General features: G+C 41.6%; 6 protein-coding genes across 17 annotated transcripts in view; 2 read left to right on the top strand and 4 right to left on the bottom strand.

Annotated features, from left to right (window-relative positions):
* Positions 1–11848, bottom strand: part of CRYL1 (crystallin lambda 1) — a 59484-nt gene extending 47636 nt beyond the window's left edge. The window contains exons 1-2 of the mRNA XM_040544034.1: positions 11689–11848; positions 9312–9419 (exon numbers count right to left, since the gene is read on the bottom strand). Of these exons, the coding sequence (XP_040399968.1) occupies positions 9312–9419; positions 11689–11825 (245 nt within the window). The 5' untranslated portion in view covers positions 11826–11848. The remainder of the gene's footprint in view (positions 1–9311; positions 9420–11688) is intronic.
* Positions 11849–20198: 8350 nt separating this feature from the next.
* Positions 20199–68212, top strand: IFT88 (intraflagellar transport 88). Of its 3 annotated transcripts, none has more exons than XM_040544031.1 (26): positions 20199–20223; positions 21221–21316; positions 22262–22324; positions 23512–23568; positions 24760–24813; positions 26347–26410; positions 26487–26556; positions 27583–27673; positions 29663–29767; positions 31023–31125; positions 31785–31899; positions 31990–32221; positions 32971–33041; positions 33552–33638; positions 36668–36767; positions 41239–41325; positions 41969–42155; positions 42739–42847; positions 44567–44717; positions 45882–45997; positions 50036–50088; positions 51547–51612; positions 53351–53457; positions 57698–57758; positions 67202–67297; positions 67940–68212. In XM_040544031.1, exons 1-26 carry the CDS (start codon positions 20206–20208, stop codon positions 68059–68061), a joined length of 2481 nt encoding a protein of 826 aa, XP_040399965.1. In that variant the 5' UTR covers positions 20199–20205; the 3' UTR covers positions 68062–68212. The 3 variants fall into 3 exon arrangements, with proteins under 3 accessions (XP_040399965.1, XP_040399966.1, XP_040399967.1); XM_040544032.1 differs by lacking the exon at positions 20199–20223 and adding an exon at positions 20573–20691; XM_040544033.1 differs by lacking the exon at positions 20199–20223 and adding an exon at positions 20836–20894.
* Positions 68213–76344: 8132 nt separating this feature from the next.
* On the top strand, positions 76345–88125 carry IL17D (interleukin 17D). The gene is made up of 3 exons (XM_040544030.1): positions 76345–76557; positions 76691–76980; positions 86167–88125. Exons 1-3 carry the CDS (start codon positions 76543–76545, stop codon positions 86480–86482), a joined length of 621 nt encoding a protein of 206 aa, XP_040399964.1. The 5' UTR covers positions 76345–76542; the 3' UTR covers positions 86483–88125.
* A 4906-nt stretch (positions 88126–93031) lies between these two features.
* On the bottom strand, positions 93032–104311 carry EEF1AKMT1 (EEF1A lysine methyltransferase 1). Of its 4 annotated transcripts, XM_040544027.1 has the most exons (6): positions 104249–104294; positions 98568–98688; positions 97425–97578; positions 96491–96573; positions 95511–95791; positions 93032–94010 (listed from the first exon to the last, which is right to left on the bottom strand). In XM_040544027.1, exons 3-6 carry the CDS (start codon positions 97572–97574, stop codon positions 93883–93885), a joined length of 642 nt encoding a protein of 213 aa, XP_040399961.1. In that variant the 5' UTR covers positions 97575–97578; positions 98568–98688; positions 104249–104294; the 3' UTR covers positions 93032–93882. The 4 variants fall into 4 exon arrangements, with proteins under 4 accessions (XP_040399961.1, XP_040399960.1, XP_040399962.1 ...); XM_040544026.1 differs by lacking the exon at positions 98568–98688 and having other exon boundaries at positions 104249–104311; XM_040544028.1 differs by lacking the exons at positions 98568–98688; positions 104249–104294 and adding an exon at positions 103332–103801.
* A 6376-nt stretch (positions 104312–110687) lies between these two features.
* XPO4 (exportin 4) lies at positions 110688–190762 on the bottom strand. Its single transcript, XM_040544025.1, has 23 exons — positions 190592–190762; positions 168303–168408; positions 163972–164113; positions 163575–163713; positions 151310–151426; positions 150423–150576; positions 141304–141416; positions 138762–138919; positions 138312–138486; positions 133607–133783; positions 131338–131480; positions 131080–131225; positions 129658–129835; positions 127783–127942; positions 126027–126196; positions 124908–125082; positions 123447–123740; positions 122336–122516; positions 120645–120763; positions 119579–119709; positions 118703–118820; positions 117341–117433; positions 110688–116268 (listed from the first exon to the last, which is right to left on the bottom strand). Exons 1-23 carry the CDS (start codon positions 190667–190669, stop codon positions 116071–116073), a joined length of 3465 nt encoding a protein of 1154 aa, XP_040399959.1. The 5' UTR covers positions 190670–190762; the 3' UTR covers positions 110688–116070.
* Positions 190763–214384: 23622 nt separating this feature from the next.
* LATS2 (large tumor suppressor kinase 2) lies at positions 214385–260914 on the bottom strand. Of its 7 annotated transcripts, none has more exons than XM_040544022.1 (9): positions 260712–260907; positions 255830–256408; positions 235136–235247; positions 227692–227824; positions 222554–224091; positions 219942–220524; positions 219195–219377; positions 217795–217901; positions 214385–217020 (listed from the first exon to the last, which is right to left on the bottom strand). In XM_040544022.1, the coding sequence occupies exons 2-9, from the start codon at positions 255844–255846 to the stop codon at positions 216526–216528; spliced, it is 3168 nt and encodes a 1055-aa protein (XP_040399956.1). In that variant the 5' UTR covers positions 255847–256408; positions 260712–260907; the 3' UTR covers positions 214385–216525. The 7 variants fall into 7 exon arrangements, with proteins under 7 accessions (XP_040399956.1, XP_040399958.1, XP_040399957.1 ...); XM_040544024.1 differs by having other exon boundaries at positions 255830–256358; XM_040544023.1 differs by having other exon boundaries at positions 260717–260907.
* Positions 260915–288358: the final 27444 nt, after the last annotated feature.

The following is a 288358-nucleotide window of genomic DNA, read 5'->3' as shown; positions in this document are numbered from 1 at the left end:
CAGCAAATATTTATACTCAAGAATATAAAGGTTAGTTTCGGTCATTTCTCCCTGCTGAGGTTTTTCTTCTCTTCAGCCATGGGCAGCTGCAAGATTTATTCCTAGTCCCAAATTTGTCACCGCCTCAAGCCTGTTTTCACTAGTGCAGAATCAGCAAGAGTTTTTCTACTTATATTTAATGGGAATAGAGATACCATTAATTTAGTTCCTCTAGTATTACAAACAACAGCTCTTGTTGACACCTCCGTAGGATCAGTTTAACTGTATTAAAAATAAATAAATACATCTCATACTGCCAGGAGTCATTCCTAAAAAAATACATTCCCCTAGCACAGATAATGACTACAGAGCAAATGTCTGAAAATTCCTGTAGTTATTAAACTAAGCGGCCAGAGTTTGAACTGAACTTTCAAGTACACGACTGCTGGGGTTGGACACGCCACCTGAGAAAAGTGCCTCCACAGCTTAAAACCCTCAAAAGTCAAGAGCAAGCCTCAAAATTGTATAAGTAATTGAGAGGTGTAATTTCCACAGAAATTAAGTGGGATTAAAGCACCTCATCACAATCAACCTGAAGCTATTTAATGTAGCCGTTATTACAGTTAAATCTGTTGGTTACCTCAAGTCAGAACTCCTCTAAAGCCTCTGTTTATTATTCAGCAAAAATTGCTCATCCTGAAGAGGAGGAAATTGAGCTAATGATTAGCAGTGGGAGAAAAAATAATCCTTTGTTTTCCCTAACAAACAAGTTCCGAAACTTTGGCTTCTTTTTGAATGCCTCCTTAGACAGCAAGTAAATTGCACTTGGCACCCAACTGGAGGGTGAAAAAGACACAGCAAACAGAGAAGCTCTACAGCCTGGAAAGAAAAAGTGTATTTTTGTGTTACACGAATCACACAGCTGAATATTGAAACAACCAGGGGATCCATCATGCTTTTTCTAAGTGACTGCAGCACAGACATGACAGTCTTCACAAGGGGCTCTCTGGGACAGCGCATGTTAAATGTGTAGAAGATATTTATATAGACCAAGATGACCTCTGTATCCAGCCACAACCCAGTCCTTAGTAAGCCTGCCCAGGTGCCCCCTCATACCCAAACAGTACCACTGGATTTGTTTTTGCATCTAAAGACCTCAGAAGAGATGGGGCCCCCTGAGTCCATCAATATTTTTCCAAGCAGCACTTCAAATTAAGGGAAAGGGATGTAGGTTGCCCTGCCTCTCTTCTTCTTCTCTATGCTCTTCAGGCTGCCAGCTGAGCAGTGTGGGATAACACACCCACACTTCGTCAGGCCATCCCTTTATTTAGAGCTCTTTCCTGTCAACAAGTCTTGAGCCCACAGATCTAATATTAAGCTTCCTCCTCCAGATTTCTTAAAGAGACTGAGGGGGATTCATCTCACCCACCCTGTCAGCATGTACATCTGAGGCAATCACCTTCAGCTCTCGTTTTAGAGAGGGGAGAACAAAGTGTTTCGGGTACATTTGCCTGATCTTTTTTTAGGCACCCAAATATGCAATCTTTCACATCTTATGATAGAAGCAGCTATTTTCGCTCATGGAGAAATAGGTAGAATGAGCCATTTAGACCACAGTATTCTGAAGCTACCAAAGATAAAAGTTTTCAGAGATTTATTTAAAGACAACCCAGTTCCTACTGAGCTGTACAGAAGGAAGTCAAATCTCAGAGATTCAATGGGCCTTCAGACCTTCAGCTTGAAATGGCTCACTAAATCAACCATGGGCTTCCACAGAATCAGAATTTTACTTCAGCAACTGTGTAGCTGGATTGTGTCCAAGAAAATACAAGTATAGGCTCTAGTAGTTCCATCATGGCTTTATTAAGAGGTCATAACCACCTGCTGCCCTGCAAGTTACTTTGATGCCCTCCCTCCCACTGAAGGTAGTGTAAAGGCGAGTATTTGTTTCCCAGCAGACAATCCAGATTCCTAATGCATCTCTCCAACACCACCCCAGAGCTGCAACACCTTACCACGAAAATCTGGGTAAGGAGCACGCTGCAGCAGTCACAAGTGTATAGACCAGTTCTGCTCCTGGTTTAGCACAAGAGCCAGAAGAGGCAAATACCTTCTAATCTCCATGGACTTTGCACCTTCAATCAAAGTATTTCCTATAATTTGGGAGTAGGCAAGATGTCAACTGAAATTCTATGTGAAGTTGGTAAAGTTTAACACTGTACCTTCCAAAACAGAATACGCACCCATATTTTAATGTGTGCAGAATAAACACATTTCAACTTTCAAACACACACAAGAAAAACAAGCTATAAAACACACGCAGCTAACTCCTACAAGTATTAGCTTTCTCCTTTTCAAGGAAATCCTTCAATACTTAACTCCAGATAATCTTCTCTGTGGTGCAAGTTCTGATATTTTATTTTTGTAACAGCTGATCATTGACAATGTTTTTTTTAAACTGTTTTAGGCAGAGCACGCTTCAGTAAACAGCTAGGCATGGAATTCTGTTTACATTGGACGACACCTTTGAAAAGGTTCGTTCTTAGCTAGAAAATGAAGCCAGGACTTATGCACTTTTCAGGCACTGCCCAGGTCTGTCATGTTTGCTGTTCTGGAGTCCTTTGGATTTTAAACCAATATTAACGTTTCTATCAGTCTGTGTAGTTCAAAATTGATGCAGAGTTCTATCAGCTTTTTGCTTCTTTTCTCAAATACGGCTTTATACCCAAAAACTCTGGTTAGTCCCACAGAAATCAGCAGAAAATCCATCAAGTTTCTCAGTAAGTTCCCCACTCAGCTCCTTGACAAACAGCAATGGGACAGCTGGAAAGCACAGCCTTCTGCCTCTTTAGTAATCTGCATGGCAATCTGCAGGGAACAGGACACTTCAGATCCCTTTTTACAAACTGCCAGGGTACACCACGGGTAGCTAGGCAAAAGCTCTAATTGACTTCCTAAGACTTCTGGCACACTAACGATGCCAGCACTTTGTGTGTAAAGGGACAGGGGCATCTAAACTAAAATATCCAAACTTCTGGCTCCTGATGCCTTCCTTGTGAGGTGAAATGGTAGGGGACCAATTAATTCAGAATGCATCAAATATCCATTCATCAGAAGTCCATTTCACAGGCACAGTTGCCTGAATCCAGCATCCTCTTGCCATAGCCCATACTTTTTTTTTTTTTAAGCAAAGTTTGAAGAGACCACAACAGAATCGTGCCCTTCTACAAAGGAGGTGAAGCTCCTGTTCACTTTTTGTGCAATATTACACTTCCATATTCCTCCTGGTCCTCTGAAACTCCATACCATGATTGGTAACTGAGGGATTCAAAACAGCCAGCAACAGGTGTGGCATTTATTCATCTTCCACAAGCTCTTGCTGAAGTTTGCAGCACCTGTCTCCTGTTCTTTTCCTTTTTTTTCCTCTGCCAGTGATGACCTTCCACCCATTCCTGCCTCTGCCATAAGCCATTACACACTACACTGTGCACAGAGAATATAATTTCTTAACTAACCTACAAAGCTACTGTCTTCATTCTTCAGAATTTGAGGCTAGACCATTCCTCCGCATCCCCTCTTCTTCCCAAAGAAAATCCTCTGTTAACATCACCAAGCTTGCAATTTAAATTTTACTTAGAACGTAGAACATGAAATGCAATTAACGCATTACTTCAATTTTGGCTTCCCCTTTCCCTAGAGGATTTTTTTTTGCCCTTTCACTAATACATTTATTGACCGTTTGGTTATTTTCTTCCACAAATGAATTCTAAGTCTTCCAAATGCTAAACCCTATTTACCTTCCCTTGGGGTACTAGACTGCCACAGAAGAAGTGTGATCAATGGAAGAGAGCTTCCCCATACTTCCCATACATTAAGGCACACAACTGACTGGTTTATGCATACAGCAGTGCACCACTGACCTCTACTGGTTGAGTTTTTATTCAGAGCAGCCTCATGTTTGGGGTGATCATCGCCGAGTACGATCACAGACTCAAAGGCCAAGGCAGCTGTTGCTGAAGAACACACCACAGGACTTCACTCTGCAGTTGTGTCATGGTGCACATGAAGCAACAGCTTGAAGAATCTGACTCAGTACCCATAAGGTCTTCAGAGAATGGTGAATTCATGTCCGTAAGAAAATACTGCTTCCTTTTAGAGCCCACCCTTCAACAAGCTCCAGAGCTTCTCTGTTGTGCAGGACTGCCCATGTCAACACTGTTCTGGGAACTGAACTGTTATTTACTTCAAGGTAAGGTATATATCTATAGCTCATGACTACTGAATCACAACTTACTGACCAGATCAGCAAGGGGAAGGGAGGGGAAGAAGAGGCAACACCAAAAATGCTTCTTCACAACTTCAGCCAGCCACCTTTGCCCAAGGACCACAGCCAGTAACCAGTCATGGCATCAGACTGCTATCTACTGCTGTTTGATAAATGAGGGAACAGCTGGAATGGAAAGAATCACAGAATCACAGAATCATCTAGGTTGGAAGAGACCTCCAAGATCACCTAGTCCAACCTCTGACCTAACACTAACAAGTCTTCCACTAAACCGTATCACTAAGATCTAAATCTAAACATCATTTAAAGACCTCCAGGAAAAAACAAAACCCCACAGAACCCACATCACATCACCAGCCCCATAGATCTAGCCTGAGACACAACAAATCAAGCTTGCAAACAAATGCCCCTGACCCTAGGACCAGCTGTCTACACACACAATGGCCAAACACTAAGCTGCTAATATTGAGTTGCAAGTGGCCATTTGAAAGTATTCACATCCAAATCCTCTCTTCCTGCTTTCCCCAAACTGAATATAAGTGTACAACTTACACATTACAAGTTTTCCACCCAGAACAGCAGGACAAGCTGGTCCAGACATGAGAGATCCAGAGCTGTCAAATGCACTTTCTCCACAGAAGTGTCTGTACATTAAAGAAGGGCAGTTGCTCATCTTCCTCTGGCACAGTTTTGAAGAGGCAGAAAGCAAAGGACTCCAGAGCAGCTGCACAGCATAAAAGCATGGCAACGCATGCAAGCCGATCTGACTTCTGAGACCTCCTAAAGGTTCACATGCACACACGGGCACACAGAGGCCTCAGGAAGTCTCAAGTCCAGCTTGCACCTGCAGCAGTACTATTGCTTAGACCAGATGAGGTTAACCTTGGCTTTGTGCAGCCAAACCTTGAAAGCCTTCAGGAATGGAAGTTTCATCACCTTTTCAGATAACCTGTTACTTCTGCATACCAGGCAAGCATCAACACCGTAACTGTTCTCAAAACACAGCCTTTGTCATTGCAAAAGTCAGTCTTATTTAAAGCTTATATTTGAGCTGCCAAGGGAGACTGGCTGCCACACAGGAATGAGGAGAAAGACAACATTTCTCTTTGGAGACTGTTTCAATTGACTTGCAAACACTCAAGGAGTAAATGCCAAGTCTACTCTCTACATCTAGAAACATTCCACTGATACAGATGGAAGTTTTTTTGTTTTTGTTTTCAACCACAGAAAAAGGCCATGTATTTAGGTCTCCCAATCTTTTGTATCCTGTCTCATCAGTTGACGAATAGGAAACTTTAAAGCTTTGAAAGTCCTTTTTGCATCTTGAAAATATCCTATTATTACAGCTGGGGAAAGGACCGTAAGAGAATGGAAGCAGACACCATGCCTAAAGGGACTTGGCCCTACCACTTCCAAATATAAGTGGCTCAGCAAGAGCTCAGGGCATGGACAGAACGAGCACATCACCACCCTCACATGACCGAGTAGACTAGCCCCACAGCATCTCTTCACACCATCACCACCGTTAAGTCTCAGGAGACAGCTAAAGCATTTCTGAATGCAGAACTTCTGAGAAGTAGCATTACCAACCTGCCCTGCCTTCCAGTTCCTTAGAAGAGCTTGGAAACTCTTTTCTTCCCCAGTGGAAAGGGTGGCTAGAGGAAGCTACCGTTCTAGAACTGTTTCTGGGAAACAATTAGACTAGTCTCAAACATCTCATCTTATTTTTCCATATAGAATTCATTTTACAGCTTCACTATCTTTTTATTACAGCATTTCACTGTGTTTTACCTATCTTTATCAGCTGTGTGATTATGTTTAGAACAGTAGCACGGTAACTATTTGAAAAAAGTTTACATATTACAAGAGTCAAATGTTTCTGGGGGACATGCACCAAAGCATTTCCACACAGTATGTTTTAGGATTACTTCCAGGAACAGGGCACTACTTGTTTTTCTAATTCTCTTTATTTTAAAGCTCAACAATCTTGCATTCAAACCAGAATTACATGGACTCTGAAGAAAGCATATTGGATATGAAAATTTACATTTTCTAAGGCAGGTTAGTACAGGTTCTTTCAGTAGGTCAAGCAGGGCATAAAGCTGTTCGATAGTTTGTTTTCTTCTCCGGAAGAGGTTGTTCCGTTAGAGCAGACACTGGTTAATAATGCTAATGGTACACCCAGTTCAATCCAGTGTGCAGTCATTTTTTGTGTCAGGGCACTGACTACCCAGTATGTATCAACAGGTATGTAGGAAATCTACTGTACCACGCTAGGCCTCAATAACCACACTCTCATTTTCTTTCCATATCTGGTCTACTGGCGTTGTGGCAACCTGACACTTATTTCCATTTGTGTCAGTAGACGGAAATTTCACAGTTTAGTCTCATTTTTGACCAGGTGTTCTGAAAAACGTGACAGAGTACATTTCAGACTTTCCACAGATACATGCAGGTTCCCATCCTCAATGCAAGCCCCTCCCAGCCTCCATGCCAGTCCTCTTGCAAGCCTGCACACAACTGCTGTGAGAGTTGGATTCATTAGATTAATGAATCCCGACGTGCCCTACTGAAACACAGATTATATAAATCCAGAATGAGTTACAAGTCAACGTACTAAAAGTCAATCACATAACAGTTAAATTATTTCTACTCCTTGTAGACGTGACTACTGTGTACTACTCAAATCCACTTTTCCTTGGTTTAGAACAATAAAACTAAGAAGTCCTCTGTATTCTTCAGTTTTTCTTTAATATGTAAAGCACATACAACTAAGTCATAGACTTTAAACTAAAACAGAACACAACTCTTTTCAATACTAAAGCTAAAAAACCACCAACACAACAAAACAACTAACCAAACAAACAAAAAAACCCACACACATTCAAGTCTAAGAACTTCCCTAAATTATTAGCAATGTGGAGAGAATGGAAAGCACATCCCAGCAAATCCAGAGGAGCAACCACCAGCTGGCTGTCATACAGCTTCCACGGGCAGTCCCTGCTGCTCTCTTCTACAAGCCTTCATTACCTACTTAAGCTCCAGCTCTTATAAAAGTATCATATCAGTAATCCAAATGGATTTACTGCAGATTGTGTGCTATGAAATCAGTGCAATAAAAAATAGTTTGACTGTATTTGGATAGATACAATCATTAAAATAGTGGTTGATGAAACTACATAGCTTGTGTTCTTGTCAAAAAAAACATTATGTTTTATTGAAACTAGACTTTTTAACTAAAATGTTACAACAGCCAAGATACATAAATTAATTATAAGTTGAGTTAAACACCTTATGTGAAAGGCAAAACCTGCCTTGAACTCCTATGGAACAGCATGTGCAGGCACAGGACAGTACACTGACACACCCAAATGCCTCTCCACCCTACTACACGCAATAATTTGTTTTTCTTTTCCAAGCTGAAATCCTTGGAAGACTGCAGTTGTCATTCTGCTATCAGCAAATGAAAAAAAATGGGGTGCGTGCTAGCTTTACTAATGCAGACCACAAGTCTCCTCCCAACTCCAGAAATCCAGAATCTCATCGTGGCTACTGCTATGACAGCAATTCTGCAAAAAAAAATTAAAGTACCATCATATAGGTGTAGTAACAGAGACATTAGGGTTGACTAACACTTATCTTGAGAGTTTTGATGAAATGGAAAAAAAATACAATCATCAAAAAAAACCACCTGTAAGTGACAGATTTTCCCCCTTTCTTCACTACCAACTTTTTACTTAAAAAAAAAAATCTCACTAGACATAACATACTGTTTCACATCTAAATTCCTACAACAGGACTACTGTACAGGAGCTCCTGAAGTCACTCTTCCTTGCTGTAAGCCTTGTTACCGAAAGCAACACACCACAATCCCTTTTTAGGTACAACTTAATCCCCATACAGGCTGCTGCACAGCAGCTAACATGTCACATCGCAAGACAGCAAGAGAGGAGGGCTGAAGCACTTAGCTGGAAGCTTATCAGGAAGCAATCTGAACTTCAGCATTAAATGCTGATATAGCAATATGAGGCTGTACACAGAACCACTCTATCAACGTACACTCTCACATACACAAGCACTAAACTTCCAGGACGGGCAAAAAAAGGTTGAGTAGAACCAACCAGTCACTGTCCCTTCTAACATAAGAACTAGGGGCCAAACAAAGCACCTCAGGAGTCAGGTTCAAAACAAACAAGAAGAACAGCTCTTCACGCAGCGAGCAGTAAACCCGCAGAACACAAAGTCCCTTGGCAAGGAGGCTGCAAAAAGATTTACACAGGTTCAAGGCAAGGTTAAGAGAAACACTTGGAAGAAATATAGTTAAGAGTCACTCAGTACATAAGCAACTTCTAGGCACTACAGGTCAGGGGAGGGAGGGCAGACAGGCAGGACTTGAATTTGCAGCTCCGCATGTTTCCAAAGCGTGGGGCTTCAGCTGTAGTGCCACAGGGTGAACAGAAAAGGGCTAGGGGGCTACTGTCTGAAGCATTTTGACTGTTCTCATGGTCAAGTCCTCAAATTTGCAACTTCTAAAGGTGCTTCCAAGCCTCTATTGTAACTGTTCAGCAGTTGCGTCTTTAACAGAACTAGCCACCTCTTCTTCTAGGATGCTGAAATGTTACTTTAAGAATTTTTTTAAAATCTAGTTATAGAAAAGTGGTAATTGCAGTAGGTCTCTTTAGCAATCAGTATTAGCCTCTTTGAGTTCTGAAGAAGTCTTTGTTGTCTTTCTATGCAAAAACTCTTATGCTCCTGTATTTCAAGCTTAGTCTATAAATAACCTAATCATGGAAGACATGGTTTCAAGAACTTGGATTTAAATTTAAGGTCTTAAACCATTACTTAATTACTGAAGTGCTCTTCAGAAGTGTCATTGAGAGATTTAGAGGCACAGTTCTGATCTTAACAGGAGTTGTACTTTTAAGTTAAAGCCTTCTTTAATGCTTAAAATCTATATTCTCTTGAATAGTAAGATGAAGCTGTTCATTCATAATTACAGAAATCCAGATTCATTGCAACGTCAGTCATTTCAAGTCAGGTGACCTACCGTATGTTTTCCAGTGCACTTGTTAATTGTTGTTGTGCAATGTCATAAAGCTTCACTTTGAAGCCTCCAGCAGCAAACACCATGGCCCAGCTGCGACCAATGAGTCCGCTGAAAAGGAAATAAATTTTAACCAGTTAATAAAGTAGCATTTATCTGGGGTGGGGTGGAGAAGGTCCAACAACAAGCAGTGCAAGAACTAAAACAGTCCAGACTCTACAACAATCAATCCAAAAATCACTTACATGTTGATAAGAAACCAACCTCTCTCTGTAACAAAGCAATATCCTTTGCTAGTTGCGTAGCAGATTCTGAGTGCTGGGAGAAAGATAAGAAAAAAAAAAAGAAAAAGGATAGCAGAATTCTAAAGAGTAGGAACTGCTACTCTGGGACACTGGATTCAAGTATTAACAGCTTTGTCAGCTGCAATCCTAACCTGGAACTGGTGCATGGAATCACATTATGAAGGGTTTGTTTTTTCATTTTTTTGAAATTGATTTGTTTAATTCAAAGTCTGAATACGGAGAGCAGCCCATTTGTCCAGGAGTTCAAGATCCTGCTTCAGAAATAATCAGAGAAACCTAAGGCCCAGCTACTGCACTCATGGATCCTCCACAATTCAGGAAATACTGTGAGCGTGCGAAAACCAAGAAAAAAAAATACATATTTTTTATGCTACTTTTCCACCTACCCATGTCTAGCATCGCCCTTGCTTTTAGATGAAACATCCTACCATGCTGGAGGACTGCAAGAACAGTCTGCCCACATCTTGTGGTAAAGCCATATTACTTGTAGCCCATTATTAAGAAATATATAAAGGAAACATACCGTAACTGATAATTTCATCATGTCTATCAAAGCAATGCAGGTTTTTAATTTAAGTAACTTTATTAGCAGGCATTAGCCTCTTTAAACGTAAGTACTGAGACACAGTACAGCAAGATTAAGTAACATCACAAATAATAATCCTAACAGCAACAAGAACAGAATTCTATATCCATAACTATTATTACTGGTGTTTATTATCACATGCATTTCCTGATATTTCTGAGATTGCTGTCCTTGTAACATTAAACTTAAGCAATGTCTGTCAACTGGAAAAACGAAAGGCAAGTAGGTCATCAGTAAACAATGATATGGGGGGTAAAAATTCAGAGATAAAGCAGTAGGCCAGATAAGAAAAGGAAGAGAAAACAGGAACGTGTTCAGCCTTTAGTTAAAGAAGAATAAAAATGGAACAAAACAGGAAGTTTCAGGAAACAGCAGGAATCAGTGGAAATAACTGGGGGTGGGGTGCGGGGTGAAACTGTGTATTTAGTGTTGTTAAATGAGAATTTACTGTCTATATAAAATAGATCAATTAAAAGAAAAAGCAAACATCACTGCAGCAAGCCCAGATCTCACCAGTTCTCAGGCAAACTACAGAACAAGCGCTTATGGAAAAGTAACGTATGGGTCATCGTTTGTTAGCTATGGTAACTTCCCAGCTAACAAATACTTCTCAGCTACAAGCGTTTGGACCATCTGAACCCCTAAACAAGTATATCTAAACTGTTAGTATCTTTATAAACATCACCTCTCTCAAACTGCACTTTTAAATTAACTTTCTTTAAAAAAGAAAAAATCAACATTTGATCAAATAATTTATTCTATTTTGATATTGATTTTCAGGATTGTGTGATTTCTTTGGCACTATCAAGCGTACGAAGTCAGTGGTAGGTACCAGACTTGTGTGTTAGAGCAGTAGTGCACGACAGCAACATGCCTGCAGGATGCTGATGCACTTGACCCCAAGACGTTCCTTTAGGACAGGCAGGCACTGTCATTTTGAGCCCAGTGCTGCAGCCCGTGGATCCAGACCTGCTCGCTTGGCTTCGGCTGCTGTGGGTGGCAGGTTCCCTTCTTGGGCAGGCGGCACAGAGCCCGGCTCTCCGGACACTTCTTCGTGTCACCAAGTGCCACCAGTAGCGGCGGGTTTCATTGCTGGCGCATGACAGCAGCCAGACACGTACCTCCGACCTCAAGCAGCCTCGTTGCCAGCGTCGCCTAACCAGGTTATTGCTCAAATAAACGAATTTTAGCTTAAGAGGACGAAGCGATGCCTCCACAGCCAAACCCACCGCTGCATGCCCAACCGAGGACCACGCCGTGGGCACACGGAAGAAGCCCGTGTGCTGGTCACCGCTCACGGCAGCAGCTGTTAAACCTGTCCCCAGCCTCCTGCGTGCTTCCAGCCGCACCAAGGCGGCACAGCACCGGGCCGGAGAGGGCACCGAGAGCCCGGCTGGCCGCGAGAGGCGCTGCCCCGCTGCCCCCCGGCTGCTCCTTCCAGCCGGCTCCCGGAGCCCCCCAGATGCGGGCGGGGAAGGAGGGGCCTCACCTGCCGATCACGGCAACCTGCGAGGACTCCATACCCGCGGTAGACGCGGCCGAGCAGCAGCCACCACCGCCACCGCCGCCGCCTTTAAGGCGCCCGCTCCCCACCCACGGCGGCCGCCATGTTTGGGCCGCCCCCATTGGCTCCAGCTACCGCTGGCCGCGCCTCTCGGGCCGGGCCGGCCTCGCCTCGCTCCCACGACGGGAGGGAGACCGCCCCCGGTGGCTCTCGGCCGGGGCTCGCCTCGTCCCCTGACGCAGCCATGCCAGCCCTACACGGAGGCTTGTCCCTTCCGAAAACGGGGCGCCGTGCTGCGGTCCCCCCCGGGGAAGGACGGGAGCTGCGTGCTCAGCCCCACGCTATGCCAGGAGGCAGCAGGGAGGGCAGCCCCTTCCAGGCTCAGGGCAGGCTTTGCTGGGGTACAGCCTGCCCATTCCGCCTTGAAGGGAGTGTACCCAACTACTGCCGAAATCCGGCCTTAAAGTTGAGGCCCAAGTTACCCTACTGTCCAAAAGCATAGACCCTGCTGGCCACATCAGGTGTTCAGGTTCAACATGAGCTCCTGATGAAACTGAAACACCTTCGAGGATGGGGGCCCTGGGATTTGCAGCCTTCTCTGAAGAAGCAAAGCCCCCATCCCATGACACTTGGGCCACAGAAAGTACGAGAAAGTATGTCAAAGCCCACAGCTCTCAGTTTCCTGATGAGGGCACAAATGAATTCCAAAATGAAGTTCAAAGTCCAAAGTATTTCCTTTTTTTTTCATTAGGGAATAATAGTATACTAAAAATATAATAAAGTATATTATAATAAATTAATTTATTATAATAAATTATAATGTATATTTATTGTAATTAAATTATAATAAAAAATATAATTTCATACTATTAAAATACTTCTCTCTTGAATCCTGATAAATAATATATTTTTGTAGACTCCTTGATTTTTGCACAAAAACTTTTTTATATTGTGAAAAAAATGTGACATTAGAATGTCAACATAATTTTTTAATAATCTTGACAGCTCTATAGTATCAGCTGTTCTGCTGGAATGCTGTGTTACTCATTTTTTCTGATTCTATATAGTGCCTACTCACCTGCATGTTGCTCTGTAATCATGCTGGATATTCCTGAAAAGAAACAAAAGTTAAGATTTTAAATGCCTACTTGTTATCAAAGATAGCAAAGCACCCATAGAGTAGTGGTCAATGGCTCTATGTCCACATGGAGGCCGGTGACGAGTGGTGTCCCTCTGGGGTCTGTCCTGGGACTGGCACTTTTCAATATCTTCATCAATGACATAGGTGATGGGATTGAGTGCACCCTCAGCAAGTTTGCAGATGACACCAAGCTGAGTGGTGCGGTTGATACCAAAGAAGGAAGAGATGCCACCCAAAGGAACCTGGACTGGCTGGAGAAGTGGGCCCACGTGAACAGCATGAGGTTCAACACGTCCAAGTGCAAGGTGCTACACCTGGGTCAAGGCAATCCCAGACAGGAGCACCGACTGGGAGAAGAACTCACTGAGAGCAGCCCTGCAGAGAAGGACTTGGGGGTTCTGGTGGACGAAGGGCCCAACACGAGCAAGCAGCGCGTGCCTGCAGCCCAGAAGGCCAACTGCATCCTGGGCTGCACTAACAGAGGGGTGGCCTGCAGGTGGACAGAGGTGACTGTCCTCCTCTACTCTGCCCTCGTGAGGCCCCACCTGGAGCACTGCGTCCAGGTGTGAGCCCCCAGCAAAAGAAAGATGTGGGACTGTTAGAGCAGGTCCAGAGGAGGGCCATGAAGTTGATGAAAGGGCTGGAGCACCTCTCCTGTGAAGAAAGGCTGATAGAGCTGGGGATGTTCAGCCTGGAGAAGAGAAGGCTCCGGGGAGACATCGATGCACCCTTTCAATACTTAAAGGGGTCTTATAAAAAAGATGGAGAAGGACTCTTTACTCAGGTAGATAATGATAGGACAAGGGGGAATGGTCTTTAACTAAAGGAGGATAGGTTTAGATTAGACATTAGGAGGAAATTCTTCACTGTAAGGGTAGTGAAGCACTGGCACAGGTTGCCCAGAGAAGCTGTGGATGCCCCATCCCTGGAGGTGTTCAAGGCCAGGCTGGATGGGGCCTTGGCCAACGTGATCTAGTGGGTGACATCCCTGCCCATGGCAAGGGGCTTGGAGTTAGATGATCTTTAAGGTCCCTTCCAACCTGAGCCATTCTATGATTCTTTGGTTATATTACTGTACTCTTAATATAGCTGAAAACCACTTGTAAGTTATGTGTTACTGGCATACTGAAAACCAAGTTGAAAATTGATAGATTTTTTTCAAGAATAAGTGTTTCATAATTACTGATGAAAAATTTCAGTGAAACTTTATTTGGCTATCATTTCTTCTAGTTTCCAAGGGGGAAAAAAATACAAAAAAATAACATAACTAAAAACATAATCATTTTGTATGTCCACCACCCTCACTAGCACTTCACTAAGTCCAGCCATACTTAGCACAGAGACAGAGATCTTAGAAGTGTAAATTCCTAAAGCTTTCATGAGGACTAGTCATAGGACAGCAGGTGGAAAACCACGCCAATATCTTTGTGACCTCAGGACCTAAATGCTGCACGTGTGACCTGAGAGCTGCCAGCAGTTAGGAGATGTAGGAGGAGCGAAGCAGAGATACCTGGGCCACAAGAAGACGGAAGTAAGTAAGAGGGCAGTGTGCAGGAAACCTGGCCTTGCCAGTTCGTGGCTCACAGTTTGCTAAGGCTGGCACAGAAAGCATTGTTTTATGATTATAGCAAATACCAGCTTTGCTCCTTTGAAGACTAATTTGAAATGGCACGACTTGGCATGTGTTACAAAGAACTTTGTTTAGACAAAGCATAACTGAAGCAATGTATACTTTGTGGGCTTAAGTTTTTACTTCAAAGAAAAAAAGTAGGATCCCAGAACATAAAACTGATGTATTTTGGGCTTGGGAACCATGGTTTTCAGAACAAGTTCACTATCACTCTTATTTGGAAATACCCACTGGTTATTTCAGTATTCCTTGATATACATAGGTGTGCATTTATACCTGGAGTTGTCATAAGAACTACTAGACTTTTAGAGACAAATGCAGTTATAGCTGGGCAAATCGATATTGCAAAATGAAGAGCTCAGTTAAACAATTCAGGAGGGATTACTACAGGAACTATCTGAGAACTAATCATAGTTGTGGTAACAGCAATTACAGGGCCTTCACCCTGCTGGTGAACAAAACAAGAGGTCTATGGTAATGAATCTGAACTATTTTATTACCTTCAATGTAGTAGTAACAATGCTACCTAACTCTGCATTAGTTATTTTATTAGGGCACGACAACAGCCACATGCCCCATTGTTTCCAATGGCCAAACTCACCAGTGAGCCCAAACTGTCAACACATGAATAGGAGAGAGGTTTGCAAGATGAAAGAGGAATGCAGAGAATTAAATTGTAGGAAGCATAGGTCAAGGGAAGACAATATGGTTAAAAAGAAAAACCAGAAAGTTTAATTTTTGCGCAAAATAAGAACTTTTAGGCCCAGTACTTGGAGTCTCCAAGAATAAGGAGCAGTGATTCTCCTCCCTCTCCTGCAGTTCACATGGGAAGGCCAGAAGATATCTTCAGCCCAAAGGCTGAAGATCAAAACCTTTCTGATGGCTTCATCAAAACCTTTTACCAATAATATGGTGGAAAGCTCTGAGCTCCATTAGGGACTGAGAAATAGAGCTTACATTAGCAGCAGAAGAGGCCTATGTGGAGCCAATATGCACTCACCAGCCTCTGTATTCTTTTTTGAAGTCCAACAGCAGTAGGAGCAGACCTTACTTGTCATCTTGGTAGCAGCAAAGTTGACTCCTCCATGTTTCTAGTCTGTGTTGAGCATGCTCCTCTGCAGCCCCCTGGGAGGAGGTGAAAACCACTATTGGCTGCAGAGAGGAGGTGGGATTACTGTAGGGGAGGAGCAGGGCACTATAAGAGAGTCTTGGAATAAACAACATGGGAGTCTCCAATGCTTGCTGGGACCAGTAGGGGTTGGAATGTGTGGGAGATGGAAAGGGCAGTTCCCATGCAGAAAATAAGGGAATCACATGCCTCAAAAATACGGAGTATCCTAACCTGAACTTTTGGAGTAGGATGAAAACAGAGGCATAGTTCACCCTCATTATGTATTAGATTGGTTTAATATGTTACTTGTACATTTGGATTGTTCTGGTGAACATTTCTTTTGTAGTTAGCTATGATATGTTGCTACTATGATACTAATGGTTCAGGAAACATAATAAGCTCAAATAATAATTTAGTAATTTTATTTCTATTATGTAGAGGTCTAGCTAATGGCTTGCACGCTGTAATTATAATTAGTGATTACTTTAAAATTATACTACAATTAAAACTATAACTTTAGTTATTTCTAGTAGTTTACGCAGTTAACTTAGGTGGTCATTCAGAGTGCAAACAGTCTGATGCAAATATTACCAGTAGTGCTAGAACTTGATTCTTGAACAATCTGCAGGAATTGGGAAGTCCATAGTAAAAAGTTATGCAAAGGCATGATTTAGCAAAGCTAGGGAGAATTGTACCTTTTAATAGGAGAAATACCCATCAACAAGATAATTTCCCTGTTGTAAATGTCTTTTAAGCCCAAACTACAATATATGTATTACTTATAACATGGATTATAAGGAGGTTCCATTGACTTCTGTTTGTTTTCAAATTGAACATAAATTTACTTGCTTTAATAAATAGACTAAATATTAAATTGATATTTAGGACAGAATTATAATGAATATAATCCCCCCTTTGGAACTATGTTTGAATAACACTATTGAAATATTTCAATATAACCTCTTACAATATTTTTACCTAATTAATTCTTTATTGAGAACCTAACCCTGAAAACATTCTGATCCTTGTACTTACCATTGCAGCAAGAGTGGATCTATAAACATAATTTTTTAACTTTCTATTAATATAATTTATATATGTTTATGCACAGCAATTCAGAGATCACAAATATAAAGTTTAAGTCTCATACAAGAGACAAGATTTCTTTTTTATGCTTGGAAACCTTTACTGGAAGAACTCTGCATTAAAAAGTGCTACAGAGGTTTTTTAACAGCTCAGGAATAATGAGCTAATGTATAAAGGCTCTGACACCTGTACCGTTCATATGCTTGATAAAAAGAGGAAAGTAATTTGCACTACGTATCTGTTTATGTTGATGAGATAAATGAGCCCAGAGTATCAGGGGCTGTAACATAACATATGTCCCCCTGTACTCGGCTCTGGTGAGGCCGCACCTCGAGTACTGTGTTCAGTTTTGGGCCCCTCGCTACAAGAAGGACATGGAGGTGCTCGAGAGAGTCCAGAGAAGGGCAACGAAGCTGGTGAGGGGTCTGGAGAACAAGTCTTACAAGGAGCGGCTGAGGGAGCTGGGGTTGTTTAGCCTGGAGAAGAGGAGGCTCAGGGGAGACCTCATCGCTCTCTATAGGTACCTTAAAGGAGGCTGTAGAGAGGTGGGGTTTGGTCTATTCTCCCATGTGCCTGGTGACAGGACGAGGGGGAATGGGCTAAAGTTGCGCCAGGGGAGGTTTAGGTTGGATATTAGGAAGAACTTCTTTACTGAAAGGGTTGTTAGGCATTGGAATGGGCTGCCCAGGGAGGTGGTTGAGTCACCATCCCTGGAGGTCTTTAAAAGACGTTTAGATGTAGCCCTTAGTGATATGGTTTAGTGGAGGACTTGTTAGTGTTAGGTCAGAGGTTGGACTAGATGATCTTGGAGGTCTCTTCCAACCTAGACGATTCTGTGATTCTGTGATAATTCACTCAGCAAAATAGTGAAGTTTAAACTTCCAAGCATAGGAAGAGCTTGATTAAGGCTTTAATTTTTATTTTTAATTCTCGGTACAATAGATTTGTTACCAATAAGTTCAATTACTACTCAACTCTTAAATTGTCAACTAAAGAAAAAAGTTAAGTATTAGAAATGCTTTAATTTTAAACACGTTCCATATTTTCTTTCCCCTCAACAATTTCTACAGGTATACTGACAAGATCTATGAAGTTTTGAGAGGAGTGGTTAATGGCAGCTTTACTGTGTGTGGCAGTTAAGTTGAAGTGTCTTCACGTGGTAGTAGAAAACTTCTGAACGTTTGGTCAGACCAGAATTCAATGCTAGAAAATTACTCACTTTTAGAAGATTTTAATGGGAGAAATACTTTTCCAATTCAGAATGATTTCAAAAAGAAAAGAAAAACACAGCTTAAGGGTAGATCAGACAAACGGTTAAACCGACAGAGCAAGGGTAGGGCACATGCCAACAATGATTACAACATGCAGACAGAGGCCAGTACCCCCTGAACCCAACTTAGTAGCTGCTGGAACAGTTTGTCTGAGTCCTTACTTGCAACGTCAGTGCTGCAAAAAGACAGATGCACCATGTATTTATTGAACTGCAAGGAAATTAATCGTTTAAGAGGATGTCTGTGGTCTCCTTAACCTGCCATAAAGTTTTCACTGAATGAATGAGACCAGGAACACAATGTCTTGAAAGTTAACTGAACAACAACAAAATCAGATCTGTAGTATGCTTTAATTGCAGAAACAGTTAATGCAATGTAAGTCAGCATACAGATCTGGGACAGGAATGAAAATCAGAAGGGGGAAAAAGAGTTGGACAGCTTAATTTAGTGACAGTGCTGACGTCTGAAAATGATTGGGAGTTCACAGCATATGATGTTGCTTGGTCTGCTTGTAACATTGTTGGGGGACAGCTTCACAATCCAGGTCACCCTCAGGACTTAACCCAAAACAGTAAATGCAGATGTACCACTTGGGTTTCACCCCATTGTGCAACCTTGGAAGAACATGTCTGATAATCTCATCCCATGAGTAAGACCCAGTGTTACCATGGTGGATCTTGAGACTGAGGTTTTGTGTTAAATCTTTATGCATTAATACTTCACAAAAAATAAAAATAAAAAAACGTTACAGCTTTTAAAAGCATAAATAAAGCCTGTTAAGACCGTCAAGTTGTGAGTTCTTAAGAAGTGCATGGATCGAGGGAGCTAAGGAGCTGGGCCAGGGAGTTCTCCTGAGCTCCTGTCCCCAGAGCATGCTCTATCAATGTGGGCAATGCACAGTGTTGGACCAGGGGCTGGAGTCAACTCTCTCTGCTGTTAACGTAGCCCATTACAGTGTTAGCTAATTACTGTTCTCCCATACAATTCCCTGTATGGTCTGGGAATAGAGGCCAGGAACATCTTCCAACAGCTGGTTTTGGAGGGTAAGGAAGTTTGATGTGAACACAGTCAGATTCCAATTGCGTCCTGACACTGTTTTATTTACAAGATAAGTGCCCTGACTCCTTAGCATGGAGTTCCTTTTCTCCAGTGCCCTAAAGAATTGGGCTGAAAACACCACAATGCACTGAGCACTGGTATGCACAGGTCCCTGAGATGGATGAGCTGGGTAGCAGAGCTAGGGCTTCTGCTACAGCATGTACCTGCTGCTCAGTCTGAGTGTGTCTGGGAACAGACAGAAAATCTAAAAACCATAGGCTTAATTTTACATGAGGGGTCACAGGCAGAAAAGGGAGGATAGTAGTGTATATGTATTTTTTTATCCTGAAGTTCATAATTTGTGGCAAGTAATTCACCTGAAATTTTTTTCCACCTGGAGTCTGTTACTCTGCAAAATACTTGTATTTCAGAAATGCCAGGGATAAAGATTCTCATGTCCAAAGGTCTCAAGTCTAAAGTTTCTGTGTGAAAGTGGTTCATGCATGGAACGTTAACAAGTTAATACAAGAAGCGATAATGTGTTAATACTTCTTTATGTTATCTTTGTTTCCCTTGCTGGGAGCTGGAATAGAAAGACCTTTCACTCGTATCCTCTGTGCCTTATCTCTTTTGAAAGGACTTTGAGGCTGAAAGAAGGTGAGCAGCAGAAAGCACAGACATTGTGCAATGCTCACAAACCTTGACTATAAAAAGGGTATCCAGGCTGACCACATGCTGCGTAGTGGCTTTGTAGCTTTCTTACGTGTCATCTATAGCTTTCAGTGTCAGGCAGCAGGGGCAACTTACAATTGGCCTCATAAATCTTTTTCTCTCTCAGAATACTGTAGGCAAGTTCAGAGGTCTCTGGTCTGTTCTGTTTCCCATTGAACACTGGATCATTTCAGTTCACAGAGTGCAATGATTTGTTGTGGACAAATTAGCTGTCACTCATCAGATTTTTATTTCTAGACACAGCAAAGCAATGTCCGGGAGATAACAAATCTTACTTCCATTTATATTATTATTATCCCATGGACTAAAGGCAGGCAGTCTGTTGAGCCTGTCATCCCTCACAGGAGCTTTGTGTTCCTCTTCTGGAAGCTTAGGAAAGCATAGGGGAAAACAAAACTTGCTTGTTATGTCCATTGTATGACACATCTTTTTATTCCTTAGCACGTGTTCCCATCTTGGAACTATGCACAACCTAACTCGGGAAATTAAGTGTATGTGTAAGCGTTTGCAGGTAAGAAAAAGTCCAAAAAGAAGCCAAAAAAAGTGAAATTTAGTTCACATGTAGCTCTAGCTCAGGGATCAACACTAATCCACTTTAAAAGTCTGTCCAAAGAAGTTCAAAGCAGTAATTTCCAATCTAAAAGATGATCAGTTATGCACCGTGGAGGACAGAACTGTATTTCTGTGAAATTTACAGAAAGTGTTGGTTTTTCACCCTCAGGACGCAGCACGCGCCATGCCGACCACTTCCAGCCCCGCCCTCCATCCCCCGCCGCCATTTGCGGCGGGAACCTGCCCTGACAGGGGAGAGACGCCCAGGCGGGGGCAAAGGCTTCGGCGGCGGCTGTGCGCATGCGCCCCGCTCTGGTATCCTGGCAACCGGGCGCGGAGCATCAGGGGATCGCGGCTGCACCCGTCACCCGGGCAACGGGCCTGGGGCCCGGGATCAGGATCGGGCCCCGGCTTCCCGCAGCAGGAGGTGGGCAGTCCTGGCTCGTATCGGGAATGGTGTGGGCAGCAGGAGCGGGGGGGTGATTGTCCCCCTGTACTCGGCTCTTGTGAGGCCGCACCTCGAGTGCTGTGTTCAGCTTAGGGCCCCTCACTACAAGAAAGACATCGAGGTCCTGGAGAGTGTCCAGAGAAGGGCTACGAAGCTGGTGAAGGGCCTGGAACACAAGTCCTGTGAGGAGCGGCTGAGGGAACTGGGGTTGTTTGTTCTGGAGAAGAGGAGGCTCATGGGAGACCTCATTGCTCTCTACAACTGCCTGAAAAGAAACTGTGGGGAGCTGGGGGTCAGCCTCTTCTCGCAGATAACCAATGATAGGACTAGAGGGAAAGGCCTTAAGTTGCACCAGGGGAGGTTTAGGTTGGAAATGAGGAGACATTTCTTCTCAGAAAGAGCAGTCAGGCATTGGGACGGGTTGCCCAGGGAGGTGGTGGAGTCACCATTATATTTAAGATTTATATATGTATCTTATATGCCATATTTGTCATGTTTACAATTTCAGAGAAAAATGATGCAAAACGTGCACCTGGCTCCAGAGGAAGATGAAGACGATCTTTATTCTGGCTACAATGATTATAATCCCACTTTTGACACAGAGGTAAAAGTGCTTGCTCTTTCTCACCTTTCCTTTACATAGGATTCATTTTTAAGTACAAACTTGGGTACAGTAATGTGCAAGGACACTACTGCTTTGAAGTGAAATATTCTGTATTTAGCAAGAATTATGAAGTTTCACCAAGATCTTTTGGAATAATTATTTCTGATAGTTACCTTCTCTAATAAAATGCTTTTGTAGCAGGTCTAATACTCTGTGATGATTATAATTTATTAAATTCTAATTATCTGAAGTCCATATTCATATTCACATTCAATGTGGTATGCAGCAGCAAGTTTCCCGATAAAAAAGGCAACTTACCAGTCATTGGTCTCTTACTGTGCTGCAGCTGAAGGAGATGAGAAATGAGTAGAATTCCCCCCCCTGCAGCTCCCTATGCAACCAGTAGAGCATCTGGGATAGCCAAGTAACCCTGCAGACCACTTTCTGGAAATTGCTGGTGTAGTGGAATTGGAGCAATAAGAGGGAACAGGAGTGTATTTTGGTCCAAACCCCACAAGCCTACCTAAAGCAGGACTAACATTGCCAGACTTCCCTGGCATTCTGCATGAAATCCCTACAGTGAAGTCCATGGGAGTTCTAGTGTAATCTCAATGATATGAGATATCTTAATGCATGGGCATGACAGACATTGATATTAGTTAAAAAAACAGAAAAACAACTGAGAGTAAGCTTTTGGACAGAAAAAAAGTTATGTCATCACTTAAGTTCTGCATCCTCAGGGTTACATTTTTCAGGATATAATCAAAATTTCTTAATCTAAAATAGACCAACTAAAATCATTATTGTCAGTAAAACTTATCATTCAGTTATCAAGTGTTTTTGGAAAAAGAATCATTTTTTACCTGTCTGCTTTCAGTAGTCAAAATGTTCTGGGATTGTGGCTTTGGATGGTGAGATTTAAAGAAGTTCTTTTATTCTTTCTAGGATTTAGAAAATGATATAGGTTTTCAACAGGCAGCAAGAACAAGTCATGGGAGAAGACCCCCTGTAAGTACATACTAAAATATATCACAGAATCACAGAATGGTTTGGGTTGGAAGGGAACTTAAAGATCATCCAATTCTAAACCCCTGCCATGGGCAGGGACACCTCCCACCAGACCAGGTTGCCCAAAGCCCCATCCAGCCTGGCCTTGAACACCTCCAGGGATGGGGCATCTACAGCTTCTCTGGGCAGCCTGTGCCAGGGCCTCATCACCATCTAAATAAAGAATTTCTTCTAATCTAAACCTACTCTCTATTAGTTTAAAGCTGTTACTGCTTGTGCTATCACTGCGCCCCCTGACAAAGGGTCCCTCCCCAGCTGTCATGTAGGCCCCCTTTGGGTACTGGCAGGCCACTGTAAGGTCTCCCCGGAGCCTTCTCTTCTCCAGACTGAACAACCCCAGCTCCCTCAGTCTGTCTTCACAGGAGAGGTTCTCCGGCCCTTCTCATCTTCATGGCCCTCCTCTGGACCTGACTTAACAAGTCCATGTCTTTCTTGTGCTGGGGCCCCCAGAGCCAAATGCAGTACTCCAGGTACTTCTACACTACTAGTGTAGAAGTTCTCTAGAGCCCTAGCTCTAATTTTAGGTCCCATACCCAAGCAAAGTTTGTCTCTTATCTTTTTGTCTACTACTAACATGATTGATAGAAAATTAAGTAAAAAATTAGCAGAATACTAATTCCATTAAGTTCTGGAGTTAAGCTGGAAGACAGCAAACAAGGAATTTTGGTTGGAAACATGTATTGATGTTTGATGAAATGAAATAAAGGATTGTTAAAGAACAAAACTAAATATTATCAAAGGACTTTAATATTCTATGCAGACAATTACTGGCCCTGGCATTATACTAAGGCTGAGATACATACTAGAAAGTGTAATCTAGAAAACCATGCGTTGTTCTGATTTTTTTTCCTCCATACTCATGTACATTACATCAATTCTTACTTTCATTTAGCTGTGACATAACCCCTGTCAATTTTCAAAACTAGATACAGGTTTGGTACCTGTACTTTTGAGGTATATATTGTATGACTAAAGAAGAGGTGAAACTGTCCGATTAGCATTACTTATTTGCCAGAATAATTTGTTTCTACAAGTTGTGTAACAGTTGAAGCATTATTTCTACAAATTCACTGTGTAAAAATACTAATCAACACACAGTTGTTCATTGCTTTCTTTCACCCTTCCAGGTGACAGCCAAAATTCCTGGTACATCAGCTTCAAGACCTTTAGGTACTGCATTTGGGGTAGGTTTTTGTTCTACTGTGTATATATAATGAAAGTGAGATATTTACCAAAAAAATGCCAAAAATTAAGTTTATCATTTAATCCCTTGCAAAAAGCTCTTGTCTAAATTTTTGTCTCCGGATAGACATTTATTTATTAATTTTCTAAGTGCACAGACCAGTCTTGGAGCGTGCAAACTATGCTCTTTTGAATTAAGCTAAATCAAGTGATGCAGTCTAGAAGTAGATCAAGTGTTCTCCAGCCAGTAATGGATCAGTCTGCAGGACCACCGTAGAGGTAGAAACCCCCAAAGCACTGTCCAGTCCATAATACTACCTCCTTCACTCTGCAAATTTGCTTCTCCTGCTCCACAATCCTTATTAACGTAAATACAGCCTTAAGCAGGAGAAAAAAACAATCATGATACGTGATGGATAGTAGGTAAAACAGTAAAACTTAGGGGTAGAAATCAGGAACATTTTCTTATGGCCTGAAGACCTTTTATTTTTGTCTATTTGTATTGCATGTGTAGCAACCTTTAGTATTTACTAATGTTTCATACATTCACTCCTCTACACTTCTAACAGTAATACCGAAGGACAATATGTGACATGTCAGCTAGTGGAAAAGATAGCCACTGGCAGTTTCAAAGCATATCTGTGTTTATTGTAAAATAAATCTGCATGAAAGTATGACAAAATCTCTCCCCAAAATTCGTAGTTAAGTGCAAAAAAACTCTGCAGTGAAATGATGTTTGGAGGCTGTCCAAAACATAACAAAATAGACGAATTACAGTTTGTAATCTTGTATCAGCCATACTCAGAACATTACTGCAGTATTTTGTGTAAATTACTTGTAATGGATTTTGAAATGCGTAATTTTTAATAATTGAAATTAATTTCAACAATTTAATATTGGAAAATATTGTTGCCTTAGAAATTTCCATGGAATTTACATCTTTTAAAGGCCTGGCAGAAATATACAAATACATAAAAACAGTATTAAAAATTTATGCTAACTGAAGTGGTCCACGTCTTCAAGTTTACCAGGCACAAGTATGTTACACGTGAATAATGTAAATGGGACTTCTGCTAAGAAATTCTGAGTTTAATAAGCTCTTAAAACTAAATTGTGGAAAGACTATGTATAGCCTTTTCAGGCTTCTAATGCCTTGTGAATACTAGTTTCAAACAAGTTCCTTGTTTTTGTAGTCAAAGGCAACTTTGACTTCATCTATGGGAAGACCAATGACAGGAGCTATACAGGTAAAAGTTTCCAGTATTTATGTTTTATATTGTCTCACAACAGTTATGTCTGCTACATGTTTGGGTTTGATACAAATATTTAAGAGTTAATTGAAATAAGAATACAAAAGATTATTTTAAGTTTGTACTTTTTTGAAGTACTACTGCTATCAGCAAATGTGTTTTTGTTGAGTATGTTATCTGAGCACATAGTTGGAGCCAGTATCACTGTAACTGTTTTTAAAACTTCCTGACATGCATTGAATAGCTTTTCTTTGAAATAGGAAAAAAATTCTTTTTTTTTACATCTTTCTTATGTATTTGTACTTTAGAAAGAATTTATTGCAAAACATCCATGACTTTCCACACCACCATCCTTAAACTTATTGACTTTGTGTTAAACATATATCAATATATATCCACTTTGCATCAGTCCAGGTGGGAGACAGGAATTATCAGAGAACATTAGGAATGGGGCTACTCCCTAAGGGAAGGCAAGCCAAGCCAAACCAGGAGCCCAGGAAGAAATCACATGGACAGCAGTGCAGGGGGCCTCACCAGCCCAGACAGTCCCACGGTACCTGAGCAAGCCAAGTAGGTTCCACATGGAAATGGTGGCTATGTCCAACCAAAAGTCCAGAAAATAAGGCAATGTAATGGAGATGGAGCAGGTTCAAGGTCAAGCCAAAAATTTGATGCATGGGTCATAATTAGGAGCCATGACCCTCGGGCACATCCATAGCAGCAAGGCTGAGATTAATCCAGGAAGTCACTCTGCTGGATGAAATCTGGACTAAAGAAGTGCTACAGCCAGGCAGAGTTGCAGCAAACATAGAAAAATAATACTCCTCAGCATAGACCAGGGAAGAGCTGAGAGCCCAGGGCTGAGCTTAAATAAAACTCCTGGACCCATGGGTAGGGTGTGTGGGCGGAGGTCACAGGTGGTCAAAACCATTAAGGTTAATGAGTTGCACTCAGGGGCCTGACCTTTTTTAGTTTAATAAGATGGTATTGGGGGTGGGGTCAGACATTTTGGGGAAGAATTGTCTGATAGTAAGTTACAAATACAGAAAATTTCTAGTTTCTTTTTGTCTCTCTTGGTTTAAATCAAATCAAACATTCTGATTACTAGCGAAGTCTAAAAATCATATAAAATTAGTAATAAAAAGAAAAAAAACCTGCTTTCTGAAACAGTATGACAGACAGTAAGCTAGAGCACATTACAGACCTCAAGACCAACAATTCTTAAGATTTTTCTAAAAATAAAAATGTTTGAAATTAAGTATTGTGAATACGTGTACAATTTTCAGTGCATATTTGTATCAATTATAGTTTCCATATACTATTTGCCGCTCTTCTTTGTGGACAGTTATAATGTATAATATTTGAGAAATACACAGGTCGATAAAAACAGTTTAAAAATACACAATTTTCTGAGGTGGTAACAATTGTTTGTTGTATTTAAAGGTTTTGTAATATGTAACTGATGCACATACTGTCCACAATCTGTTTTTTTACAAACACTCACTTAACGTTTCTTTGTTTTTATTTAAGGATGGGGTTTCTCGACCCATGACAGCAGTGCATGCTGCAGGTTACACTAAGGCAGCTATGAGAGGTACGGTTTGTAGAAATCGCTATCTGCCAGATGAAGATGTAATTTTACAATTTTCAGTACTGTGTTAATTTTGCAGGTTCTTTATTTGATCCTCTTGGCCAAGCAAGAGGTCCCGCTCCACCTTTGGAAATGAAAAATCCAGACAGGTTTGTTCTGAATGATTTCAAAGCATTTACAGCAACAAAAAACAGCTGATAGCAGAGCTTAGAAACATCCAGGCAATTAAAAATCCTTGAGGGGCCAAACTTGTAACTTTGTGTAGTGCCACAAACATTTATATACGTGGTTAGCTGACTCCCCAGAGTAGTTACACTGACTTTAGGGACAGTCTGATTTCAGAGATTTTTGGCTCTGACTGTAGCCCAGCAGCCTGGATGTAGCTGTTGCCACACAAATATTCTTAAGACTGAACAGGATTGTGGAGAACTATGAAAGAATGTACTGCGGGCAAGGAACACCATGATGCACGTAGCTCTGCGCAAGGACTTGCGTGGGTTTGCCTGCTGTTTCTCCCTGTTTGCTGTCTGAACTTAACACCTGAGGTAGAACTGAGGTTGTGAAGGTCTTGTGGTCTGGTGTGAATATTGGTGAGTGGGCTGAGAGGAAGTCCTTGAGCTTAAATTCCTTAAATATAGGTATGTAGGAGTAGGGAATCCTACTGATATGTTTGGTTATTTAAATGAGGAAAAAATACAGTTGAATAAGAACTTTTAACCAAAATCTGCACATGCAAGCTATGCTCTAAAGTTTTCTATGCAAATGAGTTTCAATTAATTGCTTTTAATACAATATTTTGTTTCACAAGATGTTTGATTTGGAAGTTTCACCAGTTAATCTGCTTGTTCTGTTGTTGTTTCACCTCAACAAATTGGGTGCATGAAATTTGCATGTCTGTCTTGTTCTCATAAGAGGATTTGTGTTTTCTTAGGTCTTTGTGTGTATGAATGTGATACCTTTGGAGGGTTCTCTCTGGGCATAGTTTCACATTATATTTTCTTTGATGGGAAAATTGGTTAGTTGTGACCTGATATATCACTGAGTTGTTTTATTGAGAGTATCCTGCATAAAAACTTAGTGTTTGCCATTACATTACTGGTGGTAATCAATCCTTTTATTCTTGTTTTGTTTTGTTTTTGTTTTTGTTGTTGTTGTTGTGTTTTGTTTTTTTTTAGTTCAGAAGAGAAGATTAGGCAGTTAGAAAAAAAAGTGAATGAACTGGTTGAAGAAAGTTGCATTGCCAACAGCTGTGGAGACTTGAAATTGGTATTTTTTCTGGATTTCATTTCTCTTTTGATATTATTTGAAGCACAATTTGCATAGTTAGATGATTCGAATTAGTTTGTGGTTCAAACACTTCAAATTATTAAAATTGTCTTAATTCTAATTTTATGACTCTTCCGATACAGTGATAGCTTGTGTTGCCCCCCAGTAAAGATAGGACTTCTATTGTTGTGTATGTATTTGTTAGGATTTCAGTGTTATAAAGACTCCCTTCCCCATATCTCCACTGGCCTCTTCAAATAGGTCTAATCTATTAATCATAACTGGCACAGATAAGTCCAATTTAACATACGGACTGTATGGAAATGGCAGACCCTTCTTCCATATCAGGCATGTAAACACCCTCTTTGCAAAAATTGATCCCCAGATATGTATGGATCTTGTCTGAGTGGCATTCTGTTTTCTTGGTATTACTCAGGCCTTTTGGATAATGTCATTTTCATCCAGGACTGATCCTTAGCACCAGGGTCAATTGCATGTAATCCACCTCCACAGTAGTAGCCTTCTCTGTCAGGGATTTACTGGTGCTATAGCATATGGAAGACCCTTACTATGTTGCTTTTGTTGCACCATAAGGGATTAGCAGCAAAATGAATTACTTCATCTTCTCTTCAGTTTTTCGGACAAGGGGACCTTCTAAGCTAAGCACACCCTGAATTGCAAACACTAGTACCCTTCACAGGACAGTGGCAATAAAGCACACCAACCTTGGTTGGGTTCCTGTGTATCAAAATAACTTCTCTTACTTTTTAGGACAAGGCTTATACTTTTTTCCATATCCTTTGGGTTGGCCAACTCTAGCTCCTAAACTACTAGGTTACGGGGAGACCTTACTAACTAGTACCCCAAGCAGCCTGAAGTCTGCTCTCCCCATGTCCAGGGTTGAAGTTTTGGTGGCAGTTTTCCTCTTACCACTAAAGATTATAAACTCAACTACTTCATGGCCACAATGGCCAAGATGTCCATCAATCACCACTTCGCTCACAAGACACTCTCTGATTACAAGCAACAAATCTAGGATCCTAGTTAGCTCCCTTAGTTCCTGTACTAAGGTTACCGTGAAGGTGTTTTAGGGATCTCCTGGGCCTGATGTATCAGCTGTGTGATTTTCCCAGTTAACATCTGGCAAGTTGAAGTCACCCAAAAGGACAAGGGAGGCTGATCTAGAGGTTGTCTCTTAGTTCCTTAAAGACTAATTCGTCAGTGTCATTGTCCTGTCTGGGTGGTCTGTAGTAGACTCCCACAACATCTGCTTTATTTGCTTGTCCCTTAATCCTTACCCAGAGGCTCTCAGCTGTGTCATTGCCAGCTGCGAGCTCCATGCTGTCCAACCCCTCCACTACATCCAGCACTACTACCCCCCCTTGCCTGCTCTGCCTGTCCCTTCTGAAGAGCCTATGTCCATCCTAACACACCAGTTACAGGACTCTTCCCACCAGGTCTCACTTATGCCAATGATGTTGTAGCTCTGGGACTGAGCCAAGGCTTCTAGCTCCTCTTTCTTCCTCCTCACGCTATGTGTATTGGTGTACAAACATTTCAAATGTGCCTCATTGTACCCAGCACCTCATGGAGCTGGCTGAAGGATCTCACTAGCATGCAGTCCCTCAAATTTTGGCATGCTATCCCGTACCTTATCACTGGCGAGCCTGGTTTTATCCCTTTCCCCTTTCAAATCTATGATTAAGACGTTCCTACAGTTGTGATTATGGCATATGTATATATACACAGTGTAACTATACTTCTCTAAAAATATTACAGCTAAGCTGACTTAGACAACTGTATGTCTGCTTATAGCCAATCAACACCTTTCTGTGGGTTATAGTGCTACTTTTCAAGCACTGTGTGCAGTCTGTGCATCTGAAGAAAATGGACATGAGTATATTATTTTCATACTTGTTTTGAATGTATTTTTGTGGTCTTGGATTAGTAAGATTCAAGGCATCACTAAATTTTGGTCATTTATTTAAGGCTCTGGAAAAAGCAAAAGAAGCTGGAAGAAAGGAAAGAGTATTGGTGAGACAACGTGAACAAATTTCTACTCCAGAAAACATCAACTTAGATCTCACGTACTCAGTAAGTGCTTAGAAATCTTCAGTGACTGAGGCATGTTGGTAGCTAACCTATTAATGATGTTTCAGTGTTTGCTAAGTGAGTTTATTGTAATCATAGAATCATTTAGGGTTGAAAAGACCTTCAAGGTCATCAAGTCCAACCATAAACCTGACCTACCAAATCCGATCACTAAACCATGTCCATTAGTGCCACGTCCATACATCTTAAATACCTCCAGGGGTGGGGGGATGGGGACTTCACCACTTCCCTGCGTGTTCAGATCAGATACGGTCTAAATTTAAAAAGAAAAAAAAGTTTATAAAGATAAAGTGAATGACTTCTTAAAGTTAAAAACTTAATATTGGATTGCAAAGATCCATATATATTACCAAATCTATTCCCTTGCAAGTCTATGCCCTCTTGAGTACCACAGGAACCACATAGTCAACATTAATTGAAGAACTGCACCCATGAACATAAATTCCAGCTACCTACTCACATCAAAAACATGCATATTAAAATATCAAAATATAACAAATGTAAACCCCACGCTTCAAAAACAACAAGTCTAGAAAATATAATGAAGAAAGCAGAAGAGATCAGACAGACACTGCCTTTATTTTGAACCATAAAGTGTCAGGGAATATATTATGTGAAAAAGGACATATTAATATCCTGACTTTTAAAGCAGGTATTTAGATTTACTTTCTGGTTTTCAAATTAGTAGTTTTGTTGTTGTTTTTTTTTTAAAAAAAAAGGTTACAACATAAATAAAAATATTTGGGAGAAATTTAAGGTTATACTCCAGGTATTGCTGTAGAGAAAATGATAAACAATGAATACATCAAGTTAGGCAGACTCAGTCATTAATTTTACAGTGAAGTTCAGAGTAAAGCTGGGGAGAAAAATGTTTAAGTATTTTACCAGACCCCAATGGAACTTCTGTTTTGAAACAACAGTTCAAAAAATTCTCTCTCCGTAGACTGAGGGACCACTGATAGTAGGACGGTTTTCCACACGTTGTTGGTCATAAATTACGTAGTTTCTGAGTATTGTCTTAAACAAATGCTTCTAATAACCTTGCATTATAACACTGTCTTTATGTAGCATGATTTTTGTTCGTAGTTATTTAAGTAAAAAAAAAAAAAAGAAAAGAATAAAATGAAATCAATACTTTTTAGGTAAAATTAATGTGAAACTGTCTGCTATGAACTCAAATTTATTACTGTTGAGAGAACTTTTATTTTCTTGTACCTATAATTCCATTTTTTGATAGGTTCTTTTCAATCTGGCTAGTCAGTATGCTGCTAATGAAATGTATGCTGAAGCACTGAATACTTATCAAGTTATAGTGAAGAATAAGATGTTCAGCAATGGAGGTAGGTTACATTCCAAAATGAATTAAAATTGGTAGCCAAGCATTCTAAATCAGGACTTGCTCTCCCTCGTGTTGACTCACAGAGATCTCAGTTCTCATGTCTGCCAGGGTGACTGGCAGATACACACTGTCTGACCTGCTCTCATTTAGTGTGGTTGTGCTCATGAAATCTTTTCTTTCCATGAGCTAAGCTAAACGTAAAGTCAAATACATGATTTTCTCATGGAACATGCTACATTGTCTGCTCTAATACTATTTTATTCTCTTTTGACTCAACTTGCCCTTCTAAAATCTTCCTTCAGTATTTTGCACATCTTTGAGACTTCTGCGGACTCCACTCTCTTTTTCTCAGAGATGCTTATTTACAGCTGCCTTCTTGGAGCGCACTGTAAAAAACTTCTACTCATTCCTCAATTCACAATCAAAATCAGATATACATCTTACGTTGATAGCTCTTTTTTAGGCTTCACTACTGCTTTAACTCCTTCTGGGTGAAAGTTACCAGGAGGCTGTTCCTTGCAGGGGTTCTTTAAAGGAATACTGGTACCCTATAATGAAGACAAATTTATTAAAAAGTGTTCTGCTCTCCCTTTGAAACAATTTTTAAAAATACTCTAACTATGCTTTATAAGACTGTAACTCATTCACTTCTTATGATAGGTAGACTGAAGGTCAATATGGGAAACATATATTTAAAACAACGAAACTATTCCAAAGCTATCAAATTCTACCGTATGGCTCTAGACCAGATTCCTAGTGTCCACAAAGAGATGAGGTGAGTTTATGCTATTAGGGTTCTGAAATGCAAGTTTTGAGTACAATGTCATAGTTAAAAATGTAATCTAATTCTGATTTCTTTATTTAGGATTAATATAATGCAAAATATTGGAGTTGCATTTATTAAAACTGGCCAATACATTGATGCCATTTCTTCCTTTGAACATATAATGAGCATGTCCCCAAATCTGAAGGCAGGCTTCAACTTGATCCTATGTTATTTTGCTATTGGAGACAGTGAACAAATGAAAAAAGCATTCCAAAAACTGATTGCAGTTCCCTTGGAAGTGGATTATGATGACAAATACATTTCAACAAATGTAAGTTTGAACAAAATAAACTATGTTTTTATATGGTAATTCAGGAGAAAGGGGAAGGGATGTTGAATGCTTTGATGATACTGAATATGTAAATTGATGTGTATTTACATATCTAAAATAACATTTTTTAGTAGAATGAATTAAGTGTGACAGTACTGCTCAGAAATGTAAAATATGTTGAGAATATTCAAATCTTTTTTTTTTTTTTCAGAAGATAGGGTTTACATGATGTCCATACCTCACAGTTGTTTTATTAAAGATTTTGTTGAAATTCATCTGGCTGACTTACATAGCTCATTCATTGCTTTGCCTCCTTTAGTTACCTAACATTATAGTAAATGATTTATAAGCTAAAATAAAAGGAGCAAAGCAATAAGTGAATTAATGCAAGTAATCTCAAATGAGTGATAATAAAACTTGTAATAGGGTAGCGTATTTTATAGAAGGAAGATTTTAGTGAAGTTTGTAGATGCTTAATTTAGCTTAGAATTTGTTGGAATCTGGACTTCCTCATGACCACATGGCTGAGCACTGAAACAGGATGAAAGTAGTTGTAATGTCAAACTTCAGATTTTGTACTTAGATTTAAAACTACTTTAAATTGAAGTCAGCTTTTTGAAATGTGAAAAGTAAATAACTGACATTGTAGACTATGTAATCTGTTTATGTTTGCAGTCAAATTGTCTATAAAATAATTAAAATGCATGTATACTGGCATAATTACTTACAGTTGTTTTGTCCCCATCCAGGATGATCCACATACCAATCTACTGATTGAAGCCATTAAAAATGACAGTTTAAGACAAATAGAACGTGAGAGGTAATAGTGGGGTTTGTTCTTTCTTCACTCTGATGCCATGGATTTTAGTTCCTTAAAGTATTACCAATCTTCTTGTGTGTCCACAGCTATTGATATAATAAAAGCGTCCTCATAATTTTTAAGAAAGAACATGTTTGGAAGAACCAACTCAATCACTGAGTTTAGTGTCCTACAGTTGTAAAAAAAAAAAAATATAAAATAGGGGTTTAATGCGGAAGGGGAAATAAAACATCTATCTCATATGCTATGGTTTACACAGCATAAAATTGCAGCTTTGGTTTTGTTTTGTTTGTTTGTTTATTTTTTTAAGTAAAACTACAGTGTGCAGTGAAACGAAAACAGGAAAAACTGAGAGCACTGTGAAGATACAGGGCAGTGATGTTAGCAGGGACTGGTTAGATTGAGTTTTCAGATTGTCCCAAGTGCAGGAAAAGGCAAGAACAAGATTTGGTTATATTTTGCATACATGGTTTTGAAATGGTGACGTTTGTGTTTTTTCTTTTTCCTTAGGAAATCCATGGCAGAGGAATACATCATGACAGCTGCTAAACTGATTGCACCAGTAATTGAAACATCTTTTGCTGTTGGCTATGACTGGTAAGAGTTAAGCAGGCCGTCATTTTGTCTAACCCGTATGTCAGTCTCTGGTGCTGGTTATTAGACTGGGTTCACAAACTTGAAGAGTCTGGAAAATACAATTTGTTGCACATCTCAAGCACAGGGTCCAGGCTGTTTTCAGTTTGCCTCCATAATCCACTGGAGGGAAGAAAAAAAAAAAAAAAAAGGAATTTCATTGCATTACTGAAACTCAACTGTTAATTATACCTTTTGAACTGTTGTGTATTAGCACAAAGGGAGCTTTGTAAAATTCAATTACATTCAAAAATAAATTTGACAATTCAAGAACTTATTAAAAGTCTTGACCTGCAAACGCTGTACAGAAGACAATAATCACGATTCCTTATGGTAAGGTAGCAGATAGCATAGGGAAGACTTGGGGTGCCTAAGAAGTTCTCATTACTCCGCAAAGTCATTATATAAAAAATACTGAAATCTAAATCTTACTAGAAATGTTTAGTTGCATTTAATTTGTAAACTTAGTGTTTGTAAATAAAGGGGTCTCTGCTTGTGGCAGAGGGGTTGGAATTAGATGATTTACAAGATCCCTTCCAACCCAAAGCATTCTATGATTCTAAATGTAAACTTCATCTACTGTTTCTTTAACATATATACAAGCACAGTGATAGGCTGGTGATACAGTTTAGTGTTCTGGATTTTATATCCATTTTATTTTTCAATTTACAGCTTACAGAATACTCTTTAAAAAAGACACTCTCTATAATGACAGCATAAAAATTATTAGTATAACTTGTTGAGCTATTTTGTTAACTTTTAAATTTTTCTATTATAAGGACCTATTTTGATATTTTAAGTATTTTTGTAACCTTATTGGAAGGTAATGTACGCAAATGAATCTGCAACCAAAGCATTACTAACAGATATATTCAGTGTTAGATTTTCTTAATGTTTGAAAAAATAGGGTAGGGAACTGAAGGAAGTTTGATACGAAAAGGGAACTTTCCTGCCTTTACTTTTTTTTTTTTTGGCCAATTAGCAATATTTTCAAAATTTGAAGGTCCTGTGACTGTAATTTATTAATGAAGCAATTTATAGGAGTATGAAATAATCTCTCATGCTGAGGACATGTTTAGTCTGCCACAGCCCACAAGGTGGTGTTTGATGATTTAATAATCATTATAGTCCAATCATTTCCCTACTTTTCCCATTCTGACTTATCAGAACAGTATGTCTTGTGAAAATAATTTTGTTGCTTTATAACTTCTTAGCAGGTGCTGAGTAAGTCTGATTTGTTTGTTCCGTATCTTGGTTTTTCTTCATGAAAACCAAATAAGTTTCCCTTATTTCACAGTTAGTCAGATACTAAGTTTCCTCGGTGCTATCCACAAAATACTCTTCATGAAGTAAAATGTTCTCTTTCATATCTGTTAATTAAACAGCTAAATGGTGAGATGTGTGGGATTGTTTTGCATATATCAGGACAGATTTACTCTTCGCTCTCCTAGGCTGAAGTATTCAAGCCCTGTAAAGAAGTTGTAAATGTTAGTTTAACGAGCATTTTGAGTTTGGTTTTCCAAGTACTACAGTTTGCCATGAGTCCTCTGCATATTAAATGTGCTTTTAATCAGATTAATTTTCTTCACAAAAATAAAGTGGGGACAAATATTCTTTCTATGTCATAACTTCTTACTGAGAGTTCTTAAAGTGTGATGTAATCTTGGGACTATTCTATCATCATAAGGAACAGATGGATAGATAGATCTCTGCATTTTATGGTTAGAAGTAACAGGAACAGTCAAAAACTGTTCTGGGGCCTTTCTGTTATTACAGACGTGCAGAAATTGCCTTTCTTTCAGTATAATTTTTCCTCCAGTGTCAAAAAGCACTTGTATACTTTGTATAGTGACAATCCATGTGCCAACCCAATTATAGAAGCTGGCAGTTTGTTAAATTAAACTGTTGTTGGCAAATTAGCCAACTATTAAAATAAAAGGGCTTTCCACCACTTAGGGAAAGTGGGAGGGATTAAAGTATCACAGAAAGTTGTACATTGTATGCTTAATTCCAAACAGTTTAGGAGACCAGTATATACATTCAATAAAAAAAAAAAAAGGTCTTGCCTCAAGTGATTAGGTAGTTTTAAAACACACCACATCAAACTCTAAAAGATGGTGTCTGTGAATGAACATCTGAACTGTCTCCTCCATTCTGTTTTCCCCTCACTTTGCAGAAGACCCTAAGCCAAAAGTAACTGGGGGATGAGCAGAAAGAAGTTTACGATTATGACTTCATTATTATGTAGCTCAGGAACACAGTCTACCATCTGTTCACAAAGCTGCTTTATGGGTTTGGTAGTATCATACACAACAGGAGATCAGGTTTGAAAAATGAGCTGAAAGAACCTGTCCAAAGAAGGAGTTTCCCCCAAAACAATAGTGTGAAGTTAAGTATAAGTAATGCTTTATATAAAGGCTGAGTGTTACTTTAGGAGTTATTTCTATGTTTTTATTTTGCACATTGTCCCTATTTTCCTCCATATTTCTGTGAAAATACTCACAGATATATTAATTAAAGATAACATACACAAAATATGCGAGTATTTTCACAGAACATATGTTAGTGCAGGTCAAACAATGTGTCCTGAGCTCAGTACTATTTTGCTGTAATAATTCTGACATAAAAAAAATATTCTAAAAACAGAACGGAACCAAGATTCCATTTCAAAGAATGGAATCCAAGACCAAGCACTGAGTAATTTATCCAACATCTGTTTAGGTCAATATTTGACATCAGTATTGCAAAGTTCACTCAGTGATGGAAAATAACATTTTTTTTTCAGTCAGTGGCCTAAATATAATGAGAACAGAGTTACTGAGGTTGATTATGGGAACAAAGTGTGTTCATAAATATTTTTAATCAAAGTGCTGTTTGCCTTTGTAAAGAAGGAATAGCTAAGGAAATTTGGAAAGCCAATTGGCAGCAAAAGTATGTAACAAAGTGGCATTTGCACAGATGCATTTTGTTTATCAGATTTCTTTCTCTTGCAGGTGTGTTGAAGTAGTGAAAGCTTCCCACTATGTAGAGTTAGCCAATGACCTGGAAATAAATAAAGCCACTACTTATTTGAGGCAACAGGATTTTAACCAGGTGTAGCAACTTTTCACATTATTATTTTTTTAATTATATATTTTTTTAATATTGTATTGTCAAAGACATCTTACATTGCCACTGCATGTTTTTCAGCAAGGATAAGAACGATCTGGGCAAGCCCAATAATTATATTGAAGCTCCTCAGTAAAATAACTTTATAAAAACACATTGCCAAGAGATGAGTTTCATCTAAATGAAATTTTTGACATAGAAGTTACAGTGAATGGAGTTCATTTCAAAATTAAGACACCTACTTTTAGTTATCTTCACTGGGTGTCTAAGCTCGCTTTGCAGTTAATGGAAATGTAGTCAGTACAGTGAATTGGAGCCTAAAGAGCAGTTTGCTAATCAGCCAGAAGGTTATTTTCATTAGTATGATCTGAATCTTTCGCTGTTATGTTGACTTTAACACCAAAATATTTGCAGATGCACTTCGTATGTATCAATACTGTTGATGTTATCCTATTCTCACTTCTACCTGTGCATCACAACATTACCTAAAATATTATAATGTCACCTTGAACTTTGGTCAGCCTTCCTATCCTGCTATTGAAATACAAACTGGAATTAAATTGTCTGCTCAGGCGTTTGGAAAGTTCTACATCTCTCATAAAAGATTGTTTGCCTAGAGAGCGTAGAGAACTAGTATGAATCACCATTACATGAATTACCGTTACTGAAAAGATACTATAATGGTTTAAGCTACAGTATACAATAGCAAGTGAGGAAGATCATAGAAAAGACACAGTATCGCTGCTTTCAAGTAAAAGCATAGCTCATTGCTCAAAATTTAACTAGCAGAAGTTCAGAAGATGAAGCTACCAAAATCATTGTGATTTTAGTGTGTATCATAGATATTGTTACACGCATGCTATTCATTGCTTTGTTAGATTTATAAATATACCTGTGAAGTAACTTTTGGCAATGTAAGTAGAAACTATGTGTATGTCTTTACGTAGGTAAGGTCCCTTTCCACAGCTTGCCATCCAGTAGCTATTATAGACAAACCTTTGCCAATTAATTTCATGTTGAATCGCTCTCATGGTAGAAATTATCCCTAATCTCTTGTTAATATGCACAGCAGGCTATTAGCTTTAGCTTTCCTTTTATATGCATATAAATTGCCAATGAAGGTGTATAAATTAATACTGCAATTTACCAGGTGTAAGTTTTTGTTATTGTCTAAGTTCATGTGCCTTATATTGTTTTATTTTAAGTCAAATGCATTTTTTGCTCTTAATGAAATTTTTAGTAGGTTTCAGTACAATTTATAATACCAAATTTTCATCATGTGAAAAAGGCTCATTTTGAAATGATAGCAGCTGGAAAACAACTTTATCCGCACAAGTCAGATATCTGACAGGATTTGCTCAATTTCCTTCTAACATGCACTGTTCAATACAGTCAGTGATCGGAACGTTGAATAAACAAGAAGGAACATAGTAGCCCGTGGGTTGTACAAGTGGCAAGAAATAGAGAGAATTGTATACAGCAAAATTATAGTGGAAGCTGAATACCTCTGTCATCTAAGGGCCTTCACCTTCCCATAGCTTGGAAGGATGCACACAGGGCCATGTGCTTAACTTAAGCCCACCTTCCTTTCTCTGTATTTAAGCTCTTCTGGATTCTCGAGCTGCTCCTGTCCACCCTGCCCTCTTTTCCTTCCCTGTAGATATAGCAAGAAAGCTATCCTTTTATTATACTGCATATCTGACAGATAGCTTTTCTTATATATATATACATACATACATATATATATATATATGAAAAGTACTATGAGAGTTTTGAAAATTTTGGCTTTAGCTTTTTTGATCATTTTTGGAGAGTGAGAGATGTACAGGTAGGTAGAGAGTAATATGATCTCAAGAATTCACTGTTTTGATAGTATTTTATTCAGTCTCCAGTTAGTATCCAATATAGGGTATAAAAATTGTTTCTCAGAGATAAAAGGAGATACAGAGTTTGTTGATGATGTTCCTGTGGAGTACTTCAGTGCAGGGAGAGGGAAGGGCATTGGAGGTTTGGAGTAAATGGGGAGGGTGCACTTTTTGCCTAGATTATGTGGTAGAAAACCTATAACCTGCACTGGAACTACTTGATAGTAGAGTGGGACTACAGAATGGTAATTGCACGGAGTCTTTTTTTTTCTAATATAACTGCAGCTGCCAGTTACATTCATCCAGTCTGTCTTTTGTTCATATACTTAGTAACTCACCACCTGCTCAACACACCTTTGGCTGAAGAACAGGAATGGAAACTTCTTGAAATGTTTAGTTTTAGGCTGAAGGTTTAAGTTTCCAAAAAACTGAAATGGATTTCTGCTGTAACTCTGACGGGCTTAATGTGCTCATCATAATTAATACTATTTTAAAATAGTCCTAACAAAAAAATAAAATAAATTTAGGTTGGAAATTCCCACAGTATATCTAGACTGCATTCTATTATTGAAAGGGCTTGTGTATTGGATATTTAAAATGTTTTCTTAATTTCAAAGAAGAACTTTGAAAATTAATTTTAAAATAAAAGCCTGTAAGTTAGTTATGCAGCTCCTTAACATCTCTGGCAGACCCTGCTTCAGTCAGGCAAGCTGTTTTCAAGTTTAACTTCTGTAAGCAAGTAATTTAGGTACAATGGAATCGTCTTATAAAGAATAATTTGGGCAATCTGTTTTATGATTGTTGAATCTAATAAACATTATTGATGGGATTAAAAAGTTACAAAATTATTTAGAAATTTCATTTAGTTGATGATAAAGAGAGCACTTCCACTCTGCAAGGACAGAAGGAGTTTTGCTACTGATTTTCATCCTAAGGCTCCTAATCGCTGAAATGGTTTAAGAGACCTGCAGCTTGGTTACCAGTAAGTGAATAGAGTTCAGAGTCGTATGAACTTTTCATTATAAATGAAAAATAGATTACATCCACTATAGTCTTTACAGTCAAAGGTGGCATTTAGCAGTAATAGCAAAGCTAAACATATCAGATACAACAGGAAATGGCTTTTCAGAAAATGATTTTCAACTATATAGCTCTTACTTTCACTAAAAAAGATTCAATTGTAAGAAATACATGGCTTTTACTCGAAGCAAGTCTATGTTTAGGAGTAGGGTATCTCAGATACAGTGTTATATCTGTAAATACTTTGGACCATTCCCTTTTTGCAGAAAGTCACAAATAAATACAAAAGATTGAAATTGTCATAGCTGAAGTCTCACGTACCAGATAGCACAAACTGTACGGTCAAACTTTTGAAATTCTCTCTTTAGTTGAAATTGCTTTGTTTCTTCTGAGAGTTTTCTATTGTTAGGAGAATATTATGATCTTTAGTAGTTAATAGTTCTACATTGAATGTAGTTGACTAAATCCATTAACTGCAACTAGCTTTATATACTTTGTCGCTTTACACATCATTAGGACTGTTGTGTATTTCATGTGAAGTAACTAAAAACAGTATGGATGACAGTCAATTAACACTTGTTTTCTTTTGGTTTGTTTTGGCATGCCACATATGGTGTGATGCATTCATTTTGATATGTAGACAGTGGGTTATAGGTTTCATGCAAAGGAAGAAGGAAACTTGAGTTGCAAATGTTGACGGCTAAATTGAAGTTGCCACATCTGTGTTATAATAGGCAACAGAACTGGGCCCACTGTAATATTCTAAGTTTGTGTAATTAATATAAATATTTACTGTAAAGAAAAGAGATTTTCTTAACAGTTTAGTCTGCAATTACAAATGTTATTATATAGTCAATGAAAAAAAGCAGCCCTGATATTAAAGTTTCTTTGATAGTTTATTAAATTTACCCTTTCTTTACTTTTGTCCATGAACTTCTTCATTTCAAAGTTTATGAATTTTATTTTGGGGGGGGTAAAATATTTCTTTATCTTATATTCTCAGTCTTCACATAATTGAAACACCTTAGACAGGTGTTTTCGTCATATTTCACAAAACAACTTCAGGTTGAAATCCAATCCTACACGTCCTTGAATATACATATTGAATACATGGTATGAATTGAATACATAGTATGTATTTTTTTTATCTTTTTCATAAAGAGTTTTAGTCTCAGTCCTTTCGTGTTCACTTAGAGAACTGGAAAAATAGGTGTGAGAGTTTTAATCTGTTGGCTATATTAAAACAAATAATATAAACTTATGTTTTCTATGTATATAGAATTGTTATCAGATACCTGTATTTCAAGATACCTGTATCTAATCTAAATTCTAAATAAAAAGTGGTATATAGCTGATGCTATTCAAGTTTTGTGACCAAGATTAATATCATATATATATTTGTGTGTGTGTCTGTAATCATGTGTTACAAGCTGTAGTAATTATCATGTATGTGATGATATGAGGTGGTAATTTTAGATGTTTATTACTGTGTAATTTTATCAGTGCTTTCTGAAAGAATTTGGTGTAAGTTTGCTTCAATGGGAATTAACTTGTTTCCAAACTGCTTTTAGGCACTGGAGACTTTAAAAATGTTTGAAAAAAAGGATAGCAGAGTAAAGAGCGCAGCTGCAACAAACCTTTCATTCCTTTATTATTTGGTAAGTGTTTGCTTCAACAAAACCTGTTAAGAAGAACCAAAGTTGATATAGCAATTTCTGGATCTTTGAGCAATTTTTGTGTTTGTCTAAATAATCTGTGTAAACAACAAGAAACTGCCTGTCATAAAAGCTGTTCTGGAACATGCTTTTGTGGCTGTGGTCTGGGGCATGTCCCTTGTCTGCTGCTGCTGGGAGGGAGTGAGATGGATGCCCACGCCACAGAAGCATGCCTGGAGTGTGATTTGTTCACCACCTGCATTTAAAACTTAGCTCCTGAAGACCATGGCTGAACTTCAAGAACATGTGAAGTATGTACGTTAGGAGTGTTTGCATATGAAATCTGGAGGGTTTGCGGGGCTTTTGTTGTTGTTGTTTTTAAACAAATACTACTTTGTTGCAGCTAAGAAAACTTCCAGACTGAGTGGAACAGAATGGCAAAATAAGTCTGAAGTGCTAAGTTCTCTGAAACTTGAAAGAGATGATCTGCCCTATAAAAATACATAAGGAATATTTTAGGACTAAAGAATGTATTAATTTTTCATCCTTAATCTTTTGAAATTCCACTATAGTAACCGTAAGAAGCCAGAGCTGCAAGGAGATTGACTGACAAATGACTAATGCAATGTTTGTTTTGTTCATATAGGAGAATGAATTGGCACAAGCATCTAACTATGCCGATTTAGCTGTAAATTCTGATAGGTACAATCCAGCAGCTCTAACTAACAAAGGAAATACTGTTTTTGCAAATGGAGACTATGAAAAAGCAGCTGAGTTTTATAAGGAAGCTCTCAGGAATGATTCCTCTTGCACTGAAGCACTTTATAATCTTGGTAAGTCAAAGGTGCTTTTGTCCAAAGGTGGTACTAGTGTTTCTGAGAATCTGGCTTTCTTGTATATAAATTTATTAATTTATTGTTTATTACTTTATTATTAATTTATAATTTATTACTTTATTCAGTAATTTATGTTATAGCAGGATATTAACTTCCTATCTCTTCTACAAAAAAAATGTTAATCATCTGCAATTATTACTTGATATTGATAAGTCATTTTGAATATTAAAAAAATACCGTACATGTTACTACCTACTAAAACCTACCAGCACTGGCATTATTGAACCATAACAGTCATTCCACTCCTGAAAACCATCCCTCGCCCTCATTCATGTTGTTCAGAAAGTGAGAATGTTCTTGGTCTTTGATTAGATTCCTGCTCCTTGCCTCTATTATTTTAAGTCATGCTAGCTGGAAGGAATTACAAGGATGACCCAAGTATAGAGTACATTGATGTCATGGCAGTTACACTTCTGCTGAGTTTCATGTGCCTATTTTATTTTTCTTTGTTACCATGTCAATTAATGTGCTGAATACATTTTTATCTCATTTCATTTATATTGTAACCTTTATTTTTTAGGTTTAACGTACAAGAAGTTAAACAGAATAGACGAAGCCTTGGATTGTTTTCTGAAACTCCATGCAATCCTTCGAAATAGTGCCCAAGTCCTTCACCAAATAGCAAACATGTATCTTTTTTCTGGGTTATCATAAGGAATGGTGGTTTTAGTAGACGATGGTGTGATGGTGGTTTGAGTAGACTCATTTAATCTGAAATATGTGTTCTAGTCACGACAAGGAGACTAAAAAATTTACTGTAGTGTCCATTATAACTAGGATGATCGTGCATAGATTGGTTCTCTCATGTTTGTAAAAACAAGGACAGAACTTACAACCTTCTTTGACATTTCTGATGAAGCAAGTGGAAAAATACGTTAATGCTGTTTGCATTGCATCAATCAGTGTGTCAGGGAATAGTTAAACATTTACACTCAGTATTAAAGTGTGCTCTGGAATATTTAAATGCTGCTGATTTTATTATGAAACTAATGTCACAAACGTAAGCACAGTTGAGTAAAACCTGAAAAAAAATAACTAATGAAATTGAAGTTCTGTTGGGAAGGCTGTTTTCAGGCTAGTGTATGTGTAAGAAAGTAATTGTCTCCCACTGCTGCAAAAGCAGAACAGATTGGAAAGCCAAGTGTGGGGTGGGGTGTGTTTTGGCTTTGCACATCACCAATGATATTCTACAGTATGAATTCCTTTATCGATGTTTCTGAGGATGTGCAAACCATAATGAAATCATCCCCAAAGCAGAACAGATTCCAGTTCCTGTACTACACTTCTAAGGGTAATGAAGGTAATAAAAATATATTTTAGTCAGTAAAATAAGCAACCTCCAGAAATACGAAAGGGCTGTGGTTTCTATTCCTTGCCTTGCCCATTTCACAACAGAATAAATGGCCTTACGGTTCCCAATTCTGTCTGGGTGAGAGTTTCTGTGCTCCACTGCTGTGTAAAACTGCTGTCTACCAGTGCTCACAAGCTTCTTCCACGATGGGTAAGGGTGAGGTGCAGCAAAAAATTGAAAAACATGTTGGGAAGTAGCTCTAACTCGCAGTGCTGCAGATCTGAGCTGCTGTGCAGCTTAGGGGTGACTAGGGAAGGGAGAGCATGCTGTAGGAATAATTAAAACCAAAGCTGCTTCTGTTCTCTGGACCAAAATTGTACAGTCTGTGCTGTGCTTCTTTGACATAGAGCAGAAAATCTCACTGCAGGCAAAAGTCTGTTCTTGAACATAGCAGTTTTACGTAATTGATTATTTGGGTCAAAATTATTATGAAAAATAAACCAAGTCGTGAAGGCTACAAACACATTTCCTGGTTCTCACTCTTCACTCTTATAAATGAGGAAATCTAAGTAAAATTAGTGACTGACATAGAAGATAACCAAGCCCAAGGTGTTTTTTAAGGTGACAGATCAGCCTCTGAAGGGAGAAATTCTTCACTGTGAGGGTGGTGGGGGCCCAGGCACAGGTTGCCCAGAGAAGCTGTGGATGCCCCATCCCTGGAGGTGTTCAAGGCCAGGCTGGATGGGGCTTTGGGCAACCTGGTCTGGTGGGAGGTGTCCCTGCCCATGGCAGGGGGTTGGAATGAGATGATCTTTAAGGTCCCTTCCAACCCAAACCATTCTATGATTCTATGAATTATTTCTTTTTTTCACAAAAATACTTTCTGATGCTAAAGAAATTATGAAACCGATGTGTAAAAGTTAACAACATATGTCCATACTACAGTGACTGGTATATCTGTCCAGCATGTGGGTTATATTATGTAAAGCAGTAGGAATTCTGAGTAGATCAAAATAGAGTATCATCATCATTAGTCCTTGACTGAAAAAAACCTCAGATATGAAATGATGGAAGATCCCAATCAAGCCATAGAGTGGCTTATGCAGCTGATCAGTGTAGTACCAACTGACCCTCATGTCCTTTCAAAGCTAGGGAAATTATATGACAATGAAGGTGATAAATCTCAAGCTTTTCATTATTACTACGAGGTACTTGCTTTTTGTTATTTTTCCAATGCATAATAAAAATCTTTCTCATAAGTAATGAAAATGTTGTCACATGTTCCTGTATCAAATTAACAATTGATTTTTTTTAAACTATTCAAAATGTCACCCAAAATAAGAAAGAATGAGATTTTGAGGGGGCAAGAGAGTTGACAAAATCTAATTTTTGTAGTCAGATCCCGAAGAAACTTAGACTGTATTTCCACATGGTATTTGACCCTCCACCTTTCATTTTTCTTGTAGTCATTATTTAGATTGGCCCCTAACAATTTCAATATAAATTCGGTTTGAGACACATTATCAAAATGGATATAACAAATGTGATTTTAAAAGGTGCATAACTTGGCAGCATTAATTGGAAGGTATGTCTGTGTAATGGATATGGTTATACATGTATGTGTTTGTGTTTATGGGTATATATTTATAGATACATTGATGGTACAGTTACACATAATATACACACAGTTGCCTAAAGATAGGTGTCCTCTCTCCTTTCAAGCTGTCTATGGTACTGGCTGTGGTTTATAGAGATCCTTTTGTTTTAGAAACAGGAGAAAGGAAGCTTCTTTGCAAGCCAAGAGTTCTTTTTTTTTTGTGTAAAGTGTGGATGACCAAAGTCTGTGTTGCAGTTCTGAGTACTAGCGGGTTGTGCGTGATTATAATTTTGGCGCCTATTTCAATGGAAATTTCTAAGAATCCAAAAATGTTATTTACATACCTATGTATTTCATAGAAAAGAATGCTTTTAGGTTAGTTTTTCTGAAGACTGACTTAAGTGTGAAATTGTACATGTATTAGTTACCATTGTTTAACATTTTAGGTAACTTATTCACATATAGAGCTGATCTAAGTAAACATTTTAGCTGTTGCAAACTGTTTAAAATAGTATTTCAAATAAGGCTAGATGGAAAACGTGACAGGCTCATCTCAGGTACCTTCTAAAAAGCATTCTGTAATTAGAAAACCTGGCATGCTTTTTTTTTTTTTTTTCTTCTTAGGATTAGTTTGTACAGTACACTGCTTCCATTCATATATTGCATATTTTTGGCATCTGGGGAATTAAACACTTGAGTAAGATATTCCAGAAGTAACATAAAGATGTTGTTTATCACTAAAATTGTGTTTCTTTCACCTTTCCTATTTTGTCAGTCGTACCGGTATTTCCCTTCAAACATTGAGGTCATTGAATGGCTTGGAGCCTATTACATTGACACCCAGTTTTGTGAAAAAGCCATTGAGTACTTTGAAAGAGCAGCACTTATCCTGTAAGTAATTATTATTTTATGCCTACTCAAATATTTTGTGATTGGACATGCGTAATCATGCCTAGAGATAAATTAACCTAATACTGTAAGCAAATACCAGAGTTAATTATATTTGAATTATTATTTAATTTTCTCAACCTTCTGTTCATTTACAGGATGGTATTGTTCTTACTGTGCAGTTTCAATGTTAAGTAAGATCCTCCATTGGGCCCAAGAGAGTATTAGATATTTGAACCTCTTTTCTCTATCCTCTACCATTAAACACAGCTATGAAGTGGGAACAGCTCTACTAAGCCCCCAAGACTTCCTTCTCTATAGATTTATATGAACTGTTTCCTTTCTGTTTTTTTTTTTTTTTAATCACACAGTGAGGATTTGATGGTTTAGATAAATGTATCTTTTAGCAGTTCTTGCTGCATTTTCCCTTCTCACGTAACTTCTACTACCACAAAAAGAATGATATTACAAAGTGTAGAAGTAAGCAAATATGTTCCATGCAGAATTACCATGGTCAGTGGAAGTAGGCTGACATATCAAATAGATCTTGACGTAGGTATTTGATATATAGTAAATTAAACTTAATTAATGAAATTGACCTTTAGCAGAATATGATGTACTTAAGAAAGTGAGTCTGTAGGCTAAGCATTCTATTCTAGATCAGAAAAGGGAGCTTATGAGACAAAAGCTTAACAAAATTTCGGTCTAATTTAAATCTGCAAACCACAGTTTAAATGGAATTCCAAAAAGACATGCATTTGGTCTTTTTGTGTGGAAACAAAGATTTCTCCCCATGTTCATGAGGAATTTTATGGTAATAGACCAACTGAAATTCATAGAAACAAAATTAACTCCAGCAAGTGTGAATTTTCCCCCTGTACTCAGCTCTGGTGAGGCCGCACCTCGAGTGCTGAGTTCAGCTTTGGGCCCCTCACTACAAGGAGGACATCGAGGTCCTGGAGCATGTCCAGAGAAGGGCCTGGAACACAAGTCCTGTGAGGAGCAGCTGAGGGAACTGGGGTTGTTGTGTCTGGAGAAGAGGAGGCTCAGGGGAGACCTCATTGCTCTCTGCAACTACCTGAAAGGAAGCTGTGGGGAGCTGGGGGTCAGCCTCTTCTCGCAGATAACCAATGATAGGACTAGAGGGAATGGCCTCAAGTTGTGCCAGGGGAGGTTTAGGATGGAAATTAGGAGACATTTCTTCTCAGAAAGAGCGGTCAGGCATTCGACTGGTTGCCCAGGGAAGTGGTGTTGTCACCATCCCTGGGGGTGTTCAAGGAAAGGTTGGATGTGCTGCTTAGGGACATGGTTTAGTGGGTGACATTGGTGGTAGGGGGATGGTTGGACCAGATGATCTTGGAGGTCTTTTCCAACCTTAATGATTCTGTGATTCTAAATTTTTCTTGTGTGTTTTGAGAAATCTACAGAAAATCAGACTAAGGAAAACTCGTTACTACTTGCCTTGTGTTGCTCTAATATTTGATATTCTTTCTCTTCTGTGAATGTGAATGACATACATGAACAAGACAGCATATGAACAAGGAAAGATTATATGCAAATATTGTTAGATGTTCAGTACGAAATATTAATTCTGGTTTAGAAGGGGCTTCAGTTAGAAATGACTAATTACTATAGAAGAGAAGAGCATAGGTTTAAATAGGGATTAAAGGTTGCAATAAAAATATATGGGAAAACAGATTTCACTCAAATTAAGGTAATAATTATTAAGAAAGACATACAGATTAGGTGAAAAAAATATAGGAGACAGTTCACAAAATTAAAAATTAGGAAAGTATAAACATAAATATACTTTAAACAAAGAGTTAACTGAAGTTGTGCCTGTTCTCATATTGGTCACTGAACTTACACTTTGAACTTTTTATGGTACACGGAAAATACAGAACCTGGTTGAAATTCATAGTTACTTTTTGTAATACACAATCGTATTGTTTTGAGTGACAACAATAATAAAAGCACAAAATCTCAGAAAACTTCTTTAAAAAGCAAATAAAACAATACACCAAACTCACTAGCTTTCCATCACACCAGTAGCGACAATGCATTACTCCTAAATGAGGTATCACATAAACTGCTTTTAAATGAACAAACTGGATTAAGATCATATTCCTGATGTTTAGCATTCAGTCTGAGTCACAGCTTGGGGAAGCTACACAATGCATCGGTGTGGCCTTTCACCATACCTATGTTACTTAGCACAATTGACAGTATGCAAATAGATGCAGAGACTTTTCTTCATGCTGGTGTTGTTGTGCTTTAGACTCCTTCTTACCTCATGAAAATGTTTTCAAATCTTTATCTGTGCAGGGTATGATCAATGTGATTCTATTGTAAATCTAATTTTTCATTTAAAATAATGAAACATTTTAAATAATGTAATTTAATATTGTAATTAGAGGATATAAATATTTGAAATTATGGATGTAGCAGCTGTAAAATATTCCATTATGCATTATTGTTCAATTTTGCAACCACTTGGTCCTACAAACAAATCTGTACAAATTGCAAAGAAAAGATTGGTAGCATAGAGTAACAAATATTTCAGTAGTTGATAGTGTGTTGACACCACATACCCTAGAAGGGATGAAAAAAGTTCCATCAAAATACGGGATCTTGTTGCTGAACATACATCGGCATCCGAGCCTGGTGTAGGCCTCAGTTGGTTTTTCACCAGCTAGTCATTTACAGCCAGGAGATGCCTAGCAGTTTCTGGTAGGTTCTTGTCTCCATTTTTATTTCTTTTGCACACAACACTTACGGAGAGGTTTGCTAGTACTCCTTTCAGTATAAATACTGCCCACCTTAAAAATTTGTATTTTAGTCAAGCTATTAGATCACAGATGCTGGCGCTCACAGCCCTCTTAGAAACTGGAAAAAAACAGCTGAAACTAAAAAGAATTATTTCATAATCTTGTTTTGGCAAAGATCTAAATATTTTAGGCTTCAAGTTGCAGTCAGTCCTTGCATGAAGCATGAAGTATTTGGACTGTAAAGTACTTACGAATAATTGGCATATGAAATTCTTCATTATTATCTGTAACTGTAATCTATCTGTAATACAGAGAAATTATTTCTCTGTGGGATTATATTGTTATTAGTACATAACACAACATAGATATTTGGGTGTTTGTTATTAAAAATAGTCTAGATATGCTAATTGATAAATATGAATGTTGAGATATAGATTGCTGAATAAGTATCACTTCTAACTGTAAATAAAATTACATTTAAAAAAATATAACTTTGCTTTAGTCATGACCAGCATTTTTTTAGTTTAACATTATTTACTGTATTCAGTGTTTTAATCACAATAATTAACATTTAAAATTTCCTTCTAAGATGATGTTAGACAGTTTTTTTTACCAGCATACACAGATCTATCATTACTAAAGTAGTTGTGAAGCTGATGCTGACTGCTGACAACTTATTCTCTCTAGAATTTAACACTGGACTGCATAATAAACTTCCATAGAATGGTGTTGGTGTCTGTTTGGCTACCTTTGTAGTTTGCAGGAGACATATCTAGCTGAAACTGAAAAATGTGAAGCAGATGACTTTTCCAAGATTGTTTGGTGACTGTCAGGCAAAGAAGTAGATTAGCTAGAGTTAAAAAAGGCCTATGCTGTGGCTGCAGGGACTGAAGAAAATAAATACAAATACTGTCCTGTAAATGATAGTGTGCAGTGTGTTTTGGGTATACTAAACTGTAAGTCACATGAGAAGTGCTTCAGCTTCAGAGTACCTTCACACAATTGACATGAAATTTTCCTAATTTGCATGCTATCTTGAGAAGAGTGAGGAAGGAGTCCTCACAGTTTTGTTGTATATGAGCAAATGTCTCATATTTTCTCTGACTGTAAGTATCGCCATTACATTTTAAAATGGAGATAGAAAGGTGACGGCACATCTAGGTGATGGCACAGTGGAGAGCTCTAAGTGGGGAGGTCTTTGCAAATGCTATGCAGAATGTTTTGCCTATTCATTGTTTGGCAATGTGCATCATTTCATTTTATTTATGTGCAGACCTACACAAGTGAAGTGGCAGCTGATGGTTGCCAGTTGCTATCGAAGAAGTGGTAAGTTCTGTAACATTTTTTGTAATTAGTTGAAGGTTTGTTTTGTTTTGTTTGATGTTTTGATTTTTTTTTCCTTTTGATCTTTCTGTCTGATGTCAGTACTGGTCTAAACTTTGTTTAAAAATTGTTATATATTATTTTGTTAGAAATGTTTTGTTTATATGCAATAAAGCGTGACTTCTCTTTTAACTCTGAGAAGTATGCCTGTACTGACATATGCATAAAATACTCTTTATGCTGTTAAATAATTAAAATAAAGAAGATAAAGCAGCATAAATCATCTGCTAGATGTTTTTTTAATGTAATTAGTAGTACCATCTGATCTAACATAGTCATGAGATTTTAAAGTTGTTTAATGACCATTCATTTTCAACTGTAGTTGTAATTTTTAGATATTATAGTAGTATTTGCGTTACACTAACAAAAAGCAGTCTTAATGTGAAGTGTTTTCTTACTGTGAATATAGTATGTCAACAGGCAAAATAGAAAGAGACTAATCTTTCTAGTTTTTTTCATCACTTAATCATGTAAATAATACTCTTCTTTCTTGTTGACCCATTCTGTCATTCTCCTTTTTTCTTCTTTAGAACTTTGCAGGACTCAATTCCATAATAAACAAATGCATTTTCTCAGTGATATTTAATTCAACAGTGAAAGAAGGAAAAGGACCTGGGGAAGTTAGTGAATTAAGAACAGTCAGCACCATCCAAAAAGAGGCAGATTAACTTCTTTCCCAGGAAGGAAACACGTTTTTGGCTGTTTTTTAGATCATTTATGATTCGCTGGCAAAATTCCCAGATTATCATGTTAACACACAGAAAGTCAGATTGATCTCTATCTCACATTAGGAAAATAAAAACGGTGATATCTGAACAAATTTTTTTGTCAGCTATGTTATGGATATGAATTTTTAGCTTCTCAGGCTCTGTCAGTCCTTTGCATAATAATCAATCTGAGCCAAATTGGAGGCAGAAGTCTTAAAGTCTAATTATTTTGCTACCAGATTTATGAAAACTGCTGTTTGGGCAAAACAAAGTGAGAGAGAGAAACAAGTATTCTGATTGAAGGAAATATAGGCCGAGCGCAGCAGTTACGCATTTCTATTTGATCAATCCGTATATTTTTGCAGCCTCAGATAAGCCACGATGTGTTTAATATGTCTTATCTGGTAGATGCCTCATAGGAAGTTGAGGTTGTACAGGCAGGTAGAAAAAAGGTCAAAAATCAGGAAACTGTTTTTCACAGAATAATTTGGGCTATTTTCAAATGCTTTTAATTTTTACTATCAGGTAGTAATTAAAGAATGTTAAGTTTGTTTTTATCAAATTTGCTTTTATAATATTAAATCATGTACTCAAACTGGCAAGATGAAGTGATATCAAACTGTATCAATTCCTCATCAGATATTCTTTTTTATATTTTGGATATGTGGGTAGGAGATATTTGTTTTGTTTGCAGGTAATTACCAGAAAGCTCTAGAGAAATACAAAGTCATTCACAGAAAATTCCCAGAGAATGTCGAATGTAAGTTGTTTCATTGAGTAGTAATCCATATGATGTAAGTTTTTTTCATATAAAAATATTTTCATTAACTTTTTTTTAATTCATGTTATTGCCCCATTTTTTTTGTAACACTAATGAAGTGAGCTTTAAGAAATATTAGGGTAATGCTGGAGAAAGATGAAAATAAACTTTAACTGTAGCTGATCGGTTGAGCTCATTCTCTTGCATACTTGCTAGATTCTATGTTACTTGTTTTCTCAGAAGAGAGATTAAAAATACATGCATTTTTGCTTCTAGTCTCTACTAGTTGAAACTCACACTGCAAGTTTCCAGATATGAGAAAATTATATTGTTTTTACCAAAGCAAAGCCTTCATAAAGAACATAGAGGATGTGATTTTGTGGTTGGGTTTTTAAGTATAGTTGGTCAAGTAGTTGGTCTCTAGAAAATCCTTAGAGAATTTCAAACTGCACTATGAGAAACATATATTTGAAGAAACATTTGAAAAGACATTTTGCTGAACCAGTCACACCTGTAGTCTAAATGAAAAAGCCCTGTAGAAAATAGAGGCTGTCACTGGTTGTTTTGAATATCCTTTTGCATCCCACACTGCCTTTTGTTTTATTAATTCCAAAATACAATGTTGTCACCAATAAGCCTACAATTTTAAATTTTATGTGGGAAGAGTGTTTATTGTATGTTAAAATAAAATTGTGTCATTCTGCTTTAACAAATGTACTTTTTTTTTTAAGAGGAATCATAGAGCTCTGTTGTACAAGAGAAATTCAATACTATGACTTCTCAACATTATAAGCAAAATGTTATGTTCATATTGGTCACTTGTATTTCAGAGGAGTGGAGTATTTGGTAAACCTTTTAGAAATGCCACTATTTTCCTGAATGTAGTTTCTACAAATTACAAAACTGAGGCAGCAGTTGGACAAGAAATTTAACTGATATAACAGTTTTCTGCTGCTGAAACAATGGTTCGTCACTCTTCCCTCCCTGGCACCCAACCCTCTTCCTTATGCTGGTTCCAATGCTTATCTCATGCCTCAGTGAACAAGTGCAGCTCATTAAAGCAGCAGAAAACTAACTTAGCACAAAAATAAAAATACATATATTTGTGAAAGTAGTCAGGAGGGAAGTGGATTGTGTCATGCTTGTTTCGGCTTCAGAGGCAGTTCTTTCAAAGGGATGTTGACAAACACACAGGAATAGCAACAATGTTTTGGGAGTCTGGTGATGACTGTTTCTTGGGGTCCTCTTGGTTCCATCCTACAGTCATATTTGATCTTCATGTCTGTATTTTTTATTCTATAGAATTAATACTTAACTAAAAAAAACAGAGCAACAGAAAAACAAACAAACATTTGGATTCATTTGGCATTTGTAAAATTGTTTCCAGCAAAATGCTATTGGTAGTGTCTCCTCAGTAATAAGTTAGTACCATTATTATGCTTTCCAGTTTCCAAAATATTTGTTGAGCATTCTGAGCCAGGAGTATTCAGTATGTCTTGCATATTTGTATATAAATGGTATTTGCACTGTTTGTGGACACAGACATTGCATCACAGAAAGTGCTGAATTTTTGCATAATATCATAACTTGCATAGTGCTATTGGGCTAGAGTCACCTGGTATTCCCAGCTATTTGCAATGTTCCATGTGCCGTTTTGTATGTCCAGTTCTGGTAGAGTGCACTTGTAGTGTGACCTCCTCGTAAGCCTTTTTCTAACAACGTTTTGCTTTTCAATTAGGCCTCCGATTTTTAGTTCGTCTCTGCACAGATATGGGACTGAAAGAAGTCCAAGAATATATGACAAAGCTCAAAAAAGTGGAAAAATTAAAAGAAATAAGAGAGCAGGTAAGCCTGTTTCTTTCTGCAATAATAGTTTCACTGCACAAAGCCAAAACAGCATTTTTGATGCTTTAAAATAAAATAATTTTTATTTAATTTTATTTAATTTCTCCTGTTTTGGAGAGGCTCATGTTTTGAATTTGGGGTTTCTTAGTTTTGAATTAGTGCATTCATTTGAATTGTGCATCGGCATTAAATCTGTCTGAATCTTTTTTGAGCACTGGATTTTCTGTGATTTTAAATACCAGTGAAAGATGGGTTATGTGTATGGGATGGGAATGCTGGAGCCACCCACATAATTCAGCCTCTCTGGAATGTCGTCTTTCCTACTTATTTGCCAGACTGTGCGAAGTATATTTACCAGCCAAGTAATAATGCAGCTATAGAGGGATGGGGGGAGCGTAAGAATTTGTTCATGTAGTAGAACTCCTTTTTGCTGTATACAAAACTGCAACATTGAATTACATAAATCACATAGGTATGAAGTAAATCATTCATATCAGTGGCAAATTGTAAACTGAAAAAAAAATTATGGAAAAACTAAAGGCTGTGAAAGGTGTGAAATCACAACTTGTGTTGTATTCAGAGTGGTGTGGGTGTGTGTTAATAATTTTCTTGTTATTCTTGTGATAAAGTAAGATTTCAAAATTAAAAACAGGTTCTTATTTGGAAGCATTATCTGTGTTATTGAGCTGTAGAGTATTCAAGCTTGCTCTTCCTGTCCAGTGAATTGTCTGAAAGCTGCAGAGTTCCATTAGGACACATTAAGTCTTACCTAATTTAACTAGTAAGACTCACTGACTCCCTTTCAATGTCAGATAATGTGTAAATACATCCTTAGTTACTTCAATTTTACTTCAATTCTAGAGAGTCTAAGTATGCACGTGTAGACTGGGGCACTTCAAAAGTGAAAAGAGCTCGTAAAGGGGAATGCTGATCAAACAATTCCAAATTTATGCTACAGCCTTGCTCTGTGGGCTAGTTGAAGTATATTGGTTTGGATTTTCTGTAAATGTAAAATTTGAGCACTTCAAAAAATAAACAAAAGAAAGCAGTCTAAAAATGTAGTAGTGCTAATATTCATCCATGTCTCCCCCATAATAGCAGTAAACAAAGCAGATATCCAGATACAATATTCCTATTCTACAAAACAATTAAAGAAGTCCTCTCTGAACTGTGTTAAACATGCTTTTCTTAGTTTTTAGGTAGTATCAATTCGATATCAGTTATAGTCATAGTTCCTTGCAATAACACCTAGTACCTCAGTACTTTACTCGGGAAAGCTCAGAGATGAAACGAGCTGAAAACTGGATTATTGTAGTTGGTGAGAAGTAGAGAGGTCCCTGGAGATGGGGAGGTAATCTAGTTCCTGATATATAGTTCCAGCATTTTTTGCATTGAATATTTTAATTATGTACCATACATCTGCAAATGTTGACAACTCTAAGAAAAATACATTTTTCTTTTAAGAAAAGTGATATTTGAATTTGTAAATAATAATAATAATAAGTTTGCAAAATTTCCTCATGTTTATTTCATGTTGGAAACCTGAGCTTTCTTGAACAGAGTTCTGTACTATCTGGTGGGAAAAAGCTATTAGCAAATATTAAAAAAGATTAAATTCTCTAAATTATTTAAGAACTGAGATTTCTGTAGCACATGTATGTGTTGTTTTGTTTTGTTTTGTTTTGCTTTTTTCATTCTAACTACCTTTTGTTAAGGGATTTTAGTACCTGAATGATAGAGATCTCAATGGAATGCAGTATAGATGCCTGGTAGCACAAGACAGAATCTCAACAATACTATCTTGCAAACAATAGTCCTCCACTTCCTTTTTAGTATTGGTATTACATCTGGCTTTCCATCCGCATTTGTTTTGTTTGTTTGTTTGAAGTTTATTCTGTGTGCACGCGCATGTTTTACTCTTATGTCTACCATCTGGCATTGGAAATTACTAGGTATTTTTGTCCTAGGAAATTCTTCCTGTCATTCATGGGCATATAGTCATAAACCATATTTTCAAGCTCTAAAATTATCAAATTTAATATTTCACCAGCTCAGTTTCCAAAAGGAACACTGGTTTCAGTTAACAAAACCAGATACAACTCAATTCCTGCTCCCAGTTTTAGACTAACCTGTGGTTTCTTGATTGCACTCAGTAAAGAGAAAAAGATAAATGCCAGTGTAATATACCTGCATTTCAAAGTCTGCACACAGACTTTGTCTCTGTGTAGAAATTTATCAAAATTTGCTGTTTTGGCATCATTTTGCCAGAATAAATATATCCACACGGATTTTATACCAAAATAAATATTCTGGAGTACTTATTTCACTCAGTTCTCAAATATGGGCAAGTTGTTAAATGCTTCCAGCCAAGAATCTGGGAACGTCTGCAGGGTTCATTCACTGTAGAAGTTTTTCTCCCTGTTTCTCTCAGCATTGGATTTTTGCTGTAACCTTCATGTTATTTTTTTAATGCATTAATATTTCTTTTTCATGTTTCAGTTTAATAAAAGGCAAGTATTAGTGTAAAAGTTCACACTAGCTTCTTGGTGTTGATGTATACACACATTACCATTTATTTCCGTTAAGAGAGCTTAATGACTGGAAAGGGGGGACTGATTGGGTGTGGTGTGAAGCAATGATGATAGGTGCGAACACAGGGGGGGATTTACTGCATTTACCTTCAGGCATCCACATCTGGACTAATCAACCTTAAATTTCTTTTGCAGTCATAGGAGAGAAATAAGCATTTTTAGGGTGGAAATCGCTGGACTATTTTAAGTGTCTGCCTTTAGTATGGATGACTTATAAGCTACTCACTTGGAACTTTACAGGAATTACTCATATGCTTAAGCTTTAGGACTTCTGTAACATTTTGGGAGTAAAGTCCAATGATGTAAATGCCACGAGGGTACTGTCATATAGGGACCACTTCCTTCTGACAGACAAAAGCTGAACTTCTGACAGACTGAGGGATCATGCAGCATTTGGATAGTCCGGACATTCTTCCTGAAGGGCATGTTGCTTCATGGGACGGTGAACAGGATACCTAGTCCAAAATTCAAAGAACATATTATAGACTTGAGGGTTTACCAAAATAAATAAAAAGTATGAGAATTCTGGTCCCAGACTGGGTAGTTCCAACACCATTCCTGGTTTCATGCTAGGCATGCTGCTTTCCTGTCTGAGTCCTGTGAATTTTGATTTAAGGGTTCTTCCTTTTCATTTTGGCAAGAAGCTTGGAAGTTCTTTCACTTCTGTGTCGTTCCAGCTTTGCCAGACTCTATGATATTTTTCTGGTGAAAAAATGAGTGAAGAAGCTACAGTAATACATAGCTAGGTAGTGTGCACGTATTTTAAGCAGATCCTGAATTCAAAAGATACAGAGATTACTTTATTAACAGCCAGGTGTTTTAAATGCCAAGTATTTGTACCTGTACATAAAAAAGTCCCTTACTGAGATGTACCTTCTTGTAACTCACAAGATATATGCATGAGAAATTTGGTGTTTAGCCAGGAGAAGCCAGTTCTGCCATGTGATACAGAGGTATTGCTTTGATAAACTGTTAAAGTTTTCAAATAACCCTAAAAAAACACAGCTGGAAGATGTTTATGGTACCTTCCTCAGTGCAAGAGGGCTGCCTTTTTAAGCATAGTTTTTAAAGTATTTGCCTTCACCTTTATCTTACATTTAACACTCAACAGCAAATTAAATTTTGCTGTAAAGTACAGTCCTGTGCCAAGTATTCAAAATGAAAGATCTATGGAGTGAATAGTTCTTTTTATAGATTTCCCTACTTCCCCCCCCCTTGAATCTTTACAATAATAAAACACTTGTAGGATTTACAAGACGTTAATAGGCAGAGGCTACTTTGAACTCATGCAAGGAGGGCTCTGTTGCCTGTTTTTTCAGCTGTACTTTACAAAGGTTCATCTGAACTATTTTTATGCACATTCCTTGTATAAATTTTATCTGAAGGAAAATAATTTATTGAGATATTCTGTTTGAATTTCACAGGACTCTAGTTTTATGTAAACATTGTTTTTAACGCTGACTTTGAGGATAATTTTATCCTTTGAATAAACAAGGTTTATTAGTTACAGTATAGTAAGCCTAGTTTAATATTCTTCTCCTGCTTTAGTAATAAGCTAGGTTGAGTTTTCAATAATTATTTCTAACGCATATTACTAAATGTTTTTTTTTTTGTTCTGTTCTTTTCAAACCTGTTTCACTGTTCTCCAGCGCATTAAGTCTGGCAGAGATGGCAGTGCACGTAGCCGCAAAGAAGGAAATGCTGGTGGCGGTAAGTACTTAATGCCTCTGCTTAAATATCAGACTTGTCAGGATTCTAAAGAAAATAGTTTTTCTTAAAGCATTTGTAAAAGCGCCTTACATTTCTAAATGCACATAAATATGCAGTGAGTAATAAGTAAGCACTTCACAAATTTTGTTTCAGACTTTCTGATTATCTTATTGTACAAAACCTCAACCAGTATTAAAGCATGGATTTGGTCTAAGGTTGGTATTTTATATGCAGATCTCAGTGTATCCCTAAAGCTAAATTCCGACTTGTTTTTAATACTGTGGACTTGAACATTTTTATTCCATTAACTTCGGATGAAATTTGGAATAGTTACTATAAGGAGTCATTTATTAAAACGAAACAGAATGGGTAAGCCATGAACTACAGAAGTTCATTGTATCTTTATTTAGCATGGAGAAAAAGGAATTTTGTGCCCACCATCTAGTCTTTTGCAGTGTTTGTTACAAGTTCAAGAGGCTATTTCGTGCAACAAACCCTGTAATAAGCAGACACCTGTACTACCTTTGAGCTCCTTCCTCCTGTTTTCCCAGAATGGCAAATTTGAAGTCCTAGCAGCATCCACAAAGAAAAGCTCACTCTCTGACTGTAATGTCTCTGTGCTCCTATAGATTCACAATGCTGAGTTTCATAAATGTAAAACTCTAGCAAGGTAAGTCTGGAAGCTTGCCTGCTTAGCCTTTTCTGCACTAGGCAGTCTGCATACTGCAGAACTAATGATTTTTCCCTCCCATTATTAAATTCATGAAACATTAGTACTGTTAAACCTAACTGTTCCCCACTGCCATTCTAAGGAAACTACCAGACTTCAGGCTAATTTGGCCAGCTGGAAAAAAATCCATTTTGACTCAAATAGGAAATGGTTTCTTTGTATTCTGCTTTTGTTTTATCTTACATCGGTGGGTGTCATAGAAAATCTCCCCTAGAAATTCTTGCTTTTTTTCCCTTTCTTTTACAGAGAAACGATTCATGGATTTTTTTTTTCTTAGGTGGTAATTTTATTTCTCCACCTATATATTAGATGTTTTAACTACACTGATCCAATTCTGTAGGGTCATGGAAATCATCTTAAAATTACCTTAGAATTATTTTGCATTTAGGAACACTGATCTCCTGATTTATCTAGGAATTTAGACTGAGTACTGGATTCTTAAGAGAGACCTCATTCCTTTTTTAGCTCAGTAGTTTTACTAAGGAAACTTTTAAATCATTTCTTGTTAAGTAGAAAAAAACATTGTTCAGCTCAGATTGAATTATACCTGTTCTGGGCCTCAGGTCAAAACAATTCCTGGGGTGAAGTTCCTTATTTTGGTAACAGAATCACAGAAGAGTTCTTACTTTTAGAATTAATTTGGAGGTGAGATTAGTAACACAGAGGGATGGAAATGTTTCTGGACTCTCCTTTATAACATAAGCTCTATGATGAAGCAATCAGAGGTGCCAGCAAAACAGCAATGTGAGAGAGCATCAGGACAGATTTTTACCATAAAGTGGAGATCTACTTCGGCTTACAATAAATAGAAATGAAGAGCAGGCAAGGGTATTTAGTGCTGTGCAAAACATTGCATCAGGTGTCCAGGCAAATGGCACAACGGGTTTCTCTTCTTATAACTATATTTTGTCATTATATCTACCCTTCTTAGTGAAAAAAGTATGGAGGGAGAGTAAGAGAGTAATTTAGCAATGGAGAATATAAATAAAAACCAAGCTGGATAAATGCTGAGACAACATTAATCCCACAAACAACCACTTTGTCAATACTTTCTTTAAAAACAGAAATATCTCTGGAAAGTTTTATTTAAAAAAAAAAAAAAAAGAGGAAAAAGAAAAATTATCTCCCCCTTAAAAAAGTTGAGTACTTCAGGAACTTTGACTGCAAACTGTACTAATTCCAAGGGATTGCTTTCCACCCTCCATAATCAGAGTAATCGGAGAAGAGCAGATGCAAACGAAGAGGATGAGGGGATAAGCAAGGTCAGAACTAACCTAGAATTTGTCCTATCAGTAATTCTTAGATTGTTGCTCAAGATACTGTGTCAAATTGATGAAAGGATGGAAAAAAACAGTTTGGGAACAAGTCTGTGTAAGAGCATGTTTGGGAAGCTGCTAGTATACAAAGTCAGTGCCAAAGATCCAACCTTTTCTGCAAATGACTCAGCAAACAAGCAGAGGTACAAAGAAGGTCCTGTACTGAGCCTGGAGTTAACTTTTGGAGGGGATTCTTAATTAAAAGTTGTGGTGAATGTAGATATATATATTTATATGTAAGGAATGAAAGGCATTACACATTTTTAACTAGTAATGTTGATTCTGGGGAGTCAGTCTTCCTTATCAGTGAAGAAGCTGCACACTTGCAGCAGCAAATGTTAAGGACTACATTGTAGTTTGTCTGCCTTTTCTTGAGGAAGACTGAAAGAAACCTGAAGATCCAAACATTATTTTGTCCAAAGTTTAGCGTTGTTCACCCGGGTTATGAATCTGTGTTTTACAGTGTAAGAAATTTCTGTACACAGCCTGCATGGAGACACGCATGAAATATAAACAACGGTTACTTTATTTTAAGATCTTAATACACTTTGGAAATATTAATGACTTCAATATAAGAAAAGAAACATTTATAAGCATTTTGTGTTTCATCTCTTCCAGTGCTGTTGCCAAGACCAAAAGGGATCGTTTTCCTTCATTGTATGAGGGATTTGCCATCATTACTGAACCCAGTGAAGCATGGAATCATCCTTAGTTTAGTACTTACTAGCTAAATGAAGTGTGTATGCATTCCAAATATTTTAAGTATGATGCAGGTTTTATTTCTTTCCTCTTACCAGCTCAGTGTCTCCATACTTACTGGCATCCCTAGGAGACTTTTTTCCCATCACGTATTTTGTCTCTATATTATTTGTAGTAGGTGTATTAATACTTCAGGCTTCTTTGTTTCAGGAAGTATTATTTAAAATTGCTTTTAAAGAGGAACCTATGACGAAAGAGAAATCAACAAGGTTTGTACTTAAAACCTTACTCTGTAGGGTTTGTACACCTATTACTTTGCCAATATAAATTAAAACAGAAGAAACATGAGATGCACCAAACCATAATTTGAAGAATATGATTACAGTATGCATAGATGGTAGACAGAATGGAAAAAGGGCAACCAAAAAAACTAATATCTATGAGTGTCAGTTAAAGTCCACTCTTGTATTGTTGAGAAGAATAAGCATTAAATCTAAAATGCCTACCCAAAATTGAACACATTTGTTCACTCTTCCTATAAATGTTTCTTCTCTTCATGAATATCAGATTAATGATTTTTGTTCCTTTCGATTCATGTTGGAAGGAAATTACATTGACATAATCCCTTAAAACTTTTCTTGTTAATTTAAAAAAAAAATGGAAAAAAATTAACAGCATTTTTCAGCATTTTCACTTTTCCATGTTTTGCCAAGATGTGATACTAACATCCTGAATTTGGAAGTTAGGACATTGTGGGTTTCACTACTGTAAGAGATTTTTACTGTTCAAGACCATAAGGCCTTTCATAGATAAGTGAAAGTATGACCTTAAGGCATACGTTACAGTAGCAGTGTTTACTTGGTCTCTGCATTTGCCCTGCTCTCTGAATGGGGAGGTTTGTACCAGATGAGAGGGGAGTTGTGTCTATGAGGAGTCGTGCAGTCTCGGACAGAAGCCCAAAGAAGTAACGTAGGATTCAGAAGATGAAAGGCTGAGCATTTTGCATTCTCCTTGCTACCTAAGCCTGTCCAGATGAATTTGGGAAGGAACATGCACAAGAATAGTTTATGTCTTTTCCCTTTTTCATTTCAGCTGTGATGATATTAGAGGTGAAATGGGTTTGTCCATCCCAAACAAACATCCCGTATTCAAACACCCTATAGCACCCTATAGGGCTCTCTTCAAATAATATGCAAGCACTTTCTGAGCGTTAAGGCAGTAAGAATCCTAAATAATCTTCACTGTGGTTGAGGCAGGAGATTCTCCTGTTACTCTGCAGCAAGAACTGCACGATCACTTATATTTGCTAGGTTTTGTGTGTCTATTTATGCCTCATTAATTACAAATTGTCACAGGGTGGTTCCATCTGCTGTGTGTACTGTTTTGTTGTTTTTTTTAAAAAGAGTTGTGTTTTAGGTTTTATTTTTTATAAATGGAAAGGAAGAGTATCTGAATGACAAGAATATCTTAATCTGTTTGCTGCATCTGAACTCACCTAAGGAGTTAGCTTAACTGACACACCAGAAACAACCTTCATTCAACTAAATTTCAAAGCAAAATGAACTGCAGTGGAGCTAAAAATTGCACGTGCTTCTCACTTCTTTCCTCAGTTTTAATACGATATTCTGTATGCTATACGGAACTTACTGTTCAAATTAAATCAAAACAAAGCCCTCTCTTCTCCAAAGAAGGTGCCTTCATCCCAAATGTGAAAGGTGCAAAGAGCTGCATTTAAACACATTCTGGATTTAATGTAACATCTGCAATCTTAAAAATTATTACCCCACTATGCAGTTTTTTAGTTGAACATTTTACAGAGGTAGACTACTGAACAAACTTACCTTTTGATCTTTCCTTATGAGTAAAATGGTACTAAAAATTCTAATATACGTCCTTTGTCATACTGGAAGAATTCCTGATGCATTTATCTCATCGCTGTAATTGCAACTTGTGAGGCTCCTTTAAAAGATAAATATAAGTATCATGGATTTTATTGGTTTGTATTGTTATACACATGTTGTATACATCTTTCTAAGTTGGAAGTACAGAAACACACAAATTTGAAATTTTTTTTGCTAGGTATGTCAGTGCTTAAAATAGGATTATTCCAAGACAGGGTTACTTTTGCAATATGTTGCTTTATTCATTTTTCTGCCATGTAAAATTAACCATTTTTTAAAAACTAAGTTTTATACTTTGATTCTTTTGATGTTGGTTTGTATTTTGTTTTAAATTGTATGGGGAAGAATTAATTCAAATTAGGTTTTGTATGGAGGTTGAACAAATCTGAATGAACAGAACATATTATAGATTTAATGCATAATTTTATTAATATCCTAAATACAACATTATGGGCATGACTTCTTAACCAGATGAGAGGAGGAATGTACCGTAACAGATATCAGCACGGAGAATATATTATTTGTGTCTTTATATGCATAGATCCCAGTTGATGCTATTGCACACAGAATGTGAGGAGAAGATGATGTCAGTGTGATAATCCAAGTCTCAAGTATAAACATTTTATAGAGTAAATATATCTTAAAAAATACATTGCCAAGCTCTGCTTCATCAGTTAATTTTGTTTTTTTTCAACCAAGATCTGGAGCCATATTCCTGCAATCAGTTTATGTGCATGCATCCACATTATCAACCCAGAGTGGGTACACAGCGACTGGCTTCCACACAACCTACAGTAATAACATAGCTTTAAAAAAAATCACAATACATAAATGTATTAGGAGCATGTATTCATTACAGTGAAGGTTTTATTGGATAAAGAAAGCAATTTAGTTCAGCACTGAGTTTTCCATTATTCAAAAACTTTATTTAATTAGGAGCATTGGTTTGTACAGTTACTCAAGTAATGTATATAGAATTTGTTTGCAGTTTGAGAAATGTTTACCTGTAGTCCTTTGATGGCAAATGCAATCAGACAGATGTTAACACTCAAAGCTGTACTTTTAGTAGCTAAACTCTACAAAAAAAAAAAAAAAAGGCCTTTGATCCAGACTTTTTATCATTATTCTTTGTCCCAGTGTTACCTTTGTTTATTTCCTGTGTATTACTTCAGTAAAAGTTTCATTCCCCACAGGAAGCTCAGGTAGAAACTGTAAAACTCACCCCTCGTACCTCACAAGTAAGCATGTTTGTGATGACCTAATTTAAAAATGATTCCTCCCCTGAAGTTCTATTTGGTGTAGGATACCAAAATCCTGAACTCTGCATTGCAAGCCAATGTTCCTTAACTTTGGCAACGTTATGTATGTATACTGAATATAAACATATAGATGATTTATCTACAAACAGAACTATAAAAAGTAGTTTCAAGATGAGGTTCTGGCAGATAAAGTTATATAGTCAGCGGAATTTTACATAGCTACCATGTTGGCAGCCAAATCCTGTATTCCGTGGCAGAGCTTCGAGAAAGGCAATACCCCAAATGGCTCACCAGCTAGGACACTTCCTGAAAGATGGGAGCTGTGGGATTGACCTCCCTCAGGTGAAAGAAGGCATTGAAGTCAGATCCCTCATGTCCTGCGCTGCTGTCTGACATCTACATGTAAGGTAGATGGTGTCAACCACCTCTTATTCTCTTCCAGACGTACTTTAAAAAGAAAGATACTCTTCTTCCACTTTCTTAGAGCATAGTGCAGTCTTTGGAGACTTGAAATGGTTTCATATATTAGCTTAATTCAAACTAACTGCAGGCTGCTACCAAAAGAGATCTTAACCTTCCCTCCACGCTCGCTTTAATGGTCACACTAGAGGTAAGGTGAGCTGCATTAATTTGCTGATAAACTTGAAAAAAAGTTTCTGTTGTGTTAGTGGGCTAGTTCAGTTCACTAACCTGACAGTAAATAACGTGTTTGGGCAACTGAATCCTAAAAAGCTACGTTTGTGCCTACAGTTACATTTGCTCACCGTAATAGCATTCAGAATCCTGTTGACGATACTGATTCATAAACTGGAAGGGGAATTTAGGCACAGAGGTCACGTGCTGAACATCCTGCAGGCATCTTGCTGCTCAGGACAGCCATTTGGGGCAACTCAATCACAGCAATAAGTGTTCAGGGAAATTCAAAGCTGGTGAGGTTGAGGCACTTCAAGGGTTGCACATCTAATAGTGGATGGGAAAGAGAAAATAGGAGAAAATTTGTCTTACAGATTTGGTCTTAGTGCTTTATTCCTGTCTTGGATATAGTCCTAATAAAATTTAAGGATCCTAGGATGAGAAAGGTTGTTTAAAATTGTTCAATTTAGGACAGTAAGATGTACAGGTAACTTGTACATATGAGGTTTATCTCAGTCATTTTGTTTTGTCTACCATCCTTTCTTCTTCATTTGGTTAACACCAAATCCTTCAGCTTCATCGGGTAATATCACTGAAAATTTGTTTTACTTCCTTCATAGTAGAAAACCTTAGATATGCCATCTTCTTGATCTTTTATTTTCACTACACCAAGTTCTTCCTTTCTGGGACCAACCAATTGTCCCTTTGTACGTGGCACTGTTGAGACCACACCTTGAATATTGTGTTCAGTTTTGAGCCCCTCGCTACGAGAATAACATTGAGTTGCTTGAATGTGTGCAGAGAAGAGCAACAAAGCTGGTGAAGGGACTAGAAAACAAGACTTACGAGGAGTGACAGAAGGAATTGGGGCTGTTTATTCTGGAGAAGAGGAGGTTGAGGGGATACCTCATCACTCTCTACATCTACCTGAAATGAGGTTGTAGCAAGGAGAGTGGTGGTCTCTTCTCAGGTGACAATTGATAGGATGCAAGGAAATGGTCTCAAGTTATGCCAGGGGGGTAATGGACGTTCCTAAGGCCTGGATTGGACATTAGGAAGAATTTCTTCATGGAGAGGGTGGCCAAGCACTGGAACAGGATGTGCAGGGAAGTGGTAGAGTCCCCGTCCCTGGAGGTATTTAAGAGATGTGTAGATGTGGCACTAAGGGACATGGTTTAGTGATAAGACTTTTCAGGTTGGGTTGATGGTTGGACTTGATCTTGAAGGTCTTTTCCAACCTAACTGATTCTATGATTCTCATTAATGCAGTTCCTCCAACGTGTTCAGTCTTCCTCTCTTGTGGTTTCTGCTGTATCTTTCCCATCTTTGTGTCTCTTCCCTACTTCTTCCAGTTTTCTTCAATTTGTAGATTGCTTGTTTTCCCTTTCACAAGGCTCTGTGCGTATTTCTACTCTATTCCTCTCCCTGTAAACCATTTTTGTATTGCCCTCTAACTGTACTCAACATGTTTTCATCCACATCATCTTTGAAGCTCAGCACTAACCTCCGGTTGTGCAGGCCTGTTTCAAAGCCCACTGAAATCAAGAGGAGGGCCTTTTTAATTTCACAGCCCTCTGATTGATCCCCTTGCAATCAAACCCCTTGGTTTATTCAGATTATTCAAATCCTTTGCTAGGCATTTACTTCTTCCATGACACCTGTCACAGAGAATTGAACAAAAGGAGGTCAATGGATGTTAAAGTTGACTTCCCTTGCTTTGAAATTTCAACCATAATCTGTCTCCTGTAAACGTATTAACCATTTGACATATATGTATTAGGCTGTATGCATTAGATCTTTTTCAGAGCAGAAGCATTTTCTTCCAATTTAGGCCTGATTAAACGTCAGTCTGCAGTAGTTTTTATAGAGAAATGTAGGTTTGTCCACTTTGTGGAAGAATATTTTTTTAAAATAGTAATAAATTCATAAAAAGAACATTTGTAGTAAGTAAGACAATGGAAATGTGTTGCCAAGTCCAGACTTTGTAATTAGTGTTTGCTGAATTAAACCCATCTCTCTTCCTTACAGATGGAGTTTTAATAACCACATTGTTTTGTGCTGTGTGTTTGTATTTGGCTGCATGGCATGTCCTGCCTTGTAAATACACCAAGCCAAACATGAAACATTTTTGCCTAGGAGGAAAAAAAAAATTTTGAATAAAAATCTGTTGTAGCAAGTGAGATTGAAAGGTTGCCATGAATGTGAAAAGGAGATTCAGAGGTGAACAGAATATTTAAAGTGTCTAGAATACTGCTGTGGCAAGAGAATGTTAATCTGATGTTGTCTGGGCACGAGGCAGCCCTCAGAGCTGACACATTCCAAGGGGCCCCACTGCAAGCTGAGCTGCCAGCACAGTGTTTACAGCAGGATGCAGGGCCGGGATGGTCTGTATACATGACCTGTGCCTGCCTGCCATGCAGACAACACATGCCAAATATACTCTTCTAATTTAAAGCAAAGTTAATGTTGTATTTAACCTTGACAGCATTCAACAGGTGGATCAGACTAATATATTAGTAAGCACACAGGCATACGAAATGTCAAAATGCACTGTGACAGTGCTTATATTTATCATGGTTATTTTAACTCCAAAATGTGACTGTAATTTATAAGCAACTGAAATGTTAGCATTTGAAGCAGAAATAGTTTAGTATGTTTACTCAAAAATAAATAAAGCTATACATTAGGAGAAAAAAAGGCATTAGAACACACACATGCATGCACACAGTATCCATTGTGTTGTAATAACTACTATTACAAATGAGTACTGTATCCATCGTGAAAAGATGGTTTCATCCAAATCTTGTTTGACAGATAGCGGCTTAATTTATCTTGTTCTTGTATCATGATTTCACAAAACATGACAGCATGTTACTTGTCATTTATTTTTTTTCTTTTCTTCCAGATACTGGTGGTACCAAAGGGGAAAAACTGAGTGCCAAACTAAAAGCTTTGCCTGGAACAAGTGAACCTTACGAAAGTAGCAGCAGTAAAGAAATAGGCAAGTGTGCAGCTTACACCTTCTGACTTTTCTGGCCCTCAAAGAGAGGGGAGTTAGAAAAATTAAGTTATTGGAAGGGCAAGTATAATTACACGCTTAGGAAAGCATTTTCCCCCAGATTTAGTTGCATTCTGTAGAACTCACTTTAAAGTAATTATAAATATTAAGAAATGTGGCCTATGTAAATATTTTTTTACTTTTGATATTTGTCTGCTGCAACCTTAAAGCTGCGTTTTCAAAGGGGTATAAGGGATTTAAAAACTCTAATCCTTGTGGAATGTGTTACTTCCTAGAATGCCCTTCCTTGACTAGCTTATCTCAACCTTCCTGTTCCATGCACCTTTCTGAAGTCTTATTCTCACTTAATGTCTGTACAAAAATAAAGAAAAAAAAAAGTAAAAGAAAAAAAAAGAGAGAGCTCGTATCATTAGAACTCAGGTAACTTTGCCCTAGTGCTGTGCCTCACTTCCCAAATGTGGTATTTACTTTCAGTGCTCGTATGATCTTTCTAGTCTGCATTTCAAAGACACTTTCACAGATGTGTCATGTTAAAAAGCAGTCTTATGTTTGATTGTATATGTTTAAAGCAAAACTAAAATTACTTGCAGGTAACTGTTTCAAATGTGCTTGCTTAAACCCTAGATGCCTCCTACATAGATCCACTTGGCCCACAAGCAGAAAGACCGAAAACTGCAGCAAGAAAGAGAACTGAGGAAGATGACTTTGCTGATGAAGAACTAGGAGAGGATTTGCTTCCAGAATAATATATGGTCCACTCATAATTAATTTTTTCTCCTTTTAAAAGTTTTAGCAGAAAAATACTCCTTCGTGATGACTTTTTAGTGGGTTTTGATAAAATACCTGTGAAACACTTCTTATTTATGGTACCATATATAAAAAATACAGTTTTGAAGATAAAAATAAATAACCCCACCAGATTTTATTTTTATTCCTGCATAAAAACTACACAGGCACTTAAACTCAGCGCAAACTATATCAAATGTATAAAACTTTTGCTTTCAGAAATACATACGGTGATAGTATGAAATGCAGCAGTCTCTAAAATTTCACCTTTCACTGTGAGATACCTCAAAGCAATATTATAAGGTTGGAAGTCCCATATTCATCATTCAAAGCCACAATTCATTTAAGGTGTGTGGATTGACTTCCTGAAAATGCTAGATATGACCTTGTTCATCTCTGAGGTCACAATTCAGTGAAACACTTACACTGTTACTGAAGAAGGTATCTTAATGTTAGTTTATGTGTAGCTGAACCAGGGCCATTCTGCAGTCTCTTGGCAATCTGCTAGGTATTTCTGCAATTAGGTTGGGTTTTCAGGGTTTAAAATGGGAAGGGAAGGGAAGGGAAGGGAAGGGAAAAGCTTAAGAAGGAAGTGGATGCCACCTATCTTATTTCTGCAAGTCTTCCCTGTTCTGCAGTTCTCTCCCAGCAGCAGGACAGAAAGGAAAAAAGATGACTTCATCTGCTGCAGGTTCAACTCAGCTGAGCAGGAGGCCTTCCATGTCTTTTAGCTTAAGAAATACAGAAAAGTGTGGCATCTTCTGTCTCTGGTGAACCCCAGTTTCACTGCAGCCTTTATATTACATTTCTCTGCTCCTTGACAGTAGTCCAAAGACAGTACACACCTGTCAACACAGGGACAATGTGTGCACTATTGTCATCTTGCTATATGCTGGTCCTTTGCAGCCAGCTGGAACTGGCCAGGTCAGACATGGGACAGCCTCGACCTCTCCTCACAGAGGCCACCCCTGCAGCCCCCTGGTTGCCAGCACCTTGGCACTTACATCCAATAAAACAGTGCATCTTTTTTTAATTAATTTAGTTAGAAAGACAGGGGAGGTGGGAAGGGAATTCAGCTGAACAGTTCTTAGAGAAGGGCTCGGGCAGATGACTTAACCTTATGCCCACATTTTGCACCCATCTTTCTCTTGCTATCATCTTCAGTTCTGTCGTATCTATTGCTCTGGTCCTGGGATGACATATTCCTGCATATTACAGTAGTTATTTTCTGTAGGGCTTACAGTCTTGGAAGACACGGGCTTCCAGGTTACAACAGGCAGGAGGAAGCATTTTCAGCTGCAGGCAGCAGTGGAATGGAGTATGTGTCTAATTAAAGTGGGAGAGTGTTTGGGACCGTCACAGGATACAGTGGAAAACAAAGGAAAAGACAAGATACAGTCACACTGTCTTCTAACACAAAAGCATCTACTTAAATACTGCAATTGCACAGACAAGTCCATGATAAAGTGGTATGAGTTACTAATTATTTGGGATATGGTTCACAGCCAATCTTAGTCTGCAGAAACACTCCTATAGACAGATTTGATCAGTAGGAATTTCTTGGTTTCGTTTGCCCAGATGCACAGCTGCATTATGTGAAATTCTGTGTTTTACAAACAAAGAGTTTCGCTTTTGTTCCATTTCTGCACAAACTCCCAGGAACTTCTGGAACATGTTGTTTCTTATAGCATGAGGATTTGATTATGTCATGGTTTGGGTTACAGTGTATTTGCACATTATTTTGCAAAAGCTTGACAGAAAGTCATGTGATCAAGCTGCAACACTGGAAGGGTAAGTCCTGCTGACAGTCAAAATGATGTAGTCCAAATTCAGCTCCTTCAAAACCATGTTAGCTATGGCTGTGTCTCTGCTAGAAACAAAACAGTGCCTGCTCTGGCAGGCCTAGAGCAGGGGAGCTGATGTGTGTACCCATCCATACTGTAAGACCATCAGCACGCTCCATGGTACAGATTTGACCCATGACTATTAGTGGTCTCCCAGACAATTCCCTGGCATGGCCCGAAGCCTGGCATGGGCCAGGAATTGTTCTTAATAGGCAGCTTAGGTGCAGCCTCCTCCTGCTAGGTGAGATGTTCTGCACTTAGGAAGACAAGACGTGATATCCCTCCTGGACTCCAGGCTGGAGAGTGATCTTTTGTGGGGACTGATACACCTGGAATCCCTTCAGGAAACAGCAGCTGTGTGTGCTTCCAAAGCACTCTGTCACCACATTATTGGAGGGCCTCAAGCTCTCCAGTGAACACACCTGCCTGATTCAGGTAGCTCGGGTCTAGAAGTAAGCATGGCCATGTTAGTGGGGCACTGTCCAGAACAATTACGTGGGTTATAGGTGGTTATTGTGCTGTGTTGATGTGGTGACCATGCCCCTGTTAGGGTGCTAACCTAGCTGGCATTCAGCTTAGGAGCAATGTGAGTTGTGTTCCATGCTGTCATGTAGAAAGCCCTCAGCCCTGTGGTAGATCTCCGAAACTGCAGGAGTGGAAACACTGTGAACTAAGTACGTCTACCTTGATCCCAGAAACTCAAGGAGAGTTTGGTCAGCTTTGGTCATATAAAACAGACTCCATCTCCAGAAGCCACACTGCAGGTACGTGCTTCTGACACCATTAAAGCTCTGTTTCTGTGTTTATCATTTTAGAAATAGTAGGTCATTTAAAATTCCTGAATAAAGTTCTGTAAATGCAATAGGACCGCTGTCATTTTTATTTATTTATTTATTTAATCTTAGGAAGGCAGCAGTATTAAACCTAGCAAAATGCTAATCCTTTTGAGATCCTGTTTCAGCTTGTATTATCATGAAAAATGTATTAAACAATCCTTGGTTGACCTCTCAGACCTGAGATAAGAAGTCGTCTTCAGGATGTGCTGGATTCAGTTAGATGCAAGTAGTTACCTTTCTCTTGACAGGTATGAAATATGTCACGGGGTACAGTAGGCTCCCTTATAATGACCCTGTGAATTGCTGTAATTTTACAAAACACAGAAATTCAGCTTCCTTCGATGAAGGTGGAAAGTGGTCACAGGAATTCTGTCCCCTGAAACAGACATTTGTTTTCTTGGTTCTCTCTAGAGTCTTCTGTGTGTATTACTGCTTCATAAGTGGGCAGGAAAACAAAACAAAAAAATCAAACAAACAAAAACTTTGACGACAGCTTCTCAGAGCATGGGCTGTGGGCACATTTACCTCAGCCCTGCCCTGTTCTGGTGCAGCAGCTCTGGGTCAGGGGGGTCTCCTCACAGCACCTGCAGTGACACTGCAGACCGTGGTCCTGATGGCTGAGCCCTGCTCTGTGCAGCAGGAATGAGCTACCTGCCCACAGACAGAGACTGTGGACTTTTGGGCATTACATTTTGGGCATCTAGTGCAATGTGAGCTGCCCTTGTGCATCCCACCTGGCTGATCCCAGACCCAGCGTCCTATCTGCCAGTTTCATGCATGCACATAGGATATCAGGACGTGAGACAGCCAAAGTGGCACGAGGTGATCATGTTAAACACCTGGATTGCTCCCTGGTGTTCAGACACTCCATTTATTTGTCCGCACCCTCATGCTGAGCTCCACCTCCCTCTCCTGGTCCCTGCCACCATGAGGAGGCCGAGGGGAGGTGGGGTGGGATGGGACAGGGCTGTGACAGGCCTTGGAGTGACAACAGCCCCACATGAGAGGCTGTCCTCACACAGACGGGAGTGACTGTGGGCTCTCTGTGTCGGCCATTTTCCCACAGAGTTCTGGGTTTTGTCCATCCCGCTATGTTTGAACAAGGCAGAAGAGCAGCAGGCCTATTTTTACCAGCAGCTGAGGGCTGGGCCTTCCATCAGCTCCAAGCACTCACCCTGTGATGCGGTGGCCATGTCACAGCAGCAGAACGTTGGCGGTGCCCATGTCACAGCCGCCACGGGACGGGTATAAAAAGGGCTGTGAGCTGAGCCAGACAGCCCAGGCTGGAGGCGAGGAGTGGGTGAGCAAGGGCTGTGGTGGGGAGGAGGGCAGAGGTGGGGAGGGCTGGGATCAAGCAGGGAGCCAGGGGTTGTCCCTGACAGGACAGGCAGTGGTTGTTGTTTCTTTGTTGTCTAGAGCTGGAGGCTTGGACAGGGAAATGACCAGACCACAGCTGGGTCTTTTGGCCACCAGGGAGACGTGGGACTAACAGGCAGCCTTGGCCTGTGGTGGGGAGAGCCCTTTGCAGGAGCAAGGGCTGTCCTTGCCTACTGAGGGTGGCTGCTCCCCGTGTCTGTTGGTGTTACCCCGTTTTTGCAGCCACAGGACCAGACTGGGCTCACAGGCAGCTGGATGTGTCCCACAGCTGTGATGTGGGGAGCTCCATGCCCTTGCTGTTTCTCCATGTGAAAATCACAGAATCACAGAATGGCCGAGGTTGGCAGGGACCTCTGAAGATCATTTAGTCCAACCCCCCTGCCGAGCAGGATCACCTAGAGCATGTTGCGCAGGATGGCATCCAGGCAGGGTTTGAGTATCTCCAGAGAAGGAGACTCCACAACCTCTCTGGGCAACCTGTCCCAGTGCTCTGTCATCTCACAGTAAAGAAGTGCCCCCTCGTATTGAGCCAGAATCTCCTGTGCTTCAGTTTGTGTCCGTTGCCTCTCATCCTCTCACTGGGCACAACTGAAAAGAGACCGGCTCCATCCTCTTGACACCCTCCCCTCAGATTTGTATACATAATGAGGTCTCCCCTCAGTCTTCTCTTTTCCAGGCTAAACAGGTCCAGTTTAATCTCAAAGTGCATCTCAGAACAAAAGTTTCCAATTCATGAACCTGATGGCTGGTCCTTCTGGTTTGTGTGGTCCTTGTTTCCTTATCATATTTAAATATCTTTATACGTGATATATGCACATAAATAAATAAATAGATATAAATATATATTTAAGCATATTCTACACCCCTTCTATTATATGTGTACAGAAATCTGTAAATATTTTATTATGCACACATAATGATATAAAGGGAGTGGGAAGCCAGTCGGTGCTCTGAGATCATGTAGGTATGAGGGCTTCAAAATGTGGCAAATGGACAGTCATACGGCAGTACAGAAACACATGGGACGTGAGCCGCCAGTCACGTCCTTCGTTCAGCATGAGGAGGCAGGAGGCTGGGGCACGTTGTGCCTAACAGGCTCTATGCAGACCTCACCATGGGGTTGGGCACAACTGGGATGCTCTGTGCTCTGTCTGGTGATTTCATCTGAGGCCTTCAAAGGAAAGCATTTCACTGTCTTACCTGTCTTCTGCTAGAAAACATCCATTACCCATGGAAGTCCTTGTAGGTTTTTCCATAAGTCAATGACAATGGTACAATACCAGTACATTAATAACATTTCAATAACTCCTAAAAGTCGTGGTAGAATCTAAGTTTTACCAAAGTATATAAGCCAATTTTTTTACAATTCAGGAGTCTCTGGGGTCCGCTGTCATGAGAGACAGTACTGCACTGTTTTAGTTCCTGTGTACTGGAATCTCATCAGTTGCCTTCCTATGATTCTTTTTATTATTACTTGAATCAGTGAGATTGCTAATTGGATAGTATGACGCAACTAGTATATAGAACTGGAATATTTTCTAGAAACTCAGAGCCTTAAATTCTTTGGCAATTTAACATCTATGGCATTGTTTCCACTCCTTCCGCTCTGAAGTTTTGAGCCAGACTTCTCCCAGTAATGTTGATGTAAAGCCAAGTGAGACATCCTCAAGCAACTCAGAAAGTGTTAAGAAAAGATACTGGTTTAACATAAGAAGAGTATTATAAAAAGATGTGTTACGATAAGTCTTAATCATGTTGCAACACATCACTTGGAGGTGTTGAAGTTACACTAGGACAGGTGTAGTGTAGGGCTTGGGGTTAGGCTGGATGAGGATAAATGGAAAGCCACTCTCCACAGCCTGTTGCCCCAGGACACAAAGACTGCAAACGAAACAGTTTTGAATTCCATTAGCAAAAAAAGTCCTTCCTCAGAGCTGAAACCTGATTCAAATCCCATACAGCGCAAGGTTATGATACCTCTCGTGCATGAGTGTTTACCGACTTATGATTCATAAGGTACCAAACCCACAAAAATCACATTTGGGCTCAACTTAATCACTTTTCAAAACCCATGAAATTAAGTCACTTAATCACATTAAGTATGCCAGATCATTATGTTTTAAATCTGGCGTGGTCTGTGAAATTGATGTCTTGTATTTCTGTGGTACCAAGCTGGGGTTTCACAGGATCCAGAGAGAAGGGCTCTGGTAGGCAAAAAGCAAGCTTTACTACCCTTATGACTTTGGTCTCTTCAAAGATCTGCTTGGTACAGCCCATAGGAGGGAAGAGGGGCCCAGGAAAGCTGGTTGACATTCAAGGATCTCCTCCTCCAGACTCAAGAGAGGTCCATCCCAATGAGCAGGAAGTCAGGCAAAAATGCCAGGAGGCCTTTGTGGATAAACAAGGAGCTCCACACAAAAATGAAGCATAGAGAGGGCAGAAGCAAGGACAGGTAACCTGGGAAGAAGACAGAGTCATTGTCTGAGAATCCAGGGATGAAGTTAGGAAAGCTAAAGCCCAAATTGAATTGAATCTGGCCAGGGATGTAAAAGACGACAAAAAGGACTTGTATGAGTTCATAGGTGACAAAAGGAACACTAGGGAAAATGTGGGCCCATTGATGAGTAAGAAAATGGACCTGGTTATGCAGACCACAGAGAAGGCTGAGGTACTGGATGACACTTTCACCTCAGTCTTTACCAGCAAGACTGGCTTTCAGGCATCACAGGTCCCAGAAACCAGTGGAAATGGCTACAGCAAGGAAGACATACCCCCTTGGTGGAAGAGGGTACTTGATAAGTCAGGCAATACTTCATCAAATTGCAAATACGTACATCAATTGGGCCCTGATGGGATGCACCTATGAGTGCTAAGGGAGCTGACTGATGTTATGGCAAGGACTCTCTCAATAATTTTCAAATGATCATGACAACTGGGAGAAGCATCCAAGCACCAGAGGAAAGAAAATGACACTCCTGTCTTCAAGAAGGGCAAGAAAGAGGACCTAGGGAACCACAAGCCAGTCAGCTTCACAGCAGTCCCTGGGAAGGTGATGGAGCAGCTAATCCTGGAAAGCATTTCCAGGAATATGAAGGACAAGAAAACCACCAGGTGTAGGAAGCATGGACTCACCAAGGGGAAGTCATGCTTGACTTAAAATGTAATGGCTGTCCCGTTAGAGGAGGGGAGAGCAGTGGCTATTGTCAGTAATACTTTTGAAACAGTCTTCCATAATATCCTCACAGACAAGATGATGAAGGTGGATTAGCAGACAGTGAGGTGGACAGAAAACTGGCTGAATGCCCAGGCCTAGAGAATAGTGACTAGAGGCACAAAGTCATGTTGGAGGACAGTCACTATCAATGTGCCCTAGGGGTTAATAATGGGTCCAGTCCTGTTCATTGTCTTCATTAATGATATGTATGAATCTGGGCAGAATGTGCCCTCATCAAGTTTACAGATGACACAAAGCTGGGAGGCGTAGCTGATACAGCAGAGGGCCATGCTGCCATCCAGAGGGACCTCAACAGGCTGGAGAAATGGGCTGTCAGCACCTCATAGAGTTCAACAAGGAAAAATGCAAAGTCCTTCACCTGGAGAGGAAAAAACCCAGTCACCAGGACTTACTGGGGGCCACCCAGCTGGAAAGCAGCTGTGCAGAAAAGGCCAAGGTGGTCCTGGTGGGCACCAAGCTGAACATGAGGCAGCAATGTGCTCTTGCTGCAAAGGAAGCTTGCAGTATCCTGGGCTGCATTAGGCAAAGTATTGCCAGCAGGTCACAGGTGGTGATCCTTCCCCTCTAGGCAGCACTGGTGAGGCCACATCTGGAGTGCTGGGTCCAGTTCTGGGCTCCCCAGTACCAGAGGGACCTGGGCATACTGGAGAGAGCCCAACGCGGGGCCACCAGGATGATGAAGGCACTGGAGCATCTCTGCTGTGAGGAGAGGCTGGGAGAGCTGGGGCTGCTCAGCCTGGAGAAGAGGAGGCTCAGGGGGGTCTCATCCGTGTCCCTAAATCCCTGAAGGGAGTGTGCAGAGAGGCCGGAGCCAGGCTCTGCTCAGTGACCCCCAGAGAGGCTGTGGGGTCTCCTCCTTGGGGATCTCCAAAAGCCGCCTGGACGTGGTCCTGGGCAGCCTGCTCTGGGTGTCCCTGCTTGAGCAGGGGTGGCACCAGACACCTCTGCGGCTCGGTGTGCCCAATCCACCCCGGCTGCGGGTTCCCCCCCTTGTTCCCCCTCCCCGGTCTCTGGGCAGCTCCCGGCGCGGAGCGCCTGAGACGCTGCTGGCACGCGGGGAGATGCAGCGCGGAGCGGGGCACTTTTCCAACAGCTCCTCCGGCGGGAGAGCCAGCGGCAGGCTCCCCTCGGCTTCCTCGGGCCGCCGCCATGCAGCGAGGCAGGGTAAGGGCGGCGGGGAGCCATGGGGAGGGAGCCGAGGGCCGGGGCAGGGGCATGGGGGGAGCCGGGCAGGGCGGCGGGGCCGGGGTCCGGGGGTCGCCCGGCCGCGTCCCCGCTGACGGCGGCGTCGTTGCAGGTGCTGGCGGCGCTGCTGTGCGCCGCGCTGCTCCCGCTCCCCTCGGACGCCGCCAAAGCTCCCAAACGGCCGGCTCGGCCCCGGAGCTGCGGCGAGCGGCCCGAGGAGCTGCTGGAGCAGCTGTACGGGCGGCTGGCCGCCGGCATGCTCAGCGCCTTCCACCACACCCTGCAGCCCGAGCCGCCCGGCCGCCAGCACAACGCCAGCTGCCCGGCGGGGGCACGGCCGGCCGGCGACAAGAAGCTCCGGCTGCCCGTCAACCTGCGCAGCGCCTCGCCCTGGGCGTACAGGTGAGCGGCGGAGGGGCGAGAGGGGTCGGGGTGGCTCGGAGAGGGGCGACACGGGCGGGGACGGGGGCTCCGGGGGCTGTGCCGCTGCTTGGAGGGGCGGCGGGGACGGGCGGGAGGCGGTGGGTGAGGAGAGACCGGGGGAAAGGGGGGACGAGGAGGGATGGGGGCGAGGCGGGAGGGGGGCGAGGTGCGGCTGCATGCACTGGGAGCACTCCCTAAGGGGGTCCGGACAGCGTCGTGTGAGAGCCCCAGCCGGACTGCATGCAGAGGGGGGGCTGACTGGATGCAGATGGGAACATGACTGGACATGGGAGGGAACCCAACTGTACACAGAGGGGAACATGACTGGACGCAGAGGGCAACATGACTGGATACAGAGGGGAACATGACTGGACACGAGGGGGAAACCTGACTGGACACAGAAAGGAACCTGGCTGGACATGGAGGGAAACCTGACTGGACTTAGAGGTGAACCTCACTGGACATAGGGAGGAACATGACTGGATGCAGGGGAGAACCTGACAAAAGGGAACCTGACTGGTCACAGAGGGGAATCTGACTGGATGCAGAGGGGAACATGACTAGACACAAAGGGAAACCTGACTGGTCTCAGCAGGGAACCTGACTGGACGCCAAGGTGAACCTGGCCAGACACACAGGACCATCAGCAGCAGGCCGTAGCCAAGCACGCTGCCCATCACCTCATGGCAGCCCCATGGGGCTCAGGTGCTCTCCCCGAGCCGTGATCCCAGCCACCGCTGGTTTCTAAATGCACCTGAGAGCAGCGCGTGCTCTGGGTGCAGACCAACGGAGCTGTATCTCCACGTATCCCAACACTGATATTCCCAGCGGCTTTCTGTCCGGTTTGCTGTAAGAGCGTAGGAGAGGCATGAGTGCTGCAGTTCTCTACATCTGTTTTCAACCAGCGCTTCACAAACACACATCCCCCGAGGTGGCTGACAGGCTGTTTTTAGGGGGGTGTAAAAAAAAATAAGCAAACTAAATCTGCTGTTAGGCTGCTTAATACCCCAAAACAAGGGTCTGCACTTCTGTGGGATACTCTGAAAAAGCTTGGAAACTTTGGTCCCATTCTCACTGATAAGTCTTCTGGTAGTTTCGGCTGAAAAAGAGTGACAGATTTGGGGGCACAATTTCCAGCTTTCCGTGAAGACGCTGCAGGCAATGGGAAGCTAAAACACGCACAAACTTTAAAGGAACTTTCTTGCTACTTTCTGCGTGTTATCTTTCATAAATACTCTGACACAGTTACTGTATATCCAGCAAACTTAAATACATCTCCTTGTTAGCAATCTCCCATAAACATTTATTTTGTGGCATGGTTTTTGCCCACTTTTAGTTTAAGAAGTAATCCTACTGAGAGAAAAATGGTTTATTTGATCAATAAGCCTTTCATAAACAACGTATTTTTAGAAACAGTATTTTTAGTAATACATTTTTTCAAAGCAGTCTGAGAATTTTTTAACCAATCTAAACATGCAAAAAACAAGTATGATGAACACCTACCGGTAGGCTCAGGTATTTTTACATTGGTTTTCACTCGTGCTATCAGAAAATTGTTCTCCTTGTCTGGAAGTGGTGATTTCCATACTCACATCTCTTTGGGCAGGTATTTATTTTCAGTTGGAGCTCTGTATAGGCTTAGTTCATAAGAGAGAACACTGTCTAGTTAGCAGATCTCACCGCTTTGTCTCTTGATCCCATTTTTACTTCATCATTACCAGTATGAGACAGCAACAGACATTGCAAGATGTGTGAAGTATAAAATTGCTCATTACGAACAGTAATGTGCTTTTATTATTACAACCTGCTGTTTCATAGATTGTGAAGCCAGATAGAAAAAACATTAGGAAGATCAGGTCTGCTGTGCAGCATTCAGGTAACAGGCATTCACCCCGTTACCCTCTAAGCAGTCTCCCAAATCCCATTGGAGCTGTTGTGTCTCTTCAAAAAGGACGTGCCGCTCTCCATTAAAGCAGATCGTGGCACGTTATGTCTTGTCAGTGGTTAACCAACTCCACTTAAATGATCCCAACAATTTCTTTTCCATGGCAAGGGTGTTATTCTGAATATCCTCGTACAGCTCTCTCCTGTGTTACAGAACTATTTTTATGATCCTGCTTACATTTAATTCTTTCAGGTTTTCCTCATAAATTGCTCCCCTTCCCTTATCTTACCAAGCAAGGGTCATGGCTGTTGTGTGCTGCTGTGTTTTTGAATCACTGGGGTCATTCATGCAGTGAAGGCCCAGAAGCAAGCTCACCAAGTTCCACCTGTGAAGAACAGGCAGTCCCCTCTTTTACGGCAGGATGGGGTACCCCCAAAGCACGACTGGCACTGTTTGAATCTTGCACTGAGATTCCTGCCCAGCTCCAGCGTCTTGCAGACTTCAGAAGCTCTCCAGGCTCTTTTCTGCCACTAAAGAGTTACAGGGCAGTTGATTTCTCCTTAATGCAGACAGGGTCCTTTTTCTTTTTGACCTGCATTTTCATGTCTGAGATATATTGTGCTATTTCTCTGTCTTCACTGGTGTTGCAGCAGTTCCCGTTGTGACCATCTGCAGATTTCATTAACATACTGTTTATACTCCCCATTCCAGATCATTAATAATAAAGATATTAAGTCTGGCTCTACTTACCTTCCCCTGCAGATCTCCCTAGGTACCTGTTCCCAGCTGTTTAACACTGCTTCTTGTAATTCTTCTGCTCGCATGACAGTTCAAGTCAACTGAAATTTTTTCAAACCAGCATTTGTGAGAAAGAATCAAATATATTACTTAGGGATCCGTGCATAACATCCACCCTACTGCGCTGCCTGTATCCAAGCTTGTCATTCTGTTCAGTGTGGAAGAATTAGGCTTGACTGGGTAAAAGTACAAGTGATCCTTGTGTAGTTTCTTTCCTTGTCTTTGTTCTGTTCTCATTACTTATTTTGTATTTAATATCTTTAATTTTGTTATACAAATTACAAGACTTACTTCACTTCTGGCTTGCTACAACCCAGAGATAAAGGAGTTGCACATGGATTGCACCAAGGATCCATCTGATCCAACATCCTGCTGCTGGCAGGTAACTAACAGTTGGTATTTCAGGCAAAAGTTAGGGGAAAATATTAATTCATCTGCCTGATACTGAAATACCATCCTGACGGTCACAGGAGATCAATGTATAGCTTGGAGCATGAAGTTTAGCCACCTGTATTGCTCTTTACCCTGCAGAGCTATAAAGAGACATCAGAGTTCCCTGAACTGAAGTCAGTTGAGCTGAGTAAAATCTGGAGGATGCTGGATGTGCTCAGCACTGCAGGAAGCTGGTCCAGGAATTACCCATTTTTTAAAAAAAAAAGTAGAGTCAGCAGCAGCAGCTCTGCCTTGAAAGCAGCATGCTGTGAAATCATCAGGCTGATGGTGTGCCAGTTTGTGACATCTCTCCAGGCACTGCTTGTCCTTCTTGGTAGCATTGCGTGGATACTCAGCGAAACCCAGAAAGCCTGCTTCTGCAAAGAAGTGCCGTGGTCCTTGGCCATTCCTGTGTTTCACAGGAGCTTCAAAGGAGTTCATGCACGGGCTTGTCTCACCATCCTGCTTGACAGTACAGGATGGGTGTCGCCTGTTAAAATCTACAGAAGCCACAAGCATGGTGGATCCTTACCAAGGCAAGCTCAGCTCCAGAGATGCACACGCAAGTAACTTTACTCACAGACACGAGCCATTAAAAAGGGGTTAATTTTAAGCACATGCCTACATGTTTGTAGGCTCCGATCGTAAAGCTAGGTGTACAAGTTGAACCGTCTGGTCCCACTGAAGTCAATGGCAAGTTTGCAGACAGTGCTGATCTGTGATTTCTTTGACTGCTGTTCCATTAATCAGCCTCAGGTGCTGTTCCATTAATCAGCTGTTTATTTTCATCGTCTTCGGTTTTATTATCTGTTCTCTTAGGGCTCTAATACCTTTCATGGCTAGAAATTACAGGAAGAGTTATAGGAATACATTCAGAGGCTTCTGCAAACACACTTCTGCATGAATTTGGCAAAACCCTTTATGTATATTCAAGAATTCATTCCTGATTCTGAACTTCCAAGTCTCATGGCTTCTGTGTCTGTCTCTAGGAGCCTACTCATATGTTTACTAAATGTTCACTTACTGGGTTGAAAGATGAGGTTAGAGCTTTAGTTTCTCAAAAGCTGAGCCTGCCTTCTTTTGTTTTGCATCCAGCATTTTGTCTCTGCTAGAAAAGTAATACAGAACTTCTGTAGAGAGGTGATGATTTCCATGGGGGGTTGTTTACTGATAGGCAGTAAGATGAAATAATCAGCAAAGCTTCTCAACATCCTTTAAGGATTCCTTCTTAAACTCCTTTCCATACTGAGATCCTAGGTAGCAACACTGAGTAAAACAGATTTAATTGTTATTGTCAGTGTTAACCTGATCATGAAACCCTAGCTAGTCCCTCTCTTGAACATTGCCTAGCTTGTTTTTTCTGCTTTTCAAAAAACAATTTCAGTTTATACACATCCTTGGCTTAGTGCTTATTTACATAAATCTCAACAAAAGCAATACAGGCAAGTTTGTCTTTACCACTAAAGGCAAGCTTGTCTGCTGTGCTTTTGAAAAAATGTCATACAAGAGGTGGCGTTTCCTTTAAATAAGACTCCAATGATTTTCAAGAACCTTACCCAGGACATTTTCCAAGATTTAACGCTATCGTGTGGCTCAGCATGCAAGACCCAGAGATGCAGGTGAGGGCAAGAACAGAAGGGGATGCAGAACTGCTGTCCTCGTGGTTTGAGCGCATGCTCGTACAACAGCTGGATGTTTTCAGAGGTCTAACATGCACATCATTGTCCCTTTACTTCTCGCTCTGAAATATTTACAGGATTAGGAGCTAACAACTATTTTTTTCTCTTAGCAAGACATGTATTTCTCTGTAGCAGGTGTTCTTTTGTTGAGTTTACATTGTGCTTAGTTTGTTTGATATGCAGGTAGCTAAGTACAGTGCTCATGTAACTGAATAGCCTCACAACAGCTGTGATTTTCTGAAGAGGTAGCTGTACCTGCCGAATCCAGCACAGCATCAGACCCTCTGGATTTGGACTATGAAGTGCTAATATTGTTAAAAATGCTACATATAAAAGTAGCAGTACAGGACAAGACAGATGAAGTCTTTGCAAGAGCTTTGCTTGTGACAGAAGTGTCTCTCTTGATTTCCAGGCTTAGTGCATAAACGGCAGGAAGTTTGTTTTTCACTGGGAGCTCTCAAAACACTTACAGGGTCATAAGGAAAAGCAACCTAGAACAAGTCACACTTCATTAGCAGTTCCAGTTCAGTACAAACCCGCTTCTTGTTGCAGCAGATGGAAACACAGCAGCCCCGCACAGCTCGCTGCCCTGTCACTTGCAGCTGAGGAGCACAGGTTAGGCAGTCAGCTTGCTGCATTAACAGCAACATCAACAGCTCCTCTCAGCTGACTGCTGTGTCCACCTGTTAGGTGCATCTTTCACTACGCACAGGAAGGAGTCAGGGAGAACTTGGGGCATGCTTTTTATCCAGTTCTTTAACCCAAGTTTAACCAAACATGTTTGTCCTGTTGCAGAAGACTTAAAAATGTGACTGGTAGAGCTTGGAGTAATGGAGTTGCATCAAGCTTCAGCAGGAGAGCCTGTCGTTGTGTGCACAAAGTGATTACATGCAATGCATGAAGGCAGGAGGCAGGTCACACAAGTGCCCTCACATGGCTAGGTTACTGAGGTCTGCTGGCAGTTCAGACCCCATTGGTCTGGGCTGCCTAAAAACAGTAAAATGAGGCTTCAGTTACATTCGTGGCCTTTCTTAACAGGTTTGAGCTGAAGATGCAGAACCTTGGGTATGGTTCCAAAGTGCAGTGTACATTTAGTGCAGCATTCAGTTTCAGGAGGCATTGCTCCCCAACTTCTGGTTTGTTATTACTGAAGTTCTGGTCTGGATGCAAAACCACCTCTATGTTTTGGATTCATTTTGGGGTTTGGAGCCTCTGTGATTCCTTTCAGTCCTCATCTCATGGAGTAGCGGTTTCTATACCACACTTGAGAATATAAGAGATTTTCCAAATAAAGTAGGAAATCATACCACACCATCCTTCCAGAAAACCTCACTGATGCCAGACTTTTGCCACATGAGAATTCAGAATGGGGAAGTTTGTTGTAGACCCTGATTCCACTGACATGGTCCTCTTGTTATTAGTGGAAGTGCTGTTTGCATCAAGCTTTTTTGTGCTTTCCAGTAACATCATAAACCAGGTGCTAGAGATAACACAGTATAGGAAATACCACTGGCTTGACACACGGTGAGTTTAACAGCCTGCCACTGAAATTATTCACGTTTGGGTTTGAAATGGGAATGTATCGCAGGAGAAATGACCGTATTCCACTTTCTGCTGGCTAGCAGACATTTTATTTCACATTGGTGTGAGATCCTGTAACATGAAGGTATTTCCTGGGGAAAGTAAGCAAGTGCAAATGGGACAGAGAAGCTTTGCAAAACGCATCTGCAGCACCACAGATGTCTGGCTGTGGGAGAACTGGTCGCATTTCTCTGCGAGGAAATCAAGTTCCTTAAACAGGCAAAGAATCCAGAATATACAGTAAAATATATACCACAAAAATAACAGTAAAAAAGTATTTTCTTTGATGAAGGGATAATCCGGTTTGTGTTTGTCTAAAGCTGTGGTTCCAGATTTGTTTTAATGTGATACACTGGCGTTACTTCTGAAAAGAGCAGTCCCCCTCCGCCCCCATCTACAGCTGCGTGTCCGCGCTGCCTCGTTTGTGTAGGACTCTGCTCACATGCGGCAAGACAGCTGAAGACCCGAATCCAGCTTTCAGCCAGGCTGCTTTCCAGTTGGAGATATTCCCCCATCAGTCCTGTGACCAGAAGGACATACGCACCAGCACAGGGCAGAGGTGCGAGGGAGAGCCCGGCTGCTTTTTTGGCAGCTGCAGATTTTGTTGAATTAAGTGCCCGTGTCGTTACAGCTGGAGGCAGGCTTATGCTGCCCCTCCTGCAGCAGAAGTCCCTTCTCATCTCAGAGGCCACTCGAAAAGATAAAAGGCTGACATGTTTGGGATGGGCAGTGATGCAAACTCCAACACTCAGACTGTGGCATTTCAGGAAACGTAATTTGGGAATCACTTTAAATCCACTGAGTTTTTCAAATGGTTATTTTAAAAGTGCTGCGGGAAGGGGGGCATTGTATATTCAGTTTGTATCACCCCATAAATAATGATATTGATTGATAGTTACTTCATTTGTTCACTTTTCTCATGTAGCTGTCCCACTTCATCTCCTGCTTGGTGGTCCTACCCTGATCCCATATAGAGGGTGGTTTAAAACCCGGTGCAAGAAGCTTTACTGGCTTTGCAGCACTTCACATCACAATAAGCATTACAGCTGTGTACGTTCCCTAATATCAAACCTTTGGCTGTTACTCATTTTTTTAGCCTCCCCTGCTGTAATTTCCAGGCCAAGCACAGGAAATGATTGATTATGTTTGCAAGAAAAACCCCACTCTGCTTCACTGCTGGAAAACTTACCAAATAAAGAGGCAGTCAAACACTGCAGCAGAGCCTCTGGGCAGACCGGGGAATCTCCTGTGGAGGTTTTTAAGAACAGGCTGGACAAACATCAGCAAACACATCCAAACGTGCCTCGGTGGAGACGTTTGGCCCAGATGACCTCCCAGAGCGTCCTCCCACTCCCACAGCCTGCAGGAGAGGCCTGACAGCTTGCTGCGCGTGGGTGAACAGCGTGCTGCGTGAAGGAGGAGCAGGGGCACAGGGAAGAAAAGGGTTTTCTGTTAGGTGAGAGATGAGTGGGTGCTGCTGGTAAGAAACGCGGGGTCAACATCCTCCCCAGGGCTCTGGGGAAGGAGCACAGAGGCGGCCCGCGCTGACATGCAGCGCATGGTTCAACCAGCTCTGAAGCAGGGCCAGTGCTGAAGCGCCAGGGAAGAAGGGGATCTGGGGAGAGGTTGCAGGCACAAAGAGGACTGCAGGCATATGTTACACGTATAAAAAAACATCCTCTTTTTCTGGCAATGCAAACATTTTTGCTGGACTAATGGTACCCAGTTGTAATTAACAAGTTACAGCCATGCCCCGTGATTATTTCCAGTATAAGCAAGAAAAGTAAATTTTTTATGCCGTGTACTCCTTTTTAATTTCAAAAAAAACAAGCTGACTTTATCAGCTTTTACTGTCTGCTGAGAACACCAGTTTTAAGACAGTCAGGATCACTATTACTTGAAACCCTAATATCGTGCCTTTATTTCTGCCTCCAACTGCGACCAATGAGGAATGTTGTATCTTGGACTCTGTTGGTGCAAGCCGTACTTAGGCTCCAAGCTTTCCAGCGACTGCTAATGGGAACTTTCCAGAAACGGTGCTTTAGTAAGCAAAGCGAACAGGTAAAACAACAAAATGTAGGACAACAAAAAATAGAGGATGCACACTCTGGAACCTTTGGGGCAATGCCTTACTTCAAAATGTGGCAGGAGAGGGCAGCAAAAACATTAATATTGCAGTTTATCTCAGCGTAGGCGTGCATGTGTTATTCTGTTACAGAGAGAAGAAGAGACAAGAGAGGTGAATTAGAGAAAGAAATGCTGAGTTCTGCTTTGAAGGAAAAGGAACATTTACAACCCTGAACACTCCGAGCATACTTTAACTCTATTTAAATTATAAAATTTTAAATCATCACGTCATAGCTTCTATGGTAACAATGCTAACAAGTAGTTGTAGTAATTTTTAAGAATTCAAGGTGGATCAGAAGTTTGGAAATGTCCAAGGTTCTTTTTTAATGTTCCAGTTACCCACTCAGTCAAATGCAAGACTTGCTCCTTTTAAACCCCCGAATCCCACATTTCAGAAAGCCAGGCACTTCATACTTCAGCGTGCCTTGTAGGACCCGAGCAGTTCTGTAAGTTAGCTGTTCATGCTTTTTCTTTCCGTTTTACAAATAAGAAGCCGGACAGCAACAACTACAGCTGTTTTTCCTGGCCAAAAAAAGAAAAGAAAAAAAAGCCAACAACAAAAACGCTATATAAATGTTTACAGTCAAATAACATTATAATAATGCTTTCCAGATGAATACATAGAGAGATACTAATGAATCTTTATTATTTGCTTTCCTGTAGAATTTCATACGACCCCACGAGATACCCTAAGTACATTCCCGAAGCGTACTGTCTGTGCAAGGGCTGCCTCATGGGGATCTTTGGCGAGGAGAATTTTCACTTCCGCAGCACTCCCGTGTACATGCCCACTGTCATCCTCCGCCGCACCTCGTCGTGTGCCGGGGGCCGCTACGTGTACATGGAAGACTACGTCACTATCCCAGTGGGCTGCACTTGTGTCCCTGAGCAAGAGAAAGAGGCCGAAAGCGTAAATTCCAGCATAGATAAGCAAGAAATGAAGTTGCTCGTAAACCAGAACAAGCCATCATCAGAATGAAGAGTGTATGAAGAATCACCTGTACAGGATTCACATCATTTCACCACCTCAGGAAACTGCATGACAGCAGAGAACACACCGGCTTACCCTGATTCTCTACTCACAGTTATTTCAGTTATAAGATGGAAATTTTTGTCAGGTCACTCAGATCTTTAGCGACAGCAATTCATACCAAGAACTTCTTTAGCTCATGTGAGTATTTGTTGCAAATTCCAGTGTAGCTTCTTTTTTTTTTTTTTTTTCCTTAGAGCAGAACATTTTATTCTTGCTTATTCACAGTAAATTTTAGGTGATGCAAATGTACGACATGCTGCCTATTACTATAGCAGACTACTGGTTGTAGATATTTTGAAGGAGTCTCTTATATTCTACTTTTAAATACTTTTATATAAAGATCATACAGCCACCACACACGTGTCAAGTCAGCAGTTAAAAGGATGTTTTTTCAGGCAGGGAGAGCCTTCCTCGATACTGCATATCTCAACTCAAAGCAGCGTTCTTGGCTGTTACACCTTTGGCTGTTTATACACTACAGAATGAGAACCTTCACCGTGCTGGAGTCATTCATGAAACAACATCCTACGAGTGCTGTTTTTAAACTTGCCAAATTGCTAAGGGTACAAAACCGTTGAGAAAAAGCATGCTAGAATATTATAAAAGTGAAGCGGACTTTTCTGGTGTGGACTATGTCTAATTGCAGAGAAAATATCCATTAGAAAAAACAAAGCTTGGTTCCCAAGAGTTCTGTATTAGATTTCATTCACCACTAACTGCTTGCTGTTTCTTGTGTTCTGTGAAGTTGAAAGGCCAAAACGTTTTTCATGTTAGGAGAGGAAATTCTCCATTAAAAAATCAAGTACAAAGTGTAGGCTTCATTCACGTACCTGCAGATGAGTAAACAGTCTACATGCTTAACATTTAGATGGTACAGAGGTCACTAAAGTGAGTCCAGACAACTCAAACTTGTTAAATCCAAATGATTTATACCATTAGTGCTGCTCGTTTTTCCCTGGGTTACCAGTAGCAGACAATCACCTGCAAAAACAGTCTTTTTACTTCTTTGCAGCCTACAGGAGCTTGGGGGCAAGACCTGACTGCAAACCCTCGGTACACAAAAACCTATGTTTCCAGAGCGAGGGTCTGAAGGCTGACTTAGTTGAGGGAATGATAATCAGGAATAGCATACCCTGCATGACCACAACTGCTTAGAGAGCTGCAGTCACCAAAGCTGATAAATCTCAGAATGAACAGCAGAGTGTCTTTTAACAGTCGAATGATCGTGACTGCAATGTCATTGCAAAACAGAATAAATACCGTATGTGCCAAGGTATTTGCTACATCGAGAATTTCCAAATTGGGCTTAGTTCACATGGAGGAAGCCCCTACTGTACACAATGGCACATTCACTACTTCGGGCTGTCATTGGATGAAGAATGGAAAGACTACAAGCCGAACAGAATTAACAAGCTAACAGAGAATTAAAATCATATGACAACTTCTTGTTTTGGTGGGTAATTACTGACTGTGCCCCTTATGACTCAGTACAGCATAATAGTATTTTCATAGTGCAATCTGTCTAGCTTCTTACAAAGCTTAAAACAACTTTAAGAGCTTCAGAAACCAATAAAAGGAAGATTCCCATCACAATGTCAGATTTACGTTTATAACTGTTTTTTCTTTGGGGATGTTTTTTTCACAATTCTACTTGTCTTTAGCTCTGTGTCTCCTCAAACCGGGATGCTTCTAGCTCAAAGGGATGCTCAAAGAAAGGTTCAAAGGAGGTCACAAAGTGTTTACGCTACTCAGAGAACAGCTAATTGCCTAGCTGCTGCCGGCAATTAAAGGTAGTTACCTGTTCCCCAGAGAACGTAAATACTTGCAGCTATTACAGCCACTTTTCCGTCCTCCTAATGTGGAAGGACTTCTCACCCTCTGAGAAAAGGGAAATGCTAATCAAAGACAGAGGGCCTCAAAAGGGAAGCACAGCCAGAGAAACACTGCGTTAGATGATGTTTCAGCAATCCCAGTTCCTTAAGGTTTCACTATTACATAGTGTTTTCTCTCCACACTCACTCTTCAGACAGGGTGAAATCGGACCTTCAGACTCCCCAACATATAAATTCACTGTAAGATGCAGTAAAACCCCACAGCAACAACAAAAAGACCCCAAACCATACAGCCCTCAACACTTAGTAAATACTCAACTGCTAAGCTAAGGAGTGTACATGCATTTATTTGTGCGGTATTGAGAAGGAAAAAAAAAATATCTCGCTTTTTGTTGTAACACTCTGTCCTTCAGGCAGAAATTACGGAATCAGTTTGAGGTTTTCCAAGTAACCAGAGCATGTTCTGGGAATTCCTGGGAATGCTGGGCTAAGAGCAGGTAAATGGAACACAACTGGTTCTGCCAATCCAGAAAAACAGATGCTTTAGCTTACATAAAGCTCCAGGAATTGGATGACTGAAAGGAAAGTATTAGGGAACTGCAAAACCTCAACGGATCAATAGATTATGTATGTTGGCGACCTCCTTCTCTTCATATGCAACAAGTGCAGAAAGCTTCCTATGGTCGCAGGCACCTTCATGCTATTCCACTTAGAAACCGGTTTCCTTTTTTAATCTCCATTCACTTCTGTGACAAACACTTTGGCTGAGCCAATTTGCTTCCTGGTCCAGCTCTCCCATTAGATGTCTCTTAAAAGCTGTGTTTATGTTTCAGCGTGAGCAACTGTTTGATAATAATTTGTTAGTGAACAAGTGTTTCTTAATACTTCACATCAAAAGCTATTAGCCATGCAAACATTTGTTAACCTTCATAACACCCTTCCATTATAACCTCCCCCCCTCCCCTCCACGTTACTCATGTGGAAAAGTTCAAGTATTAAATGCTGTTTGCGTTTGTTTGGATTTTTTTCCTTTTTTTTTTTTTTTTTTTTAAGATATCATCACATCATGGATTTATATCAGGTTGACTTCAACGGCGGTGTGACATTTTCCAGCTTCTAGCCCTCCGGTTACAGCTGCTGTAGCCTTGCCTTTAATTTGCATGGGGGGAGGGAAGTTCATTGGAGTTGCTTCAAGGCTCACAAACTGTTGACACAAGGCAGACATGAAATGCCTCATTGAACCAGCTCCAGGCCCAATAAATGCAAACAATTCAAAGCTGAAACTATCTGGCAGCTGCAGCTGATTTGAGAATTTTTTTGTTGTGCCAGGAAAATCTTTTCCTTCAATGAGGTTGTCCCTGGAATACATTAGGAGCCACAAAACACGGAACAATATCCTCAGTAAAGAACTTTTCTTCTCTGTAGTATCACTTAAGATACGTTGGAAAATTCGTATCACGCAGGAAGGCTGAGGAAATCCTGAGATGCCAGCTTTGGTTTAAAGGCCTGTCATTGCATGGAGGTGTTCGTGTGAGCAGGCAGTGGCCTACAGCTGCAAGTAAACACAAAATCACCAGCAGCAAGGGGAAAAGGGAAAAAGGCTATTACACACACCCAGAAAGCATAAACGCCTGTTAATTTCTCCGGGATTAAGCAGCAGATTTACCATAACTACCTGGAGAGCTACGCATTTTTGCTGGGTGGCATCAGCTACCACTTGGTTTTGCAGCCCTTCTTTCTAAGGAGGCTGCAAAATAGGTGAAGTGGAGAAGCAGCTACAAGCGGTACTTCCCCTTGCCCTGTGCAGTGGCATGGGCAGAGGGGGGAAGGCAGCCGTGCTGTATGGAGCCTGGCCAGCTGTGCGACACCCAGGTAAGTGCATCAGCAATTTTAATGGGAAATGCAAATCAGAGCTTAATGAAAGTACCGTGGATTTCATCCAATGGCATTTCTCAAAATGCTCCACCTGTCATCTCGGGGGAGATGCGGGCAGCTGTGGAATCTGCTCCTCCACCCGCAACCATCAGCCCATGCGCACGATGCCGGGTTTCCTCTGCCGAGTGTCACCTTTGTATGGACACATGTGCCCGCACGGCGCTGAGATGTCCTGCCGCCGCACGGCTGCAGCGTGTCATAATAAAGCGTGCTTCCGCAGTCATAAACGCCTCTGGAAGAGTGGCATCATAATGAAAACTTCACCACAGGCTGCTCCAAGAGAAAGGCGGTCCCTAAAAGATCCAGACTAAAGCCAGCCACTCGTTACTTGACACTGACGATTTTGTTTTATAATCATGTTACAGAAAAGGGAGATATTTTGCTGTTACGTAATAGGTCTTAGAGCTGGCACAAAGTACAAATTCACTACGGACTTTTGTGACTTGCAGCCTCAGGAACACAGCTACTTCCCCAGAAAGGACAAAACCAGTTTAAGTCCTCTCGCTGACGAAGGCTGTGTGAATGCCACCAGTCAAGCTCTGCTTGGGCAGCTGCCCGAGCTCACCAGCCTTCTAAGGGGGAAGCTGTTGGACAACGGGCTGCTCTGTTGAGTGCATCTACAAAACTGTACATGTTCCCTCATTTTCATAATCACGTGTCTTCACAGTGCCTCTTTTCAAAGCGGCCTGACCAACGTGTGAAAGCAGCAGTTACGTTCTTGGTGAACTGATTTTCTTGGTACAACTCGACGTTGTATGTCTTTAAGAAAAGTAATGGGTCTCTGATGAAGCTGGCAAAACTATCTTTCAGTTCTGTTGTAGAGAGCCCAACAACGCAGATTTAGCAAAAGGAAGCAGACAACTGCAGGACATTAGCAGCAAAGCAGCAACATATGTGAAGCTTGTATTCAAACAGCACGTTCTAATTTAGGTGGGCAGAGTATCGTCAGTTCTGGCAGCCGTACCGTACCTGTCCCATCTGAAGCCTCTATGCAGTTAAAAATAAGTTTCAGAAGGTGCTTCACATTGCATTGTTTCCATCTGCCTGGTGTGTAAGACATTTGTGGTAACAAACACAAACCAGCCTACAGTTGTGATTTGTGCCCATGCCTACACATTTAACGCTGTTTTGCTTTCTTATTTTGGTACTGGCCACATAACAGCAATGGCTCGGGCTCCTGGAACACTGCTCATAACCCCAGCTGGATGTCACCTGCGGGCAGTAATTTTCAGGGGGAATTCTGGCTTTAGGGGGCTCGACAGCAAGGATGCTTTCTGGTTTGAATGGCAGGACAGTATCGGCCACAGACATGCAGTGACTTGGATCTGCCTCGGCTCTCCATTTCCCCTGTGCACTCTTCCTCTACGCTTTCCTTAACATTATCTGTTACCCGTCACCTGATGGAAACCAACACCTGTGAAAGAAAAAACTGGTACCACAAAACTCAGGAACACTATAAAGGGGGGAGGCGCAGGCAAAAAAAGCGAGGAGGGAAAACTTAGGAAGTGAACGGGTCTCTGAAAGCAGAGAGGAGAGCAAAAGTGGCTTGGAAGGGTATATATGAACCAGCTTGGGGTCCGACTCAGGAAGTTTGATTCTCTGAGTGCTCCAAGAGGTTTATATAACATCTATGTTATTTCTGCTCATTACTATTACACTATCAGATGGGAAAATCTGCATCCAAATAGGACAAATGCACAGAAACATGACTACGATCTATCTCTATATTATTAGAATTCTTGCCTCAAAAGTTTAATTAGGTTTATCTCCACCACAAAATAAATTTCTTAATACTTCTTCTAGGTGCTTCATTTTGTAGATGCAGCATTTCTGTTAGCCTTTTACGTGATCCCAATATATAAATATAGTATAGAAAGACAAGAAGACAAGTACATATGTTCTGTGTATTTATAGCTGATAAAAACTGTTGAGTGCCTTGCAATTTACGAATCAGCTTTCACCCAAAAATGTATCAGCAGTGTAGCCAAAAAGTTAGAGAAAATTAGCTTTAAAAAATTCCAGTTATCGAAAATCTCTCCTATCCCAAAGGAAAGTTTTTCTAATGTATTGTCTATTGTGATTGAAATTGCTTGAAATACAGCCAAACCCTTGTATATAAAATTTAAATTTGCCTGTTAGAAATAACAGGAGTTTATCAATACATTATGGTATACCTCAGTGGCCTTGTAAGATCCAGCAATTTCTAATATGTTTATATTCTACTACTATGCTTCTCTCTGTGGAGCAGGAGGCAAAGATAAAAATGGGTATTTGGGAAAAAAAGGTCTGTTCTTGAAACTACAAACATGACATACCCATACATCATCGTTAACTTGGTAGTGAAATCAATTAAAATGTAGGCACTGCATTGAATCAGAGCCATTATGATTCAAGAGTTAATGGACATGTGCAGGTCACATTACTACAGAAGCAGGATCTCATCCAGCAGCAAGGGTAACAAAGTGAAAACCCATGAACACAGTCTGAAGCACTAGTGCAAGCATGGGTTAATTTCTGGCGTTTTATTACTTACCTCATATTTTAGGGTGATTTGACCTGACTAATGTATAGGATCCCTAATGAAAGTAAAGCTCTCTCTCATGGGGAAATCTGTATTGTGCTTTTTTCAAGGAGACATCAAGTTTATACCAACCTTTGGAGATTAGCTTAGCTAGGAAATTAAAAGATCTACTTGATATTTTTTTTGGTTGTTTATAAAAAGTTCAGGTTTTGTTGCTTATGTTTATTCTGTATCACAAAATAAATGTATTGCACTTCTGCAAAGAGATGTTAAACACTATTTTTTCAAGTACAACACACATACACACACAAGTTTATATGGTGATAATTGATGACAAAGTAGATCTTATCTTTTACAAAAAGAAAGATTAGGTTTGTGACAAAGCTCTAGAAAAGGTGAAACAACCACCAAATTTTTATAAAAAGCCAGTCTGGCAACAATAACAGATAGTAGGTCTTATCTTACTTGGCAGCTCTTAAGTAGTTCTGATTATTAAAAGCAACTGGAGAGGCCTCCCCAGAAGGAGACCTGCTTTCTCTTTAGCTATCCTTTATAAAAATATCAGCCTGCTGGACAATGAATCTGAAAACACATGACACGTTGAGAACAAACATGTCTCAAGGTGAAAGGAGACCAATATTCATGCTCTTTCAATCATCCACTAGCTACTAAGTCATCAGTTATGATGCAGATGACAATTCTGATGTCCGTGAGGAAAGCACTTGCGTGGTGTTACAAGTCAACCAGCTAAAATCACTTCAGAGGTGTCACTGAAAAGTCCCTGAATGGAAGAAACTTGTGGTTGGAATGAAACTCTAACACAGAAGTTCCCGTTGCCCAGCACCTACATTGTTTGGTCCCCATTTACCTACCAGGTAAGATAAAAACACAATATTTGCAAATGCTTACACCGAGAGAGACTATCACCCTGTGTTGATTAAATTTAGCCCAGAAAATATCCCTTGGAGCTGAACGTTTCAGCATGAAGAAACGTGGAGTCACTGAGAAAAACATACAAAGGAACTTGAGTGAAAAAGTTACAGATCTTCCTGTGAGAATCAGTCCAGTCCAGAAGCATAGTTCACGTAACATCGAAATTCATTAGCTAAATTTCGAGAGTGTTTTGGAATAAACTTGCATATCTTCACACCTAGATGCTTTGCTGCCTGTTCCTCCATGATTGCACCTGCAGCAAAAATAATTAGTATTTGGTGAGAAACACAGTAACAGAATGTTTGGCCTTTTGGATTAGCTCCTCATGAATGCGTATGCAGAGAAACAGCTTTTTTTGAGGGAACAAGGCTTAAAGCAGCTACGCCTTCAGCCCTCTTTGGCAACTGAAGCTGTTGGGAAATCTAAATCTGAAAGAACTGAAGAAGCTCCAAGGAAATGAATGTCATAAAAGTTTCATAAAAATAGGTAGAGGGTAAGATCGGTGCCCCCTTTATAAAAAACTCAATCTTCTTGCTACATGCCAAAGAATAACATGGTGGGGAGCCATGGGAAATGCAAACAGATTACATATACTCCTCTATTTAAATAAACCACAGCGTGATATTTATAGCTACACGCTGAGAAATCACTTTCTTGAGCAGTATTTGTCAAACTTTGTAAACTGAAGGACCACCTATCCATTTCAGGGAAAAAAAAACTGAGAACTATCCTTGTGCATAACTGCCATTTACAAGTAAACAAAGAAGTAGGCTTTCTACGTCCACATACTATTTACATTTTTCTCTATTTTGCCTACTTGGTTGACTGCCCAGAATTGTATGCATATATGGGTTTTGTCTTTTGTTTTTTGCAAAAATTACTTGGATGTTTTCAGATGTCTTGTAATAAGATTACAGATTTAAGAACCACCAGGACTAAGGTAGATACGCGGAGCTTCTTAAAACTAGTGAGTGCATCTTCATGAAGAAGGGCCTAAAAATGCAGCTGGCAAGTCTTCCAGTTTTACTGCTGTGATCACTGAGTTTTAATTCCTCCTGCTGCACTTCAGTACCTAATAACCAATTACCTGAATCACAGTGGAGAGTCCTCATATATTCATTCACATTACAATTTCTATATTTACCAGTAAGGAGCCAGTGACATGAGAAAAAGAAAGTGTCTTTTTTGTGTTTTTGTTTTCAAGGCTTAGCTAGAATCATCCCACTTTACTACGCAAAGGCCGTTCCAACCTATTCGTCCTTCTTTCTGCTTAGCTCACCTTAGTTTTTCCAAATATACAGCAGCTGAAATCTTGCAGCTACGGATATGCTGAGGAATCACAAACTCATTGCATAGTTTAAAAAGATGTTAACAGTAGGTTGCATGTATGTTTGTCATAGCCAGATTTCAATCACTACAATTGTAGAGAATGCCCCTTTACAAATAAATAAATAAATAAAAATCTGGAACTTTGCAGAATGTTTTTACAATTCTTCAAAAATTTACTAAAACTCATAATGCCATAAGAAAAAAATTACTGACTTAACTATTAAAATACACATCCCTTCAATGAAAAATAAAGGTTGAACTAAAGTATTCCAGTAAAACATTACCCCCTTCAGGATGCACAGTCTTCCTAGAATTACTTATAAATTAGTATTACTGAGTTAGTATTTTTCTCACTTCAGTAAGTTTGTCTTTTGAGAGGAAAGAAAGATGCTCAACAGTGACCTAAATATTTTATTAATTATACCTGTGCAAAGCAGAATCTTTCCTTTTGTTAAGTATCTGATGGTCTCTGCAGTTTTTTGAAGACACTCCTCAGACAGATAGGGCGGATCTGCTATTACAATGTCAAAACTGTGTGGCAGGAGGTTTTCTGGTAAGTTCAAAGGGTTGTTGTAATCATAGAAGATAAATTCTTCTCCATATACAGAAAACCTTCTGTCGTACTCCAGAATAACCACTGAAAAATCTTTGTCATCTTGTTCCTTCAGTTTCTGATACACGCTTGGTGCACTAACACAGGCTATCCTGAAAGAGAGACAACAACTTAGAAAACTGATTTTAAAAGGCAACAAACAAAGAAATAATTGCAGCAAAGACAATTCCATAAGTTCTCAGGGCTGCTTTGGGAAAACATTTTAAGCCTTTGTCCCAGAAAATGCAAGCTATTCTTCCTCAAATCTAAGAAATAATTACTTTGTAAAAATCAAAGAATGGAGTTTTAAGTATTCAGGCCATTATATGTTCAGCTTCCATGCCACACAGAGACCTTAAAAGGTCTTAAAAGTGAAAAGCTTAATTTACAACAAGGAAATATATTGAAAATTTAAGTTAAAATTGAAAAATAATCCTCACAGAAATAGGAGGAAAAAAAAGTTTTTCCATCCGTTCTGCAGAAATGTATAAAAACAGAAGAAAGAATTAGAAGTCACTAATACACTCTGGAACTCATTATATTTCTCCGAAAAAAAAAGAAAAAAAAGAAAAAAAAGAAAAGATTTATAACCAATTTTTGCAAGGCAGAGGCTACAGCATTCAATGAAACACTAATCTGTAAGCTCAGTATAAACTATTACCTAACTAAATAATGGCATGGGCATTTCTGCCGCATCTCCACCAAACACTGAGGTACAAAGAGTAATGAATTAAACTGCATGCTCTCCCTGCATAAATGAAATAATTACAGAAAAGGCGTGACAAATCTACAAAACAGACATTAAAACCTACCTTCCACCTTTTCCAGCTGCCACAATCGCTTCATTAGCCAGGCACGATGCAGTTTCATCGCTGTACCAAAACTGGCTCAGTTGCTGAGAAAAATAACGCACAATTATAAACATCAAACCTTCTGACTGTGCTATGTACAACTAGGTGTTGTGAGTCCTATTAGAAGAAAAACAAAATCCACAGCAACTTCTCAGTTCACAAACTACAAAGGTGACAATTTTTCTGAGAGTCTTTTTACTTCTGTAAACCAATGAGAGACAGCAGGTAGCTTACACTGTGTGCTTCCACAACACTTACTATGGTATCAGGAAAACCAAGTAATGCAAAATCACTGAGAAGATTAGTTCAAACCATGCAGATGTACAGTATTTATATACTCTTAAATTGAGTTACTTCAGTGGGAAAGGAAAAAAGGACTCAAAAAATGACAGTATAGAAGGAAATAAAGTATAAAAGTACTAAATCAGAAGATATAAGAAACAGGAAGAAAAAAAAGAATACATAGACAAATCCAAAGTCAGTCTGTTAGAAGAAAAAATGCAACAAGGCAGCCACCCACAAAACCAACAAAATAAACACAAAAAGAAATATGATGTGAAAGGAAAGAACATTCAGCCTCGTTACACTGTGTTGCCTCAAACCGAGGGAAGAATCTTCACTACCCTCACATGCCAGGCTGGAGTTAAAAGTTTCCAGAAGGCATAGAGGCTTCTTAGTTGGCAGCTTTATTCCTTCTGTACATGTAATTACCCTGATTTAATATTAAGGCAAATAAGCATGCAGTGTTATTGTCCATAAATAGTTTTGCCACTCTAGGAACATCTTGAGTGTTCCCCGTTTCATTTCATTAATTATTGACAAAAGAAACCTGGTGAGGGCTGTTCCTCTGTAACGCTCACTAACTGTGCTTCATTCACTAAGTTCAGTTTCTTACCCAGTTTTCTTCTATCGAGCCAACAGAATATTGATTAAACCCTTGGGAGGTCTTCGTGCCCTCCCTCTGCTGCTGTTCCAAATAGAACTCCTGGAGGGCAGCCAACGTATGGGCTGAAAGCTGGGGAACGTCATCATCATCATCATCCATTTTTCTAGACATCAACCACAGGAAAAAAAAATAATTAACCGTTTTCAATAGTGGAAGCTTTTAATAATGACCCACTCTCCCAAGATAAAACATTTCCTGACTTTGCAGGCTTAGTCTAATAGCTAATGGGAAAACCTCTGAACAAGAGAAAAACATACAGCTTTTCCAGAGAGAATTCAGGAACTGGTCCCTTTCCATATGACATAGATGTGGCATGTATTCTTATAGGGATGTTGTCGTTACAGTTTGTTATACCCTGCATCCATACACCACTTTTATTTCAGCTTGCAGGAAAAGGCTATAGTGGATTTTGCAAATACTGTAGAAATTATTCCCTCCCCTCCTAGACATAACGATAGCCACTGATCATTTCTTGCCATGTTGAAGAGGCACACAGTTCTGACTCAAAGAGAAGTAAACTCTTGTTCTAGGATCAGCATCACCTGGCTTCACCTCTCACACCACAAATGCCAGAAACCTTCAGCAGACAAGTCGCTCAAGATGTTTTCCTAAGGTAGCACTACGTGACTGACAATTTGTGTATTTTATGCGTGAGAACACGGGCACAGCTCGTACTCAAAGGGCACGGCGTGCACTAGATGCCGACAGCAGCCGTTTGCAGGGATCTCAGAGCTGGGCACCCCCTGCACCCCTCGACCGCGCACCACCAGGCAGCAGCCCAGGCCTGTGTGTCCTTCCCAGAAGAGACGGTGCCACCTCGTGGAGCGAAGGTGACAACAGCAGAAATCAAGCATGTGAAAAGCACAGGAGAAAACTTGGAAATCCAAGATTGTTCTCTCAGGAAATCAGCTTTTTCTGCATCCGTTCTAAGAATTCATACGTGTCCAAGGACTTCAGCAGGACTCGGAATGGGTGTGCACTTTCCTTCGTGCAGAGGCTGTGTGTGGTGCAGGCCGCGCAGAAACACGTGCCACCTCAACCATACGTAACGTGGAAAGCTAAGAAGACTTAATTTGAAGTACAGCTGCTTACATTTGCTCCTCTCTCTGCTCTCGTCATTACAAGGAGGACTCCAGAACTCACGGCCTTCTCCCCTTCTGCTCCCTCCTGCAGTGCTTCCCGGACACTTCCTAAATCTGTTTCTCCCTACTGACTGAAAAAACAGTGCCATTAGCCTGCTGCTGTGGGATAACCCATCGCTATTCACTAGAAGCTCTGGCTCCTGCCGAGCACTGTGCCGGCATCCCTCCATCCCTCAGAGCCTGAAGGCCTTGCGCAGGAGGGGATCTTGGAGCCAGAGGGCAAAACAGCTCAGTTTGTTCCTACTGCTCGGTGAATGAAACACAAATGCTTTGAAATTATTATTTATATTATTAAATTTCATATTATTAATATAGTTTCCTAATAAAATTACTACAAGTTAACACAGAATAGAGTTTCTAACAATGCGCAATGCTAACATCCATTTTAGGCCCTGTACAAGAACCCTTTTTGCTGGGACAGATGTTACAAGTTTACAACTACCCTTCATGGACCAGCTGATCTTGAAGGTTTTTTCCAGCCTTAATGATCCATTGATTCGATGATTCTATGACTTTCTTTTTTATTAAGTGTATCATAGATGCAGTAATCTGGTTTGCTGTTATCCCTAAGGCAAGCACACGTCTAGGCTTTGACACTGAGAAACCAAAACTGATGCAAATTTGCAGTTCTTAAGTCAAAACCTTTTTGATTTTACATTCAGTGAACCCATACAGGCATTCGCAAGGATTAAATCTATGCCCGTGAAATGAAATCCTCACAGATCAAATTGCTGATGAAGCAATTATCTGTTGTTTCAGTGGATGTAAAGGGATACAACCACAGGCATCCTTTTTCTATAAATGATATTTTAGCTCCTTTTTCATGGTCTTCCTTTTGGTTTGTAAATTAAAGCTTTAGGAACCAAGCAGCAATTAACTGTGAGAATGCAAGGAAAGGTAACTCATAATATATGGTAGAAAAATCATTAGGTACATCCATTAAGAACATTGTCAAAAACCAAAACCTTTTTCTGAACATATGTACATTGTCTACATATAACTATCTTAAGTCATCAGCATGAAGACATTTTCTTGCACATGAAGTACATTAGAAAGCTGTTAAAGTAAGTGAGTTTATGTGAACAAGACTTGTAAATTCCTTTGGCTTTAAGTGAGTAGAAAGTTGTACTACTTGAAACCTCCCTATAGCCCTCCCAGACAGTACACTGCTCCCAAGTCCAAAAACAACCCTGAAAGTTTCGGGGAGGATGGGAGGAAGCAGAGAAACCCACGGCACCTCTAGCACTATCAGTAGGAATACCAAGTTTAAAACTAGCAGTGTGCCTAGTCTTCTTTACTATTAAGTCTAAAGGGCTGCATTTGCACCTAATTAAAAAGCAAAACAATAAGGAATAAGATCTCCAAGAGGCTGGAAAAGTAAGACTTGGTGTGAAGTTAGATGTCATCTAAAGGATAGCAGGAAAAAAAGGGGTTAAGCACCTGTGGATAGAGGGGAGCATAAATAGGCAGGATTGCGTTCATGGGATAGATTTGAATGCTACCGGCCTCTAAAGGGGCAGACCTACCCAGCAAATGAGAAAAGTGACTACAACTGCACCGTATGACCTATGGCTCGCACAGTGCTGTGGGTGGGATGAAGGGGGAAGGTGCCTGCAGGCTCCTCAGTCCCTTGCCCTGTGCACAGCTGAGTCTGGCTCTGACCAGCTGACAAACATCCAGGAAATGCTGGCACTACTGCGTGAGAGCTCCTCAAAGAAAAGAGAAAAACAAAAAAAGAAAGGTAATAAAGGCAAGTGAAAACAGTAGCACTGAAAACCCCAGTGCCTTGTCTACACAGGAACACTGTATGATGTAACACCGGTTACTACCAGCTCTCATGTATGAAAACTCTAATTTTACATAGCCAAGTCCTAAAATAGAGAAAAAATAAATAACAAGTTAGAAAGAACTTGTTAGAATGGAAAAATTAACTCAAAAATTCCTTCAGTATTTCAGTCTTCCTGTACCCCTGTACATTTGGTCCATCCATACCTACGAAGCTGTGGTCGCCTGGAAAGCAGCGTTCTTTGAGCACAGTGCAGCTGCTGTGTGCAAATGTAACCGTGCCCCTACGCACAGAAGCATGGAAATGCAGTCATCGGGTTCGCTGAGGCAAGGTGAGGCCACGTGCCTGTGTACCATTGCTCACCCCGTAACTACAGAAAATGCAGCTGGATGCTTCCAGATCCACAGCACTGAGGGACGTGCCACTTCTGCAGGGGAAGGCAACCATGAGGTGGGACATATGTTACAAAGCCACCTCAGAAAACTCTCTTAAAGCAAGGAACGGCTTCGTCAGATCTTTTACCTACAGACTACACCACAGGTGGCTGGCTGCCATTTCTCTGCCAATGAAGAGAGTTACCTGACTAGGCCAGGCCTCCCCAGCGATCCACAGAACACAGAAGCGCTGTTTGGTACACACACAGGCACACTGCTCTGCCAGTTTCCAGTATTCACTCTTTTATGGTGCCCTGAAGAAGTCATCTTGGTGTAATAAAATGTCCCTTTCACTGAAGGGGGGAAGGGAAGACTGCTGCAAGGTCAAGGAATATTAATACAAGCGGAAGGTGGTCCTGTTAATCGCTGCGAGGGGAGGAAGGAGGAGGAGGACACTGTTAGCCCCTTAGACCTCATACCAAGAATGTAAGTGCACATGCAACTTCAGAAAAGACTTTGTTCTAGAGCAGGTTAGATCTACAAAAAGAACATGTGCAGCTGAGTAAAACAATAGTATTTTTCCCAAGCCACCCGTGTTAGTATTTGAGACAAACAGCTGGTCATCGGTGGTGTTTGTGTCACATACCAAGGGAACCTGGACAACGCTACGCTGCCACGAGGGGCTCCTGGAGGAGCAATCACTGCCTGAGGGTGAACAAGAAGTCCTGACCAGGGGGACTGAAATGTTGAGAAGGCTGAGCTGGGCCTCACCACCATAGAAACACGAAGTTACTGCACCCTTTTCAATCCCCAGCCACTTAACACGCACAAGGACCCAAGTCTCAGGTCTCCAGTGACCAGTGGCTGGCTGTCAAACAGCAACTCTAAATCACGAGTGGATTTGGGGGCGATCCTGTCCCAAACACAGTAAAAACGCAGACAGAGAAAGGATCTCCCCTGCTGGAAACAATTATTCATGTTTTTAAATTCATGTTTATTTTAAATATATAATAAATAGCAAATTTATTCATGTTCTTTAAATCCAAGAAGCAGCTGAGTGAGAGCTCAGCTTTTGCTCAAGTGTCTGACAAGTTACCTGAGTGTTGCCAAATGCGCTTTCAGGAGAAGGACTGACAGGACAAAATGTATCAAGTACATCAGTCCAAAGTAATTTGGACACAAAAATTCCCCTTGCTTAGCTAGCGTGGCCTAGCCAGGAGAAACAGAAAAAGGCTAGGCCATATGTACATCTGTTTTGTAGTCTTCCTAATGCGGACCAAAACTTCTCTAGCCTCAAGCAGCCACTTGCTTCCTTGCAGTCAGCTGTGGAGTTTTGAGGCCCAGGTGCCATACAACGATCCAGCCCCTGAAGGGTATGCCAATTCAGGAAACATCAGAAAAGCAGACCTGACAAACCTGCACACAAATGTAAAGCAGTTTTCTTGTGTTTCATAGAAGAGGGAAGGAGGCACACGAAGGATGTGTGAAGCAGAGGCAGCTCACCTGCCACAAATCTGAGAATGGCTCCACTTGAAGGATCAAGTCTGGAGAGCTTTTTATTTACAACCACAGCAAAAGGTTCAAAAGAAAAGCTCTACCGGTTCAGATCAAGGGTAGATAGTGGTAATTCTATCTTGGAGGTAGCCAAAAGCAGCTGTCTCAGAGTGAGACTGAGGCATGTACAGGTGATACTTCCCCACTCTACACCCTCCCAGTCTTTAACTGTTTTCCACTAAAGATATTTCAGCATCTGAAGTGATTTGTTCTGTGAATGTAGTTCTCCAAAAGACATTTGTGCAGTATTCCTTAAATTCACATAAAGTTCTTCAATCGATAATGCCCCCTTTTAAGTCACATTTTATGAAAAACTGCCTCCTCTTGCTGTGAACATGGCTACTGGCTTCACGAGATGCGATACTTCCCTTATGGCAATAGAAAGCAGACATCAGAGCCCCATTATTCCCTGTCTCATACTGCTCCACATGCCATTTCACAGACACCTGGAGGTCATCCCCCTTTCCTCAAGTCTTTCCATACATTTGCTGATCCTTGTTAAACTCTTCTAATACACCCCTTCTTTGAGATGAGGGAACTGAAATTGAAGGCAACATTTAAGATTAGGGTGATTACACACTTACAGTATGGTTTTATGATGTTTTCTGTTACATTCTATTTTTCCTTAAAAAAAATCTATCATTTAATTGCTGCTACCACACATTGATTTGATGTTTTTGGAGAATTACACATCATAACCACAAAGTCTCCTGCCTGAGTAGGAATGGTATTTAATGTGATTAAGCAGAATTTACAAAGAAATTGAAAAGGACCTGCCAAGAGCTCCAAGATACCAGGCCATACATAACAAAACTAAACAGCAGTTCTGGGCTCTTCATCTCAACAAGCAGAGTAAACGCTGAAACTAGAAAAGGCTCAAGAAGAGTTTTAAGACATCCAAAGCTTAGAATAGCTTCTGCAGGGGAGTAAGTATAAGTAACTTGAGAGGGGACTGGCAGAGCCTGTAACCGTAAGAGGCATGAACATTGCGGGCACTGACCTACTGCTGTGTTTTCCAAGCCAAGAACTGGCAGGCAACAAGTGTGGCCTCAAGAGCCAGGTTCACCAGGACAGCAAGGTGCTGCCCGGCACAAGGCACACCAGAGCTGCAGAATCTCTCTCACAGGGTACGCTACAGGGTAATGCTTGGCAGTGCTTCGAGGTGAGACTGGAGAGCTCAGAGGTGCAGGGTGCAGAGGGTCGCTCTGTACAGAGACCCCTCAGGATTCAAAAAGCAAGGGCTGAAGGCCGGGTGGCCACTGGAAGGAGAAGGGAAGTGTGATACATCCCATCCCGATCTGCTTGCTTTTCCACGAGGATCATCTGATTTTGGGAAACAGAGAGCAGGTTAGATGCAGAACTGGTTACCCTCCTACGTGTGGGTGCTAAAGAGCAGCTCCTGACTAAGGAGCCCCTCTCACAGAATGGCCGAGGTTGGCAGGGACCTCTGAAGATCACCTAGTCCAACCTCCTGCCGAGCAGGATCACCTAGAGCACATTGTGCAGGATAGCATCCAGGTGGGTTTTGAATATCTCCAGAGAAGGAGACCACAGCCTCTCTGGGCAGCCTGTCCCAGAGCTCTGTCACCTCACAGTACAGAAGTGTCCCCTCGTATTGAGCCAGAACCTTCTGGGCTTCAGTTTGTGCCTGGTGCCTCTCCTCCTGTCGCTGGGCACAACTGAACAGAGACCGGCTCCACCCCCCTTCCCCCCACTACCGCACGGCACCGGGGATATCACCCCCATGCCGTCCGCCCCGCGCCCCCTCAGCCCCCCCCCGGGAGGCGCAGCCCCGCCGCACAAACCAGTACCGACCCCGGCCCCCCCCCGCCCTCCATTACGGCGGAGGGGAAGGGCGCGGACGAGCACCGCGGCCCCCCAGAGCCGCAGCACCGCGGCCGGGCCTAACCCACTCACCGGCCGCCAGACCCCTCCGCGCACGCAGGCCCCGCCCCAGCGCCGCGCGCAGCCCTGCCGGCCCTTCCCCCCCCCCCCCCCCGGTTCCCGCCTTTTCTGAGGGCTCCCAACCGTCCCCGTCCGGTACCGGCGCCGCCGCTGCCCTCAGCCGCCCGCTAAAAGCCCCCCAAAAAGCTAAAACCCGTTTTTAGGGTTACAGCGCCCGTCCCCGTCCCCAGACAGCGCCCCGCGGCCCATAGCCGTCGTTCTCCAGGCATTTCAACCCCCCGGTGGTTTAAGAGGCTTTAAAACGGTCTCCAGAAATGATTACACCTTAAATATGAGCCTCGTGAAAGCATATAAACTCCACAGAGAGCTGCAGCAGCAAAATACTCAGGTGGCGTCTCTGAGCATTGTTCCCTCACAGACCAAAGTGGTTTTGATGCTGAGGTCGTTCCACACCAAGGTTCAAAAATCTTTCATTTCCCCTGCCCTTATGGGTACTAAGCCCTGGGAGAAACATCTAGGGCTTTTAACAGCCCTTTTCACACCTACAGGAAGGGTAGATATGAGATGTACCTGGAGCATCGCGTTCCGCTCTGGGGCCCTCAGCACAAGGAGCAAGTCCAGAAGAGGGCTATAAAGATGAGAAGGGCTGGAGCACCTCTCCTGTGAGGACAGGCTGAGAGAGCTGGGGTTGTTCAGCCTAGAGAAGAGAAGGCTCCGGGGAGACCTTACAGCAGCCTTCCAGTACCTAAAGGGGGCCTACAGGAAAGCTGGGGAGGGACTCTTTGTCAGGGAGCAGTGGTAGGACAAGGGGGAATGGCTTTAAACTACAAGAGTGGAGATTTAGATTAGGTATAAGGAGGAAATTCTTCACTCAGAGGATGGTGAGGCCCTGGCACAGGCTGCCCAGAGAAGCTGTGGATGCCCCATCCCTGGAGGTGTTCAAGGCCAGGCTGGATGGGGCTTTGGGCAACCTGGTCTGGTGGGAGGTGTCCCTACCCATGGCAGGGGGTTGGAACTAGATAACCCTTACTAATCACTTCAGACGCCTGACTGGAAAAAAAAAAAATTGCAAGGAGAGTGTAGTGAGGACTGGTACAAAATAATCAATTAACTCCCATTTTTAGAGGTTTCCTGCAGCTCTTTTAAGATTTCCTATTACCTGAAATACTATTTTAGGGCTCCCTTTCTTGCACACAGACAGATTTTAAGCTGCTTGATAAAAGAGTTTCATAAGAGCAATTTTAGAAGTATATTCATTTGAATCAATTCATTGTAGCTTTCCATTTGGGCATACAAACTTACTTCTCTAGAACCTTCCTTGTGCAGACATGATGTGCTTTCTGGCACTTCTGGCCATTTCTTATTGCCTGAAAACAAAATCTTCCTCACCACTATTTTTCTTTTCTTCATTGTTCTCTACAAAGTCAGGTCTTGCCACATTAATTTGTTAAAAGCATTTTCATAACATTAGTTTTCTTGTTTCAGAGTTGCTCTGTGACTGTCCTATAAAAACTTTTTCCTTTGGACCCCCATACCTACTACCCCACTATCTTCCATTTAGAAACAGCACTTTTAATGTCAGTAGGAAACTGTGGGCTTGTTCACTTCTTTTTTGAAGGACAACTTTTAAGTAGCCTGAACTTGTCATTCAGTGCATTACCCCTCTGCTTTGAAAAGTCACCAAACAAGGTCTTCATTCCAGCATTAAAGATTGTCCTACATGGAGTGCACCCATATCCATCCGTATTACACTGCTGCAGTAATTTAAAACAACAAAAACTTTTCCATTGCTGCACAGCGACAGTTACCTGACATCTGTGTAACATTACTGCATGCAGCAAGAAATCAGGCTCAGATCCTAGAAAGAAATGACACTTATTTAAATGTCATTCACCCATTCCATGCAAGTTTGTGAAGCATTTTATGTGAAAAAGAGTTACACACAGGGCTGGTAAGTAGGACTGAAGAACGAGAGGACAGAGGAGGTTGGGCAGACACGTACGATCAGTCCAGATTTCCTGGAGCAACAGTCCCCCGTGCACCTAATGATCCTTCTGTGCAGAACAGTTACAGAGATCACGTAAGGGCACACGGAAGGGGCTCAGGGGGCAAGGAGGACAACATCATTTAGGTTGCGATACCAGGTACTGTATGGCAACAAATACACACACAGCTCAACACTGCTCAAATCCCTTACAAGATGGTGCTAGCAGGAAAGCACAGGAGAAGCTGGACTGACCCTGTATGAAGGAAAGCAAGCTATGTCCTGCAACACAGCTTCTTTGGGGATGCAAGGGCAAACCAACCATAAATATGGGAACACCTGTAACATGAACCCTGCAAGAAATTTCTTGTTACTAGGTTTTATTGTTTCTTAATTCCTTTTTGCAGGAAGGTGCTTCAAGTTAAGCTACGTACACTGTGTCCTTTGTCACAGACCCATACATCTTCTTGAAATACAGCAGCGCCAAGGGCATCTCTAAGACTTTAATCTGACGATGTGGACCACTTCTGCCTTACTAATACATTTGCTACTGCTCTATGTTGGAGCAGTTCAGAAACAGAGCATAAAACAGTTTTTAAAGATTCAGTCCCTCCCTGGAAAGTAATAGCAACTTGCTGCTCGTAAGGCTTTCATGTTTCCATATTTGGGTTTTTCTTATTTTATTGACAATCACATTTTTTTCTTTACTGATGAAAGTCTATGCTTTCAAGTCTTTCTGTAGCAGAAGCTATAGCCATGTGAAAGAATACTAGTTAAATCTCATTACCTCATATGAAAATAATTAAATTCCAATTGTAGTCTTTGCTGTTGCCACTATTTAAGTCTAAAAAAAATAATACCTCTTTTCCCCCAAACTTTGACATTTTTAGGAATGGCAAACCACATTTCATTTGGAAGACAACCAAGCATGCAATACTTAACCATACGAGCGTTACTTCTAGTGAACGTCAATATAATCCTACTTCTGAAGATGGAAAATAATACAAATATTCCATTTACAGAACAACCTGTAACATCTCATCTTTGTAAGAAAAACTTACTGCACTTTGTTTCAATACTGAGTTGTTCTACTACAGATGCAGATAAAAGGTGACTTAGAGCCCAGTGGGGTAGTTCTGTGAGCCACGTGCATTGCAGCTTCCCCAGCACACGGGGCATGCAGGAATATGGGTTACTAGACAGCCTTTTAGAAGCTTTCAGTCACTCTCTGAATTTAAGTACAGTAGGAAGTAGTTTTCACCCTCAATTTATGGACTCCCAACTCTTTCTGTAACAGAAATGCAAACCTTAGAAATACTGCAGTGACACAGGAACATAATGACTTCTTTTGTCAGGCTTTGTGGATCACTTGCAAGTAGTTTAGGGACCACAAAGAGGGCTACAGACCTCAGACAGAAACCACTAGGTAAAGTCTAACAATACTGATATTCTAAAGGGATTTTAGAAGTCATTAAAAAAAAAAAACCCGAAACAGTGCTAGTGTCTATACCTTTGTACATTTTAACACCCATTGATTTTACTATGCCATACTGCCCCCGATTTATGCAGCTCTCTACCTCAAAAATAAATAAATAAATAAATGCACAAGATAGGTACTAACAAAGAAACTCGATGCAATTTTGTGGCCAGAGCCTTCTCATGTTTGCTTTTGCCTTTTCCCCCCAAAGATGTAATCACTCTGCCATCACAAGAAGCAGGAAGGAAAATATATAAAATATATTTAGCAAAACCAGTAAAATTAAAGTGGAACAGAAAATGCAGTCAAGTAGCAAACATTATGTACAGCAGCAGGTTTTACACAGTTTTTCCTACACATACCTCTGTACTTATTTCACACACACTTTTTAAGGAGAAGGAAGAAAACAGAAATAAGCTAGTGTTACGAAAGAAAACATTTTTTTTCTCCTGAACAGCAAATGGGGTTTATCACTGTTTTTGCTTATGAAACTCCAGTTCGGACTATATATATGTCTTAAGAAAAATAAGAGGACACCATTTTCCCAGTCCCCAGATTAAAATTAAACTGTCCTCCTTCTACAGACCATACTGGTATCTTAAATACAGTCACACTCATAGGATCTAGACATTATCTGGCCATCTTAAAGGATGTAGGTAACAAACATTTTAACCGAGATACAAAACAGGTATCTAATTTTTCCAGCTTTCCTGAGGCTGAGTGAAATGTTTAAATACATGTGCGCTTATCAAAATCCATGTTACAGTACATTTTTTAACAGTAGTTTGTTAAGAAATCATGAAAGTGCATAACAGCCTAAAAGCAGGCAAAAAGTACTTAGGAACAGTCTTTCCTTAAAATGGCAGAAGAACGCATGCCTTCCCCAAAGCAGTGTTGGTCTGGTGAGAGGACGTCAGTGATCTTCCTAAGGACTCCAAAGTGTGGTGGTGGGCTTTTGGTTTTGGTTTTCTTTTTCTGAGTTACAGCAATCACTTGAGTGAACAAAAGACTGCTAGAAGTACTGGTGCAGCACTAAAATTAAAGCCAACGTCCTGACAACTTATTAAACCAAGTTATGAACGAAACTTTCATATCAATACTCGTTAAACGAGTCTAGTGATGACTTTCAGTCGGTAAACAGCACACACAGGGACGGATTGGAAGCGGCCCGAATACACCACAAACCCAAAGTGTAGCATCCACAAAAATAAGTTAAAGGAAATCAAACGTACTCCTTCACAGCAGTGAACAGTAGGCCAGACACCAAGGGGAAGAAAAAAAGGAAGCATATCACACACCAAGCTGCTGCCTTCTTCAGAAGACAACACAGGATCAGAAAAAAAACAAATCTGGTAACATCTGACAGATGTTAAGGTAAAAACAGTTGTTCCATGAGATTCAGATAGGAGGAGAAAGAACAGCAGTTACACATCAGCCACAGTGTTTTTTGGAGATGACGATTTGCCTGGAATGATTCCCAACATAAGAAAGATTTTATTATTTAATTAGCAAACCTCACACTGATTGTGTCATGTTTCATACAGCTCCAAAACAGCACTCTCTTTAAAACCAAAAAACCTGCTGATGAAATGGCAGCTTTTACTAATCCTCATCAGGATGAGGCCAGTTACCAAATTATAGGTTAATGCTTGCATTCTGAATGGGTTTTTCTTCTTTCTTCTTACAGATTAGCTTGATTTTTTTATCTTACACAGCAAGGACACAAACTTTTTACTTTCTTCTCCTCCTGCCCTCTTCTAGTTCATGTCAGACCTCCTGCTTTGCTGATATGCCAAGCTCCGCTCGGAACACAGAGGTTTCCTACTTTTGTCTTATAATAAACGGCAATCAGTGAAAGAAAAACCCCAAATGCCCAAACCCCCAAACGCTAACTTCACCACATACAACTGAAGCAAATGGAAATTTCTTAAAGGCAAAATTAATGGGTTTTGCATACACTTACAGAAACAAGTGTGAATAAAGGTTTTGTACCCAAATCATTCAAGTTTATTCCAGACCTTGTATTTAAGTTAGAGTACTTCAATTTTCTACACGCAAGGCTCTTGGATACACTGCTGTTTTCAGTCTTGCCAAGCTGTTTTCAGAGTTTTGCTCAAAATTACCTTAGACATTTCCGTCCTTCACCAAAACATTCACTGAACGAAACCAGGCCAATATAAATACCTTGTTGCAAGAATTTTACTTTCGAAACCAGTAAAATTTTAGTGAGACACAGAGCCAAGGTGTATAGCAAGCTGTCACCACCACAGTTGTAGCGTAGTTTTACTTTCAGGATTTGTCTTTTGTTTGTTTTGTTTCTAAAGTTGTGAATGAATGAAAGTAAGAGGGGAACAAAATAGCTGTAGTTCTTCCAAATGTAATTACGTTATAGCACATTAGGAACTGCTGCCTTTAACCAAACTTTACCGAAATACATAAAGTGAGATACTGTTGGATGTAATTTACACGAGAACCAATTACAAGCTTGGAGAACATTTCTGTGCCAGTTAATCATAGACTGTTTAGATTAAATCTGCACACAAAATTCAAGACCCAGAAATCAGTATTGTTTCTGGGGGTACAAACACCCAATAAAAGTGACCTGAAAAGTCACCGTCAGATTTGGTTTTTATTTTTTTGAGGATGGAAATGAAAGTAATTTGATTATATATTCACAGTCATTTCTGGTAGCTCACTCTGCTACTCCAGCATGAGATTCTCCTGTCACACCTGATCACGTTTTCTTCTATTGATGGACAAACTCATGCCTTAAATGCTGATATAGATCTAAAGTCACCCCATCAACTTTAACCAAATTACCGTTAATTCACATATCCAGAGAGCACAATTGTTAGGCTGAGTTTTCATAACATTCCTGGTTTTGTTCCCACCATAAGGAGGCGTAACAAATGCTATTTCAGGGATTCATCACAGGTGGGATTGTAGAAAAATATAAACAAGAATACACACAAATCACACATGGCCAAACCAAAATAAAAGTCTTTAGTGGAAAACAATTTTATCCTCCTCCTGCTTATGGATCTTTAAAAATACAGAAAGTGTTCATTTCAAAATTGAAAATTCAGTTGTGATAAGGCTTGATTACAGAGCCACTTCCCAAGTTTTATTGCAATAAACTGTGAAATATTTCTATGCAACTTCATATCTTCAACTGTACAGGTAAAACAATACTTGAAATTAACTAGCACTTCAATCCCTGCTTTTTTTTTTTTTAATATATAAACTCAACATAGTACTGAATTATACATTTAAAATATTTACACATTTGACTGACAGCAGTACTAGCATTTATTGCCTTAAAGCTGCATGTTCACTGCATGGAGGTTCCTCATTTTGCACAAAGGGAACAAGTAAAGGAGGATAATCTTATTTTTCCTAATTATAAAATCTAGGGTAGTTCAATGGGAGACTGAAGTGTGCTGAGGAATGCTATTAGAAAGTCTGTTTGCTTCTTAAAATCAATTTCAAGTATCAAGCTGTAATAGACTGGAAAATAAATTGCATGGGTGGTATCTTTCATTTGAGGTTGGAAGGGTTTTCCCAATCTTTTATAAGAATGGCTTAGAAGGGCATGAAAGGCAGGACAAGGAAAGGGAAGAAATAGAAAAGCAGAACCTGCTTTAACTCACTGAGGAGAGCAGAAGGAATACCTTATTTCTCAGTTGCTAGGGCACCAATAAATCTCATATTGCTTTTGTTTTTCTTCTCCATTTTATTTTTTAAGACAGGTGAGAGATTAAGGCTCTAGAGCAAATCACAGTTTGCTTCATGATTAGTGCTAGGAAGCATTAATCTCATTTGACACAAGGAGGACATGATCTACTCCTACTAAAAACAAATTTAAAGGCTTTGGGGGACCGGCTCTTTATGTTTTAATTGATGCCACTAGGCTTTAGCTGTATTGAGCAGAACTTGAGTGACTAGTAGAGGCATGGAAGAAATGAGAGGTGTTTGTTCATTGCAGAAAAGCCTAAAAGAAAAGAAAAAAAGGCAAAAAAACCCTACCACCACAAGCAGCACTTGTCACAAGTAGAGGCACCAAAGCCCGAATACCTAACAACTGTCCTCTTTCTATTTAGACCACAACTGAGGCACCATGGTGGGGAATCACGTCTTACTGAAGAAGAAACCACCATTTTAACTGGCTGTAACTGAAGCAGCTGCAATGTACAGCAAACATTTCTGTACTGCAGTAATTCCCATTCTTGTGGAATACTGGTCTGCTGCTGCCTCTACTGTTTTGTAATTATCAATCTTCTGTTTTCATCACAGTAAATCTTACACCTCACAAAACTAACAGTAAAATATTTAATATTTACAGAGCATTTCAGATCCTCAATGCATTTTATAGGCATAAGCTAATCCTCACAACATCCCTGTGAGGTAGGTAAGTGTTATCGCTATTTTTACAAAGACATGGATTTAGCGACTTTCCAATGGCCACGGAGGACCCAGTGGAAAAACTGATACAAAATTAGAGGAGCCTGGCTCCTACTCCTGCGCTTATATTCATCAAGCTACTTCCATAAAGAACACCCCTTCTTACGCAATTATTCAACTGAAATTACTTTAAGTGTTTTATAAAAGAAATGCTGCAGTTGTGTCTCTGAATAGTTTTTACAGATCACAAATTAGAATTTACATCACCTCTTAAAGGATTACATTTTAAATTGACAACTGACTGTTCTGAGCAAGCTTATTTCCTAGAACTACATGGCTTAAATACAAAGGGATTTACCCAGGTAAACACTGGGGCTTTAGCAAGTGCTACGCACCAACCACGAGATGACTGCGATTCAAACCCCTCTCTTTCAACTTGCAGGATTTGGACATGCTGAGAAAACAAGTTTCTCGTTCCTGAGGAAAACAGTGAGCCCTTTATCACTGAAGAGTGAAACACAAACTTCTGGGCAATAAGATGTGGCAGATTCATGTGGTAACTCAGCGAAGATAGTTAAGGCATAACGCACATGAAAGTGGAAGTTTAATGCAGTCCACTTCTCCCTGCCCATGTGTATCTGTGCTTTCAAAGTCTTGAATTTCACGAACCAACCAAATGGTCATGCTAGCCAGCAACAAAATTTAAAGGCTGAACAACAGAAAATTATTACACCAGCATTAGAAAATAGCTATTATGACAGCGAAGGGGCTGGAGAAATGGGAAAGAAGCTACTACTTGCTTTCTCCTGTCGGAGTGAAAACACTGGAGCAATAATCTGCTTTAGCAAAAAGAATGTTATGGCTAGACAAATAATATTTGTTACAATTACATCATGCAGCATTTATAATTCCGTTCGAATTGCTTTTTCTTTCCTTTCAAGAAACAGGTGCCTTTTTAAGACCATTATTCACTTTGCACGGTGAATGGAAAAATCAATGCAGCGATACTATCAATGTTTCAGAACAGTTACTTGAAGTCAGCTCTCAGGGTCTACTGAAAATGGTCTATGTGCCTTTCCTGTGGACTTGAATGAGCCTTTGCATCTAGATTTACAGCAACTGAACATGTAGAAGATCAACAAAGATTTGTTTTGGGGAGTTTTTGTTTGTTTTGGTTTTGGAAGGGATATATAAGCCAAAGATTAGGTAGAAGCAGCCACCTAGCCAGCAGGAGTACGAATTAGGAAAACTCATTCCCAGGAATCTTTTCAACAATTTCATGAATGTCACCAAGTAGGGACATCTTTGCATTTGCTGTGAAAGAAACATAAAATTGCAAGGAAAGATCCGCATTGAACGCACAAGAACAGAAGAAAGGAATTAAAACTAAGAAAGAATGTTGTTTAGCACAGCATTAAGCAGAAAAATTACACAAACCCCCTACTAGGACAGTTTCCCTTTAAAATAACATTGATTTTAAATAGAAGGGCAAAAGAAAGTTTCATACAATCTTCAAATCTTATCTTTGAAAGTAACGTTCACACTTTAACAAGTTTTGATAGACAAAATATGCTATGCATCAGTGCTTGTTACAGTGCAATGGGCCTGATTAGAAAAGTAATGGGTATGCCCATTGCTTTGTTCTGAATACCATCTCAATTTGTACTCCCATTTATCAGTTATGATCCTCAAGAGAATTTCAAAATTTTAAAGTTAAAAAAAATATTTTTAAATATTGAGCCAGCTTTAGGATTAAAAAAGTGATAGTGGCAGAGCTAGCAATAGAGGAAGTGATGACTGAACTTACAAGGTATTCAGTCAGATCCAAAGAAGTTGAAGGTATTTGCCATGATCTCTTTGAAGACGCTGGGCTAGATATTTGACAGCCTCATGACAAACCAGCAGCTCTTACAGCCACTTCTGTTCCCAGGCTTTACTGCCCTTCATTTAAAAACAATGACAACAACAACAACAAAACAAACCACAAAACAAACAAAAAAGCTTCAGAACTGCTGCCCGATGTAATGTATGAACCCAGAGAAACTCCAGAAGCAGTTTTAGAAAAATAGCAAAGATCTAAATAAGTTAAAAGAGATCGATCTGCTGGGATCGTTATCATTTCTGCAAGTACACAGGCAAGAGATTTTTTGAAGAAATGCACTAGAGCTTCAGGAAAAAAATTGAGTGCAATATTCCTGTTCTAAAAAATGATGAGCATTATCTTAGAAATAAAATACTAGTTGGGAACGTACTTTACCTAACAAGTTTTATGGTCACTTTTTAATGTGTAAATCTGCTCGTTCACATAAATTAAGAGAGAAAAATAATGAAGAGGTGACTTTTTTTTAGCCTTGTGGATCCATGCTTCAGAGAGGTATGGGTTTAACTGAGAAGTAAAAAAGTCTTAGATCACTTATAGCACAGTATTACAGACCTGTCTTTTTAAAATTCTGGCTATTGTGACTAATTCTGAGATGAACAGCTGCAGAATGGCACAGAGTTGCAAACGTGATGCTATACAGAGCCACGTAAAGGTGTATACTGTACATTTTATATAAATTTAAAAAACACGTGGGAAACATTCAACAGCATTATCTAACAGAGGTCTTCAACAAAAGGGCCAACTTCTGCCTCCATGTATTTCCACAAAAGATGTTTTAGTAGACATGCAACAGTTGTGTTTGCTTCAATTCTCTCTGGTGCATGACGGGAGATGAAATAGGCCTTGCTTTTGTGTTCGTGTGCTACTCTCCCTTGTTGGTCCACTATACTCAGGGCACTGTTCTCTGCTGTTGTAATAGCTAAAGTGCTGATATAAAAAAATGAGCAAGAGCAGAGCAGCTGGGATGGCTCTGTAGAAGTGGAACTAGATTCAGCAAAAAAAATCAAAATCCCCCATAGCACTACACATCCCAATTACCTTTCTCGACTGGAGCGAAGTAAGCGTGGCCCTCGAGTGAAAGGGTTTGATGTCCCTGTTCTAGCATAATTGTTTTAGCTAATGCCCCAACTTTAAAATGATTGTAAGTCAGGAATATACACTTTTTGAGTTGTTATTGCTTAAGCAAACAGTTCAGTGTAGAAATACATTGCAGTTGCGTGCAACCTGGATATGAATCAAAACGGATACTGAAAGTAAAACTACACATGAACCTTGCGTTAGACACTCAATTCCAAAATGACACGTGTCAACAGGAAGGGCTGCAACAGGCACACAGCAGCTTAATGCCAACATCCTAAACCAACACTGACGAGTCAAATCTTGCCTTAAATTTCTTAAGTATATGAACTTTTTTTTTCTTTTAAATTAAGGCAATGAAATGGCTACAGTTCCTAAAGTTCATTTCTAGGGGAACAAAAATATACACCTTCTTTCTTCTGAACTTTAGGCAGCAGAACGTAATGTAAAAACCTGCATTACAAAAACACGCAATGTCAGGTTGATATAGAAAAACAAAACTAAACACAAGTTAAAATACCATTTGGTTATTTTTTTTTCCCCATTGGAACACAAAACTCAAACTTTAGAGAGGAAAAAATAAAGCTTAAAATCAGTGAAACTGTTTAGAGCTTTTTATGCATCTGCATAAAACTCTAACATGATTCTGGGTAGAAAAGAAATCTGCGCATTTATCTGGCCACTCATTTTAAACCAGTGGGGGGAAAAGGCACTGAATTTATTTTTCATTGTGCCCATATCTGTTTGCACATATATGGAAAAAAATTCAATTCAAATTTTCTGTTCATTCTTTCCCACATACAAGGATGACAGATTGCAGCTAACACATAATAGCAGAAGCTGATTCAAAGTTGACCTCTCCTATTCCACTGTGTTATGTTCTAACTTCCAGGCTCTCTAGAATCTGAGATGGCTGCAAAGAACCCAGAGACAGGTACAAGATTTAGTCAGCATTCAGCATTTCTCAGTGCATTTTGCAGAAAGGGTCTAAATTAGGCATAGAGTTTTGTTGTTTATTTTACACAGAGAAGTCCACCAACATTTGCCATAAATTCTTCTAAACTCTTTAAGAAGGCCATCTTCTGCTTACGGTCCAGTGTAGGAGGAGTGCTGCTTGCAGTAAGCTTGTTGAAGGCATCTGCTAATCGCTGGTAAATTACTGGATCCTGTTGAGTTGATAGCAATGTTTCAACTAGCTCTGAATATTCAGCCTGTTAAATAAACACAAGTCTTATTACCTTTAAAAAAAACAAACAAAAAAACCCACAATACATACACCTTCTCTCATCAGGACAAAATCAAGAATTAAAAGCTCTGACAGAAAACTCTCAGCACCTCTCCACCTACTATCCAGTTTCACCAGCAAGCATACTAGAAGCAACTACGGATTTGCAGCCTTTCACCTTCTCCAAAACAGATAGAAGTCTTTCAACTAGACCAGGTTTGAAGTCTAAAAGAAATATTCTGAGCTTGGCCACAGTCCTCTGAAGTGCAGAGTGAGAAAACCTTAAGCACTCCCTTCAAAGTCCTTTCTGTCTTTTAGCATATGCTCATTCACATAAATGGCACTTCTCTTCCTTCACATCTGCCCCACGTTCAGTGTGCCATACCAACCATTTCCTCCCACAGTTTTCCTTTTTTCTAGAGTCCCTTCCCTTCCTTAGGATATATGGCTTAGATTCCTTTCTAAGAGTTTCCCACTTATGCTTACTCGGACACCAACAGAAGACGAAGAAACATGTTAAGCAACTAAAAAGACAGTAAAAGATCGGTTGAGGGTTTTAAGAACAGCGAAATGATCGCTGTTCAGAGAGTAACAGGCTCCTGGCTCCACTGCTGCAGGGAACATGTAGCTACACACAACTCTTAGAGGAGACTTAACAGAGACTGTGGAGGCTGCAGCAGCAGGGGATGAGAATCTGTCACTGTCCCTGGGGGTGTTCAAGGAGAGGTTGGACGTGGTGCTTAGGGACATGGTTTAGTGGGTGACATTGGTGGTAGGGGGATGCTTGGACCAGATGATCTTGGAGGGCTTTTACAACCCTAATGAGTCTATGATTCTATGATCATTTTGGAGGTTTTGAAGACACAGCTGGGAAAATCCCTGAGCAAACCAATCTGAATTCAGCATTGACCCCACTTTGAGCAAGAAGTTGGACTACAGATCTCCTGAGGGTCCCTCCAACCTGAATGATTCTACGATTTGCTAAATGCACAGTAATTGACCATTCTCCATCAAAAAGTGAGTAGTTTTCAGTGTTCTTAAGTGTTTAAATGTCATACCTGATGCAAGCACACTAATGTGTAGAATGCTTCACCTGCTGCAGTTGTCATTTCTGTATTGTGCTTCTGAAGTACCAGCATATCAAAGACCATCTGAAATCACAAACCAAAAGCTGTTTCAGAAGTGTAAACTTAACTTCCTGCTTTATAAACATCTGCTGTTGAACCTCGTATCTTCACTTCCAATAATAGTAATGAATGTGTATTCACAAACATCCAAGATTTTTGTTTCTTTCTTTTTTAAATTTAGACATCAGTAATTGGAAACTAAATTATTTTAGAAGTTGAGCTTTGGCTTACTGGCACTAATTCATGCCTCAAAGCACTGAAACCTATTGTTGATTTATATGTGGTCTTCAAAGAGAAGCAGCATCTCTTGTATTTTTCAACAAAAGCTGCAAATAACTCAGAGAAAGAATGAAAAAAAGCCTTTGCTCTTCCAGTAAAAACCAGGAATTTGTTCCTCAAGTTTTGGAACCTCCTACAGCTCACAGAAAGTCAAACAGGGAATAGAAAATAGGAATGATTTTAAAACTTTAAGTGAAAATTTGAGAAAGGGCGGAAAGCTATGTTAACGTAGAAGAAGTAAAGAGACAAATAAAATTATTTAAGGTGTTTCTTATTCTCTTAGCTTCAGTGAGATGAGCTCTTAATGAGAAGTCCCCAGAAGTCTGAATGTCAGTTCGGTAAGAAAGTATGTCTCTTAAGCAATACTGAAGTATTCACTGAAATCAAGAGACAAGTATACAAGTTCCCCAATTACTTTTTTTCCCTCATTAGCAATTAGCAAGAAGCCAGCTGCTACCAGATTAATCTGAAATGTAATGAGACAGAGGGGATGGTTCTTAAAGGAAATTAACAAGTATGATAGTGGATTAAGAAAAAAAAAGCATAATTTATTGGATAAATTGAATAAATGGCAGCATTTTCCTTTCTTCATAGTATACCCAATTATGCTTGCTCTTCTGCCTCTTGTTTTAGTACTCTACCTAGCCTTTTACTTGGCAGCTTTTTATTTGACAGCTTTCACGGTAAATTTAAGTGGTGAAACTGTCAGAGTCATTCTAGAACTCAAGTACAGAGCATAAATAAGAGTAAATTGCATTCTGAGGTGCTCAGATCTTTTGCTGAATGGTGAAAAGTCATTTTCTCCTCTACACCTCTATCCCTCTTTGCAATACAGTCCAATGTCTCTGGTCCTCCATGTTCTTCTTCAACTGCCAGTTCTTTAGGTAACAGGCTGTTTCTTAATATTTGTGTGTGATGCTCATTAATCTAGTCAGATATTATCACTGTTTGGTCTTTTGACACCACCTGTATGCAAAACACAAAACAAAACAACACAGAAAACAGCTGTCTTACCTTAAGAAAGTGCCTTGTTGCTAGAAAGAGAGCTGAATCTGTTTCTTGTGCTTTTGCACACTGTTCTGCTAACGGTGTTACAGCCTCCAGACAGAGCTGGCAAACCTCAGAACTCATTCTGATAACAGGCATTAAAGAATCAATGTCAGATTTCAATGAAATTGTGGCAAAACTTCCCAATGGCATCACTACAAAATACTTTAAATGCTTCTATGTTTCAAAATGTCTTTTTACTATAAAGCTGTTAATAAAATAATAAAAAAATAAAAAGGGGAAAAAGAACTCTAACTTTGTTGCTTTCTTTTATTAGCTACATACCCTAAAGTAACATAACCCTCTCTGACATAACATTTTCAGAAAGAGGCCCTTATGGTCAAGCTCATCTGTTTCTGACACGTGCCACAGATTAGTGAAAATGGTACTCCCGTTATAAGAGGGAGAGCCCATTGGCAACGTGACAGGAAATGCTCTGGAGCCAGCCCAATAGAACAGCAGCAGTGTTTTGTATTACCAGCTGAGAAACTAATTCAGGAATGGCTTTAGGATACCAGCTGAAGGCTTATGAAGTTACACACTCTGAAGTGAAGTAATGGAGGAGGCAGGAATGGGTGCCAGAAAAAACTTACACGCTAAACCACTTAAACACTGCATTCAAGCAACAAGTCAGAGGAAATTCAGCTAGTACTGGAATCTCAATAGACACTACAGTGAAACTCAGTCGCCAGAGAGCAGAGAGGAAGAGTAGATTACGGATATGTAACTATAGATACAGAAATTGATAGGAAAGGAAAAAATGCAAAGAAAAAGAACCAAGACTTAACATGTCTTTATAAAAGAAGCTAAGATTTTTAGACTCTCAAACTCTGTAAAGGATACGATGACATCCCTAACTCCAGTGAGTACATCAGGCTCTTAAAGAGGTCCTCTGGAAGTTGTGGAATTTTCTCAGGGAATATCTCACAGATGAAAGTGATTAATTTGTAATATTGATTACACAGGGATGGAAACTGTCAAAAGAAAAACAAGGGCATTTTAGAACGACATAGCTCTATCCTGATGTTATTTCCAGCTGTATAAAGAGACAAATCTGATGCTTTCCACTGAAGAAGAAAAGACAGTTCTAGGCAACAACCTCAGTCATCAGTGTCTACAGCTATATTAGCCAAAAGTATGGTGCAATAAAAGCAGACTGATAAAGCAGAAATGTTTAAGTTGATGGCAGGTGTCCATCTACTCCATACAAAGTCATGGAGTTTTTCTTCACACATGAGCAAGTCTAGTCCCGTGGAGTAAAAGCCTCATTAGCGTTTGGAGAACAAGAGGGGTGCTCCTAGGGCACATCCTTTGACTTGATTCATCTAAAATGGAGGTAGCTCCCATGCTCAGTGGGTGCTACCAGGTGAGAACCAAAGCCTATTAAGAGGGGACAACTGAGCTACCCTTCAGAATTGTTCCCGACTCAAAATAAATATTAGCATAGCGTAACACAATGAAATACCGCCATTTGGTTGCTTCAGATTTTACTGTCCTACTGACAACCTGCTGTCTATGAAATGAAAGCATTGCAAAAATAATTAGAGTTGCAATTTGCTCCCACATAATTTTTTGTTTTGACTAATATCACTGCTGATGCTTCCTGTCACATTTCTGACACTATCACAAAAATGATTCCACAGGCCACATTTCAGGGTTGGCTAATTGTTAACCTGCACAGACTTCCTTTTAGAGGGAAAAAATATTTGTTTAGGCCTTCCAAACATGCATTTCCACAGGTTAAAATACTTATTTTCTAATGGTATCTATAATTAGAGAAGCTATTTACTTTTTTAAAAGCCTAGAAAATCTAACTTGTGGAGGTGAAGCGCAATTTAGAACCCATTTCTGGGAATTCATTACTATAAACCTTTCATATTCTAGCAGTTACATGTGAAAATATACTTACCTTCAACAGATCCTGGGACATTAGAGGCAGAACTAGATTAACTCCATATAAGACAACATCTGCTGCCGATACAGATCTATTTGTGGCTTGCCCAGGCTCATGTCCTCTAAATACTTCATCTGTAGAAAAGATAAAAAATATTTTGTAAAAGAAGAGGATCAAATATATTGAAGAAAGAGTCACATTTCGTTAATAAAGACATTTTTAATGATAGGACTATCACACTCTTCCCAAATGAAAACATGACGCACTGTATTAAAATAGAAACTTAGTGAGTAGAGACTGCCACATCACTCTATATTTATATTCATTAGGACTAAGCATTTCATAATCACATGTACCAGATGGCATACTAACCAGAACACTTGAGATACTTTGAGAGCTCCCTTCCATTACAGAATGGAAGCTCTCTTACACTTGTTTCTAGTGATATCTGCTTCATGCTTGCACAAATAGACAGTGAGCAAAATATTCTAGCATTTCTCTACTTTCTGTACATTTCTATATAGTATACATTGTAATATATACTTATGTGAATTTTATAAACACAAAGAGAAATAAATGGAGGAAGTTACTGAAGAAAACTCTGTAATTTAGAACTTGCCAAGTTTCTCCAGTTCCTGTTAAGACCTGTACTTCCCAGTGACTACCAATGACCTTACTTTTATAATTCTGGCATTAAGTTAATAATAGCGACCAGAGAAGTTTCAATACATTTGATATCTGGGTATTATGTTTAGGTAGTATTCACAGTCCTTAGTTTCATGGCATTTTTTTTACAGTATTTTGATGCTTCTAACAACCAATATCTGATCTCAAAAAGAATGTGTAAGATGGCACTGAGATGTCCACTTGATGGACAAAGTCTAATTTCGGTTCTGTATTTTTGTGTTGCACATACAGAACAGAAAAACAAGACAGATGCACTGAATTTCAGAGTACAAGGTTCCCTCTCCTTCAAAACCTTAGTGCCTTAGAACAGCAGTGAAAAAGATCAAAACCACGTAGGCAGATTCAGTTTGTTGCTGAGCAAGTCTTCTGGGCAAACAGTATAGGGCATGGTAAGAAAAAAATCGTGCAAATGTGTTTTAACTTATTCAAAAGCAATGCAACACAGCTAAGCTAGAGGTGACTGACAAAATTGCATTAGTCCTGAATATGAAGTGGCAAAGATACAGAAGAAAGCAACAGGCTGGGGAAAAAAAATAAAAATAAAAAAACCACCCATATCTACATACTATAACACATATTCTGTGAATGAAGAATACAGAAAACCCTCAAACTTGACACATTTTCGCTTGACAATTTTTCAAGAGCTCAGCATTTTGCAAAGTTGGGATCTTGTACTACAAAGACAACCCATCTGCTCTTGCAGTAATTTGCTAATCTGACTTCTCTGTAGTTTCTGCTACTACATGTTCAGACTTGCAGCATTCATTTTTTAAGTTGTTGTTGTCAACATGCCCTATTTATTTTACAAGAGCAGTAATTATTTCTGAATACTGGAAGATGTGCCGTACTGTGAAAAGTTCTTCCTTTGCTACTTGCACAATAAATAATTTTCATATCCTGAGCAAACCTAAACTCGAGTTTCCAATTTACCTGAATTGAACTCATGCCCTACGATGGCTTTTTTTTTTTAACTGTTTAGAATACAAATTATGGCTTAGCAATTACCAATTCCTCCATACCTGTATCACTGAAATCTATGAATTCTTTTGATAGAAGATTAGTGAGAAGCTCCATAATAAGGAGGAGATCCTGGTACTGATCTTCTTCTGCTGTAACATCTATCCGTTGCCGACCTAGATTATTCTTGGAATACACCTGGAGCAGAGTTAGGCAGGCCTCATACAAGTTCATGGCTTTGGCCTAGAAAACAGCATTAGATAACAAGAAAATTTTATATGTTAAAAGTGACACCCTTTGTTTTAAGATGGTGCTACATGGTTGATGACACCTGAAGGTTTTAATTTCAGTTATACTATGGATTTTCATAACAACCGCACACAGAATCATCAAGGAAACAGCTATCTTAAATACTGAGAACACTTACAGCCATATATTTACATGCTACTGACAAACATTATAACATTACTTTTATCAGTTCCTCAATCTTAACGAAAAAGAGTGACTTGGGCCAGGCTGACACATCTCACCAGTCTCGCAAACTAGATTAAAATTATCAACAAGATCCCAAAGGGACTCACTTCTGCTATCAAAATTTGGAGCCATAATACTCTCTGTGCATTCCCATATTGAAGTAGGCTTCTCCTAGATGCAAAAGCCATCGCTTCTGGATGCAAGAGCAAAATCAGCCAACAGAGCAAAAATGTAAGCAGCCTGCATCAACTCATTTTACCCGATAATTTCTTGGTAACCACTATGCACTGTTTAGAACCAAAGCAGCATCTCTACAGTATGCATTTGTCACATAAAACAGTGCTGCAACTCTGCTACACAAGCCTTCAGAGAAGTTTGGTATGGTTAAGTAAGCATTCAACACGGTCTGTACTCTTGCCACCCCTGCACGTTAAGACTGGTGATGAATTATGGTCAAGTTTATTGCTAAAAGAACAGTCTAGACGTCGTGCTTTTAATCTTTGGGAGTGTATCTTTTTAAACAAAGGAATTCCTCTAGCAGATGTGACCATATAGCATTTCTTTCTATATAGACAGAATAGTGACGTAAGCATACAGGGTTTCTTTCTGTATAGAATACAAAAATCACTCTGCTATTTTGTACAATGCATGCGCGCACACACACACACTTCTCCTCCTTCCCCTCTTGGTTGTATTTACCTCTCCAAGATAGCAAATTTGTTTATGTGCAACTTCAACAAAGACTTCTATTATGAGATTAACAGTCTCTGGCGTGTTTTTGTATACTTCCATTAATCCAATGCAATTATTAAGGAAGTCCATTAGGAAATTAAAGAGAATTGCTACATTATCAATCTGGGTAGCCTCAGCAATGCCACAGAGTGCTTCCAACGTAGCAGTGATTTCCTGTTTCACTTCCTCCTCTTGGCAGATCTGCTGGAAGTTTTCTTGGTTTATCACATTCAGGAATCGCTGCTGAAGTGGCTGAAGAACCTTAATTTTTTTTTTTTAGAAAAGTCACATTAAAATAAGTATATTATTACAAGAATGAAATTTGAGGTTTAAATAATTTAGCAAGCACATGGGTTGTTTTTAGCACAGCGGTACAAGAATCAATCAATTCCAGTTTGCAATGGCTCAATTATGTTATTTTTCTGTCACATTAACATAAACTGAAGTGATAGTGATTAGTGATTCTCATTATCCACCATCACCTGCAGGTTGGTTGCAAAATGAGCACCGCCATAAATATTTAGTATTATTTTGTAGCGTTTAAACAAATAACAAGGACTTTCTCTGAGTCACATTATTTGATTCTTTTCCAGATTCAGTATTAGCAAAAAAAAGGTCAGCAATGAAAGCATTAATTAAAAATCATGTTCACAATTATCTTTGTCTTATTACAATTCTTGGTAGTACAATTTCTCTTATAATCAGCATATGTGACTACGTTTGTAAACTAACCCAATTTGAACCAATTTAGACATTTCCATAGAACAGTTAAATGTTTTTCCCCAGTTACTTCCAGTGCCTTATAACCTTAACTTCAATCACTAACTTCATAACTTTCCTAATGAAAATAAGCTTCTCTCAGAAGGACAGTGCTTTTCAAACTTCAAAGCTAATGTGGTGTAGCTGAAGTGTGATCAGGAAGCATTACAGCACCAACCTTTCCAGTATTAAATATCTGAGCACTAATGGAACCAGGGCACAGAAAAGCTGGTCGAGAAGCTTCATTATTTTTCACATTAGTCTTACTATCATTATCTTTAAGTGAATAAATGAATAATTCATAAACACCACGAAATTAAAATAAATAGACAAAATGGCACAACTCTGATGAAAGCCCTTAACCTTTACAAAAGGTCTCTTCCAAGTGTACTGCTAGACTGGCTATTTCATGAATCCCCAAGTAATTTTGAGTTGTTTCTGTTTAGGTAGTAATGGTTTAGATATCATGGACAACACCAATAAGCTGCCAAAAAATTATGGCCCTTCAAAGAAAGAATCGTTAAAAAAAAATATTGGCATTAGATGTTCAAAATCTGAAGATTTTGTATGAGCTGAGTTTGCATCACCATAAAATTCCTTAAACTAACTTCAAACTTTGGTTTTATTACTTGCAAAAATTAAGGTAACAGAAGCATCAAAACAGCTTACCTCTGTCCAGTATTGTTGTTTTGTTTCTGTATCCATATGAGCAAAACCTCCTAAAACTAAAGCTTTCATTAGTGTTCTCTGCACAGAACTGGACAAATAGTGAAGGGGAGGGCTTCGCCTTGCAAATTGTTTAGCTAAATTCCACCAGTTTTCACACTGAATAACTAAGTTTGCCCTAGAAGGGGGAAAAATATTTTGATTAAAGAAAATACTCCAAAAATTGTATGAACAGAGTGCATCAGGCTGCTAGCAACTGTCAGAAGATTTTTATTTTTATTTTTTAATGTAATTCCTTTATTGTAAGGCTAAATTGCCTTTTTACTTTCATCTTATTAATGTCTCAACCATAAAATTTCTGATGTGTATACTCTGAAAGTAGCTCAATTCATATGGGAGAAAAGCAGGGAATTACTTAGTTTTACACACAGACAGACACACACATAGTTAATGGATATATTGCATGGATTAAAAGCTTAGTCTCATTATGTCATGATAAAATAAGCAGTTTATTCCAAAACTAGCTCCTGTGGTTTTTATTTATCTTTAAAAAAAATTCTCCTCAAGCATTTAACTCCTCAAACTTCAGTCTTTCAGACTGAATGCATGATTGCATGTCAATTCACAGAAGCAAAACATTCAAGAATTTTCTTCTTCACAGTTTGTAATACCAAAGAAATTTCTGAAATTTGTCTGAACCCACCAAACCCTATGTTTTTTTTTCTTTAAAAGGTTTATTAAACATATTTTATACTGGCTTAGCCAGTATCTGAACTCAATCTGAAACAACTTGTTCAACAAAAACAAACAAACATAAAAATCCTTGCAATAAGAGTGGAGACCAGGAGAATTTTCCTTTCTCACTGTTTGTGTGAGGCACACAGGTAGGGGAAGGAGAGTGCACTGATCAATAATAATAAAGATTAGGTTAATGTTTTGTCAAATCTAGGTCTCACTCCTCACTTTGTCAGACAATTTTTTCCTCCATTTATAGCACGTTACTAAAGTAATTTGACTTACAGAGACATGAATATAAAGTGCCCCATATCTGGATTACTTTGGCCAAAAAAATTTAAAGGAAGCAAAAGAAATTTTTTGACTTCCAGAGGTGTAGCAACTTACCGCTCTCTCCTTTCCACTAATGTTACTAGCAGTTGTACAGTATCATTTGCAAGGTCCTGCTCTGAACTCCACACTGCCAGGTTACTGATCACTTTTTCTAAAAGGTAACCCACAATCCACTGGGAACCCTCAGTATCAGCACCAAATGCTGTACTAAATGGCAGACTTATCTATAAGAAAAGCATTAAAATGAGTGAGTTTTACAGAAGGCAGAACCCCAAAGTGTATGGTAATCAGTCAGCAAATTCTTTTCAGGCTGTCACTTCTTCCCTACTTAAAATACACAAAAGTTACATAGACAAAGGCAAAGAATACCTGTAACAGAAAAATCTTTGCCAAATTTATCTTGCAATTTTAAGCACAACACCTAAAAGAAAGAAAAGTATCAACCTCATCACAATAGCAGGTTTAAGTATGTCTAGCTTTTAATGCCAAAGAAAGTTCAGAAGCTTTAAAAATTAAGAGAAAGATACCAAAAAATCATCTCCCAAAAGTGTTTCCATGAATTTATGATGAAATTCCTCAAAATAAAGTGATAAAAATAACTGGAAATAAGCCTAGCTCTTGATCTAGTTTGAATCTTGTAAGAATTTATTTTCATCGTAGTCTTTTCTACACCAGCTTTCTGCATTATTCCTTCAATCTACACAGATTTTAGGGAAGATGTCACATTCTGGTCCTGGTACGTTAAAATAAGCTTCCTTGAAATTGCCTGCTTGCCTATCTTCAGAAAAAAAAAGTTTAAGAGTGAAATCCAAAAGCTTTGTAATATTTGTGCAGGGGCTTCCTGTCAGCACACCACCGTTTCTGATTTTAAAATTCATAATATATACATGACTGAGTATAAGATTTAAAAAGAGGTGTTCAACCTCTTTCACATGCCAACACAAACTAAATGTGTACACTTCCTAGATACCCTGTTTCATGCTCTCCAATTCTTCCCCTGCTGATATCTTTGCTCTGGTGCAAGTACAAGTTGAGTAATATAATTCAAATTCATTACAAGTCTTCGGTATCCCTAACTTTGTTAAGGGCTCCTGAAGCGTTAGTATTCTTAGTTGCTTCAGTAGTGGAAATAAGGGAGGAGGCGGCGGCTTCCTTCTCAGAAGTTAGAGCCAAGAGGACCTTTTCATGAGTGGCCTCCATTAGCTAGCTGGAGTATAGTTAGTTGTATAAGCAAAATCAGGATCAAGGTATAATCATGATTAGTGCTTTCCAAACACGATAAAATGTTGCCCTTTAGAAAGAACGCATCATAGAAATCATGATATGTACAATGAGAACATATGAGAATAGGGAGAGGAGAGAAAGTAACATGATTTTAGCTTATATATACCACCTAGTGATGGTGTTAGATATCTAATTCAGAATTATGACCAGCTACTCAATAAATCATTCATCAAGGGCAACCACTGTATTAAAGATGAACTGTAAGATCTGACGTAGTTTATAGAATTGCTGTGGTAGGTGAATTTCACCCGCTATACAACCTGAGAGAGCGCTATGCTACTGTGATGCCACTAGCTAAAAAAAAATCACATTTATACCAAGATGCACAAGAAGGGTCCCCTAACAACTTATATTTATAATGAAAAAAGGAAGAGAACATCTACTTTCAAACAATTTAAAAACTAACCCCAAATACAATATTAAAAATGCTTTATCACTGCACCTTAGGATAGCTACACTAATATCTGCATTCCAAGGATATTTTTGCTAATACTCACCAATTCATTCATAAAGGTTATATCCTTACCTGATCATACAGCTTTTCATCCACCAGGAGGTAAGTCTTTGCCCAACGCTTGAGGAACCATACAATATCTTTGCCCATCTGCGGGCTCAGAAGGTGCGTGAGATTTGCCCTTATTGCTCGAGATTCTACTTCTGACACTCTTAAAATAGCCGATAACAACCTGCAGATTTAAAACACAACAAGGATGTTGAGTGTTCTTTGGAGAAGTAGTGTGACTCTACGAAACACTTATTTTTTCATGAAATATGAGGAAGGAACAGGATAATGAAGTATTTCAACTCTAACGAAGTGGAGAGCAGTTAACTTGTCTCTTTAAATCCAAGGAGAGAGACAAAATGGCAAATACCCTCCACAAAGTCAGAATATAAGGTGATCTTTGACTTCAAAAACACTGCAACAGAAGAATCCTGACAAGCATTCTGACGTTGTGGGAATGCAGACATATGTACCGCTGCCTGTAATGTTTGAAAAGCTTTATAGAAAAACTGATTCTCCCCTTCCTGCATGAACCACCTTCTTCGTTACAAATTGTGGCCTAATCATGCAGCTTTTGCAGTATGATACAGCTACAGCAATGTCCAGTTATTTCTTACTTTTTCATTACCACAGAGAAACAATATGATGTAGCAGACCACCAAGTGATTGCATTAATACACTCAGTCAAGAAAACTATATTTAATATTAGCTTTTACAGTATCTCAATTAAATTTGGTAAGAGTTTGCTAGTCCTCAAGGAATTTATGAGTTGGTGGTGGTCTATTTCTGTTTTTACTCCCATCTGCACTAAGACATTGCAATCAGAAATTCTGGGTTTTGACCAGTTCCTGTAGCTGCCAGGCTTGTCGTCAATGACCACTATTCAAACCTCTACATGTGTTAGCCCGTGAAGCACTTAACTGCCCGTGAAGATCCATTTTTCTAGCCTTTTCCAGAAGAAAATGTTAAGTACACAAGTAATCTTGGGTAAATAGTATTTCATGCCAATAAAGAAAAAGATTTGAATTGAGCCTTCTGCATACTGAAGATTCAAACCGAGGACTCCTTTGTGGGCATCAGCCTTCTTGCAAAAAGAGAACGGAAATCCCTTATGCTGTTCCTTAAATATGTTAATAATAACATGTGTACATAAGGGGCAACAACTCTTCCCCCCACCAAAGACCAAAGCTGCTACTGCCAAGTGGAGACAGTAAATCACGACCAAAGACGACAAATTCACTTAAGCTTTGGAAAGCTCTTGCTTAAGCTGCACATGTGCAGAATACATTATAGACAAAAAATTTTTGATAACATACTATAGGCTGTGTTGCTTTAAAAACAAGTGATTTTTTTTATTTTTTTTTAAGTAATTTGAGTCGTTTTAAGGATTTTCTGTAATAAACAGGTCAAAGACAGGCTTTCAGTAGTGATAAAGTATTTCTATTTATTTTAATAGGTAGATCATGTCCTCAATTACAACTATTAGGTCCTCAAGCTAGTCATTTCTGCCATCCCATTTCAATTGAGTTTTATCTGTTTCGATGCCATACTTTTTCTTCCCTTCAGTCCTCCCCCTAGGTCAACTTGACTTCAAACATTATCTGTAATCTCTCTGCCTATCTCCACCCTAAAAAGAAATATATATACATATACATAAACATCACTTCATCTTTTCTGTCTTTTCTTTTATAGCTTTGCCTTAATAGATCAGTTATAAAACCATTCTTATAAATTATTTGCCTTTACTTAAAGACTAGTTAAAAGAGACATTTCATTTCCAATGTTCAGTGTTTACATATGGCTTTTTTTTTTTTTTTTTCAATTCACAGAAGTCCATTCACGTTCTCACTTTTTCTCTGAAAAAGTATTTGACATACTTAACACATGACGCATTCTTACCTAATTACAGAATCAGTTCTGTTGTACCCTGGGATGGAAGAGGCCTTTTCTCCTGGAGATCCCAGAATTTGAAGTGTTGTGTTGATGTCAACCTCAGCTGAATGTTTAATGGAGTATTCCATTACTTCTGGAGGTATTAGCGGAGTCTCTCCCTGAGTATCATTAGCCAAGAGGTAGCCTTACATTAAAGAAAGAAAGAATGATCACAACTTTCTACCCTAGGTTAACTTAGAGCTTTTTGATTAGAGAGTCCATTGGATTAACTGCAGACATCACACCAGAATCAAATGTTTATACAACCCCTGACTAACACCGATTAAATATGCATAATTAACTTCAGAATATTTAAAGCCATTCTGTAAAAAAGAACCTAAAAGTGACAGTAAACTAATGCTGAAAAATAAACCACCACATTAAATAATAAAAGAGGGAGAAGAGCTTTGCTTTGTGTGAAAGAATAACAGCCAATTCAGGTACCTGAAAAAATATTCTACAACATTGTGGTCACTTTTTTCTCCTTCAGTTATGTGATAAAAATTGTTCAATTTTACAGCTTCCCTACTGAGTCCATCTCATCTGAGACTTCTACTCTGCTAATATTTCAAATCTATAGAATCTTTCAGACACTAAACAAACATGCTATAATAAAGTTTTCCTTGCATAGCAACAGCAGATCAGGTAAAGCAATGGTTTTCACAGTAAAATACTCTGGTGTCTAGATAATTAATATTAATTCCAGATTTAGTCATAGTTTTCGGTGTCTGATCTCATAATCATCTGAGCTACAAATATAAACTTCATCCTACAGCGATACAAAAATATTATAAACGCATTTATGCCAACATCTGAGAGCAACTAAAACATCAGACATTCAAAAAGACCCCACAAAATATTTCATACAGTGTACATTTCTCCTAATAAAATACAGACACTGTCTTAGCTGATGTTATGCTTTGCAAACAGCTGTAAGATAGTTCCATCTAAAAATCAAAAATAAAAATGTTCTAAACTCAAGTTCCCTGAAACACAGCAAAAAGCCAGGACATGGATCATCAGTCCTGAGAGATTCTGGAACTTACTCGATTCTTTGCACCACTGAGTAACACTGCTATCCTGATCTCATGTGTGTTCCCTTAAGTCATGCGAGCCCAGACAATATAACTGAAACCACGAACAGGCTAATTTCTTGAATAGGTGGATCTCAGAAGTCTATGACAAAATTACTTGCGGGAATTTCCAAAGGACATACCTCATGAAAAGATTACATTAATCTTTTAAAGATAATTTTCATGTTACTGCAGACAGATGGAAGTGAGACAAAAACTTTGTAAGTAGCTTGCAATGCAAGCACTTTTCTTTCCTAACATGTTCCAGGTGCAACAGCAATATCAGAATAAGTGCTATTTAACACTGTTCACATACCTGTGACTAAAATAAGCCAATGAATATCCTCATACAGGTCATCAAGCACTTTATTGTCAATTGAGGCTGATGCTGGTGAGGCAAGTAACTGCTGCTGATGTCTTTGCAACTGACCATGGAGCCTTGTAACTCGGTCTTCTAATAAACTGTGGACACACAATAATAAAATAACTTTGCTGGTTTTAAATTGTTTCAGCAAAGTCAAGCTCTTCCAATTTGGTGGATTTATTCATTTGCATTCATACTATTTTTCCATACCTTGTAAGAAGAGGTATACAGTGTTCTGCAGCAATTCTTCCCAGCATGCCTACACTGGCCAACTGGTCACAGAACTGGTCTCTGTCGTCTTCCTGCAGTTCACTTATTTCTTCTTCTTCCCGAGAGGCCACACCATTGGCAGTCTGATGTTATTTCAACAAAATTAGAAGCAACCAGTTAATGTTACACTTGCTAAAACTTATCACCACCACACTTTTCTACGTAAATTTGGGTTTTTCTTCCAAGGTGTTTTGCACGGATACACAACAGGCTTGTGCTAAATTAGATACAGATGAGGTAAATAGAGGAGTAAATATGACTTTATATTGCTTTGAAATCAGCATTTCACAAACTTATCAGCAAAATCAGCTCCTTGCATATTTGCTACCATTTCCAACAGTGCTCTCAAGTCAAAAGATTCACTGTTAGTGAAAAAAGTCAAATATAAGAGTTATGAAAATTGATACTCATTATAAGCACAGGCTGGAAAGCAGCAAACAGCTTCTTTACACCACATACATAAATCAGCTCTGGTAAGCATCCACTGCTAGAGGCACAAAATGATGTACTGAATGACTCTCATTCACATAGATGGTCTGCAAACCCAATGGTCAGGAGACTTCTAAAATACATTTGGATTTCAAATCATTATATATAGTCAGGCCAAGAACAATTTTAAACACTTTGCTTTGTCCTATTCATTAGTCAAAGATACTGTTCCCAGTTCTCTGAGATCTTAAAAATAAATCACAAGAGAGATAGTATTCTTCACAATAAAGTGAACGTCACCTCTTTCAATAAAGATTTTCTGTAACTTATTGTTTGAAAAAAACACACCTTTAAAAAGTAAATGCTACAACCTCAGAAAAAATAGAAGGCAAAATAAAAATCTCAAGATGAGATTCCTCTCGCCTTGGCTATATTTTAAGACTACCTAGTAATCAGAGCTTATTTTCTTGAAGAGTTGATCCCATATATGTAGAAATCACATATCAATGTTAGAAGTGTTTTCAAAAATCTCTTGACGAATGACAGAATTTACACAACTACCATTCAAATACAAGTGACAGAGAAAGCTATCATTACATATTGTTTCTACAAAGGCTTTGGAAAATTGAATCTAAACACATTTTCTTACCTAAAGTGCTTTTACTCCATCTTTTCTTTATCTAACCCAGCAAATCATTCTCCTTTGGCAACTTCAAAGTTGCAGCTGTTTACTGAAGAGTGAGTCTCTGCTCTCAAAGCAGAGACTGAAAGTTCCTGTTACTGCTTTGATATTGAACAAGAAGCATTCTAAAATGCCAGCTGTGGCTTTTAAAAGGTTACCCATGGGATAAATGACTTATCTCACAGAATGACATGAATTAACCTGTGTATACGAGCTATGTCAAGACCGCCTGATATGAATTCAAAGTTCTCTTGTGAAATATTCCTCTCTGTTTGGCATTGTTATTACCATCTGTTACATATCAAGATACTAGACATGGGTTTTATATAGGGCTTTTCAGAATGAGGTACCCTGGAGATCTTTGCATAGCATCAAATTTAAGAGATCAATTTTATATAGCTAATGAATCAAATCTATGCAGTAATTAATACATTCAGCATCTACATCCAAGTTTCAGTACCACAATCTATTTCAGTAAGATCCATACTCCTGGCAAAGAGACTAACGGGTTTTCTCTCTCAGAGCGCCAAGAGATAGCTGAGGTAGTTTTAAGTTTTCTTGAGAACAGCCACCTCAAAAATTCAGTAAGGAATTTATGTACTATTTTATCCAGAAGAACCACATAGTATTTCATGCTTCTTTTAGTCTAAGCATAGTCATTCTATATTTTCTCAGATTACACTTCAAAAGTATAATCTGAAGATAATGTATGGGAAATAACAGGATAAAAGGCTTCCAATTTCATTGAAGACTTTAATTATAACCCAAATCCAGAGAAGGATGGTCAGAAGTTTAGTCGTTGCATCTATAGGGAAGACCAGCAGGAAACACGTCAATTTTACTAACAGGTTTATTTATTTTTAAAAGTAACTTCCAACTTTGTATTCCTTCATTTCCTTTTCATAGTGAGAGAAACAGACTGGAAAATGACCTCTGATTAACAAATTCAGCAAATTTTTCATTTCCATTCAAAGCCACGAGTAGTAAATTTATACTGGCTCCCTTGAGCTACATAATAAAGTATACAACGACAACAAAATCCCCACATGGGTTAGTTACTCCATATTATCATCAGAAACTACCACTGTAAGGGCTTACCAAATTCCTTGTACCATCAGGAGCAGCTAGATGGCACTGAATGTAAGAATTAAAGACCTGAACAGCATGTTGGGTAAAGAAACCTTTATGGAAATGTTTGTCATCTTGTACCAAAGTAAGCCAAGATTCCAGCAACTTATCATATGCTTCCATATATACCATGTCATCTTTGTCAAGCTGTAAGAGATGAAAGAAACAAAACAAACATCTTATTCCTAAACTAAACCAGAGAAAGATACTTATATTCATTACTATTTAACAGATGTTCTTCTAATGTTGAAGCAATTTAAAAAAAAAAAATCACAAAACTTATTATTGGCTATCCTTGAAGAGATCAGAAAGAACTGAAGCAATGCATCGAAAAGGTCAATGCAGCTTTGCTAGAATTAAAAAACAAAACAAAAAACCACTGCGTTTAGCTATTTCTTTTCTTCTAATGTTCAAAACCAAACCAGTCTTGATTTAAGCCTTTCATACATACACATAATCACCTAAATACAGGAGCTACAATGTTTTCTCTCCAATGACACCAAGCATCTCAGCTCATACCAAAAACAACAACGAATTGAGCTATTTCTGTTTAATTAGACACAGAACACGTGCATATAGATTATTTCAAAAATAGCGGAATATGTGCTAAAGAGACAGAAAAGATGACAACTCTGTTTAGGAGAAAATCATTACAAGACGGCTTGTATTAAAGAAACCCTGCTGTGGGCAGCCAGTTTTGATGATGATACACAACTTCTCATTCTGTGAACAAAGAAAGAGCACAATTCCATAGAATAAGCCTGCATCTACAATTCTTTAGTGCATTTTAACTGTCACTTCATGCTTTTAGCTTTTCAAATATATTTATATGGGGTACGTAAGTTGCAAAAGGAAATTCATATCTGAACAAGAAAACTCTTGGGTTACAGGGCAGCTAAAGAACCCAGACAGCAGAAGGGTTGTTTCTCTTGAAAAGGACATTTAATGCAATTATCATTTTATTTTTTTTCCACTTGATGCGGAAGTTGAACTTCAGTAAATACAACCACTTTCAGATAACTGAAGTATGACTCCATGGATGGATTTGCTAGTACTGCGAGACTTTTCTTTTCTCTAAGAAGTCTTCTCAACTTTTAACCAACATGATTGCTCACCAAGGTTACTTTGAGATAGCAGAGCTTATTAAAATGATTCCTTGATGAAATACAGAGATACTAAGGCCTTTATCATGCCCCAGGCAGAGGAATTCCTGACTTTCAGTGAAGTTACGAACATGGCTGCATGAACAAAGGAAAAAAAACATTGGCTGGATGACTGACTAAGAGGGAAAACTGATACCATGTTGGAAGCATTTCAAGATGTTTTCACAGCATCATTCTGTAACTGCAAAATGGTCGTATTTACCTTAGCTAAAATATGGGACACATGCAAGTTTGAAAACAAAAGCTGAAGATGATGATGAGAGAGACCAAACTGTATTCAATGCTAACATAAAACAAATTTAGGACAGGCACAGCATGTCTTTTAAATTTGGCTAAAGGACGTTCATTGAAACATGAAACACTTTGATGTGTACATATATGTATTTTTTAACTTAGATACAATTAGTAATTTATAAGAATCCAGAAAATAACACAAGAAACAACGTCCTTTTATGAGGAAAAAAACAACTCAGATTTGAGAAGGTAATACGGAATAAACCATTTTTATATAGTATTACCAATATCTTATGGTATTTTCATAAGGAAGCTAGGATTAGTAAGTGCCTCCATAAAGTAGGTGCCCAAGCAGTAGAGTTCATTGATCTTGAACAAATAAAATCACAAAGGAACCTTACTAAAAATTCCCAATCTTGTTTTAGATTAGTGATTCAGATGAAAGGCTACAGCTGGGCTACTGAAGATGTCATGCAGGTAGACTGTACATGACAAGCTGCAGACTGGGGAGCAGAAACTTTCTGATGGATCTACCAGAAGCAATTGGCAGGGCCCAGTTCAGGACAAGATCTTCAGGAGAAGCAAAGTACAACCACTAACATCAAAGTGATGCTGCTAAATTTCTCCAAGATTCTTCCTTCACAGTCTGCTGACCCTCTGAAGAAAGAACACTTCTAAAACTTGCTAAGTAGCAGCAAACTGGGAAAAGTTAGAAGCAAAGTAGAGAGAGAGACCAAATTCAGAATGATCTCTCCCCTTATGCAACTTAAGAAAAATAATCATAAATCAGGAACACCACATTAATAAATCTACCTGAGAAAAAGAAACCTTTGAGAGCATTTCTGTTTGCATTTTCATTCAACATCCTGCTCATACTCTTCACTAGTTCTGATCAACTATTACAGACTCCTACTTCTGCATAAGCATTAAGCCTTGAGCAAAGGAAAGCATAACTGTGGACAAGCATCTTCTCTCAGACCCAGCGTTATTAAAGGAAGAGATGACTGGTCCAAACTACATCATAAATCAACCTCAATCATTGCTGAAGCTTACTGTCCTCCACAGCGTAGCTGTTCAGGCAAATGTTCCACCAACTTCCCTCAAACAACAGCCAAGTAAATGTAAAACAACATTTGAACATTTTTGGATTGTGTGTGGGTTTTTTTTTTCCTCCCCCTTTGCTGAATATCAATATTAGCAACAGCAGCAAGTACCATCAGCAACAGCTTCTGATTCTGTGCCAATACACGTGCTGCTTTGAAGTGGTTTGCACATTACCATTTTGGACCTCCTGATTTTGACAGGTTCAATAGCAAGCTTCTGGCTAAGCTGATTCCTGTGTCTGATGGGTTTTCTGCAACATTCACACAAGCCATTCTGCAGGCACACAAAGTGGCAGAAATATGGGAAAAACAGTTTGCCCCACAAGCAAAGCTTTACTGCGTACACCTGTCTGTGTTCTGCTGCATTTTAGATTTCTGAATCTCAGGTTCCTACTGAGCCCAATGCACGTGGTATTTCACCTTTCACCAAAAACTCTTAATTACAGAAAGCAATTAAGCTCATGAGCACGAGTTCACAAAGTACATCACTACAAGCAATCTAAGCAAGTAGCTTAGGTGCTTAGGGACATAGTTTAGTGGTGGACTAGGTAGTGTTACACACTGATTGGACTTGATGATCTTAAAGGTCTTTTCCAACATGCATGACTCTATGAAACACACTGACCAGGGCTGAAACATTCCTAAGCCAAAAGATTGCCTTCAGGGATACAAACAAGTATTTCTACAGTCACGGCACACCGTGCCATTACACCATCTGGATTAAGTCAGCAATAGTTTGAAATACTCTGTAGTGCACCTTATTGCTGATACGATGATAAGGCATACGAATTATTTTTTGAAGACTGAATACCACAGAATTTTGTGATTATCCTGGAGATCAGAGCAACCACATGAAGTTGAGATATAAGCTATACAACTGTTAGACCGATGACACAATGAAGTGATGAAAGTGTGATGTTTCTTTCTTCCACAGAACACTTTAAAGATTCTATGACAACGAACAAGTTCCCTCTTTAAGGAAAAAAAATTGCAGTCTTCTTTCTTATCTTGCTGGATCTGACAACACTGTAATATAATATTGAAAAGACTTTCTTCAGCAAAAACTAGAGGATTATGTATGCATAGGCAGACACATTCACTAGGCACGAGCAGCAAGCCATTTCCAAAACAAACTCTTTGTACCAGACAGTGGTACGAGCTACCTCGGGCTTTTGGTGAGAGATGAAGTACTCTGAGTTGGTGCTGAGCGCTCCTGAAGTTAAATATGGTTGTGTATTCTAGCTCTCCAGTAACAAGAGGCTAACTGAAGAAAAGTATATCCTCTAGTCTCTTTCATTTAAATGATAGGTATCAAGCCTAGTCAGTATATATAGCAAAACTGGAAAAAAAAATCATTCTTTTTAATGATAATGGGGAAAACCCACGATGGTGTCTAGAGAGCTTCATTTAAATCAATAACTATTCCATGTATATAGCTCAGGTGAAAGATGCACCTTAATTCTTATAGGCTTTTTTCATAATTAAGTCTCCTTAGACATTTTTATTTTTAAAGGTTTTTTTTTTTTTTTTTTTTTTTGGAAGCAGAGGATTTAGCCTATCAAAATGGAATCTCTACGTTACAACCAAGGTTTGAAAGAAGTAATCAAACAGAAAAGTCCTCTGAATTCCTGCTCTAGATTTGTACATAGAATTATTACTTGAACTGTGTCAGTAACAGAGGGATGATTTAAGCAGTTTAATAGTATGGGGTTAACAACAGATCTTAACAGCTACATTCACTTAAAACAGAAGTTCCTGCCTGTAAAACCCCTGACAGCATAAGTTTCAGTCTGTCCATATGTTCACACAGTGATTTTAAGCTTTCAGGTTTGTAGCATGTTCATTATCTACAACACTTTTCAGAGAAGTCCCACAAGAGCAATCCAGCAACATTTAAAGACTTTCATGCTTTTTTAACGTTCCCATTCTTTTAAAGGGGAAAATATGAAGCAGGTGCTTTAAATCAAAAGTTCGACAGATGCAGTGTGCAACTGTGCAATATGTTGCCCATAAAAAAATAAAACCCTTTCAGATGTGATTTCAGAAATATCTAGAACAAAAGCACCGTGTTTCACAACAGTTATTGACAAAACAGCCAGATTCTCACATCACTTATGCCTATTACAAAGAGAGGGAAACAAAAAGAATACCTACTTTTTGAGAATGAATACTTACCACTTCTTCCAAGGCAGCACTTCTTCCAAAAGAACAAGTGAGATGTGCGAGGCAGTTAACAAATGAAGAGAAAAGTTCATTTGGAATGGCAGTTAAAATATTTCGAGGAAATACGGTTATCAGGTTGCTGATAATACTGGAAATTCCCACTGCTTCAGAGTCTTCTATTTCAATTCTATAGATAGAAATAGGAGTTAGTTAGCTGCCATCAAGAAAAATGTTAAAAGCCAATTGATTTTCTAGATACGTTTTCAATCAATAAATCTATCTCGTGTTAGTTTAAGAAGCACCTACTTGAAGATGCATTTTTTAAAATGTCAATCATCCAAGAGTAAACACAGATTATACCCAGAAATAAGCAAGTCGTACCAGTTCTTCACACACACACGCTGCACTCCAAACTAAAAGATTAAAAGATGCCATCTAAATTTAGAGAGCAGGCATACATACCCATTGATAGTATTCAGTAATCCCTCAATGAAGTGTGCCAGGTAATCAACTTGTGAACCTTCGTCAGGAAAGACTGACCCATGCAAAGACGCCAGCTGTGCCAGACACTGTAATGAATCTTGGGCCATATCTGTATCTTCTCTGATTTTTCGATGCACCTTTCAGGAAGCGAGATAGTTAGTAATACATGGAAAATAGGATGTTCTTACAACAGTCACATGCCTCTCAATCCAAAAGAGCACACACCAAAAAAAGCTTACTATAACTTCTATTCAGTCTGAAATGTGAGGGTTTCTACAACTCCCTAAACCCTAGCAAATGTCATGATTGCGACTCAGTTCACAAAATCGCGAGCCTCAAATTAACTCACTGATACTAACATTTAGTTAAGTCTTACTTACATTTTGAAAATTGAACTGTGTACCGAATGTTATGTCTTAAAGAGAGAAACAGATGCCAGCCAGTCAGACATACTGCTCCTTCTAAAAACAGCAATAATGACAGTCATCTCTATTATGCTAACTATGCCTAGGCTACGGAGTCTTGCTAAAGTTAGTCAACAAGTTCAATCAAGATTATATAGATGCTTCTTTAGCAGAGGTAAACACTGAAGACATATACAAAAATGAATGCATCACTTCCTTGGCAACACCCTTACATTATACAGGGCCAAGTCATCTTCTTTCATTTCTGCGCTGTGTTACATCACTACTGCTGCTAAGACCTTCTAGATTCAAATCTGCTAATATTGCCAGTAGACATATTCTCACAATTCATACTACAATTATCAACTACGGATTTTTAAGTATTTTCTTACGCTCACACCTTCTGTTTTTTCATGTAAGTTTTACTGAAAAATACAGGGTAGCTTTTTCCTCCACATGCAATTTACTTAAATTATATCATAAAAGTACAGTTAAGACAGTCTGACCACTCCCCTGTGGCATTTTATCTTCAGCTTCACCTAACTCATAACCAGTTGGATTAGCTGCATGGTTAACCTCTGAAAGATTAAACTGCCAGGAGAAACAAGCCCTGAAACAGAAATAAACATCCCTTCTAATATGCATTCCACACTTGGTTGAGATTTCAAGTGAAGGCTTCCTCTTTAACATGGCAGTCTTGCCAAGTTTTGCAAGGTTATTAAAATTTCTTAGATCAGTTATATGAATATGAACGACCACCATTCACTTACATTACTTCAAATAGCAAGCTAATACCACCAGCCTCAACCATTGCGAATCAGGAATCTAAAACCAAAACTGACAGCACACTGCCCTGGCTAGCCTTCATTCAAAAATAATCAAATATAGGCCTGCTTTGGTTGCCATTATTTAAAATGCAAATGCATTACAAAAATTTTGCATGTTATTGAAAACAATATCCTCGTCACAAATAAGTAGTCTTGTAAACCAGCCAAAGAGAGAGATTTAACTCAGATAACTTCATAGTTTTAAACAAGGAAGGGTTAATACGTAAGCCAAAAAGTTATTTGCATGTGGAGGTTCACAGCTGACAGTAGCAACTGTCTGGATAGTCTAGACAGCTGTTCAGATTGTGTGTAGCTGCTAAGAGGTCTGCCAGTGATTTTTTCACCTTTTCAAAACTGCTGGAACAGATTAAACTTTCAGTTAAAAAAATAACTTGTAAAAAAAATCCTACAAAGTATAGACATGTATCCAAACACATATCTGACAACTCTCAAGCACTGGAGATTTCCATTTGCTTGGTCTGAAAACAACTTTGTCCTAGCTTTGAACACATTATTTCTTTGCTTTGCAAAAATGAAATAGCGTGAGAATGATGAATTCTCAGGTCCCAAGAGATTTAAGATAACAAAATATCATAGTAAACTAATTTATAAACCAATAATGTTGCTGCTGCAGCATTTCCTGGCAGAACAAAGACTACCAACTTTCCCCCCCCCAACAGTGGTGGAAAGTAACATTACTTTTATCCAGACCTCTTTTTAAATCACAGGAAGTGAATATTACATTCCCCCCTCCCCATTCTCTCTCTTCCCCATCACTCCTAACTTCATCTATCTCAATTTAACTTGCTTTGATTCACTTTGTGCTGCGGAAAGAGATGCAAAATTTCATACGCTGGAACTGGCTAGAAAATGGCAATTACATTACTTATTTTTAGCTGTTCTGTCGAGCAAATGCTTTAAGATCAGCAAAAAAATACTGTTCATTTGAGAGCTGTTACACCTTATCTGAAAGGCATAGTCTAACCACTGCTCACAATGCTTGGTTTCATTTGATGAATACATGTTCAAAAGTACTAAACAGAACAAAGCTTAGATAACCATACACTTTTTTCCTTAGTTAATGGTTACCAGTTTAAGGCAATTTACAGGCAAAACACATATCTGTTAACCTAAGAAAAACAATACTTTGTTTGCTTTGACAAACCAGCTGAAGTTAACACAATCAGTCCTACCTGATGCAAAAGGAAGGATCCAAGAGTAAGGTTTAAAAACAGGCAGGAGCTGCTTTCCCTGTGGTCTGGACTATGAAAGTTGAAGAATGAAACTTACTGTAAAGAAAAGCTCCATAACTCTGCTGTCCAGGAGGGTCTCACGCCAGGATTCTGTTGGCTTTAGCATCACATTTTGTGAGGATTCAAACATAGCTATATAATGTCTGCCCAGTTATCTGGTGTCAAGGTCAACAATAACATTCCTACTTGGCTTTAAAAAAATCCTAGATACAACAGGATCCATTCAGAAAGAATGTAATGGAAACAAACTTTAAGCCTCTTCACATACACAGCATAATTCATGCATGAGGCCAAGGAATAAAAGGTATTAAGTATTGAAAAAAAGAATGCTCCAGGAATGTTAGATAAGAGTTTGATCATAATTATGAGACATACCATAGTGATACGATCACTTTGATAACCAGGGTGTCTAATGTGACACAGCGAGAAGGGAAAAAAGCAACCGCAATTAACAGGTGTTAAAATTTATGCAAAATGGGAAATCATTTTCTAAAAAATTTTCCTGGCAGCTTTTAAAAAGGCCTTAGGATAGCTAAAGATAGCCCATTGAAATCTATATCCTATTTTTCTAAATAGCCAAATATGCATCACAGAATGCAGATATGTTAGCCCCGCATTAATGGACATTTTTTATCATGCTGTGAAGAACAAAAGCGTAAGGCACCACAAGGCATTGTCATATTAAACATATGCTTGTAAAAAACCCACAGTAAAAAGCACACACAATAAAACCACGCCTTCCCTGCACTCATTTCAGTTATTACCATATCTTTTGGCATAATTTAGTTTTTATGAAATTCTGCCAGTGCAGAAAAATAACAAATACATTTACATTCTTGTCAGTCTGATCACAGAGTAGCATTTATCAGATTTTTGAAAGTGCTTCCTACTGTGACACCCCTCAATCCAAATAGCAGTAAAACTGCTTCAACACAGTTATGATTTCATTTGTCTTTTTAAAACCTTTCACTGCTCCCTCTGAACCCTTTGTATCCCAGCCATCAGAATAAGCAACAGCATGCTCAACTGCATATAATCTACTCATCAGTAAACTACAAAAGTTAATACTGTTCATTAAGTTTTCAGGTATTATAAAAAAAAGTTTATCCAAAAAAAATTGTATACTTCCGAATAAAAATAAATTTTACAACAGTACCATTCAGGAAAGCAGATCCCTTGAAATCTGATGGGATTTGTTTAAGAGAACAATGTATAAAGCAAACATCTATTTTAATATGAAGGATTGTTGTGCAAGGCAGGAGACACAATTCTGTTTTATTTACACTTGCCCTCTGAGTTCTGCCAAACACAGAAAATCACAGTAACATTGGGCAGAACAGTTTCAAAAAAGCCACTTTTTCCACGGCACAGCACCAAGTGGAAACTCACTGATGGTATGTGCCCAGAGCTGCATTCAGCACATTACAATGCACGAGAACAATCACGGATTTTCACACACGTTGAAACAAAACCAGTTTCACGATTCTCAAAACTATCAGTGTGTGTTGAACACTATCAGATTTGCAATATTTTAGACGCTGAAAAAAATTTTAAAAAAATTGAAAACAGATAATTCTCTATTTTACTTTCATCTGAAATACCAATGTCATTTAGGTGATCGAAAACACTTCAATTCTTCCAGATAAAAATAAAATACAGGCATGAAATTATCACATGCATCCTTTATCAGAATAATATTACAAATTAAGACTAATGTAATCAGTGCTGGTGCATTAAGTTATGCTTTTTTTCCTTCTCATTTATAATATTCTAAGAAGAAAAAAACATTTTAAAATTGTTTATTTTCAAGAAGGTTCTTTGCCTTAACTCTCTTGTAAAAGACTGGCATCCTTACCGAAGAAAGACTACAGATACATTATCAGTCTCTGAAAATCAATTTGCTCTCCACTAGCTTGAGTTTACGGAGGGGACGAGCTACATAACACTTTTCACGTGGAATGGAAGAAGGGCCGCTTTGCTGTCACTATTTTAACAAGCCCCAGTATTTAGTGGCCCTATCCTGTTATTTTTAGTGCCGTTTCTCACGCTAACGGACTGATGACATATCTGACAGACTTGTAGGTAAAATATCTGTTCATTAAACAATACAAATAATGGCTGCAGCTATTACAGAGATTTTACAGCCATTTTCTGTCCCACACCAGGTGAATGCAGACATTAGCGTAAGCTGGGTGTGGAGATGTGTGCTGCCATGAAACATCTGAACTTCTGCCTTATTAGCAGCAGCCCAGTTGTGCCAAACCTGAAAAAATGGCACTAAATTACCTACTACAGGGGTGTATACAGGACAAATGCAGTCTTCATCATCAAAACACGCAACAACATGAACGAATCTCTACTGTAAAGTGTAAGAGTATAACTAGATGCCTTCATGTTTCATAAAGCTCTGGTGATCCCTGATTAGTGCCTAGAGAGAAAGAGGAGAAAACACGGTTTAAGATGGATTTTCTTTTATCTTTGCCTACATTCATGTATGCAGCCGTTAGCTCTGCACTTGGTTTTGTTTAATGAACTGGAGAAATAAGAGTAATCTGTCTTAAAAATATTAACTTCTAATTTTTAAAGTATAATTTGGAAAAAAGTTCTCTGTGATTCTTGGAGGAAAATACTAAAAAAAAAGAAAAAAGATAAACAAATGTGTAATTTTCTTCCCATTCTTTGCCTCTCTTCCAGGATGGGTGAAGATAAATATCAAAATATTTCATATCCTAAGGCAGCCATAGGGGGATTATAACACTTCAGGACTTACCACAAATTCTATTTTTTGCAAATGGATCCCAAGGTTGTGGTTTTGTGTGCTTTATTTTTTTTTCCCCTCCATGAGAGGGGAGGCTTGCCCTGCCACAAAGAAGGAAACAAGGAATTTAAAAATCAAAGCTAAGGCTGCACCTACCAGACTCCCATCTGCAATTTTTTCCATAGCAGTGAAGAACTCAGAAATGGACGAAAAAGTCCTGGAGTGATGAGGCCCGATTTTTTATTTTAACTTCTTTTTTTTGTTGTTAAGTTGTTTTAATCATTTTACCTTTGTTGTCTGGAATCTTTCTGGAGAGCTTTATATCAGTCTTAGACTTATACTTTACAAATAAAAATCCATTGTTAAGGTAACAGCTTGGAAATCTGCCATCCAGTGTTATAATGCTAGCATACTGATTATATTTATATTTTTAAGACCTCTTCTGGCTTGCTAGTTAGTCAGCCAAGCACATGGGATGAGTCTAGGATCAACTCTAGAACTGATTGCTGCCCCCTATGGAGAACGGTTTCACAAATCTTTATATAACTCACACTCCTAGGAAACAGATCCAGCATTCAGCTGAAGAAAGGTAGGCTTAAACATTTCATTGTTAAAAACTACTTTATGTGGGAGACACCAGATGCAGATTGTGTCTGCAAAGCAACAGGCAGAGGAGGTGTAGGAAGACCCCAGCTAACCTTAAAACCAGCCAATTCTGGAGCAGCCACCAGCGCAGCCATGCCAGCACAGAGTCTCATGTTGACCACCCAAGTGGATTAATTCTGCAGCCCCTGCTAAAATTTGCTATCCCTACTAAAATTTGCTACCACAGCTCTACATCTAACAGTAAGCAAGCTAATCACTTCAAGCCTAACTTCTGCTTAAACCACCTATGCAGACACAGACACACAGACACAGATTTCTAGGTTGGAAGAGACCTCAAGATCATCGAGTCCAACCTCCGACCTAACACTAAGCACTCCACTAAACCATATTGCTAATCTCTACATCTAAACGTCTTTTAAAGACCTCCAGGGATGGTGACTCCACCAACTCCCTGGGCAGCCCGTTCCAATGCTTAATAACCCTTTCGGTAAAGAAGTACTTCCTAACATCCAACCTAAAACTCCCCTGTCGCAACTTTCGCCCATTCCCCCTCGTCCTGTCACCAGGCACGTGGGAGAACAGACCAATCCCCACCTCACTACAGCCTCCTTTAAGGTAACTGTAGAGAGCGATAAGGTCGCCCCTGAGCCTCCTCTTCTCCAGGCTGAACAAGCCCAGCTCCCTCAGCCGCTCCTCGTAAGACTTGTTCTCCAGACCCCTCACCAGCTTGGTCGCCCTTCTCTGGACTCGCTCGAGCACGTCCATGTCCTTCTTGTAGCGAGGGGCCCAAAACTGAACACAGTACTCGAGGTGCGGCCTCACCAGAGCCGAGTACAGGGGGACAATCACTTCCCTAGACCTGCTGGTCACACTGCTTCTTATACAGGCCAGGATGCTGTTGGCCTTCTTGGCCACCTGAGCACACTGCTGGCTCATATTCAGCCGACTATCAACCAATACTCCCAGGTCCTTCTCGGCCAGGCAGCTTTCCAACCACTCATCTCCCAGCCTGTAGCTCTGCTTGGGGTTGTTGCGCCCCAGGTGCAGGACCCGGCACTTGGCCTTGTTGAACTTCATACAGTTGACCTCAGCCCATCGCTCCAGCCTATCCAGATCCTCCTGCAGAGCCTTCCTGCCCTCGAGCAGATCGACACACGCACCTAACTTGGTGTCATCTGCAAACTTACTGAGGGTGCACTGGACGCCCTCATCCAGATCATCGATGAAGATATTAAAGAGGACCGGCCCCAGTACCGAGCCCTGGGGGACACCACTTGTGACCAGCCTCCAACCAGATTTGACTCCATTCACTACAACTCTCTGGGCCCGGCTATCCAGCCAGTTTCTAACCCAGCGAAGCGTACGCCAGTCCAAGCCCCGCGCAAGAAGTGATGGCCATACAGATGCAGCCCAAGACTCACACCTTTCCACTGCCTGCCACCTAGGAAGCTGATGAACTTCTAAGCTGTAGGGATTCCAAAGTTTTTTTTTTTTTTTTTTTTTTTTTTTTTTTTTTTTTTACTTAAGAGGGATAAAACTGACAAAAGTAAAAGGCAACTCTTTCTTTCACACTTTCTTCAACACAGCTGTTTTAGTCGCAGTGAATTTTTCCTCATATCCCAAACAACAGCCAGGACAGTACCTCATCCCTTCGTTTTTCACATGAAGACTGTAGTAAATTCAGGATAACCCCAGGCTGTTAGCAAACAGAAGACCTAAGGAAAGCAGCCCTGCTGCTGAAGGAAACCCATGTTCTCTCTCCTCAGCTCAGTCGTATCTGCAGTTGTGCAACAAATCACAGTCAGGACCTCACCCCGCTAGAACGAAGCTCTCAACCAGGCGGTTCCCTGCTCAGTATCACGCTCCTGAGAGATGCTGGGACAGGATGCTTTTTCAGCAGCGATGCCAACTCAAATCATTCCTCAAAACAAACCTGGTGTTGTTTTTTCTGAGTACTCTGTGTTTTTCATGCACTTCCATTACGCACAACAGATGCTACCAATCTGGGTTGGACCGACTTCAAATCCTGAAAGTCTGCAGAACTGTATGGTTCGCAGGATCTCCCAGAGGTCTCTCATTCTGGCTTGAGCCATTTTCACAACAGAGATATGAAGAGCTTGTTCCTTTAAATGTATAGCTGAGCAACACCCATACTAAAACCAGAATTCCGATCAGACAAAAGCTTCAGTCAGTTCATACAATTGCCATTGCACCATTAATTTTGATGGAATGGCAGCGATGCGTATTAGAGGAGTGCATCCCATCAGGGTTACGTAACCTGTATTTTAAATCCAATCCCTTATTCTACATTCACCTGAAAACTTGCCAGCTTGCCTCCTAGCAAGAAGAGGCACCAAATCCAAAACAAAAACTAAAGTTAAAGTTCCTGTTTATTCGTGTACTATTAGTGCTCTCTACAAAAAGCTGTAAAAACCCGTACCTTTATGAATAAAATAAGGGGTAAATAGTTCTATAATAACTCCTAATGACAGATAAGGAACACCTTTTTGTAGATGGGAGATAGCAGGACAAAGGCCTGATTAAAAACTTCTGCATTCGTGGGCATTCATCCAAAGTCTATTAGAATGCAGCTGCCAAGAACAGATAAATCCCAAAGTCAAGAAGTGGTAAGAAACACCTCTGGAGGTAAAAGAATCTGATTACATCCTGACTCCGTAGGACAGATTATACATCCATGTCAAAGTGCATTAGGGTCCAGCAACACTGAATTCCTTAACTGGGGTCTTTGGACACTCCTAATGTACTAGGAGTGGGATCCTTGAAGGCACTCTTATAAAGGAGAGGGCTGTATCTCTTATTACCCATCATTTGCTTGCACTTCCTTAACTATTCAAAACATTCATTAAAGAAAAGATTGAGTTTAAAACCAATTCCATCCAAGTAACCAATATCTAACTGTGCTGTGACAGCACTGAAAAAAGAAACCCTACAGAAGCCAGCATGCCACAACTGACTGCCATACGTTCTTAGTGCAAAATAGGAATTCTATGCTATTGTCCTTTCCAACAGTACTGCCAAAAATCCCCGAAGCATCTGCAAACATCAGGTGAACTAATGCCTAGAAGTAACAGATGAAAACAACAATAGACGATTGCCTGTGTGCTAGAAAATGAAATGGAAGAAACTGCACGTGACTGAGAGGAAGCCTCCTAAGTCATCATGCCTTACTACTGCAGTAAGACACTCAATAATTACTGAGTTCCAGCTTAAGAGCAGGTTGGTGTCAGCCTCTCTTTCACTGTTCAACAAGGTGGCTACTCCAGAATGCATCTTTTATGCCAGCTCTTCTTGCTGGTAAGAAACAATTTATATTTACTACAACTCTTCTAATAGCTGGCAGCGCTGCCTAAGACTGCATTTAACAATGCAACACATACCGAGTTATCCTGTAACAGCACTTCTCACTTCTCGAGAAGTCATATTTTGATGTCACTCTTGCAATTTAGTGATGTAAATGCTGTGCCTCAGTGAAAAATCACTAAGTCACTGAAAAGCACATATTTATACTGCTTTTTTGTAGGGGGCAGGGGGCACAGAATACCAGAATCCTGCTAAAGATTATGTACAGATACTGCAGATTACTGCTATGCTGCAAGGAATACTGAGAATCAATTATCTTGTCGGGAATATCAACTAAAGGAAAAAATATATATACACATATGTGGATACTATGGATCATTTTACTCCATGCTTTAGGTATTAAATTTATGCCCATTGCTTTGGCATGCGTACTGGCAAGATTTGGAAAGAGGATACCAACTGATCAATTGGCATTCCTATGTTCTTGTGTAATGTGCTACCTATGTAGAAATTGCAGCCAAGTTAAGCTTCACTGTCCAGGAACTAACAATCAACAGCTACATCAACATGTGGCTGTCACCCTAACAGCTACTGAACCTTAGTTAAGACCCACTTTTCTCAAAAGTGATTAAAGCCATTCCAAGTTCTGTGAAAACAGGTTGCTAAATAGAGGAGGGAGAGCACAACCAGTGTCATAATTCTTACAGCAAAATGAAATGCCCAACGGCAGAAAACAAGATGATATAATGTAGAACCTAAGTTATAAAAAGATGTAAAATAGAACCACATAAGAGCACTTGTGGTGGTTCAAACTAAAGGTCTATCTACACCAGAAGTGGCCAGAATTTAACAGCAATAGTATCTCAAGTAGGCCAAGTAGCAGAAAACTCTGTTAATCTCAAATAGCGATATGCCTTGCTTAGCTATTACAATTAACACTTATTTACAAATACGTATAGATTGGATCACTTCTAATTATATACAGGTGTAAACGAAAGCTGCAACTCTCAAGGCCTGAATAAATTTCTACCAACATCTTGCTTGTATTTAACTAGACCCACCATTGCAAACCTTAAGGTTAGGATAAAGTGTTCATGAAAAAGCTAGAGTTTTCACTTTCAAACTGTAACATCATCGGTATTTTTGATGGTGTACATCAGAGGTTTGCATTAGGCAAGACTAAAAATCAGAGGAAATGACCTCCACCCACCACTACACAACACAAAGGCATTTCCTTTCTATCTACAGTGACTGCTTTAAAAATCGAAAGTGTTCACACATTATTTGAATTCTCACAAATCCCAAATTCTCTTCTGCAAACTTTTATAAGATGCAATAATTTGATTCCAGTCTCAGTCTTGTAAGCACACACACTAAATTCCTCTCTGGCCCCTTGCCAAACCACCTCAGTGGTTAATAGGCGTGGAATATTTACTTTTCATCCATGGCACTTTCCAAAAAGACAATATCTGGCATTCTACTTTACAGATGTGAACCAAAGAACATCCACTTTCACTTCTGCTGCTCATTACATAATGAACAAAGACAATATAGAAACACACACATGCTGCCTTCTGATTGTCAAACTCAAATAAAATCCTATATAGAGGGTTTGAAGGCAACACCAAGATTGCTGCAGTATGTGTAACAGTAGCAAATTATTCAGACAGTTTTAAGAAAAAAGATTATAAAGCAGCTTAACAGGTTGGCTCTGGGTAAGTTTGCTCAGTATCTTAAAGTTGGTGTAGCTATTAAGAGTCATCGTAACGCTGTACCCTGTATTTCTACCATATTCTTCTGGCCCATTTTTCAGGCTAAGCATTTTTCACCTCTCTTCTTCCCTCCCTCACCAAGACTCACTCTCTCTTTCTGATTCTTCATTATATTCCCGTTTCTTCCTCTGCTTACCATCTCTACATTTCCCTGGACATTCATAACCACCACACACCACAAAAATATGAAAAGGGAAGCAACAGCACCAGTATATTGGCAAACAACAAAAAAATGAGATTCCATCTCTTCTCTTTCACTGGGGGAAACCTTTGAGCATGCACATCTTGGAATGACAGGGCATTCACCTACCCACTTCTCATCTCTGAGAGCAAAAAGAAAGACCAGACCTCTGCATAAAAATTAAACAGAGCTTACTTAGATCTCTTCACCATTTGGTTCTGCACTAAAGTAGTTTGTTACACTTTCCCCATCCCTTGCTACAACCAGGAGGATCATCAGCTCTGAACTGGAAGCTGCTCTGCTGAACTAATTTTGCCTTTTATATAAAATACTTTAATGAAAAGTAACAGCAGCTTCTTCATATAAGTACCTCTTAAGCAAACACAGGAGTGAAAAAAAACAAATCAAGGACTAAATATAAGACTTTAATTTACATTTTTCTCTCCTCACATTTACTTATCACCCATCAGAGGTGATCCAAGTCAGTTGAAATGAAGGGCCTGACATTAAAAGGATATAATTTGGAGGAAGGAAGTTCCAGCTTAAGACCTGATTGGCTAGTGCAAGATAACGCTGAAACACTGAAGACATCTGAGCATTGAGGTTTTCACGTCTGCTGAATTCCTGAAGTACCTCTACTGTGAGCATGAAGATCTGCCGCAGATCATCCTCCTATAGTCAGGATGAACACAACATATTAATAGAGTCTCTCAGTCATTTTTGTGTTCACCCAAGTTTTCATTAAAAAGCAGAAAATATTCCAAAGTTGACAGCGAGAACCCCCATCTTATTTGCCAAAACTAATGCAACATGTTGGTAAATAATAATAAAAATATTTACGTCAGTTTAGTCATTAAAGGAAAAACTTAACATCTTTTTAACAACTGGTGGAGTAGGGGTGTGGTCTTTGGCATAAAAAAAAGTTGGTAAATTGTTCCACAACAGTCAGAGTTTAAAGCAATGCCTTCACAAAAACATTTCTGCCTGGCCAAACAATACATCTGAGACAACCAGACTACACCATCTGCAATAATATTTTTAAATACATAGCTCTCCTTGGCTTTAAACCAAAGCTATATTTAAGACTATCATTGTTCCACAGAGTATTCGTTTTGTTTGCAATTGGTAGCCAAGGAATTAAAGAGCCCAACCGTGTAAAGATCTGTAGCTCTACATTCATAAAATGGGCAAAGAGGTGGCACTTTTTTGATACAAGTATTTAAAAAATACATTATCAATTTTCCTAAGGTAGCCAATATCTGTATTTATAATATATATATTAGTGCAATTAAATGCTGTCAAGCATACACTAACTGAACACACCTAGTGCAAGAAAGTACTTCTGCTTCTTAATATATAGATTTTAGAAACACAGGTAGCATATATTGATACAGAACTAGTTTACCTGAAATATACGTTTACAGTTACCATGGAACTCCATGCTTAGTCCAATGTTGCTGGTTTTACTTGAACTTGAGAATTCGCTCAACAACGCCGTTAAAATGGAACAGGCCAAAGTTTGCTATAAAAAAAATAAGGGGGAATAATATAACTAAAAGATGTCCGACAACATAACACCACCTACATTGTCCTTAAGTTACTTTATTAGCATATTTCTGCAGCTATTAGTTCAGTTTCCTCTAACACAAATTAGAACAACTCAAACTTTCAGGATTAGAGATGCTTGGGTGAGCCATCTCTGAAATCATCCAAGCTCCACCCTTACACAAAAAATTCAAGTATCTGAGCAGCATAAAAAACTAGCACCTGTACAATCAGCTCTACAAAATGGAAACAAACACCGCAATCCATTTGCCAGCCTGTTAATTTTCTCTCCCCATGCACGTGGTTTTACAGGTACTAGGATCAGGGAAGATTCAGTTTATACTTTTTTTCTATCCATCTAACAGTTCAGATCACTCTGAAGTTTATTTTGGCACTTCTTTGCATTTGCTACACTTACCGTGTTGGTATTTGATCATGATTAAACATATACCACAGAAAGTGATAAAAGCTAGTCAAAAACAGCACCTGCAATGCACCCTCTTTTCCCTCTCCCTCATCAAAAAAGGGGAGGAATATGCAGAAAGCTCTAATGCTTAAAAGCTTTTAGATACTCTCCTCCAAAGCACAAGATCCACAAGCCTCAGAAAGAACCTTGAAAGCTACTCTTTCGGAATGGTGTCGCTGAAGCGATATAAAAACGGGTGAGGAAAAAAAACATTAATTTTAGAGAAACAGATACACGAAGATTATATGTTTAAGTATCATCTTCATTCTCAAAATTTAAGGTAAGGTAAATCAAATGCTTATGATAGAACACAATTTAAAAGCCAACTTTTCTTTATGAAACTTTTCCAGCCATAGTTGCTATTTTTGAAATAAAAAAGGCTTTTTTTCCTGATGCCAAAGTCCAGTAGCCATCATCACCAGTTTTAATAAATTTCTGTAACTGAACGTTAAACACAGAAGAAAGCTAATGCTGTATAACAGGGATGTAAAAAGTACTTCAGAAGCGTGCCATATACTAATGTAATAAACACAATAGAAACTATATACCAATGAAATGAAAACGCTTTTTGTTAGACAGACTCTTAACAAAAAACTTGAAGATCACTGGCTATACTCCTAGACCGTTCGGAGCCAAGGTGCCAGGGATGGACAGAGGGATAGGAATTGTTAAAGGGTCATGCATGCCAGCAAGTGTCCAGGGGTTAAACAGAAATATGCACACTACCTCTGAACACCCGAAAGATTAAAGTGGAGATGATACTATTTATGCAAGCTCATACAACAGCTGAGACCAGTGCCATCCACCCACCAACTGCAACATCTTTGTTCAGAAATGCCTCTGAAGTCAGTACCTTGACCCCCCAGACAACTAGTTATCTTAGCTAGTATACACTAAATTAACATTCTTACTTGCTAAATAAGTCCCAGACAGATCAAACATAGCAGCTTCCTGATAACATATGGGTGTTCTTTTCTACTACATAATAAAGCTGTACAGCAGGCCAGCATATTGCTGATCAGTTGCTAAATCTAAATTTTCCCATTTTAAGGAAATAACTATTTATTTCAAGAAGGCTATTTCAAGTAGACTATTTCTCATCTAGTCACTCATGATAAAAGCAACAGTTTGCCAGTGAAAAACACCACACTTTAATCTGCTCCACCAGAAATGCAATTTTGTCAGTTCTATATAAGATTCAGAGTACTCCTAACTAGCTCAAACACTTCAGTATTTTATTTCCAAATTTCCATGTAAGCTATTTCTGCAACGAACTATTATTTAAATTTGCAGGAAGTCCAGATTTGAGCTGATATAAAAATTTAGGCTAACACTGAGTTTCAAGTCCAACATTAAGAGTTCCATATGAAAAGAATTAATCTGATAAAAAGAAAAACAAACAACCAAACACAAAAACACAACCCACCCCCTCTACCCCCCCAAAAAAAAGAGAAAGAAAAACAGTGAAGTTAAGCTCTAGAACAACACTTCAGATAAGAATACATGTTTTTAAAGGAATAATGGAGAAGTTTCCAGAGAATACTGCCCAGTTCCATTCTGTGCCAGGAGATGCAGACATCTCACAAGGCTCTCTAAATACTTTAATAGAGACTTGAATTTATATTTGAATTACAAATGCACTGATACATCACTACGTCTCAGAGCTGAAAAGTAAGGGCACCACTAGTTGTAATCACAGATCCCCAGAGTTTGATGCTCCACGATTACCACCCGGTATCAGTGGTTGTGCTGCTAAAACTGCTTCACCGTGAGGAGATCTCCTCAACACGCTGCCATTCGGAGCAGCACGGGACAAGCAGGGCAGTGATGCAGACCACCCATCCCTGGCAGCCGGTTGCCAATTACTAGAAAAATAAGTGGGTTAGAACGACAGATAAGGAGCAAATGGCAAAATTATGTGTTCCCACTGTGACTAGAAATATTTAGTATCAGCTGAAATTGACATCTTCTCCTTTCATTCTCTCTCCATTGTTTGTACAGTATGTAACCATGTAGCCTTTCTGTTCAAGTAGTAACATGTTAAAGCATGAAAAAAATGGCATCCTGGATGTTTTTTAGGCTTTCCTCCTGGTTTCAAGGCGAAATTTAAAAGGAAGGATAAATTTTAGGATTCATGATGAAGAAAACTCCTCAAAGACGTAAGAGCAGTGGCTCCTTGAACTACAAAAAAAAAAAAAAGAGCTGTTTCTGAGGGATCCTGCTTCGAGCCTGATGCAAAAGTTGGAGACATGACCACTGATTTCAGCAACAGGTATTTCAGGTAGTTCTGACCTCGGTAACTGCTCTGAGCACGGAAGGAGGAAAAGAAGCACGTTACTGGAGATCTTCACACTTTATTCCTTCCAGCAGCCTCGCTCACAGCAAACACCAGGACACACTGCAGCCCTCCATCCTCCTTCCCTCCCCAAAACTTCTCCCTCCCGCTGCTTTCCCAGCACCCCACCACCTCCTTCCCTGTGGTATTTTGCTTCCTGGCGTGCAAATCCTGCCTCATCCCAAGGGTGCTGTGGGCATGAGGGGCACACGTGTGCCCTTGTGTCGCTACCTGCCCCTGCCCCTTTCACCTGTGAGGAGCTGTAAGCATGCCCGGATACCCAGATCACCAGAGCAGCAGCAGCAGGCCAGAGGAAAGATTGTGGCCTAAAATTTAAAGTCTACCTCAACAACAGGCAGAGGAGACTGCCACACAATGGCTTTCTAGAAGGAAGAAAGTTTACACAGTTTACAGGCAAGAGCAGAGGGACTGAAATTACTCTTTGTGAAGAGTAATTTCACTATAGGTTAGTAAGTAAAATTTTAAAATACATTTTTTGAATTTACACATTTGGTACGTACACATTTGGCATGACGACAAAAAATCTCGACACAATTTGCTACGGTATTAGAAGAAAGATTTCAAAAACCTGAAAAGCGACACAAATTCATAGAAACACAGTTGTGCTCCGTGAAATAAAATCACTTCCTTTAACAAAATGAAATTGAATACGCTTAACACATGCGAAGTATTAAATTTTTTAAAGGTTTTCTGCCATGCCACTGAAGAGATGAACAATCCAATTTAATAATACCATACAGTAATAAGTAGAAAATGCACGTGATGCCGGGCATCATATTAAAAGTCAGCTCTGAGTGTCTATTGCCCAGTAATGCCATTAACTTCATACCAGTAAGAGTACACCTCTGAACGTGGCTTGACTCACTTGCTAGCGATTTCACTAGTTCTGCCACAAGTACATGCCCAAACAATAACCCCATCTAACAAAATAAAATACCTCTCTTGTCAAGAGCGGACTGCCTCTGAGAATAGCTTGGCACTCTCCCCAGTTAGCTTTATTACCAGGAATAAACTTTATGAAAGATCGCTATACATAAAATAGACTCTCAGCTGCTCAAACAGAAGATCAATGGGACTTGTGATAAGAGATTAACTTGGCAATCAGACACCCAGTAGTGACATCGTTTTAGTGGGTTTCTTTTTAAATAAAACACAGACACTACAGGAGGGCCATGCACCATTTTAACAGCAAACATTTATTCATAGTTCATAAAACTCAGATGCATTAGGAAAATGCAACTTATTCCTGCAAGTGGAATGTCCCCTATAACAAAAGTTAAAGCCATAATGTTTGAAGGGATTTCACACTTGTGCCTGGACTGCCCATGGAATAAGTGAACTGCTTCATTTGAGGGTAGTTAGGTTACAAAGCATCTGAAAGGAAGAAGAGTTCAAATGTGGCTTAGGAAAAAATGGACATGTGGTACACCAGCTCCGAGGCAGAAAAGCCAACAGACAAAGCAGACAACTACACCACCAAAAATGCTTTCCCTGTTCTGAAATTCAGGCTGTCAAGAGGCTTGATTTGATCATTCATTTCTCTACAATAAAATGAACTATCGAGCTACTGCCCCACATTCCCACATACTATGCAATGTCATTCATACCTACAGAAAAAGGAAGCAAATATATTTAAAAGACTACAGATCTCACTTATTTGCAGAGCAAAGATCTACTCTGTTACATTAAATCATTGCCTGCCTGAATGTGTACTTATAGGACTTCGTCTCAATTCTTTTAACACAAACTTACTGAAACCAAAGGGAAACACCAAGAAGCATTTAACAACATCCCTAAATCAGCTAGTTTTAACTTGTGTGAAAGCAGGAAGAGTAGGACAGTAGATCTACTCAGAGGTAAAATTTGCTGTGCTGTTTGTAGGTGATAGAATTCTGTGGTGAGAATACATCAAAAGCAGTTTTACCAAAGAAATTGTTTAAAGCAAGGCTTCCTTTATAAAGGAGGTAACAGGCTTCTTCCCTAACTTCCCTGAACAAGCGCAGCTGTATATCCTAACATTTTCAGAGAACATAAATCCCCAAAACATAAGCTGCATCTCCAAATGCAAAGGTAACAGTTAACAGGATGGCGACAAGACCAAAAGAAATACAATTATGTGCACAGAGTAACTGGGGACACTCCAGATTTTCAACACGTAACAGGATTGCAACAGGGAAATTAAGAAAAAAAAAAGCCAACAACCAACACGCCAGGAGCTGAAGAAGAGCTGAAGTAGTAGGTCCCAAACAAACAGCAAACCAATGGAATATATTCTGAATATAGGCAAGCACCAGAAGAACCCAGTGGACTTCATCTATTTTATCCTTCCCAAATGAGCCGACTGGTGGAAAAAGAAGCTGTGGAGCAGGGACTGGACGATAGGAATAGGACCCACAGCTGCAGATTTGTGCTGTCAGCAGTAACAGACTGGCTGGGCAGAGCACCCCTTTCCTCCCCACTCCTTCTCCACCACGACAGATGAGCGGCTCTGGGTTAACGTGCCGTGCCTACAGCAACACAGGCAGTGAGACCACGCTTCTGCTTCTTGGGGGAAACCTGGACTAACCATGCAAGGCAACCCCCCAAAACTAAGCTGAGAAAGAGGAAACCAATTCCCCTGCAAATCACTGGGGGCCACAGGAAGATGATCTTGTGGCATGTGAAATATGCGCACTTTGGCCAAAGGGAGAAGAGAAGTAGCAGCTTCTAATGATTGCTGAAGAGGTCGGTCCAGGCTGAGTTTGCTCAAGCTTGGGGTGCAAAACGTCCTTTTCTCTGTTTCTCTGGAGACAGAAGATTTGAAGCAGAAACCAGGAGGTGGGAAAAAAGTAACCTTGTAAAAAAAAAAAAAGTGAAGGTCTGAAAGCCATTTATCTAGAGGTAACATATCCTTCCTCCAGGTTCTTGCCTGAAAAGCACCAGCTGGATCTTCTCTCCTACGGTAGTTGCATGAACAAATCCAAGACCCTCAATTAAATTCAAAATATCAAATAGTAAGACTAACCATGCGGCTTGCCATCAGTATAACCCAGCGTTAGAATTAGAGGATGATGTATATTTATTTTTGGCAGGTCATGCTCCTGGCAAGTGCTCTTTGGCAGGCAGGAGTCCGTTCTCTCTCTACTTTTCCCAGTACTCATTCCTGGCCTTGGCCCCCTGTGCCTGCCATACTGTCAAGATGTGCCAAATGACCTGTGCTACATGGCTGTGCTCCAGAGCAGATCTGCTTTAAAAAAAAAAAAAAAAAAAGGGCTAGGAGGGAGAAACCTGGTTGTTTTTACGTTCAGTAATAAACTGTCTGCCTATGTATGTCTTCAGAAAGGTAGTGCCCCTGAGAGGGAATAAAGACCAAGCAGACAGGGTCAATAAGCTTCTTAAAGAGGCTCTTCTCCTGAAGCCTGCTTATTTGCATGTCACCACAGTACTAAAAGAAATAAATATATAGTTATAACACATGGAAAGGTATTGTTTCTTCCTTACCACTGAATCTACATCCAAGGGCCTCCACATCTGCACATCTCATGAGATGGCCAAATTGAGGAAATAGAGCCTTGGAAACCATACACAGAACAGGGAGCACACAGCTCTCCTCTGGATCATGGCTCCTCACTTTCCAACCCTGTCTTTGAAACCGTAGCCCTATTGTAAATGATAATACTGGGAGCTGTGAATTTGTTAATATTAAAGTTATTAAGCAACTAAGCTGGAGTATGGTATTTTATCTCTGACAAAATAGGCTTTCTTTCAAAACAGAAATCTGAAAGCTTTAAAAAGCACCCTGGTTAATACAAGCATTGAAAAATACTTGTATTTTAAAGTTCTTCTGCAGTTTCAACCTTGCACTTGGAGTAGTTTTTGGATCCCTAGAATTCCCCAAACTATCTTTAACACCTGAGCCTAGGTCTTTATAGGCCACTTGTGAAAATGAAGGAAACAAGTTAAATATCCTAATTTACCATCTGTTTTTTAAACTCAGTATGTTTCAAGGGCAGTAAGGTGCACAGGAAAAGGTAGTCATTTTTTTGGACCAGAACATATAGCTGAGGGTAAAGACAAGGCATGTGTGTGAGGGGGAAATAACATAAAAGGTTTTGTCAAAATTCTCAAAATGTAAAAGTCGAGAGAGCCTCTCCAACTCTTACACTACCACATTAGACAGCAACAGCTAGAGAGGGATCAGAGTAAAATTCTTCTTAAAGAACAGAAATAAGGCCCATAAATGCTACATTAACATAACTAGTCATCTAGTCAGCCATTGTTATTGACAGATTAGTTGCACAGAACCACAGAATGTTTGGGCTGGAAGGGACCTTGAAGACCATCTACTTCCAACCCCCTGCCATGGGCAGGGACACCTCCCACCAGACCAGGTTGCCCAAAGCCCCATCCAGCCTGGCCTTGAACACCTCCAGGGATGGGGCATCCACAGCTTCTCTGGGCAGCCTGTGCCAGGGCCTCACCACCCTCATGGTTAAGAATTTCCTCCTTCTATCTAATCTAAACCTACCTTTTTTTAGATTAAAACTGTTATTCCTTGTCCTATCGCTCCACTCCCTGACAAAAAGTCACAGAATCACAGAATCATTAAGGCTGGAAAAGCCCTCCGAGATCATCTGGTCCAAACATCCCCCTACCATCAATATCACCCACTAAACCATGCCCAACCTTTCCTCTAAATCTTCTTTGTAGGCTCCCTTCATATACTGGAAGGCCACTATAAGGTCTCCCCAGAACTTTCTCTTCTCTAGGCTGAATGACTCCAACTTTCTGAGCCTTGAAGGGAAAGCCACATATTTCAATGAAGATAAATGCCCAGAGTTCTGATTGTTCATATTTCCCATTCTTCACATGAGATCCACATCACATTCCCAAGCAGTTTTTGGTAACCTGGAACATCTCCATCTCTTCTCTAGCCCAACTTCAAATATCAGGAAACAGACTAACATATTTGTAAATTTTAAGATAGAAGCAAATGTTGGGATCGCAGAGTTCTTCCAGCAAGTCTTGACAACTTTTTCATATACAGAAAACATAAGGGTTCAGATATGGAACTATATAGTAGGATTCATCCTACTGTATGCTTTGTAGATCCAAAAAACACTGCTTCTGAGGCTTCCCAGTCCTGTGTCAGGTCTGCAGCAGTTGGACCATGTCTGCATCCGCCTACCCGTGTTCTGGAAGAATCCACATCCTAGTGCAGACAAAGTCCATCTGATTGTGTTTGCATGCAGACTGGTTCCTGCTCCTGGGAATTGATTACCTTAGCTGCCAGGATTCCTGTCCTTCTGGCAGGAATGAAGAACAAACTAAATCAATCCTTCGGCTACACAAAAGCACAATATTCTAACACAAATAGAAAAGGCCAAGAAACTGAAGGTATTTATAGTTGAGAACTTGGCCCACACAGTTCGTCAAAATCAGTGACAGAAAACATGTCTTTAGCATTTTCAGATTGGCTCGTGACACTGTGCCTACTGCCAGAAACTCTGTCCCCCAGAGATGAAGACTTTGAAAAGAGATGCTGAAATCGCTATTGAAGGGAGCTTACAGCCTGTCCTTGAGCAGGGTTGCTTGTGTGGACGCTCTAGGAAGAGCCAAGAAAGAACAGAAATAGAAACTCCAAAGCTAATCTTCATCCCCCCAGAGGTTTACTACCTAAAGTTGTTTATAAATTAGCAGGCAGACAGATCCTCTGCACTCTGCTTTCTCTTCTCAGACAGAGGTCTCTTCCATAGGACCCATAAAGGTCTGTACTGTGGAGAAACAACAACAGGAGCCAATGCTCCAGGTCCAAACCCTGGCTCTAACCACACATCCTTCCTATCCCTGTAGTATTGCCTCTCCTTAACACCCTGTTATTTTCTTAACAAGTACATAGTGTTCCACTATTAACAGATTACTCAATACTAAAGCCAGCTTTTTAATCTCCTGCCCACTTTCTTCCTCTCATCACTATTCCTCTCCTTCTGTTCCTTCTGATCTCTTCCAGTTTTTCATTCTCAACAGTCTTGCTCACACATCAGTTTGCGACATTATTCAACATGCCTTCAAGTTCCATCCTGAAAACACATCGATTTCTGAAGATATTTTTAACCAATGCTTGGGAAGAAAAAGGACCCAAACACAGATGACAGTAGAATCTGCATTCACTGCTGTCTTTACACCTACATTCAGGACTTGACCCTGTCAACATGTTACTGAAAAGTCCCCAAAGGTTATGGAACTAGTACAGGTGTCTGACAGGAACTGGACAGATATTTGCAGGGAGTGGAAAAGATTAAGTACCTACTTCATGCTTATAAAATAAAGAAGGAGCAGGTAGCTTCACAGCCCACACAGATGAGAAAACAAGCAGGAAGCAGGCAAGAGACCACTTTGCTTTTTTAAAAAGGACTCTCTCCGTTCCCAACTGCTACGTAAGTTAAGTAGCCACATCTTCAGCTTAAGCCAGCCCTTTCCTTCACATTTAGTCCCAGGTTCTTTACGTTCCTTTTCTGAATAGACCAAAAAGTGTTTTCTTTTCCCTGCTGTAGTGACAAAACACGTCTTCTTTTTTCAATAGTTTCCCATCCAGTCTTTCCTTGTTACCCCAATAAGACTGATTCAGCTGTAGGGTCACCTGTAGAAAGCCACTGTCAATGGCTAAGAGCCATACCTGAAAGCTTTGAACACTTCCAAGCACAAAATGACCTGCTGCTGACCACAAAGGTTATTTCTGCAGCTGCTGGACTGAACCTCAGGGGGGAAGACGCAAATGGGTGGGCAGTAGATCAGAAGAAAGTGGGGAGCAGAAGTCTGGAAAGGATGCAGAAATGGATGAGGAGGCCAGAGAGAGAACTGGGAGTCACAAAGGTGTGACAGGCTCCAGAAACTTGAGAGTATAACGCTGGAAGCAAAAGCGCACAGCACATCACAGCAAGGACATGATTAAAAGAAGTTGAAAGAACCAAGACAAAGAGAGGTACTGAAGGCTGGAAAACATCCACTGATCTCTCCCAACACCCATACCCCGTCCTATCTGCCTCCCTGATTGGGGTGGCGGCCTGTTTTTGTCAATAAACAATATAAACATATCCAGTAGAGTGCAGAAATGTCCATGGTGGTACATCTTCAAATCACTGGGCCAACACTGTACCCTGGACCTTGAAAGCAGTACCACCACCTCAGCTTCATACCATATCCTGAAGCACTCTTAGTGCGGACTCCATGTCACACCAACACAACCGCACCACTGCCGCTCCACTAAGAGCCTAAGGGGCACAGCACAACACCACGGAGATGCTGATAAAAACACCCACCCGTATTTGAAAAGTTAAGTTTAAGTGGACATGTAATTTATTACCTTTCAAATTTATTACATATTTATACAAAGGCATACCCTGAACTCAGAGTTTAGCTGTAATAGGTACTGGGGTAACACACAATATTATTACTGCTTCTTATTGTGTCTTAAACACACCAAGTCTTGGGTCACCTGAAACTGTGCCAGCACGAGGAATTCTCTTGCAGCAAAGTCTCGGAAGACAAAACCATTTGTAAGAACAAATCTTTATTACTATACAAAATATAGTATTTTACAACATAAAGCCCCCTGAAGTACATGGGAGCACATGTTTACTACCAGCCTGTCAAAACGTACTGTGCTTTATGGAAAACGTGTTCCAACAGCATCACGTGTCACTTTTTTCTAATAAATTGTATTAGCATATTCTATAATCAAGACATTTTTAATACCCTTCCTAAAACTTGAGCATAAATACTTTGGAAAAACTACGGAGAAAGTGTTGTTTGTGAAAGGGGTGGGTAAGGGGAAACTTGGTCTCTGTACGGTGGCAGCAAGCGGCGCTTGGAGAAGAGGAGAGTAAAATCCTGCCCCTTCCCCCAGCTGGAGCTCAACTGTGATGCCCTGCGCTCTGCAGCAAGCCTGCGGCGATATACTTCCAGCTGGCAGTCTTAGCGTGCTGCACGCTGTGCTCAGCACAGCGTGCCTGTGCATTAATGCATACACAGAATACAACTCCAGAAGCAGCACTGTGCAAGTTAACTCAGAGATGACTTCTCTGTGAACATCCAAAGTTTTGATTTACTCCCTACTTGTATCTTTTGGAAAGATCATATAAGCTACATAAGCACACACAGAGGCATGCAAAAAGCTTTTGAAATCCTCCATTGTAACTCCATTTAAAAAATAAAACTACGTTCCCTGGAAGAAAGCACGAACTAAGCATTGTTCTTCTAAACAAATGCCCATTTCTATCCAAATTATACACAACCAAAAGGCTGAAATGTTCTCATTAAGGTAAGTAACAGTGAAAGGTTTAAAAACGTAACAGAAATTTCCATACCCTGGAGGGATCTCGGTTGTGCTCAGAGGTGACACACTATTTTTAGGACCATGACATGAGCTGCATTACTTGTAGTACACTTTGATCAAATTTTTCAGAGTTAAACATTTGCTGCTCACAACTAGCGTAACTGCTGCTCTAAGCGCACAAGAGTCAGTTCCTTCAAGGTCTGACTTTTCTGAGAAAAGCTTCAGTTAAAGATTTCAGCACAGATCTACATAATCTTTGATTTGCAATTGGTAGAAGAAAAATCACCTCTTTAATCTCTAGTTACATGCCTCTATTATGACCTATTCTAAACATATCTCCTGGCATAGCAAACGGAATTTCACTAAATGCACAGATAGATATTGGACACCTTGTTTCCACTTTGAGCTCAGTGTGGAAGGTAACGCTTACCCCAGTAGTATGACATTAAATCTAGAATAAGTTTTGTATTTCCATTCCCTGTTTTCCTTCCTCACGCCCCTTTCTCTCCACCTACCCGCCTCCTGGTAGCCTATTGCGACAGCTGAGCCACAGGAGGGTGCAGCACTGCACAGATGGAAACAGGACAGTGCCACGAACCTGCCAGCTAATGGAAAATCCATTTCAGATCAAGCTGTTAAAGAAACCCACTGAAACAAACAACAACAAAAAAAACCTATCGTATTAATGGCAGGTAAAGTGGCTATTCAGAGAAGCCTAGACCCTAAAAAACATGGTATAGCGTCTACCACATACTACTACTAGTCCCAAGGCATTTTTATTCAGAAATCTCAGATTTAGTAAATGATTGCTTGAATAGCTATCAACTAGCTCTATCCAGTTCTAATGGTTATCAAACAAATTGAATACTTGTTGCTAATTCTCATTTTTATATAAGAAAAGTAGATTTTATAAATCACTAAGTACACAACTTTTACACTAATATAGATCGCTTAAGTTTTGAAGGGGGAGGAGAGGGACAGAAACTTACCACAGTGGGGTTACCGCTGCTGATCAACTGGCTGACTTCATGAAAAATGCTTTTGCAGTCGATAGATTTGTCTAATGATCCCCGTTTCACTATCACTGCTACTGCTAATAGAATCTGCTCCCGAACGTACTTTTGAAGGCTGTAAACAACATTGCAAAAATAGATTTGAAAACAATTTTGGAAATCAATGCTCAAAGTTTTAAATGTAATTCTTTTTCAAACCTTGTGTATGAATACATCAAGGCAAGCTGACAACTCTATGGAAGTCAACTAAGTGTTAAGAAATTGGAAGAAAAATTACTGTTTTATTGGTCTTCCACCACTATCCTTGGAAACACAAAGATAACAAGGCTATGCAGAGTTCTACACGTTCAGCAGCATTTTTTCTTATACTTACTTAGGCCTTTGTAAGACATAAGTTAGAAGGAATGTTCGCAATGATTCGATGCTAGTTTTTTCCAACAGAATCCATTCTCTTACAACTGCTTCCATTATCGCTGTAGCAGCTTGAAAAAGAACATAATCCACTTTACTAGTTTCTGTGGGGAAAAACAAAGTCAGTTTGAGTATCGAAAGACAGACGTATTTATCTTCTATATATTTCTAACAAAAAATAATGGACTTTACTATTAAATAATTATTAAACATAATTTTGTTACTATGAAAACAAAGAATGTATACTTTAAAAGAGGAAAAAAAAAAAATCAGTAACCCAATTGAGTAAGAGACTTGGGGGAAGAAAAGCTGGCTACACCAGGAAGCGGCGCCCAAGATCAAGAATGAGACCACTAACACAACTGTGGAACAAAAAATATAGATGACAGATTTAGTCACAGTACATTAAAATATGATTAAATTGTCAGCTATGCCAAAACGAAGAGTCCTCTATCATTCGAGTGCTTGCCTTTGGAAGCAACGGTACATAGAATTACATGCATTTTATGGATGGCAATAAGAAGTAACTCACACCTACAGATAGCATTTGTGCTTAATTACCAAAGCAAAAGTTTTACTGGCTGGTGTATTTAAGGTTTTCTACACTAAGCTTAAGCTTGCATGTTTATCTTGAGGTAGTCAAAATATAACTTCTTACTGAAGTTTAGAAATCATTAGCCCTTATTATTTGAATATCTGATTACTTCGTACATACGCAGGCTAAAGAAACTAGAAAAAGATGTTACGGAAAATGGTGACTGTTTATACTACAATCTAAAGAGAAGCCCCAGAATTTGAATGTAATTCATAACACGATGATATAAAGCTACAGGGCTGTTTTGTTGGGGTTTCTTTGTTGTTTTTTCCTGTTTGTTTTGGTTTGGGGGCTTTTTTTTGATCCTTTGCTTTTAAAAATTTTAACTTAGAAATAGGAGGTAGTATTTCACTAGACAGTTTCAAAACAGTTCGAGTCTGTAGAAAACAGCAAAAGCATTCAGAAAAAGCATAGCCACAAGGTGGCAAAAACAAAATATGAAAGGTGAAATAAAATTCCAGAGCCAGAAATGGAGTTTGGGCTATGGTGCGCAACCTGCCAGGACCAGAAAAAATGTGTTTGCTGAAGAAAGCCTCAGTCATGGGATGGTGGTCCCTAAACAACTACAAAACAAACTTTGTTCCACTGAATATACACACACAAGTCTATAATATGCGTTCCTTTATATGCAAGTTCTATACCAAGATAGCATCCAATTTGCTAGAATGTTTATAAGTAATTTAATCAGGCTTCAAAACTAAACCCTACCCAGGTAAACATGCTTAAATTAAAAACAAACCACCTTTAAATCTACTAAGCTTAATTTGAAAAACTAAGTAACCACTTAATTAAAAGATTAATGTGCATGTCCAACACATACATAAAGATGAGCCAAATTATTCCTGCACAGGAATTTTAATTCTGACACTTTCTAATTTCTGGGTCTCTGTTTTTTCAAACTGTACAAAGCTCATACAAAAAGAGAATGCTAGTAAAAAAATAAAAGAGGATGGAATTTCTTCTTTGCGTCAAGTACCACAGATGCACAACTGCAATCATTAACAGTACAGACCTCCAGTACTCAGTGTAAGCTTACAACTAGTCACAGCACCATTATCCTCTACATGAAGTTACTAAAGAAAGACAGGACAAGCTTTGCCAGTACATTTAACAGCTATAAGCTTACAGCAGAAGAACGTAGAGCCTCATGCTTTGTGGGTTCAACTACAGGTTTCTAAACAAATCATACAGTGGTGGCTCCTCTCCTTTTCATTATGCTCATCATCTCAGTTGCTCTCCCTGTGTGGCTCATACACTTCATGAACACCATCAACGTTATTATCGCTCTCTATCTTCCATTCCAGTTTCTGTCTTGAGCACTTTTCTCCTGTTTCTTTTTTAAAGCCAGCCCTATCTGCCTTCTGGTTCCTACCTATCCTTACCTGCTCATATTCCTTCAATCAGCTGTTCTTTCTGTCCACACTGTATGAACACTTACTCAAGAAGCAAAAAGTCTGGGGAAAAGTCTTTCTGTTCCAGGTTCTTTCTGTTCTCGGCATCTCAACTACCTACTGGAGAAGCCACTGCAAGGAAAACTGCCCTGTCTGGAAACTCACTGGTTTCTCAATGGTGATAGCAAATGAGCAGTTCAAAGATGTATTATTTCTAGACATTCAAAAGGCATTAAACCAAGCTCACATTCCTTCCAACCAGTTATATTTCAGAAGAAAAAACGGAATTATCACTGCAGACATTTTTCGTTAATAATGCTAAACTGTGTTCCTTTCTTTGTCAATCAGATGCAGAGATATATCCCTTAGCACAGATAATATTGCTAGGAATATTTCATAAATTTCCATTACTTCTAAGTAGTGACAAATACATCACTTAGAGCTCTAAATGTTCTGCAAGCAAGGTTACTTACATATGTTCTTTTGCCCACATAAAATTCTTTAAAAATCAATGGTGGGGAAAAAATGGGGTGGGGGGAGGAGAGGAAGGGTGAGTTGTCCTAACTAAAAGCAAAAAGTGTCGTTACAGCCTTCACGACCAGACAAAGTACTAGTGTAATATCCTAAAACCTTGAACTCATTTGTAGAAAAAAATTCGGTTTGCAAGTGGGTGTAGGAAAGGAACCACACCCTGCTCTATATATTAATGCATAATTTAAAAACATAGTAGAAGGCCTGCAATATTAATACCATAATATTCGTGAATTATACTTCTCTAATCCAGAAAATTTTGAAATAACTTAAAAAACACTGTGGAATGAATAAAGTATGAAAATAATCATTTTAGACATTAGAAATGTCTAAATTCTTAAATATCTCTCTGTTCCGCATGGCAAAATCTTTGGAATTAAAAGTTGCTTCCCCCTGCTGCGTGTGTTCTTTTCCACACATTTCCAGGTTTTCCAGGAATTTTTGATAAAAGATGACACCTACCTACCTCTTTCCTTCCCCCACACATACAATCCCACAAAACTTGGAATCGATATTCTGTTGCTTCTATTAGGTGGACAGAAATTTTTCCAAATAATTTTTGAAAAAAGCTGTGCTGTTAACAGCAACTAAGACATTCAACCTGAAATAGATTCCTGCCATGGAAAAGTTCATCACCAGTACAAGAGCTGGCAGCAGCAGATGTATCAACCAATAGTATAATGGGAAGTATCAAGCAATCCTGCTACAGATTGTTCTGCAAACTCCACAGATTAGACAGTATTACAATAAGCATGTAATAGAGGAAAGGCTAATCTATTACATCAGTTTAGTAACTTTGCCAAATGAAGTTATACTTTACTGACTTCAGAGCTGCCAGAAACAAAACCTAGAGCAGCATGAGGCTTCACCCTCTACCATTACTGATCTTTGGCTAATGCTATTTAGCAGCTCAGCAGACATTTAAGTTGTAGTTTCAAGTAGACTTTAAGCAAAAACGAATGCCAAAAGAAGCAGCCTTGCCATCTTGCAACTACTAACTGATCCCTCCTATTCTTGGTGCCATGATTTCTCATATTTGGGTAAAAACATTTGCAAAGCGAACCTGGAACAGTTTTTTGATCTGCTTAAAGCCATCCTGTTTATTTGCCAATACATTATTCAGCTTACCATGTGGCCACCGCACAGGATGTAACATGTGAACAGGACCTGGCACTGAATGTTGAAAGCAGTACTACCCCTTTCAACAGCAATGCCAGATTCAAGCTCTTCCAGAAGAGTAACTTTTAAATCAATTTTTGTAGGTACTGCTTAAACACAAACACAGTGTGTTACTAATACAAAGATCTGAATTACTTTGCTTACATTTTAAAAACATTTCTTACTTGCTTGTAAATCTACTTTCAATACTTAAAAACAATACGTATTTCAAATCTTTTAAATGAGACGTTTGTCCAAGCCTTAAAGAAAATAAAATACAAATTAAAAAAAAAATCACTAAGTTCTTCAGTTTTCTCTGTTCCGCATGGCAAAAGCCCCTAACTGGACAAAGCTCCTAACAATCTGTTCTGAACGTAATGTTGACCAGGCTTCCAGCATAGAGCCAGCCTGAGATCCCTTCCAAGCACAGTCATTGTATAACTATTATACTGAAACAAATATATGAAACATGAAATTTGAGGGGGAAAAAACAAAAACAAATGCCACACAAACAGAAAGCACCCTTCCTCAAAATTAAAACTAATGTCCGTACTCCCAGCTGTAGAAGAACATAGCTCCAGTTAGAGAAACTGATTAACTGCATTTATTAAAACTTACCCAAAATATGCTTGCAAACAGCAAATGGTGATTTTGATTTCCGAAACGATAAGAATATGTGCTCGGCATGTTGGCGTTGTTCATTATTGACCATGGAAGGTGGTGCCTGAAAGAGAAAAGAAGAGTTACTCAAGTACTAAAAAGCAGTTACACTACAACCCAATTGTAAATACGTGAGCAATGTCATGAACTTATAAATATTTGCCTTGTTAAATATCAAAAGCAAGTATCACTTGGTAAAACTACCTGTTCTTTCTTAGTCACAGCTTCTTCTTCTATACCACTGTGCATTCACATTGTGTGCTCATAAGTGTGACCATTAAGACATCAGGCAGAAAGCAAATAATTTTATGTTCTGAATGATGCTTGAGAAGATTGTCAACCCAATCCTTTTTTTCCCAAACCAAAAATATCATTGCACATCAATTATGTTGTCAACATGCAAACAGTCACAGAAACAAAGTTCTATTTTTTCTTTAGTTCTTTCTTTTTTTTAAAAAAAGACTTGAATGTCTAATAAAGTCGAGGGATTAAGAATCTCGACTATGGATATGCTTTAAAATCACATATTGGCAGTAACATACTACCCTCTAGTGTTTAACATTAAAGTTGACATCTTAAAGATGGAGCAAGGGCTCAGATTCTGGAGGTCAGCTCATTTGGGGATGGCCGCGCTGGTCCCCCAGCGGCCTTGTATCACGGGCAGCTTGGCTGTCCAGATGACTCCTGCTTTTCCACTACTGCTAGAAGCCAGCTCCACATTGCTTCTCTAAGTGAAAGTCACCTACAAATAAAGCACGAAACCACACAGGACCCTGGATTATCATGAGGTGGGATGGAGCACTGATGACAGTGCTAACAGTCTGCAGAGCAGACTTGCCACACTGAGCAATCCTGACACCCCCACCAGGCCACGAGGTAAGAACAACCCTGCAGACAATACCAGCTGTTCGCAAAGCCATGCTGTTGTTCCCCTTTGCCATTAGTATTCTCCAACGTTGGGTATTTGGTATTTATCTCAACAAGTACATAGCAAAAAAATACTCCTACAGGGAACTGATATCACAAGGCAGTGTAAGCTGAACTGATACACCTTTAAGAAAGGAACGCACGCAGGTAGAAAGACTATGGCTCCATTGATAGAAAGGACCTGGGGATGTTGGTCAATACTCGTCTTACCACGAGCTGACAGTGTGCCCAGGTGGCCAAGAAGGCCAATGGCATCCTGGCTTGTATCGGGAATAGTGCAGCCAGCAGGGCCAGGGAGGTGATCATCCCCCTGTACTCTGCTCTGGTGAGGCCACACCTCGAGTGCTGTGTTCAGCTTTGGGCCCTCACTACAAGAAGGACATCGAGGCCCTGCAGCATGTCCAGAGAAGGGCTACGAAGCTGGTGAAAGGCCTGGAACACAAGTCCTGTGAGGAGCAGCTGAGGGAACTGGGGCTGTTTAGTCTGGAGAAGAGGAGGCTCAGGGGAGACCTCACTGCTCTCTACAACTACCTCAAAGGAGGTTGTGGGGAGCTGGGGGTCAGCCTCTTCTCACAGGTAACTACTGATAGGACTAGAAGGAATGGCCTCAAGTTGTGCCAGGGTAGGTTGGATGGCTGGAAATGAGGAGACATTTCTTCTCAGAAAGAGCAGTCAGGCATTGGGACGGGTTGCCCAGGGAGGTGGTGGAGTCACCGTCCCTGGGGGCGTTCAAGGGAAGGTTGGACGTGGTGCTTAGGGACACGGTTTAGTGGGTGACATTGGTGGTTCAGGGACAGTTGGATCAGATGATCTTGTAGGTTTTTCCCAACCTTGATGACTCTATGAGCATGGCCTTGCATAAAAAGTAAAAAGCCAGGTTGAGATGTTAGAGTACGTTACTGAACTTAAGCTGAACTTCTAAACTCCCCATCTGAGTCTTATCCCCGGCAACCCAAGGATCATACATGAGCTGCATTTTTTGATCTGCACCTGCTGCTCCTGGAATAAAAGCATGAACACCTTAGCATAAAGACCAGGGTATTAAATTTAAGATTAGTATTTTCTAGTAAATACATTAAATCTGATTTTATTATTTCATCCTTGACAAACCACAGAAAATGGAAGATTCAAACATGAGCTAGTAAATCCACAGATTAAAACTGATGCTCCTCATTTTCTCAATAATCTGACCAAATGAAGCAAAGGAAAGCAGACTGCTGATCATCTGATTAAGTGGATCCTAATGAGCAGCTGTGCCCCTTCTTACACATCATTTTTTTTTCCCCACTGAAGAATAAGTGCCCTGTACTTTCACAAGCCCGTGCTCTGCTTAAAAAAAAAAAAGCCTCACATAATTAAGGCACGTGCTGCTTGCACGATAAAACCCAAACTCTGCTGCGTGCATCGCATCCAGCCGTCACCAGGAGCTGTCCCCAGCCGAGGTGGTTTCTGCAGTCAGAGCAGCAGTGCTTCTCTGGGCAGGCTCCAACTACATTCAATGCCACAGGCCCTGCTGTGCTGAATGCTAGATAAGCATTTGGAGCAGGTTATCAAGAGCACAGGGATGAAAACACAGCCACAGCCTGAAACACACCTCAGTCTGTGCTGTTGCATATAAACCCAAATGCAAAACACAGCCCCCACTTCTCCCCTTTGTGTGGGTGAGCATTTGTGCAAACACAGAGAGCCAGACCAAGGAAGTGGTCATGAAAAAGCATCCCAAAGGCAGGCTTATTTTTTGCACCTGGATCAGTCCTCCAGCCTGGTTCACCGTAAGACAGCACAGCACAGGACATATGTGTCATAGGGTGCTTTTTTTCAGCACCATTTACCATTTAGAGTACATTTAATCTATGGCCTCTGATGCTGCACAACGTCATGGGAATCCTCTGAAGGCTCAAGAAATACACAACTTTGGTCAATGAAGTTTCATGAGAACTAAGAATGAAGCTTCCCAAAGACAAGTGACTTACTTCTAGTTACCCTCTGCCACCAAAAGGAGAAGTCTCACTCCCTTTCTTGCTCTCACCTGCATGGCCTTGTCACCTCCTTGCACTATCCCTTATATTATCTAGCCCACAATCCCTCCCTCCTTCCCCCCTAATAAATGATACTGCCCTTTTAGCACTACTGATCTTGTAGATCAGCTCTACAAGCTTGTGAAACCTCACTAATTATAGCAACATCAGAAGAAATGCTTTGGGTGTAAGTGACAAAGTCTGGGGACATTTATATGCACATTCTTAGAGCAAGAAAACTAAATCAGGACTATTTGATTGCAATTTTGCATTAACGAAGTTTGAGTTTCTCATGCAAAGTTTCTGTTTCCAGTGTTCTGTAATACTTAAGGACAAACCTCTTTTAGGAAGATCAGCAGTAAATTGCTGCACAACTGTAAAAAAGAAATAATTAAAGCTGTTTTATGGGAAATAGTCCCTTACGCTTACAGTAACTAGAAAAACGCTCTTATTTCACATTACTTTAACTCTTCTGGCTTTTTGAAGTATGATTACAGAAGACCTGTGGCACTTTGGGAAGGCATAAGGCATACCATATTCCTGTATTAATTAAAATAATAATAGTTATATATTATGAACTCACACTCAAAACTGTCATGATTAGAGAAGTGCTACAGGCGAGCTTTGGACTGTAAAGTGCAGCCACCAGAGGGAGCTTAAAGCTCACAGTCTTCTGTCTTCACGGTACTCAATATCAGTTATTGGTAAATTAAAAGTACTTTAAAGTCTAGCTAATTTAAGGCTTTAAAGAAAAACCCAGCACATGCATATTCTGTGCACAAATTTCACATTACAAGACCACTGGCTTAAGTGAGCCTGACACAACAGTGTTGGAAACATACCCCAGCCTACCTGCTGTGCTTGGAAGATCTCCCAGAATACCTACATGTTCATGATCTTATTTCAAATTGCAGAGAAGAGTTTGAAGGAGACAATCAAGCTTAGAGGGAATTAAAAATTGGAATGGTAACGATTGGGTTCCTTTGGCATGCTGAAACTACTGCCAGTCATACCATTTCCCTTTTTGTACTACCTGATATTACTGCTAACAACTATTTGCAAATTTTGTCTTACAAGTTACCTATACAAAGTTCTCCAGGACAAGGATGTTTTTTAGCATAGCAAGATATGAGGTATCACCCCATAAGCAGACAGCTCCTAGGTAACACAGCATTGCAAATAAAATTACTTCCTTTCAGCTACCAGCACTGTCTGGATGCAGAACAGGAACAGCAACAGCAGCATTTGCTGATCAACTCCAGCAGGACCATGGACTCCAGTGACCGTTATCCACACAGGAAAGAAAGAAAGGCTGAAAAAAGACAACACTAGTCTGGCAGACAAATACCTTCAAGGCTGCTACACTTATCTGCAAGCCTGGACAGCTAGTAAGAAAGAAAATAACGTGACCAGTTCTATTTAAGTATGCAACAACAACAAAAATTGCAACAAAGCCTGTAAGCATGTTATAAGACACAAATCCTGCAGGTGTTCAGAGAAATCCCATACTTTTTCTGCAGTTGTGAAAAATCTTGCCTGCCATTTTTTTCTGCTCAATGAAGAAGCACAGGAAAGATGGGGTCTTTGCTTTCTCTTTGCAACTCCTCTGAGAGACCACAGATAACAGCAACGACTCTCCTCAAGTCACCAGCAGTAAATGGGACAGTGAAAAAAGTCCTTCTGAGGAAAGCAGAAACACTAACTTCGGGAGAAAAGAGTCAAAAGTAGAAAACTCCTTTTTTGACTCAAGAGTCAAAAAAAAAAAAGAAGAGAGATGGAGACTGATATTCCCCATGTTATGTTAAACGTGTGGTTGAATCCTCAGCATCTTTCTAATATTTTGGGATACAGACTGATGCAATTTGAAGGAATGTGTTGGCACAGATCATAGGTACACACGTTTTTCTGGTGTAGTGTTATGTACACTTCAAATTTCATTAAATACACAGGGAATGACTATAGCTCTTTCTGTATATAAAGATCAGTTCTGACAGGAACTAGTCCCTCCATTTGCATTTCAAACACAACCAAGCCCAAAAGTTAGGCAGTGATCTTCAGTGGTTAAGAGAGAAATTAGCTTCTTATAAAATATATGCTTCCTTAGACTCTTAATAGTTTCCTTTAACAGACATGCCAACCTTCAATTGATCTTGCACTTTCTGTACGTAAAAATCAATAAAATCATCACGCTTTTCAGGAAATACCCTACCCCATTTTACATGCAAGGAGAAATGCTTTGGAAGGTCAGGAACTGCCGCCGTGAAGCTAATCCCAAGTCAGGTTTTTCCTTCTGTGATTTCCTGAATCCTAACCAACTCCTCCATCAAAACGCTGTGCTCTATTAGAGCAGATGCTTCACAAGGAGCTAAACACAACTTCCGTGCAATTGCCTTTTCATTCCAGTGTGGAACTGGATAAAAAATGAAGTTGGATTCAGGTTTCTGTCAGAAACAGAGGTTCCATCTCAATGAGCTCCAGTTCAGCACACCCCCTTAAATCTCCTCTCTCACGCTTTCTTACCTGTGTGAGCACATTATGAGAAACCCCACTGTGGACAGAGCTTCAGCACCTCTCTCCCTACCAACAAAATAAGGGGAGCCCCAGCACTGCTCATAACAAAGCTCTACTTGTGGCAACCTTAGCATTAGCAATCTGCTGATGTGAAAAACGCAGGAGCCAGGAACACAACAAATTAATCATACTGAATTGTTCCAAAGGGCACTTGGATCCTCAAGAATACAGACAGCACCGGTAGGTTTTTAGCCAGATTTCCCATTCCTTCATCCCTTCATCTTGTACTATGTGAGTATAAAGAAGAGCACCTGACACAGCAGCACCACATAATTCCATAATTTTGTATATTGCCACTTACTTTTTCGTCACCAAATAATCCCTGTCTTTGTTTCTTCCTTAGAAATCTGTGTTACATAACTTTAATTATATTTTTTTTCCTGCTCCTCCTTTGATGGTACACCATAAATTTAAATGATATATTATTCACCAATGCCGTGAAAAAGGGCAGCACAACTGGAAAGGAATAAAAGGGCTACAAATTTAGCATATGCTACCTAGGCAGAAAGCGATTAATGCAAACAAATATTAAAGTATTAATTCACAGTACACTCAAAATAGGACAGTAGAAGCTATGTGAAAGGGTTAGATCAAGCGTCATTTGGAAAACAAACATGACTAGGAAACACCTGGTGAAGGTACATGTGGGAAAAAAGGGGGTAAAAATAAATGTTTGGGGTTTTTGTTTTGTTTTAAATAGAAGTAATAGTTAGATGCAGATAGAGGATGTAAAGTTACACATATGTATTCAGATCCACATGCTTAGTACAAGCGTTTCCTACCTCAATAACATACCTTTTAAAAAATATAACTGAAGTTGTAATTGATGGAAAGTGCCAAGCAATCAATGCGATGAAGACATGAGAATGATAGTGAACGGGTTACAAATATCAGATGCAATCTTTGTAAGCCATTTGAAGTTGTCACTGCTTTTTCAGCCCCTTCCACTTACTTTTGAGAACAGTCTTTGCTTTAAAAAGAGAGTATCAAATCTCCCAGCCCACCTATTGTAGGCAGGCAGTTTCATTTTGAACATCTACTATACAAAATATCACATTTATGATTATAAGTGACATTGTTTTCTTGAAGGTTTTAGGTGTCAGAGTCTATTACTTCTGGACAGGGACAGTATCTTACAATTAAAAATGTCTAACATTCAAGTGACAACGTTATCATTAAAAATCAGTAACTGAAGAGCTTTTCATTCAAGTATTATTGAGTTAACCAGTTTACACTTATCTCTGCATTATACTCTTACTAAAAAGCAAAAAAACCCACCACCCACGATCTCGTATAAACATAATTAAGAATCAGATGAACAACATTTATTCCTTGCAGACAGAAAAGTTTGCTAGAGACAAATTCTGCTTTTTCACAGACTTCTGCTGTGGCACGACAGCACAGAATACAGCCAAATTGAGCATCCTTCTGCAATTACCCAGAGGGAAATCGGCAAATTAGCATGGCTTAAAGAACAATCATGTACTCCTCCAGACTTTGCTGCTTTTTAAGAGAACACAGAAAAAGTGCACTGGAGTGTTTTAAGCTGACACCCACAGTATTCCCACCTACAAGAAATGTCTCCTGTGAACAGCACAGCCTAAACACTAGTAGCATTATGAAAAGGCAAATATGCCTACTGAGAGAATTTTCTTGGATTTAGAACAGATCAAATTGCTTGTACCTGCTACTATTAAAGCCAAGAAGAATCTGTCTTGCCAAAGGCAATGTTTATGTCTGCAAGTAAAGTACATTACAAACTCAACAAGGGCAGAAATAAAAAAAACCTTGAGATTTCTACTGAAAGCGTGACTTCATAAAATGAACCCCAAACTTCCCAAAGTGAGCTTCCCTAGATACGTACGAGAATCTTGCCTTCTCTGTTGTCAAGAGGGAAAATGAAACTGTTCCCTAACTGCAGTCTGTGGGCCACTATCAGCTGATGAAAAACCAATTAAACATGTTAGCTGTTCCTCAAAATGGTGTCTAAACTCTGCTACAGGGAGTCTGGAAGCCTCAAAAAGACAAAAAAATGGAATCTGTGCCGATACACAAGGACAAGCAAAAGGCACCACAGACAGCAGTGTCACCACTGGGTCTGGACCTCGCTGACAGCCACCACTAGGCAAGACGTGCTTCGAGAAGCAGGGAGGGAAGGGAGCCCAGATGGCTCGCCAACACATCAGGCAGGCAAGAAAGACAAGCGACAGTGAGGCATATGCAAAGTAAAAAGATCATGAGTAAACCCGAGAAGCATGTGCAGGGGAACACCATGTGACAGTGATAAGGTAGTTGTGAGTACGGGCAAAAATAGGAGAAAGAGAAAAATCAAACACAAGGGCAAGCAGTATTTTTAACTAGTGCACTTACTGTATTAAGAAAAGCTAAATATATTACTCTACCCATGTAAACGATCATTATAGTGGAGCCAGACCTAAGTCATGAAGTTTTACAGTGCACTTCTAAAATGCTCAAAACCTCCCAAAAGAAAGACTTCCGTGTCTTAAAACAAACAGACAAAAACCCTTAGAGAATTACTTATCAGTGCAATCCTTCTATATAAGCGAGTAAATTATACAGAAGAATGGAATTCCCAGAATAAGGAGATTCCAAGTTTAACCAGCAACATGCCATGCCATGGGACAGCAACATGCCCCAAGACTGCATTACACTACCTTCTGTGGAGTCAAGCCACAAAACTCCATTCCTGTTTTGCTAGTAACCCTTTTCTAGTGTTTTACATAGGCTGTAAGAAAAAAAAAATATCACAGCATATTCAATAACCATCATTTGCCTTAGGAAAACATGGAATCAGAGAGCTCAAATACAGGAGCCAGACCCAGACAGCTGGATGGGTGGCAGCACTCTTCTTCACAGCCTTCCACCCTGTGTTTCTAGGGGACGCTGACACCTAACCGCACAGGAATATCACATCCACTCGTGAAACAGACCCCACCAGACAATGACTCAGGCTATGCAAGGATGCTCTTCAGCATTCAGCAACTGATTCCCAGGTGGATGAGACGTTCTTTCCTCAGGCACCAGGCCAGAAGGCAGTTTAGACAACCAGCATTGATAGCTTCTTTTGCTGCCCACTTCAGATCTGGCATTACATCAAAGTGAGAGCCCTGAGTAATAGCTAAGTTACCACAGAAAACCTAGCTAGCATAATAAACAACTTAAACTATGTTCCAATTCCTTCTTTTGAACTTGCTTCCTGGGGTAATCATTGAAATTTCAGCACAAATGCATTTTCCAAATTAAAAGATACCCAAGATTATTTTTGATGATTGGTAAGAAAGATGCAATAGATGGCTTCTGACCAGACCTGCAATAAAGACAACATAGCGAGATTTAAAACTTTCTGAATAAAAACTTAGTTTGATTAAAAAAAATTTATTTCCCCAAACTCATTATCCGATGAATTATTTAAACTCCAGAGTGCCCAGTATTTCTCAGTTTATATTTGGAACAAATGCGTGACTGCTCAAGGAATTACCTCCTACACATCTGCTCACTCACATCTTGCTTTCATGCAAACTTAACAATAGGATTATTTTTTCTTCCTATCATTTTGTTTTGTATTTTGGAGCTTAAGTACTTCATACAATCTTTTGCAAGCAAACCAGAAGATAAATTGTGGTTTGTGATAAGATCTATTCTCAGTTTGAAATAGTCTTATATAACACACTATACCCATTAATTGAAGGGAGAGCCAAAGTAAATCAGTGCCATCAGTATCAAAATGTCTGCTGAGATGAAACTTCCTCTCCAAGATAAGCAATGAAAACCTAGAGATATTACTCCTCCAGTAACAATTTGACCCTCAAATGTATGTTATTACATGCTCTCCACTGAAATTAGCATTCATTTACCTGCTCAACACACTACACGTATGTGATTTGTAGTAACCAGTCTGCAGAGGCAACTGTCCTCACAAGGACACAGCTTCCACTGTCCATGCCTGCTTTTCAGCATCAAAACAGGTACCCAAGACCTGCTGCTCAAAGACGAGTGGGTAAGACTTGGAAGGCTGAAGGGAGGAAGGTAGAGCAGTGTCTTTGTTAGAAGAGGCAGGACCATGGAGAACCAAGAGGAAAGAATTAAAGCTGATGAAGGTATAGCCCTCAAGCAGACGTGATAGGATGCTGACAAATGGATACCTGCAGCTGGTCTAAATATCCATATGCATTGTTCATCTGCTATCATCGCTGGCTGCTGTCAGTCTCCTCACAGTATTATTGGGCACTTTCTCCTTCCTGGCTATTGTGCACACTACTCAACAAGAAAATTCACAAATTCAACTAAACTAGCAGCATGTTAGCTCACATGAACCTACTGTAAGTAGGTTAGGTGAACAGGATCAGCTCAGACTCCATCTACCCTGTGGAGGATTGCTCCCACAGAATTTCAAAGAATGATCAAATTCTGCATGGGAAAGTTCTGTACATCCCAAGAGTTATTATTTGAAACTTGTCAGTGTCGGACCAAACTCACATGGCCCCATATAAAGTTATCACAATAGCAGCACTCACAGAGTTAGAACAGATCTTACACTTCAATCAAGATCTAGTTTTCTTTTTAAATCTAAATGCTTTCTTTATAATCCCTAGGACAAGCAAATGTTTGAATTTCATTCCAAGAAAATTCAGTGTAAACTTTAACAGACTTTTCTTCTTAACTTTAGAGAAGTCTTAACTTCACTAAATTTAATCAATGAAAGCCTGGATACAGCATGACAAAACTGTGAAGAAAAAAAGCTTCAAAAAATTGTGCGCTTTACACGTATGTTACTGTTTCCTCCATAACTGCAGTTACAACATTGGTTTAAGCACACTGACAGCAGATAAAGCTGAGAAATGTCCTACAATATACACCTAACTTATGGTAGTCTGGCTCGAGCAGCCGAAGGATGAATGCTGACACAAGGTCACAGCTCATTCTTAAATAAAGCCTTATTTCCTAATCTCCACATTCACTGTTCTAAAGTTTCAAAGCACAAGCAAGGTCTGGCAGGCAGTTCTGTTTAGCAAAGTAATCTCTAAAATGTCTGGTGGATGCTGATGGATAAATCCACACAGAGTTCCTGAAGTCAGCAAGACTCTTCAAAGCAACAAGATGTCAATCCCTGCAGACCCGAGAAAGTTCTGCCAGCACAGAGTAAGTACAACTCAAAAAGGACAAAGATAAAAACATAACTACACCAAATAGTTAAGGAAAACATCATTGTTCCAAATTGCTTTAAACCATTTCATGTTAACAGGGAGAATCAGTTAGCTTTGACTACATCAGGAATGAAACGTCCTACTGCAGTAGGACAGGAACCCTGTCCCCTGGAGCTGGAGAGAACTTAGCCTCTGCATCTGGCAGCATGGGGAAGAGAAGGGTTGGTGGCAATGGACCCAGCTTTTCCCTCAGCTCCTACTAACTACAGGTACTTCTCTGTTTCTCCTGCAGGGAGGCATGAAGATAAATGGGTCCCAACTTAAGGCCTTGAGTCCATTATCCTAGAGGGTGGGAAGGAGAAGAATCTCACCATCCCCTATCCCCATGGCAGGTCATTCTCCAGCAGATTAGATTAGCTGACAACCAGGATAGGAAGCTGACACATCCACAGCCCCTAAAATCATAGCTGCACCTTGATGATAAGATTCAAGTAGCTCACCTCTTAATTGCCCACTATTGTACCTCTGAGACAGCATAGGTATGGCTTACTACCAGAGTCAGGACTGTAACAGTGTATTTCAAAACAAAGCTTTAAGTCAAGAACCACTGTTGTGACCCCTCCTCTACTATACACCACATCATAATAGTGCTGGCAACGGCCCTATTCATTCCCCAAAGCCCAAAAGTTGAGATGTAGATGATGTACAGCCTTTTTATTAGGCTCACTGTACATCAAATAATATCAAGCACCTGCCCTCCTACCGCAAGAGAAACTTTAATCTTATTATCCCTATGTGAAAAAGTGTTTTGTGGTATCAACTTTTTTCCGTTGCCCAATTTCCAATCATATTTGCTGAAACTACAGCTATAACCACCCATTTTGCAAGGGTAGCATTATTTTTACTCACGTAGCCTTCTACAGTAAGCACCTGCAGATGGAGCAGGGCATCACGGAGGTAAGAGCCACTGCCCTAGGGCTAAGAAGACAAGTTCACAAAAACTTGATAGGGACCAGAATAGCAGTCATATCTCTGCAGCATCATCTGCAAAAGCCACTCACGGTGCCTTCACGGCTCATGCATTAAAACTTAAGGACAAACACAATACTCAATTCTATCTACCTCATGCTCATTTCTGACTATAGTTTCTCCAAATGGAAAAACAAAGAAAAGAACAGGTTGAAAAGCAATCAGAGAGGACAGCACGCAGGTATTGGTGTTGCAGTAAACCCTGCTGAAGCCAGGTCAAACACTGACAGACCTGTCCGGCCACGAGGCCACTGCTCTGGGCAAGGGCGGCGAGGCGCAGGCTGGAGGCCTCATGGCAGGAGGCGCAGCAGGCCTGGGCTGGGACACCCACAGTGCTAAAATACACCACTGCCCACACCCGGTTGGGAAGTCGTCATTCTGTGAAAGAAACCGAGACAATGACGCATTTTTTGCGTCTTAAAGTTGAGGCTTTGCCTCTCATCAGAAGCGTTTCCTCCCACCACTAATGAGGAAAGGCAGGCCCACGCGTCCGCCAGCTGCCCAGCTCCAAACCTCACGTTTTAGCACTTCCTCCTCCAGCAACCTTGCTAAAATTTCAAAACCATTTCATTCCGGCACAGTTATTTTGAAGGAGTTAATTAAAAGTGAGACAAAAAATTTTGAGTTTTCAAAGTACCTCCAAATTTGACAAGGAAAACTCCTCTGGCTTAGTGTATTTTCCAAATGGCACGGCCTGAAATACCACGTGTTTTTACTTGGCTTTACTAAAAGCTTTTAAACTGCTATTAACGGAAGCTTACAAACAGACACAGGTAAAATACACAATACTTGAATCAGAAATGTAAATACAGAAACATGAAATCAGGGTTTAGCGCAAAAAAAAAAAAAAAAAAAGGCAGCAGAACATAGGCCCAAGGAGGAAGCTCATCACCGGAGCCAGCCCGAAGGGTAAGGAAGCACAGAGAAATGGTGAAACTACAGAGGATTTTGTAAAGCAACCAATTTCTGTCACTCCAAAGCAGGAAAAAATCTGGGCTTTCCCTAGACACTTTTAAAAAAAAAAAAAAAGCTCCTTAACATTTCTTCCACTACTCGGAAATAGCAAGAAAAATATCTATTACTGTCCATAATTTAGAAGATGGGATCGCATTTATTTTTTTAAAGTAATTTTTTCTGCTCTTACAGATACAGCTTGAACCATGTGTTACCAATGTCGTTACATGTCTGTATTCAAGCTCCACCAAACATACGGACAGGCAGTCACACAGTACATATCTTGAGATTTTCTAAAAAAACACTTCTTTTATGAAGAATATACTTTTTTCTTTCACACGCACACATTCTGAGATTTTGTTTTGTTCAGAAAAGGCAACTTTTAAGATTCCCTTAAAGTTAAGTGCCTGAGTTCATTCTAAGAAGCCTGGGTAATTCAGCTAAATTTCTAGCTTTGAACAGTCACAGGACTCCACATATTTACTGAAAAATGATTGTGAAGAAAATGTAGTCGTCATTACATATTTTATCCTTATTGCTCTTAAGGAGAATATTATTGTAATACGAACATGAGACTAGCTCCAAAAACAATATTATCATTTCTCTTTATTATTAGAATGTAATATTTATATATTCCCCACTAAACAATTCATTATCCTGAAGCTACCCAACATCTGGTCTTAATAGCACTTAAGACAACCTCACAAAGTAACAGCTTTGCAGCTAAACCTCCCTAAATCCTCAGGAAGAAGCATGTTTTTTTTTGCGGGGTTGGGCTTTGTTGTTGTTGAGAGGTAAGGAAAGCACTATTGATGTTTTCTTCATCAGAAAAAGAGGCACGTGCATGTTTTCCTAACTTCTTAATACATTTTTTCTATGACAATACAAGACTTTAGCCATCTCGGAAGCTACCAAAAAAGTGCGGTTGACAGAGCAGTAGTCAAATAACAGCAACTAAAAGCCAACATTATTAGCAAAGCAAATAGTATATGTCAGTGGCTGAAGAGATGATAAAGAATAGTTAAGACCTTAAAGGGGAGGGGGGGGAATGTATGATCAGTGCAGAAAGTGTCAAAAGCTCTGTGTACATAAAAATCAGCGTCAATTTTAAAATGTAAGGCTTTTCAGCCACTGCTTAAACACACAAACGCAGCTTTAAGGCATCTAATATCAAGTCATCATCTGACACAAGAAGCGTCCAGAGAGGACCCCCAGCTGATGACATTTGTCCCCACATCACCAACATGGGCAGCTTCCCCCTGTCCCCAGCCTGGCTGTGTGGCAGTGCAACTTTTTTTGTGTTGCCACATGACAGAAAAGTGGCATTTCTGCAGTAACAGGTCAACGAATGCGTGGCAGAGCCAATGTGGTTTGTGCCAGTACAACTGTTTCCACTGTTGTGCTAGCTTTGATATTGTTTGTATATAATCATTAATGCCACAATCAACAATAATTGGAATATTATTCTTATAAAAGCATGGTATAACAGTATTTTTTGTGTTGGCTGTCATCTGCTCGAACCACTGATCTCTGTGCACCAGCCTCAGAAGTACCCCCAACCGCTGGATCTTCAGACTCTGCATTACCGATGCTGCAACCTGCTTTGTGAATTCCGCAAGTTGCCTCTACCCTCCTTTACCTGGAAAATCCCAGCAGATGGCTTATTTACTTGGGATGTGAAATAGCCAAGTTCAAGCTCCTTCCAAAGCAGCCCGAAAAAAATAGTGAATGTGCCTCAACCACCCCTTGTTGTTTTAAAAGCTACCCAGCTACCCATTTCTGAAAAGGAATATACCACCCATGCCAATATAGCCCTAATGCCATACTACAACAAGCCCCCAAAACATCAACAGCCCAAACATTAACAACCCACTTACCATAGAAAGAAAATACTTCAGTGAAGTACATGAAATACAAATACCATGCACTTTTTCTGTCTCTCTTCCCATTAACAGATATGAAAACCCATCTATGAAGGATGCCAGTATTATCCTTTCCCTTCATTAGATGGATTGTGCAGACAGGATCCTTGTCTACATTACCAGGAGTGAAGAGGTGCTGTCTTTGCAGAGCTTCCAGGCTGCAGTGCCAGGAGAGGGAATGCAGCGCTGGAGACCTTCTTCCTCTCTTTCCAGCCACGTTACCTCCTCTCCACCCCTAGTCACACATTATTAACATTATCTCGTGCTAGCTTTGGCAACTGGCAGGTCCTTCTGTAAGCCAGTCCAACTCACTGAAGTAGCAGACAACCAAGCCAGCAAAAAGACGAGTAATGGTTTTCCTCAGCCATTTGCTGTTAGACTGGTTTAGGCTTCTCTGAAAACACAGCCAACACCTACATCACACTTACAAGCCCAGGACTGCAGATGTTCTTCGCCTTGGCCAAGCCCTTTGAAATCCCAGGGACCCCTGTCAAGAACTGACAAATTCCATGGCAAAACACCGTAATGCACTTCATTGATTCCACAGTCGCAAATAAATTACAAAAGACCTTGTGATAAGGTGTATTTTCAACACCACAGGTTGTGTCTCTACCATTTTGCACAGCTGCACGAAACAGCTGGACTGCAGGAGGGCAAATACTGAATGTCATAGCTTCAACACAAACCAGGCTACATCCCTAGCCTTTCTGCGCGTTCATTTTCACAGTTCTGTAAATGTTGAAGCCAGTAGGCACCACTACAAAGCTTCTCTGTTATAGAGTAACATGAACAATAAATTTTCATTCATAGCTCCTATATTAAGCCAAATAACTTTAAATGTATTTTCCATTAAAAAAAAAGAATAAAATGAAATCAGTCCTGATCTGAAGGTAAAAGAGAAGTATATCTGCTATTTCCTAAGTGGATTAACAGCACAATTTGACCAAAGTTTCTTTTGGGAGCACAGACATCCTTTTTCATCTCAGTCAAGGTAGTACAATTGTTCAAAATGCAACACAGTGAAAATAATTTCAGTTAATTTTTTTTTTCTCCCTGCATCCACTTCCCAACCCAGCCACCCGGACTGGTGTACTACAGCTCAGTGTCTGGGCAGAGCCTAGGGCAGCACTGAACAACCACCACTCACCGCTAAGCCTCAGAGACAGGAAGATTTGGGGGGTTCCTTTTTGGGAGGTGGAGACAGGAAAGAAGGCTATTTTAAATGTATCCTCCTGCCAGCCTTCCCCCATTTCTTACACTCACTATTCCAACAACTACTCCACGCTCACCAGGGTGGTTTAGACAGACTTCAAAGGAATGGAAAAAGACCTGAAGGTTGACTGTGTCAATGTCTCCTGCTCAGATGTGACAGCCTCCCTTCCAAACATCTCCCAGCACGTGTGTTTTTATGTCACACGCACACCCCACTAGGCACCAGAATTGCTCCAAATTTTACTGCTTTCCCTATACCACGGTCACTGCCCCAGCGCAGGTTCTCTGTTCCACTTCCTTTTGTTCTGGGGAAACCAAGGAAGCCTGGAAAGCAGAAAAGGAGTTACACACAAGGAATACATTTGCCCTTGGTAAAATGGAAGACATGACCATCTTAAGCCCAAATCCCAACCTTACACCAAGCCAGGACACAGAAGTGGAAGAAACACTCCTAGGTATACCTAATCTAGACAGACTTTTTAGTATCAAAACAATGCCAGAAATTCACAGAAAGGAATGTATCACTTGGCTGCTTGTGACAGCACCAGCTCAACTTAATAACCAGGAGAACTTCTTCCACCCCTCCATATGGAAAGCCATTAATTAACTAATGAACACAGATTATCGTACCAACAGTAAGGCTCTTAGGAAGCAGGTTAAAGGGAAGAAAACAGTAGGTAGTGCCGGAAGAAGAATTATCCAGATGGAGTTATCAACTAATGAACCTCCGCGACAGACAATTCCAGAAGCAGACACACGGTATTTTCATTAACAACTCAGAATAAAGTATAGAAACATGCTAAGGCAACACTGACACACACAACGAGTGAGAAACAACGCTGGTTGAAATGATGAATGTTCCCTCTGTGAAACAATCAGAAAAAAACAAACCCTATGTGTGAAGAGCCCCGTTTTGCTAGATGCTACGTTTGCTTTTTAAAGATATTAGAAGCTGCAGCAATCTTCACATTCCTGTTGTCACCTCCTCACCCTCGGCACCGTCTGCTTTGGGTACACGCCATGCACGCTTGCTCCCAGGTGAAAGTTCCATTAGCATGCCATGCACTGCGTGTACTTATTCCCAAACTGTAACCTGAACTGCATGCCTGTAAAACACACCAACCATACCAGTTCTTAAGCAAAAGGTGGCACAACTATACATACACAATGAGGGACTCTTGCATTACTGAGTACCACTCCAGATAAAGATCTGGACTGCTTGAGCATAGTCCTCTGAGAACATCACCTTGATGCTCTGAAGTAATAAAGAAAAGCATAACATTAAGTACTGCTAGGAAAGGAATACAGAAGCATACCAAAAATTTACAGCCATCTAAACTCCTCATGTTCCCACATCACAAAAGAATGCAGTTCTGGTTGGTCCATCTCAAAAACTCTGCAGAGGAATACAGGGATGATCAGCTGTACGGGACATCTGCTATTTGAAAAGCTGACCAGTTATAAAAGATGACAAGAGGGTGCGGTATGACAGACAGCTATAAAAATCAAAGTGTACAGTAGAAGAAAACCCAGCACGATGACTTGCTATTTCTCATAATTCAATAATGAATGAAACGATCAAACAGCAGGCTTCTCTCAAGTAACAGAATGTTTTCTTTTGTTCTTTCCCAAAAAAACTCCTGTTAAACTCATTATTACTAAACAAATATAATATAAAAAACTAAAAAAATCAAACATATATATTTATTCCAGAAACAACTAGATATGAGGGGAAGAAAATTTCATCAATAATCATTAAGCAACAACGCTACCTGGAGCTCTTCAAAATACTAACTCAAATATGGTAAAGCATATACCAGTGAAAAGATTATCTTTATTTTTTGAGGCCCTTCTTCTAAGCCAGCAGCTAGAAACCACTGCTGGAAACAGAACTGAGCTAGGCAGATGTTTAGTCTAATCCAGCCATAATATTATGGCACACGTCCAGTTTGTTTTGTTAGGTGATGACCTGGAAGACTTCAACAAGTCTCAGCATTGAAGTGATTCATTTGCCTGGATTTCTTCCAACAGGTAACCTGCCATAAGAAAATCAGAGCTAGTACATCTCTTCCTTTCATCCTTACCATTATTCAAGCATCACGACCTGAAGAACTGCCCCATAAAGAAGACAGGCCGCAACCAGAAACTGAACTTAGAAAACGGAGGATTGCCATGGTCCAAACTCCAAAGAAGACAGGTCCGAAGAAAATCCCATACAAATTGTCAGGGTAGATGATACAAACAATTTGTTCTTAGGTTTTAAGAATACTAATGTGCTCCCTTATGCTGTTACTCTACAAGCTTATTGAAACATCTGAAAAACAAGTTCATTTCACCACAGTTAGACTACCCAACTTTAACCTCGGATGGGCAAGACATATCACAAACTAAGAAATACCCCAAGAAGAAAGAAATTCTTCTCCACCATCCACCCCCAAAACAGACCATAGTGAGAACAGAACATTTAAAAACTTGTAAATAAGGGAATTATTTTGTAAAAGCCTTCACTCAGACGTTCTTGAACCTGCCCATTAATGCAACCCAGAACACACCGCACAGAATAGCTTAGGATGACAGGAACCTCTGAATGCCACTCAGCTCAAACTGCTGCCAAAAAGAGAACTTGATTCAAAGTTAGATCAGGTCGCTCATGGTCTCATTCAGTCAAGTTTTAGATTTCTCCAAAGATGGGAGATTCCACAGCCTCTCTAGGCAGCCTGTTCCACTGCCTCCACCAACCATACTTACTAGGAGAGTTTTCTCCTCCTACCCAGCTGGAATTTCCCTTTCTGAAACTTGTAACCTCTTATCTTTTCATCGTGTGCCTTGCATTTCTAATACCCAGACGGTCTGACTTGGCAAATAAATTTTACACTGAAGGTGTGTGATACAATTGTGCCAATCTGACGGCTCATCAGTGCTAATGAGGCACACTGGCCCTGCACATGTCCAGCAATCTAATTTCAGCCCCCTCCTTGCGCTAGCTTTGCGACTTAAATGGCTGCACAGATCATCAATTCATCTTGCTAACCTGACAGAAATCCATTCCCTTGTTTAATTCTTATGTCCTCTTTGCAATATTAATATGTTCAGCACAGGTCACAAGGGAGAAAGTGAAGCTGCAGGTAGGAACAGAGCATCCCGTTTTGGAGGGGGCCAGGGAACAAGCTGTAACCTGTGAATGTAGATTTAGGTGACACAGAACATCATATGCTAAAAAAGCATCAATCTGCTTTAATAAACTACCAACAATAAAATTCTTATGCACACTTCCAACTTCACGCTCTCACCTATGGGATGAAGCTTACATTTCTCTCCTTAATGCAGCCTGTCCTCCTAATCCACAAAGAGAGCAATTAAAGCAGTGCTCAACTGACATTAATTATACTTAGCATTAATTACCACCTGAGCTAAACACAATATAAGAGAAAGGAAACATACGTTACAGTTCAGGGATGCCACACTGTTTGGAAATGGAGCAGCACTGTACTCACTTCATTTCACACGGATTCTGGTGTGCACAGTCTTCACCAAGCCAGAGTCACACAGGTCAAAGGTACAGAGCAGCCCGTGGCACTGAACTACAGCACGGCATTTTGGGTTTAAGCTACAAGGCATTGTGGGAAGCTTACATTAAACACACAGGTTGGAAAGGAATCAAGTAAAAAAAAAAAGTGTGTACTTTTTAGTATGGCAAATACTCTCAGACACACCAAAGAAAACTGCCAAAGGACCAGCATTCAAAGTCATGTTTGACAGCCAATGACAACTTCAACTTCATCTAACTACTCTTTAACTTATACTGAATTTCAATCATTTTCCAAACCGTACCTTTTGAACACGGGCTGCCTAGAGCCCCTTGAAAAGCATTATTGTAATAAAGGACAAGCATTTTTACACAGCTGTAAGAGAAACCTGGTGAGAGAACAGATTGAAATCTCTCCATGTTTCACACACTGCATGCCACGATTCGTAAAGCCCATAAAGATCAGCAATTTGTGAGCTCAGAATAAATTTCTCTCATATCTGACACATAAGTAGTAGTTTTCCAAAGGAAAACTCAACTAACCCAGAGCAATAAAAAAAAGAATTATGAAAATACTTATCAAAGATTTAGAGAGCTCAAGGTGATCCATACTTACCCTATAGGAAAGTTAATTAAACATTCTTTTTTTATTATTATTAGCATGTCTGAATTCCTCTAGTCGATTCTCCTCCCCTACGGTTCTGTATTTCAGCTTGAAAATAAGACAAACACCACGTAAACTGCCACCTGCCACCGTTCCCTGCTCCATCCTCAGATACTTTGCACCACCTTTGATGCCTCCTTCCCAACTGAATTTTGCATGGACTGCCAGTGTCATCTGCCTCAGGTGAGGAGAGCAAACCATCTCGCTTCCCTGAATCTCCCCACCACTCCCTGCTGCCATCTGTCAGACCATTCACAGCTCATTTTTCAGGTATGGCTCCACTTCAACGCGCCAGCCTCTGCTGACCTCCATTACCAGCACCAGGTTCACCACCCTCCTCCCCCACGTCCTCGGATTTTTACATAAATAATTAATCCTATCAGTTCGTTTGATCAGTTCGTGCCTCCCAGCTGCCACACACAATTAATCATTGCCCCCAGCTCCAAACAGACCTTTTACAAGATTTTCCCAAACGTTATAGGAAATTTAAATGAAGATTATCACTGCCCAGGTGCGATCCTGCAACAGGATTTTGCTCTCATTTGTCCAGAGTTGAAGGAACAGGCGCAGGGTGTTTGACCCTTTCAGGGCTGGGGGTCCCATATCTACCTTCATACAGACACACGCCAGGCTAGCTGAACTCCTCTCCGCTGTCACCCCAAAAACCTGGCGGTTCTTGGGACATGAGGCACAGGGCAGAAACCGTAAGCAGCTCCCACAGCCCTCATAGCCACCCTGCCTTAAAGCCTGATCGGGTTCCTTAGCCTCACAGACAGCTTCCAGAAACCTCTCTGTTCCTCAGGAACAGGGATCTAACTCTTGCCAGTTCAGGGATGTCTACGGGACTTCCAAGAGCAGCTCTGAAGGAAAAAAAGAAACAACAACAAACAAACAAGCAGCAGCTCATGCCTGCAACAAGTCCTTTTTCATACTGATAGAGGCTGGAGGGAGAGAGGAAGGTAGAAATATCAGCAAAGATCCTAACAGCCACAGTGTTTGCAGACTCGAGACAGAGTTTAACCAGCAAGTTTAGGACCTATTCTTCAACAGAAGCATCAACGCTGCCATAAAAGGCTGGCATCTTTTCACTGCACTGACATTTCCGATTACTTTATCTCCATATTAATAGGCATTTTCCTCTCTGTAGTAGCGAGGCTAGGGAAACTGCCACCACAAGCAGCGTTAAGTTTCCCAGCACGGATGCACAATGCTGGAGATGCAACTCCACGTGCTTGATACCAAAACCTACCTAACGCGGGGCTTCCTTCCACAGCCAAGTTCTGTGTCATACTAATACTTGCTACGTATTTCCTCTACACAGCCAAGCACTTCTGGTAATTACAGCAACTGCATTATTTAAAAGAAAACAAGACGCAGAGATTATGAGGCTGTCTAAAGACCTGTGCAGCTCAGTTTTGCAAAGGAACGCATGAACCAAAAGCAAAGCAAAGCTTAAAATGTATCACTGTGTGCATGCCTTGAAAAGTTTTGTTGGTGGTGGGTTTTTTTTTTCCTAAAAGGATTAGTGCTTGTTGGTATCTTACTTTCTCATCTGGAAAGATATTCAACATTTTCCAGGCTGATTTCAGATGGAGAACACAGGTGTATTTCGATGAGGATACCCACGGCTGAAGCTTTGCTCTGCCTGTTCCAGCCAGACACTTACCCCATGGGCTCTGCACGTTGTCCAGCTGTCGATACAGGACAAACCTCCCCAGTTCTTGCTTGGTTCACTTCAAACCCCTTCAGTACCCACAACCTGCCAACTCCCTCTCCGTCGGGCCCACGTTTCGGTACGAGACACTCCAGTTTCGCGGGGAGCCGTGTCAGCTAGGCATTTCTAGAAGACCTGCACGTCCTCCCTGCTAAGCCCGTCGCCCAGCACGCTGCTCTCCACTCAGAGGAGCCCAAAAACTTTCACGAGGACCCCAGGCGATGCTCGGCGGGCGGCCGCTTGCCCCCAGCTCCTCACTACACGTGCTTTCCCCCCCGGCCAGCCCTGAGCGGAGCCGCCAGGACGGGGGCGCGGAGACCCCCCGGACACCATCCTCATCCTGGGGGGGGGGGGGGGGGGGAGCTCCGCGTTGCTCCAGCAAAGAGAAAACTCTGGAAAAGAAAAGCGGGGGGAGGCTGCGGGGCGAGGGGGCGGCGAGGGGACGGGGGGTAGGAGGGGAGAAGAGGGGAAGGAGGGGAGAAGAGGGGAAGGAGAGGGGGAAAGGAGGAGGGAAGGGGGGAAGGCGCGGGCCCCGCCGCCCTCACCATCAGCACTTTGGCCGCGTTCTCCAGCTGGGCGATCACCTCGGGGGCCCCCCCCGCTGCCGCCGCCGCCGCCATCATGGTCTCCGTTCAATGACGCGCCATGCGCTGCATTGTGGGTCGAGGCGGCCGCACAGCCAATCCCGCCCGCGGCCCCGGCGCCCGGCCCGAGCGGCGGAGCCGCCGCCGCAGGCAGCGCGACGGCCGCGGGCAGCCCCACCGCCACCACCGGGCACGGAGCGGCCCCGCCGCACGCAGCGCCCACCGCCCGCCGCCCACCGCCCGGCCCTGCGCGCCCGCCTCCGGGGCGGGCCCCGCGGGGGAGCCGGGGAGGAGCCGCCGCCGCCGCCGCTGCTGCTGCTCGTGGTGGTGGTGGTGGTGTTCGTGGGGACGCGGGTTCGAGGCTGCCCCCCGCCGCTGTACGGTTAGGGCAGGTTGTAAAGTGAGGGGAAAGGTGGGGGGTGGTCCGCACAGAGTTGGCTCGGGTGTTGGAGGTGTGTTGGGGAGAGGAATGGGGATGAGGGGTGTGCTGGAGGGGTGCTTGGTGGGTAGATGTAAGGAGCAGGGGGAGCCACGTGTGCCAGCAGCGCCCGCGCTGGTGTTTCTCTTTGGTGTAGGAGTTTGATTAAATACAGAGTCACAAAGTGGTCGAGGTTGGAAGGGACCTCTGGAGATCATCCAGTCCAACCTCCTGTCGAGCAGGATCACCTAGAGCACGTTGCGCAGGATGGCATCCAGGCGGGGTTTGAATATCTCCAGAGAAGGAGACTCCACAACCTCTCTGGGCAGCCTGTCCCAGAGCTCTGTCACCTCACAGTACAGAAGTGTCCTCTCATATTGAGCCGGAACCTCCTGTACTTCAGTTTGTGAAATACTGTCACTGCACCTAGATTGCACTCTGGAGCAGCCTTAGAGCATGCAAGCTTTGATACCTTCAGATGAGCTTAAATCAGAAGACCTGCCCTGAGGATTGAGTGCACTGGGCCAACTGGAGCTCCTGGGGTATGTCCCTCGTGGGCCAGACATGTAACAGCACCCACTGTTCAGCACACAGACCCTCCCTAGCCACCCGACTCCGGCCACAGTGCAGTGTCTGCAGCCCTGGCCCTCACAGCTCCGCTGTGCTGAAGTTTGTGGGGTTTGGAAGGTATCACTGGGACCTGGTGGTGTGAAATGAGTGTAAATGTCCAGCGTTTGCATGCGAGGGATGCAGGATAATAATGGAAGGAAGAAGAATGCATCAAGGAAATAGGATGACAGGAAGAAATACGACTTACTTATTGAATAGAAGAATGAAAGGTGTCGGTATTTTTCCCCCAAGAAAGGGCAGCTTTCAAGGCTCAAGAGGACATGATAATGCTTACTACTCAACAAGATTAGAAATACCAGTCAAACTATGTGAAAGCTTGATTTTGTGGTTTGTCGAGAATGTAATGTAATTGTAAATGTAAATGTAAAACATTAAATGTATTTCAGGGTGCTGTTCTATCCTAATTTCACTGCTGAAGAGTGTGGGGAGCTCAGCAGGGCTGCACTAGGGGAGAGAGAGAGGTATAAGGAAAATGGAACCAGCAGTCAGAGATGGAGGAGGTCAAAGGTAGTGAGAGTGTGACAACACACTTAGGTCCTGAAGTGTGTTTATTGGGCAAACTGCAATATGCAATGAGTCTAAAGAATGGTAAAATGAGCTAAGGAACTAGAAATGTGCATACAAAGCAGTAATGTCAAAAAAAATGATCACTGGAAAAGCTGTTTTAAGGAATTCTGGGTTCAGTAAGGCACTACTTCAGTTGAGTATTTCTGTATTTGTAGCTTGTATCCAAAATGAGATTCTTCAACAACTTCTTCAGCCTGCTTAAAGGTCCTCCATTCTCCTGTGGATTCGTGTGTTCAGCAGCACGCTCAAATAGCCATGGGATCAATAGAAACAGCATTGTATTGTTCAGGTTGGGAACACTCAAAAAGTCTCCACACCAAGCTTCTGCTCAACAGACCACGTTGCTGAGGGCTTGGCCAGCTGAGTCTTGAAAACCTCCAAGAATGGAGAGTGCATGCCCCATCTGGGCAGTCTGTGCCAGTACTTGATGGTTGCCACAATGAAGCTTTTTCCCCTTAAATCAGAACCTCCCTGTATGACTATTGCCTTTCATCCAGCTGCCGTGCACGTCAGTAAGGAGTTTTGCTCCATCTTCATGATAATCTCAGGTACTAGAAGGAAGCTCTTGGGTTCCCCTCCAGGACTTCTGACTGAATGTGGTTCTTTCAGCCTCTCCTCACAGGGCGCATGCTCCCAGCCCCTCGCCATCTTGGTTGCTCTCAGCTGCACTCTGCAGTTTGTCAACATCTTTTTTGCACTGGGGGGACAACGTGGGAGGTAGTTTTTCAACACGAGCTAACAAGCACTGAGTGAGGAGGACTAATAAGTCTGTTGATCTACTGGCTTCATGCCTGTAAAAATAACCTAGTGTGTCTTTACGGAGGTAGCCTTACTCGCTGCTGTGGTGTGCTGCTTGCTTTATGTTTTAGCTTGGTTTCTGCCAGGGCCAAGCAGATTGCACGACTGGTTGCCCTGACAGCCTCACCAGAGACTTTAGCATGTGCAATGCTGCAGGTTTACCTGTGCCCAGTCCTGTCTCCCGTCTTTGTTCATTAATTGGCCTTCCTAGGTGGACCTGTGCAATATGTAGCCTTGTCTCTGGCCCTTTCTCCTGCATGGACCTTGTCTCTGTATCCTGCTGTTCCTGACTAGACTTTCTGGCAGAACCCTGGACCTGCCTGGCTATCTCACCTTGTGCTTGGACTGTCAACAACAGCGTCACCAGCCCAGTCCTGCCCAAATCCTGAGGAAACTGCCCTGGTGAGCTGCCCTCACGGAGCAGCCCTGCTCTTCTCGGCCGTGATATAGTACATCAGGACCTCCAGAGTCCTCTTTCGGTGAGTCTCCAGTGTGTACTGCCGCAGTGGTTATTCCATCTCAGGTACAGCACTTTGCTTCGCATCTTAGGGCCCCATCCACTGGTTCCTTGCATGGGCATAGTGGTTTGGTCTTCCCCTTCTCCTCCTGCAGTTTTTTTTTCTCTATCTGAGCATACTTCGAAGGCAGTATGTTAATTAAATCCTCCGGTTTTTATTTATTTATTTATTTTTACAGATGTATACAATGTGTGCAGCAAAAAAATTTGCGTTTTACTATATTGTCATCAAGTGCATCTTGCCCATATTTCCAGTGGAAAGACTGAGTGGAGTAATCTGCATTAAAAACAAACATGTTCCAGTGGTCACATTTTGTCTCAGCTGCATTACAATCTCAATGTTCTCTTGGCTGGTCTTAGAAAAGCTGATTGTCCATTTATCTTGTCAGAAGGAATGCTGAAGCTATTTCTGCTGTTGGCTAAAAAAGATGCATCAAATTCTTCCTTAACGCTTCCCTCTTTTGTGGTGTTAATATTCTTAAAATAGTTCAAAGCTTTTAGACTCACAGCCAGGCCAGAAAGGGTGTTGCTGGTAATGGAGCCTGTGCTTTTTGCTTTAGCAATTTGTTCTCTGTCTTGCTTTCTTTCATAGCTGAAAACATCCAACTTGTGCTAGTTTTGGTCAAAGATTAAAATGTTGAGACAAATGAGCCAATAAAATAGTTGTTTATTATTATTATAAAATATATGTTGATCAGACATTAATATGTACACACACGGTAACACCAAGAAAGATCACAGAATCACAGGATGGCTGAGGTTGGACATCTGGAGGCCACTTGGTGGAGGCCATCTGGAGGCCCCCTAGGCAGGGACACCCAGAACAGGCTGCCCAGGACCACGTCCAGGCGGCTTTTGGAGATACCCAAGGAGGAGACCCCACAGCCTCTCTGGGCAGCCTGTGCCAGGGCTCCGTCACCCGCCCAGCACAGAAGTGCTGCCTGGTGCTCAGAGGGAGCCTCCTGGGTGCCCGGCTGTGCCCATGGCCTCCTGTCCTGGCACTGGGCACCGCTGAGCAGAGCCTGGCTCTGGCCTCTCTGCACCCTCTCTTCAGGGATTTTATAGACATCAATAAGATTTCCCCTGTTGTACAGATAAGATTTGTTTATTTGAGACCATCTGAGAAAGTCTACGGTGAGGAAATAGAAGTGACTGAGCACTAAGTTGGATGAGACAAGGAAGCAAAACTCAGTAGGGAGGTGGATCACTGGTATGAAAGAGCAATAACAATTGCAAGCTTGCAAGAGGCAAGCTCGGGAGGCATTTGTCTTTCATTTCTGGTTGGGTTGAAGCTTTTGAAACCATCCTCCCCTATCACGTTGTGTATCTTATTTCCTACTCGTGAAACTCTAGTATTCCTAAGACTGTTTCCTTCCCATTTCCCAAATGTGTTCAAGCGATCCCTTCGTATATAGCCTGTGCTTATTTTTCAGTGGACCTCATTTCTCTGGCCAGGATGTCTCGTTTGCTTGCTTTCCTAGGCAACTTTCCTCTAACTTCAATGGTCAAATTTCTGAAACAAGTCCTGTAATAAATTCTGCAAATAAGCTGCAAATACATTCTGCAGTAAATTCCAGCAATATCTTCTGGCTGTTTGCTGTCTTTTCACCAGCAACTGTCAGAAATCTGCTCAGAGTGGTGGCTCCAGCCAGTGCTACCTGTTCCAGCTGTCCCAAGAGATGCTCATCTCCAGTGACAGAGGAGATCTTCCACCACTGTGAATTACTTGGCAGGGTCATTTCAAACAGTTCTGTGTAATTTCTTCTGGCACCCTAGCTAGATTTCAACACAAATGACCTCAGTTGATTTCAATACAAATGACCTCAGTAAATTTTTTGGAATACAGTTTTTGTGCAAGGTACCTGTTGTAGCATAAAGAATATTATATATTTACACTTAAATGGTAGTCACTGCTGAGAACAGAGAAAAATAAAGTTGAAAGATTGAACTGAGGCTTTTGTAGAAAAGCAGTTTATTTGGAAAATAGGTTCAAAGTTTGAGAAAGCAAAACTTTTGATTCGAAAGTGTCTCTTCCCATACGTGATAACCAACTTGTGTTTGGCCACCTTTGAACTAACAAACTGGGAATGTTTATACATATTTGAGCTGATAAAGCAATTGTAGGCTTCTGATTAAGCCTAAGAATGAAAATTCATCTTGGTGTTCACAGCAGACCTCAGATCAGTCCTCTCCCTCACAGCTCTCACATGTGTCTGGGCTGCACATCTCATCACCCAGAGCATGCTCCAGCTCCTCACAGCTTCTGCTCGTGGCTTGAAGCCATGTAATCACCATCCACTTCTCCCTTGCTCCTGTGTCCTTTCAGGACACAGAGAACAGTGCACTTCTCATTATCCCCCAAACTCTTTAGTGAATAAATTAAGATCCAGCTGTAAATGTAATAAAAGCAGCTTGTCTGTAGGAGGTACCTTACCTTCCTTGCTGAAGAAGTGCAGGATGAATCAAAATGATGAAACAAATTCTAGGAATTTGCTCTAGGAGAGCATCTGTCTTTGCCTGTCTGCTCTTGCATTGCTCTGCTGAGGGGCTTAAACCAGACTTCATATTTTTACTGCTTGTTTTGTTTCACAAGGGTGACTTGGTTTCTGGGGTGTATTTGTAGCAGCACTGAAGATTCACAACTGCAAGTAGACAACAAGATCCTCATTGGGAGCAATTAAAAATAAACTTATTTGGTATCTGAAGAAGAAAGGAGATCCCTTAGTTCAAGTTTTTTGTGCTCTGAATTAGACCATTGGCTCTTCAGTGTATTTCTTACAAAACAACAGTACACAATGCTGCGAAGCCAGATTACTCATTCAGTGCTTGTTATTATAGCCATGAGCAAACCTCGGAGTTCTTGGTTTTGTTAAGAATGGAGTTTGGCTATGGATGGGGTGTGTTGTGTGTGAGGTTCATTGGGAAGAGGTGAAATATTAAGGATTTAAGTGAAGGTCTCACACTTAACCTGGCCTCTCACCAGCAAGGCATTACGTGGGGGTAAATCTGTGTGACACCAGGAGTCAAAACATCAGTATAAGAAAAAAAAGTAAGATAGTTGGATGGCAGCAGTGCTGCTAGGTGTCTGCTTTTGGCATCTCGTGACACTTATTCCTGTATTCAAAACTACAATAGCAAGAGCATAAGTGTTGTTTAAAACAAGTGTAAAATGGGACAGCCACTGAGTTTAGCTGCTTTGACCTTCAGAGTTATCTTTGGGATTTGTGACTAGTTGACTAAGATATGCTGTGTATAACTCACATTTGGAAGTTTATCAGCAGTAACTGTAAGTATTTGGAAAATGTATATGTTTTCCTTCGTAAAGCCTCCATGCTGACTCTACTGTGCTATTTGGGAACATGTTACTGGTACACTATATACCAGGATGATAGTTTAAGCTAGCCTGTTTCATCTGTCCGTAGCAAACACTTAAAAATCTTCATGCAGCAGATATCTGTGTTCAAGCAGACAAAATGCTGACTCAGATTGCCAGCTTACTGCCTCTTTCGTCCCAGACTGTTGTGAAGCTTGCCAACCCAAACGGGATCGATGTAGCACCAGAGTATTTTAGGCTACTATCTCTAGACACTTACTTGTTTCATGTTAAGTGTCATTCACTGAAGATTAAGTCATCCTTTTGATTAGTGGAGGCTATAGTACTGATGTCTTAGTCTCTCCTCTGTGAGATCATTCTGTTCTGACCCTGCTCTAAGGATACCTGCAAAGGGCTTCCTACTCCAACAATTTATTTCCACGGCTACTTGCTTAGGAGATGTTTTTTCCTTCTTCTCAGTAGCTTACAAGTCACAGCCAGGTTCTCACTGGTCCTGCAGAAAAAGCAAGAACCCAAGTTTCTTGTCCTCACAGCTCATACTGAGCAGCTGTTCCAGCGATTGAGTTCTGAGAGCTGCAATTCTTCTGACTTCCAGCTTATTTACTTCTACTCTATTTGCAGCCAGCTTGCTGACACAGGAGTCGATACTGTTCCTTATCCTAATTAGATTTTCTTCCTTCTTGGTGTTTATTCCAGGTGTATTTAGAAAGTTACGTTGCCCTCATTCATCATTTTGCTAGTTCATATAGAATTAGAACAGGTTCCTTCCCAGAAGTAATTTCTGTCTCTTTGATCCTACTAGCACTTCTCTTCTAACATGAGTTGATCAGTCTCAAAAAATGACCACCAGAATGGTAAGTGATACTGCAGGTTGAGCTTTACAAGGACATTGCTTTTTCTGTAGCTCTCTTAAAAATGCATAGACCAAGGCTGTAAAATTGCCTTCCCTGGTTTCACGTCTGCATCATTTTAGTGCCTTATTACTCTTAAAATCACCTGATAAGCGTACATACATTACAGCAGGAATTTTAGGGTGCTAATCCCAGAAGTCTTACAATAAGAAACTTCATTCCATTTCTATTATTCCATGCATCAAAGTAATTTAGTTTTTCCTTTTACTGTACTTTCAGTAATCTTTTACTCAATGTGCCTGAATACTATTTGCAGATTTCATTATCATGCTCTACTTTTTGTTCTCAAGCCACTTGTAAAAGTATTAAAATTGGGCCTATTTTTAGTCTTTCCACCCCTTGACATGCCCCTTTGCGATGAGGTCTATGTGGCAGAAATACCATCTCTACTTTTCATCAGCAGCCCCTCAAGGACTTCACTACAGAGTGTCCTGGTGTTAGAATCAGACCTGCTCAGGGCAATTCAGGTAAACAACTGTAATGAAGTTCCTATTCCCTCTAATAAATTCCAGACAGGAATTCCATTTCTCTCCATTTTGCAGGAGGGCCCTGGGAGTCTCAAGCAGCTCTATAAAAATTTCAGATTAACCACCCTTTCCAAAGCTCTGCCCCCCTCCCATTTAAGTACCCCACTCCCGTTTATTTACCCAGCCCTTCCCAGTGGGAGCTCTGTGAGACCTCCAGCCAGCCCCTCGGGTAGCAGTTCAGAGCCTTGCCCCTACTTTGCTTCCTCTGAGGTCTTACACAGTGGGTACCTTGGCAGCCAGCTCTGTGACTTTTCTGAAGAAGTTGGTCTGCAAATCCTTCCACTGCCAATCTACCTCTGGTCTGTCAGCATGGGGGAACCAGGGGATAAATCTTTCAAGCTGTTTTTCCTTGGTTAGGATTTTCTTTGGTCCCCCAGACTTGGAGCTCCAGTTCTGGGAGGCCAGTGGACAAGTCTGTAGTGTCTCTTGGGTTTTCCATGTGGTTATAGTACGATTATTATGTTTTAAGACAGTTCTTCCCATAGATACCTCACGATATACCAGTTAGATATTTTCTCCCACAAGTTGCCAAGCAGTCCCAGGTGGCTGCTGCTGCTTGCTTGCTTTTTCTCCATCTGCATGCTTCAGGTGCTGCCCACCCTTTTGGTCAGCCTAGCTGGGGTACACTTACTCCACTGCTGAGACACGACCTACTTTATGGCTGCTGAAAGCTGCCACTAACAAGAAAATGGGAGGAAAGGTATTAGTGGGTTGATCTTTATGGGTCTAGAAGCATTCGGTCAAGACTGATGAACCTCTGCTCCCTTTTCTTTCCAATACGATCAGTTTTCTCTGACAGTTTCCATTCTAACAGCCTTCAGCATCTCTAGTTTAATCGTTTTATATGCGACAAAAGAGCAATCATTTCTGAACTCCAGAAAATTTAGTCTGGAATAAATGAATGCTTTGAGTCCATAGTTTTTTTGGTTCTTCAGAATAAATGCATAGGTACATAGCCATTACCATTTTGGATTAGACCTTATGTAGATGTAATACTATGTCTTCTATCTAGAGCTGCTGAGGATGAAATGCTCAGAAGGAAATGGGACGTAAATAAACAGCTGCAGATAGGGACTGATCTGACTTCAGTGCATGCCATCCCCATCTTTATCAATTAGACATGGAATAAACTATCTTTTCCAAAGACAGAAGACTTTTTAGTATTAGCTTTTGGGTGTAGAAATATGCAACAGCACTTGTGAACACTTCTTATACACAGTTAATTTCTTTCTTATACACAGTTAATTTTTATTTTTTTTCCTTAAATCTGTGTCCTCAGCGCCTTGCTCAGAGCTGTGCTGTGTGGTACGGGGTCTGCCAAGACATCTCCAATCGTCAGTGCAGCATGGGAGCCCCACGGCACTCCTTCAAAATGCCCCCCTCACTTTGCTTCTTTCACCTCTGTCAAAAATAAATTTAAAAAAAAAATGAGAGCGGATGTGGCGCTGGTTGAAAGATGCCATGTGAAGATGCTCAGCAGATTTGTTTAATTTTGTTCTATGTTCTCTGACCATTGTAACCTTTTACATGCTTACATGGCTATGCTGCATGTTTACCAGAGCTTCAAGAAGCTGCCTGTGTTCATGCTCAGGTGCTTTTCTTGAGATGATCAAATTAATTTAGACCCTTTGAAGGTGCATAGATAATTTATATTTTTTTGTCTCCAGTGCTTGTTTTATTGCATTGTCACTATTGAATTTTCATTTTATATCAGGTTGTCCATTCATATATTCTTATTAAATCTCCCTTGAGTACCGTGGCCTGCTCCTGTTTTTTAAGATAATTAATTTAATTGCGATGTCTACAGATTTGTTATCTAATATTTCCCTTTCCAGATGGTACTATCTTAAACAATAATGGAATTAATACACAACCTTGAGGCACCTGTTCTTAATTTTATCAGTTACAGCATAAATCTCTGTTAGGTTTTTGTATTTTTAACTAGTTCCTTTCCATTTGATTATTTGAATTCTCATTTCAGAACCACTTAATTTCTTAAAACAGTCTCTTGAAAGTCTGAATAAATATAAATTACTTCTCCCTTTTCCATCATTTCATCACAAATTTTAAGAAATACTATGAGATTGATGGAACATGATTGTCTTGTGCAGAAAGTATGCTAGTTAAATGTTAGCAAGCTCAGTCAAATAAGAAAGAAGCAAAGTGAAATGATGCATGTTTTATAGACTTCCCTATTTTCTTTCCCAATTAGCAGAGTATTAGAGGAATGAATGTTTAAAAGTATTTCAGCAATGACTTGTTATTAGTTGTCCATGTATGATGTTGTCAGTGAAGTTACATTCACATGGTTATTCAGGTAAATTCAGATGAAATAAGTTGCGTTTATTTGTTTCTTTGGAGAAAGGCCCAGGTATATTTAATCACAGAACTGTTTTATTTTGTGATTACATTTGCACTGACCGGAAAAGCAAATACTTAACAATTTGCTTAGGCAATCACACACCGAAATATTACGTTGTGATGTAAGGCAACATCTCTCTTAGATGAGCAGCTTTTTTATTAACTATTCAAAGGAATAGCTGTAGTAAAGAATTAAGTCAAGTTGCTGGGATTACACCGTCCCGAACCAGGCGTGCTAAAACTGTGGCAAGCATTTTGTGAATAAAGACAACATCCATAATATTGAATCTGAGAACCAGTCTTTCTTCTCAGTGACCTGCTCGTCTTGTGTGCTATACCTCGAGAAGTCCCTGCACAGGGTAGGGTCAGAGATGAGAGCTGATAACCTGAAATCAGCATGCGATCTGTTCTAGAGGAAAAACTCTTAACACGGGGATTGAGGACTCATGATGGTCTAGACTGTACTCATGAGTGTCCCAGTTACTCATCTGGGGTCAGATGGGGTTTGGTCTGGGGATTCTGGGGACATTACCCTTAGAAGCATGCTTGATGACACAGTATATGAAAAAATACCAAATTTAAAGTCAGCTTAACTGTTAATTTAAAAACCTTTGTGAGCAAACAATCAACGTAAAATTTAAACAGTGAAGCTAATTGTGTTTCCTAAAACACCTACCTGAAAGTGTAGGTAAGGCTCCTGCTTCAGAGAAACGAAGGCAGTGATCCTAATTTATAATCAGTCTCTATACATCACTCGTAAGTGCTCTGACAGCTTATTTTAAAACTTTTAAGTTCAAAACCAAGTTGATAATCTGTTAATAATTTGCCATCAGGAAAATATTCGAATTGGGATTTTAATTTGAGAAAACAAAAATGATCTGTGGGATTACTCATCTTCACAAGCAGAAATTTTTCATATGCAAATCACCTGACTGCTTCACGTTATTCTTAGCTGTAGCATCTGCCAGCACATTTTTCAGTAATTCTACATAAAGTGTCATTTGAAAGTGAGCATCAGGGTAAACAGTCTGCCTAAATGACTAGAGCTATTGAAATAAACAGTTTTGGTAGCCTCAGCAATAGTGCGGCTGCTGCTGCTCTCAGAGGAGGGTCTCCCTCAGGCACTAATTGCTCGAGAGGGTGGGGTGGGGTACAAGTTTCAGGGTGGCAGAGGAGCCAGACGTCTCTGAAGCTTGGCAGTGCCATTTTCTGCACAGAAATGCTGACTGAAATTTGTCCTTTACCTTGTGTTAGAGTGAGAAAATGGTATCATCAAGGCAAAATCCTAAACCATGGTATGGGTAAAGGAGGGGGAAATGGTACATATAGCAAGAAGGTGTCATGCTGAGTCAGATTCGGTTTGTTTCTGGTGGGCATTTAAGGGACTTATGCGCTGGACATAATGCTGAAGGAGGTTTTGTACTTGGAAGTTTGGACACTTGTGATAAGAGTCATATTATGACCGTGCCTGGTTTGCTAGTGCTGCTGTTTGGCAACTCCATTCTTGCAAGGTGTTAGTATGGAACAGCTTCTATTTGCTGCCATCATCATAACTTATTATCAGCAGCTGTGTTTAGGAATAACTCATCCAGAGTAATCTAAGGTAAAAGTATATCATTGCTAATATGCTGAAAAATGGGAAATAGCAGGTCTGTATGATCCACCACAGGAACCTTTCAAGAGCTGAAGCAGGGCCACCAGCAGCAGCTCCCTTTTCTGAGACCCAGTGGTGCAATGTCCTCCCTCCCATTCCCTTGCTAGCTGTTGTTCTGACACAAAGAACTGCCTACACATAAAGAAATGCAACAGCATTGTTTTGGGCTGGATAAACCCTGAAGCAGAAGGCCAAGGTGATTAAGGCAAATAAACTCTGAGACCGTGTTTGTTAGCCAGGAAGTGGTTATTACCAAATTGGCAGGAAATGTGCCGGAGGCTGATGTACCAACTCCGACGTAGCTCTACGTATTGGTCAGCTTTACTCAGTGTCATTGAAGTATTGGAACAACAATGCCAACTACATTAACTTTTGTCTGAGAACAGCCAATTGCATTTTTTTCACCCAACCCTGTAAATAAATCCACCTTTATTTAGCGGGAGTACATCTAGTTTCTCTGCCCCAACTATTTAGGTGAAGATGGTGTCAGTGAAATGGGACTGGCGCTGCTGTTGAGAGGGCATTTGGAGAGATGGCAACTGCACTGTATGACACTGTGCAAAGGCAAGAGCAAGAAGGAGGAAGCAGGATGGAGTACAAAGATTAATTCAACAGCTGCCATTGCTGGAGGCTACTTCTCATGAAACACTGCCGTGACACTATTCAGACAGAGGTGACATCCTGGGGTGCTCAGGTGCACCTTCTTTCCACTCGCGAGGCAGTTTTAGCAAAACTAAAACACTAGTGTGTCCCTCCCACACTGGTAGAGCCACGCAAGCTTCCCTGCTGTTCAATGGCATCCTGGACTGATCAAGCCTGGTTATCAACCACTTTGATAGAACAAAGGGTAATGGTTTTAAACTAAAAGAGGGGAGATTTAGATTAGGTATAAGGAGGAAATTCTTCACTCAGAGGGTGGTGAGGCCCTGGCACAGGTTGCCCAGAGAAGCTGTGGATGCCCCATCCCTGGAGGTGTTCAAGGCCAGGCTGGATGGGGCTTTGGGCAACCTGGTCTGGTGGGAGGTGTCCCTGCCCATGGCAGGGGGTTGGAACTGGGTGGTCTTTAAGGTCCCTTCCAACCCAAACCATTCCATGATTCTGTGACTTTATGACCATGGATGGAAAAGGAGTACTGTGGGCACAATCACCCCAGAACTGTGCTCCAAACTGGGAAAGAGCAGCATAGGGCTGATTCATCTAGCAGTAGCAGTCCCCAGAGTAAGCCAGTGATTCATCCAGTTTCTCTGGCAGGAAGATAAGATGCCCTTTCCAGGTGTCTTTTTCTTTTCTTCTCTTCTTTTTTATTTTATTTTTATTTTTTTTTAATGGAACTATTTTTTGAACATTTTGCAGTTGCTAGTTATTTGAAAAAGAGGATTACTTTATAGTCAGCTTCACAAATGGATGCTTCCCTGAAAACTGAGTATTAAAAAAAAACAGATATATGTGCCACTTCTTAGACATCAACATAAGTTAAGCTGTAAGGAACGATCCAGCCTGTGCAACAGTAAGAACAATGTATTCAAATAATACGCAATATAGTTCAATTTCAAGGCTCTACTAGCACAATTCAGGAAATTAAATTAAAAGAACTTTTTTTTTTTCTTCTTTTTTTTAACTACTTTTAAACGTTTGGAAAATTCCAGAAGACAAACAGTTCACTTCTGCTTATGGAACAGTATATCTTTGTTTTAAGCCTCTGTTGAGGTGACAGGTATCTTGGTTCTCGTTCAGAGGAAGGTGAGCTGTACATGTCCTTCCTCTTTTGCTGTAATACCCAGCAGTGGAATATCTCCATCACAGTTTCAAAGGTCATTCAGGTCTGACACCACCAGTTTCACTTCCTCAGATGTCAGTACAACAGTCTGGGATGCTGTGCTCTGGCACAAGGATGTTATCTCTGACTGTGGTGGTCTTGTGGGGTCAAAACAGATTGAATTTTGCAAATCCATTACAGTTTTCTTTTAGCATTTATGTGGCGTCATTGTAACTATGATATTTATTTTATAAAACTGTTCCTGGTCACAGTTTTTAAAACTCAGTCAATTAAGTTTTAAATCTGAGAAGTTTCTAAAATCTAGCTGAAAAAGATAAAATTATTTTTTCTTTTCAGTCCCACCAGGCGTGATACCAGGACCTGACTTACTTGGCAGTGCTGGCAGGCCCTTGCCCAGTCTGCACGTAATGTAAATGGTTATTACACACTCTTTTCATTTTAACGCACCTAAAATACTGTCAGTAAGTCAAAAAGGTTGGGGGAGGCTCAAATTGTTCTTTTAAATCCAACAACATCTACTTACAGCTTGGTTTAAAATGAGTGTGCAAAAGTCTTACCACAAGATGGCCCCTACCAACCACAGCTCACACGCATGAAGGCCGCATCGCTGAGCACCAAGATGCTGCTTGTTCCTTTCCATGTCTTGATGAGTCCAGGAATTACTGTCACTAAATGTTCCTGTGAGAAATGCCTTTCCAAAATTATCAAGCCTCTTTGAAGCAACCATCCTTTGGCTCCACGGTAGTTTAATTCTATGTGCCAAGCACTCTCTGCCCAGCTCAAGAGTTTATCAGAAGCCACAATTTTAAATACTTTGCATAACTTATTTTGTTGTGGTTATGTGAAGACTAGATGATGTCTAAAATAATCAGATTTAGGATGAAATTTGAGCCCCTTGTCAACAGATTTCAGGAAGGTGAAGGCTGAGATGTTCTGTGAGGAGGCAGTCCAGGAGCACAGGGCCCAGTGGAGGGAGGAGGCCACACACAGGACACTGACCCTAGGAGATGAAATTAAGTTTCCAGAACATATTTTTGTCTCCTTGGCTGCTGGAGTGAGAACAGTTAGATCAACAGTTAGCACTTAATCTAGTGAGATCACAGGGTGCTCTCAGCTCTCATTAGTACCCGTGGCTGCTGAGGACATCCAGACCTCAACCAGAAAGGTAGCCAAGGGCAGATTAACAAAGGGGACTTCAGTGCCTGAACTTGTGGTGTCATTTGTATTCTATAGCCTTAAATTACATAGATAGGTCTCACAATTAATTCTTAGGGTGAGGCAGGCATTTAATTAGAATTTTATTATATATGCATATAAATATATGTACACATATATTTCATATTTATATATTATACATAAACGTATATATTTATAAATATAAATAATATATGTATGTGTATATATATTTTTTTGATCTGGGTAGTCACCTGAGATAGATAGCCAAATTAAACAGAGAAAAAATACTTATGTTACTAATTTGGTACCTCTGGCCAGACATTGGCATCTGTTCATGGACAGAAGACATCCAAAACCAGTCTTTCTTGCCTGTGAGCAAATAGGAAGCTGCTTTACTTGAGTGTGGTCAGGACAATCATGGCTGGAGGGCTCATTTGCAAGGTGAGCCTTTTGTGGAGCCAGAAGTTTCTCTTACACAATCACAGACTGGCTGAGGTCTGAATATCACCTAGTCCAACCCCCCTGCCGAGCAGGATCACCTAGAGCATGTTGCGCAGGGTGGCATCCAGGTGGGTTTTGAATATCTCCAGAGAAGGAGACGCCACAACCTCTCTGGTCAGCCTGTCGCAGTGCTCTGTCACCCTCACAGTAAAGAAGTGTCCCCTCATATTCAGCTGGAACCTACTGTGCTTCAGTTTGTGCCCGTTGCCTCTTGTCCTGTCGCTGGGCACAACTGAAAAGAGACTGGCTTCATCCTCTCAACACCCTCCCCTCAGATATTTATACACATTGATGAGATCTCCCCTCAGTCTTCTCTTTTCCAGGCTAAACAGGCCCAGCTCTCTCAGCCTCCCCCCTAGAAAGGGAAGCCTCTTAAAACAAAACAAAACAAAACAAAACAACACAACAATAACTACAACAACAAAAAACATATAAATTAGTATAAACTATACAATAGCATTTGCATTCAGATATAGAGGAAAGAAACCAAGAATTATTGCTCTGAAGCAGAAACCTCACCCTACATCCTACTCCAGTACCCTAATGAGCAAGCTGCAATTAGCCACCCTTTGTCTCAGAGCTACCCAGAACATGTCTAAGTGGGCTCTGCTGATCAGGTACTCACCCCCTTGTCTAGGTTGGGAATCTCATTTTGTGTCAACCTAGCAACAGCTTGAAGAAGGACCCTTGGCAGCTTGTAAGGAGCAAAGCAGGGTTTGGTGTTTGCATGTCTTTGTCCCAGGAATTCAAGGATCCTGTGGGATTTGGACTTGTGGGGGCTTTTGTGATCGCTTTGCAGCAATCTGAGAGTTGCCAGAGCTGGCTAAATGATAACAAGAGGCAACTGATAACTCAGATGCATGTGAGCACCTCTTAGGAACTGAGTTCCTGCTCAAAGATATCACACGAGACATCCATCCATCAACCCACTGCTCAAGCATGTGTTAGGGAGCGTTAGTTATGGTGGAGAAGGAAAGTAATCCCAGTGACAAGCCTTCACATTTCTTCCGGGTATGAAGAAAAAAATGAAGCCAAAGTTAATGGCAGACTGGAGGGATCACAGAGCAAGGTGCTTTCTGACCCTCCATCTCTCCTCACATCACTTTGTGTCCACTGACAGCAAGGGTGAAAGAGGAAGCAAAGCATGCCACCAGTGACGGGCATTTTCCCCAAAAATCTCCACTGGCCCCATACTGGCCACCTCTTCTTTCTTCTCACTGGGGCTGACCAGCCCTAGCTGCTGCATGCGTGGACTCAAAGGGGAATGTTTCACCTTTGATTCATATCCCAGGATTTTAAAATAAACTAGAAGCTGATTTGCAAAGGCATCGGTATTCTTTAATGTCTTTTCCCTGGGCTTTGAACATCCTCTGCCTATATGTTTCCACTGCTTGTCTTGGGACATTTACCATTAAATGCTCTGTCAGATTCTGGTATCCCTCCTGTGACCACTTACCTGCTGTTACTCACTTCAAAAATAAATCCAGACACTAGGGGAAAGAGTCTTAACAGAAGCACAATGTGTTCATGTTAATAAAAGCACATATTAACTCTAGGCTTCCCAGTGCAGGAGAAAGCTGTCTGCAAATCGGGCTGGGGAAACTGGATAAACCTATGCTGTTCTGCTTGGTGTTCTGTAAGCAATTAAAACACATGCTGACAGTATGGGTTTGTGATCCACAGCACCTTGCGGTGCGGAGTTGTTCAGTGCCCACAGGAACTGCAGAAGAACGGGGAGGCAGAAAACTGTCAGTGACTGAAGTTCTCCATAGGCAAGCCACTGTGAATTGTAAAGAGAAAGAGAAAAAACATTTGGGGTTTGGGTTATTATAGGACATTATGCTGCGTGTAAAACCATCCCATCGTTGTGCTCCCCAGCTGAGATAATTCGGAAGCTGTTGGTGGTATTATCTTGACAGACGTGAGCAGTGATTATCCTACCCGAAAGAGGGCAGCAGTCGAACTCCTATGGCCTATTTCGTGTTATGATGAAAAATGGTTTTCAGCAATGACAAACGTTGTTTCAAGTAGCTCAATAACTGGGAAAACTGCCAGAGCCCGACAATATAAGCTGTTATTTTATTGGTATTTCTCAAAAGGAACTCAAGCCTGATTATGTTGACACTCAGAAAATGCAAAGTAACATTTAAATTCATAATAGGGGGATGAAGAAGCTTTGTGCAATAGTAAGGCTGTTAATCTTTTAATTTAAGTCAGTCATTTATCTGCAAAGTGAATTTAAGTGTGTTGGGAAAGAGGAAATAAAGCCATAGATCTGCAATGTGCTTCGGGATGTTTCCTCCACATCCCGTGGACTTCAGCTGCTCTCACTGGGGCTGTCCATACCACAGCACAACTCATCCTCAGCAGGGAAACACAAAGTCACTCCTGAGCCCACCGATCATCACTGTTTTCTTCCTCTTGATGGGTACAGACATCCTTCACTTTCCCCACTAGTTCTCAGTTTCTAAACAAGGGGATTTTTCCTTCCAGGTACAATATTTTCCATTATTTTTATGCTGCTGTGACTTCTACCCTCTGCCCGGGGAGTGTAGCAGCAGGTCCTGGCCATCGTGGGCCTAGAGCCAGAGACTCCTCCAGGTGGGAAGAGGCCCCAGTCGTCTCTAGACCAAGCTCCTGCTCAAGGCAATATCCATACTGAGTTCAGACCGGGCAGCTTAGGGCAACCTCAGGTCACCTCAAGGTGTCTTACGGCTGAGGTGGAGCAGGAACCAAAGCAGGAATGTGCTGAAAGCAATTCAGTCTGCTTTGGCAAACCCACTTATTAAAATCAGCTGATTACTGAACCAGCTGTTAAAAATCCCTCTAAGCAACCTCCACACCAAGCAATTACAGTTTTGCAGCTTCCAACCAGGTTTCTCACCTTGTGTAGATTTTGAAGTAGACTAAATTTAGTAGAACCTGAACACTGGGTACAGGCCGTAGACGCACAGCCACCACAGTCACTGTTGCTGAGCGGACTGGTGCTAGGACATCCCCTCAGCCCTGCTCAAGGGTCTTCATTTTACTGTGATTTTGAGTAATTAGGCTTCAAGGTCGTGACTGCATTAATTACCAGGGCCAAGGGCAAGACGGTTAGGAACATGGAGCTGGCTTTGGCTAGGGAGCTACGTACGAAAGGGGTTGCTCTTGGTGGCCATGACTATGATCTTCATTTTCAGTCAAGGCAGCCCAGGAGGCCTCTGTAACCCAGCAGCAGTCTGTGGGGACAGGAAAGATGGAGGTGCCCAGAACACTGCTTGCTGCAGGCATCACGCGCCGTGCTCAGCAGTGGTCGCAGAGACAAAGGCCTGTCTGCCACCAACGGGTGGCTGCACGTCCCCAGTGCTGCTTCCTTCTCCTGTAACAGCAAGATGGCAAATCTCCTGGGCCATGATCACCCACGCTGCTTGGCTACTTGCTGGCCCTATGTTAGGCTGTCCCAGTTATTGGGCTGCAAGAACAAACATCCTCAGGGGAGGGGATACACGTCCAAATCAGCATGGACACAGGCCTACAGGTACCACCACACCTCAGAAGCTGGGGTCGGTCCCTGGTCCACTTCTGTCAGGACAGGTATAGACATTATTTCCTGCTGTATTCCCATGCATCATGCTCACTCCTTCCAGTCTGCTTGTGGCCTTAGGTCAGCAAGCCTTAAACTGACTGGCCATGAAATGCTTTCACATCACTACTTGTCATCTGCATTGGCTTTTACCTTGAATTGCGTGAGGCAGCAAAACAGAACTGGGCTACAGTTCATCTTGGAAACAACACGAACAAAATGTTCCTGCGTTAATTCAAACACGAAGCCACTCGGGACACTAATTCCAGTGACCACCATTACCCCGAGCTGGAACATAACAACGAAAAAAAATACTTGCAAATCAGCAAACCATGGTGTTTCAGTAAACTGAAGCAAACCGTGTGTGCAGTTGTGTCAGTCCCTCGGCCACTAGCCCAGTCTCATGTTGGCAGGCTACAAAGTGACGCTGCAGGAGGTCCAGCACAGCAGAACTGACCATGGTCACAGGTACCAACCGCTGGGGTGGGGGCACGGGAGGTGTCCCCTCAGCCCACGGCGCCCTCCACCAAGGGATGGTGTGGACACCAACACAGCACGTCACCAACCTGCTGTGAGTGCCACTTACAGCCCCGGTGCGATACGGATCGGATTTAAAAGCAGGGCAAGAAGACCAATGGCATCAGCTTTGCATGCAAGATGAGGTTCCCAATTAAGCTCATTTTTATTCCAGATATTACTCAATTTGTTCGACCTCTCTTGTTATTTTTAGAGCTAGTTTAAATTGGTAGGTCCTGTTTAAATTGGCAGGTGCTGCTATGTGGGAAATTGAACATTAAAAAAAAAATCCTTCAGTCTTAAATTGGAACACACAGTTGGAAATTTCCAAGAAATTATATTTCCAAAATCTCTTCTGGAAACATCAAAATGACCTATTCACAGCAGTTCATTTTTATTTTTATAATTTTGAATATCATGTGTTATATGCAATACAAGCCCTTGGCCGTTCTATTACTTTTTTTTTCCTTTTTTATGGAAACAAAATATTTTTATCTTTTTTTTTTTTTTTTAATGTATAATTATAAACACACCACTAAGTTCCCCCCAAAGTGTTTCCATTCTGTCAAACCAACATTTGGCATTTGAGAAGCATTTTCTTTGGGGAAAAAAAAAAAAAAAGTCACTGATCTGGATTCGCCTCTTTCTGCCCCAGTGGCTTGGTCTTCAGCGACACAAATAGAGTTCCCTGAGGGAAAGAGCCCGTCCCCACTGGCTTCCTGGGAACGGACAGACAACTGTCTTCTGGGACAGACTCCCTTTTATTTAAATAGTCCCTCTAGCACTAAGTACTTTGGGGCAGAGCACTAGCTTGTGTCAGTGCTCCAGGACTACTCCGCAGCCAGGACAAGGAACCCATTGGGAAGCTGAGTGCAGCAACGGCACCACTCCTGCTGTTAAAATGCCACGGGTGTCCCTCGAGGCCTGCAGGAGACCGGCACCATCACCACCAGTGTTCCCACACGCATGCCAAAATCTCAACAACTTCATGACCCGTCCTGCAGCCCTTTAGCCATACCTTGTTACAAAGTCTTTTGGGTGGACCCTTTCTCTTTGTGCATTTCTACCATAACAGCACAATTCTTGGCGAACAAACACAACTTTGCAGCTCACACCACCACAGGACGTGCCAGCCCGGAGCCGTGGCCAGCCTGGAGCCGTGGCCAGCCCAAGCCAGCACTGGCCACGGGCCCACAGGAGCGGGAAGTCAGACTGAGGATCTCCAGAGGTGCCTTCCGACCAGCACTTCTGTGGTCCTTTTTATTCACCCCTGCTCCCATCCAAAGTGAATGCAGCTGGAAAGCCTCAATACCCACGGCCGTTTCTGTCACTCCGTTTGGTTTGGGTATCTGCTGTCTCCCCGCTTTCCACCCAAGTGAGTTCCTCCTTTTAAAAAAGGAGATTCGTCACAGCATTGCGTCAAGCCACACTCTGCTCAGATGATTTTGAAGTAGTTTATTGCAAATCGGTCCTAAATTTTGACCTCTTAAACATCCAAAAAACAAAACAAAACAAACTTACTAATCCTGCAATGTTGAACAAAACCCAAACTATACATATAGGTGATGAACGCACGCAAGGTATGTGTATATTCATTTGATGACTGTTTTATATTTGCTAATGAACCTTTGTCCTTGTGATGACGATCCTGTTGCAAAGTTATGAACATAACAAGTAAATCTGTGTTCCTTTCTTTCCTTTTTTATGGTTGTATTATGTCTGACCCGCTCTAACAGGTCCCCATCTTTCTTCTACCGGGGAGCCCAGAACTAGACGCGATATCCAGGTGGGGTCTCATGCCATGACTGCAGCTCTTTGGATGCATACAGAGCCGTCAGTGCTTTCTTTGGAAGGAAGCAGGTGCGCAGCCAAGGTGACAAAAGACTTGGTATGTGCTGTGGTTTAACAAATGCACATACCTGCAGGTGTAGGCACTCACCTCCTAGCCAGCAGCACAGGAAAAAAAAATAGCTGTCCAACACCACAAAAGCAGGAAAAAAAGAAAAGTTACTACTTAATACAAGGATAATTATAGGATGGTTGATGTGGCGTTCAGAGGGACGGTCAGAAATTTAGGGGAAAAAATGACTATCTCTGGGAAGTACTTTATGACAGACAGCAAGCTGCTTTGTGGCAGTTGGCAGAGCATGGCAGTAAGCTGTTGCTCTGAATTCCTTAAAACCAGTGGTGGAGGTGGTGTTGGAGGTGAATGGTTCCTTCCCATAGTGTGACCCCGGAGCTGCGGGTCTGGCTTGCTCCATGCACATGTGCAGGCTCCCTCCTGCCCAGCAGCACTCTCAGAATAGGGTGTCTTTGGCTGTATGCTTCCCAAAAATACAAGACATCACGTATAAATGTTCCCCTCAACACACACCAACACCCATGGGGTAATGGCTGCACAGCGCAGCAAGGCTGGACCAGCTTTGAAGACTTTTTCCTGGCTCCCACTCATGATCTGGTGCCATCAGCTATTGCCTCTTGCCTGTGCATACCCCTCACACGTTCAATCCCCCCTTCACAGAGGAGCTGCTGAGACCAAGTGCCTGGGGCTTTCCTGGCTAACAAGGATGCCAGGGGCAGTTTCCTTACATACCTAAAGGAACAGATACAGGCTCGGGTATTTTTCCTCCTGCTGAAGGAACGGCGCCGTCCCGTCAGCTGTAGGAGCTGACGATTTGAACATAAATTGTCAGTCCATTTGAACTTAAATTGACCATGGCACCAGGCTCCATTTTCTCCTGCGGGGCTGGGAGCTACTGTTGCCTTTGCAGAAGGTGACCACAGCTTTACGGATCAGATCCTGAGTTTATTTTGATAAGAATGGGCCAAGGACTGGTTTCACCAAATGCTGCTCGTGGCTCATTCCCTGCTCAGACCAGAAGCCAGAGGAAGGCACAACTTCCATGTTCTTGCTGCAGTGGATTTCTTTGCCAGGAAAAACATTTTTACACGTTTTTTTTTGTGTGTGTTTTAACGGTTGCTATTCCTACATTATCTATTCCTGAGATTATTTCCTGTGGGAAAGATTTAATATTTTTAATTCCAATAATATTTTTAGTAACAGTTGCTATTTTCTGCCAACATTTCTGTATTTTGGGATAGGACCAAATTATATGTTCTAAATTCCTATTCTCATTGCAGTTTCTCTAGGAAGGCTTTTAAAGCAGTTATTTCATACCTCATAAGCTACAGGGAAGAGAACGGAATTCTCTTAAGTTTATGAGCCCGATTTTCCATCCAGTTCCAGGCAATAGCCCCGCTTCCAGCACAGCTAATTTCATTCTTCCATTGCCATTTAAAAGTCAAATGCTTTTCTCCCTCATTTAGCTTTCATGTTATTCAAGCTAGGTTCTAACTTCTTCGCTTGTAACTTCCACTGGTAATTCCTTCATGGTGAACCAGGAATAATATTGCTTATTGAAGGCTGTTACTGTTCCTTGGCAAATCTGAACGCCCTGGAGAATGGAGATGTGACGGGCTGCAGAGGCCCTTTCTGTTTCTGTGCCACTGGCGCCACTACAATATGAAGTTTCCATTCTGGAAACACCAATTATTTAAATTTTCAGAGGTGATTATTTAAACTTTTGCACACAAAGTACGCGTTGTTGCTGTGCATGTGTCACTGCTGAGAGCCAGGAATGAAATTCCTGCCCCACTGAGATCAGCGGCAGGTTCACCCTGACTTAGTCAAGGTAGGATTACGTCTCAAATGGTGCGCTACTTCCAAATTAATGAACTCCTTACTTTCAATCAGGAATACATACACCTAAAGGCTTTTCTTTTTAAACAAACAAGTTATTCAATGTTTCTTAAAATATTTTAAAAATGTTTAAAATGCTTAAAATATTTTGTGTGTGTGTCGGGGGGAAGCTCAATAGAATTGAGAATGCGTAGAACCAGTCCCAATATATGTTGTATTAGTTACCTGTCCAAGTTTCATAAAATTTACCCCCAACTTTCTGTTCACCCCTGAGATGTATGAGAAGGATGGGAACCTTCCAGAGACAGTACCTGGTAAGCTGAAAACATTTGTTTTCCAGTTCAGTTCTTTAGGTGAAATGGAAGTTGGCTTTTGTTCCCTGCAGCAGAGATTCTAAGTGAGCCAATCCTTTCAGCAGGGAATCACTCCTTTCTTTTTGGGCTAGTTTCTTGCACTCAATTGCAAAGACACTGTATTTGAAGGTGAAATACTTACCTTTTTGAAACATAGCAGAGGAAAGAGCCAGAGGGGCAGGCACACCTCTTTGTGGCTGTCCTGGCAGAGCTGCCACTGCTGTGAAAGTGATGATGTTGAATTTTATGTCATTTGCTGACTCTGTTATGCTAAAAATCGTCTTAATGTACCCAGAAATTCTACGCCAAACACTACAAAGAGAGATGAGATTTGGAGCGTGTTTGTAGCTCAAACCCATCACTAACATTACAAAGCAAACCCCTTGAAAATTCTGCCTTAAAGTAGAAATTATCCTTTCAAAGAACACATACTGCAGCTTAGATTTTGATTCAGATTTTTAATAAATTGTGCCAGTAGAAGCTTTCAAAGGCAATGATATATCAATAAATAACAGTTAAATTGAGTTCCTGAGAAAGAACCTACCACATGAAAGAATGTCAGATAGATGTAAATAACAAAAAATGGCATTACTATATAAAAAAGCAGTAATACTGAATCTTACATGAACTGTCACAACACAAGCACTGCATACCTCAAAACATTCCTTTCATACAAATGTAAACAAATACACAATCATTTTTGTTTAGTTTAGGCTGATGAATTTATATGTTGTTGCTTAGATATCTAAACACTGGATAGGATATGCTAAAACATTAAGGAATAATATGTGGAATAATATACGGAAAAAATAATGAAGTTCCAGATTTAAAAATAAAATAAAGCAAAAACACCTTAAAGGAGTGTTTTCCTCAAATGTTATTACGTCAATCACTTTAAATAGGACTGTTACACTAATCTGAATTAAGGATTTTTGTGTGTGTTTACTTAGTTATATATAATATATATGCAAATATGTATGGCTTAATTACTTTAGTATTCTGATATCACCTTGAATAAGTCTCACTTATACATATAAAAAAATGCTTATTTTAACATAGTTAAGAATTGATATTTCAAAGTATGCTTATAATCCGACAGAAATGAAGGACTGTTGTGCTCCACCACAGCAACATTTTCATCTGAAGACAACAGGACAGAATGACCTATGAACAACGCCAACGTTTTCAGACGTCAGTGCCTGTAACGTTAGGATCCTAAATGGATACACAGACAGTCGTGTAGAGATCCAATGTCCGGAAAAGCCATGTCCCTCCAGATTCCACAGAAATCAGAGGGGCTGCACGTACTCACCACATCAGCCTCATCTCATTTAGGATCTCGGTGTGTTGCAGGAGCACAGCTCGAGACATTCTGGTTTGAAGACACTGAGCTACTTGTTAGTACTGGTGCTCTGCATTACTGATAGCATTAAACGACGAACACTGTGCTGCATGCTATGTGAATGAGCCAGGTCTAGACTGTTGTCACGAATCAGCTTTGTAGTAATGGTCTTGGCTATTGATCCTTCGTGGGGAAATGTGTGTGCCAACGATCAATGGTTACTAAAACGATCCACTACATCAGACCACAAAATCACTATTCAGTTATAATCTTTGCAAATCTGTTTTACAAAATTAATATTGGATACAATCATAAGAGGAAACCATCCACACGATACATTATGAACACATGGTTTAAAACGGTCTACTAATTTTAGACCCTCAGTAAAAATGGATCCACAGGACCTGCCTGTGAATGGCAAGAAAAGGCCATTTCAAATAGAAAAAACACTGCTCATGCAACATTCTTCACACACTAGACAAAGAAATCACACCCATATAGTCACTTGCTCACACTTTCTATTACACTCCAATAAGCAGAAGGAAATAAAGCAGCTTTAAGGTTATGTCACAATTTTGAAATGTGGAAAATACACATAACAAACAAAAATCATGGTGCGAATACAATGGCATCAGTAAATTTAGAAAATTAGAGAGTGGAGGTTTTTTTTTTTCTTCCTTTTTTTCTTTTTTTTCTTTCTTACATTATTGCACAGAGACCTTTCATCACATGTTCTTCAGCTTTATGCATTTTCCTAAATGTGAAATAAGTGCTATGGATAAAATAAAAATGTAGAAAAGAAGAACAGCAGCATGATTTGTCAAAGTTAATCCCTATAATTTAGTAGGAAAAGAAACCCCTGCTATAAACAAAATATAAGTGCTCTTTATTCATTTAAAAAATAACGCTGACAGTTGCAGAAGTCTGTAAATGTTTATCTGAGTAGGGGGAAGCTGACCTCAAACACAAATAGGCCTAGAAATGATAGACTTCTGGCCTTGTAGATTTTGGTGAAGACCAGGACTTCAAGTGTAATTATCAACAAAGTTATTTACAGTAAAACTGACCTGAACTTTCAAGAGTGCCATTTTTAGGACCTGGCCCTGCAAGTTTCCAACTCCACAGGATGACTTCAGTCTCAGCCAAAGTTACACCTGACCAAGCACTGCAGGATCAACTCCTAAAGGATCAGTTAAGGGCCCTACTGGATTTGAGATTAGTCATATCTGGAGCACTCTATACAATAATTTACACATATACAGGCTGACAAGCTCCAGTCTGATCCACCACATCTTTGTCTTCTACATCGGACTTCTCAGACTGGCCAACTTCCATTCCAGAAGGTTTGGGATACCTGAACGGATACCCGTTGTCATCGAAGAACCTTCGGAAAGTAAACTCGTAAAAGGCATGCTCTGTGTGCTTGCTGTTGGAAGAGGCTAACGGATCCCATGTCCTGGTGCTGTCACCACTAGCATCATTCCAAGGACTTTCTTCTTCAACTGGATCAAAATTTGAAGTGTCCATTGGATGGCTGATCTTTGGAACGTAGGGAGCTGGCTGCCTGCGGATATCGGTAGAGAAGTCCATAGAGTGAAAGAAAGAATGGGCTTTAATATCATCTGCTCCGTTTCTTCCAAGCCTGTCCTCAGCAGCACAGCAGAGCTTTGTGATGAGATCAGTTGCCTCGGGACTTAGCTTGATCTGTGAGGGAATGTGCAGTGTGCTTTCCCAATTTATCACCTGAAGATGAGAAAGGTATTAAATGACTTCTAATCCTGGAAACAGAATCCTTCTGATCCTTCCGTCAACACCAACTGTACAGAAGTATACACGTAACTAGTCCAGCCACATTCTGTATAGTTACTTCAGAGGTTCAAGAGCCCAATGATGGGATTGCATCAGCTGTTAATAGGTTTCTTTAACGATTCAAGAAAGATCACCAGAGAGCAGATAGAAGAAGCAATTACATTTTAAGAAAGACGTATTTCCTCTTGAAAGCTCCCGTTGCCAGATTTGAGAATACATTCAGTTTACACATGACTTAACGGAATGAATTCAAGGAGTTGCTTCATTTAGCCTCCAAAATGTAAAAATAGGGAAGTGATTATGATATGCATTCTTTCTAATAAATACTACTTACTGCTTGGCTTTAAAACACTCACGTTGCCAACTGAAATTATCATCGGTGTATCAGCTTACTCAAATCTGATATGCACCCTAAAAAATTTGTGTGTGTGAACTTGGGCTTCAGAAACCAAAATTGTGCTGAGTAGATTCATAAAGCTGGTAACTGTATCTATGTGGGCTGGACAAGTCAATTCTGGTCTGATATTCACAATCTTCACTGATTCGTAAAGGGTTTGTCCCTGGTGTAAAGCTATTTAAAATCACGATTTTGTAATCACTGTTCCTTTCTCTAGTAAAACCAGAGGGGATGGGTCTGTACAGAGAAGAGGAGGGAAAGGAAAAGATTAACATTTTGCTGCTACAGATTGGAATTTTGTTTCAACTTACCTTCAGTTGGGTTTCTGTGGGTGTAGGAGCCAGGAAAGGAGGCTGTCCCACTAACATCTCAAAGAGGATGACACCAACACTCCACCAGTCACAGAGCTGAGTGTATCCTGAAAGGCAAGTCCAAAGGTTGTCCTCCATCAACCAAGGAGAATATGCATAGAGCTACTATTTCTTCTTGCAATTAAGCATCAAAACACACAGCACAATTTTCTGTCTTTTCTCAAAAAACTGACCTAAAACCAAAGGACTCCCAATCCACCTTCACCACCAAGTTGCTTCTGCTTGCTGACCTAAATTCTGCTGCTGTCAGTGAAGATCTAATAGTGTTGTCTGGGAATCATTTTGAATAAATAATAGTGCGTGGGGAAATCACATAATTAGACCAAATGAAGTTTTTTTTCATACCCCATCCCACAGCTACATCCCTACACAGCACACACTGGTCCTCAAAGAACAAAAAAAAGGCTTAGTGATCGATGCCCTCCCCTTGGTTCAGTGGAGGTGACACCTCGGGTTGGAAAAGCTGCTGAAAAGATACAGCCTAGTTCTAGACACAGAAGAAAGATACAGATAACTTTCTGAGCAAGTTCCAAGCAGTGGAACAATTTCAATCACTTAACTACTCAGATAAAACAAATGAGGTATATATTTGAGATTTCCAAAAGGAATGAAGGACTTAAAACACTGAGTTCAATGCAGATTTGTGTCATCAGATGATGTAGGATTTAATCCAAAATCTCTTGAATTGAGAGAGAATTGAGATTAGGTCTAGGATCAGGCTTGCAGACAAATTTGAACAACTAATCTCCTTACTACAGTGACTGTGTCTGTATTTCATGGATAGCTACCAAATGTTGTCTACATTCCTGAAGTGGAGCTTTTGAATGCAGTGTGCCCAACGTAATCTGTAGAAGGCTTTTTGCTGTATTTCCCCGAGATTCTGTATGGGAATCTGGTGAACGCTTCCACGAGTTTCTAACAGCCTTATTTAAGTGACCAATCTGAGTCAGTGACTCAGAACCATCAGCTGGCTACTTGCTGGTCTATGCAAGCCTGCTAGTGGCCGCAGTCATCCTCATAGTGGCCAAAAGCACAGATAATCTTCTCTGTACTTTAGAAACAGTAGCTGCCAACACCATCTGACATATTTATTAGCAGTCTCATCAAAGGCTTCTGAGTGAATGAGATGGAGACAGACAAAGCACGACAACCTTCAATGTCTGCAATATGAAGCTCATCATTGGAGCATGTACAGAAAGCTGCTCTCCTTAATCTGAGCTGAGTGTCTGTGGACTTCAGAATGTCAAGCTTCCAGAGCAGCAAACTTTTGAAGGAAAAAAAAATGAAGTATTTCAAAACATTGGTGTTCATTTAAACAGTATAAAATCCAGGTTATCTACCTTTACGAAGCAGGACTTCAGGAGCAATGTAATTAGGGGTTCCAACTAACGAGTGAGCTAGGCATCTCTGATGTTGCTTCTTAGCTCTTTGTTCCAATGTCTTCAGCCTATCTCCACATCTACAGTTGGACACATCATCCCAAAGATCACTGGGCTCCATGCTGTCTTGTCTGATATGGCTCCCTTTGAAGTGGGAGAGAAAGTTTACATTTAGACTCATAAAACACAACACTCAAAAAGGAAAGAATTTATTTAGATCTAGTTTTGCCGTCTTCCTCTGTCACTAAAGAACAGCACTTAAGCTTTAAACCTAAGGCAATTACTTCTGCCCTCTTCTTCACAACTGATTTTCCTTAACCAGCGGAGTGTCTCTGTCTCAGTGCAGGGAAGCACGCTGCCATACGGGAGATACAGAATAATGGAGTATATTTAGATTAGCTATGGCAATTGTGTATAAACTTTCACTGATAGACTCCAATACCCCTCAATGGCAAGCACAGAAGGTGCCTGGATTACTTTAAATCTGTGATTAATTTCTTTCACCATCAGAGCCCCTCTGAACAAGAATGAACTGAGAAGTACAGCTACTGCAACGGTCAGCCAGACTACTGACAGGGATTTGAACAGCACTGGAAACAAAAGACTAGAAACAAACTAATTGCCAGAGACAAACACACCGTAATTCACCTGACATTTCTGCCAAGAGGTAACTACTTCAGGATAAACAGAGCAAATAAAGCCTAATACCTTTCTGGTAGTATTTTGAATTGTGAGTCCACCTGAATCCCGTACAGAGTCCGAAGTCTGTCAGTTTGATATGTCCATCGAGGTCTATCAGAATGTTGTCAGGCTTGATGTCTCTATGAATAAATCCCATTTTGTGCACGCTCTCTATAGCCAAAGTGAGCTCTGCAATATAAAACCTGGCCAGACGCTCTGGGAAGACCTCCATCCGAATCAGCAGACTCATCATATCCCCACCAGGGATGTAGTCCATCACAAAGTACAAGTTCTCTTTATCTTGGAAGGAATAATAGAGTTTAACCACCCACTCATTGTCTGCCTCAGCAAGTATGTCCCTTTCTGCCTTGACGTGAGCCACCTGGTTCCGGTTCAGGACATCTTTCTTTCGCAGAGTTTTCATGGCATAAAGGGCATGGGTATCCACTTTGCAGGCCAGACACACTTCTCCAAACGCACCAATACCCAGAGTCTTGATTTTCACAAACATAGATTTGTCCATTTTGGCCCTTTTAAGTCTGTTGTAGTTGGACTCCTTCTGGTAGAGAATTTTCCTCATTTGTTCCTGTTCTGCTTCACAAAGGCCTGCCTAGATAAGAGAAAGCAAACCACGAGAGCTAGTGAGGTTATATTCACAGCAACAGAACAATGAACCAGCATTCCCAAGACACGTCTCAGAAAAATTAACCAAGAACCAGAAAAGAGATACTCATGAGAGATATAATCTCTTGTCTGTCTGCCAAGGCATTTCTGAAATACTTGCAAATTCATTTGCCCTACCAGGTTACCTGCATTGTCTCTAAGATTACCCTTTCTCTCTCATTCTGCTGAGCTAAGAGGCAGGGGGCAATGCTGTCAGGGGAACAGAACAGAACAAACCTGATCACGGGGTTTAGTTTATACCTTTCAACTGTGCACTTTGCCACCGCACTCCACCATACATATGCACAATGCAGCACAAATTAAACTGAAATCCAGATGCAGTAGCCCACTTTGTTCATTAATGGTTCTCCAGAGGAACTCACACGATCCTGGCTAAAGCAGGCTAAAGACCCAAGCATTCACCCACAAGGCTGCTACTTTGATTGAATTTTTCATTTCACACCTGTAGTCTAGGCCTTTGAAGATGAATGTGGGCAGCCAGACTGCACAGCAAAATCCACACAGTACAAAAATGAAATCTGTATGAATAAAGGATGGGGGAGGTCTGAAGAAACTTGCACAACAGGTAGGATGAATTTTCAGACTGAAGGCAAAAGCCAAATCGAAACTAATAGTACTGTTTTTATTATAGATCGGGGTACTCTCCTTACATTTATAAAGAATTGTTTATTGTTTTAAGGTAAAATAATTAGTGTGAGGTAAAATAATTACTGTGCTGTGTTCTTGGTTAATTCTAGAATAATGCAATATTCAAATAGCCAAAATCTCCTGAGTTCGCAGTGCATTCCCGCAGCCAGTGATGAGGTTGCTAGGGGAAGGAGCTGTTTGTGTTTATCGTTGAACTGAGTTATGAAGTGAAGGAGAGCTGAAGAGCCAGAAAAGAGAAGAACTAATGCAATTAGCTGCTGGGTTCCTTCTCTGGAGATCATCAATCTCAGGAAAACATTCATTAAATCCAAGCAGTGCAACATCATCTATACTTGTGGTGAGGTCAAACTATTAACTGTCACTAAAATATATTGACCTTTCAAGAGATTTTAGAGACACGTTCATTTAATCTTAACCTCAGCAAATGAATTGCCGAGTTTTCTAGAGCAACGTGAGCATCAAATTAATCAGCTCTGGAAACTGACTGTGCTAGGGAAGATCAGGTAGTTAATTAGCCATTATGCATTAATAACAGCTTTCCTTAGAGCTTATCCTTAAATACAAAAGTAGACTAGTCATATTCTAGTCATGCCTGAGAAAAATAAAAAAAATAATTAAAAAAATCCACATTTAAAGATTTAAAACAGAACTGCCAGAGCAACCATCAGAACTTGGCAGCCTTGTTTTAAACCGCCCTATCAGGGAATCAGCTTGGGCTTGAGTGCTACCATTAGGCATAAAAGCAGCTCTTGCTCAAAGTGCATCTGTCTGAGACCTGCTTCTAGAACAAGTTCCAGCAAGGGTCCCAAGACCGTTTAAAGCTGGCCAAGACATGGTTACTTCCATGATATTATTACTAGCATGTGTTCAACAGACAACTTTTAGTCAAGTATTCATCTGAAAATATGGCATAGTAAATCTACTGCCAAGTTAAACTGTGGCTTTCGTGAATAAGCAGTTGCTATCATGGAATAGGTAGGAAGAGCTGGAGCAAAGAGAAAACCTTTTCCAGAGTTTTGCAAGAGCTGGATATTGCCAGTGTTATCTTGGCCTCAAATCTGGCTTCTGAGTTCTTTCCTAAGCAAACCTAATACTTTCCTACTAAGGGTGTTTTTGCTTCATTTTACTTTTCTGGTATGAAGGTATATTATTTCTTCTCTCAGGTTTTTCAAACAGCCTCCCACATGTGCATCCAGGCTTCTCAGTGAAATAGTCTGGTACAGGGAGGTATTGAATACCTTTATACATTTTGAAGTGAGAGGAATAATTTGACCCCATTAGATTTACTATTTAAAAAAAAGAATTACTTTAGCCATTTCTTGCTCCAACTGCAGTCTTCTGTTAATTTTCTGCTGGTAGGTCTTTATGACATTTTCTACATGCTGCTCCATGTAGAACTTGAAGGCAAACGGCGAGTAGCTCTTGATTCGGGATTCCCGCTTTTCCTCATCTTTGCCGTTTTTTCTCACGGGCACCGGAGACGTCTGGATCTGCTTTTTATCCTTGCTGGGTTTTTCAGCTTTAGCGTTCTTGCTGTTTTTGTCATTTCGCTCGCTGTTCTCCTCGGCCTTATTGCATGGTGGGTTGGGGACTACGCGGAGAGTCTGCTCTACACCCATGCACAAGCAGTTGATATCGAACTGCTCGGAGCTACTGGGAAGCAACAAATGCTTGGGATAGGGTGGCGGCGGGCACCGCAGCTCCTGGTTAGCGTACTCCACTTCCAGCTGATAGGCGTTGGGTGCTCCAACAGTTGGCACGTGCTGCTCCATGATCTCTAAGCCATCCACAGCCGGTGCCTGTGCAGGTAACCAGCCAGGATGGGAAGGTCCCACCGCCGTCTGAGGCTCGGGTCTCATCACTCGCATGCTCTTCACTGGCTGGAGGATGTGAGCAGAGGTGACCGCTGTGATTGTATTTGGAGATGTAATCGAAGGATCGGGTTTTCCTGGAGGAACCTGTCTTATCGACACGGTCACCTGGGGCTGCTGCTGATGGTTGTTGAAGGAGTTTGTTCTGCTCGGCACTGTGGCATCTGGTCTGAAGGATACGTGTTGCCGTGGAGATGTTTCTATTCCTGGGTTTTGTAAAGAATCTCGCCGTGACGGCGTTGCTGCCTGCCACTGCTGAACTTGAGGATTGTTCATGTCGTAGAGATCCATGTTTAGGCTATTTCTAGACGGAGTTAACAGATTTTGCGGTGGACTGTCTGAAAAATCATTAGCAAATGCTGGACCTCTGGATATCACGTGCATTTGATGAGAGGAAGGACTTGCCTGTTTGTGATGAGAATGGGATATATACAGGCTTGCCGGTGCCTGCTGAAATGCATGACCAGAGTTATTTTGAACAACTGCCCCTTTATTTGGGAGGTTGGCGTATCCTCCCTCCTGCTGCATCTTGTTTTGGAAGGAAGGACTCCGCTGAACACCATACCCCATGGCATCCCCCTGCACCATCATGTGCTGCCTACTGTAGTGTTGGCTGTTGGAGCCATGGGAGGCCTGCAGCTGCAAGGCTGGGCTGCTGTGATTAGCAACGGGATAATTAATGACAGAAGACTCGATATTTGCAGGGTACGTTTTCTGCTGATGGCTTGTTGGTGTGCTGTGCGTGCCTACTCCGGAGGGCCGCTGTACAGGAGCGTTCATAGCCGTAGGCTGCGAAGCTGAGATTAAATAGTCCATGTATGGCCTCGGAACTTCAGTTAGCATATTTGTACCTTCTGCTCCAAAGCCTGTCCCTTCATAGGCTGCATTACTGATCTGATGGTAGGACGGAAAAGATTCATTTGATCCTTCGAAGCTTGGCCTGCGGGTTACATTATTTGGCACAATACCCTTTCCTTTGTAAAAAGAACACAGAAGAATGTTAGGAAACAATTCAGGTGAACCAATTACTTTGCATTACTCATCCATCCATCCTTACACACACAAAGCCTAGAATATGAGTTACAAAAGAAATAATCTAAAACCTAAATTAAGCACTCTGGACATTTGAAGTGATAGGTGCCAAGTATTACTACTGATAACGAGCTACTGGCCCAAAATACTGCTCATGCCAGGAATCATCAGGGAGTTCTACCAAATCATGAAAATAGAAGCACAAATTCCTGTACTGTGAAATCATCATATTACGCTGCAGCCTGTATTTTTTAAAGCCGGACCGCTGTTACCAGTCATTACTCACAGACAGGAGGAGGAAGCAACAGAGCAGGGGTTAAGTACAGCACCAACAGGAGAAAAAAAGCTCCCTGAATGACTGTCAGTACAACTTTAAGACAACATTACTATAATGAATTAGTCTACCTCTTCTGCACAGTGAGCTCACTGCTCACGCTGGGGATCTGCTTGCGTCTTGGTTCCATCGTTCTCAAAATCCTTGCTTCCTTTCATTTACAACGATGGCATCATGCAGCTTATCCTGTCTTTTTCCCAACGTGCTGGGCACAGAGTGTCCCCTCCTATGACTTATCTGCCTCCTGTTGGGAAGCTTGAAGAATATGCAGGGACAAGATAGCAGCATTCCTACGCTGGATGTTCTAAGGGCACTTTTTGTCAGTTCTTTCATCTACGGACAAATTACAGGCGTAGAAAGCACTGGCTGTGCTAAACAGACAGGGAGACACTCTGTGCTGCCCCTGTGCTGTTCCCCCCTCTGGTTCTTCAGCTTTCATGAATCACAGGACTTGACCCACGTACACCTAAACAACTTTCTTTTAAAACCTTCACAAGGCCCTCAAGACAAGAACTTGAACGCTGAACTGCAAGCTTTTCCAGCTATTTCCACTACAGCACGTCTCTGCATACTTACAAGCCCTACTATATACATGGTCACAGGAGCTCGCACTTCACTAAGACAGGTCTCTGCACCATTTCTGCACGCTGAAGAAGCTGTCCCCATACTAAATGACACTTTCCTAAACAATGCAATGTCTTGAAATGAAATCAAGTTGGACGAATTATCAATGTTCTTTCAGGTGAAATCTTGAAAGAACAACAATTTCTTAAGCAGCAGCAATTTTTCCTATGATAACACAAGGCCATTGTTACCAAGGCTGTACCTATAACTGCTCCCTGGAAGCTGATCTGTTGAGACACAAAGAGGTGCACTGATAAGGCTGTGGCAACGCAAAGCATCCCAAGAAGTGGCTGCTCTGGTCTGGACACGGGAGACAGCCGTATCACCCATTTGTCATCTCTGTCAATAGGATTCACAGTGAGCCTTGGGATAAACTGACTTTGTCAGAGCTATGAAGGAAAGCAGCAGCAATGTCTGCCCTCCTCTGGGATGCATACTTCAGCTGTGCAAGGTATCTTACTGATGTCAAGAGAGGTCTGACCTCCGCCTCCTGGATTTGTGTAGCAGCAAGTCTGCCCTAGTCTGGCTGAGGAATATTTGGAACTGTGAAGATACCAACCATGGTATAGAATCATAGGATCATTCAGGTCAGAGAAGACCTCTAAGATCATCTAGTCCAACCTTTAACCTAGTACTGACAAGTCCGCCACTGAACCATGCTACTGAGTTCTACATCTGCACGTTTCTTGAAGACCTCCAGGGATGGTGACTCAACCACTTCCTTGGGCAGCCTATTCCAATACCCCACAACCCTTCCAGTAAATAAATTTCTCCTAATATCCAACCTAAACCTCCCCTGGCATAACCTGAGGCCATTTCCATTTTCTTATCACTTGGTGTTAGGGGAAGAGCCCAATCCCCATTATGCCACATCCTCCTTTAAGGTAACCGTAGATATTTAGGTAACTACAATTTTGGATATATTAGACAGATCTAATTTTAGACATTAAGGTAATTGTACCTCCTTTAAGGTAATAGTTGCAGATGATCCCACCCCCTTCCTGTTCAACACAACTCTTGCAACTATCTCTGAAGTGAAGCATTTTAGATCAGAGTGTATTCTGTAAGATTCATCAACTATACCCATCAGATGAACTGGTTTTATACATAGTCTCTGTCCAACTGTAATATCTGTTAAGTTTTATTTAAGTCTTGCCAGTATGCTAAAACTCTTGTTAGCTTTAAAGTTAAAACAGGACTAAAATGAGTAATTTGAAAATCTATTTCCACAGGTCAATATATGGAATTCAAAAGCATGTTTTAAATTCTCAAACTGCAAATGAAAAGTTACCAGATAGCATTATATGCTTCCAAATCAAGTGCAGGAGACCTGTGCTATCCTAGCACGAACAATACAACACCTAACAAATTAACATGACTCTACTGCACCTCAAGCAAGCAAACGTTAATTGTTTGATGTTTATGTTTTATGTACCCTAAAAATAAATGCAGATTTTTAAGTACTCAAAACAGTTGTATGCATTGGAATATTAAGAAAGCAAAAACAAACACAAACGAAATATAACTGAACAATTAAAGCTTCTGCCTGGAAAGATTTTTCAACCCTTTCAAAGGAAATGTCTCTTCTTTAGGACTGGGTGTGTTCTTTCACTTACTTAAAGGAATAAAGCCTTTATAATATAAAGCAAAATATAGTTGACATACTCTGTTACTTTAACTCCTCCTTAAAGCCCTGTTGAGGCCACATTTGTGCATGTATTACAGAAAAGCTCTGCAAATACCAAACCTGGCCAGTACTGCTACTTCTGTCAGGTGGACATCCTGCAGGGTAAAACTCTAGGAAATGACTAAGGCTGGTAGAAAGAGCAGCTGAGCATGTCCAACAGAACATGCTCGTGACAGCAGCTCCCCAACACACCCAACCCTTCTCCCACTAACCCCTCTGCAGCACATAACACTACTTTGTATTGCGCAGGCTCAGCCAGCCAGAGGGCAGTTGTTTGCTTGGCCATCTTCTGAAACTGAAAGAAAAGTAACAAGCTATCTGAGCTAGAATGTATCCCCATTACAGATCAAAAGCCTTCTAACATGCCACAAGCCCTAACATCTGAATGGAAACAACCCTCGGAGGCCTGTTGTCTGCTATGGTCTGATGTTTGTGCTCAGGCACATGCAGAGCCCACATCCTCCCGTTTAATTTACGTGAAACAGAGCTGTAGACTAGCAAGGATGAGTGGACAGCTTCTGCCATCTTGGCCTGAGGTGTTTTCACAGTGTACTTACACCGATGTTAACGTGAATGAGCTCCTGGGAAGTGACCTATCTCACAACTCACTGCCATTACCTACGCACAAGCTTTCACCTTGTGGTGAATTTGGGATGGTTGAGATGACTTGCACTGACGGATAACTAGCTTTGAGTTAGTAAGGTGGAGAACAAGGTGCACGTGGACAACTGCTGTGATGCAAGTGAGCGGTGTTCAGCTTGCAGGGTAATCTTCATATAACCGGCCTCCTATGAGACTGCTACGAAATGATGCTGATCCCCTTCTTCAAACAAGTCTACTTTGAAAACTGGCTTACTTGCAAAAAAGAACACAATTTAAAGAAAAGTTCATGCTTACCTGGTGAGGTCTGCTTAATTACACGCACTATCTGTTCGTTTCTAGGATCCAAGTAGCCCATCTTGCTGATATACTCCAGAGCTGCTTCAATACTCCTGCTACCCGTCTGCTTCAGTGCTCGGACAGCCATCTCCTGCACAAGACAAACAAGAGTTGAATTGCATTCAGACCAAACCCAAGCACTGCAGGCTACAAAGCAGCAAGCTTTCTTACATTTATAGGAACATTTTGTAACTCCCACCAGATAACAGCTGCCTGAAGCCACATGGACTCGTATTTTGAAAACATCTGTATGCTTTATACAACTCAAAAATTAAAAAAATAACTCCGCCTACCCACATTCTCGTAACTCAACAAGTATCAAACTGAAACCTGTGCTTTAAGAATCCTTAAAATAAACTTGGGTCAGATCTGGGAAAGGCACTGTAATTTGAATTAGGGTGAAACAGAGCGAACTACTCAGCTTTTGGTATTTGAGAGCATCTCAGCCACACCTGCGTCTCTATGCAGTAAGCACAACTTCAAACTTCCTAAATGCTGCAAAATTTTCTCCTGAGCAAATCCTGGCCCCATTTAGGGCCAATGGGGGAAGACTGCAAAAATAATGTGGTGCCAGACACAACGCAAAAACTAAAACCGGTGCAAAAATGAATACTCCAGTTGACCTACTCCATCACAACACTATTACCGTCCCCTGGTCTACAGCCAGGAATTCACTCTCCTGGAGTTTGTTTATACATTTACTTATGGCTTAGGTATACGGAATAGTTTTCAACAATGACTCGAGCCTCTGGCTGGAAAGTAAAATTCACAAATCCTCCCAAGGCTGCACGGTCTTTTCTGAGATGGAGAAATTGAAATTCTGGGGCTTGAATGCTGAATTCATCTCACTGAACTTCAGCCATCTCAGCTAGATTAACTAGCTTAAAGTAGTTGCTGAGAACCTTGCCATAGTTACTCCAGAAGGCAATTGATAAAATAGATCTCACAGGAGACAAACTGACCTTTGGTGACAGAAGATCAGAGGACTAATTTGAACTTAGCTCTTAGCTGGCTGAAGTTGGATGAAATAAATGTCACCATCAAGGACTTGCCTGCAAGTATCCTATCTTCTTGCCACTTTTTTGCCATTTCTAGGGGAATGCTGTCACTGCAACCTGCCCACGGGCGCTGAATCAGATGGAGTCGGTGCCTTCTTCGCTTGCAGATGTGAGGCTGGCTTGGCACAGACACTCAGCTCTCCCCGGGGCAGAGCACGCAGGTAGCCCTGGCACGCGTGCCCCTTTTCCAGGGCGTCTGGAGCAGAGAACAACTTGGCTTCCGCAAACTGCGCGCGGTGCAACGCGCTGTTAGCAGGAGGGGAGCATCTCAGATGTCACCAACTCACACTTCGCACGGAGCCACGTGCTGGCACTTGGCATTTCGCTCCACTTAGCTCAGCCCCCTCCCACTACCCCCAAAATGGCACTATTTGCTCCATTACTCAGAGGTTCTGCTCGGGGAATAACTACAGCAAGTTTGAATATTTTTCATACAATTTATGACTCATAATTCATAGAAAGGCAATAGTTGGTTTCACATTTCCTATAGCTGAATTATTTCACTGGCATCAACACATTACTAAGGGCAATTTTAAATCAACAAAAACTATTATGTATGAAGGAAAGAATTTCCCACAATGTTTTTTTTTCCCTTTTTTTTTCCTCCTTCTTCTGGATACATTTCTAAAGCATTAGCAAATTCGCATCCTCGTGCTCAGCACTCTCATCGTCGAGGGACTCTGGGCTGCTAGCACACACTGCCCATTTACACCAGCTGGATCTTGCCTTGGCCCCCCAAGACCACATTCCTAAATCAAACATGCTCAATGTGCAAAACTGAGAGGTCTATGTGCTGGATTCGATGTTGTCTTCTTTGGTTTTGTCTACAACAGGGTACCAAGAGAATACATGCTTGGTAAACAATCGTCTAAATGATTACTAAACCAGCCCACACAACGCACTTCTCCCCCTCTTAAGGGTGTTAGTACTACAGAATTCAACGAGCCTAAAAGAGGTTTGCCTTTTATCACCACCATAGTGGTATTATCTCCGAAAACAAACCTTTCCCCTATATTGGCACTACTGTTCTCACCTTTTGCCATTGCTACTGCCAGAACAGCAGCATTGAAATGGCTCCACTCAAAGCTGCACGTCCAACCTTCAGCAGATGTGATGGGGCTTCAGATGTGAACTTCTGGGGGAACAAAGGGAGGGGAAAAGCCCAGGACATCTCAGGGCTGTGTGATAACCTCAGAGAGCTGGTAAGAGCTCAGGAGCAGCAGATGTGCCACCGACAACCCCACCCCTGCAAGCCCTCGGTGCAGACAGCAGCCCTGGACCCAGCTCTCAGCCTCTTGTCTCCGTGAGCCCGCTCTCAGAAGCGTCTCCTCATTGCCCACCCTGTTTGCTTGGCACTTAATGTTACTGCTGAAAAAACGTAAGCAAGTTTTTTTTTGTGGTTCAAAAGAACACCTGTGTTCCCCAAATCCCATAGCTTTGGCCTTTCCCCTCCATAAACAGGATGAGACAAATAACCCTTGTTTGTGACACTGCTTCCCCAAAGCCTTGCCTCACCTCTAAGAAAAGGGAGAGCAACCAAAAAAAACCACCACCACCACCAAAAAAAAACCAACAACACAGGAATTTATGGAAATCGATATAAAGCCTGGTTTAAGGTAGCGGAAGGAGTGCAGAAGATGGATTAAACAGTGTCAGCAATTACACTCATGGGAGAGCTGGAGGTTGAGGGCAGAGACTTGAGTCAGACGGAGGGTGTTTGTGAGAAGCAGCAGAATGGGCTCAAGAAGGAGAGAAATCAATGCTGAGTTGCAAACTGATCCTGTAGGTGATAGAACAGGGAAACAACAGGACAGACACTGGGCAAGGATGAACGTGCACAGCTGCACTGCCACAGCCAGGGCTGCCTTGATGCTACACCACTCTAAGGTGAGTGCATTTTAGAAACGGGAGGAGGAATAGACCAGAAATGAGGCATGGAAAAAAAAAAAAAAGATCCACTTGGAGCCATATCCAACGCCAAAACATTCAAGCAGGCACAGGATCAAATCCAGTTCCCACTGAGGTCGACAGAGATTTCCATTAAGTGCAAGGTACTGCATCAGGCCCTCTGTCCCTGCTGGTTTCCTTTTCACCGGGCCAAATGCTGTCAGCCGCAGCGTGGTTGGAGCAGGCTGCCCGCTGGCTGCGTTGGGCTCAGCCCGCGGCCAGCTGTCAGGCTCCAAGCAGAACACAAGCCCCTGGCAGCGCGCACAAACCGCGAGGGAACAGAGCGCTCCCGGCCCCGGCTCATTCTTCGCATTCTGTGTATTCCCCTCAGAGGATTCAAACATCTCTACGCAGGCAGTTCAGGCACCTTTTTGCTTCCAGATCCTGCTAGCTGTTGGTGGAGGAAAAAAAAAAAAAGTGAAGAAAAAACTACAATTGGAAAGTGTGCTTTTACAGATACCTCTAATTTTATAATTAACGTGACAGCTGCACTATTAAAAATGAGGTTTCAGTGGGCAGCTGTGGTTCTGGACAGATCAGATGGAAAAGCAGTGTCAGGCCAAGAACACCAATGCAGAGACTCTCAGTTTTTTGTGGACTGAGGCAACTCTGCAGGATCCCAGTTTTGTGGGTTCGCAGAGAAAAAGGGGAGAGGGGCTGCTCCCCAGCCAGTGCCTGCAGCAGAGCGCTGCACGGTCGACACACTCAGCAGTTTCCCCATCCCTGCTCTGGTGGAAGGCAGCTCGCCAAGACATTTCAAGGTGTCGCTAGAAGGAAAGCCACCTTTGAGGCTCAGCTGCTCACCAGGGAGAATCCTTGTTTGATGGTAAACAGCTAGCTGGATGTGTGCACATACAGGCTCCCTCTCGCCCCGGAGGCGACGTGAAAGGCTTTCCCCGTTTTACCCTCCTGCCTGGCTGTTCTCCACCAGCGCTGGCAGCGGCAGGCGTTCTTGCTGTACTCCAGGGTTGTCCAGCAACATTTTTCATTCAGAAAGCTCCCAGTTGCCAAGATGGATTTATCATCCAAGGGAAGATTGCACAAGAGGTTACAATAAGCAAAGACTTTTTCCCAAGAACATTGTGTCTGAAGGAGACAATAGGTCCTCCAAAGATTTGGCAAGGGCAATTAATTGCTAACAACAACAGAAAAAATTAATTGCTTGCTTTCCATTCACAACGGAGGATGGGCAACAGATGCAGGAAACAGATACAGGTTCCCTCCGGAAGGGAGAAAACTAAGGCTCATGCCAGAAGAGATGATCCAGAATTGATTACGAACCTCTCAGAGATAGTCCGCCATTGTAGGAAATTTCATTCATGATTTTAAACATGCAAAACCCAAGAAATTCAGGAAATTATGTGTACAATACGCCTCGTTGGGATCACTGCTGCCCCACAGAATAGAGAACTGTGTTTTTTAATATTCCCTAGCTGTAATTATTCTCTAGTCGAACACTTTGTCTACTGTTTTGCTTGACTTCAGGCTGCCAGTACGAGAGGCTCCATTTTGCCCACAAATCCCTATGTGTACCTAAAATCCCAATTAAAATATTCCAGACACATGACTAAAGAGCTGTCCTGAGAATCATTAGAGCTCCTCAGTTTTAAAATATCAAAGAAGCAGGAGGAAAACAGCACAGGCAAAGACCTTCTGAGTGCCTGTTTGTTTAACGCAAGATCACTCAGTCCTTTCACAAACCACGTAATCCATTCAGAAACTAAGGGGAATGAACCTCGTGGCTAGTTAAGGTTTTTCTGCCCTCTCTGCTCTAGTTAGAAAGCTCTTCTGAAGCTACATTGCTCTGATGGCTACATAAGCTCCTCTGATTATGCACGGTCAGTTAAAAACAATCTAAACTAAAGGCAGAGGGAACTAAACTTCCACAGCTCTGCTGTTATCTACAGGGAGTCCCCTTCATCCTTAGGGCTGCTGTTTGGCCTCCTGGGCTAAACAGCCCACATTCCTTTAGCTTTCTCTTGTAAAACAGGCTCTTCATTCTCCTTATCGCTGCAGTGACCCTTTTCTGTATCAACAAGGATCAGACTGCAAGGTGGTTTTTGCTAAGAGCTGCACACAGCGCTCTAGGTGAGATGCACACGGTGGTGAAGTTACCCTTGAGGTAAAGCCATTCTTTGTCTTTGGTGATTTCAGCACGAGAAGTTTGAGCTCAGGGCTTTAATCATGGCTTGTAGATCTTGCTTGCAGGCCTCTGCCCTTTGTGCTCCTGGATTCAAGCAAGGAAATATGCTCAAAAGATTCAGCCTGGAGTAGGAAGCAAAAAAGATGCTGGCCAACTAACGCATCAGTGCTCCTGGGTCCCAGGACAGAAACCCTCGTGTTGCCACCACCACAGACCAGCTCTGGAAGATTACCTTAATCCTCTAAGCCACAGGACACGGCACATTTAGTGTGGCTAATGGAAGGAATGAGGTAAAATTAAACAAAAGTAATTTGGAGATTGAGAAGCATCTTTTGATGATCAAAATAATAGCTGTTCAAAATGTTTCCAGCATCTTTCCAGATTTAAAACAGCTCTGGAAGATTAAAATGCAAACAAGACAAATAAAAACATTTGAAATTTATCAAGTTTTTGTAGTAGTTAGTTTCTGTGTTTTACTAGCCCTACAGCTAATACACAGCATTCTTTCAGAACTATTACAGAAAAAGAAAAAATAAGACAATCATCATGACACTCCTCCACTGTTTTTTTCCCCAGCTGTTTTTCCTTAAGATCATGACTAATCAAAGCTAGTTAAGTTGTTCCAAATGAAAAAAACCTGATCTATAGACTTAGCAGCAGGGTACGCTTAAAAAGAACAGTCATCATAATATCCTCAACAACTTAGAAAGGGCAAGAGATAAGATTGTTGAAGTTGAAGAAGGCTAAGTGCTGGGTCCTGCACTTGGGGCACAACAACCCCAAGTGCTACAGGCTGGGGAAAGAGTGGCTGGAAAGCTGTGCAGAGGAAAGGGCCCTGGGGGTGTTAGTTGATGGCCAGCTGAATGTGTGCCAGCTCTGTGCTCAAGCGGCCAGAAGGCCAACAGCATCCTGGCTTGTATCAGAAATGGTGGGGCCAGCAGGAGCAGGGAGGTGATCGTCCCCCTGTACTCTGCTCTGGTGAGGCCGCACCTCGAGTGCTGTGTTCAGCTTTGGGCCCCTCACTACAAGAAGGACATCGAGGCCCTGGAGCATGTCCAGAGAAGGGCCTGGAACACAAGTCCTGTGAGGAGCGGCTGAGGGAACTGGGGCTGTTTGGTCTGTGGAAGAGGAGGCTCAGGGGAGACCTTACTGCTCTCCGCAACTACCTGAAAGGAAGCTGTAGGGAGCTGGGGGTCGGCCTCTTCTCACAGGTAACTACTGATAGGACTAGAGGGAATGGCCTCAAGTCGTGCCAGGGGAGGTTCAGGTTGGAAAATAGGAGACATTTCTTCACTGAAAGTGTTGTGAGGCATTGGAACAGGCTGCCTAGGGAAGTGGTTGAGTCACCATCCCTGGAGGGATTCACGAGATGGGTGGATGTGGTGCTTAGGGACATGGTTTAGTGGAAGACTTGGCAGTGCTAGGTTAACAGTTGCACTTGGTAACTGTAGAGGTCTTTTCCAGCCAAAACGATTCTATTAAAAAACAAAAACATAAAAGGAAAGCAACAAGAACTGAGACAGTAACTGGAAAAACGACATAGCTCCCTAGCAGGTGCCTCAAAAGACAGCAACTGCATCCAAATACTTTTTTTTAAACACAGTGCGGCTCGCATCAGGTAGGAGCACATGACATTGGCGTTTTACCTGCACCACAGGGCTCGCTCCCCCGGCAGCTCCTGGCCACTGGCTGTGTGAGGCCGCCGCCATTTCACGCTGCAGCCCTCGCTCTCCGCGAGCTGGGCAAATATGGCTCTTCGTGTGAGCAGGAGAGATACGAGCTTCGGGCTCTAAGCCAGCCCAAGGTCCCCAAGTTAAGACATTTGGAAGCGCACCAAGCATGGCTGCTCAACATACTTCCAAACAAATGCTTGTAAAACGGAGTATTTATAACAAGGCAGCTCCAGACAAAGAGCGCACATGTAAACACTTCAAGGAGCTCTGCTGAACTATTAAAGAGATCCAATCTGTTTCGAGAAAAAACGCACACATACCGTGGTGTCAATTCTCAAATCCTATCAGATTTAATCAGATAGCTCCTGCTAATGTCTGAGTGTGTGTTTATGTATAAGCACATGGGCACGTCATATAATGAGTGCACGTATGTGAGTTTGTCAATACTAATTTAACGTCAGGTAAGCCTGGGAGCCCTTTGAAAGGCTTTAAAAGACACTTTAACAGACACTACACGTTCTTTCACGAAGAAAGAAGGCTTTTCTGTTGCCCATCAGACAAGACAAGTAGTTTACACTTACATTTAGTACAGCATTTCTGGTAGCATGGGAAGGACTTGGAATGGGGAAGGTCTGCAGGGAACCGAAAAGGTCCTGCCCCAAGAAACAAATCAGCACGTTGCATGAAGCCCAACTGCCACGAAAGAATAACCAAAATCAGGCAAGGAAAGCGACCACGGCACTAACAACAATGAAAAGGGAGTGAGAATAATCAAAAGCTACCATGAATATCACTTTCCCCCCCACTCTTTCTGCCAAACAGGCTAGAAGCAAGAACAGAGCTGAGCTGTTGTATCCCGAGCAGGAGGCAGGTGTGGGTGGAAGGGGGAAAGCAGCCGGCCCCGCTGCAGAGGCGGCTTGGTCGACAGACCTGAGGGCCATGACCAAGCACTGTCCTTCCCCCGTCCCCACCTGGCCTTGCCAAAAACACTTCTGTGGCTAAAGAGATGGTGGTAGAAGGCCGGTGTCATGGCACCCAAAGCCTCCTGCACTGCACCGAGCCCTACGCATAGACAAGGGAAGAGTCCTACCCTAAAAGAGATTTCTAATTTAAACCAGAACAATTACATGTCCAGCCATAGCTGTTCCTCATTACTCTAAGCCTGCTCTTTGGAGAGCTATTTAAACTATTTAGAGTTCAGCCCAACCAAGTGACCCATGACCGGTTCACAAACAGACAAGGATCTACAAATCTCTCCTGATCTTTACTCAGCACTGGAGCAGAAGGAACTCAAACCAGAAGTGGTGTTAGGTGCTAAGTCAGAAATCCTACAGTCTCAGGCCAAATTATGTTATCTGAGCAGCCTTTGTAAGTGACTGCATCAGCAGGTTTATGTTATAGAGCGGCAGGGAAAATTGTACTTGCCTCATGCACATTGTATACGTGCACGCGTGTGTGCACAGCACCTTTTCTAAGGCATTACTTTACTTTCCCCAAGCACTTTGGGGGCAGGAACAGGGAACTTCCCACCCTCTCGGCAGGGTCTGCAGCAGGCTCCCAGCTCCAGCTCACTCCTGTCCCTCCTGACCGGCAGCCTTCACAGTGATGACCGCTGCTCCGTCACGCAAGGCCTCAGACACACGCCCTGCAGCAACCAGCGAGGCTGCGGAGCTTCTCCCACTGCCAGGAGCCACGCCAAGCCACCACTCCTCGATGCTTTTTGGGGTGGCAAAGGTAACACGACAACCTAGAGTAGCTTCTGACCTCTGAAGGAAAGGAAACGGAGGGCAATCAGAAAGTAAACTGAAGTATAAGCACACGAGTTGTCCCAAACCACGAAGCGTCATCATGCATCTTGAAATGTGAAACCCCTTCTAGGGTCCTGGTCACACTTCTGGATAAGTAAGGTGCCACCACACACCCACACGTCACCCCCTTTTGACACCACATCCAACACCAGGCCAGCTCTGAGGCTTGCACCTGGGACCCGAAGAACAAGCGCTGCCCATCCAGCACTCCGCTCCAAATCCTTTGTACGGGGCAGAGAAACCAAGGCAACAAAGAGCTCGCTGCCGGCCCTCTCTGCTCTGAATGAAGTTTGTTAGAGCCTTGAATACACCACCTCCCATCCCCACCTTCCACCTCCTTTTCCCCTAAAAGTTTGCTGCAGGTGAGTCGAGGCTGAGAGCGGCCTCAGTCCAGTCGGCAGCAGCACTGAGAGGACTGCCAGGGTTTGCCAAAAGCCATTAGCAGACCAAAAAAATAAAAATTAAAAAAAATCAGGCTGTATAGCCTTTTATAACTAGGAGGAGGACACATGTGGTGCAAGAATCTTCAAATACTCTTTTGCCATTTGAAACCTCCCTCTGGATTTACATCCAGAAAGCAATACTAGATCCAGAAGGTCAATTTAAGGAAAAAATTCAGCTTGAGAAGAAAAACAGGAAACATTTTTCTATCGCTTTTCCAGTACACTGAGAGGTACTTACAGCACCAGAAGAGCAGGAGAGGTGCAGTGCATTCACCAGTGCAGTCAGGGCTGGGGAACGGGCAGAAGTCAGCCACACTACCTGCTCCTCACCTACTTTGGCCCTGGCCCCATGACCACCAGCAGTGCTGCCATTAACACCAACCTGGGTATTAAAGGCCGATTTGAGGAAATAAACAAACACCGCAGCACCCAGCAAAGAACCAAAACAAGTTACGGGGGGGAAATGTTAAAAGTTGCCTTCAGGAATTTATCGATTCCACTACAGTCCCACAAAGTCCTGTGAATAAAAAGTGGTGTCTGCTGCTCCGTGCTCAGGGGGTCTGAGAAGCGCCCCGAGGCTCAGGGCACGCAGTCCTAAATAAAAACACCAAGCAGCAGCCCAGTCCCCACAGAACAGCTACAGTCACTCAGGATGCATTAAGATGGCAGTTCCTGCAAAAGCAGCATCTTGCTGTGCAAAGGCCAGCTGCTGTTTAAAAAGGGCTGCCTCCTGGACTTCTTTTCCCCCAGGTTCTCTCTCCCAGGTGGGCAGTTTTGTACCCTTAGTATTTTACACCATCAACCAGACACATCTTCTGCAAGAGCAGCAGGCATCCCTGTGCTCCCCCAGCCCCATTTTTGACATGCCGAGCTGTCAACGATGCCACAGCTCCTTCCCGATAGCTCCCACATCCCTTTTTTCCTTCTTTTTTTTACCCTCTCAGGGCAAGTAAATCAAGCTGGATAGAATAGCAGCTCAGTGAAGGTTTCATGATCAGCTTATTCCCCTTCATTAGCAGCAAGTGATGTGTTTGCTAATTTCATTGCTCATGTTAGCCCAAAATGCATTTATCTGGCACCACATTTACAATGCTGCTGTTTGTGTATCAAAGCATTTCTCTTCAGTGGCCACAGACACTAAAACGAGTGGTTCTCATCGCTCCTTCCTTCTACTATACAGATACATACATAGTTAATTATATATAAAAGACTTTTACAAATATTCAGAGCTTGCAAACCATTTCTTAGTCAAATTGGATACAAGGGACTTATAAAGTAGGTATTCCGAGTCAGCGAGATGAGTTATGAGCTCTGTTGTCCAGGAATAAGGCCCCAAAGCACAGAAGAGAATGGTGTCAGGGACTGGAGGAGCTTTTGGCGCTGCCACAGCCAGCTGCTCCCCAGCAACTCACGTGGTGCTGCGGATCTGAAATGTTAGTGCTGCCGACAGCACTCCTCCATACCCACCTCGACTAACTGCATTTTGCACCCATCCTTGTGCCTCTGTCGGATTTACTGAGGGCTGCCAGCTTAAGGATTACAAGTTCTCCTATATTTCATAAGATTTTAACATTTAAAGAGCAATACCCCTCTGCCCTCCTTTTCTCGTAACTTCACATAGTTTTATTCAGCCTTAAAACACTACAGCTTTCAGGTGTTGTTTAAAAACTCTTCTCCAAGGCAAGACAAACGTATATAAAGACAGGATTTACACCACAGTGGGACCCCAGCTGACACCCAGCAGTAACGCACGTTCAGAGAGAGAAGAAATAATCCCAGAAATGCAGCTCTGCTGGGAGGCAAACGGAGGCTGCGTCTCCCAGCCTCACAGTCCAACGCAGCACGGCTCACGTGACTGGAGAAACATCTGGGTTTTATCTGGAGATTCCTAATATTTTTCAGCACACACACACACACACACAATGCGTGTTAGGCAAGACAGCTTGGCGCGTTCACTCCTCGAAGAGTAGGAAGAAGTATGCTGGGATTCTGACATGTAACACTGTTTTAAAATTTGCTGGCAACTTGGATTGTTTAATTGGAATTATTTCTCTTTTTAATTTCTTATTTATATATATATGGAAAAGGCATTTAAACTTTAAGATTTTAAAATCAATGTACTTGACTTTGTATTACAAGATACTCCAACCCCACAGCACTAAGGATCTCATTAGACATTTTCCAGAAGTCTCTGCATAGTTTCCTTAACTGAAATACACACTCACAACTACAGGTCCAAAAGCAAGAATTGCTCAGTACCACTGACTACGAATCATTTTTAAGACTACAAAAACACCCATTTGTGCTAAATGATCTGTCTGACCACTAGCCACCGCAGCTTTCTGCAGTCACAAGATAAAACTCACCTCTAACAGTGCTAGAGGGGGGGGGAAAAAAAAAAGAAAAAGAAAAACCCCAGCTGGATAAAATATCTTAAGGTCAGTCTTTTTACATGTAAAGCAGCCGCAGCAGCATTATTCACATTCTTAGCACATAACTGACCGGGACGAGATTCCAGGAGAGGCAAACAATTCGCCCAAGAGAGCAGCTGCATCTTCCTCGGCTCCAGAGCTGCTGGGGGAGGGAGAAGTGCCCGCCAGGGTCCCCGAAACGGAGGAGGAGTGGGAAGAAAAGGAAAGGCTGCTTCTGCTCCACGGAGTGCAACAAACAAAGCCAGCTGGTAACGAACAGTGTCACTGATGGCCTAGAGGAACCGCGTAAGCAGACACCCGAGTCTGGTTAAACACAGGAGAGCAGAGGGGGAAACAGATAATATTGAACAGGACAACTAAAATGAATCGTTATCTGGCTTCACTTTTACTGCCTAATTCTTCACTGCGTAATTCCAAAATATCTTCTGCAAGTGCAAATCCCTGTCTTTCCATGTTTCTACAACAACCCTCATAAATTGTCCTTTTAGTCTTGTATTTCCTTAGCAGTACCATTACTCAGTTCACCTGGATGTTATTTCTGTTGGCTACAGGTGAAGTGGCACACCTCAGTAATGAAGAGGCATAGTACTCACACGTAGCACTGAAGAATCATCTTTCCTGCTCCGCTCCATTTACATGCAAAGGCTGTTGTCTATTTTAGCCTGCTGTGAGAAAAGAAATCCTCTTCTGAGATCCTCCTCGAAGCCATCCCTTTAACGTTATCTCCTCACAAACCTGCCATCGGCTATCAGCGAAATCAACCACAGCAGCATGAAAGATGCCCGTGGCACTACTAGGGTCATACTCAGCACTGGTGACTTAGGAGTCACAGATTATCTTCCAGCTGCAACTGTGTTGGCAAAAACCCACTGCCTCTCTCCTGACCGTGCTGCAGCCCCCTCGCTGTCAGCCCACAAGTTTGCAGAGCCCTACAATTCAGCTGTTGGAGCTAACTCAGCTCATTTTGACCCAAGAGAGCAGGGGTTAACTCAAGCGGCAGCTCAGCTGGAGTGGTAAAACCTGGGCAAGGAGAGGAGTAAGAAGAGGCAGCACGAAGCAGAGGCATCTGGGGAGCACAGCTGGAAAGAGGAGAACACGTGAGCACAGGCTGAGCTGCACTCACCATCTCTTCTGACGGTGGTTGACAGCCTAGGAAGGCAGCTCGCAGCTTCCCTACTCCTTCTAAGCCCCCTGCCTTCCCCCCCAGTTATGCTCATGTCTCTCCCACCGAACCCAAAACGTTATTTGTAACCTGGACTGGTTCCCCGAGCAGTCCCCGCTCAGCCCTGTGACACGGTGCCAGCACAGCCCGCGGGAACCAGCCGGGGAGGATGGAGCAGAAGAGCAGCGGCTCCGGCAGCACCCGAGGGCAGCTCTGCCGGGGCCCCAGCCCAGGGGCTCCTCTCCTTCCTTCACACCAGCCAAACGGATAAGCTTGTGGTACCTCAGACCATGAGACTTCTTTTTTTCCCCCTTCTCTGTTGCCTTAAGAAAGTTCTTAATTGCGGTATTTTGTGTGTCGGTGTCATGTTAGGTTTAACAAGCTAATCCCTCTCTTAGCCGTGCAGTTATCACCTAATATTTCAAGGCAACAACAGGGCATTTCTCAAAACTACATTTGATCATCTGAAAAAGATATAGCCAAGGGGAAACAGTCTTACACGACAGGATATAAATCAACACGTTAGACAATTTTAAACCACAGGAGGAAGGAAAAAAACCTTACTGTATCAAGCCAATAAAAACCCTGCAGCACTGACTCTAGAAGATATTGGACCTATTCCATAACAACTCTATTTCTTAGGAAAATACAGTATTTTGAACTCTAAGAGGTCTGAATTTGATTCTGTTAAACTGAAAGGAAAGAGATGGAGAAATAGACGAGCAGAGGACATGATTCCCCTTATCCTTCCTCTGCAGCTGAAGTCTGAGAAGGCTCAAGCCCACAAACAAACAGCTCCTTCCAGCAAGAAGCTTGGTGCTGACACCTTTGCTTACCAATAACCCTGGCAGCGGCCAGATGTTCTTCACCTCCCTCTTTCAATCTTGCGCTCGAACTCTTAGGAGACTCGTTTTCCAACGCTCTCAACCCACGCCACGCGATAGGAAGACAAACGGTGATTGTTTTCCAGGCTTCATTATTATTATAGCAGCACATGCTCAGGTGCATGAATGCTGTTCAGAGGCAGCTATGTTTCTGCAGAGATCCTTACGGGATATGTTAAGAAATGAGTTAGAGACAAGTAACCACGTTTCTTCCTCAAGAAAGAGGAAGAACTTATGAACTTGTTCTTAAGAACAAGGAACAAGGTTCTCCATGCACCTGTTCTACAGAGCTCCCAAAGGTAAGGATTTGCACCTGGTTAGGTGATCAGGTCCCAGATCCCTCAATTTCCCCAAGGAGAGATGGGTGGAGGCAGTGTTCCTGCTGCTTTCCAGCCTGTGCGTGTGCGGCCATGCACTGCTAAGCAGGTGCTGCATCGCCCCGCACCGCGGGTTCAAGGAAAGGAGCTGCACTCACACTCCCGGAGCACACCAAGTCCCAACCAAAGCTTAGCACCCACAGCAGGGACACAGGGAGGTGGTCTCTGGTGTGTGTGTGTGAACTCAGACATCAAAACGCAGTCAGCTCCAAATCCTGGAGTGATCTGTACAGCCCCAGAGAAATGCACTTTCCTCACTTCCACCACGTGTCTTACTGTGGGCTCCTGCCTCTGTGTGTGCTGCGGTGGCTGACGCTGCGAGGCGCAGGATGACAGATTTCTGATCCCCGAACAGCAGCGCCCGAAACGACACTTTCCTTCCAAGGTCAGCACTCACTTCTCGCAACTAGCATTGCAACTGCCTGCTCCTTTTCTTCAAGGCATCCACCACCTCTTAAAATCACCGAGATAACAGTTCATTGTGAATCAAGCTTTTCAGTAACTGCCACCGCCTTCAGAGACCAACCGCAGAAGCCAGGGATAAGCGAGCTTGGAATATGCACGCACATACAAATACAGGTACACCTGGGGAAACCTGAATTTAGGCAATTTTTCCTACAGCTAAAACTTGCAGGATTTATACTGCAGAATATGCAACATCTGAAATGTTGAACAGTCCACGTGAAGGAGCGCCCTGCAAAGAAAGCAGTAACACAGTCACACTAGTTCCACACGTGCCCCATCCCTTCCTGTAACCACCTGACACCTACATTTTATGTAGGATCTATGCCATAAATGCCACAGGAGCTTTAAATCAGAGTTACAGTGCTCACATCCAAGTGATCCATCTGCCCACCAACTTCTGCATTCCTTCACAAACAAAGCACTTGGGGGACATCCCACCAGCTGCTTTTTTTTTTTTCCCTACTCACTATTTGTTACTTTATTCCCTATTACTCCTGCTCCACACATTTACCCGCGTTCTCAATACATCCTCAAGCTCTCCACTTCAAGAGTACTGAGTAGAATGGCAGAGATATCCACGCAGAACAACAAAAACACACTAAAAATCATCACCTTTTATTTTCTCTGTGTTGCAAACGTGAAACCCGAGGTGAAGGCAAACTCCTGTTAGCCATTTACGTGGGTAACGTGAGCAGTACCACACCAAACTTTCCCCAATTTCTAACGTGCAGGTCTTAAAGCAAAGATCCTGGCCAGCCAGGAGAGCTACTGTCACGTCCTCATACATCATTACAAGTGCTTGAAAGACTCTTGTGGGTATCAACATCATAATTTAAAGAAGGAAAATATCAGAATGCTTCAGAAGAGAGAAATAACTGGTTATTAAACATAGCTACAGCTGGTAATTAGCTGTGTAATCTGAAATCCGAGCTACAGATAGCAGATAATTTGAACAGATTTCCATGTAAGGCTAAAATCTGTACCAAAACCTAACTCCAGTTAAACAGACTTGGTATGCGTGTACTGGTGGAACGGGAGGACTCTCACTGCTCCAAGGAAGAAGCAAGGCTCTGGCCCGAGGAAATCAATCGGGATGTCACTACTGATTTCCAAGAAGACGGCACTGGAGCACAAGAATCTTCCAGCGCGGTGGGGCTGGGGACGCAGCCCCAGTCTGGATAGGTGCAGTTGATCTGCAATCCCTGACACATTGCTCTTCCCAGCTTTCCCAGCTCAAGGCGCAACAACTCCGCTTGTGTGGACTTCTCACCTTTTGTCTTCTGTCCCAGAGCATCCGAGGGACCCTCTGTTGTTGCAGGTGGGGGCTGAGGGAGGAGAACGCAGCTCCTCAGTAGCTGATGAAATGCAAAGGCCTCCCCGCCCCCCCCCCAGCACTTCCTGCAATGCTCCATACGCTCCAGTCGTATACCACTACGAGCTGGATCGCAGCTCGGTGCATTCCACTGCACTTTGTCACGCTTCTCTGACCGATACTATGCCAAAAATGACTAGCTTTAACAGTTCTCTGGTGAATAAAAGAGCTTTTGCAACTCTGAAACAGAGCTGAGTTTTTAATTCATGTTAAATCTGCTTTTCTGCTCCGAAGGAACATTTTTAATGGTGCCTGTAATTCCCTTTCTGGGCTTTTTTTTCTGACTGCTGTGGTGACTTTAGTGAAGATAAAGGGAAAATTTGAGCTCGATGGTTTTTAAAAGCGTTAAACAGACCTCTAAAATACAACTGGAGGAAGTAAAAACATGAACTAGCGCAACACGAAGATGAAAAAGATTTCTATCGCATTCACAGAAACCAAGAAATTGATGGCAGCGGGCCAGGAGGGACTCAGAAGACAGCTAGCGCCGAGAACAAAATCCAAAGTGCAGCTGGACTATCTAAACAAGCACAGAGCAACATTATCCAAGATTTGCACGTTGCCTGTTTATTTACTCAGTACCCAACCAAGCACAAGTTTGTGGAATAATACAGCCTGCTCCTGCAAACATCCCTTCCTCTCAGATACTCTGAGCGCCGACAGTTGCAGGCACGATGCTCAGCTGCGTTTTCAAGACTATGCCCTGAGAAATTTTCCTTTTTAACCTTTTATTAAAAAAAAAAAAAATTCACTATTACTGAAAAAAGATGATTATGAGACAAACGTGAAATTAACCTAAGCACTCAACAGAGTGAGGCGTTCATTATGTCAGTACTCGATGCCCCTCCCCAGTGGAGGAATACCAGCGGATTGCACCCAAAAAAGGGATCCCACTTCTCTCCAAGCCAGTTTGGTTTGCTCAGCACATCCAGATCTGCCGCTGGTTCCAGCCCATTTTTGGAACAGAGGGTTTCGCTCTCCAGCCCCATCTCCACGCGGAGCTGGAAACACGCCTGCCCCAATTGCTACTTGCGCATGGAAATAATAAGGCTATTTTTACATGAAAAGCAAATCCTTTATTTTCCCCAAAGCGAGAACAGCCACTGCAACAAGCACGGGAGTGAGATGTTTGGAATAGAGGAGGGAGTTACCCGCAATTACAGAAAGCAATTAAGCCTTGAGAGCTGAGCACGTGGGCAGGATGAGTGGTTAAGCCTGACTTTAGACAGCGAGCGCACAAAAAACCACCAAACAGAGGGAAATAGGGAGCAACCCGGAGCCTTTAAACCCAACGGGCCGGGAAGGTAGGGGAAGGCGCCTCTGCCTCTCCCTGGCTCAGGCTGCTGGTCCCTCCATGCCAAACACACAGCAGCTTCGGCCGTGCAGACAGCTTGGGTGCTGAGAAACCAAAGGAGGACCTCAGTGGGCACAATCAGGATTTTCACCCTTAAGAACTGCATCCAATTTTCAAGGCAGGTAGGCATTTCATCAGGATTAACAACCTTTCAGTTAAAACCAGTTTGCTACGGATGGCTGAGCCTGGTGCTAGCAGCCCTGTGACCCGACTGCCCTCCTCCCCATGAGCACCAAACATCGTGCTGCTCACCCAGCCAGATCCTGCTTCTTATTTTTTAGCAGGGGCATCGTCCTTACTGTGCTTCCCATCTGCCCTCGCTGGTGCCAGTCATCGCTTTCCTCCTCAGCAGTAAGAGCTCCTCTAGCCATTAGCTGCCATGGTCTCTTAGTGTCAAAAAAAAAGTGAAAAAAAAAAAAAAAAAAGGAGGGATGAAGAATTAGTTCCACCAAGGCTCTTCCCAGACTGGGAAACCACAGAACTTCCAATGTGAAAGTGGAGAAACAATTCAGAACTGGGGTCTAGTGGCAGGGGTTCTCCTAAACTCACGACCTCGAGAACCTGTGTACGAGGAAGGCTGGTGGCACCTTGGCAGGCTGACTCGGGGTTTTGTCTCGTGGTGAGCCATGGTCCTGTTCCAAGGCTGGAGGACAGAGGAAAAGAATGAAATTTTATGCCCAGCTGGAAGCAACGTAACTGGCCTCCCCTCGACACAGTGCTAATGCTCCAGCTGTAGCTGTTTGGCCCAGGCAGGCAGGGGACAACCGAGTTCACACTCAGCAAGCAGCAGCCTGCTCGGGGGCACAGCCGCTCCCCTCCATGAGGGGATGGAAAAAAAAATGTCCCTTAATGGTATTCTTCAGTTTCTGTAAAGCACGAAGGGCTGCTAATTGCCCAAAATAGCACTCCTGGAGATGCTGAGCAGGCAGCAGGACGTTCTGACCTTCCCAGGAATCCAGAAGGCAGCGCTACCTCCGGCACCAGAGCTGTGCACAGCCTGTGTGCTGCGGCTCCGAGTGTTCTTCTCCTCCTGAAGGAGGTGGTCCAGGCCCAGGAGGTGACAGTGACACAGTGACAGTGACCCTGAGCACCTGCAAATACAGAACGGGACCTGCAACAGCAGGTTCTCAACCTCCGGCTGCTCCTAACGCTGACATGCTGCATGGAAGTTCCTGGAAAAGTGGAACCGATGGGTTACAGAAGGCTTTACAGCACCAAAGCAGCACTGAGAAATACTTTTTCTAGGCTGCTTTCATGTGGCTCAAAACCCTGAAGGTTCCCTTCTCAATAAACAGAGATGGGGGTGGAGGGGGGTGGAAACCAATGCAAAAGGGAATTCTTGTGGCTTGCTTTTGAGTTTGTTGGCATTCCCCTGTGAGGTCCTGCTTTTGTAGCATGGGGAACTGGCTCTCCGCATGCTCTGCAACAAACTGATGACTTTTGCCCACTTATAAACGTCTTCTGTGCTGCAGGTCTTTGAGCTGTGCTGCTGAGCACGGCACCATCATCGTTTCCCCACCATGTGCATGACTGCGACACCATAGACTTGTTTCACTGGTTCTTCAGAGCACATCTTCAAGCAAGCACTTGAACTTCCTGCTCGCATTAGGGAATATAATAAAGTGATCTTCTGAATGGGAGGGCCTGTCGAGGTGCAGGAACGACCCCAGAAAGGAGACAGAAATGAGTTTCCAGTGTAGCAATGGCTGGAGCACTTGAAAGAAAAGAATTCAGCCCTGCTCCAGCACCCAGGCAGCTGGTCGCTCCTGCTTCTGGACAGCGAGCATCACACAGGCAGTCAGGGGATCATCTGAAGGCACTGTGAAGAAAATGATCTGGACAACCCCAAAACAGGCTTCAGCCAGGTGGAATACACATTATTTAGTAGCTACGTGGCGCCAGGATAAAAACAGCTCAGTACAGACTGGACTGGTCGTCACTCAAGTTTATTAACTGCGACAAAGACTTGTTTTAGTAAACCAAGATACCCTGCCTGTATTAGTACGCCCAAAGTTCCAGCCACATTAATTGATGAGATTACACACCATTATTAGGCTGACATCTGGCAGGAACAGAGAATGATTGGAGTAACTGTGTCTAGTTTAAGCATAGGCTATGACACCAAATGGAAGAGAAGATGCAGAAACGAAGATGTGGGACGTACTGTCACAGTCCAGTTGCATCTCCAACTGTTTAAGATGTCACATTAAATCTTACAAAAGTTTAAAGTCTTCTTCTAGAGAAGAGTTCATTCCTAATACTTCACAAGTATAAAAGTGTAACTAATTTGGGGTATCCAGAGGCATATGGAGAAGATCATGAGGGAGGTCTTGAATATTAGCTATTCAAACCAGTCGAGCAAAAACAACACAGCAGAACAACCGGTAGAGGAAGGTACAGAATTGACCAGCCTTGAAGATATTTAGCATTTCATACAGTGGAAGAACAAAACCAAGAGAAGGAAGCTGCAGAGCAGCAGCAACAATGATCTGAGCCCATACCTACAGTTTTTTGTTCTGAAATCAGCGGATGTGCATCAATTCATAAACAGTGGATAAAAACCCAAACCTAGCCATATACACACTTCCATAGCAGTAACTTTACACTGCTCTTTGTCCTAAAGTCAATCTATTTGAAGGGTAGGAACTTAACCATATTGTCACCTAGTACCAGTAGCCTTCTTTTTAGCTTTTTATATGTGTAAGGAGCGATACACTATCTTTGCGTGTTTCTGATGAAATGACTTATTTACAAATCATGCATTAAAAGAACGAAGGATATGGGTAACAGTTGCAAGATGCTCAGTCATTTAAGCAATCTACATTTAAATTTTGATGTTTTTCCACATGTTGCATTCATTTTTCTCTAAACGCATAGAGAATGATCTGTTGCAGCAACAATCTCATATATACACAGACCAGTAACAACTAAAGGCAAGGCAGCACTTCCACAGGCTGTCCTGCCACAGCTGTTACCTGACTCAAAGTTACTGGTAGGCAGTGCTCTTCGGCTTCAGCCTTCTGAAACATAACTGACCTACAAATAATTTAGTAAAAACTATTTTCATATCCTCTCCTGTTCTCTCCTTCCTTTCCCTCCTGGGGAACTATTTTTAATTGCTTGGATTCAGTTAAAACGAAGAGTACAAGTTTCTAACCAGGGACAGTCCATCTCTTGCGCTGCAGGGAAGCAGCACACAGCCTCAAACATCAGTATCTTATTTAATCAGACTGAAAAAGAAACATTCAGAGCAGTGACAAATCCTACGGATTAAGTTCTTTGTTAACAGCTGGTACCATGCAGACACTGCAGTTGTCATAATACATATACAAACACATGCATCTCTTGGGTGAAATCTGATTTCTGCATACCAACTTGTATATGACAACAGTTTCTGATAACCTGCCAGTGACAATCTGGATGGCAGGACAATATCATCGGAACAAAATCAATTTTGCTGCACTGCAACCGTAGCTGGGTGACCCCATCAAGACCACAGAATCATTAAGGTTGGAAAAGCCCTCCAAGATCATCTGGTCCAACCATCCCCCTATCACCATCACCCACTAAACCACACCCCTAAGGACCACGTCCAACCTTTCCTTGAACACCCCCAGGGACGGTGACTCCACCATTTCATTGTCAACAGAACCACCTCAGCAGAGGCAAGGTCTATCAGGGAAGGCACCTCAGCTGCCAAGTAACGGGAAGTCAAAATATTCCAGCAGCATCAGTATTTTGGTGGCCAGCAGCTGATGTGTAGAAAGCATACCTAATGGGCGTACCCAATAAGTAAGAAAAACGGCAGCTGCCATCACCAAGTAAGCACAGCTTGAAGGTCCCTTTCCTCTCTCCTTATGACTTCAGCTAGCACTGCATATGTGCATTTGCAAGTCGCAGAGACAGCCAGCACCCCAGGAACAAGGGGTATCTGGGCTGCAGCCGGATTTACGGAGGGTTATGGGGTGGAGAAGAGGCAGGCAGGGCACCGAGCTCACCACCACGCCAGTCACTCAGCAGGAACTGAGCTCCGTGCCCAAGGGAGCACCACCAAGCTGCGGTCTGCTGGAAAGTGACGTGACCAAAAATACAACAAAACAGCCCTGCTGCTGCTGCGCCACGCAGCTCGCTCACCTTCAGAGCGGCAGCGGTGTGATTCTCAGCCCCTGCCTCCTGAGTACGGCCATACCGCTCACTGCTTGTCCTTCCAGCAGCGCCCTGGTAAGAATTCGGCCAGCATCTTGAGTATTGCAAGAAAGTCGACATGCAGTTGTAACGTACCATGTTTTCAGGAAGCGTAGAGTCACAGTAACTTCATTCCGCCCTTGGGCAAGCATACCAAGATCTGGTAATTGTATTTTATAAACAAAATACAGGAAAAAAGTAGTTTAGTCCCTTTTAATGTACTAGATTATCTTATGCAACTGAATATGGCAACAGTATTACCATTTCTACACAGGATACCGATGAAATTTCCCCTTTAACTAAGAGTTAATCTAGTTTCAGTTCTGCTGATCAAATAACTTCAAAGTGTCTGCAAAATATTTTTCCTGTGGATACAGAAAAAAAAAAAGGGAGGGGGGAACAGGGCGAGGAGAAGAATTGCAATTTTAAGTTGCTCTATGTATATTCAGCCATGCTTTAGAAAAATACTCCATGCTACTGGCATATACCTGTGTACCACATGAGAAGCAGCCAGAGACTTATTTGCTTTCCACTGATATTCAATTTGCAGCTTTAAAATAAACTTATTTAGTTTAGCAGCTATCAAAAAAATAATTTAGTTGAGGGAGCTAGAATTAAATGAGTTTCCATAATGAACCCCTTAGATTACCTCTAAGGAGGACTGCAGCGTGCAAAGGCCTTTGCATTAGGCCTTCCTACTGCCATCCCTCTCCAAGTTTAAAAGCTTCTTTCCATTTTTATTTTTAAAAACACATGTGCAGAGATGCTATTTTTCAGGCTCGGAATAAAAATCACACTGGTTACTCTCAGACACTGAAAACGACAGCAGAGATTTCGGCTGAGAGTGACAAAACCTGTGAAAGGAACAGTTACACCCTAATACTATTGTGATAGCAGCTTCCTGTTACACTAATGGCAACCTTTACTTTTGGCCACAAGGGCTTTTCTATTCAGAGACTGAGCTTAATGCTTATGTGGAATTTTTACTGACAGTGATGAAGCCATTTCCTTTTTTATTAAAAAGATTCATTGCTCGCCCTTTTCCTAGCAATTACATTTCCATAAATACAAGCTAACCCTGTACCCTGCTACAGCGATACAAAACTTTACTGTTCTACTTACCCCAAGCTTCTAGAATTATTATCTGACAGGAAGAATTAGTTCAGTTTAATATAACTCAGGATTCATATGGACCTACAGTTGAAATCTGGCATCTGATTCCTGTTCTGTCATTTCAAACAGCCCTACAAGGATGTCCCAATTTATTCTGTGTAGTTTGCCAAAGAAGAAAGGAGACCAACAAGAATAAAGGGTAGAATTTAAAATTTCCTGCAGTCTTGTTCAGTGCCATGTTAGCGTCCAGCTGCCAAGAAACTACATTTCATCGCAAAAAGAAGCAATCACCTACTACTGCTAAAGAACACTTCTTCCACCATGAAAATTCAGGAGGAGAGACAAAATTCTTTCTTTCCCTTCTGCAGGACTAAGTCACACTTGCACAGAAGAGATCCACAGAGCACCTTTCCTAAATACATTGCAGGAACTGCCTCGTAACGCTTAGAGGATTTAGGTATATTCAGTAAGGCAGCAGCATCAAGTAACAGCAGCACGGGAAGGCTGGAGACAAGAGAAATGGTATAGGACAGAGAGAAATGTCAGCAGGTATCAGCTCAAGAGCAATCCCTTCCTCTTGCTTTCAGCCCCTGGAAAGCCACGACTCACTTTTTTTCCCTGAAGCAGCTAAAAGCTGAAATTACTTAGGTGGCCAACTTCAGGCAAATGGATAGGAAAACACATCCCCTTACAGGCCTTGATGGAAGAATACTGCAAGATACCAGCAACTTCTCAGAAATTAAAAAAAGAAATAGAAGAAAAATTAAAGGAGAAGGTTATGAAATGAGCTCTTGACACAGCTAGCAGAGAGAAGACAGAAGGAACAACCTACCTTCGAATGAGGGTAGTAAAAGAGCACACCAGAGACTACTGGCCTCAATTACGAAATCTACTTCAGCTGCTAAAATAAAATTCTCCCCCTGCATTCAGCAGTGAGTGCCCTCATTTGGAGGCCCTTTTTTTCCTCATAACCCAAAAATACTTACTCCTTCCTGACCAGCAAAATACCTCGAGATGACTCTGTTGCCACCTTTGACACATGCCCCACAAAATAATCCAGGTAATCTTCTACCAGCTCATTCTTCAGTCATTTTTCATTAACAACTCAATCTCACCCAAAACACACAGAAGATGACCAAGGTGTTCATCCAGGAGGTTCTGGTATGTAACTGAGCAAGCAGAGCTCTCAACACAGGTAAAGTTCATCCAAGCAGGAGACAATTTTGCCATGGGACAGGCTAATGTTATTAAATTAATTCCCCCCATTTGCTCAGGACTATTACAAGATTTGCTGACCTTGAAGGCAGACTGCATTTCCTAGCCTTGCCCTCTTTAGCAAATATATGGCACAAGATACTTTACTACAAGCAGAACTCCAGGCAGGAACAGTCTGTAACACTGTACAAAACCAGAACATGGTGCTTCGTCTGCTTCCTCTCATTGCTCCAAGGATGGGATAAAAAGACTCAAGTCATACTACTTGTTAACAAGCTGCTGGATACCACATGGATTATATGAGAATATGTAGGACATAAAACCCCATATAGAAAAGAGAAACCAGAACACCAATTCCAAGTGCGTAACAGGAGTGCTTTCTGCTGGAGCTTCGTTTGCAACAGAATTTCCCTCACTTAAAGGAGCACAAATATTTGTTCTAATGGAGATAAATGTTGCATTCCCCATCCCAAAAGTTTCCCCAAGTCAAGTGCAGTTCACAAAGCCAGGTGGAATCCTTGCCAAATGGGTTAAACAAGAAGGATGCAATCCCTGATAAGGAGACCAAAAGAATCCTGGAATGCGAGAAGAAAAAAAACCCACATACTTCTACAAGCTGAGTTCCAAGAACTTAATGTAACACAGACAACAAGATGGTCAGCTTGATATTCTTATATATTACAGTAGCCACAAACACCATTCCAGTTCCTTGAAAGACCCTGTAATTAGTGCCCAGAGGACAGAGCTTCCCCTTAGGAATGTGCTGATACTGGCACAGGTGGGGGGTACATGTTTTATTACAGAGTTATTTCAAAAAGCCTCTAGAAAAAGTGGAGCATGAGGACTTCCATGCCTCACATTCTCACTGTCGTTCAGGGTGTAGTGCATGCTGCACGTTACTGGAGATATGCAGCCTATAAGAAAATCCTAAAACGTCCTTGTTTGTTAAAAATAGCTGCCTGGAGATCTTCATTCAGAAAGCCCACCACCGCTCAGAGAAAGGGTTTGCTTGAGGAAAAGAAGTGTATAACGTGCCTCAGTTCATCTAGGACTGCTGCAGCCCACACGAAATCCCAATGTCGGCGGCTGTTTGTGCTCGGAGGAAGTACAGTAAGTACAGTGCAGCCCATTCAGGTTGGTGGAATGCCGCGGATCACACACTCAATTGCATCTATTCATCAGGAAAACCCAGCGCCCAGCAGCAGCTGCAGTTACCACCACGCCCCACGCACCATCCAGCTGCCCCAGGTGATCGCAGCGGTTCTGCAGCCCGCAGGACAGACGCCCCGCGCCCCGCTGCCTCCTTGTCAGGCCATCGAGGCCAAGGAGTTATATTTACTAAAGAACAGCGCATCAGCAGTGCTTTTGGCTTCCAGCTTTTGCAACAAATAAGGTCGGGCCTTTTGCAGTCATGTTCGACGAGTTTCAAAACAATTTATGCCGCGCTAATTATTTTTGATTGAAACTCGCTAAATAATTACTGTTGAAAAGATGACTTCAGCAAAGAACGGGCAAGTTGCTCCATTTGAGAACAACTATGACTAATTACTTGTGCGATTTTGTGTCTTTGTAATTAAAAAAGAAAGGGTGCTATCCAGGATCCTTTCAGGTCAACAGCCAAGTCCCTGTTAAGTCTTCGGGGCCAGATGTCACCACAAAGTCACAAGCTACACAAAGGCTGAAAACAAGGCTTTGTGAAGGCACCCGGGCCATTTAAAAAGGACACTTGTGACTCCCTGATCAGTTTAGAAGTCTGTCTGCACGTGTAACATCTCTGATGACTCTAAGTGAAAGACACAAGAGTTCTGTATTTACTTTGTGAATTACCCTGCATTTTATACCCTTGTTAAGTTTACCAGCCAGCCCGTAACCGATTTCCTGTCTGCGTGAGTCTTTCATATAGAGCGAGGAAAGTAGTAAAACATTATGATGTTTCCTTTTTCTTTAATTAAGCCAATTTCAAATTGATCTTAATCCTTTCTCCCTCTGCACCTTCCCCTCCCAACAGGCACAACCCCGAGTCCTTGGGCGGAACGGGGAGCTATAAACCCTGCCTTCATGTTACCTGAGAGCATCTCTTGCAGTACACCCAGTGACTGTAGTTGGAAAGCTAACTGGAGGTATGCTAGGTGAGCAGGGCTCCTAAGAGTAACAAATTCAAGTATATTTTTCCCATTCCCTATAGTTTATACTCCCCCCTCCTTGCCACTGCTCCCCTCCACCCTTCCAGAAACCCAACAAACAAGCGGGTCCTGGCACAGCACCTGCTGGCCCAGAGGGGACTAAAACCACCCTCAAAGGACCTGAGGTTGATTTTACTCTGTTCAGCCAGAGACCCGTTGGCTGCCTGCTGGACTGGAGATGTCCCCGCAGTAGGGATTTACAAGTTTCAGTTCACAAGCAGGGACGAGGGAGCTTGGGACGGCTGATGAATTTATTCCACATCATGCTCTGCAACAGCTCAGCAGCTAATTCAAAACAGCTCTGGCACCAGGAGGAAAGGAAGAATCTAGAGGCAGTAATCGAGCCTGTCACCCTACCCCACGCCATCCCCAGGGCCAGACCCCGTTCACACCAACTCAAGAAGCTCCATTCATTCATTCACAGCCCTCCAAGACCGCCAAGCTTCACACGGCCTGGACCTGCAGGAGGAAACAGAGCTCTTTTAGCCACCAGGCTCCAGTTTTGGAATCCCTGTCTGGACTCCAGCCAAATACGATCCTGCTTATGCTTCGGCTCGAACTCAAAGTACACCTAAGGGATGGCCCCACTAACTCCATTTCCAAGCAACAAGTCACAGCTAAGGAAGCAAGCTAAAGGCAAGGATGGAAGAATCACAGTCAGTGAGGAAAGATGCAAAAATGCAAAACCAAATTTAAGGAGGTTGCAGAAATCTCCACATCAGAACTGTGCTTGTTTTCTGTAACATTTAATACCATTCTAGCAATATTCAAGACAAAACAGCTAAAGATATTAAAAATGTTACACATACAGCACATTACACCACGCTTAATAGCGAGACATTTTAGCAGGTGCTCAGGTATCTCTGTTTTATACATTGGCTTGACGTCTCCGCGCTGCAGTGTGCTCAACGAGCTTTCCAAGATTTCAGTCCAACAAGCTTGTTCTGTGTGTGAACGATTTGTCCGTGTAACCTACCAAATGTACATTTCCAATCCAGAATCCAGCTGTGCTCATTTAACCTTGGCTCATACGCACGGGGAGTGTTCTCATCCCAAACGGCTAGGGAAATTTAGAGGGTAGAGTTCTGAAAAACACTGCTTTCATGGCATGCTTAAGATGACAGAGAAAATCCTTGGTTCCACCAGCTGAATTATTCACCACAGCGGCTTGTTTCATGGGGCCAGGAAGTGTTTAGGTGTACTGCAGCAGTTTTCACTGGATCTGCGATCTACTCTGGCTCTGATTATCTCCCATAGCATAAACTCTGGAACAGAAGCAGCCCTAATCAACGCCTGTACAGCTCCAAAGAAATGCTGCCTGTTTGTAATAATGCCTGATGTTAGCCTTGTTACACAGGCTCAGAATATGACCTACGAGAGTCAGACGCTGCCATGAATGAACAAAGGTTAAGTTTTGAAATCAAGGAAATACCACTGAAAGCACGCTGGGTTTAAGTCTCTCCAGTGTACGTCTAGGACTGTGAACTGAAATACTTGAGCTTGACAAACAACTGCCATTCAGTCACGGGGGAAAAATGTTATTTCTACAACAATCAGAACCTGGACCAGGAACAGCACACTCACTCTCTCTCCAAAGAGAAATGCTGAACTGTTCCTGGACAGAGGTGAAAGTCAACACCAGAACTGGAAGTACTGGTATGTGCAGCTCAACCCCAAAAGCCCGTGTTCTGCACCAGGTTGAATGGTTGCTGACTTGGTGCTGGAACACGTTCTCCATCCCAGAATGGCAAAACCAGGTATTTCTGTGTTGAGTCTCTTCTCTGAGACAGGGCTACCAGCCCCTGACAGAAGCAGAGAAGAAAAGACATCCAGCCAGTTCCACCTGCTTCTTGCAAACAGCAAGGGAGATTCTCCAAAGACCATTTAGTGTCTCTGTCATTTCTTCCATTTGCTTCTGACAGTGAATGCGGTTTAGATGTGCTAGACAAAATCCCACCCTAACACTCGTAGCTAGAACCTGTCACAGTACTGAGGACAAAAAAGAAAAAAGACAAGCTACCCTGTTAAGCCTTATGCGTCAAGTTGAGAAGTCACAGAAATCCCACAGGTCACCATGGCCGTCTTTAACATGGATTTGCCCCCGTGTTAGGCATGCCTCTCAGCTGCAAGTTCACCTCTTACAGCAACAGGACTGCCAGAAGCGTCAGTGTGTTTCGTCAACCAGCACACCTGATAACCACCATCACAACCCTTTCTTCAGCCCCAAGTATAACCTTGTTTTGACCAGAGCGACAATCCCCCCTCCCCAAACTCGTACGTACCTGATCACAACCTGCATTCACCAGCTCCTGGAGCATCTGCCGATTTACTTCAACAGCCGCTGTAGTGCCCGACTCATTCGCAAAGGGCAGCAAAGAATATCTGATTTCTCGTAGAGCTTTCTGGTAAGGTCCAAACTTGGGTGTCTGTCTCATCTGCTGCTGCCTCGCAGCATCCTTCCCTACTAAAAGCTTAGGGTCCAGAGAAGTTTCGCTGCCCGGTCCAATAGGCAGCCCCTGACCTGAAGATTTGGATGGTTGCTTTAAACCTTCTCGAATCTCTTGTAACCTTTGTCTGCTGTTTCCAGAGTATGTCGTAGCAGGAAAAGTCTTTGGCCTCATTGTTAATCCAGTTTTCTCTGAGCATAAATACAGATTTATTCTTAGTTATTTAGTTACTTTAGTTCTAGAAAGTGTCGCTTGATGGTATCAATTTCTTGTAAACATAATCCTTCAAAGAGAAAAGAAAAATGGCAAAATCCTGAAGAGATCTCTGCCAACGTTTTACTTCAGCTCACGATCTTCACGTTTCCTACAGAAAACGAAAATCCTTGGAATCATCATTTTGCAGACTGACAGTGTCTGAAACAAAAGAAAATAGAAAGTACATGCAATTAAGTTGATATTGTAAACGCCTCTGAAGGGACAGCATGAAAATTAATCAAGTGAAAGTGAATCAGTTTAACCTATTACGCTGTCACAGCTGGATTCCCTTTAATTATTACCACTTTATCTGTTTTCAAGAATAGGATTTCAAAAGGCTTTCTCAACATAATCAAAGAAGCATTTGTCTTTAAAGTTCTATTTTGAAAATAAATGAAAATAAAAACCTCAAAAACTACAAAGTTTAGGAATTTCATGCACTACCTAACTATGGCAAGATTCCCACCCAATTGCATAACCAAGTCCTGGACAAGCCTATCTGATTTCATAATTAGGGAAGAGTATGCTCATGAAACATTTCCCCCCCACACTTCAGATTTTGTTTGTTTTACACTAGCTGAGCTCAGTTTCAGACGTTTATGAAAAAGATTTATAATGGAAATATTGATGACTCTAACCATAGCAACTTCTAGGATTTCAATAACAAAGTGAGTAACAGAAAGACAAGATATTTTGCCACTCCACATGAATATCTTAGAGAAGTTTGAAGGTAAGAATTCTCTCCAAAACTGGAAGGAGGGGAGAAAAAGGGGGCGGGGGGCATGACTGATATTTCCCTTAGCTGTGCCTAATAGGGAAGAAAGGGAAGACAGGCAGAAGGAGCTCTTCAGTAACAGCAAGAACGGCAGAGCCAGTTCAGTTAAGATTAAAACAGACAAAAGGCAAGGCTGAGATACAGCTGCACGCATCTCTTCTGATGTGCGGCAGAGGACAGCTACACAACCACACAGCAGAGCTGAGCTACTGCGTAGCGTGTGATATCCCTAAGAAGCACGAAGATACAGAAAGAATCCTTTGTTTCCTGAGTCTTTGTGGCATCCTCACACAGTGGCATAGGTACCAAGGATGCATTTCAGAAGAGGATTAAGGAGATTGTTCATCAGAAGTGTCACGTGCTACTGATGCTGCTTCCAGAAGTTCACTTCTGCTGCTGAGAGCACTTGCAAAGGGACTCTACGCTGCTGCTCAAGCTGCTTTGTTGAGAAGACTGGAATTCTGTTCAGGTGTTTTGAAACCTCAGACACGGAAGAGGGTAAAACTCTGGATGTTACTGGTCACTCAGAAGATGACAACTCTCCCCTGCTGTTCCCTTCCCCCCACTTTGAGAAGGGGGCTTCACTTCTGATCACTGCATTTTTGCACTAAGAGCTTCTTCAGAAAGTATTTTCCGCTATTTTTACACACTGACAATTAAACTCAATTGATTGCAGCAACCATTCCTGTGCTAGCTACAGCATTCCCAACAAAACGCCCGTTTCCATACTTTTACCACCACTTCTCACAGACAAGCAAACAGTGAAGGCGGAGGGTCTGGACACATTCACCGCTGAAGCCCATCATCACTTACTCACTAGCACTGGGTCTGCCGAGATGGGGTCAAGCTTTCCTCTAAAACCAAGCACTGAAAAAAGGAAAAGCAACAGCGAGGCCAGCCCCCGGACTCCTTTATGGTAGCTCACCACTTTGAAACACAGGCCCCCAGTCTAATCACTTTAGATATTGTCCACGTTACGGTCCTAACTGCGTATGCCATGCACAGCTCTACTGGGAAGTTTCCATACAGCCTAACATCAGCCCTGTCCAGGACCACATCTTAGCTGACAGTGGCAGAGGTCTACACTGAAAGCTGAAGGATCAAACTGCCAGAGAACACACGAGGAAGGGCACACACATGGGAACACCCATGTCAACTTCTTGCTAACGCCGAAACGCCGAGCTGTCTAGAGGTTACTTGTCACGTACTAAAGATCTTGAGCACTAAGGATTGCCTGCAACCCTAACTCTCATACAGGTCTGGAAGTGACAAACATCCACATTGGACAGGGCTTGTGACCTGTTTTAAAGAAAGAACAGCTTTGTCACATTTATATTTTGATATTTTTAAAACAAATCAGCTATTAGTCAAGAAGAGATCAAGTTTTCACTATTGTCAGTGAAGATAAAACCAAATGAAGGATCACAATGACAGAATTTTGTCTACTTAAGAGTTCAGCAACAGACAGTACACAGCCTTAGTAATGTGTTAAAAAAAATAAATAAAAGGATGGTATTGCAGCCTTTTAGGACTACATCATAACTACCTAGTACTTAAAAGATACAGAGCAATTAACTGGTCTATGACTGCCCTTCCTCTTCTGACAGCAGCAGGCACCATATGGCTGGGTTTAGAAATCCGGGTTGTTCTTCCTCTTTTCAGACCCCGTGCCAATCCTCAGGCCTGGGATGTGTGGAAAGAGCTCGCGACCCCCCCACCCTTTTCCCATAAAGGACTGCTTTCCCACTTACACACATGCTTCACAAAAAGAACTTCTGTGACCTTTAGCCTAGGCTCGAGTCTAATAATGCTAGGTCAAGCCAGCTGGCAGCTTCTTCAGCTTACGTTCACAATACTGCTAAACCAGAAAGAAATGTTGATTGTTTAGACAGCATGAATGAGAACAGCAGCAAGTACTGGAGCTAACTGTAAGCACACTTTATATCTTGCAGAAGTTTTTGTGTTTCTTTAAAAAAACGTAAAACTAGATACGGAAGATAAGCCAAAAAAACAGAACATTAAGTTTTACAGATGATTTACAAAGAAAGACAAGATGCCTGCTTTTTAAAATCTTCCTGTGAATAAAAGGGCTGTATGTTTTAAAAGAAGCAGAGCGTGTAAGTATTTGACTGTTCATCTGCATTTGGCTAACTCCAAATCCTTCTAAAACTCACCTTGCCGACAGCATGTATATATCAGTAGCCTTCTTGCCATCACCAGAAATATTTTTCAGAATTAGTTTTGAGCTTCAATTCATTCTGACTAGATACTCCTAAGGTGTTTTCTATTCAAAATGTTATATATCCTGTGCTCATTAGAAGCTTGTCCGTTACTCTGAAGATAGAATATTACAAATAAGACTAGCATCGCTTTAATTACATCACAGCAGAACAATTTTTAAATAACTGTCATCTTTTTTCCCCCTCATTTGAGAAATACCAATAGCTGCTCTCGCAGCAACCACACTGAATTTATATGCTGAGGTCTGTGCTCTCAGCAGCACTAAGCAGTCTCACCAACAGGCTGCATATGCTGGTGGCTCGGCAGGGCTGGGACACTGGCAAGAAACTACAGCTCAGATCTGTTTCAAGAGCAACGTCCCGAAGCCTGAGCTGGTGAGCTGCTTCTGAGTGTGTAACTCTGCAGGCACCGCAGTGAGGAACTAGGGATGTCTGCTGAAGTAAGGAGTAAAATTTTAAGAAACTGACACAACTGCTATCTCCCACTCAATTTACTGGTATAGCACTGTTTTTTTTTGCTTGTGAATTCGTGGAAACACACGCTGGCCACTTAGCAGCAAAGGTCTGAGGCAGATCCAGGGAAGGGGGTTCAGGAATTTCACCACAATACAAACCATGCTCCCCTTTACAAGCAAAGGCATGCTGTAAGCAGCAAGGAGCACCGAAATGAGGACCTTCCCCAAAACCATTCCTTCATCACGTAACAAAACCACCCAGAAGCAACTCTGTGCAAGCCCTAAGCACCGTCCCAGTCCAGCACTGGGGGAAGCAGCTCACCTTCCCCATCCCCAGCAAACCAACCCACGGCAGGACCTGGACATTACGCACAACTTGTTGTTTTTTTTTTTTTTTCCTTCTTTTTTTTGCGTCACTCGGGCGAGCGCCTTGGGAAGGGCAGGGGACACACTTCAACCCAGGGGAGAGGCCGAAGGGCTGGATTTCGGCAGTGACCTTCAGCTAGCAGGCAGCAGCCGGAGCCCCGCTGCTTCGGCGGTGGGACAGGGGGGCCTCAAACCCAGCCTGGACACCTCAAGCCCCCCTCTTGGAGCCCCAACCCCGTTGTTTTCGTGGGCAGAAAGCTCCCCAAAAATATTAACACCGGGCTCCGGCCCGGGACAGCGGCCTCCTGTCACGGGGGGGGGGGACACAGAATGTCGGGCAGGAGCGGGGCTGGCCCCGGGGGGAGGCTGAGGGGGGGGTGAGGGACATGGCAGCCGCCTCTACGACCCCCTCCCAAATATTTCCTCAGACGGGACACGGCACCTCCCGCCTCCTTTCAGTAGGGCGCTGCCAACTTTCTCCTCAGGGAACCGAAAGCAGAAAGAGGGGGGAAAAAGGGAAAAAAAGAAGCGGGGGTGGGGGGTGGGGGGAGCACCCGAAGCCGGGTTAAGGTTAAAAAAAAAAAAAAAAAAAAAAAAAAAAAAAAACGTCACCCTTCGCTCCCTACCTCACCTCCTCGGGGTGCCCGGCGCCGCCTCCGGGCTCCGTCACGCAGCAGCTCGGCGGCGACGGGCGCCGCGTCCCCGAGGGCTCGGGGCGCTCTCCTCCATCTTCCCCCTCGGCCGGCCCGGGCGCCGAGTGCGGGGCGCAGCCGGGACATTCGCTGCATTGTTAGCATTCCTCGCCCGGCACGTGACCGCGCCGCCCGCGTCATCGCACCCCTCCCGCCACATACCAGCGGGGGGAGGCGCTTGGCGGCGGGAATGGCCGTTACGGCGCCCAGTGGGGGGTGGTTGTGTTTATAAGCACCGTGTGGCAGTTCGGTCCTTTCCCCAAAATCTCGGTTTTACCTCACAAACAACTCCTCTTATCCCCCCCCTCCGACGCTCTCCTCACAAACAAGTCGTCGTGTCCCCCCCCCCCCCTCCGCCATCTTCTTCCCCCCTCTCCTTCGCCCGACGGGCCCTCAACCGCCTCACGATACTTGGCCCCTTTCCTCCGCTCTTCCCCAACTGCCTCAAGATAAAGCCCCAAAGTGGTCTCGATGAGTGGTGTTATCCCGACCGCGATGGTGATGGTGATGGTGATGGGAGCCCGGCCCGCTGGCAGAGGGGCTTGAGGGTCGCTGAGGTGTGAGGAAAATGGCACCGCCTCAGCCTGTGGAGGTGGTTGGGGAAAGGTGTGAAGAGAGCCGACAGGTGTGAAGAGAGTCAACAGGCTGGATGCCCCAAACTCTTTAAATCAAACAATTTTGCAGTGCGGCTCTATTATTACCATTATCCCTTTTATTCTGAACTCATTCCACACATTCACAAAGCACAGCATGTCTATCAACACCTATTTGGGCATTTCTTCTTCAGGACTGTGGGCTCTTACTTGTTCGTGTGTGTGGGGAGATTGCTTATTTTTAATGTATTTATTTTCATCAACAATGAGGAGACAAGAGGGTTATGAGGTGCCAGAGGAGGACAGCCAGGGAATTCACATCTGGATCAAAAATTCAGACCCAAGCTGCAATGGATTTTTGGATGCAGAGCTCATATTTGAGCTCATTACAGATGGAACTGCCTGGATCCGAGCCTGTTTTTCATGGAAGCCTGAATATTCTGATTTTAGATGTCTCTGTGGTCTGTAACAAAGACAATTGTCAACTAGAAACAGCTCACTCCAAAAATATAGCAATGTTTGGATCTGGGAAGAAGGTGAGAAGGCTGGCTTTGGCCCCCTCAGTGTGACAGGACACTAGCAATAACCAGGGAATACTAACAAAGATTAAGAACAGTAAGAAAATAACCTCTTCTGTACATATGTATATAGTTAGATCATTAACATGGAAGAAGACTGCAGTCCTGAAATACAACTTCAAAATCCTTGAAATCCTGTTGCAGAACTGGGAGTAGGAGCTCCATGCCTGATTCATTGCAAAGGCTCTCTTCTCAGCCTGGAAAGGTTTCTCTGTTTTGTGAAGGGGAAATATTGGTCCTGTGAACACTTAAGATGCGTGGTTATCGTTACTTACATGAGCAGTCCCACTGTCTTCAACAAGACTGAGAGCATGTATAAAGAGAAGTCTGTGTATAACTCTCTTTCTAGTATGGGAGCTATATTTACAGTCTTTTCTGAGCCATGGGGACTATTTTTGCGAGTAATGTTACTTATGGACGGTCCTATCTAAAGATATTTCTTTGGGATTGTTTATCATCCTTTTTTTATGTTCTTCCTGCAAACTGCCAATAGCTTATAATTGATGCTGGTTTGGAAGGAGAAGGGGGTGAATGTTAAGTGGCTGCAAATAGACTGCTGTATTTCATGAGAAAAAATGCAGCCTGGTGCACGGAAATTGTTTAGCGTCTCATTTGAGGGCAGCCAGTTACTGTATATAAATTACTGTCGGAATTTCAGTAGTGTCCTTGACTGGAATATATTGCAGGGAGTAGGGGGGGAGGGAGCTTCTGGCTCTGGGGAGCTAAAGAAACCCATTAGACTCAGAGCAGATTCCAGTGTTGGCAGAGTGTTGCAGGGTAAAGTGGTTCATTTTGCAATCTTCAAATACCTGCAAAACTGAAGTAAATTTTAAATGATACGACAGATGCAGCATGGCTTCATTTTCTGAATTACTGCTGTGCTTAACCGATGAAGCATAGCAATGTGATTGCCCAAACCAGAGATTGCTCAATGGCTTGAGACCTTTTCCCAACAAAGTTCAGGCTGGCTTAAAGGAACAGCATCAAGATAAAAATTGCTTAGTCTGTGCTAATGTGTTCTTTCGTAAGATTTGGTTGTCATCCATATTCTTAAATCTAGGTAAAACAGATCTGTTAATTTATTTTTCTCCATCGGAGCTGTTTGTTTTCCTTTAGCATTCCAATCCACCTGGGAATGAAACTCAGCTGCACTATTTCACCTCCCGGTTCCAGCCAGCTGCACTTTCTGAATTTCATGCATTTGCACAGAACTGCTGGGTTTGAATTCCCACCAGCAGCATCAGGTACAAGAGAGAGAGGTTACATCTGCTCCCACAGAGTACCTGTATTTGGCTGGTCCACCACAGATGAGGAGACTCCTTAGACTATTTCTGCGTTTAAAAGTATTAGAAATCAAGTTCATTGAAAACACTAAAGAAATGGAATTCAGTTGGGCTGTAGCACAATACAACAACTCTGTTAAAACATGATTTGATGGTTTTGGAGATGACTCTGTATCAGTCACATCTTTCCTCCCAGCCTGTGTTCTACAGAGCAAGGTATTGCCGCAGGGAAAGATGCTACATAAAGAGAACAATACAATTTGTCTGTACCAACAAATCCGTTTACAGGCTAGACCATGAGATCATAATCTGCCATGTGTAAGGGTTAGTGTGTTATTCATGGCTCCACTTAAATGAGTTACTCTGCTGGCTCCATGATCATTACAGCATCCAGCCCTTGCCTGAGCAGCTGTCTGCCCCACTGCGTGGGTACGCTGAGAGGGAGCACAGTTCCACAGCTCCACAGTTCCATGTTTTCTTCTTCCTCCCACCTGAGACAGCAAGGGAGGCAGGAGCTCTGTGCAGCTCTCTCCCATCCCCTCCCCTCTAATGCAGTGAGTCTCCTCATCCCCTCCCTGTTCTCTTGTATCACCGCTAGCTGGGCCACGGTGTGAGCTTCTGAACTATTATATTTGGAACCAACTACCAAATTGTGCTGCTAAAAATACTCTTAGCAACCAAATAATTGTGATGTGGGTGGATGAACTTTTCTCTGCACAGTACTGGTAGTCAATAAAACCTTGAACCCATTCAGAAAACAGAAAAGAAAGATAAAGCAGGATCATCAGCAATGACTAGTTCTCTGCCAGTCTTTTTTCAAACAGGAACACATACACAAAACGATTATGAACATGTAGACATGTATGTGTGAGCAGACAGACACAAAGAATTTGCTGACAGTGACACCCTTCGCTAGGACAACATGTCTAGAACAAACCACGGTGATACACAGTGAATGATGTGCAAGGAAAAAGGACTGAGGTAAACATCACTGAAATGTATTAAAACAAGAACATCTATTTTGCTTGCAGAGTGGTACTGGGGAATCAGTACCCAAAATCTCCAATGCTAAACCAGTGGGAATCTTCCCAAATCTCCAATGCTAAACCAGTTAGAAACAGGCGTTCAAAGTCCAACATGGCATGGACAATGCAACCTGTGTGTAAATATAATGTATATGTTTACCAATGATGCAAAATGACAGTCATGACAGGCAAAGCCAGGGTTATTTGTTCAGTAATTGGGAGGGTAAAAAACCCTAAATTCTAACTAAGTTCTAACCACAGTTTAGATATGCTTTTTTCTTCTCAGTCAGGACTGTGTCTATGAGATCTATCACAGCATTTGTTTTGGGTGTCAAGGGGGTAGCAAATCTAAGAGCTGGTTCTTTAGAAATACATTTGATTTCAACACAAAATGGGTGAAATAGGACAAATCTTACTTTGAAACTGACTCAGCTTTGCAGAGGAAACACAAAGCCAGGCTCACTTCACTGAGAAAGGCATTGTGGATGCTCGGACTGCCTGTATGGCCCTCATGCAGAGGGGTTCAAACCTCTGAATTTCACAAAGACCCACGTTCCTATGTACTCTGCCCCCAGCCCCAGACTTGGTATCAATCATTGACTTCGGACGGAGCCTGAGAGGGCAGCAGGAATGTCGTGACTCTGTGTGGAATTTCACCAACATCAGCCAGCTGTGCTCTCCATTTGCGAATCAATCAGCCAAATTTTCAAGTCCCTGCAGTCAGCTTGGTGACATTCCTTTCTTCAGATGCAGTCCAGATGGCTGTTGAACACCACGGCCAACCAATTCCAAAACGTTAGGAAATGTTCTCAGGCAGCGCCCTTCTGATCCTGGAGAAAATGAGAAGGGGGAAATGCAGGACACATGAAGCTCTGGCATCTGGTGAGGGCATCCAGCAGCCATCAATCTGGCCTGTAACTATCTTTTCATCAAAGGCCTGGCACAGTAGCTGTTAGCTTCTCCCAGCATAACAATACCCCCACCAGGGCTCTGCCCTTCCTGCTACAGATGCCCCAATGATTCACACCTGAGACAGAAAGAAAAGGTGTGGGAGGAATGCAAGTCTTGGCGTGGTGCAGAAAGAGAGGGACTCTGGAACCAGCGAGGACAAAAGTAGCTGTGCAAAGTGGCTGTGTGGGAAGGGAAAGAGCAGGACAAAAATGAGGGAGCTGAGAGAAACCCTTGCCCTGGGGGAACTAATGAGGCACCTTCCTTCTCCAGTACCTGGGAGAAGAAAATCCCAAGAAATTCTCAGAGACACTGGAATGGAGGTGAGAGATGGGGATTGGGAAGCTCCTAGAGGAGTACAGGATGGGGAGGCAGCACCAGGGCACGTGGGGAGGAACGAGCCGTGTGTATAGCCTATGGAGACTATAAACTGTCCCTGTCCTCTACAGACACCAGTGCAAAAGCATTTTACAACCATACAGAGACCATCCAAGGCTTCAAAAGGCTGATATCCTACTAAAATATTTCCTACCGATGATGAGGGAGGGGGTGATAGCCAGGTCTGTTGGGCCAAAGGTAGCACAGTTCAGCTTTTCCCCATTCACTCGCACATTTTAGGACTGTCAGCAAACTGTTTCGCTTCTGCACCTCGTCTTCCCTGTCTGTAAGGAAAAGGGAATGATTTGCACGTCTTGGAAGGACTAGGAAATCTCTGGATGAATGGCTTTCTCTGTGAGCTATCATTATTTTAAATTGATGCCTCAAAGCCCAGTGGTGTAGTTTAACATTGATTTAATAGAAAGCTGTGTTCATTTCTCTGATAATTTAGTGTACCTACTTAGAAGCCTGGTATTAAAGTCCTGTGTAGCACTACCCACCGGAAAATTATATATTTTTTAAAGTTTCTATCTACTACCATTGGCATTAGACTGATCTAATGATTGAATGTGAAAACTGTTGACTGCAAGGGAATTTATATTGCCACCTCTACAATAAACTGCACATATTTCAAGTAAATTTATCAAGAAAAGGATGTCTGATGTTTCTCAGCTGTTAACCTGAAGCCAGTGTTTTGTTGTTTTCTGTTACCGACTTGGAGTACGGGAGAAGAAATCTCCGAATTCCTGTGATAAATTTGGTTTACAGGAAACATGAAATCTGGAAAGCAGAAAAAATGGTGTCTCATTCCACTGGGAATACAGACATAAGTTATTATGTCGGTATACAATGACACACACTTTATTGAACAGCACATATATAGGGGAGATCTGGGATTTTTTAGATAGGACCCTGGAGAAGAGACAAAGATGACACGCGAGACAGAGGCTGTAATCTTCTCAAATTAAGCCCGAAACAGAAGTGAACAAAACTTTCTTGAAAGCAGGTACTTTCAGTTAGTTACCCGCTTGCAATTAATGCCCAATCGGTAAAGCTAAACATCCCATTCCCCAAAAGCACCGCCAGAAGTGTACCTACTAGGTGGCTCACCAGAGAAACCAGGCAGGAGTTTGCCAGTGGGGAGGCTGTCAGCAAAATGTCATACAGATACAGCTGTCGCAGAAGGGGGATGCACACAACCACACGGCTCAGATCCTCAGGGTTAGTTAGGAACCCACATCCATTTGGTTGCAAACTAGACTGAGTCACAGGCATTTAACCACGATTACTCCTAACCCTTCTAAGAGCAAAACACCAAGACCTTTTCAGAAAGCCTCACGGTGTTCACGTCTTAGAAGCTGATAAGATCCTCCTTGTCCTAAGACAAGGCTGAAGGTATTGCTAGCGAGAATAAAGGTACTAACCAAGGATTTTAACAGTGAGGACTGTCAGTACAGTATCCCTGAAAATTAAAACTAGACAGGTTACCACCATCTCAACTTACAAACATATAAATGGTTCTCTCCCAGCTAAAGGGTAGAATTGAGTCAGAAGTTAATAGGCTTTAAATAGGCTGTCTTATCAGAAGCAATAGAAGGAAAAGCAACACTTCAGAAAAGGACATCCTAAAAAGAATGTGCCAGATTAGATATTTGAACACGTTTTGGGTTCCCGACGTAATGCACGTTTTAGGCTAGATGTGGGACTTGGAGGAAAGCATTCCTCTTCTAAGATGCCCTTGGATCAGCCAGAATCTACAGAAGCAGGGAAGTAGAGTTGGAAGATTATCAAAAAATAGTGACCATGGTAATGAGCTTTGGATCAGATCTTTCAACAAGACTTGGATCCTGTAAGCCTTGTTATTATGACTAAATCAGATCAAAAAAAAAAAAGACATAGAATTTCAAATGATTAAATCCTGAAAGAAAACTGGACATGGAACAGAGTAAAGGAAGGGATAGGATAAAAAAATGGGCACTGACATGTGTTGTGAAGTGCTATTAATATGTATTCAAAGACAATTAAAATAATAGTACAGATGGGCAAGGAAGTACAACCACGGATAAGAGAAAGACACATAGTTCAGAGAAAGAGAGCTAGACAGATTGCAGATTGACATCAGTAATGTACAATGGAAAAAGGGTGAGCCAATATAGAAGAAGAAAGTTAAGCTGTAAGAGAGGTTGAACTACGTGCACTCATATATTCCATATACACTGAATAAGACCACCATGGAAACAGGGAAACAGGTCAGCTACAGGCAGAAGTGGTGAGCTTTTAAAACTATTTTTGTCTCTGTTTTTATTAAGTCTTCTTTTGTATGAAAGTGTATGGGAAATAGGTGACAGAAGTGACCATAAATTAAGACCACGCTAACACAAGACAATCTCACACAGGAACAGCTACTAGACAAGAACATTGCAGACAAGTGTGGGTCAAGCATCAGTTAATCTTGCTGTGATTACAACAATTGCTCTTATAATACATAATAAGAGACCACCTCTTCAGAGCAGAGATTACATCTCTACGGATAAGACAGAGAAGTTGATAGGAGAAACACGACTGGTCTACATGAACATTCACAAGGAGCACAGCAGTTCAATGGCAAAGCCAGAACCAGAAACTCATCTCTGTGCCCAGCAACTAGATCGTACTGTCAGTAAAAAAAATATCAAAAGGATGCCAAGCATGAAGAGTCAGAGGGGATGTCCAGTCTCTTGGTTCCAGGCTGTTGCCTGGACGCAAAGCTCTACGGAAACCTGTAAGGCTGAGGTCTTGTCCTAGGCAGTCTGTAGAAATTCCGATCCTCCTCGCCTCTTTGACACACAGTACTTTTCCAGTTGTGCTGTAAGCCCAGCACTGCATCTCATTTGCCTGAATAAACTGGCTGTTCTCGGTGATTGTGCCAAGTGAGCTGGCCCTGTGTTGGCATACCTGTCACAGCCGTGCAGCACAGCGGGGCGAGGCCGTGGCTGCTGGCTGCCAGCATCTCCGGAGCTCGGAGCACTGGGGGGTTGCAGCACTCTCCTGTTCAAGCTCTGCTCAAAAAAGTGGCAAGTTCTCAGGGCTGCTGCTGAGCCCAATGCTCAGACACCACATTTCTGGGGCTCTAAGATGGGGCCTGAGAGCTGAGCAGTTGTCCGGTGCAGTCGTGATGGCTCCGGAGTCTGCATGAGCTCCAGAGGCAGCCTCTGCTGTTTGGATCGCCTGCAGGAAATAAACGGAGTAACACACAACTCATCAAGGCACCTTAAAGCAGCATAAGAAACTCCAGTCAACAAACCTCACGTGTTTTCTTGGGGGGAGAAAAAGATACTGAGTAGAGGAAAAACTACCGTCACACCTCTGTGTACTCTGGGAGCTGAGGTCCTGCATGCTTTGTGCTTATTTACATACCTTTATCAGCAAAGAAAGACAGCAGAAAACTGAGAAAAGGTATTTACTAATGGCTGTGAGATGATTGCCTGCACGAATAAAATGTCTCGACCTGAATCCTGCAGATCGGTTAGTATAATCACAACTGGGATGAGTGGGGGTAACTATCTCCACGGCTTTTGCAATAGAAACATAAAATTGCATGTTGGGACTTGTCATCCATTTCAAAAATAAAGCTTTATGGAAATCAGGCCTGGGAGTACAGCCCCTAAAATGTTGTTGTGGGGAAATTGAGTGAGGTCTGCATAGGAGCCTGTGAAAAATCCCCAACTGTCCGTAATGACTAGAATATCATCACAGAATAACATGACTTGAAAACAGTATCCAAACCGAAAGACATTTCACTCTAAAAATGCTTCGCAGCCGTGGGCTCCCACTTGATGACTATCATTATCACCGCTTGTCTCCTGGTCTTCCACCCAGTCTTTCAACCTACATCTATTTTGAACTTGCTTCCCACACCAGCCACTGCTTTTAGCTCGCTTCAGGAGTACGCACGGGCTTATCAAAAAGCTCCGCAGCAGTCCTGGACAGACTTCCAATTTTTTGCTATTTTCTCTCAGTCTATGCTGTATGTTACCTTTGCATACTGTGTTAAGAGCTCATAAAACCTGAAGTCCGTGATTAAAGAAAAAAGGCTTTGAATGGCAGGGGTAGTTTTATTCATCACCTGTCACTGAAACTGCAGGATGGATATGAAGGGATTTGCAAATAATTAAAATGCAGAATTTGGTTAACAATGAGAATCACCAGCTGCCCGACTCTGTAACTTAAATGAGTAGTCTTCTGTGAGGCTTGGGATATTGTAAACTCAAAAATTGTAGAATTTTATACTGTAAAACAAAGTGAATAGTGACACACACGTCACAACAGATTGTTTTAAGTTGTTTTTCGTGACAGCGTGAAAACACCTCAAGTGGCCCTTACTTTTCTATCACCATGACTACAACTCTTTGCCACTTGCTCCAGGTGCTGTGAATTCAGGTGTTTACAGTTACTTTCCAGGCTCTTTGTGCTCCTTTTAGCCTACCAGTTCGGTCTAATTGCTCTTTCATCTACTTTCCCCCTCTCATATGATCACATTTAACTCCAAGTGCTCTATAGCACTCTGCAATGCCAAGTCCTTGCCGTGCATGTAGCAGCAGGGCAGGCTCAGGATGTTGTGAGCTTCTGTGCACACCAGGTCTGTTTAACTGCCCGTGGTGTACGAAGCAATAGGGGTGTAAAAACCTGAAGTCGCTTTTTAAGAAGCCTTGTGCCCAGCTGTATCGGTGCAGCGGGAGATGTTTGGCTGCCCGGTGGCTCCTGGAATATCACTCTCCTGCCCAGCACGCCCCGGCGTTTCAGCTGTGTCTTTCTAGTGGGGAAATGATTTTGTATCCTGTCTGTGACTGCCCAATTTCATATTCCTGTTTTATTTTGTTTTGTTTTTAATTTCTTCTCTTGAAGTCCCTGTTGCTTTTACATATGCATTTTGCCTCAAATGGCTTTTTTTTTTTCCCAGTATAAAAGTATCAGTACTCTCTAAATCGGCTTTTGGTACTTGAGTTGTTTTCACTTCTTTCATTTCATTGCACATAACCAGCCTCTCATTAAAGGTCTAATCTGAAGCTTGTCGTTTCTGTCTCGGTATCTTCGTCTTCTTGCAGTGGCCCTTGCTTTCCGATCACCATGGCTACGATTATTCTCTGTGCTCTGGCCATTCCTCGCTGCAGCTGCTGTAATCTGCACGTAGCTACGCCGCAGGCTCCCCTGTACTCCTTAGCCTAACCAAGAGGGGGTAATCTACATCCTTCTCCCCAATACTTTAAGGACACCATCTCCTTTCTTAATCCTTTCATTGGCTTTCTGCCTCCTCACTCACAGGGAGCTCTCTCCTCTTCAGTTTTCCTCTCCTGTTCCCCTCCGGTGCCCGCTTCCCACACCACCTTACGGCTCCTCCCAGCTGCTCTTCAGTAGCCTGCGTTTATTTTGGTCGCTGTGTATGTATACAGGGTAATAACAGCAATTTCACAGGGAGGAGAACTTATACACAGGTTGACTCCCTGACTCCTTAAGATCATCTTTGAGAACCTCAGCAGGTTGGAAAAGACACCCCAGTGTTTCTGAGCGGCATCCCGTCCTTCAGCCCCTGGCCCCTCTCCCTCCTCAGCTCCATCCTTCAGCCTCCTGCCCTGCTGATTCTTGGTCTCTGCAGGATCTATTTTTTCTCTCAAGACAACTGCTTCCTGGTTTTTCCTGACCGTGTTTGACTCTGAATTCTTTGGGAATGAGATTAGTTCACCTTTATAGTGCCGTATAAATGCTTATCCCATCATAATTATAGTAGCCAGTGGCTCAGACGTGCCGTGCTGTGCTCTGGGAGGAAGCAGACAGATTTCCGTGCGTCACGCAGAAGAAAGCGACAGATTGTGTTCGTTCGTTAATTAAAACATTTCAGTGACTTTAGCTTGAGCAATATCAAACTGCCTTGGATAGCCTACATGTGCCTCAGTTAAGATTTCAGGTAAGATCTGCCAGAACTGACAAGATGCCCCGGTAACAGTGACGGTCAGGGTGAAGCACAGGAACAGAAAGCATGACCCTGTCTGTCCCCTCACCTTCTGGGGCCTTAAATATTTCCAGAAAACTCTTTGTGTCTTAAAGTTTGAAATACCTCCCTCATTTTTTTCTGGATTTATTGCCCTGACAGGTTCAAAGGCCCTTGGGCCTCCTTCAACTAAATTAAACACAGCATTGGCTGGAGTAATGGTCACTTCTGTCCTGAGCCAAGGAAGGTCCCAAGGGCCACGGTGTGTTAATCCCATGTAGCACCTGGACTTCTTTTTGACTGGTTTTGTTTGTTCGTTTGTTTGTTTTCATAATTAAGCAGCTGGGCAAAGTGTGGGTCAGCCTTGGCCCACATTGTTATACCCAGACTCACCAGAACCAGAGTCAGTGAGCGAATATGAAGTAAATTTAGTAAGGCTGTACAGCAATTCAATAATTTACCATGAAGATAAAAGGTGATCTGCACTGACATCAGGTCTCTGGTCACTGCCTGTCCGGTCAGAGCACGAACAGGCTGTCCAGAGAGGCTGTAGCGTCTCCATCCATGGAGATATTCAAAACCTGACTGGACTTGGTCCTGGACCACCTGCTCTAGCTGACCCTTCTTGAGCAGGGTTTAGAAGTAGAGAGAGGATCTCAAGAGGACCTTCCTTCCTCAGATAGTCCATGGCTCTAGGAGCTGGGCCCTGCCCAGGTTTGTATCACCTACATACAGCAGAGAATTCCTACATGGGCTGCAAAGGCCTTTGTCTGAAGTCAGAGCAGGGTGGGGGGAGGAGGAACCCCATTCATCCTGGCACGAAAGTTCAGCTGGAGAATTGTTCTTTTCCTAACCTTATTCTCTCCTATTCACGTTTTTGATGACTAACACTCGGGAACCCAGAGTTCAACGGGCTGAACTTATTCACGGGCCGAGCATTATGAAAGCGCCCTCTGAGGCAGTTTCCTCTCCTGCTGCCACACCATTGAAGGCAGCCCTGACCTTCAGGGACCACCCTCTTCAGGAATGGAGGGTTATTCAGCCTGCATCCTGTCTGAGAGCCACACGCCCCTCCTGAGCAGCCGGTGCGGGGCCTGACCATGCGTCTCAGCGTGTTCCCGCTCCCGGAGCACTGGCTTGTGGGGGGGGACCCACGCTTCCCGGTGCCAGGTCAGAGCCCTGCTCCCTCTGGGCACACGCGGCTGAAGCTAGATCAATCCCACAAACCTGCCGGCAGAGGTGTCAGCAGCTTGGCTGGCTTCAGAAGGAAAACACACCCTTTGGGTATTGGCCTGCATATTGGTCAGCCTCAGCTGAATGCGTGTAGGAAGCAGGGATCTGGCTCCCGCTAATCCTTATTCAAGATAAGCCCTTTGAAGTGCATGTACGCTGCAGGCAGGGCCGGCCTGGCAGTTTTGCCAAGTCGGTGAAACGTTTTGACAGCAACTGCTTTCCTTTTCCCCAAAACAACAACTGGCTCTTGTTCTGCCTATTTTAATCCTGAAAAAAAAAACCCACCCCAACCCTCGTCGCATTTCCGTCCTGCTCTCCATTACTATGGGTGAACACCATTGCCGCCGCAATTTCCCTCGTGCATGAATAAAGGGGCTGATTGCACACAAATCTCCCTTTTCTCCATGCCCAGCCCTACTGGGCTGAGCACGGCGTCTGTCCCGGGTCTGTACTGGTCCCAGCAAGAGGCTGGCGAAAGAGGGCAGGTTGTGGAGCTGAGAACAGACTGTGCTTGCTGTTCCTCATGCCAGGGGAGAGTCAACGCAGTCCTTCCTCACAGAGCATCACAGGAATGTAAGGCTGGGAAGGATCTAGTGTAGGCTGTCCGTCTTCACTCTGGCAGATTTTGGTCTGGTCTTAAAAACTCCAGCGCTGAAGATTCCTTGCATTTCTCCTCAGCAGCTTGGTCTAGTGTATCACGTTGTGTTTGAGGTTTCCCCATGTTCCCCATCTAGGGGGTTTCTTTTGCTGCCCAGAAAAAAAAAAAATGTCTGCACAGATTTTTGAGGATTGTCTGTGCTGTAGCTTGAATAGGAAGGCTACGCATTTGGAAAAATTGGACGTATCCCCAGGATCTGTGCTGACCTATTGTCCAACATGTGCGCAGGAAACCCGACCAGGAAGCACTGCTCTTACTCTACGTGATGCAGTTGCTTGCTGAAAACACGGCAAATTCACGGTGTCCCAAAAGCATATCTGATTACAGAATCCAAGGGGAAGCACTGGATTTACTGCGTGGGCACTGCAGAGCATGACAGGAGCAGGCAATATATACCGAAACTGCGATCCTAAAGACATGCAACATCAATTTTGTTCTGCCCAGGTCTTATGGGCTGACATTACTGCAGTTTTGTGTCCTGCTTCAAGTCCCAGTCATCTGTTGCAGCCCTCCTGGGCCTCGACCTTCTCTTTCTTCCCCAATTATTTTTCCTCCCCATATCAGACACACTCATGGTTACCTTAGGGACCCTGATGTGCTGGCCCCGCTGCTGCTGCCCCACTGGTGTGGGGGGACAGAGCTCTGGGGTGATCAGGGGGGCAAACCAGAAGGTACCAGGTGAGATGCACAGAAGGAACGTGTGATTTTGGGGAGCAGTGCTTCCCTCCTTGTCTTCCAGCACTCCTCACGGCTGTGCTTTTATACCAAGGCACAGCTCTTTGCATGACCTCAGGGCGACCTAGAAAAAGGGGAATTCCACACGAAATAATATTTTGCTTTTCGCTTGGGCTGTTTTTAGTCCAGCCAACAAGCAGTTGTGCTGGTCTGACCGAAGCTGCCATTTGCCTGCCTCTCAGCAGAAGTGAGGGGCTGGGACGAAAACATTGTAGACTGGTGCTGCGATGAAGACCACGGCACACAGGGTGCCACAGGAGCAGCAGCAGGGTCACTCAGCCAGCTCTGGTTATTCTCCCCAACCCTTCATCCCCTCCTCCCTGCCATCCCCTCCACTGCCACTTGGGTATATCACGCAGTGACATGGGTGGCTCTTCGTGGAACCCATCCAAACCCATCCAGCTGAAAACCAGTCCACTAGAGCAGAAGCAGAAAGGAGCATCTCCAGTGCCATCACCCCCTCAGCAGGGTGCCCCGACCAGCCCCAGGCAGCTCTGCGGGCAGCACACCGAGTGGGGTGAGCTGCCGGGGACAGCTTGGGTAACCCTGCACTGCTGCCACAAAGTCCCGCATCAGCCTCAGCCTCACCGTGTGAAACCACAGCCCGAAAGCAGCAGTTTCTTCACACCTAAATTAACCATATTCACCTATTTAATTTCTCAGCACAGCCTTCCACTGAAGGGAAGGGTGGCAATTTTTCTTGAAAAATCACATTGTTTTGTTAGCAAATAAACTAACGTTTGACACAACATCCACCATGTCTGCCAGATCGGGAGGGTTTTCTTTCTCTGGCGCTTTTCCTCCTTTTTTTTTTCTTCCACTGTTATTCTCTTAACTTAGTCTAGACCATCCTTTAGCAGCAAGTCAGTGACTTGCTTTGGGCAAAACAATTTGTACACTAGATTTATTGTCTTCCTGCTTGGATGTCCATCTTGTAATGTCTTCTGCATACAAGCCCATCCAAGTCTCTTTCTCTCTTTTTTCCTCTTTACTTTGGGCTTAGTGTTTTGAAGGAAGTTGATCAAACTGAGCATTCTTGTGAACTTAAGCTCGGTTGCCAAGAATGTAAGTGATTCATCCCCCTGTAAGGAAAAGTGCTGGCAATAAAACATCCCCCATTCCCCTTTTTTACATGCAAAATACTGTTAGTACTCCAAACAAGCAAATCTTGTTACTCAGAACAAAGTGTTACGCTATTAATTGCACGACAACTAGAATTCTTAAAATACTTTCAACCTCTATTCTTAGAAGAAGGAAATATTACCAGCAGAGGCCTTGAAGCTGATGAGATGTAAATTACGAGCGCTAGTAAGCACAATGAAAAGGTACCTTGCCTCACATCCTTCATATTGTTACCTTATCCTCAGCAGGACCAAATTCCAGCAGTTTTTCCTTTACGCTTTGTATCACAGATATTTTAAGAAGCCTTCAGAGAAATGTGAAATAATTTCGGGGGGGGGAAACTGTGCTATTTGCTTTAATGAGGACAGCACGGGAGCTGAACGGTCTGTTCAGCGAGGGCGTTTTTCTGCCCCAGCTTGTCCCCAGGACTGTGCTGGTGTGGCAGGACCGGTGTGTGCCTTGGGGCCACTTTGCAAGCTCCCAGGGGAGATCCCACAGCTGCAGTACCTGCACACGGAGACCCCTCCTGTGCCCTGCTCTGCCCCAGTGCCCCAGCAAGAGGAGGCTTTCATGTCTGTCACACAGAGCCCAGCACGTGCCTCCCTAAGAGGTCATAGGGGTTGTCTATTGTTTGACAGTAAACAGAGGTGGCTTTGCATTAAATATGTTTGGTTGTTTGTTATATACCCAGGAAAGTTTTTTTTTTCTTTAAAAGCTATGGCATTTTTAAAAAGGGTAGAAAGGAGGAACCAGGGAACTACAGGCTGGTGAGCCTCACCTCTGTGCCTGGGAAGAACATGGAACGAATTCTCTTGGAGGCAATGTTAAGGCACGTGCAGGACAAGGAGGTGATCCGAGACAGCCAGCATGGCTTCACCAAGGGCAAATCATGCCTGACCAACCTGGCGGCCTTCTAAAATGGAGTGACTGCATCAGCTGACAAGGGAACAGCAACTGATGTCATCTACTTGGACTTCTGTAAGGCTTTTGACACAGTTCCACACGACATCCAAATCTCTAAATTGGAAAGATATGGATTTGAAGGGTGGACCATCTGGTGGATAAGGAATTGGCTGGATGGCCACACCCAGAGAGTGGTGGTCAATGGCTCTATATCCAGGTGGAGGCCGGTGACAAGTGGAGTCCCTCAGGGGTCTGTCCTGGGACTGGCACTTTTCAATATCTTCATCAATGACAGACGATGGGGTTGAGTGCACCCTCAGCAAGTTTGCAGATGACACCAAGCTGAGTGGTGCAGTTGATACCAAAGGATGAAGAGATGCCATCCAAAGGGACCTGGACTGGCTGGAGAATTGTGCCCATGTGAACCTGAACCGCATGAGGTTCAACACGTCCAAGTGCAAGGTGCTGCACCTGGGCCAGGGTGATCCCAGACAGGAGCACCGACTGGGAGAAGAACTCACTGAGAGCAGCCCTGCAGAGAAGGACTTGGGGGATCTGGTGGATGAAAAGCTTGACATGAGCCAGCAGGGTGTGCCTGCAGCCCAGAAGGCCAACTGCGTCCTGGGCTGCATCAACAGAGGGGTGGGCAGCGGGTGGAGGGAGGGGATTGTGCCCCTCTGCTCTGCCCTTGTGAGGCCCCACCTGGAGTGCTGCGTCCAGGGCTGGGGCCCCCAGCACAAGAAAGATGTGGGGCTGTTAGAGCAGGTCCAGAGGAGGGACACAAAGATGATGAGAGGGCTGGAGCACCTCTTCTGTGAAGAAAGGCTGAGAGAGCTGGGGATGTTCAGCCTGGAGAAGAGAAGGCTCCGGGGAGACCTCATTGTGGCCTTCCAATACTTAAAGGGGCCTTATAAAAAAGATGGAGAGTGAGTTTTTGCTCAGGTAGATAATGATAGGACAAAGGGGAATGGTCTTAAACTAAAAGAGGGGAGATTTAGATTAGAGGTTAGGAAGAAATTCTTCACTGTAAGGGTAGTGAGGCACAGGACCGGGCTGCCCAGAGAAGCTGTGGATGCCCCATCCCTGGAGGTGTTCAAGGCCAGGCTGGATGGGGCCTTGGCCAACCTGATCCAGTGGGTGGCATCCCTGCCTATGGCAGGGGCGTTGGAGTTTGATGATCTTTAAGGTCCCTTCCAATACGAGCCTTTCTATGATTCTATGATTAAATAAGAGGTTGCATTGCTGTTTGTCATGGCTTTGTGCTCTTGGCTGGGCTAGAAAACAGCATGCGCAAAAGAATAATTTCCCACATTTCAGCAGTATCTTTGTGCTCAGTCAGTGACACACAGGTAGGACCAACAACACTGCCACCTGACATCTTCCAAACCTACCAAGGGCCAGCTGCTCTTCAAGCACTGTTCACCATCTATTATCTCTGCCAGCAAGTCTCCAATAAAGCCAACCACAGCACTGGTCCTGATGACTGGGACTACGGCATTGCAATCCCAGCAGGAAACCAGGACTTGTTCAAGCAGCCTGAAGAAAATATAAAACCTCCCTCAGTTCATCTGTCAGCATCCAGCATGTGTAGAGATAAAGGAGCTGTACAACTCACAGCCCATGGAGAGCAGGTGGATGAACTTCAGCACCCCCAGAAGCAGGTGCACAGCCCTTTCTTGGTGGCCTTCCATCACTGACCCCACCATGAATCACCAGCTGAAGGAAAGGTGCTCAAATAAAGTGAAATGAAAAAGTGTTCATCCAAGTCAAGGCATTCCTGGTGCAAGATGGAGCAAGAACTTCTCCATGGCAGACCAGAGAGTTCATCCGCCATGTAAACAGAAAATCGTGAAAAATATGGAATGTCTTCATATGCCAAATCATTTGCATCCACTGGCCGTAGTTCAAAGACTTGCGAGATATATTAACACAAACACACAAATCTCCCTGCTTCATTTGCAGCCCAGGATGGATTAACACTCATGGATTTCTCATTCTGACAACTCCTCATGGGTTCTAATCAGAAACCAATTAATAACATCTACAAACTATCATTTCAGCTTCGGTCTTGGCTAAAATCCTTTCTGAATCTCCTTCCTATTACTGCCTGAGGCGTGTTTGGTCAGCAGCTTCATACTGCTCTGGGTGAAGACAGACCCAAGTCTGAAACAAGAAATCAGCAGCAGAGTTGCTGCACTTTAACAGCATTTTAACATCTGGCCTGTAGACCAGAATTTGAACATAAAAGTTTAGCAATAACTGTGCCCCGTGTTCTTAATATTTCACTTTTATATACTCAAAACATTGTGCTTACCTAATTGATCTCTAACAGTCAGTAAATCTAGCTGTACCTCAAGTAATAGAATTTTTGCAATTCTTGTATTTGAAAGTTTCACCTCCTTCCATATACGGTATCTCTTTTTCTATTGTTTCATTCAGCTACCTCCTTTTTAAAGGTAGCATTAAGTGATAACAATCTTTTAAAAAATCTGAACACTGCATTAAATTGGTGTATCAGCTGGCAATTATTACGCCTTTGCATTCCTCAAGCCCAAACAAAACACCAGAACATATTTTATCTTGCTTCACCTTGACAGATCAAATCTAAGAGGTGTGGAAGAGCCATTTCTCTTGTTCTTCTATGCCCTAAAGTTTAACATAGAATCATAGAATCATAGAATATCCCGAGTTGGAAGGGACCCATAAAGATCATCAAGTCCAACTCCTGGCACCACACAGGTCTGCCCAAAAGTTTAGACCATGTGACTAAGTGCGCAGTCCAATCGCTTCTTAAATTCAGACAGGCTTGGTGCAGTGACTGCTTCACTGGGGAGCCTGTTCCAGTGCGCAACCACCCTCTCGGTGAAGGACCTCTTCCTGATGCCCAGCCTAAACTTCCCCTGCCTCAGCTTCACACCGTTCCCACGGGTCCTGTCACTGGTGAGAACAGAGAATAGGTCACCTGCCTCTCCACTCCCCCTCGCGAGGAAGTTGTAGACTGCGATGAGGTCCCCCCTCAGCCTCCTCTTCTCCAGGCTGAACAGGCCCAGTGACCTCAGCCGCTCCTCATATGTCTACCCCTCTAGGCCCTTCACCATCTTCGTCGCCCTCCTGGACACTCTCCAACAGTTTAATGTCCTTTTTGTACTGTGGTGCCCAGAACTGCACACAGTACTCGAGGTGAGGCCGCACCATCGCAGAGTAGAGCGGGACAATCACTTCCCTCGACCGACTAGCAATGCCGTGCTTGATGCACCCCAGGATATGGTTGGCCCTCCTCGCTGCCAGGGCGCACTGCTGGATCCACATAAATGGATGTGAATTAGTCTTAGCTTTGTAACAGGGGTAACAAAGTATAAAGCTGACTGTGAAGTAGTGTCGAGCTAAGGTCTTTTTTTTTTTTTTTTTCCTTCTATTCACTTCTTTTTAAATAGTTGCTTTCTTTCCTTCCACTTTCTTCATTTGCAAGAATCCCCCCCAGCAATTCAGCAAGATGTTTATTTATTTTTTGGAGTGTTACGCTTTCATACACAGCTTGTGAAAACAAAAAAGAGCCCAGCACAGAGCGGTTTGAAATGTCACGGTCTGTCACGCTGCCACATAAAATGTCACAATGTCCAGCCTGCTGCTGGAAAGCACAGGTTATGGGCAGATGTCGTGTTCTGGCTCCAGCCGTACCACCACAAGAGGATGCCCTTTATCACCGTTCCCTCTGGCCCACTGATGTGCCAGCGGAGCTGTGCGTGCGAACCCTTCCCCTTCCTTGCCCATTCCAGGCAAGACCAGCAAGGTCGTTGTAAACAATTTAAATATGAAGTCTGTGCTAACCTGTTTCACACGAGTAAGTCTGGGGAGAGCTTGTCACGACCAGCTCAGCTGAGAGAGCGGACCGGGACCGTAACAGCAGCGGTGAGGTAGGGAACAGCAAGAAATGCAAAAGCAGCGGCTTCTTCCTGCTGGCACCCTGGCAGCAGTGTGCATCTTTGACTTCCTGTGGGAGAGAATTTCCCCAGCATCTTTCGCCATGTGCCAAATGTAATATCAAACAGCTAATAACAATAGGCACTAGTACATAAAGAGAATATTCTTTCCTAGTCAAAGGAACAGGCGTGCACAAATTTTCCATCAGGTTTTCTTTCAAAGAAATTGTGATCTGGGGAGCCGAAGTGATTCTGCCTTCCATTGTGCCTCCGGGACGTTCTGTTTTACTGGCACCATTCCCGCCACTATCGTTAAGATTATGTCAGTGTTTCCACTAAGCGCCGTGTCTCTGAGGGGCTTATGGTAACCAAGCTGTCAGAATTCATTCTGGGCTCAAACTTCACATACTGTAAATTCCCAGTGATGGATATTTCCTTTCTTCAAGGAAAAAAAAATCGAGTTAATTGATATTGCAATACATAAAACACTGCATTCAGAAAGGAATTTGGGTTTATATTGCACTATTCAAAATGTTGCAAGTAATTTATAGCAGCCAGAACGTTTTGGTCTTGAGTGGCAAAAAAAAAAAAAAAAAAAAGGAAAGTTACAGAGTTGTGTTTTTTGCCCTGCATGTTCAGGGCAATACCACAAAAGGTATTCCTGAGATGCAGATGGGCTGTCTCGGGGTGCTGAAGCTTTACTTTATGCTCAACAAGGCTTGCCACATGGAACTACTTATTTTGGAGAAAAGTTTCGCTCAGCTCTTTATTGTGATGTTTTTGGAAGCAGGACACATGTAACGGATTACAGGACATCACCCTCTGCTATGAAGGATATGGCACCACTCTCATAAACTTTCTGCGTGGTTCTGGGAGCCCCAGAACAAAGCTGAATAAAATATGACTGCTGTTGTGGCTGTACTCTGACAAGAGAGGGTTCATGTATCAACAGCTAAGTTGTCATTAAAGAATCAGCGTGACATGCCACAGACACGGGGAGCTTCTCAGTGTTAAGACCTGTCATCCTGGGCCAGAAAAGAGAAGGGAATAGCTCGTCTGGGTGTGTGGGATTAATCTTTATGCTTCCACTATTTTCAGTAGGAATTGTGCACACCACAGGCTGGAAACTTACAGAGATGTATGGCATGCTGAAGAGCAGCATACCCAGGGAGCCGTAAATAAAATGTACGCACTTAGATACTTGGATCTCTTGGAATTTTTTACTTTAGAAGAAAAAGCTTGACTTTTTTCACATTCTTCTGTATGGGAAGGGAAAAGTACAGATATTTAGGGGGAAGGTGCTGGAATAACCATCAACCTAGCCTGTTAATGCTTATTCACAGAAACGTTCCCACCAACATACGAGCTGGACTGTGTCTATCTGATGTAGATGCTCACCTCCTTGTCTCACTTCTTCGTGTCTTGTTCAAGGATGGGAGCACATTGGTCTAGGAAACAGCTAGGGAAGGGCTTTGCCTGCAGAGGAAACATGGAAGACAATGGAAAGGCCATCTGTACCAGATGGTGGTGCTGTGAGGGGACACGCTGGCTTTATCCCAGGACTGCCTGAGAGTAGTGCTGTTGCCCTCAGAGCAGCCGGCCCAAGGGCTGCTGGTCAGACAGCATCGGCGTTCCCAGTTCAGACTGGTTTAGCTTAAGGGGTAGCAGCAATGCCTGCAACTGGGAAAAGCACCAGCGATGACAGAAACCTCCACGCTGGGTTTCCCACTGCTGCCCCCAGTACTGGAGCTGCCCCAGTGAAGAACTGGGACACGCCACTACGAAGGGGCACAGGAAGGGGCCCACACTGCCAGGCTAACTGCCTGTGGAGACTTACAGCCCGACACGCTTCTGATGTTGGCTGTCCTCTCTATAAAACACATCTCATACACCATTAAAAAAATTTCCAGTTATTGCAATGACAACCCATTTATTTCTTACAGTGTACGAACGTTTCGGTACTGAGGTAATTTAATACAAACAGTAGGGGGGGAAAACAAGAGTCTATGGTAGAGTATTACCCAAGTCATAAAATCGGTTTATTACTCTATTGTGTGCCTAAAATTTCTGGAACATTGTAGCAGATGTATTTTATAGTGAAATGACAACACATTTTAATGAAAACCAGGTTTAGATTCTGGCAACTTTTCTCCCTTAATTTTATATTTTGTGACTGAGCCTACGACCCCACCAGGAAAAATCAATAGAATGTTTAGTATGTCTCACCATCACACCTTGATGTAGAGTTGTATAGAGAAGAAAATAACTACGTGACAGAACAGGACTTACTTTTTCATTACTTGAAACCGAATTCTGTCTTCCTCTGTTGACAATTACAAGCTCTACTTTGCTCTGTTCCCTTTCAGGTGAAATTCAAGTAGTCATTACTAGTTTTGCTGGACCTCTCTTGCGTAATACATAGCTCTGTTGTCGATTCAGATTGCAAACACTTTTGCACCAAAGTGCTGTCGATATGCCCTCCAGCCCTCTCCTTCCACCGCCCAGGACGGCGGGCAGGATCACATCCTGTGTCCCTTACTGGTGCTTGCATCCCTTCCTGGTGCCTGCTGCTGGGATTGGCGCCTCGAGCGAACAAACAGAGCCCCAGTGCTCCCAGGTGCTGTGCCCAGGCCTGTCACAGAGCACAGGAACACGGTGAGCATCTTTCTGGATCCCTCACGCACACCGAGATGGATCAGGTACAATTAGCTGCCCAGTGTTAGCATGTCTCTGCTGACTACGGATAAATCGGCTTTTAAAAAGAGATTATTGTTCAGTCCAATGTATTTGCTTCATGGGAACATTTCTGACACAGGCGTAAACACCTCTGCCAAAACGTGTTTCTTTCTCAAAAGTACGTAGATGTTGCAGGTGTTCAAACAGCTGTAGGTATTGAAATGAACAAAAAATAACAGAAATGGGAGCGATAACTCTAATCTGCCTAATATTATTCTTGGAAGTATTTTTTTCTGAATCCGAATAAAAAGCATCCTGAGGATGCTCTTTCAGGAAACACCTGATCTGGAATAGTTCCATCCGAATGGCAGAATTATAACGCTTGGCAGCACCACAAACAGCTACGAGCAGGGTCTCACACTAGCAAGTATGAAGCAGCTTGTTTACAAGGCACACGAGTGGCTCTGCCTTCCACACAACACCTACCTTCCTGGAACACGCCCAAGGCCGTGCAGATTGATCAGGGCTGGTGTGGCATAGCAGTTAAAAAACAACTTTGCAATTATGTGTAACAGAAAACCAACTGCAGAGATATTTTATTGACTTGTGGTCCTTCTGATGACTTTACAGAGAAAGAAGAAAGCATATATGTCATCTATAGACGAATATAGATTCCTCCCAGGCAGTCAAGCCTTGGTGCTTCTAAATTAGCGTACTGCCTCGGGGTCTCTGCATGCTTATGTATACAGCGGCAGAGTCCTTTTATGTCTCACAAACTGGCAGGCCATTCCTGCTGATCTTCTACCTCACACTCCCACTTAATAATAAAACAAGCTGATTTACACTCCACATAACTGATTCTGCAGACTGTTTCTAACCCAGTGTTTAAAAGCAGCGTCTGATTAACAACCCAAAATGACATTGGTGATCATCTCCTTTCCACATACGTTCTCACACTGCACTTAGGACAGTAGTTAAGCACTTCCTAGCAACACTTTTATTGGTACAACTAACCCCCACCACAGATATCCATGGGTTGGAGAGGATTTTCTGCTGCATAGCACTCTTTTTTTTTTTTTTTAATAAAAGACTCCAAAGCTACTCGTGGCCACACGCTAACATTGGATGACTGCTCTTAGCTCCTTAGGAAGCACATACTGCCTGCAGCTGTTCCTCAAGGAAGTTCTCTTTGGAGTAACTTTGCCCTAATTCTACAGAAAGTTGCATTTCACTGACAGGGTGAAATAATTAAGCTCGACTTTCATCACAAAGCTTTGCCTGACTTTTCAGATATGATGCATGCAGGCCACAAGAGAACAAGCACAAAAGGATCTTTAACTTGATTTTTAATCAGCAGGAAATTATCACTGAAATTGAAAGGCACTTCTTGTAATTTTGACAGTTGCCAGTACTACCAGCACTCATACCTGAGCACACCGTAATGCGCGTAACAACCCCCTTTTTTGAACATCTCATTCTCAGCTAATGTGAAAATCTCAGGTAATGTGAAAATCTGAGGTCAGGTTGCCATTTTCAAAGGTTGAATAAAGACTCCCACCCAAATTACACCAGCATTACTGACAAATGCTGGCATGTAAGAGCTTAGCGTGGGCTGGGGATCCAGGAGCACTCCTAAACTATCTGGCCAATGGCATCGATGTGCTCTTGGCCAACGCAGATTGCACCATAGCTTCAAACTCTCTCAACTTCCTTGGCTTTCCTTTTCCTTTGGGATGTGAAACGGCTACACCTCGTCTGTGACCTGAATGCACTCTAGTGCCCAGCTGTTTGGCTGCAGTATCATCCGCGCAGGGCTGTTGTGAGACCACACTGACTCATTCCCCTCCTGACCGTACATTCAAGTTGAACAGGACCACAAAAGCCCAATGATTATGGAGCATTTTATGATCCCAACTCACCTCAATCCAAAACAGGACAGTGAGCGAGAACATCTTATTCAACTGAGGCTTTAATGAAAACAGTATTATTTTCTAGCAGCACTACAGGCTGTTTGAAATCTGCACTGACTTTTGTACAAAACACGGGAAATTAAAACGCTGTAATGAAAACTAATGCACACAGAACATTCTGAATATAAAATGTATCTTTGATGTTACCAGGACACAAAATGTACGAAATACCAGCAATCCTATTTGCAGAGAAACTGCAACGGTGTTCTTCTACTTGCAGTTAAAAGCCTGTCTGCAGTAAAAACTCCATCAAATTTGAGTTTTTGCTCTCCAGATTGAACGTAAAGATGTTCAAAAGATGATCATGCTCTTGCCAAAACAGGCTAGTTGAACTTCCCACAATCAAGACAAAGACCAAGACCTCTACCGAAGAAACTTTTCTAGACACATATGCGACCATTCAAAATTAAGGAGCAGTATGTAGTCATAGTTAGCAAGAACTCACAAATCCTGTCCATATGCCTGAAGTCCTAGGAGCCTTGGGAACATGAACATGGCATGCTGCAAAGGGTGAGGTTAGTGCAGCTCCTTTGAACTGAAACACAATATACCCACAGGCCTGAAATATTCAGAATCCCTTGTTCTAGTCATCTGTTACAGTTTTGTAGTTTCTGCAAGGTTTACCTTTTTGGTAGATTTTCCAGGCTCACTTGTGCCACTGTTTGCCGTATTTTTCCCGAGGGCACTTTTCATTTACTGTCATCTTCTCTGTTCTGCCTAGAAAGTTTTAAGTAACACAGCATCAACTTGCAATTTTTTTCCCCTTTCGATTACTTACAGTAATTGTTTAATTGGCCAGCAGGCTACTTGACCTACAATACTCTTCTCTAAATGGCTGCAGCAGTTTTTCCTAGTCCCATATCCTAATGGCACCAACACGTGCTCTCATTCATACCTTTCATGTTCCAGTAAACAATTAAAAATTCACTATTTGAATAACCACTTAAATGGAAATTAAGTGTGTTAACAATTCTACAAGAGGAAATTCACACTTCTGAAACCACTTGTTTCAGATCTCTAAACGTTCATACTTGAAAATCTTTGATTCATATTTTGGTTATCTCCTTTACAACAAAGGCTAGAGACTTGCTTGTATAAGGAGTCTTGCTTTATCTCAGTGAAAAGCTTTCATTTTCTTTTAGTGTATACCAGGGGAGGTTTGCATAAACACAGCATCCATGACAAGCAGAGGGGACCCCTCACTACCCAAAATCTAGGAAAATGTAATGAGCAGGTGAAGCAATTGACCATCTCACTGCCGCTAACGTGACAGACCTATTCCATTCCTGTTCTTCTCCTCCTTCTCCCAGTCACTCCTGGGCTCACACTTCCACCCCTCACCTTGCACCAGGTCTAGCAATCACGGAATCTGCTTAGAAACGTCAGATGCAATAAATTGACAGAAAAGCAGCCCCCAACTGGATAGTTTCCTCCTAAATTAGGGAATTCATCTTGTTCTTGGAAGCATCCAGTAGAAGGCAGGAAAAAAGAAATCACATGGCTGAGAGTAAGGGCAGGCAGCAGGGAGCTAACCCCCCCTTTTTTTGGGGACAGCAAGCTGCGAGACTAACTCATGTACACGTGGGACCTCAGCCTAAACTGGTGGGAATGCAGCTTTCGGTGCTGTGCTTGGTTTCACCAGACAGCGCTGTCTCCAGTAAAACCTGCGTCCTGCACGCCAGCTTACAGAGTGCATAACTGCATTCTCATTTCCAAATAATTTCCAACTTTCTCTTCCAAATGCTTAAGAATCTGAAATTTTAGACTGAAAATAAATTGCAATTGTTAGCACAGCTCACAAATAATAAATTAAGTCATACTTGAATTTACTTAAGACTCAAGCACACTAGGTCATTTTTCACATAAATAAAGCATTCAAAATGTTTAACAGAAGGAACTACTTAGATCTATATAGAACTGTGCTTTATTTGTTACAGCTGTTCTTTTATGATACCTGATCCTAGACATAAATTCCTTTGTTTTGAAAATGGTGGTTCACATATTGAGCCCAAAGCATATATTAACAGGGCAGATATAATTAATTTTAGCAGTGTAATAAACTGTATTGTTGCCTGGGAAATCAAATCCTGCAAATGGTGGCAAGGCTGAGTCATTCCCTTTGATAATAAAATGATGAGATGTTATAACTTAATATAGGTTAAAAACTGTACAATACTATCCAGGCTACCATAAAAGAAGGTTAATAAGAGCTGAGGGTGAACTCCTCAGGTTGTTGGTTCTCTTATCTTGTATTAGGTGTGCCATAAATCAACGTTTTAAACAAATTGCTGTTTGTTATATTAAAGGTGAACTGCAAGACTTTTTTTTCTTTTTAAGTTTGGACTTGCAACCCTTTTTCTTCTTTACAAGGGATACATAAGCCTGTGAATGGGTGAATTTATATTATGAATTTATATATTATTTATATTTTTATATATTATTTATATTTTAATATATTTTATATATTATTATATTTTTATATTATTTATATAATTTATATATTATTTATATTATGAATTTATATAATATATATATTTTTTCTACCCTATATATTTTTTTAAATAAATAATACATTGAAAACATGTATCTACAGCATTTGGAAATGTGAAATCAAACTGCAACACCACCCTTACAGCACAGATATTTCAACATTTGTAACACTTTATTAACCTTTTTTTTTTTTTTAATTAAATATTTATACTGGGAGGGTGTTCAATCACTGGCATAGGCTGCCCAGAGAGATTGTGGAGTCTCCGTGCTTGGAGATATTCATACCCAATGGGACGTGGCCAGGAACAACCTGCCCTTGCTGACCCTGCACTGAGCAGGGGTTTAGAGCCTGTGGTCTCCTCCGGAGTTCTTGTCTGACCTCATCACTTCTGGGCCTCTGATACTTGTTTCACACCTCCAAACACATACATGCTCCCATCACTTTACAGACGAATGTAATGTTGTTTTACTTTTGAAATAAGAAATAAATTCACAGCATTTGAGGAAATGATGTAAGCATAAGTTCTCTGAAAACAAATGGATGCCCCCCCATTCTGATAAAAATGACAACTCTCTTTTTTCTTTTTTAAAAAAAGTTATCAGATCAGAAACACACCTCTCTCATCTCCTTGTAGTGTAACACAAATCAGCAGACTCGAATTTAATCTAATACAAGATTCTATTCTTGGAAACAGAAGACCATAAATGGAAAGCCTACGGGTCTGGTCCTTCCAACACATGATATTAAGGGAGGCTAAACTCAAAATATAATTTACCCCTTTTTAATTTATTTGAACCTACTAGTAGCTACAGTGGTGGATTATGTTACTTATCTACATTAGACTTCTGTTTAAGTCTTTCTCTATGTAGAAGGAATTGCCTTTTTCCAAGAGGCATCAGCATCGCTTTATTAAAAGCTTTTCTGAGCAGGAGAAAACACAGGACATGATTTCGGCTCTGTGACCACAACACCCAGCAGCACAGGGAGAGAAGCCTGCGGCAGCCCATCCCAGCCCCAGCCAAACCCGTAGAATCACAGAATCACTAAGGTTGGAAAAGACCTCCAAGACCTCTGGTCCAACCACCCCCCTACCGCCAATATCA

Source organism: Cygnus olor, chromosome 1 (genome assembly GCF_009769625.2).
Source record: "Cygnus olor isolate bCygOlo1 chromosome 1, bCygOlo1.pri.v2, whole genome shotgun sequence".
In the NCBI taxonomy this organism is placed as follows: domain Eukaryota; kingdom Metazoa; phylum Chordata; class Aves; order Anseriformes; family Anatidae; genus Cygnus; species Cygnus olor.
The sequence above is the reverse complement of the archived record's forward strand: the minus strand, read 5'-3'. Positions and strand labels throughout refer to the sequence as shown.

Excerpts from the sequence above, each read along its gene's own strand:
- IFT88 (XM_040544031.1), top strand. Across the intron at positions 23,569-24,759 it reads CTTTAGGTACTGCATTTGGG|TCAAAGGCAACTTTGACTTC; the intron begins GTAGGTTTTTGT and ends TTGTTTTTGTAG. Across the intron at positions 26,411-26,486 it reads CACTAAGGCAGCTATGAGAG|GTTCTTTATTTGATCCTCTT; the intron begins GTACGGTTTGTA and ends TTAATTTTGCAG.
- XPO4 (XM_040544025.1), bottom strand. The coding sequence starts at position 190,669 with ATGATGGCGGCGGCGGCGGCAGCGGGGGGGGCCCCCGAGGTGATCGCC. Across the intron at positions 150,577-151,309 it reads ACTGTAAACGTATATTTCAG|GAGGATGATCTGCGGCAGAT; the intron begins GTAAACTAGTTC and ends TCCTGACTATAG. Across the intron at positions 127,943-129,657 it reads AGAACTGATTCTGTAATTAG|GTTGTTATCGGCTATTTTAA; the intron begins GTAAGAATGCGT and ends TTAAATCTGCAG.
- IL17D (XM_040544030.1), top strand. Across the intron at positions 76,981-86,166 it reads GCCTCGCCCTGGGCGTACAG|AATTTCATACGACCCCACGA; the intron begins GTGAGCGGCGGA and ends GCTTTCCTGTAG.
- LATS2 (XM_040544019.1), bottom strand. The coding sequence starts at position 256,168 with ATGAGGCCAAAGACTTTTCCTGCTACGACATACTCTGGAAACAGCAGA. Across the intron at positions 224,092-227,691 it reads AATTAAGCAGACCTCACCAG|GAAAGGGTATTGTGCCAAAT; the intron begins GTAAGCATGAAC and ends CTTTTTACAAAG. Across the intron at positions 217,902-219,194 it reads TGAAGTCCTGCTTCGTAAAG|GATACACTCAGCTCTGTGAC; the intron begins GTAGATAACCTG and ends CTTGCCTTTCAG.
- EEF1AKMT1 (XM_040544026.1), bottom strand. The coding sequence starts at position 97,574 with ATGGATGATGATGATGATGACGTTCCCCAGCTTTCAGCCCATACGTTG. Across the intron at positions 96,574-97,424 it reads GCTCGATAGAAGAAAACTGG|CAACTGAGCCAGTTTTGGTA; the intron begins GTAAGAAACTGA and ends TATTTTTCTCAG. Across the intron at positions 95,792-96,490 it reads GCAGCTGGAAAAGGTGGAAG|GATAGCCTGTGTTAGTGCAC; the intron begins GTAGGTTTTAAT and ends TCTCTCTTTCAG.